The 213,266-nt window shown below is 44.8% G+C and overlaps 7 protein-coding genes and 1 long non-coding RNA gene across 12 annotated transcripts; 4 read left to right on the plus strand and 4 right to left on the minus strand.

Annotated features, from left to right (window-relative positions):
• Positions 1 to 25,684: 25,684 nt before the first annotated feature.
• Positions 25,685 to 41,213, minus strand: MREG (melanoregulin). Its single transcript, XM_086465829.1, has 5 exons — positions 41,122 to 41,213; positions 36,491 to 36,650; positions 28,109 to 28,199; positions 26,202 to 26,365; positions 25,685 to 25,822 (listed from the first exon to the last, which is right to left on the minus strand). Exons 1-5 carry the CDS (start codon positions 41,211 to 41,213, stop codon positions 25,688 to 25,690), a joined length of 642 nt encoding a protein of 213 aa, XP_086321955.1. The 3' UTR covers positions 25,685 to 25,687.
• An 11,130-nt stretch (positions 41,214 to 52,343) lies between these two features.
• On the plus strand, positions 52,344 to 55,473 carry LOC104340026 (putative methyltransferase DDB_G0268948). Its single transcript, XM_009959981.2, has 6 exons — positions 52,344 to 52,466; positions 52,745 to 52,905; positions 53,209 to 53,422; positions 54,063 to 54,163; positions 54,913 to 55,050; positions 55,380 to 55,473. The coding sequence occupies exons 1-6, from the start codon at positions 52,356 to 52,358 to the stop codon at positions 55,465 to 55,467; spliced, it is 813 nt and encodes a 270-aa protein (XP_009958283.2). The 5' UTR covers positions 52,344 to 52,355; the 3' UTR covers positions 55,468 to 55,473.
• A 5,929-nt stretch (positions 55,474 to 61,402) lies between these two features.
• On the plus strand, positions 61,403 to 62,615 carry LOC104353411 (interferon lambda-3-like). Its single transcript, XM_009959982.1, has 5 exons — positions 61,403 to 61,564; positions 61,821 to 61,898; positions 62,073 to 62,216; positions 62,327 to 62,407; positions 62,520 to 62,615. Exons 1-5 carry the CDS (start codon positions 61,403 to 61,405, stop codon positions 62,613 to 62,615), a joined length of 561 nt encoding a protein of 186 aa, XP_009958284.1.
• Positions 62,616 to 73,144: 10,529 nt separating this feature from the next.
• Positions 73,145 to 156,300, plus strand: UBE2F (ubiquitin conjugating enzyme E2 F (putative)). 5 transcript variants are annotated; one of them, XM_086465122.1, is made up of 10 exons: positions 73,145 to 73,201; positions 75,617 to 75,750; positions 83,819 to 83,848; positions 86,428 to 86,493; positions 94,191 to 94,258; positions 104,601 to 104,671; positions 109,425 to 109,482; positions 126,264 to 126,296; positions 128,669 to 128,731; positions 154,940 to 156,300. In XM_086465122.1, the coding sequence occupies exons 2-10, from the start codon at positions 75,633 to 75,635 to the stop codon at positions 154,988 to 154,990; spliced, it is 558 nt and encodes a 185-aa protein (XP_086321248.1). In that variant the 5' UTR covers positions 73,145 to 73,201; positions 75,617 to 75,632; the 3' UTR covers positions 154,991 to 156,300. The 5 variants fall into 5 exon arrangements, with proteins under 5 accessions (XP_086321248.1, XP_086321251.1, XP_086321250.1 ...); XM_086465125.1 differs by lacking the exon at positions 154,940 to 156,300 and adding an exon at positions 146,154 to 146,209; XM_086465124.1 differs by lacking the exon at positions 126,264 to 126,296.
• LOC147415482 (uncharacterized) lies at positions 94,346 to 98,992 on the plus strand. Its single transcript, XR_015183493.1, has 2 exons — positions 94,346 to 94,381; positions 98,682 to 98,992. It is a non-coding gene; the product is annotated as an uncharacterized LOC147415482 (long non-coding RNA).
• A 2,968-nt stretch (positions 156,301 to 159,268) lies between the features above and the next one.
• Positions 159,269 to 171,655, minus strand: RAMP1 (receptor activity modifying protein 1). The gene is made up of 3 exons (XM_086465989.1): positions 171,637 to 171,655; positions 167,930 to 168,068; positions 159,269 to 159,524 (listed from the first exon to the last, which is right to left on the minus strand). The coding sequence occupies exons 1-3, from the start codon at positions 171,653 to 171,655 to the stop codon at positions 159,269 to 159,271; spliced, it is 414 nt and encodes a 137-aa protein (XP_086322115.1).
• An 8,497-nt stretch (positions 171,656 to 180,152) lies between these two features.
• On the minus strand, positions 180,153 to 197,475 carry RBM44 (RNA binding motif protein 44). The gene is made up of 10 exons (XM_086465990.1): positions 195,985 to 197,475; positions 195,801 to 195,859; positions 193,570 to 193,744; positions 192,029 to 192,128; positions 191,559 to 191,690; positions 190,788 to 190,861; positions 190,617 to 190,690; positions 189,852 to 190,037; positions 184,892 to 185,071; positions 180,153 to 180,300 (listed from the first exon to the last, which is right to left on the minus strand). The coding sequence occupies exons 1-10, from the start codon at positions 197,473 to 197,475 to the stop codon at positions 180,153 to 180,155; spliced, it is 2,619 nt and encodes an 872-aa protein (XP_086322116.1).
• Positions 197,476 to 203,606: 6,131 nt separating this feature from the next.
• Positions 203,607 to 208,502, minus strand: LOC147415483 (leucine-rich repeat flightless-interacting protein 2-like). The gene is made up of 5 exons (XM_086465991.1): positions 208,407 to 208,502; positions 207,344 to 207,461; positions 206,828 to 206,907; positions 206,073 to 206,177; positions 203,607 to 203,717 (listed from the first exon to the last, which is right to left on the minus strand). The coding sequence occupies exons 1-5, from the start codon at positions 208,500 to 208,502 to the stop codon at positions 203,607 to 203,609; spliced, it is 510 nt and encodes a 169-aa protein (XP_086322117.1).
• Between the last annotated feature and the right edge of the window lie 4,764 nt (positions 208,503 to 213,266).

Genomic DNA, 213,266 nt, shown 5'->3' on the forward strand with positions numbered 1-213,266 from the left:
ACTTTCTTCTTCCCCATCTTTGAATCTCAGCTCTGATAAGGGAACCATCAAGAACTCTGGTTTGAATAAATAGGCTGTTATTATCCATTTGGTATTGACTTTTCAGGCTTCAATGAGACCAGACATGCAAATAAAAGTGCCATGAGAATCATGAGACCTGAAGCTGAACGTATTGTATCACAGAACACTGTTTCTACTGAGTGTAACAACAAAACAACAAAAAACTCATCTCGTGATTATTATCTGTGTGGGTGTTCTTGTTTTTAAACGCAGATTTCCATATGCAAGAGATGTGGGCAGTTGTCCTAGGTTACACTGCAAGATGTGCCCAAAAAAGTATTCTGTTACCATCTTCATATTCTGTTACCATCTTCAGGAGCTGTCGAGACCAGGTGGGGCGGCGGTCTCCCTGCCTCTCCCCTCTGGACTATCTTCTGTTAATGGGCACAACAATGCCTTATCACATGACCCATAGATAACTCGCTCCTGGACTATCTCCTGTTAATGGCCCATCAAGGAACTGCCTCACGACTCCCCATCCCATTGTGAGATGCTCCGCCCGCGGGGAAGGAGCCAAGCAGTCCATGCTAAATAAAAACTGAGATTTCGAACACCCTAGCAGCCTTCTTCCACTGGATTCCCAGAGGAGTTTTTCCCCCCACTAGAGTTCCAGAGGACAAGAGCTACCTACCTACCACTGGACCTTCGGAGGAAGACCAGACTCTTTTACCTGATTGCTGCTTCCACAGAACTACATCCATCACTTCAGGAGGACTGCAGCCAGCATCTTATCGGACTGCTACTGCCACCCTAACAGGGTGTCAGGTTGTATTTCTGACTCTGTCAGTGTAAACCAGTGGGTTGTTTGCTTTTTTTCCTGCCTTGTGTTTTTATATATATATATATATATTAGTAAAGAACTGTTATTCCTATTCCCCATATCTTTGCCTGAACGCCTGTTAATTTCAAAATTATAATAATTTGAAGGGAAGGGGGTTGCACTTTCCATTTCAAGGGAGGCTCCTGCCTTCCTCCACAGACACCTGTCTTTCAAACCAAGACAGCAGTTCACTTCATTTATCTTTGCTATTGAGCTCATGTACAAACAACCCAAATTCCAGATATGTTGTTTCGTTGTGATAAAGTGAATGGGATTCCATAATACATAGGTCCTTAAAGCTAGGTTAAGTGACCCTAAAACTTTGGGCATGTTCTGAACTGATGTCAATTGAACTGAATGGGATTGCTCCTGAACCTGGCTTTCAGTATGCTGATAAAACAATGGCAATTTCAACAGAGCTGTGCCTGTTTCTAGGGTATCTTGTTGCCCCCTCTTTTTCCTTCAAATTCCTTAAGAAATGTAAATCTCCTGTATATCTAGAGGAGAACAATGAAGAACACTGAAGAACACTTCTGGTTTGAGGAGAGAGAACATGTTATGGTGTTCTTTAACATATCAGGTAGGGGGGTGGATTATACAAAAAAAGGCTGGAGGACAGGCTCTGAATTACATTCTTTGTGCCTAGTGATCTCATTCAATCTTGATGTCCAAGGGCATTCTGGGTGAGGGAAGTTGGAAGAACAGCTATGCTTCTGGAAGAAGGGATATAGCAACTCACGCCTTGCCAGCACACCTAGGTGCCCCTTGGGATAGTAGTGGCTGGTAGTATTTGCTCTGTTTCTGTCTTTTGGAAGACAGAAAACCAAGCTGCAAACAGTAGGCTCACCTATTGAGGATACTGGAGGCTTTCTGCAGGGCCCATCTACCTACAGCCAGGATTCTCAATGCTCTTTGCAAAACTAAGGGTTTTTGTAGGAGGAAAACAATATAAGATCTCCTTTTCTGCCATGCTTTTCAAACAAAGCGGTAAGACATCTGAAGTGAGAAGTCTTGTCATAAATTATTGTTCTTGGCTGATTCTCATGTTCTGTTTCCAGCAAGCTGCTCTTGCTTTGTGTTTTTTCTCCTGTATCTATGCTATGCTGATGACGTTATTTGCGATTAAATGAGAGAATACAAGGAAAAACTTAGTCAGCTGAGTAGGAAACCAGTCTCCCCATCAGTGCCAGGCAGGCCTTAGTGAGCTTTTGGATCAGGTTATTTCATGGTCCTTAAGGCTGGAACTGGCTTCCAACGATACCCACTCTTACCATTATTCCAATGATGACTAATTCTAGGAATGAATGTAGTGGGGAGAATTGGCTGGAGAACTGCTCAAGAACATCTCAGATATTCATGTTGTGGCTATAAGACTTGTCAGCATGGCTCAAAAGCAGAAAGTATCCCCCCAGTTGTATATTCTTTTCCCCAGCAGCTTTCTCTGAAACAAGAGAAACCTGAATTAGACTACTGGCTTAAAGGAGTCTTTTACAAAGCATGATGGAAAGGCAGAGGGGGGGTGCGGGGGAAGAAAGGAATGTCCTGGATATGCTGAACCTGAAGGGGAACCCAAAGCTTCGGGGTGCCAAATTTACTGTCACAAAAGGCTGCTGGCAAGAGGTCTGCTTTCCTCAGAGGAGTTTCCCTGCCTGTCTATGAACATGGAAGGTGCTTCTCTGCCCTCTTTTTTTCCTACCAACTTCTCCAGCCCACCTGATTTCATACATCAGCCCTCTACACGCTCCCTAGCTTGTCCAGCCCTGGCTCTGACCCCTCCTGCTCATGGGACTCCTGGAAAGGATTAATTCTTATTGCCTGCTTTCCATTCACAGTATCAGTGCCCAAGAAAGGACAATTTCAAATAGGTTAGAGGGGAGAAGGTCTTGCCGTTAGGCCTTCTTTGAACTGAATAATTGAGGTGTCCAACTGTCCTGCTAGGTGGCTCAGCTGAAGAGTGAAAGGGCTGTTACAAGGGCAGCAAGGAAACCTGTTGAGTAGTTCTCTGCCACTTTAGAGCCAGACATAATATAGAGTTGAAGGACAGGCTCTCAAGACCTTTGGAGTAATAAGGGAGACCCCCACTAACTGTGGATGCAGCTCTCCATGCCTTCAGGCAAGTCACGGGCAGAACTGGCCTTTCCTCTGTAGCAAGGCCTAAGAAAAACAAAATGCAGAAGTGAGAAACTTAAGGCGTTTCCCCTACTTTCAAAACTAAAACTAAGCCAAGTGATGCATTTTTTCCACTGTATTTTTTTTTTAATGACTCTTTCTCATAGCTCTGTTTCTGAAGCAATTCCATTTCTCAAGTTCATCCTAAGGCTGCAGATCCTCATGGTATCACTCTTCCAGCAGCCTCCGAGACCTGGTGGGCCTGCATCTGAAAACTGTTAGGGAAACTAAGAAGGAGCGATAGCTTGTCCCTGTGCCAAGCTGTGCTTCTGTTATTGCCAGCTATGTCCTTCTGTCCTTTGGGGCTTGCAGGCTAGCGCGTTACTTCTGTTTCTTAACTGAAGATGGAGATTTGACCTAATGATTCAAGGTTCAGAAGTTAATCCTGAGACACCGTAACCATATTTGATATCTCCAGGTCTGTAGAGCATCTGACAGGATGGCATTCACTCCCTGAATGAAGACTACTTTAGCCACGAGAAGCTGGATGTGTAGTTTTTCTAACTTGTTTAGGAGGCTGGAGCTGCCTTTTGCAAGTGCCAGACTCCTCCACTGAGAGTCAGAAATTGGTGTGACTGCCTTAAAGGACTATGGACTAAAGTAGTCCTTCACTATGGGGAGGAGCTGAATGCTTTCATTGTACACAGATGACTGGTTAACTCTATTTTAGGTTCACTTTTTGTCCTTACTGACCCTCTTCTCCCTATTATTCTCCCTTGTTCTCTAAATCAAACGAGTCCAAACCAAAGACTAAAACCAGGAACTGCAGCAGGGGTGAAAGCTGAGAGCCTGTGTCTGGCTGTCATGGAAGAAATCAATTGGCCTTCGTACTCTTGAGATAAATAGCACAGGGGGATAAGGGTTTGTTGCTGAAGTTTGTAAGTTCACAAATGTTATCTGCTTTGAGAAAAGCAAATATTTGATCAATCACACTGGATGGAAACTTTGTGGGGGAAGGAATACGTACACAATCTTGAATTTGTGCTGTCATTGTTCAGATGTGGTCGGGGCTGTCTCTTTGGCCTGAACTGGTGTATGAATGGTCTAGTCAGCAGGATGTGAATTGCCTCTGACAGCGAACAGATAAGTAGTTTAGCATTAAAAAAGAAAACAACCCCCACTTTCCCCAAAGGAGAAGCCTGTAGCTTCTGCTTCCACAGAGATCTTCTGGATGTAGGCAGGCACCAGTGTAGGCGTATTGGGGAGAGGAGGTAGGAAGAAAGGGGAGTTCATAGGGTAAACCTTGCTCACTGCAATGCTTCTGTGGCCTGGGAAGTGCTTGTTGTCAATCTCAAGGACTGCTTGCAGTGGGAGAAGCATTTTGAAAGATACACAGAATTGCAAAGGAAGAGGATTTTGTTGTGCTTTGTTCCATACTTTTGCTGCCAGAAGAAAAGACAAGGCTGCTCCTTGCACCTTATTTCCTAAAATCATTTCTGTAATGGTTACTTTATTAGAAAGGAAACACAGCAATTTACAGGAAGGGAATAAAAGCTCAGCCAAATCATCATTGTTTACCGAATGTGGGGACATCTCCAGTGGCTCAGAGCAAAAGTTCATTTTTTTCCCAGTATCCTTCTTCCACAAGAGACTAGTGTTGGGTGCAGAGGGGAAGAATGCAAGAATAGCACAATACAGAGTGAAGTGGCCGTGGACTTACCCACCCAACGTCTGCCAGTCCAGCCTGGGAACCTGTGAAGCCCAAAGGCTGTGTCTACACCTTCAGTCTGATTTACTGTCTTGTATATTCTGAGATGACTACCAGATACCAAATTTTAGTATGTTCCTTTTCTACTTAACAGTATTTCCAGAAATACCAGAAGTTCTTTTAATAGCCTCCATTTTCGAGGTTAAATATATTTAGACATTAATAACACTGAAATGAGTTAATTGTCAGCTTATTTTCTCCACAACTTACTGTCTTATTTTTATTAACAGTAGATAGGACAAGGACTAATGGTTTTAAACTAAAAGAGGGTAGATTTAGACTAGATCTAAGAAAGAAATTTTTTACAACAAAGTTGATGAAACATTGGCACAGGATGCCCAGCGAGGTGGTAGAAGCTCCATCCCTGGAAACATGTAAGGTCAGGTTGGACGGGGCTCTGAGCAACCTGATCCAGCTAAAGATATCCCTGCTTACTGCAAGCGGGTTGGACTAGACGGGCTTTAAAGGTCCCTTCCTGCCCAAACTATTCTACGATCTTAGAGGCTAGATCACTCACTGTTTTAAATCGGGGTGTTTCCAGTCCACCAAGGGTGTTCAATTCAAAGTACGTTCTGCAGAGGAGTGGAATAAGTGATGGGGAAATGCAGTCATCTATCTTTTGTGTAACTAAAGTGGGAGTCCAGGAAGTCTCTCTGAAGTGCGGAGATAAACCACATCCAGGGAATATTGCAGCAAGTGAATATTGCAAAACATGTCTGGAGAATATGTCTTCAGGGCTTGTGATGGATGAGAGAACCTCAGACCTCTCCACCTGCCTTTAATTCTTGCAATTTAGTGAAAATGGCTCCTGAGCTGATTCCAGCCAGGCAAATAGATGTGCCATGGATCCTGTTGCTACTTCAGGACTTAACTTATGCAGTCCCTGAGACACTTATATGTATTTGAGATTGGTTTCCACCAAGTTTTTTGCTTGACATATTTTCTATGCCAGGCCTTTTCATTGCCAGACTTTCTCCTGCATGTCTCTCCACCAGCTGGGACAGCATCCCTTGCATCTCTCCCATTCCCTGTGCAAAGTTGTGGACTCTCTGATCTCACCCTGGCTAGTTGACCTGGGTTATCCCAAATCCAGTAAGGAGCAGGGCCTTGTGCTGTGGCTGACTTGGCTCCCTGCTGTCACTCCCTGTGGAAACACACCTCTCCTGGGCAGCAGCTAGGCATTTCAGCCACTGCTCCACCAGCATTTCCCAGGTAAGCTTATGGATACAGTTTTTGTTCCCATGAGCTTGATGTACAGTATCTGCTCATGAATAACTGCAGGCAAGGTTCCTTCTCCGACATTTGCAATAAGCCTGCTTTCAAGGGTGTTTTTCTGCTGAACATGAGTTCTCTTCTCCTACTGAAGCAGTGCCAGATCATACTTCTCCCATCTGAGGGCTAAGCAAAAAATTGCTCTTTGTCTTTTAGCTTGCACACCAGACTGATGTGTGATATTTCGTAGCACCTGCTACAGGACACCAAAGAGTTAAGCAGTTGCTTTGGCTAAAACTTATCCAGGAGAAATGCAATAGATTTAGTTCTGCTATATCTGCACTCCATGATGGATCTAATGGCAAGAGGTATTGAGCTGTGCAGCCATTCAGCGTTCATCCAGACTCATATCTGCCTCACATTTTGAATTATTTTCAGTAAGTACAAACATGTGCAGTGCATTTTCTCACATATCATTCTAACATTGGTATGATTTTTTTTTTTTTTTAACACTTACCTCTTTTCCCTCTTCTGCATCCTGGGAATCTGGTGCTCTTCTCTTTCTGTCACAGCTGTGCTTTTTGGGACTGCAAAGCCCCTTCTCTGCTCTATCAAGATGCACTGCAGCCCACCAGGTCCGCCCTTGCAGGGCAGCTTCGTCTCACACCCTGCAGTAGGCAGAGGCAAGAGTTTTCTTCTGAAAGGAGCAGGAATTCAGACTGAGAGATGCTCTGTTTCTTTGAATGCATGTCACTTTACAATTCTAAGAGTGGAGGCCAGCAGGATGCAAAATTTGCTCTCTGGCAGTGTCACCAGTTCTTGCAACTCTTGTGTTATTTTGTGCTTGAGGACTTCGAGATAAACTGAAGAGGTGAAGAAAGTTAATAAAACCCTAGCTATCGTAATTGTAGATTCAAAGCCTGAAAAATATAACCTGACTGTCTGACAAACTGAGATCAAAAGAACCCAAGTATTACTACTTGGTAAAATACTTGCCTCATTTTTCAAGGTTTGCTTCAGGATTACTTGTAGTGCTTTGCAGTTGGCAAAAGGGTGGGTAGTAAAATAGCAAGTCCTGGTGTGTGCTTCAGCCATGTAATCATATCCTGAGACAGGCTGTCACCCTTGGAGCGAGAGTGAGCTGTCCTGAAAATTGAAGGAATTCATATAAGCAACGGAAGTGATTGGGTGGCTGAGGAGATGTCCTCTTTAACTCCTAAATTGTGGATTTATGTGTACTGAACCACTGGGATTGTGTAGTTAAGATACTTGCTCATTTGTTTGTCTGCTCTTTCATATATCCTCCCTCCAAAATCTTATGGTCATGAATATAAGATGAAGGGACCAGTGCTGTGGGGGATGGAGATGCCTGTTCAGAGCATAAAACCCGCTTGAGCAGACCCACTCTGGGACCAAGAGAGGCTTAGAGAAGACCAATCTGGGCAAGCGTGTGTCAGTATCCATGTGTGCCTATGCACATGTGTAGTTTGGGACAGGGGCTGTTGTGGGGCTGTTGCTTGGCTTTGTTTTGTTTTGTTTTATAATTCAAATAAACATTTTGGTCCTATTCTTTGATGGGCTGAAGGACATGGGAGCCTCTTTTTCCCAGATACTTTTTCTGGGAATCTATGCTCTCTCCCCAGAGCACAGAATAAACATACTAGAAATTTTGGGTTTTAAAATCAAAATAAATAACTATTGTTCTGCCTTCCCCCCTGCCTCCTTCCCTTCCCACAATCTCGACCACAGCATCCCTTGGGAGCTCCTCTGTCACAGATGTGCCGGCAGTCCTGAGATAACACATCCCACCATCTCCTCCTGCTGAGACGCAAGAGTAGCACTCGCTATGTCCTTGCCTCCAAGTCCAGGGCTCTAGAAACCAGCCTCAAATCAGCAGCTAATCAGCTTGGTGGTCTGAGATGGGACTGCAGCCTGGGTTAGACCTGATGGCTTTAGGCTCTGTCACAAGTGAGCAACACCAGCCTGGTTGGAAAAGGTGAGACTCTGGTGCAGGTGGATGATTTTCTTCTCAATTCTCAGGAGAGTTTATGGATTTTTTTAAAAACCTAATGTTAGAAAGGTCAAAGTTACCAGTGTTGGTATCTGGGTTGAACCAACTTGCAGAGGTTGCAATGTAACTTGTAGAGCTGATGCTTTGAGCTGGTCCATTTCTGAGGGTTGCCAGTATCTGAGAGAGGGAGAGATGTCACTATTTGGGGATCAGTTGCTGTCGGGATAATGGATTTTAGCTGTTGGTGTGCTGCACAGGGGCAAGCAAGCTCTCTGGGTGTCACGGGGGAAGAATGGACATTGAACTCCTGTTTTACACTTAAATATGATCACACGAGCTCACCCTGTGAAAGTTTTCTCTTGTCAGCATTTTACGTCAGTCGCTATTTTTATACAGTGCCTGGTATAACAGATTTCTTCTCAGGCCTTGCAGACTTGGACAAGATTTGTATCCACCAACTGTTGTGACCAGTTGTTAAAATAGGAGGAGTAGGAAAAGAGGGTGTTTCTGGTGTAGCAGAGAGCGGGGTGGGGGAAATTTATTTGCCAAAAGAAGAAAACATCCCAGACTGCTGAGCCTTGCCTACTAGGAGAGGAAGAAAAGGTAGCAGTGTCTTCTGAGTTCCAGGCAATGCTAGCATAGTATACAGGTGTGTAGATGCAACAATCACAAATTGATATGAAAGCTGGAGACAGCTTTTCACCAAATGTTGCAATTAAGAAAAAAAAAAGTCCAATAGGGCACTTGACTGGCTGTAATCACTTAAGGCAATTTTGGGTGAGAGCAAAGCTTTGCTAATTCACATTAGCTCTAGTGCAGCTTGGATCCTGTTGATTATTGCTGGGTACCAAAGACATCAATCAGACTAGAATAATTTGCTGCAAGCATGTGCCAATGCCAAGTCTAATTACAACTGCTAACAAGCTTTATTCTACAACCTGTGTGATAGGTGGAGATGGGGCATCTTCACTGAGGCCCTTCTGTGAATAAAACAGTCAGCGGAGCATGTCCCAACCTGTGGGCTGTGGCTGCAGAGACTGTGGGAGATTAAGCAGCAGCTAAGGAAGTAGGTGGTTGTCTTTAATTGCCACAGCACCGCAGCTCCCCAAGGCTGCAGGAACAAGTCGTTGTAAGGAACTGTGTGTTTCTCCTACACCTCCTGCCTCTCGGGTGTCTCCAAGCAAGCGAGTGAGTCCAGCAAGTCTGGCTCTGCACCCCTGCAGAGTTTGGGAGATTATAGGGAAGGAGCATTTATTTACAGTGAATAAATCAAATGGTGCTCCCTGCCTCATCCTGGAAAGCCTGAGCTGGTGCCAGGAACAACTGGTAGTTATGCTTCTCTTGAAAGTGTAAATAGCTACAAGAGGCTCTGAGGGCAAGGAGAGGAACTGGACGATGAAGGCAGATGATCCCAAAACAAGGAGAAAGTAGAGAAGTTCTGGGAATACACAGGTACAAGCACTACCCTGACCACTGTTTGGCTCTTTCCTGAAGCTCTGCAGTAGCCCAGGGAGATGCTCATGTTCCTGTAGTGCAAGAAATGGTGCTGGTGCCCTTATCACAGCTGCTACTTTGTGCTGTGTCTTTGGGAGAGTCATCACATCGTGTCCCCTCAAGCGTCTGGCAGTTTGAGGCTTTTTCTTCTCTCATGAAGGACCCTGTTTTGCTCCAAGGTAATAATGGGCTCTGATCCCCAAACTTCTTTCTACACAGGGACTCTTTCCACAACAACCAGGTTGGTAAGTGAGGGTTGCACTGGTTCTATTAACAAAACAAACAAAATCATAAAAAAGGAGAGACTGAGGCCCCCCACCCCTACTAGGTGCAAATCAACACAACAACAACAAAAATTCACCTTGTTCTTAAAAATCCAGTGAAGAAGACTCCGTACACAAGGTTGGACAGCAAACTGAGCAAGCATAGGAAAGTATGAAAGTATTGCCTAATATGTAACCAAAATCATCCTTGATGCAACTTAAGCCCGTTACTACTTCTGCTGTCCAACGCAACTGCTGAGAAAGGATCAATCCATTCCTGTTTGTCCTGCATATATTTGAAGGTCATAATTGTCCATCTTCTAGACTAAATAACCCTCATTCTTTCATTCTTTTCTCATAAATCGCATCTTCTGGCCTTTCTTGCTGTTCCCTTTTGGACTTTCTCCAGTTAATTCACATCTCCAAGAGCTCAGTGCCTGGGACCAGTCGCTGTGTTCCTGGCTTCCTCTTTGATGAGAAATCACAGCCTGCGTTTGTGAATCTGCTGGGTGAAAGCGAAGGTCTGGGGTTACCAGAGGCAAGCATGGGAACAGGGGTATGTAATTTTGCTTCTTGAAAAATGAAAATATCAAGAAAGGGTATGAGAGCAATTGCTCGCATGTTATTCATAATATGTTGACTAGCGCTGGGTCTGGGGATGTTGGTTGCTGATACAGAGAGCAGAAGTCCCAGGAGGGAGGCACTGTCTGAACGCCAGCCCAGAAGCAGCATGTCCCATAGCAATCCAAACTGGCCTCTTGATCAGACTGCATGTATGCTGACGTCCCTGTCTTACTAACACACAATTTCTGTTTCATAACAGCTTGCACCCAATGTGTATTATTTTGAGATCAAATCTGTTTTATTGCTGATCCCAGGGGCATGACTAATAAAATCATAGCACTGTTTTGTCCACCTCCTAGTCTTTAATGGCATTTTCCTTCTCCCCCCCCTCCCCCAAGCTTGTCTGTCCACTATTGATCTGTGAGATAGGTATGCATTGATGAAAGGCTGTTTTGATGTTTCACTGTATGGTTAATGGATCTAAAGTCTGGATCACATAGGCACTTGAACGCGAGCTTAATTGCTGGACTTGCATAGAGTAGACAGACTTGCTTGTGCATGAGAAACAGCATGATACAGGAATATTGTGGGATACCAGGCACCAAGACATTTGCCTGATGCTGACCTGCATTTGTGTTTACTTTGCAAGGAGCTGAGCAGTGGTGGAAAACTCTGCCATGGTGCAGCAAAGACATGGCCAGTTGTCCCACCGGCCTTGCCCTGAGAGTGTGTGTTCTATGTGGCAGCTCTGTGACAGCAACAGCTCTTGCCTCTTGCAGCATAAGGCTGACTTGGCTAAGGTGTGCTTTGAGGAAGAAACAAAAAGATTAAAAAAGTATGCTCTTTTCCCCCTTGCTGGGCTAACAGCTTAGGTTACTCCATAGCTTTACTTCTGAAAATTTGCATTTTTAAATGTTCTCTTATTTCTGTTAGGAGCATCATACTTACTGAAAGATAAGTATGAAAAAGCAAAGGGGGGGGTGTGTCTGGTTTTGGTGTCTTTTTGGTTTTTCCTTTTGTGCATAGCGCTGCTTCAGTGGAGGTAGAAAAGGGACAATTTTATGCCCTTGGCATAGGACACCTCACTGCCTTCAGGAGCTGGGTATAACAGCACTCCTCAGAACTGTCAATCCCGGCTACAGACGAGACAGTGGCCAGGGTTGTGTTACCCGAGCACAGACAGCTATGCTCAAACATGCTCCTTATTCAAGGCCTGGTTCATTTGTCCACCTGGTTCATTTGGCAATGGCCAAGCAGCTGCTCCTAAGGGTACCCCTGCACACTGGGGAGCAGGTGTCATAGTCCTACCCACCACCTCCATCAGCCCCAGATGGCATCTCAGTTTGGCAGAGCACCAGCAAACAGCACCGTCGGCCCATGGGGTATACAGGATTTTGTCCCCGTTTGACCAGTGCTGGGCCTGGAGTGGATAAAGCCCAGCTCTTGAGCCTGGGGTGGGCAGGCCCTGTTTAAAATTTACTCTCATTGTCAATAATCAAGGAGGAGTGCAGATAGGACTTGTTTACTTTATGTGGGTATCCCTACCTGGCTGTTAGATGAAGTCCCCGAAGAGCAATCAGAGGAGAAGAGGAACTGTACTGGGAACCACTGAAATAAAAGCAGGACAGCCACAATGTGTGTTGAGCCAAATGCTTTGCATAGTTGTGCTGTCAGCAAACTCAGTGAGCCAGAGGGCAGGGAACCAGCCACTAGCACGGTTCTTTCTTAGCTCCTATTTGCCTTTGCATTTGTTATCTTGGACATAAAGAGGTCTGTAAGCCAGGGATTTGTGCAGTTAACCTCAAATAAACCCTAAAAGACCTACTTCAGTGAAGTTAACAGTGTCTGCTGAATTTAATGGAGCTGGGCTTGCTCTCACCAAGGGTGATTTGGACTCTGAAAGCTTGCTGTTTCCTGGCAGCTAATAGCATTTTGGGGGCATCTCTTTTGCTTTGTGTACAACTTTGATTACTGCTTTTTTACCTTGGCTTTGTGTCTGGCTCCTCTGCAAAACTGAGTGTGTGTACACATGTGTGAGACAGAAGAGCCAGCAGTGAAAGGATGCACCACTGTAAAGAAAGACATTTGGTTTTGCTGTGAAATATCCTTTATACTCAGACAGACAGCAAATATTTGACACTGAGCAAGAAAATCAGGTATGCTGTTTGACAAAGCGGATTGCTGTGGAAAGTGGTGGTGTGACTCACCAGCAGATCATTTCATAGCTTCACCCAGCCCCGTTACTTAAAAATACCATTTAGGATCAAAGTATTCTGCAAGCAGTCAGTTTTGTTTCTTTAAACAAAACCAAATCATGCTTTATAAGGTCAGCAAGCTCCCAGAGAGCAACTTGGTGGAATACAGCTGCAGATGGATAGCCATGGCATGAAATTAAACTGTTTGGGGAGGCCATCAGCAGCTGATACTGTTCACAGGGAGAGCTGGGTGCAGGAGCTTTCTGTTTTCACTTTTACAAGTTGGTGATTCACTGATGGGTAAAGGAAGCTCATAGCAATTAGTAGCGCTGGTCTCAGCTCTTGGCAGGTGGGGTGGCATGAATCGTTCCCAGCTCTACTTGTTGCTTTCTTGAGGACTTCTGGGTGTTTAGGTGCAGGCTGGAAAATAAGCCCTAACATAGACTGTTGGAAAGGGAGCAAGGAATTGTAGTTAAATATAAGCTTTGACCAAGCAAAATGTTATCCGAATGGGTCTGTTCTCTTGCTCTATGTAATTACTACCAGTTGAGAGATCACTGAAATACAATACAGATTCAGCAATCTGGAGGCCCTGGAAAATAAAAGCCTGACTGCATCTGTTGCATCTCCTAAAAGCACCAAGATGTTTGATACAGCTTCCAGGACTTGGGACTTCTGATGTGACTCAATTGAGAGCAGCAAACCAGAGGAAATAAAGCATCACCTGCTGTGAGTGACTTCCGGACAAAGACCAAAGTGGTCCCATCTCCTGTTGGAAAAGCTTGGCCAAAGGCAGGCAGGAGCAGAAAGAATTGAACTCCAATGGAAACCCTACTTCTGATAGGATTGGATCCAAACCACAGTTTGGGAATTCAGAAGGCCATGCCCCATTCTCTGGTTGTCCCTGATGTCAAGGAGGATTTCTTACTATTTTTTTTATTTATTTATAAAGATGAAGCACTGTGTATTTACAGCTCTCCTGATGACTTCAATAAACCTGGGCTGACATCTCTGTAGGATCATAGTGCAATCTAACATGTCTCAGGTGTAATTCTCCTTTGCACTGACTTAGAACAGTGTAGCACTGTCTCGCTATACCACCCTGCCCCTAAATGTCCTACAGAGATATGCTGGGTCCCAAACCCCAGAAACATCAGCAGTGCCTGAGGATTAGGAGAGTGAAACAGCTGTCCTTCCCCTGGTGTCTCCTTGTAGCCCTTTGCAAATCCAACAAAATCCAACTAGCCCCTTCTAAAAACTTAGACCATCTATTTGTATGGCATTTCTAAAGAAAGGTGCGTAAGATCTCAGGTGTTATTCCTTTTCAAACACAGATTCTGCATGTGGATATGAGCAGATGAGGATGAGGCTTATGCTGTTGCTGAAGAGGATCTGTGCATGCAGGGGCTGATGGAAGGTATGATAAAGCCCTCTTTCAACATATACCATCTATTCTGAGCCTCTGCTAGCTTTCTGCTACCCCTGGTTTGTTATTGCTGGGTGCATAGTGAAGAAAGAGGTGCTGATGGCTGTGCTTATTGGGGAAGTCTGAGAACTCTGATATAATTCAGACTGAGCACACAAGGTAGAGTTTCTCCTTTCCTCCCTGCCAAGGAGGGCAGGATGTTTATGCGCTGCTCAACTAAAGGTATCCACAGCCTGAAAGCCTCTTACTCAATTTTGCCCAATAATTGGGATTTCTTATTAGCATGTCCAGTATCAGTGGATCCAGCTGAAACCTGATGTCCCTAAAGAAACCCTGCCTTCAAAGCCCGGCTTGCAACATTCTCGGAGAGGTTTCTGGCTTGACATCACGCTGCTCAGAGTTTCTTTCAAAGAGTCCCTTGTTACCTCAGGAACAGGGCACATTGCTTGGACACATGTTCACAGCCCCCATTGCTGCTCGGGGGCCAAACAGCAAGGGGATTTATGAGACATGGAGACCAAAGCCCAGAGGAAAATATTGAGTAATTGGAGATCTAGCCTCAAGGAGCCAGCTGAGCTGTTTATCTCATCTTCAGCCTCCCCTGGGGAGGCAGCTGCACCATGTCACCTCCGTCTCACAAATCCCTGCCCAGCCTCATTCATAAAATCCTAGAAAAGCCTTGTATTTGTGAGGGGAGCCCTGCCCAGGCTGGGCTGGGATTCAGCGCAGGCAAGTGCACTTCTCAGTGTGGGGCTGTACCCGGTGTGAAAACACAGAGAGCTCCTTTATCCCTCCTGCTGGGATTCAGGCTGGCTCAGCTGGGGGGTGCCTTCGTCTCCGCTTGCAGTGTGTGTGTGCGCAACGCTTGGCAGCAGCAGGGTCAGGCCTGCCATAAATGCTGTTGCAGGAGGTGAGCACCAACCGCCAGCGGGTAGGACGACAACCCCCTGCTACCAGCACCTCAAGGAAGGAAGGAGAAAGGAAATGGTGTTGGGTAGCTGGGAGGCTGCCTGCTCTGAATCAGCTTGGTGCAAGGTGGAGGAGGGAGGGCTAAGCAGGTTTTTTTTTTTGGTGTGTTGCTTTTTTAATACCATCACACGTGGGCCCGTGGATCATTCCCGCCCTGCAGGGGCAGCACAGCTGTAGGTCAGACCCTCAGGTGGTGTAAATCAGTGTGCCCTGCAGTGTTGGTGCTGGATTCAGGATAGAAAGCATGGTTGCCACCTGCCTGCTTTGTTAACTGGATTAGCCATTTACAGGCAATCGCTCTTTTATGGCTTTGGTGTCTGGTTTTCTAACATAATTCTTCCTTTCCCTGTCTCAGACTCTGTTGAGTCTGGTCCTTCGCTCTCTGTAATGGAAATAGAAGCATTGCTGTGCATCAGACAAACTCAGGCTTTCTTTCTGGGTTTTTTCCTCCTCCCCCTAATTTCTTTCATGGTGACCTATGGAAGTATTGCTGTAACTTTAAATACCTTGCAGCACCACCAGCTGAAATGAGGCTAGGGAACAGGGAGAATTAAAATATGCTTCAAAGGAGTACACATGAGGAATACAAATAGGAACAGATAGCCTGAATTTAATCTTTTATGGGGTCTTTCATAGAGAAAAATATCAGCTCAGGAGGGGCTAGTGCCTGTAAGGGCAGAAGGAAACAGCTGCCTGCCTACTCCTCTTCCCAAAGTCTTTTATGGACAGACTGCTGTGCTCCAGGGTGGGGCAGATGTAGGGTTCTTTTTTTTTCATCTCTTCCATCAAACTATGTTGCCTAAATGCTCACCTCTGCCTGGCCAAGGACACCTTCTTTTCTCCCAGAGCAGGTGTGTAGTCCAAAAGAAGACTAAAACTAAATAAAAACCTCAACCGAGATGGCATAAACTGGTTGTACCCGCTGATGTTCTCCAGCCCCACATGCTCTGGCCGAGCAAGGTGCTGACCTGCACAGTGCAAAGCGAGCAAAAAATACATACAGCCTGTGAAAACACATCTGCCTTTTCCTAGGGTGGAAGATCATTCAAAATAGCTGTAACAAGTGCTGTAATTTCAAACTGAAAAGTTAATAGCTAGGAAAGCATGTTTGCTTCCATCCCCTTATTTACTGAAGACTTACATCTAAGAGTTGGAACAAATGGCCTTCGCTCCTTGCTGTCATATATCACATATCAACCCGGGCAACAGGTCACCAGCTCTCAGAGGGAGCCACTGCCCTGTCTCAGGATGAAATCAGTTCTGCATCTTCAAAAGACACAAATCATTCAAAGGTAGTCAGAGGCGGAAGAAATTGTACAAATACAGTGTTTGGGGCCAGGTCCTGAGACACCTGGAATTGGCAGAGCTGCAGTGATTTATATGAGCGTACTCCATGGTACAGACCCCTCCACTTGTGCATTGGTTGGAGAGTTGAGCGTGCCAAAGCCATTGTGAGAGGGCTGTGTCCTGAGGAACATCCATCTTCACTGCGGGATAGGAAGGAGTCTGATGGGATGGCATCCTGGGAACATGAAGGCTTGGGTATCCTGACGCCCTGTTGCTGCTCACCAACCTTTGAAGCTGCAGAAACATCTTGAGGGTGCTGCCTGCATGACTGATGGTGCTCCATTGGCCTGTGGGATGCAGGCTGACATCCCGCTGAACCGGAGAGGGGTTTGAGAAAGGAATCCAAGTGAAAAATAGCTTTTGGCACACTTAAAGCAAGAAGATAAACTGCTTCAATCAGGTGTGTTTACAACTCAGTCACTGATATCCATGCTGACCTCTTCTTTACCTACAATTTGCTGCTCCCTGCATGTAAAACCTCCTTTCTATCCAAGATAGTAAGATTAAATGCATGCATTGTGTCCTTTTGTGCATTTGGAGGAGATTGCCCTTCAGGGCTAGTTCTCACAGTTTTAGCTTAGCAAGGGAAACCCCAATGTTAAACTGTTCACAACATCAGGATCATTGCCACCCCTCTCCAGTTCGCTCATCTTCACTTTCCCCGTCCTTGAAAGCTACCTTTTTATCCAATGCTAGTTCACCAACTGCAGCTAGTCTTTAATGGAAAAGAAATGGAAAAAATGGAGAATAGCATCTCCAAAAGAAACTGCAAACGCAGGAATGAGAAGGTGGGTGGTGTGGATCACTCTCCTCTTCTGGATGACCCTTCTTCTGTGCTGAGAAATGTGTTTATTTTGACCTAAAAACTCCACGGTGCCTACCAGCCCTCCCAGATTTAACCCTGGAGCTCTCTCTGCTGAAGTCAAGAGCTGTATTTGCATGAATCATTAGAAAGGAAAGTTTTGTTGTCTCTAGCAAGTCTTTCTTCTTAGTGTGGTGGGTGGGAGACTCAGTCCCAGGCTGGCGGTTATGTCTGCACCACATATTTCACAGTATAGCTGTAGGTTTGCTGACTGTCAGTTCACATAGTTTCATGGTTACACCTTGCTCTAAATATAGGAGAAGCCTGGTAATCGCTGATGTCAGGCTGTCCTGTTCCTAGTTAGCCCCCTACCACCTCATTAACTTTTAAATCGTACAGGTTTACGATAATAAAAACTAGGAAATAGGGAGGTGCGAAAGGTAAGGCTCAAAGGTGGAAGACATGTAACAGCGAACCTAACATGAAATAATAAAGTGTAAGGAAAAAATCTGAAAACAGGCAATGGGTTGAAAAATGAGCCTCAGTATTTATAACTAGTAATGTAAATTGTCACTGTTAAGAAAAACAAAGGCTGGGGAGAAACCGCTGCTCTGATCCTGCAGATGCTCTGCAACAGTGTGAAGCATGTGCATTGCTGTTAAACTTTTTGGGACCTTTGCTACTAATTTAAAGATAAATTAACATTAGCAAGTGGTATTTATGAGTATAGGAGCAAAAGTTGCCCTGAGCTTACCTTTAAATATCCTCCTTGTCTGTCGTATGTCTAGCAGGGTTTGTGTTGGCTTGCAACCAGGGGGGCTGGATCCATGCAGCCTGTCCTGTTGCCCATACAGCCTTTTGAAACGGAGTTTTCTGTGTGCCACTGCTCTACAAAGAGCAAGTAATAGCGAGAGGATGCTGTGTTTGTAACATTTGACCTCCGAAGTGTGTCTAGGCTGAATTGAGCTTATGGGAGACATCAGGGCAGCAGGGGAGTTGACTCAGGTCTCGCTTTCTCCTGGTATGCAATGACCCAGGTACGTTGGTGCATTCATTTCATTGGAGCTGCCCTGGCAGAGACCTACTTCACCAGGCATCTGATGTGCTCATCAGCAGGATATCACTAAGCACCTCAGCATGGGAATGGTGGTGTTCAGGTCCAGTGCACCTCCTCAGATATTTAAGCATGAGGCAGATTTAAGTATCTGTTGGGCTTCCCAAATCGTTCACTGTTCCCAGTATGTCTGCATATACTTTGGGGAAGTTCCTTCTCTTCTGCAAAGCAGAACTAAAGCATAAGCCACTTTGATCCTTTTCGCATCCTGCAATTCCCCTCTTTTGTCAGAGACTTTGGAGAAGTGACACAAACTGCAACCTACGTGATTACCCAAACTTCGGTAATTTCTGTGCTACATCTTGTCCAGGGAGGTAGGAAAGAAAATGGAAAAATTTCTTCATGCATTTGGGCAAGTTAAAGCCAAACACCACTGTAGAAGTGTGTGTCTGCTTAGTTCAGGATCAGTTGCTATATGTTAACCGTCTCCCTGTTCAGCAGATCTGCCAGTTCATAATGTTCATGGAAGCGAAAGGCTGCATCTGCCTTTAATTGGAACAGATAAATGGCAGGCAAGCCAAATTCCTAAGCATGCCTGCACAAGTCCTTTGCAGAACTATAGTCTCTCTTGGTGATCTCACTTAAACGTAGTCAAAATGATTAAAAGATGCCCTTCTCGTGTTTTAAGACTTTTCACTTGAAGAATCATCATGGTGCTACTGACTGCCATGCAGCACACTTTGTTAGTAGATCTCTAAAGCAGTTCACCACAAAGAGTTAAGTATTAGGCAGGGCTAGGATTTAAACCAAAACTAAACTAACTGATTTTCTGCCTGGAAATGCTGATATATCAGAATTGAAACTATTTGTGGGAATAGGTATTCCCCTGAATTAAAAAAAAAAAAAAAAAGCGCAACTGTCTTAGCACTGCTTTAAAAGGCACTGCTGTGATCTAAATTTGAAGTTTTATTTTCTGGAAAGAAACAATGCTTTATTTGGCTTATACTAAAAAGCTGGAGAGCATTAAAAAAAAGTTAAAATTGAAGCAAAACATCTTGAAATTATTATAGCAGAGTCTTTTGGATAATAGCCTTATGAACGTTTTAGAGATACAAACTTTTGCTTGAAGACAGATGCAGAAATATCAAGACCTTGACAATACCTCCAGCGCAGGAAGACTATTGTGCCGTCAGCTCGAGTACGTATGACCTCCCCATCCTGCTCTTGGATGACCTGAAGGGCAGACAGAGATGGGGCAGGTCTGGGAATGGAAATTGTGTTTCCAAATCCTAGGCCACATCCATATCACCAAGATAACACCGTTCCCTTCCCTCCCTCCCCCTTCATCCCCAATAGCCTGCTGGGAACTGCTGACTCCGCGGGTGCTGCTGGCTCCTGCTAACCAGATCACCCCACTGGGCATGGCCCAGGTGGGATGAATCACCTCACATGGCTCCGGGCTCTCATCACTCCTCTATCTGGCTCCTTTGCCTAAGGAAGAATGGAAATGCATGTTTAAAGCTAACCCTGGTCACTTGAATTAGAGATATCAAAGGAGTGTTTCATAGAGGGATTAATTAATTCCAAACCTGCCCTGCAGATGAGTTTCACAAATCTTCTATTTCACTTTTTTATTTAAAAAAAAACTGTTTCATATACTTCATTTGTACCAATGACTACTTCTTTGGCTAGGTGAAATATAGCATATACAATAATGTTTTCCATACAAATTGCTTGCACTGTTTTCAGAAGGGGAGAGATTATGTCAAGCAAAAAGGAGGCTGGCTGAGATGACCTCCTGAGGTCTTCTCCAACCTGAATTTTCCCTGTGATCCCTTGGCCATAAGAAATGGTCTGGGCTTTATTTTCTTCCTTCAGGCAAGTACAGGTAGATCCTCTCATCACTTGTGGAAATCTTTTCAGAAACCATACTTGTTATTTATGAGACTTTGATGCAGAAGAGGAATAGATGGACAGCTGGCAGAAGTTTTGTTTTTGACTTCAGCGATGTCTGGACTTGCCCTGGTGTTTGTGTCTCGAACGTCTGACTCAAACCCAGTTCAAGCCAACAGAAAGAATCCCTGCAGTTTAACAGATACAAAGTTGCCACTCTTGAAAGGATGGACTTTTGATGACACATCATTTCACAAATATCTCTTCTTCCTGATCTGCTGGTGAGCTATCATCTAACAGGGGTTTTAATGATGGTTATTCAGGCATACACAAACATGTTTCATCCTGCTGGTGCTACCCAGATGACACACTCTGCCGCACCATCACAACACATTTTGGCACCAACACTGTACCCGTTGCACACAGCATTCTCCACCTGCCAAATACTCTTTCCTTTTCTTGGGCAGTGGCTGGGCTTTACATATTTGCTTCCATTTGCTGCCCTCTTGTCCTTGCTTTGACATAGCTCTACCTCTTTGGCTGTTTGCTAGATTGACTGCCTAAATCTGTTTATTTTAATGCTACTGGGATCCTACCATGTCAACGGTGCCCACAGCCTCCATGGCGTCTTCCTTTCCTAAGCCAAGTAAGACAAAATAGCGACCAGAATTTATTACCACTTTGAAAAATGACTGTTCTCCTTAAAGAGTGAGGATAAGACTTATGGGGAGAGGTAGTATGTTTCATTAGACCAACTGATAGAAAAAGCAGCAAGCTTTCGGCTATGCAAGTCTTTTCTCAGGGCATTTAGGAGCGGCCAGTGAGCAGATTTCTCCATGGCCTCCCTTGTGCAAGGGCATCTCCCCTATGGAAGTGTCTGCAATTTGTAAGCCAAAGAGATGTTCTGATAATCCATAAGTAGCCTAACAAGGACTCCCTGTGCAAAAATGGTTGTTTGTCTTCAAAGAAGTGCTTTTGGAGAGCTATTTTGTGGTAAGTCACTCAACATTACTGATCCTCATTAGATTAGAAAAGTACATGCTTTCCCTCCAGGAAGAGTATGTAAGTGTTGGACTTTCTAATATCAGAAATGATTGAAACTGAGTGGTTTGAAATGGTAATTTTTCCTATAGCTGAAATTTAAAAGATGACAGTTTTCTTTCCCATGCCCATTCTCATTATTTATCAGAACTTATGATGTGATTTAAATCCATACCAAATAAAATGGAAAGCCTGACTCCTTTCAGGCCACTGCCTCCCATCTCCTTTGCCTGCTGCTGCTCCAGCCTTTACCAAACACCTACACTGCCACCTTCCGCTTGTCTTGCAGCTCACAGCTGAATTCGTATTTTGGTACCAAATTCATGTCTGTCCTAGGAAAACTTGGAATACAAAGAAGAAAATGTGTGCATATGCACAGTCAAGATGGTCTGTCAACTGATTTTTGTTTCTAGCTGCTCTCTATCACAGATGGCAATTGCACTATACCTAATTCCTAGCTTTAATTTACAGGAAGGGAACTCTACAGTGTTGCTCTCTATGACCTAGAAAACGAGAATACATTGCTCAGCCACTGTTTACCCAACATATTGGCCCACGATTAGGAATAACTGGTTTTCCAGATTTGCTCAAACAGGCAATGTCTGAAATAACCAAATGGGTGCTGGTGGAAGACAAAGCTTAGACCACCAGTTGGTACGAATCAGGATTTCCACTTTGGAGAAGCTACCCTGATTCATATCCACTGGTTATCTTTTTCAGGTTATCACATGAACTATGCCAGTTGTGTCTGGTTTCACTGGGGCATTGGAAAAGTAAACCCAAGCGGTGCATGTTTATGGCTTATGGATGGAAGAAATAGGTCCCTTTTTCTCTTTCTTTCTCTCCAGTTGAAATACTAGTTAAATACCAAGTCAAGCTGAGGAAAACAAAAAGTATCTGAAAGCCAAGTGAACCCAGATGTACTTTAAACCCTCTCACTTCACTCATTTGAAAGAATTTTCAGTATTTTTCATTTCCTGATGAAGGAAGTGATGCAAAAGTCACCCTCTATTTAGAAAAATAAATGTTCTTAGTGAACATGCTAATTAATGCAGCAGCCAGTCCCATGCCAAGTGGCACTTCAAAGCAGGAGCAGAGGCCTGGCCCCAGCCCTGCTAACCTTTGAAAGAGAGATGGTCTTGCCACCGTCTCTCAGAAAGCGCCAGAGCAATTATTAAATATCTAAATCCCAACCTTTAACAGAAAGCCAGTACTTGCAGGCTTGAGAGACTTGATGCATGCAAGAAAAGGTTAGAAAAATTTCCCCTGCGTTGTAAACATGATTTCCCTCAGCACACTGCAGCATGGCTAAGGGAACAGTGGCATCTGGCGTTCGCTGGGCTGTCTTACAGCCACCGCTTCCTCGGTGGGTGCTGGCAGGCTTTGCTGGGCATGGGCAGGATTTGTCTCTGCACGTGCAGTTATCTAGTGGCACCTGAAGACCTCAAAGGTAGGACATCAAAGACATCTGTACAAGCGCCCAGGTCATACGGGAGACTCGAACCCATCTGACTGGCAGCTAGAGGCTGGTGCATCAAACGAGAGAAACCCAAACTTGCTTCTAGTGAAGAAGGTAATTGCTCTTGTTGGAGAATGAATTCCCCCCACCCAGACTGTGGCAGTGATGCAGCATCACCAGGGAGCCTCTGACTTGGATGCTGTTTGAAAATCATATATTTTATGAAATCTTTATTCCATCTTTCTCAATGGAGAGAAATTTGCTGCCTAATGAGGTGCCCTGGTCTATTTGGTGAGGCAGCCTGTCCACCCAGAGGCCTATGACACTCAGTCTGTGCTGCAACAGCTCCAGGGTGTGACACTCAACTCTGTTTGTCTGACTTGTTTTTACTACCTGAACATCTCCTTGGTTTAATCTCATGTTCTCAATTTGAGACCCAAAATGCAAGTGCTGCCCAGGAGCCTTTCCCTTGCCAGTGCCAGTGATTTTAACTTGCCCAAAATCTGGAATGAGTTTCACTGGGAGATGTTTGTGCCCATTTCTCCATCTTTGTTCTTGCCATTAAACAGCATAGCCCTACCATATCTGCTGTACAGACGTGTAACTTTTCAGCTGTTGGAGCCTAAAGTACATCTTTTAAACACCTCTGGCAGGCCAGTATCAACAGGCAACTGGGCAGTATCTGAACCTTATGTGTGCCGTCTCTGGGTTCCAGGTGGAGGGTCCTCTAGTGCTGGTCCCCAAGACACAGCCAAAGGCTTGCTTGGAGACAAACAAAACTGTGTTTCCTTCTGGCAGGAGAGGAAGCCCAAATCTGAGCAAAACAAAAGTTTAAGCTGTGCATCTCCCTGGTGATTTCTATGCAAAATAGAAAAGACAAATTACTCTCTGCATTTTGCTAACTGAAATACAGTTTATCAGTATTCTACCTCAAGCGCAGGGCATTTCCTGCTGAGATGAACAGAATGACAAACTTGATCTTGGACCTCCACGGAAACAATTTCTGCTACGTTCTGTAATTTTACAAGTTGCAGGTTTTTAGAAATTCTGCATCCTTATACTTAACTAAAGGCTGTTTCGCAATATTTGCAGGTTACCCCATGACCAGTTTTATCCGAGTGCTGGGACTGACAGACCTTTTTTCTGTTCATGTTGTGATCGGTACATAATCTGATGCACAAGTTCCTGAGCCTGGTTACTCCTCCCTGCTGTGCAGAAGTGAGCGGCTCCGCTTTGATCCAATGCTGCTGTTAATTCCTACTCCTCCCTGGCGCTACGCTCAGAAACTCAGGGCTTCCCCTGCACAGGGCCTTACTTCGGTAGCTAAACTCATTCAGAGATCCTAATTATTGTCCCTTTTAGGCAGTTTCTGTTCTATTAAGTTACAACAGAATGCATTTTGTTGACATCAGAACCAGTTTTACAGCTACAAGTGACAGCAAGGGGTGGTTCTGCAAAGGCAACCTCCATTGCCAAAACAAGCAGTACTGCAGTTAACAAGATACCTCCTCTTCTCACCCCTGAGATTTAAGAACTCATCAGGTGGCTTTATGTAACATGTAGTACTATAAAGTGATAACATCCCAAGGGCTGACTTCTGGGTAGGGTCATGTACTTTGGTAGGCTGTTCCTCAGACCACCAGATCTCTGTTCTGCAACACTTTGTTCAAATCAAACCCTGGAGCTGCCATGCACTGAAGTCTATTTTCTATAAAAACATGGGAGGCTTTCCAAAGTACAGCTGAACTTCTGCTAAAAACAATAAATCAATGCGAACCAGGCACCTAACTCCAAATCCCACTGAAATTAAATTCAATCTCCATCATCTCCTATGACGAGTTCAGTCCTCAGCTGGCAAATTACCCTACTCTTGCAAGTCAATGGGCAATTGTAAGTGTGTGGAGAACAGGTCGCAGAGGTGTATGGTCTACAAACACCCCAACTGTTTTGCTATTAGCAGTCAAGATAAATGTTGTTGCCTGAATAGGGTTACAGAGGGAGTAAGAAACATTAATTTTGTAATGTGTTTCGTTTATTAAACTCAGTTGTCACTGATGTCCTGAGCCAACAAAAATGTTCCCCAGGAAGACTGACAAACAGAAACAATTCATAAATATATATACATATATTTCAAACACCATAGGTATAAACAAATAAAAGCTCTGTTTTGCTATTTCAAGAGGTTCTGTGTAACCAGCATTTTCAACTGGCCAATTAGCAGCACGTGTTAATCAGTGAAGAACTTCCACTTGTTTTTAAATGATCAAATCCAGTGTTTTAAAATTATTGCTCATTATCAGACAAAAACCCAAGATATAAAGGATGTTCATTAAAAATCCTCATTAACAGCAGCGACAGTATATATTGACAGTACATGCAGCTTTATAGTGGGCTTTTTAAAAGATCAACACTTTCAGAAATGAGTTAAGAAGCTGGGCAACCAATCTGAGGATATGACAGGAGCCTAATTCTCAGCAGGTCTGACCTCGGCACCTTCCTAAAATCTACCTTAAGATGTCAGGCCAAGCACCCCCCCCAACACAAATGCCTCCAAACCACTAATGGCAGGCGACACAGCACTCAACTGCAGCACTGCTCCAAGACTTCACTGCCTGGCGCTGTTTCCTCTCACGGCTACATGCTGCTCCTGCCTCTTTGCCAAAGTCCCTGGGACCTGCCCGGTGGGGCTGCCATGGGCTGGGGATGAAGACGATGACCCATGCACAGAGAAATGTCACGGAGTTGTAAATGACTGAGGTATTTTTCCTTCCTTGCTGGTTCTCCCGGCTAGCAGGGTCAAGGGAGCGGACAGTGGCAGGTACCAGAGGAAGGTGGAAATGCAGATCTCGCAGCACTTGTAACTAGAGGCATCTCAACTTTGCAGCTACTGGTAGCAACATCTTGCACAGTGGGTTCCCCCCGTGCCTATCACACACACTACTCAGCTAGTGGGCTCCCACCAGGGCTATGCTATGGCAGTTCTTGCTTTCTTCCACTTGGGAGCACCATGCGGCCAGCATCCACTTTCCCATGCCCTCCCGGTGGGGCACGGCTCACTGACCTCCTCGCTCTGCTCCGGGTGGCCCACTTGCTTCTCTGCAGGAAAACAAGGAGCAGCATTACTTGTGCTAACCCCTCTGCAGAGGAGCCTGATCCCGCAGGGAAGGAAACCTGCTGTCCGTGTCATGCCAGCACGTTCCTCAGGGCATCACAACAGAGATACACTGTGAGGCCTTCTGGCTATTGTCCACTCTTTCCCCACTGGGTCTCTTCGGATACACCACGCTGGCCATCTTGAAGAACTCATCTGCAGCATCCAGAGCTATGAGCCGATCCTGCCAAAACAACAGGGTTTTATGGTCACTAGGGGCTGCTTTGGGCAGCTCCCTGGTCAGGGTCCTCCCTCCACAGCTGCTTCCAGGTTAGGCCAGGCATCACATCTAATATTTTTCCACTTCGTCAACAGGCTGCAAGAGCACCCAGTTACCCAGGCTAAAAGGAATCCAGGGGGGGCAAATTTATGATGCTACAGCACTTACATTTCCAAGGAAGCGGAACAGCCAAGCTACAGGTGCAACATCTGATGGGGACGCCCCAGATGCAACCATGTATTTGAGCATCCTCTGGTGCCGTTCACCTATCCGCTCTCCTTTGCCTGAGGTCGCTTGCAGAGATGGGGGCAGTGAGGAGGAAGGCATGCTCAGAGCTACTCACCACCACGAAGAGGTAGCGCTCAGAAAGCTCCCAGCTGGTCGGGAAGATGTTTGTCTCTTCAGACAGCTTTAACAGGATGTCCCGGGCTTTGCCCATGTTCTGGGAGTCGCTAATGATACTGAGTTTGGTCACTGACAAGAGAGAGTCTGCTTCCTTCTGGAAACCTTGGAAAGAGTTGCGTTACAGAAACAAGTCAAACATGCGGGCAGGGTCATCTCTGAGTCCTCCAGGCTCTTGCAAAGTTCCTTATTCCCCCTCCACCTTGGGCTGCTGTGTTCCCTACTTGCTAAAACAAACTAGTGTTTCCATGAGGCATGCCCTGTGTCTACACTTGGGGCAGGCATGAGGTTGCTGGTGGTGAAAAAAATCCATAAATCTATTCAGAGCAAATTTGTTGCTAGTTTTCCAGAGAAGGCATATGAACATCCACACCCAGGGTGTTCACTCAGTTCTTGCACGTTCCTGATGCTGTCAGAGCTTTCAGGGCTGGTGGGACTTCCTGAGCACCCCAGTGACTATGCCTGTATGTTGTTGGGAGGTAACAGTGATAAAAAACCCGTGACAGTAATGAATGCATGGGTAATTGTTCCTGTAGCAGTCAGCATCTCTTATAGGAAGGGTATCCAGGGAAGGAAAGAAGGGGAAGAATGAATGCAGGGATCTTTAAATGTAATGGCTACCATTAACTCTTCATTCAGCTCCAGGGAGCTGGTGGTGATGTGTCTCCCCTGAAAACACTTAGAGAGGAAAGAGTGGTGGTCTTATGATTAAAGCACAGGTCTAGATAAAAAAAGATAGCAGGTTTCACATCTAGCTTCGCTAAGGCCAAATGATCCCTGGCCTTCAGCTTCCCCACCCTTTGCAAAACAGCTCTGGAGCCATTGCGGACGTGAAGGAGATGTGGGAGAGCCTTTGTCAACGTGCAGTAACAGATGTAAGGATGTTAAGTGATCCCTCCCATGTTTGGTCTGTACAGGCTGTGCGAACACCTGGGTGAAGATGAACACTGATAGCTAGTTATGAATGATTAATGTTCCTCCCATCCAGACGCCAGAACAGCAGGTAGGGCAGGAGCAGCAGAGATACCCATCTCTTCTGCTCCCAGTGATAATATCCTTGAACAGCCCAACAAGTGCACTCGACTCGCACATCCTCCTCATTAGCTGCTAACCACCTCCAGAGCATGATGCAAGTCACCAAGCTGATACGCCAGAACAGCACATCTTGGCCCAAGTGTCACATGCTCTGTGCAAGGTAATTGGGAAAACTAGGTCACACCCACCACTGCCTTCTCCAGAGGAGCAGCAGCTGAGCACACGGGACTGGTGGGTGCAGTTTACTGTTTGCAGGCTAGGAAACAGCTGGAGTAGGAGGGCCACTGTTGAGCAATTTCATTTGGTGAAAGAGTATTTCAAATTCCCTTAAGAGCAAACAAAGTGGGTGGTTTAGCTCTGATCAGCTGGCATGGGCTAAGGAAGGAAAACAGACGTATCTGCGTTCAAATCTGAAAGGAATATTCATCTCTCCCTGCTTATATTGTTTGGAAACACCCAGGGTGAACTCCCAGGTATCCCTGCTAAGTTTGCACAAGGAAGTGTGCATGATGAGTGTGCATGCTACTATGGGCTTGAAAGGCTCTCCTGCGGGTCATGGTTCATGGGCTTTTTTGACATGCCTGCAGACACAGTGGCCCTGGATCCTCCTAGCCGTGCCTGAGCTCTGGGGAGCCTCCTGAAGGCTCTCAGCTGCCATGTGGGCTACCTGATGGCATTGCTCAGCAATCTTGTCTTATTTTCTGCCTCCTCTCCTCTACCAGCCTAACTTTGTGGAGCTGTTCCCTCCCTCAGCCATCACGGGACCTCTCATTCAGTACCACACAAATGACATCCTTTTGTCCTCCAGCTTACCTAAATCCTCCAAAATGTGTTTCCACCTGCTTCTCACTTCTTTTCGGGTCTGCCGTAAGGTATAAATATCATAGTTGAGTTTTTGCCATTCCTGCAAAGCAAAGGGATAACAGACAGTCATTTGCATACAAGGTTTCTGCTGCTTTTCTAGGAATTTCAGCTTTTAGAAACAGAGCCAGAGTTGGACTGTTGATGTTGGCACTCAGGGATCGGTACAAAGGTCGATGGCCAGGCTGCTGTTGTCCCTGGGAGAAATTACACTGACTAGCATAGAATATTTTAACTTGGCATTTGATACAGCATCTCTGTATCTTTTGTACATCTGCATGTGCAAAATAGGCTTCCAGTTACCTTGAAAAGGGATTACAGAATTTAGCTTAGATGTTGCTGATGACCAAAGTAGTCTCCTCAGTCAGACCGGTAGAATAAAATTCCAGCTCTGTGCTGGATATTATAACACCGTCCCGGGCTGGAGAACAACATGAACTTCCAAATGTAGCTCATCTGAGAGACTTCAGTCTCTTTGCTCCAAAGCCCTTTACCTCAAACCTTGACACCCGTGCTAGTATCAAATCCTGAGGTTGTGAAAATACCTTACTCGGCCTTCACAGCTTGAGAAACCACAACCACATATTACTAATTACCTTCTATAAACTATTACAACACCTTATTTTCATACCCCTGCAGTTAGACTGGCACGGCACATTTTCTTACAGCTGATGATAGTCCATGGGCAACTAAAAGTTTGAGAAAAAGTTACTGCTCTCAGTACGGCCACACATACAGCAGCTTCTCCAAACTGCTCAGCCCTCTGTTTGGCATTTAACTGGAGGAGGCGGGTTTTCAAAAGTACTGGAAAACAAGAAAAATAGACTTTTTTTAAAGTCTGGAGTACCCTTTTTTAACTACCAGAGAAGCGGGATGCACACGGACGGCTGAGGGCTGAGCTGGAGTCATCTGACATAATAACTTAGTGACTGCCAGTTGCTGCAGTTAATGCCTCACTTGACTATACAGCTTAAATCCTTGCACTTGACCTCAAGCTTTATATCTACATAATGGGACACTGTTTAAAAGGGAAGGTTTTGAGGTGATTTATTAAAGTTATACCAGCACAATTAAACACATCTGTACAAGTATGCATTCCTGTGGAAATGCATGTATTCTGCAAGAAAACCAGGAGTACTTTTCCTAGCTGTTTAATCAATGCACACGCTGCAAAGGATGCATTTACAGAAGCATCCACATAGCGGGTCATAACATCATTCAGATAATTTCCCTGCACTAACAACCTTAATTAATCTCATTTCTTAGCAACAGATTACACAGATGGACTCATGTAGAATAAATGGGTGTTAATCTGTGCCATCTCCCTGGGATTTTCCTAAGTGACACGCTGAGTTCAAACAATACTCATGAAGGTTGTCTGTGTGTTAGAAATCCCACTGTTTTTCTGATACCTGATGCCTTAAAGAGTTGACTTGATTCAATAAGGAATTGGAGATTTCTTAAGTGTTTTTTTTCCTGAACCTGGCTGATGCCACAACTGCAGAGAATTAAATGACAAGCCTGTCTTCTTGTCGTTCAGTAATAGCTGCAGGAAGCCCTTGGAGATTACGCTTTGGAAGAAGTAGCTGGTGGGTTAAGACACTGGTGAATTCAGGTCAGGAGAGCAGGGGAAACACGGCTCTGCCTGCAGCTGCTCGCTCTGCACTGCTCATCCTCCTAGAGAGCAAAATCCCCTTCCTTTTTAGCTTTGTGTTGCTGCTCACAACGAGCTAGCTTTACCCATCAGAGGCACATTTCTCTCTTGATTGCAGCGGTACTTGAAAACAGCTTTACTGTTTGCACAGGAGGGCACCTGGCTGCCAGCGCGAGGCATCAAAACGCCTCTTCAGCCCTTTGAGGGAGGAAGAAGGCAGAGACAAGACTCTCCTCTCTCATGACGCTGGCTCCTAGCTAGGAACTGAGCTCCTCTCAGTGAAAAAGAAAAGAGGGCGTTTATTGTATTAAAGCTTTGTAGGAAGTTTATTGCAAACCTGAAAGTTTTAAAAAAGAGACTAAAAAGGCTGCATGATTACTTGGTCCCTGCTAGCAGGGATCCCCAGAAACATCTCAGCCCTCTCGTGACCCCATGGTATGAGCAGAAAGGAGAGCAAACCAGTCTGGCCATGCTGGTGAGGAAAATAAGCTGTGTGTCTCTGCCATGCCACGGCTTTAACACGGATGATCAATCAACATAGGCACTGTCACTCCAAGTGTGCTCCATGCTGCTGAATTAGCAAGCCAGTGGGGTGGGAAAGATGCTCCTTGCCCTGAAACATGGCTTGCTGGCACCGGGCAGCAGCTTTCAGGGCTGCAGGGATTTACACCCTGTGGTAGCAAGCCAGATTCCTCGCTAAGCTCAACGGTGAGCAGTGCTTAGCAGGCAGGGAAGCTGCTCCTGATTTTCTCTGGATTAACAGCAGTGTGGTTTTCCCTTATCTACTTTTGTTTTAAGAGAATCTAGGTTATGGCTTTCTTGTACATCGTAGTTACTGACTTGCATTATGGAAGCGAATATGGTGCATATTTATAGTCCCAGGGACCTCTGACAGTGTTCTGTTGATGAAGAATTTTGGGAGTATGCAAAGGAGTGGCTTTGGTACAGAAAATGATGCTTAATGGTGGTGCCTGTGAGGAGACCTCTTGTGTTGGTGGGATTTCTTTTGCCTGAGTGTGGAGTTGGATGTATTTCTATTTTTTAGAGAAAGCTGGGAGGAGGATGCTGCACATGGTGCCAGTCATTGAAAAGCAGCTAGAGACAGCAGAAATTATCAGGATAAGGTTGGGCAGCTACAGGTTGAGCTTTTGAAAGGACTCATGCCCTGTTCTCCATCAGCCTCAGAAACCACTGAGTTTTCCCACGCAATTCCTTGTAGCAGAGACATCCTAAATGCTGTGGGCAGGAGCTGTCCTCTGTGTTGCTTTAGCGAGGAAAAGAAGTTAAGAGCATCTTTCTATCCCCAAAATTACTCTAAAAAGCATCTCCCTTTACAAAGCAGAGGAAGAGCAAAACTTGTCCTGCCTGTCTCCACACAGGAATGAGCAACATCTGAGACTTCAGGGAGAGTGTTCCCCGTGCACATCCCACAAGCCACCAAGATGGGACCTGTGGAGGGAGCGTTTGGTCAGGGCCAGGCAGCATCAAGAGGCTGAGGCTGCTCAGCACCCACTGCCAGGCACCTCCAGCGCAGGCAGACGGGGTTCCGCACCAAACCCTGCTCTCCCTCAGCCCTCGCTGAGGCTGGGATGAGGACCGCGAGGGCACTGGCGAGATGCAGGACAGGGCATGGCAGTCTTCGGGCAGCCCTGGGCAAAGCAAGGCCAAAGGAGGCTGCCCTCTGTGCCGCACCCTGGGCAGGCTCCCCAAGGGGCTTCCAGCGAGGTTTCCAAGCCTGTATGCAGGCATGGGACAAGCAGCTCTCTCCCAAAACTCAGCTTTGTTTTGCATTTCTTGTGCACCTCCTGTCCTGCCCCTTGCCTAGTTACATGTAACTGCTGGAGAGGCAAGGAGGCTTCTTGCACACAGTACTGGGAAAGTTCAGCAGGAGACTGGTCTTCATCCAACCCCTTGGTGTTTCTATGGGTCTGGGACATCCCAGAGATGCATTCAAAATCAATCCTTTAAGAAAAATACCCTTTTGCCAAAATCTGAATTAACCACAGGAAACCAAAGCAGGTTGCAGTTCCTGGCCCTGTTTTTTGCTACCAGTTTTGCCCTTTTAAACCTACATAGCAGGGCACAACATATACCACTAGGATCTTGAGAAAACCCTTTGTGCATGAGTGAAGAATACCCCAGAAGGAGCAGGGAAACCCTGTTGCCTCTCTCCTCTGAGTGCTCAGCCCTTCAAATATTTACCTGGAAAACTTCCCCACCTCTGTAGCGTGATATACTAAATCTGAAAATGCCAAATGGAAGCGAGGAAACGCTGGGCATGAAATATAAGCCAGGATGGTACATAACTGAGAACTCTGGGAAAAATGTGCCAAGAGAACAGACAAGCGCTGTCCAAATTCTCATCCCTCGTATGGAAATTTCCTTATTAGTAGGTAGCTTTCTTCATGTTGCCAAAGCAATCCTCCACCAAAGCTGCCTTCTTTATTCCCTTGAAAGCAATTGGTGTCACTGTTCTGTTCAAGAGTGATTTTGAAAATGAGGTCAAAACAGCTATCAGGGAAAGACTGCAAAATACTAGTCCAGGCAGGTACCACACCACATCCAGGGATGCTCCTACTCTGGCTCTGCGACTGTCCCAGCTGGAAGCAGTTGAGCAGATACAGGCTCTAGATCCATGCTCATACATTGTACCATTGACCAACATTTCATCTTAGAATAACCTTAAATGGGATTCAGTTTTAAGAGAGGCATGCAGGCGTTAAGAGGGTCAGTTCTGGGCTCCCGGACTGGCATCCCCAATCCTGGACAAATCCCATCACCTCTCTGTGCCCCAGCAACGGTGTGATGCAACACTGACCTCTCTGTAACCTGTTTAAAAAAGAATAATCCGTAGGAGAGCAGGAGGAAGCAGAAAAATAGGCCTTGTCAGCTCGTTAATGGGCTTGCCAGGAGGATCATGCCAGAGCAGCTCTGCTAGCCAAGACCCTAGCAGAGATGGAGGCTGAGGAACTGTCTTTGCTAGTGGGGTTTATGATCCCACCTTCCCCAAGGGAATAAGCCAAAAGAAGAAAGAAACAGTACATTTACAATAAGCCATAAGAACAGTCATTTTTTCCTCAGTCATAATGCAAAAAACCCATCTTTAGTTTCTGTTTGTGGACCTGTGGCGCAGCTGCCCTAAACCTTGCTCCTTCTCTGAAGCCAGTATTGCTGCAACGGCCTAGGCTGGGTAACTCCATGCACCCCATCAGAGGACACTGAGGTACCAGGGCCATCACATACTGGATGTCGTGGAGGGGACTATCTGCTACGTCACACACATAAGCCCAGCAATGAGCCCAGTGCAGCTCTTGCTGTTAACACTGAAGGCTTGTCAGAGCCACAGCAGTCCCCCTTCCCCATAAAACTTTCTTCTGCACTAGCAGGGTACACTTGGCCTGTATCTATGCAGCATCTTAAATAACATCGTGTTTTCCTACAGGTCCTCATTTTAACTCCAGATTTGGGGTTTTACTTTACACCACAATAGGTTCAACAAAGCTGCAGAGCAGGAAAAAAATTTTTTTCCATAACTGAAGCATCGAACCTAGCCTTCAAAAGCTTTGATGACAGCTTTGATCTCCCAAAGGTGCATCAGCTTTACCAGCCCCCTTAAGCCAGCCGTTCAGCTACGGCATTTCTCGTTCTTTCTGTGCACACCCTCCCGTGCCCACACCTCACTTCTGAAAGCGCGTCCAAGCACATTGTGCTCATCTGCCTCAAGGAGAGAGAAATGCAAAGCTGCAAGCTGCTCAGTCCTTACGATTTTAGGAGGCTCCAGCAAATCTTGCCTCATCTACCTATTGCACGGTGGGTTTGGCAACCACTGGGTGCTCCAGTGGGCTCCCCCACAGCCAACAGCCTCACGAGCTGTCACTCCCAGCACATGGCATCGAGCAGGATGAGCAAGTGGACGTGAAACAGGATGCACCCAGGATATCACAGCGCTTGCTTTGAAGAGCTTGGTGCCCTGGTTCAGTGAGGAGCAGGGTGGAGCAGCCCTGCCATCCTTATGCAAGCTAAGGTCACACCAAGTTTTGGCTGAGGCTGCCAAATTTCCTGGACCAGAGCCATCAGGAGGGGACAGGGAGAAGAAATAACTCTGCATGGATCAGGTGTTGGTCCAGTCCCACAGCTGAGGGCAAGGAACTGACCTGGAGGGAGGACACCAACACTGTGTGTGAGCTGCTGGCAGCCCCACCAAAAATGAGTTAACATGCAAAAAATTGACTGAGCTACAGGGTACGCTTGCTGTTGGAGCACCTGGCCCTTTGCATACACAGTTTGGTTTATTTATTTACAGCGATCCACAACGCAGAGGTGCCCAGGCCAGGACAGAGACATCATGGACCATGCCTGCTGACCCTCAGCACTGCACCGATGTTACCACTGCATCCTGGCCCACCGCTTCTCCTGTCCTAGCTCACAGCACCCTGTCACTATATGAACAACCATTTTAAAAAAAAGAAAACCCCCAGGAAAGCAGAAGAGGGTTAGCCAGATTAAGAAGAAGACAGTACTGGTTTGAGGCTGAGGTGGTACCATACAGATAAAGCACACATGACGTAGAGTGACCTGCTCTTAGGGATCCTTCCAAAGTTCTGTGCTAGGCAATCGCCAATATAAAGGTGGGGGATGGCAAGGCATATAGTAAGTGCACAACATGCTGAAATTTCTTTGTTAAATGAAGGAGCAGAAATACAGGGAGTAGTTCTTTCAGTCCAAGAGAGACAAAAAGGACCAATGGTTTGGTAATGCTCATGCACTGTACGAACAAGAAACCGTTCCTCCATCCCCTGTCTGGCAGCATCCACACACTCTCCCCAGGACTTTGGGAGCAGAGCAGTTCCCAAAGCAGATTATGGCTTTTGCAGCCCAAATGAGACTTTTTTTCTCTCTCTTGGGGCTGAAGTCTCATAAGGAGAAGGGAAATGCAATCTGGCCTACTTTTTAAATGCTCGCTGGAGTAAGGAGAGATTTTGGCATCCAGGACCAAACACAAGAACGTTGGCTTTGCTGGCCAAGTCCCTCCCTATTCTGTCACCCATAAAAAGCTGCAGCTGGAAACTGCAGCAGCTTGCCAGGCTTATATGTTGTGCCTCAGTTTCCCTAGGTGTAAAAGGCAAAAAAATTATGCAACAATTCAAAGCAAACGTATCGTGTGTTGGCTTTATTCAAAGTCGGTCTGACATTATGCTCCTCAGGCTTTTTTATTAATCGCACTGCATAAAAAAACAGTGTATGTCATCTTCCATTTGTTGTGGAGAGGAAGCCTCACACTTTTTGTACTTCCCTTTTTCACTGGCAGGCACGGCAACTGCTCAGAACCACTAAAAACCCTATGGGTACACTGAAGGCAGGGAGAAAGCATTGGATTTAGGACAAGTAGGCACACCAGGTTTAGGACAAGCAGGCGCAGGAGTGCTCTCCTCACCCATAACTCATACTCCTCTGGAACCTGAGCAAGGCTGACACACAACACTTCTTTGCCCAGGGAGACGTCTTTTTAGCAGTCCGTCCACTTACAATACTGCTTTATAAATAATAATAGCTTTTAGAAGGCCTGCCTCAGAATGAGCCCTAAAGGGAAGAGGGTATCTTCAGTTATAGCTGTAAAGGTTAAGTGCAGCCATGAAAACGTTGTTAGAAAAACCATCTATTGTAAACATCACTATTAATTCAATCCCCACCAAGAAAACCCTAAAAAAACATTAAATGGGGGTCCTGGCCAACTGTATACAAGGATTGTCTCATCTCATTTTAAGTTTTAAAAATTGTGATTTTGATCTCAGCTGTAACTCTGGAGTTTAAGGCTTCTTGTGAAAGCTGAGCTAGCTTTTGGTTTAAGGGGACTATCACAGGAGGAAGAGTTACAGTCTTGTAGCCTCTTGGATGAAGTGGGATCATGTTGAAATTAAATATGAAGACTCCAGGCTTTCCTGCAAACATTCTGAAGTCTTAAAAGCAATCAGAGAGAGGAAAAATGTGTCACTATTTGCTACAGCCTGCTCCTAATCAGGCCACTGAAATCTCCTTTGCGCTGAAGTGCTTTAGTGAAGGAAATCAGGGCTGCAAAACAGCCTTTATGTAACAGCGATGATTTCTCCCTTCTGCCCTAAGAGCTGTGCCAGTTCTCTGCTTCCCGATAATTGCTGTATAACCCATTAGAGGAGTATTTAACTTGACACGTCACTGAAGCAGCAGCTCAGCTCCAGGCGCTGCCATTGCCAGGCGAACACCACTGCAGGAAGGGCTAATGCCAGTTCGACCATGGAAAGGCCAAACCAGGGAAATATCGGACAAAAAAAAAAGCAGCCTGTGAAGCTAGGAAATTGAGCTGGGGATCCCAGTGCTACCAGTACATGTTTGTCGGTGGTGGTGGTAGAAATGCTTGCAGGGTATTGTGCAGCCCAGCTCAGGGTGGCTCTCTTGGCTCAGCCACTGGTGACATCCCTGAGCTTCCCAGCGACAAGATGGCTACAGATGCATCCACACCAGATACAGGATAAAATCTGGAGGGTGATGGAGCAGATGTGAGGACCTGATGCCTACATGAGCCACGCTGGGGTCTTTATAGTGGCTTAATGGGTGCTTAAATAAAGGCATTGACAAAACATCCAATGAAGGCACCAAGCCTCGGTCTGCAGTGAAACCGAGTCTGAGAAACAGCATCACCTCACCTCCGAGTCCTTGTCCAGCTGGTTCCTGACCACGATCATGTTGTACAGCACCCGGTCGTCGTCCGCCTCTGTGTGGGTCACGTCATGCGGGGTGCTCCACAGGTTCTGCTCCTCATCCCGCGCCAGCGTGGCTCCAAAGGAGGTGTAGGGGTTGTTGTTACTGCAGAGAAGGGGAGAGGTGAGGCAGCGTTAGCCACCGCAGCGTCACGCTGTCTCCTTTTACCTTCCCAGAGTAGAGTGCCCATTGCTGTGACATCCCCTCCCACAGCCCAGTGTCCTGCCTGGGAGAGGGGAGGAAGCAAAGGAGTAGGAAATGGGAAGACAGACGGAATTTTTACCCTAACCAACATCCTGACCACGCAAGCCACGGTTCAAACCAGGCAGTGCTGCCATGAAAGACATCAGACAGACAAATTTGCTAAAGACATCTGATATTATTTGAGCAGCTAGGATGGAGGAACTGTGAACATCCATCTGTGGGGATAAAAGGCGGCATCTCCCCATTGCTGCTGCAGCCCCCTGCCCTGCTCCGCATCACGCCTTTCCACCCCAAACTCTGCACAAGCCCCTACAACCTCTCCGAGCTTAACGTGGGAACAGTTCTAATTAACTAAGACTCAAAAATCCTGACGGCTCTGGAGGGTATTTTCTCTTTGCCCAGCTAACGCTGCAGCTGTGCCAAGATCCCAGTGGCACAGTCTGTCCCCACAGAACCTTTCTATGCAGAGAGGTACACCTTGAGCAGCAGGCAAGGGGACAGCTGTGTGTGACCTCTCCCATGCCTCTTGGCCAAAGAAGCAGCTTCTACCCATCTTCTCCTCAAAGGCAGTGCCACCGGGCACAGTTGTACTTTGGACAAAATACATGCCACTTCTGCTGAGGGAGCTGGAAGCCCAGGGAAGATAATGGCTCGGGGGGGATCTCATCCATGCGTGTTAAATACCTGATGTGAGGGAGCAAAGGAGACAGAGCCAGACCCTTCTCAGGGTGCTCCATGATAGGACACCCCTTGAGACACAGGAAATTCTGTTTAATCCTAAGAAGGCTGGGTGAACACTGGCACAAGTTGCCCAGAGAGATTGTGGAGTCTCCATCCTTAGAAACATTCAAAACACAGTCCTGGGCAATCTGCTCCAGCTGACCCTGCTTGAGCAGGGGTTGGACTGCATGCTCTCCAGAGGTCCCACATCCACAACCATGTTTCCGTGTGACCCTGCAGCTCTATTTTCTCCCTAGCAGCCCAAATCCTACTGAAACAAGCAGGCAATCCCCATAGGCACCCCCCACCTCAGCAGCTCCTGCCTGGGAGGTACGGAGATGCAGTGAGCTGCACAAGGACCTGTAACAAGGCACAGAAAGGACATTTAGCCCCATCTTTATTTGGGGACGGAAACGTCCTCAGCCTGCTTGTGAACTCTGGGCTTTATTTACTTAGTGGTCAGCAGAGCACCATCTTCTGGGAAGGCTGTCCCCACTGAGGCAAGGAGCTCTTCTCTGCGCTCGTGGCAGTTCTGTACTTTATGCCTTTATGTTGCTACTGGGATGTGCATTTTTTAAATAGGGTTATTGAATTCTGCCAGGAGAACTTTTAGCAGGGATTTCCATAACATTTCTAATCAAGATGTCCAGACACTTGAGCAGAACACTACAAATGGAGAAATATTTTCAGCCTTACCCAATGATCACATCAGCCATCCTGTGGCAATCCCTGCTGACTTCTTGTTAGAACAACACACTGTTTATTCTATTTGCTACCCAAACCCCATTCCTTTCACAAGGAACGCATCCAGCAAAACTTCAGATAACACTGTGGGCGCTTTAGCCATGATGCCGAGCCATAAAAAAGAGGTCAAGAAGAGCTCCAGCACATAGATAAAACAGAAAAAAATCATTCACATCAGCATTCCTGCAGGAAGGTTAATTAGACTTTCAACAAACCAAAAACCTGAGCAACAGGTAATAAGGGAAAAGATAATCTCTTATAATCTCTCATTGAAGACAAGCAAACGAACGTAACTTGGAGGGTGTGGATGGCATAACTCAGCTGTTCCTACACCGGAGCCAACATGGGTTCACTCAAACCGTTTTTCAAAGGTGGAACAGGCAGGATCCCAGCCTGGAAGGGATTGCTCAGGAGCCAGCCGTGCTATCAGCATAAGTTCGATCCCATCCTGCCTTCGACAGGCTTCTTCCCACTCAGTGACCAACCAGTCACCTCAACATCTGACTGACTTACTTTAAAACCAGTATTTGGCAATAAGACTTATCTTTTACAAGCCACTCCCTCACAGCTTGCAAGGCACTTCCCAGCACAACTCTTATTTCCAAACCACTGCATGGAGCATTCAGCAGCCTGTAAGGGATGCGGGCAGTGCCCAGGAGTCAGCAAATCCATACAAGCAGAGAGCTCTGCCAACAGCCAGCAACCCCAGAGCACACTGGACTTCCAAGCAACATTTAAAATGAGGAAGTGGGAGGAAAAAAAAGGAGCACATGAACGGCAGCCTGCTTTGCAGGTTACAGGAGTCTCCGTGGGACCAGAGGGGATTGGACCATTTCACACTCCAGGCTTTATCCAGAAAACGGTAAGCACTACTGCTTCATCAACAAATTTCTGCTCCAGGGGGCTTTCAGTCCAGATTAAACTTGTTTTGGGATTCGGAGTCCAAATTCTTCATTTCTTTGCATCCTGAGGACTCCGTCCAAGCCAGACCCCACCTTTGCGCATTGAGAGAGTTCCAGGCGGCCTGGATGCTTTGCTGCAGCAGCTCGGCTCAGTTTCTTTTCCCAGGCCTGCACTAGGGCTGTGCTGTACCTACATCTGTGCTCCCTCCCCACCTCCACCCACAGCACTGGCTGCTCTCACTGGCCTCGTCACAGGTTACATCCAGCCTTGTATACGCCTGGAAAAATACGTGCACCTAATTAAAAACATATTACCTCCTCCTCACTGCTTTGTTCTTTGACAGGTCGGATTTACAAGGCTGCAACGACTCCACTTGGGGAAAATAAGGTGAAAAGTTGTAAAGTCAACATTGCAGTAGCAACACCAGCTCCCAAAAACTAAAACGCAGCTGAAAGATGTGAAATCTCATGCAAGTAATTAATTTTAAACAATTCTACAATAAAAAAAAAAAAATTACAGCAAGAGTGCTCTTACAAGATCCCCACTTTGAAATAAAACCCCAAAGCCCCCCCCAAGAGGGACAAGCCAGTGACTAGGCTGTTAGCTTAATTATGCTGGCACACTTGTGCAAGAGCCAGGTGCCTTCTGAACGCCCAGCATTTACACAGGCTTTCCTACTCACAGCCCGCATTAATTGGATCGCCGGCGGAAAGCATGTTACTAAAGAAAGGTGCCTGGTGAGGGACAGCCGCTCCGGCCGGCCAGGCAGCAGGAAGGAGAATCTCGGCACGTGTGCTCGCCTCTCATTAGGTTAATACAAATCTCCTGGGCTGGAGGCCCCATGCTCAGGATTATCTGGTTATTATTTAGACAACTGCTTTAACAGCACGAAATCAGGACATTTCAAGCCCTGTTGCCAGCTCTGCTATTACCCTGTACCTGTGTAGGCCACGCAGGGAGCATCCCACCCTCCTTGAAACGCCTCTGTCCCACCGACGGCGCAGGGAGGGCACGGTTCCTGCCCTGTCCCAGGGCTCGGGTGCCCACTGCAGGCTTCGGGGGTGGCCAGGTCCAGCCGGGGAAGGAGGGAGAAGCGCCGCAAACCCCGTGCACGGATGTTTTGCAACACGCAAAACCTCCTTCCATGCTTGCACAGCTCACGGTTCTTCTCCGCAACTCGGAGCTTCATCTTTTTGTACGAAAGTTCCTCCCCCCCACCCCGCGCCGAGCCTTACGGCTGCGTGTGCAAAACGGATGCGGCTGACAGCGGGAGCGAAAAATCCGCTCTCTAGAAAACAGCACGCACAGTGCTTTCACACACAGCCGGCTCCAGCACTGTGCAGCATCTCCTTTCCAGCATCCTCGGCCGGGAGCAGAGCTCTGCGCAGCCCAGAGCCGCCCGACGCTGGGACCTGACCCCCCTAAAGTGATGTGTGGACCCCCTTTTTTGTTCGGCGCCTCGGCCTCCTCTATTGAAATCCCCCTGTGGAAAGACAAAAGCCGAACGGTTCCTGTGGCAAGGGGCCCTCGGGAAGCGCCGAGGAGAGACGGCGGGCGCTCTCGGTTTGGTTGCTAAAACTTGCCCGTAAAAGCCCGCGGCAGCCGGGCGTGCAGCGGCCCCCACGGCAAGGCAACCCAGGCGGAAGGGGAACCGAAAGCAGCTTGTTACCGCCGGGAGAAAACCCCTTTGGAGCCTCGGCCGGCTCTCGCAGGGGATGGCAAACTCTCCACGGAGAGCAGCGGCTGTAAAATCACTGGAAACTGGTTTCGGGGGAAAAAAAGGAGCTCGGCTTGACGCGCCGGGGCGGCCAACCTGCGGGAAAGGGCTCCGGACCCCGGCCGGTGCCGGCGTCGGGGGTGAAGAGAGGCTCACGCGTGGCGGTGGGCCAGGGGACCGACTCACCTCCGGTGGGGAGCATCCCTCCTCCTGCGCAGGGCCGGATCCCTCCAAGGGGCTGGGGTTAGGGAAGGGGCCGGGGGTGGTGGTGGGATGCGGGTGTCTCACCTGAGCAAGGGCTCCTTCTCGGGCGCCGCCGCCTCCCCTCCGCAGCAGCCGCAGCAGCCGCCCAGCGAGCGCAGCCAGGCCCCCAGCCCCATCGGCGCCGCCGGAGAGCCGCGCTGGGCGGGCCGGGCTGAGCCCTCCCCCGGCCCCGCAGCGCCGCCGCCGAAAAAGCGGGGCAGTGCCGGGCTCCGGGCTCCGGGCTCCGGGCTCCGGGCCCCCCCCCCCCCCCGCCGCCGCCCTTCCTCACCACCAGCAGCCGCTCCCACGGCGGCTCTGGGAGGGCTGACTCACAGCCAGACTTCCTGCTCCCTCCTGCATCCTCACGCACTCTCCTGCTACCCCCTGCACTCTCCCACGTCCTGATGCACCCTCCTGTGCCCTCCTGCACCTCTCGCATCTTCCCACACCCCCTGCGTCCTCCTGTGTCCTGCTGCACCGTCTTGCATCCTCACACACCCTCTGGCGTCCTCCTGCACCCTCTTGCATCCTCCTGCGCCCTCCTGCACCCTCTTACATCTGCCCCCACCCTTCTGCATCCCACTGCATCTTCCTGCATCCTGCTGCACCCTCTTAATCTTTCCACACCCTTCTGCACACCCCTGCACCCCCCTGCATCCTCCTGCCCCCTCCTGCATCCTGCTGCACCCTCATGCATCCTCACACACCCTCCCGCATCCTCCTGTGCCTTTCTGCACCCCCTGCATCCTCCTGCGCCCTCCTGCGCCCTTCTGCAACCTACTGCACCCTCTTGCACCCCACTGCTCCCTCCTGCTCTCTGCTGCGTCCTCCTGCAGCCTCTTGCATCCTCACTCACCCTCCTGCAACCCCCTGCACCCCCTTGTGTCCTGCTGCACCCCACTGCACCCTCGCACATCCTGCTGCACCCTCCTGTGCCCTCCTGCTCCCTCCTGCATATTCCCACACCCTCCCACACCCTCCTTGATGACCATTTCAGCCGGGGCATGAGGGCCGGAGGCTGCAAATGCAAGCACACGTTGCGTTTGCAGCCTCCAGCCCTCACGCCCCGGCTGAAACAGGCCACCACTGGCCATCACAGCATGGCCAGAAACCAGAAAACCCCTCTTTCCAATCCTCCGCACCACTACGCTTCCAGGCTTGTTGCTGCTTGGCTTTCGGGATGTGATCCTGGGAATTGCAACAGGAAATTGGCAGAGGGTGATGGACTCAGCTGTCTGACGGCGCAGGTTTTTTTGGAGGAAGGAGAGAAGAGCCTAAAAGATTGCTCCCTCCCCCTTTATTTCTCCCTTTCTTACAATGAATATTCCTATCACGTTTCTAGCTCAGACCCCAAGAAAGAAGAAAAAACTTAAACACTGAATCAAGATGGTTGTGGATGTTGTTTAATTGCCACAGGTTTGGCTGCATTTCTGAACAGACCATCAAGCATCAGCCAGTCCCCAAAGCAGTCACTCTGAGAGTGGTTGGCCACACGCGTCCCAAAGACTAATTTAATTTTAGTACAGCCGCTTCCTGACACCACTGATTTTTTGCTTATCCCAGCAGATACAATAATATAATCTGCTATATCCTCGTGCCCAGCATGCGGCACACAAGGAAAGGTGAAATAAAATCAATTTGCACTCACATTTCTCTCCCTCTTTTTAATTCCAGGTCTTGTTAATTCATCATCAGTGAATTTATGGCCCCTTGGATGCCCAAGAGCCCTGGAAAGTGAAGTTCTATTCTAGACAAGGTGCAGCCATTTTGTAACAGTGCTGCAAAATGCCCTGAAGGGACGTACTTGGCCTGGGGACTTCATAACATCCAAATCCAGCCCCAGTGAGGTTTCCCTGACAGTTATCTAACATGGCGGGATCAAGGTAGAGGCTCACAGACCCCTGCCAGGGTCAGAAGCAGCCACGAGCAGAAGGGGGAATTCAGCTGGAGCACATTTAGGAGTCAGCTAAGGTGGATGGACACCGCAACCATCACACACAAACACAGGCAGCATCAGTAGTGGCTTCCCCTATGGACTCACCTCCCTCTCCAATTCTGTACCCACCAGAAGAGAAGAGGTGGGAAACCTCTGGGCACTTGAAACGCAGGGGCTGAAGCTGGAGGTAGAGGTACCTAATAGCTTCTCAGCTATTGCAGAAGGACTCTCTAAGGTGTCTAACCTTAGTCTTCACATCTGATGCCCTCCAAAAAGCCCAAGAGTCCTCCATGTCTCTCTCAGATCTTGTCTGCTCCTGAGTGTCTGAAGCTTTCTGGTAAGGAGAAGAGGAACTCCACTGCCAAAACATGGGTGGGCTGCTTCTCCCACCCAGGTCCAGCCCTCTTTCCAAGTTGCTGCATTGCAAGTTGCGGACAGTAATGAATTTCAGCAGCAAAACCCGACAGCGCTGCAAATCTGATGGCACTGCCAGGATCCCGTCAGGAACCAGCTCTGCCTGCAGACACCAAAATCACCATCTGGTGCTTTCACATCAGTCACTTTGGGAACCCACTTGGCCAAGAGGGCTGGAGTGCTGAATTGCAGTGCCATCAAGGTGAGTTGGGACATTCGGGTCTGTTTAAGGCCATCGGGTAACGAGAGACCAATGGCTTTATAGTTACAAATGAATTGGAGACAATGATAAGCTGTTGGTGCTGCTTTTGTCAGCAAATAGAGACTTAAGATGAGCCAGGAATCACAGAGGAGACTCCAGTCCCTGCTTGGGGAACGGGAGATCTCGGCGTGCTCTGCCATGGATTCTCAGGTGACGTCTAAATTTCATTTCATTCATTAGCCCCACAGTCTTCCCATCTTCCTTAGTTAAAAGGTGAAATCATAGGAGAAGGACTTGATCCTTATTGTTTCTAGAAGATCCCAATGCTGGGGCTTTGCTTTCAGCCAGGGCTTTCAGCTCCCCCACGTGCTGTGCATCAGTCATTCATAAGGAAGGATTTATGGCAGGATGAGCTAAGGCGGGAGGCGGGATATGAAAGTCAAGGACACTCTTCTCTGCAGACTCCCTCCTCTGCCCTTGAGCTTGCTCCTGCCTGCCTTTATCTCCATTTCTTTTACGTGCTTGAGCATGAGAATAACCAGCTGACGTGCCAGCTGCTATTAAAAGGACCCAGCAATTGGCTGTGACATGTACTTACATGGGTGCAGATGCACATTCCCCAAAATAGTCACTACTGCAGAGATTCTCTTCTCCCTCCCCTCTCTCTCGCTGCCTGATCCACTGGGCCTCTCTTTCATCTGGGCTCTCTTTTCACATGAACGCTGATTTTTTTCTGGGGTGCAGATGCCAGGGAGAGGGCAGGGACAGCCCCAATCCCAGATGAGACCTCGAGGCCCAGCTACAACACACACAGCCATGCAAACAGCTGAGACATCCTTGGTTTGTGGCTAACTCCCCTCCCTACAAGGAGATTTTATCCTGTGACCCGCTGCTTGTAAGCCAAGAGAATTATGCTCTTTATCAATTTAAAATCCGAGCCCTCTAGGTTTAAAAAGAGGCTTGCAAAAATACCAAATATTTTCTGTTCCCTCTATTCCTCGTTGTGATTATAAATCTTGTTCTTTTTCCATCAGAGAAGAAATAAACAGGGTAAAGTCTCCCAAGAGCTGAAGCTTTACTGAGGTCTTAAAAGCAAATAATTTTCTTCACAAGGTAAGAAAAATATCACCAGCTTCTTCACAGTGTAAATAACCCAGGTGACAGAGACAGAGGTGATGCTCAGGGAGCAGCATGCCTTGAGTGTTTCGCCCATTCCCCCTCGGGCGCTGCAATTCCATTACATTTTCATATCACCACTACCTTCTTGGTGGGGAGGGATGCGGGGGTGGAGACATTTGCACCATCTTTATTTGTTCCTAGTGAGCAAGAGCCTGCTGGTTACAGACTTTTCTGACTCCTTGGTGTAGTTATCACCTAAATAAATGTCCCTCAAGCTCCAAGGCTGTCAGGTAGGAAGGAGGACTGGGCCAGCCCCATCCTGGATCATTATCCTGGTGATAAGGAGGTTGGCCACTTCCCTGAGGAGATTGTTCCAATGGCTGACTGTTCTCATTGTGAAAAATTGTCCTCTTGTGTCCAATCAGAATCTCCCTAGGAATAACTTGTACCTATTACCCCTCCATGTGACTCCTTGTAAAAAGGCAGTCTCCATCTTCTTTGTAGCCACTCTTTAAATACTGGAACATGGTGATAAGGTCTCCCTAAGCCTTCTTTCCTCAAGGCGAAACAAACCCAATTCTCTCAGCCTTTCCTCAGAGGCCAGGCTTCCCAGGCCTTTGATCATCTCTGTGGCCCTTCTCTGGACCCCCTCCAGCCTGTCCACAGCTTTTTTGTAGAGCGGGGACTAAGACTGAACACAGTGTCGCGTTAAGAGTAAGGCTGTGACATCTACCTGTCAGAGCCCTCCCAGGGGCTTTCACTGAAACAGTTTTGCAAAGTCGCAGATACAGGTAATTTATTAAGGTGACTGAGATAACAGGTATGGAATTGCCATTGATAAATACCCTTACTGCAATAGTGCTAATATACTATGATAATGCCGGCCAAGATTTCCCAGGTATTCTTCGCCAGGGGCGAAGGCACAATTCTTACCAAGATGGCGTCCCTATCTTGGGTGAGGAAGAGAAGCACAGCCCATTGACTGTCTCTCCTAGCTCTTCAGTCCCTTTCTCCCAATTTTTACCCCTTATTCTCCCCTTTTCATTCTCTAATTCTTTGTTTCCCCTCCCACGGGCTACATATAGCATGATTTAGGCGGAGAGTTGAGTAACGTAGTCGTATATGTATAGCACGATCTCTATAATTCTCATGAACATAAGCAGGGGCGCTAACTGTAATGTTAATTTTCTAGATAATTAAGCAAAGGTTTTACTCCAGGGCATCACAGCCTTCAAAGTTTTGTTCTGAAACTGTTTTTCTGCTTGGTTCCTCACTCCTTAGCCAAAACAGAGCCGTCTTGCCGTCACAAGGCTCCATCTTTCAGCTATTACCTCCCCTCGCAAGGTTTGTAGAAGGGAGAAGCAGATACCAGCATTCTTAACCTTTTGCTGGTTTTTGCCAGATGAGCAAGTTGCTCAGGTCTTGTCCTTGCTCTACCCAGGGCATGATAAACATGCTGCTTTACTTTGCTTAAGTTGAACCTTACAAGCCTAGCATTTCTCCACACATATATCGCCTGAAAAGTGCTGAGCAGAGCGGGATAATGACTACTTTGTCTCTGCTGAAGATGCCCTTGTTGATGAAACCCAGCATCCTGTTGGCTCCTTTTGCTGCTGCAGCACACCGTTCACTCACGTTGAACTGCTTGTCCACCAGGACTCCCGGGTCCCTTTCCACAGAGCTACTCTCCAGCCAGGTAGATCCCAGCCTCTGCTGCACTCCTGGATTATGTTTTCCCAGGTCCAAGACCCTACACTTGTCCTTGGTGAACTTCGTAAGATTCTTGTTAGCCCACTCTTCAGCCTGTCCAGGCCTTTCTGCAGGGTGGCTCTCCCTTCCAAAGTGGCCACTTCCCCACTCAGTTTGGTATCATCAGCAAACTTCATCAGGGTACACTTGATCCCATCGTCCAGATCACTTATGAAGATACTAAACAGCGTTGGGCCCAATAGCGGTCCCTGGGGGACCCCACTTGTGACAGGTTGCCAGTTTAAGAAAGAGTTATTTCTCAGCACCCTCTGGGTGTGACCTGTCAGACAGTTCCCCACCCACCCCATGGACCACTTGCCTAGGCCGTAACGGATCAGTTTCTCTAGGAGGAGGCTGGGGGAAATCATATCAAAAGCCTTGAAGAAATCCAGTAGACAATGCCTACCACTCACTCCACATCAACCGAGCAGGTTACTTTGTCACAGAAGGAGAGCAGGTTTGTCAAGCACGATTTGCCCTTGGTGAATCCGTGCTGTCTTTTCCCAATCACATGCTTCATGTGACTTGTGATAGACCCCAGGAGGATTCGTTCCATAACTTTCTCAGGGATTGAAGTAAGACTGATGGTCCTGTAATTTCCTGGGTCCTCCCTCGAACCCTTCTTGTAGATGGGGGTGACATTAGCCTTCTTCCAGTCTTCTGGGATGTCCCCCAATCTCCACAACTTCTCAAACATTATGGACAGCAGCATTGCAATGACATCAGCCAGCTCTCTTAACACGGTTGGGTGGATACCATCAGGGCCCATCGATGTGTAGGGATCAAGGTTATGTGATAGTTTGCATACCAGCTCTTCACTGACAGTGGGTCTGTGTTTGCCTCGACCAGGATTTTTGTTCCCAAGGCCTGGGGCCCAACAGTGCTGGTACAGACAGAGACGAAGAAAGTGTTGTGTTGAGAACCTCTGCTTTTCCATCACTATGGGTGACTAAATCACCTCTCCTGTTCAACAGCAGGCCAGTATTTTCCTTCTCTTTCTGCTTGTTCTTCATGTACGTGAAGAACCCTTTCTTGTCGTTTTTGAATCTCTGGCCAATTTAATTTTGAGCTGAGCTTTTGCTTTTCTAGCTGCATCTCTGCATGCCCTGGCAATGCCCTCGTAGTTCTCAATGGGTATTCCTCTGCTTTCCCATCTCTGGTACGCTTCTCTCTTGGTTTTGAGCAGACTCAGAAGCTCACAGTTAAGCTAAGGGAGTCTCTTGCTCTACCTGCTTCCCTTAAGTTTAAAGGGGATGAACTGTTTTTCTGCTTCCAGAGAGTGTTCTTGAAAAGCTCCCAGCACTCTCTAGCTCCTTTATCATCCACGGAAGCTTCCCATGGAATCCCTCCCAGCTGAGCTCTGAGCAAGCTGAAGTTTGCTCTTCTAAAATCTAAAAACTTTGCCTTAGTACGAACCTTCTGTGCGCTCACCATGATCCCAAACTCCACAATGTTGCGATCACTGCAGCCAAGGCTGTCACTAACGAAGATATTACAAGTATTACTAATTGTAGTACTCGAAGCCTTTAAAATTGTGACACCCTCTTTCAGAGGCAGCTTGGTATATCTGGCAGCGTTTCAGCTCCGTGGGCAGGATCCTATGGGGACAGGCAGAGGCAGGAGTGGTGTGACCTGGGGGTGACTGAGACACTGACTTCATTCCAGAGAAGCAGCATGGAAGGAGGGTGAAAGACACATCATGGGAGAAAAGAGAAAACTCATTATGATTTTTAAAGCCACCCAGATAGAAAACCAAAGGGCCCAGAGTTGCAGTGGCTGGGCTCAAAATACAGTCATGGAGAAAATAAATAAGAATTCATTTTCCCTTTGAGAAACAGGTATAATTAATTGGAAGGTATTTATGAGTTTTGTAACATGTGTTTTTTAGCTGCAGGAAAAGAAGCCAGTTGAGTTCTCTGAGTGAAATTAGGGATGATTTTTCTGCCAGAAAGTTATTACTGAGGACAGTATGAACACAATTACAGAGCCAGGCTTGCTCTGAGAGTGACATTTGTATTTTGGATAAAATGGAGCAGCTTTTCCCCACCGGCACCAGAACAAGGTAGGAGGGGAAAGGAAACCTTCAGAAATATCAAAGCATCCGGCTAAGGTGATGTCAGAGGTTTTGTTTTCACAAGGCAGCGCTGTTTCCCTTGGATGTCATGTCATTACACTGAGAAAAAAAAATCAGTGTAATATTTACTGATGTGCAAAGAAATTAACCCAAATAATAGTAACAAAATGGCTTTTTCCATATCAAGACGAGACATTTCAGCACTGCTGAAATGACAGTGCTGTTGGTGAAAAATACCAACAAATGACACAGAAAGACTGACAGGAGTCTCATTTGGGCTTTTTTCCCCCAAATCGACTGATTTTTTTTAATAAATTTCAGAGTGAGATACATTCCAAATGGAAAAAAACCCTCAAACATCTCTCTGGAAATGGTCCCGGAGGCTGCCCTAGTGGCCGAGCGGAGAGGATGGCTGCGTGCCCAGGCCGCTGCAGGAAGGTGAGGACACGGCACAGGCTGGGACTGCAGGTGGCAAAGGAGCACAGGGAGGTGTCAGAAGCACTCAAACAAGTACCTCTCTATTTCCCAAGGACAGGAATTGATCTCCTGGATGTAGACGAGGTTAGGGCTTAACTTGCTGATGCTGTTTGGAAAAGCAAAGCTCTGGCAGCCGATTTACTACTGCGCTCTGCAGAGGCACAAAGACGGGGAGGAGGCAGAGCGCAAGACTTCAGGAGAGAAGGTAAGGAAGGATGCTGGTATCTTACATTCTCCTTTTCTGCATTAAGGTTGGGGTTTGGAGGTCTGTTAATTCAGGACCCTGCTATATAATTTAAATCCACAGGGCCTGCAGGTTTGAGGAACAAGTTGGGAAGACCTCAGGGTGCTTTGGTATTCCTTAAAGCTTACAGATTTAATAAGTGGGTTGGTAGGGGTGATGGAGAGTGTCTGATTCTCTGTGCCTGGGATATAACACACATATGGGCTAAGGCTCAGCAATCCAAAGTTGAGGAGACCAAAAGGTCATCTGCAAACTCCACCATCACCTAGAGGGCAAACACACAGGGGTTAGCCTCACCAGCACCTTCCCAAAGGAGTTACACTGACGCACGCTCTTCCTTTCTGCCTTATTTTTCTTTTCTGTTAACCCAGATGCCTTTTCCATCACCTAAGCAAAATCCAGCCATGTAAATGATGATTTGGACTCAACGATCCTTATGGGTCCTTTCCAACTTGAGATATTCTATGATTCTATGATTTTATTGCTGCAGGGTGTAGGGTCATTGGAGATTAGCTTTCACTTGGGTAATATGGGGTAGGGAGTCGAGGGCAGCTGAAACCAGTGTGCCAAAGGCTGGGAGAGCTTAGAAAAGGATTGGTGACATTCGCAGCCCGTGCCTGGCTCATATTTTCTTTTACTGTAGGTGTCTGGTGCAGCAGTAGCCAGAGGATAATCAGTGAAATATCATCTGTACATTGCCCATGAGAGCAGCCCGCGCTATAGGGATCTCAGGCTGAGGAAAAGTGCAGATGACCAGGACATCATCCCTTCCTGTATGCATTCCTGCTCTCACAAAGGTACAGGCAAAATGAGTGTCTCTAAACCCCAAAAAGGCCAGGCTCTTGCCAGATGCTGCAGGACACTGCAGGTTATGAAAACATAGGGGCCTTTGGTGCTTGTGTTGTGTTTTCTCTTGGTGCAGATATGCACCCCTGGTACAATTAAGCAGCAGGTGACCCAAATGAAATACTCAGGACACAAAGCCTGTAACTTTAGCCCATGCTTGCATTCAGCAAACTGCTTCAAGGTGGCCTCTGTCTTCAGCCCCTGAACAAGTTTCACTGATTTCACTTAAAATTAGGAGAGGCTTAAAGGCTATGCTAATGAGTGTAGATTCACAAGCCCTGTGCAAAATACAAACTGAGGTGAACTGTGCTTCAAGGGAGCCATGGCTCTGCTGGCTTCAGCTGTATGTAATCAGCATTACTTTGGTATGCGAAGGGGGAAAATCCTGCCCCAAATCAGGGGAGGGGCTTTGCCTAGCCCTGAAATACAAGCGCTCTGTGCTCTCAAAGTGGGTGCTGAGGTTATACAGGCTCCATTTATACCTTTTCGCTTTCTGCTGGACAACGGGAGGGAGCTTCTAGTACAGCCAGACCTCTGTAAGTATGGCTTTGGTTGTCTGTAGCGTTTGACTCCTCTTTTCCCGCTGCCCTTCACATTGGCTTGCTGAGATGTGCAAGCTGCTGAGCACACACGCGCCCCGCACCCGCCCCGCTTCGCGCGCGTTTGACAGCTGTGCTTGATTAACGACCACAGTAACCGCGTTAAAGACGAAGGCTCGGCCCCCGGGCTCCAGGATCCCGGTGGGATAGAGCCTCTCCGAGCTGCCTTCCCGGTTTGCCTGCCCCGCGCCCCTCCGGGGGAGCAGCCGGGTCCCCGCCGGCCGCGCTGCCCCTGCTGCTGGGCGGGCGGGACCGGGGGCGGCGCCTGCCTTTCCCTTTGTCCCTTCCAGGGCGCCCAGAGCGCCCCGGGCTCCGGACTGGGAGCTGCTGGTGCGGGAGCAGCTTCGAGCGGTGGCAGCTTCGAGCGGTGGCCGCAGGCGGTAAGAGAAGGGGTGAAGCTGCCCCGGGGTGGGCGGGCGGGGGGGCTCGCTGGTGGGAGAAAGCTTTTCTGAGCACATGGAGAGCACCTGGAGAGCTCCCCTCCAAAAAGGGCTTTGGCAGAGCTGCTGTTCCGTGCTGGGAGCGTCCAGTCCCGAGCTGGCCAAGCGCCACCTAGCTTAGCATCTCGTCTTGCATCGCAAGAGACAATAACCCTTTATTGCCTGATGTTGGATATTCGCGTGTTGCTCGAGAAAGTCGCTGTTGTTGCATCCTTCTGCCCACCTCGCTCGCAGTGAGCATGCGAGAGGGTGCAGTTGCCTGTCAGCTGAGGCAGGGAGTCCGTCTGGCAGGCGCTTGGGGTCTGCCGTCCAGACCGTTGCTGGTCTCCGACAGCGCCTGCTCGGGCACCGAGACAAACAGGATATGGCCCAGAGCCTTCCGGTGTGGCGCGATGGGCGACGAGCAACGTGCCAGCAGCTGTTTGGCCTCGGCTGGTGGGACGCTGCCTGGTGGGTGCAGGGACCGTGTGGTTTGTGGCAGCTGGGGGAGGTTAAATTGGTGGGTGAGCAGGGGAGCGCTGGGCGCTGTATCTGTGAAAGCAGCTTTGATGGCTGGGCAGACCGTGCTGCGGACGCGGGGCTGAGCTGGTGGGGGCCCGGGGTCTCGTTGTGCGTGGTTCTGGGTGATGGGCTTAATGGGGCTCTGGATTTAAACAGGCTTTGTGTGTTTCTGGGGCAGGAAGGGACAAAAAAATATCGGATGGTTCAGAAAATGCAGGGGGGAGTTGCGGTGATTGTGTTGCTAATACTAAATCATGGATTTCCTTTAAAAAAACCAACCACCCTGAAAGCCAAACTTTTGTGCTGTTGGTTTTTCTCATGCTTTGCTCAGTTCCCCCAAATTCACAGCTATTCTAGCCATAATGGTGATTTATTTCAGAAGATACCCAGGTGGGTGGGGAAAGCAAAGGAGGAAGGAGGAGAAAGGTTTAAAAACCTAGAAAGCTTTTCCTTGTCAGACACTGCTGGCTTGCTTCTGTGATTAGCTTATGCCTGTGGGAGGGATCTGTGGGGAGCAGGTTCACGCTTCATCATTGGAGCATCATGGGCAAAGTTCTCCCCAGGCGACTGCCAGGAACTGGAGACTTTAGAGCCTGTGGTCACATTCTAAGGAGGAGTTTGATCCTGTGGTGACAAACCTGGCTTGCTGCTTCCTTTCAGGTGCCAGGTCACCCAAGCATGGCCACCCAGATGTTTGAGGGGAGAGGGCATGCGGCTGTCTACCAGAAATACAGGTTTGCACCAGGCAAAGAGCTGCAGCAAACCATCCTTGCCTACCTGCAGGAAAAGGTGAGTGGGGTATGTGCAGGCTGTAGGAAAAAAACAGGGCAGTGGCGTGTACTTGTGGGCAGTAGCATTTGTCCTGCTGGGAGCGTTACCTTGGTTGGTGCCACAGGGAAGAAGAAATCAATAGGGCTCCAGGCAAGTTGTGGGCCCAGAAGAGCCTTTCCACAGGTTATGCCATGATGAGGCTGTTCCTCTGTAGATGCTGGGGAAGGGAATGGGGTAAAAGCACAGAAACTGGGTTTCTACCTGCTGAGACTCATCCCCCCTCCTCTTTCCTGCAGAGAGCAAACCCTGCTGAGCTGGTGGTGGATGTTGGCTGTGGGTCCGGACAAGGTACCCGCTTCCTTGGAGAGCACTTCAAGAAGGTGGTGGGAACAGACATCAGCGAAGCACAGATCCAGGAGGCCAGGGATGCCCCCTCCATGCCCAACGTCTCCTACCTGTGAGTGTCAGGGGAGCAAGCTCAGCCAAAGGCAAAATTCAGGTCCTCACGTGGAGGTGGTGTCTTGTGAGTATTATTGTTGTTAGAGACAGCTGGCACCAAAGAAAATCCCACTTGATGGGATTCCTGGTATGAATGGGCATTATCCTAGACTTCCAGTAGCCATGGTCTTGCATCCCAAATGATCATTATTGATTCCAAAAAACAAACAAAAAAACCACTCAAAAAAACAATACCCACTGATTCATGTCCTACTTCTTAATTTCCATATTACACACTGCCTTTTTTCCTTCCTGCTTCCAGCATGTGCCCTGCAGAGGAGCTGCCGTTCGAGGATGCCTCAGTGGACCTCCTCACTTCATTTACAGCTGCGCACTGGTTTGATATCGAGAAGTTCATGAGAGAAGCAAACCGGGTGGTTAAGCCGGGTGGTTGTGTGGCCATCAGCACCTACACTGTGGACATGAGTCTGCGCTATGGAAACTGCTCTGAAGAGCTGACCAAAGTCTTCAGGGAGGTGAGGTGATGAAACCTAAAGCTCAGGGCTTTCCCCCCTGGTCTGGGCAGGGGGAAATGTGTAGTACTTGGATGCAGAGAGGAAAGCAATGGGCTTGGGAGATATGACCAAGGGAGTCCTACTACAGGATGGGGCAGAGGGATGGTTAAACCCAGAGACAAGGCTGAGATGGGGTGTAGTGGCTCCCATGCAGTGCTAGGGCCAGCTGGATGAGAAGAGGGACATTAGAATTAATAGGGTAGACCCTGGTGTGGGGAGAAGGGCTGCAGAGCACATTTAGAGGGGCTGGTATCATCAAAGAGACTTCTGTTGTCCTGAAAACCCAATGGGAAGTAGAAACTGGAAAGAGGTTTTTTAGTGATGTTTCTTGACAAAGAGTGTCTTAACAACTCCATATAAGAGGGTTTCCACTATGAGTAAGAGCAGTATGAGGAGGAGGACAGAACCCTTATCTCTATAATAAAATAGAATCCTTAAATTCTTGACATTAAGCAAGATTTTGGTATATGTTAATGCAAGGAGTATTTTTTTTAAAAAAAAGTATATGTATGAATACATCCGATCTAGGGCCAAGCGAACCTGAGTTAAGTGGCAACTGAGCTTCATGTGGTTTTGTGTTTTTAATATGCTGTCTTTACAGTCCTGGGACGTGCTTTTGAAATACTCGCATAATAGAGTAAAACTCGTCTTGGAAGACTACAAAGAGATCTTTGAGGCCTTGCCGTTTCCAGACAAGAAGAGGTGAGCAGAAACCCCTTGGTGTAGCACCGGGAGTGGATAGAGGTGGCATCTCTGCTCCTCTGTGGGGCTGCTCTGCCACCAGCCCAGCAAGGACACAAGGGAGCCGGGTTTCAGCAAATGCTTTTGCATCATGGTAGAGCCATGTGGCTGCACTTCCATTCCTGTTGGATTTGATGCAGCTCTATGCTGGCTCAGCAAGCATGGTCTAAGGGCTGCAAGGACTCCTCCTGCTCAAGGAAGAATTGCGTTAGATTTTTTTTTTAGTTGGTAGTTTATGATAATTTGAGAGTTCTGGGCAGATGGGTTAATGAATGAAGGGGGAAAAATGGAGTGAGAGTAAGAACTTGCCCCAAACCTCCAGGGAGCCAGTGCCTGCCTTCTCATCAAAGCACAGGGCAGGGGTTGACACTGCAGGCAAAAAGGATGTGTTGGCCGTGGTGTGGTAGAGGTGTTGGTGTCCTGGCTGCTGGAGGGGAACAGGCTCTGTGGGTAGGCCAGTATCAAAAGGGCTATTCAAGTCACAGACTATGTTAGATGGTCCCTGGGACCATCTGCTTCTCCAGTAGTAGTGCATCAGTTGGAGCTCCTGACCCACCAAATGCCACCATTGTGTTTGGTGCTGCAAAGTCTGCTGGACTCTTTGATGGTGTCAGGTATCTTATTCACCATGGCCTCGATCTGTTGTCCTTGTTCCGCTGCCTTTGAGACTTAACTTGCCAATGCTTCTTTCTTCACCATCTCCCTTCTAGAATCACTGACATCTTTGACAAAATTCCCATGACGGTTGCTGGTGTGGTTGGTTACTTAGAGTCTGTCTCTCCGTATCAAGCCTTTATGAAGAATGACCCTGAAGCTGCAAAATCCCTCCTCCAGGAGACTGAAAAGAGGTGAGAAAACCACTTGGGAAAACAAGCAGGACATGGAGGACCTGTCTTATGCAGTGCAAGTAGGGTAAGGTTTTGGAGACCCCTTCAAAGCTAGAAGTGAGCTGTGCTATGATGTGCTCCCTCCTTCCCCACAGGTGTGACTGGATTCTTGTCAGAGGTTAAACAGCAGATCCTCAGCTGCTCACAGCGTGGTTGACCTCGGATTGAGTCAGTTGACTTTTTAAGTCCATGTAGCTGTATGGTGGTGTTGCACTGATGTATCCAGTTGCCCCATGTCGGGTGGGAGCTGGCTGGGCAAGGTGAGACTCTTCCTCTGCTTCTTGTTTCAGGATACTGGAGATAATGGGAATTTCTTCTCGTGAAACCCCAGTGGAGTTCTGGGTGAGGCATGTCTGTGTGCTGGGGTACAAGGGATGATGAGAGGAAACCCTTCTCCTGATCTGGTCTTCGAAGAGAAGGAAAAAGTGGGTTGTCTCCTAATACCTGACTTGTAACTACTCTTATTCCTTGGGAAGGTTGATGCTTATTTTTGTGATTAAAAAGTTGATCTTATGTGGAAAGCAGATGGGGATGTTCATGCCTGTTCTTGGGTTCCTGTCCACCTTGGTCCTCCAGTCTGCCCAGTGCTGTGCCCTCAGCACTGGAAGGGTCCAATTTCAGACCAGTGGTGGCTGGATTGCACGTGGGGGTGAGAATCACAGTAACAGCTGAGAAACTTGCTACATTTCTTACACAATTAACAATAATAAAATGCTGAGGAAAAAGTTCCTGGTGGTTCCACTTTTTGATAGGCTGGGGTGGGAATAGCTGCACTTCATGGACGTTGCTTACCTAGGCCTTGAGTGGCGTTCAGTTTCACAGGGGAGATGGGTTTTTGGTAGAAAGGGTGCCTAAAATTTCTCTGCCTGGGCTGAACTAGGGGCTACATGCTGTCTTTGAAGGCCGAGCTGGAAAGGTGCTGTTCTTGCCCGCTGTGTGACCCCATCCCTGGTGCTTTGTTGGCTGGGGCAGGTGTATTGGCAGCTTATCTGTCCCAGGATTGCCTAGTGCTGCTGCTTTGGCCCTCACAATGCTTCTCACCCTCAACATGCCTTGGGAGCCTTTCTGGGATCACTGCTGCAGGGGAGCAGGTTTGCCCTCCCCTCAGTCCCAGCCCGCTATCATTTGCCCATGCCACAAAGGGAAGATTAGAGCCTGCATTTGGGCAGGAGCGGATGGAGGTAACAGGGTTCAAAGCTGGGCACAGCCCAGCACAGGTCCTTTCCTGTTTGCTTTCTGGATATTTTAAGTCTGGGCATGGCCTCTCCCTTTCCTGTAATTCCTGCCCTTGGCAAGAAGGTTACCCTGATGCCCTGGGGAGGGCTGTGGCCTTGCTCTGTGGAGGCACTTCAGCTGCGGTCATGGTGCTCTTGGGTACAGTCCTGCCATGGGTGCAGAGACTGAGCCTCCTTAACCCTGGGTATATCTCCACTGGGGTCACTGAGTGCTGGCTCAGGTTGCCCATGGTGGGAAGTAAAGGCTTTGACCCTGTTTGGTGGCAACCAGGAGGACAGCTATGGGGAGGAAAGCCCATTGCTGATGTGAGGCTAGTCTCTGTGTCCATGGCCACATGTTGGAGAAGACCTCATCAAGCAGTGATGCTGGATCAAGCCCTGTTACCAGTCACTGGTGAAGAGGCTGCACCAGCTACAGGTTGTGTTTGGGTGAACGGCAGCCATGAAACCTCCTTTGCCGGGTGAGGATGGGGGTGGTGGCTTGTCATCCTCGGGAGGAGCACTAGAGGGCCCTCCTTGGTGACAGGATGCTGGTGGCCCCAGCTCAGCTGAAGCACTTGTCCTGGTGAGCTGCATCCCTGCAGTTGTGCCTGGGCAGGAAGATGTCCCCTGGGAGGTCACACCACTGGCACAAAGGCTCTGGGGGAAAAAGTGCTTGTTTGGTTCCTTACTTTAAACTTAAATCAATTTGTTTAAATTCTGCTCTCTAATTAACTTTGCAATTAACAGCCCTTCCCTCCCCCACATTGGCAGGACACTTGGCACATCCTCCAGGGTGATGCAGCGAGTGCCTGGCTGTGATGTAACACCAGGGATTGCATCACCAATGTGAGCGAGTATGGTGTTGGCAGCATGAGGCACACAGAGCGGCACAAACCAGCCTAGCCAATGCAGCAGCCGCTGCAGCTTGTGTGTGCCGAGAGGCAGCAAAGGGTTCTGGGGGGCATAGCAGGGCCAGCAGCACTTGGGTAGCACCAACACCATGGGCCAGTGGGGATAGGTCTGATGATGGCTGCTGAGTGGAGGCTGCCTGATGCCCCCTGCAGCACAGGCAGGGCTCCTGAAAGGGTGTTTCCTTTCAAAGCTAGCTTTTTTGGGGCACTTATTTGGTTCTTTCTATCTTCTTTTCCAAGACCAGTGACTTCAGCAGGAGCCAGTTCCTCCCAGACAAGCCCACTGGCTCCAAAAGGGATTGCGAAGGAGTGATCTGGGCTCATGTTTACCCACTCCAGCAGCATGGCTTGCCACCAAGGCTTTTCTGTGCTCATGCCATGTGTGAGTCACAGGGCCATTGCCTCACCCTGCACTCGTGTCAGCCCTGCCTGCAGCCCTGCCTGTTTTCACTTTCCTTATGCCTGGGGCCTCTTCCACACTTGGGATTTCTTACTCTGAGATCAGAGTGGCTCCAACCCCCTGGGCTGCATGAATCCAAGGAGGGGGCTCCACTGTTGCCATCTGCACTGCTCTCCCGGCGTGGCACTGTTTGTAGTTGAGGCTGGAACCCACCAGGGCAGGAGCACTTGCAGAGACTGGTGAGTCCCTAGTACCTTGCAGACCCACTGGGCATGGCGTGGTGCCCCCAGCCTGTGCCAGCTTTGGGGAACCCTGTGCTGCCATGGCAGGAGCTGGCATTAGCGTGGTTTGGAGGAGCTGTGCTGAATGCAGCCAGGCTTTGCTGCCCAGGCTGGGGACGGAGGTACAGTGGAGCATGGCATTGCCCTGCGAGATGCCTGTAGGTGTGCCGATGCCCAGGATGGCAAGACCACATCCCATTAGGGAAAAGGCCTCACTGCTGCTCAGCCAGGCCCCCATGGCTTTGTCTATGGCTGGTGGTGAGTGAGCAGCAAATGTTTGGACAGGAGACCCTTCATCACAGCTGCCCTGAGTGGTGGGGGACTGAGCTCACAGCCCGGCTTGCCCACTCAGCTTTTGCTTTTCCTTTGGTGCCTCTGATTTCCTTTTGCCTGTATGAAGAGATGACGTTTCACTTCTGCAACCAGAAATTACACCCAGGAGACAAAAGCCACAGCAATGGGGAAGAGGAGACAAAGGAGCTGGATCCTGCTGCTCTGCGGACCCGAGAGTGTCCCTAGCACTATGCTTGGTGGGGGCCTGTGGCATAGGCAGTGGTTCGTGGTGGATGTGTGTGTGCCAGGGCCATCTTCCAACCCTGCTCTTGTTCCCCATGGCTGCTGGCAAGACCAGCACAGCAGGTGCTGGACATCATTGTCTGGGTGCTGGGGACCTTGCTCTAGCCCTGACAGTGGCTGCTGGAGGCCTCAAACCAGGCGCCAAGGCACCCTCACCTGGCTTGTACCCCACTCTGGAGGAGGAAACACCCTGTGGTGCTTGTCCTGTGAGCCAGCTGGGTTCCACCACATGGGACCTTGAGCCACTGTCACCTTTCAGTTACTCTGCTGTGACCCAGAGAGTTCCAGGCAGGGCTGGAACCCCTGCTCCCTCCCCTCCCTCACTGGGGGCCATGTTTGTTTTTAACATCCACCAGGCTTTTTTGCTGAGGTGCTGTCTATTTCTGCTGGAATAGACAAGGAAAACCCTGTGCCCACCATGCTGTCAGGCTTTAGCGCCATATTTTTGTGTCCTGGCTCTTCTCCAAGCCCTATCTCCACCTGGTTTGGTCAAAGCTGAGATAGCCACTGCCCAAGCCACACTGCTCCGTGCCTGCCCTCTCTGCTCCTCTTCACTGTGGTTTTCCAGGAAAGACCTGGGCTCTCTGAGATGCTGCTGGAGCAGTGGAAGGGCTCAAGGAGGACTGGATGGTTCCTGTGGGCCAGTAACCAGTCCTGCTTAACCTTAATGATCTGGACAATGAGGCAGAGTATACCAAGTTCACCAATGACACCAAATTGGGAGGACTGGGTGATGCACCAGAGGGTCGTGCTGCCATCCAGAGGGACCTCGACAAGCTTGAGAAATGGGCCGAAAGAAACCTCATGCAGTTCAACAAGGAGAAGTGCAAAGTCCCGCACATGGGGAGGAACAACCCCAGGCACTAGGATGTGAGGGGGCTCATCCAGCTGGAAAGCAGCATGGCAGAAAAGGATGTGGGGGTCACAGTGGGCACCAAGTTGAACATGAGCCAGAAACATGCCCTTACAGCAAAGGTGGTGAATGGTGTCCGGGGCTGTGTTAGGAGAAGCGTTTCCAGCAGGCTGAGGGAGGTGATCCCTCCACTCTACTCAGCACTGGTGAGGCCACCCCTGGAGTGCCATGTCCAGTTCTGGGCTCCCCACACCAGCCACAGTAGAGAATCCAGCAAAGGACCATGAAGATGATGAAGGGATGGGAGCATCTGTCGTATGAGGACAGGCTGAGAGCTGGAGCTGTTCAGCCTGGAGAAGAGAAGGCTCGGAGGCTCTCAGCGGTGCCTACTGATGGGACAGGAGGCAATGGGCATGACCCTAAATACATAAAAGTCCATCTGAACAGGAGAAAACAATTTTCTACTATGAGTGTGGTCAAGTACTGGCACAGATTGTTCAGAGAGACTGTGGAGTCTCCATCCTTGGAGATATTCAAAACTGGACAAGGTCCTGGGCAACCTGCTCCAGCTGACCCTGCTAGAGCAGGGGCTGGGGTGGCCAGCATCTGGAAGTCCCAGCCCATCTCCATGACTCAGCACAGCATGTCCACGCTGGTCTGCCCACCCCATGTTGTATCTTTCCACAACCTTGTGTAAGAATTTTTCTCATTTGGTGGACTCCTGGAATGTTTATTTCCAAACACAAACACTAAAACTTGGGTCCTTCTGGAGCAGCGTTCCTTAATGACCACCACATGAATCACCGCAAAGTGCATTTATGTCTGTTTCTGTGTTATTGTGTGTTTGCTTTTTAGATACAGGCATTTCTCTAATTTTCTATATTTAATGCTTGATGGATGTATAAAACTAAAAGCACAGCGGTGATGGCTTCACACCACAGGGGGTTACCTTGAGGGAAGGATGGATTGTGCTGAATGGGGACACCGTTCTAGCTGTCGGCAGAGAGATGTCAATATGTGATATTTGTGTTTTCAGGCTAAACAGGGAGGAAGCTCCAGCCAGCTCCAGTGGCTGGTGGGGGTGGCAGCCCCGCTCATTTCCGTCAGCCTCCCTTTACAACCCTGTGTCCCACCTCGAAAAGACTGGGTGGAAGTGCTTCTGATTTCACCCTTTCTGCTGCTTCTGGTCCCTCAGGATAATAAGCACATAAAGCTCATGCCCACAGCTGCGTTAAGCAGTGCCCACTCTCAGCTTACTGCTTTCACCCCATCCCTGCCATGGCCCTTGTGCTGCACTTCACACAGGGAAACCGAGACATAAACTCCTGCTGCCACTTGGGAGGCACCGGAACCCTTCTGGCTGCCCTGAGAACACTGACCCCATGGGGCTGCATGCCTGGGGGTCTCCTGCAGCTTTCACAGAATCACAGAGTGGCAGGGGTTGGAAGGGACCTCTGGAGATCATCTCGTCCAACCCCCCTGCTAAAGCAGGTTCACCTACAGCAGGTCACACAGGACCGCATCCAGGCAGGTTTCAGTGTGGTGCCGAGCTGGGTCGTGTCCGGGCTTCCCCGCACTTGCCAGCACTTCTGTGCTGCTTGACGTGGCAGCACCATCCCCCTGCCCAGCTCCCTCGGAGAGGCGCACACTGAAGGCAGCCCGAGCACCCCCTGCATCCCCGGGACGTCGGGTGCGCTCGCTCTGTAAAGGCGTGCGGCAGGGCAGGCAGCTGGAGGCGCCTCCCTCCGCCAACACTTTCGCTTTCCTGTTTCCAGAGCCGCCAGGCCGTGGATTTTCCTGCCAACATGAAAGTGCAATCACGCCGGTCAGGCAGCATAAAAAGCTGGGGAGATGGGGCAGCGAGGCACCCACGACGAGAGAGGCGAAGCAGCTCCCCGGGATTATCCACTAGCCCAGCAGCCCCGCAGCCGAGCGAGCCACCCACGGCAACACCTTCAGGCATCTCTACATCAGGGACTTAGCGGATACAGCTCTGGTTCATCCTGTCCGGCTTCTTGCACCGCAGCCCCCTCGTCCCGTTGTAACCCACTCACCATCAGGCTCTTGTCAACAAAATGCTGTGCCTCGGCTTCACCCCGCTGCTTGCACTGGTGCTGGTGGCCAGCCTTGGAGCCGCCTTCCTCCAGGACACCCTGAAGAAGAGCTGCAGCCTGACCAAGTACCAGTTCCTCGCACCCCACGAGCTGAAGGCTGTGCAGAAGATGAAGGAGCAGTTTGTGAGTACTGCTGGCAACCGAGGGCTGTGGGCTGGTGGGTGGGCAAGGTAGAGGGGATGCCAAATTTGAGACCCTGGGTGACAAGATGGATGTTTTCTGCAGCAGTCTGGGGAGGAGGAGGATGTTTTCCAAGGGAGTTTGGGAACAAGAAGGATGCTGGGCCAAATTTCAAACCCCTCAAGGCTGGCCGCGGTTGCACAACATCGCCAAAAGTCAGGACGACAGTTTTTCAGTCCCTCTTGGTTTCTGCCTGCAGGAGGACATCATGCTGCTGTCGGACCGCAAATGCAACATCATGCTCTTCCGTCGGAAATGGAATACGGCAGAGCTGTCGGTAAGAGTGAGGCGACACTGTTAAAAGGGGGTACCCCCCCCCTCCAGCTGGGACCCCCCGTCAGCCGGTCCCACCTCCATCTGCACCCCCAGGCAGGGCTTTGAGGCCCCCGTCCTCCAGCTTGCGGCCAGCCCTGGCGATGTGGGTCCCTAACTGGCATGCTCCCGCCCGCAGGTGCCCGACCGAGTGATGCTGGTGGAAGCCGAGCTGGACCTCGCCACCACCATGCTGGGGATCCCTGCTGCCCCTAGGTTTGCCAAGACGCGCCAGCGGCCCCTGGCCTTTCTCACCCAAGCCCGGCAGGACCTGCGAGGCTGCGTGAGTGCCCCCTCCCAAAACCCCCCAACCCCATGCCAGCACAGCGGCCCCGGTGCCGGCAGCAGTGCCACAGGGCATCGCCGGTCCTTATGCGGCTGCTTTCCTTGCAGGTGGCCACAGAGTCTCCTTCACATCAGCCCTCCGGGAAGCTGAGGCACTGGCTGCAGAAGCTGCAGACGGCCAAGGAAACAGTAAGTCAGGGCAGCAAGGCCAGGGCTTTTTGGTGTGTTAGCAACCGCATGGCTGCATGGGGCTTGCTGCACCCCGTCTCTGGTACTAACCCACCCCTTCTCCACGCCGCAGGAGACCACCGGCTGCCTGGAGGCCTCCACCATCCTCCACCTCTTCCAAGTACTGAATGACCTGCGGTGCGCGGCCCTCCGGGAGCAGTGCACGTAGCCACGCCGGCAGCACCGCTGGCACAGCATGGTGCTCACCATGCTCATCCCAAAGGATGCCCCGGGGACTCAGAAAAATGATCTTTATTGCATCACTGGACTGTATTTCCTATTCAAGCATTTTTCTTATTTATTTGAGCTCAGGGAGCAGTATTTTTTTCACGGTCTTTTAAATTATTGGGGTTTATTGTGTATTTATAAACAGCTCGGGAGGAGGTAAGGAAATGCCGTTCCTGAAAGATGCTGTTCAATGGGGACAAATGTATTTATTTGATATCTTTTGTTTTGCTGGTTTTTAAAACACTGATTGTTTTTAAGGAAATCTATTTTTGTACTTGATATTTATTACAGAGTATCTTATGTATATTTTCCTGCATAAATTATTTTTATGTGCTATTTAATACGAAAAATAAAATAGATACCATAAACAGACAAGCTGCCATCATATGTTTGTACTACACTTTGCTGTAATATCATCCCTTCGGAAAAGCGAGTTCTGTTAGGGGTGACGGCGGACATTGAGGTGAATTGTGAGCATTTGAAAATTAGCAGAACTTTGGTACTTGTGTTCATCTCCACCTGGCTGGGAGTGCACCCTGACCGCCCCCCTGGGGTTTGCCCTTGGGTATGGATGGATGCTGTTGTGGCCAGGGCTGTCCCTGCCTGCCTGGGGACAGGAGCCTGCTGGCCACCCATTTCCAGGACAGATGCCCAGGAGCTCTCAGAAGATCCCTGAAGGATTTAGGGAGGTCAGGACGAGCAAGGAGTTGGGGAAGTAAGGCACTCACTGGGGAGAGGAGGAAAAGTACCTGTGAGCAGACCCAAACCTCATTCAATCTCTATTTTCTCAGGCTGGGGAGATGATTCTGGTCACCAGGGGAGGGCAGGTAGCCACGGTAGCCAGCTGTACATGTGATGGCCACACCTGGGGTGAGGGATCATCCGAACCTGAGGGCCACCCAAAGGCCTGGGACCCAAAAGGCATAGGTATCGGTGGCAGGGGGAGGAGCGCAGGGCAGCCATCAGGTGCTTGAGGCTGGGGCAATCTTACAGCTGCTGCTTTTAGTGGCAGGGTTTGGGACGCGAGCCATAAACACTTGTCACAAAACATGTCCCAAGTACTGCCCACTCGTCCTGCTCAGGCTTCGCAAGGACACACTCCAAATGAAACGTCATTGCTGATGGAGAGGGAAACCTTCTGTTTTCAAATTATGCTTCATACTAAGGTAGCCTGGCACAAAGGTGGGGAAAGGCTCTTGCTCCTCTGTCTTTTGCAGATGCAACCTGCTTCTGCGGGAGTGACAGGCCTGGGCCGCTTGAGACACCCCCAAGCACATGCCTTCAAGCAGACGCTTGCGCACTTGGGCCACATTGACTTCAAGGGGGAAGGCAAGCACACCCTGAGGGGAGAGGGAAGCCCGTCCTGCTGCAAGCATGTAAACGCACACCACCCCGAAACCAGAAACCCTGGGCAAGAGGCATTTCCATGCTATGTGGAGTGGCTTCACTGGGACAGGGAGAAGGCAGAGGCCAGATGCCAGGCTCTTTAGGGAGCTTTCATAGACTTTACCATCCGGCCATACCCTTGGTACTACCTAACGTCAGGAGGACACCCAAGGCAATGAAAACCCATCAGGAGGGAAATGCCGTAGAGTCGATATGACGGACAGGCAAGCAAAGCCCTGGCGGTGTGTCTGGTGTTGCACGTTGGCACAGCTCATCTCTCCAAAAACAGGCTGCAGCAATGCTTTGCCTGTCTGGCCACACGCTCTCAGGAAAAGGTAGGTGCCATCAGTGCCTGCTTCAGACGGGTCCATCCCAGCATCCCCTCCTTCTGGCCCTGGTTTTGAAGTCTTGCAAGAAATCCCTCTCTACAGGGCCTACGTATAGCCAACATCTACGGGGGGAGGTAGTTTTTAAAACATTTCTGGCCAAAAGTGCTACGCTGCAATATCTAAACAATACATGGATGTGGAGACCATGGATGATGGAGAGCATATCCAAACAATACATGGATGTGCCCTAATAAGGGCAGAAGGTGTTTATTCATCCCCTCAAAACAGGTGTATTTAGATTACCCTGCTCTCATTAAGATATCTACCAAGTCATTGCAAAATGGGGCTGCCACAAAACGGTACGTGATGCTGCTGCAGGTGCCCAGGAGGAAGGCGCAGGGCTGCCCATGCACCTGCCTCTGGAGAAGGAAATTAGCTCTATTCCCTGAGCGGCGGCAGGGTCACAGCACAGCTCTCCTGAGCAGAAGGCGAGGGCAGAAATCACTCCCAGGGAAGAGCAGTCCCTCTTTATCTCTCTGCTGGGTTCACAAGGCATCATTTCCACTGTGGTGCTCCTCGCTTCAGGTGTTCTGCGAGGGCAGGAAGTAAAAGATGTGCCGATACCTTCCCCGCTGCCCCTGCGCAGCTGCCTTTCCCTCTTTATCTCTCTGCTGGGTTCGCAAGGCATCATTTCCACTGCGGTGCTCCTCACTTCAGGTGTTCTGCGAGGGCAGGAAGTAAAAGATGTGCCGATACCTTCCCCGCTGCCCCTGCGCAGCTGCCTTTGGCCGATTAACCTCCCGGTATCTCCCATGCAAAGCAACTTCGCCGCAAATTAAAGCTGGGGCGAATATTTTTGTCCCTTTGCCAGACGGGCCAGGCTCCTTGGGGTGCTAGGAGCAGGGCTGACAGGGATGGGGATGGAGCTGGAAGTGCTGCAGCTGGCCAGCGTTAGCCTAACGGTCCTGCCAACTTTTTGTAGCTCAGAACAAGCCCCTCTGCTTCTCCTGGAGGGTGTTCGCACATGGGCAAGAAGCGATTGTGGCTCCCCTCTGGTGACCGATGGGCAGATGTCAAGGTCTTGTTTGCATTAAATCTCAGCCCTCCTCGCCTGTGCCAGCTTGAGAGACCTCCTAGCCGAACTCCTCCTGGCTGGACAAGGGGAGCTTTGTGCCAGGCAGCAGCAGCACCCCTGCGCTCATTAGGGTATTTGCTTATACATGCAAATTTGTACTAGCCCAACTCGGTTTTGAATAGGAAAGGGTTTCTTTTTTGAAAGGAAAGTCCTGCAGGATTTAAAATCCTGGAATCCCACAGGATGTAAATAAAATAGCATAATGCCCTTTGGGATTTGGCAGATGTCTGGATAAGGTAAGGCAGTAACAAACTACCCAATTGCTGCTCTTTTCTGATGAGGTTTTTGTGCCACTTTCAACACAATCTGAATATCCTTGTCCTCCGATGAGTGACATGGCTAAGACATACTGCTGAGATGTTTTATTTTCTCCCTCCAAGAACTGTTTATGCAATGCAGTTTTATTTTGGTAGGGCTGTTTTTATTTCATGTATATACAGTTTTGTGCTCCTATCGAATAAGCAGGGGAATTGTCTACCAAATTACAGAAAAGGCAGGGGAGTTTGGGAGTTTTTCAGTTCAGCCTTCTTTACATGGGTCCTGAGTGGCAACAACTCTGCAGCTTTGCAGGGAGTGTTGCCTAACACGTTGCAGGTGACATTTCTGGAGGCAAATCAAACAAGCAGACCACCGAGTTTTATTGATGGATCATGTTATACGCTCCTGGGTCATAAACTTCTGCTCCAAACCCGCCGACCAGAACCCAGGTTGATAATACATAAGGAATAAATGTGCTCTCACCTAGCGGGAACATTTTTTGGGGGATGATTTGCATTCTGAGGAATAGGAAATGAGCTGCTGCTGGTGTTACGGGAACGTACTGTTTCCCAATACAGTAGATACTGATGCTCTTGTTGTAATTTCTCCTCCCGTTCTGTGCAGTTTGCAATTGAAAATAATAATTCCTGGTCTACCAGCAATTATACTGGGAATCATTTTGTACATTCCCAAGTTGCCATCTAGGGAGACGGTGTTCTATGAGATCCAACTGCTTTTAATCTGCTTTGACAAAAAAGGTTATTTGAAAAGTAACCTCCACTTTGAACTGCAGATTACTTCAGCTGCACATGTACAAGTGGCTGATGGGTTACTCATTTTCATGCAAAAGCCAGCAATTTAGACTAGAGGAACAGGCCAAAAGATAGCTGCTGAAGGCTCCCGGAACTGCAAACTGCTTCCTGAATTAGTAATGGTGTGCTTCCCCTGCACTCCAGAAGTCTCATTTTGGCTGTCACCTCTGTAACCATGATTGAACCCTTTCCTCTGTCTCTGGAGAACTTCCCCCAGCAACCCACATCCCGCGACTCTCCCCCTGCACTCATGCTCCCATAGAAGTGCTTGCAGATGGGGCCAGGACAGCTTCCTGGCTCCAGGGAAGATGCCCCTGCCCCAGGGTATTTTTCATTTTCTTTTTCATTAAAGAAGTCTGATCACTATGTTCTCCTCAGAAAGGAGGACTTAACTGCCCTGAGACCACGACTCTCTGTGCATGATCACTCCTTCCACTGCGCAAAGCCCTGTCTCCAGTTGCTTCAGATAAAAGCCTGAAATCTTTGGGCCCAGCATTGATAGATTTGACAGATAAATGTAACAGCCTTTGAGAAGGGAAAAAAAAAAAAGTAGATTTACAAAACAGGAAGCTGCGATTTATGCCAAATCTGGCAGAAATGGCAGAAGGTATATTGGGAAGGTGTAGCAATTGAAATAAATTTGGTGCAGGCATTTAAAGGCTCAGGTTTTAAGAAACAGCCTCTTGCCTGCGCTAGAGCATGACTGTGAGTCATCAAAGTAGTAAGGGAATTCCAGCTGGTTGATGGGAAAGCTGTGAAAAAAGGCATTGGCTGTCACAGGCCCAAGGTAATGGTCCCATCCCAAAATTCTGGAATGAAAAGACAAAGGAGAAAAGTTCAGATATGCTTCATAAATATTTCTTCATGTCATTCCTGGTTCCCAGTCTGCCCCGTGATGTCTTCTCTGGGTTGGGGTGGAGGATCATGACTGTGCTTTCTTGATGCTGCTTCAGATGCTATTCTCTCAAGGAATCATCTTATACAGCAGAAGAGAGGTCCACAACGCGTTAGAGCGAAGGAGCTCTCAGTCCCTGTGCTGTCCATTGCTCCTTAAATTTCTCTCCCTAAAAGCTGACGAGCTGTGGGCTTCCCGGATCTCTGTCTGTTGTAGTGCAACTTTTTAGGTGCAAGAAAGAGCCAGGGTTAATCCCAAGCACCCTGTTTGCACACCAGTGCTACTGGGTATGCCTGTAGTCTCAAACTGCTTGGCTTTCCATCCCTGCGAAACACTGCTGAAAACTTGCCTTGGTTACTGCCATCTCAACAGACTGAAGCGTCAGTCACCCGTTTCAACCATCCTGACTGAATCACAGCTGTAGGCAACATGTCGTGCCATGTCGGCACATAGCTGTGGGCTGTTAGGATCTTTACAGGTAATAGATTAGGGGGTGGACTGAAAACCTTAAGGTCTGCCCCAGAGAGGAGCAGGTACTTAGGCTCTGGCAGTGTTAAAGGCAAAAGGGTTCTGGGTTAATCGTCAAGCAAGCCAGAAGCTGGAAACGTAACACCCTCTCATGGTGCTGGGCTGGCTCCTCCATAGTTTCATCCCAGGTCCGAAGTCCAGGTTGTCACTGGGGGCTGTGACCACCGAGGACACGAAGTCCTGCAGGCAGGCCATGCTTCAGGAGATGGAATTAGATTACTTGCTTCAAGGAAAAAAAAAAGCCAAAATTAGGACTGTCTAGGCAAGAAACCCAAACTTTCAAAAAACAAAATAAAGCTTTTGGTTTTCTTTTTTTTTCACTAGACCTGCAGGTGAAATGTGACTTTCTAATCTGATTTGGAACCTTGTTCTGATGTTTTGTTCTCTGGTTTTAGTAGTTTAGTAGGTTTTAGGAAGCAGCAGCTAAATTCCAGGTCAATACTCTGACAGGTATCAGCAATCACACATGTACACTGATTTTAATCAGAGGGTTGCATGATTGTTTGTTGCAATGTATACATCGAAACTCAGCTGCTTGGTAATCATCGTGAAACTCAGCCCATGGGGCTGTTTTGCCCTTTTCTTGACATGTTTCTCTTTCAGTGCTCTGCTGTCCACAGCGATGCACAATTCTATCAACTAACAGGAAGCCAGTTGTTACCGCAGGAACTTTTGAGATCCCCTTTTCATACGACTTTAATAAAGCAGCGTGTGGAAAAGTGCTCTGATATTGCCATCATGACCACAGTGAAATTACAGCGATCTGCTCTTCTTCTAAATGGCTTGCAGCAGCCGTGAGTTGAAGTGTGCAGGAGGCAAAGTGTCACATGTGGCAACAACCTCATGAGCCTCACATCAGTGACATTTACTTTTTCTTGGCTGCATGGATATGAACTAGCAGCTGTAACACTGCAAGCGCCATTGCCATAGTTACTGTCTGTCACACAACATCCTCTTCTGATACTCCAAAGCCAGTTTCAGGCCTGGTGTGATAGGTCGGCCTCTAATGATTTCAGTTTAAAAGCAGAATGCTTTTGTTTAAGAAAGGGAGGGGAGAAACTCAATGCAGGTTAAACCCAAAGAAGCAAACAAGGCGGTGGAAAGCAAAGAGTATTAGTGAGCACATTTTCTGTCACCCCAGAGATTTGTCCTGCTTGCTCATTGGCTTCCTTCACTGTTTAAACACTGCAAATTGTGCAAACCCAAACATGCTGCTTTTATCTTCGTAATTAAAATCAGGTCTCTTATCTGAAGAGTCTTAAACCCAAGATATATCCTTAAACTCTCCCTGTATTAAGGCCTAAAATAATTTGGCTTTCCCCATTAAGGTCTACTCTCCTGCTTTTCTGTAGGCAAAATGTGTGATCTCAGCTGTCCCGGCTTGCTGAGCACAAACACAGAACTAGCATCTCTTCGGAGATTGCAAACTCTGCAACCCAAACATGAGCAGCAGGGATTTCTACCTTATTTTTCAGCAGATGGAATGTGTCTGAGTATAGAGCTAGTTAGTTTTTAAAGTAAGAGCATAGAAAAGCTGTGTTTGGAGAACCCACGAGGGAGTTAGGATAATGGCTGGTTCTCCTTGTTCCCAACAATATGATAACTTCCACGATTGCTCACTAAGGCAGGAGCTGATACTTTAATGAAAAGCAGACTTCCTCTGCTTCATCCTCATCAGAGACGTATGTGACAAATAAAAGCATGAGAAAAGGACCAAAAAGGACACAAGAATGCATAAATAACCTTTAAATAATGGCATAGTTTAAATGCAAGATGCTTGTTTCATCTTCTTTAGCTTTAAAAACAGTCACAGTTGGGTAATGGAAAATGGCTGGGTGATTGCCTGAAATCCAACAGAGAAGAAATCTTGGTTTTGTTTGCCGCACCAGGTGATGCCTGCAACTGCTCAAATTCTTGCTATGCAAAACATGAAATACTTGCCAGGTCACAGACACAGTGATGGGAAAGCAAAATACTCCATCATGTGTGAATCAACTGAAAGTGGGTTTTAGTTATTCACAAATTTCAGCCAGTCATTAGCATTTTTAAGTAGTAACTGGTACAGAGGTATAGATATAATACTATGAAATTATAAACTACTCTCACCTGATCTGGGGTATCCACCAGGAAAGTTTGCACTGGAGCAGTTTGAATTTGCCCCAGACCAGCTTGAATTTGCCTCAGACCAGCTGGTACTTGTGAAAATCAAGGTTGTCTGTAAGCAAACAGATCTTGAGAGATCCTTGTGTCACTCTCGGGTGACTGAGTGATCAGCTTCAAGAGTAGCTGACACTACACTCCTCAAGCCTAAGTGATAAAAGGAGGTGAGAGAATGAGAAAAACATCTTGCCAAACACAAAAGAATGGATAAACATGAGTTGAGAAAACGTGGCAGCGGGAAGTGTGTGCATGCACCATGTATCCCTTACGATACATATTTTGTGTGTATATACCACGTTCATTTATTTTTTCCTGGACTAGATGTTGTGGGGGTAGAGAGGGATCACAGTAAGAATAAGAGACTCTTGCTTCCAGTAAACAGTGCTGCTGTCTCTCAGTCTAGACTCACAACAACACTGTCTGAAGAAAGAGAAAAAATAGGCCATTGATTTAGATTAACCTGATTTTCAAAGACTTTTCTTCACACCGTTGTAAACTGAAATTGTTAAGTAGTTCCAGAAGGTCACCAAACATCGGATGCTGAATTTTGCTCATCACTAAGAGGAACTGACAGAGGGCGCAAGGTGACTTGACACTGTTACAGCCTGCGCTGGACTGGCTTTAATTAGTCTTCAGAGAAGACAGCAGTTTGTTGACAGCACCTTTATGAATGGGCTCATAAAAACATTTTATTAATCCCAGTAAAGGTCACAGTGACCAGATATTAACTGAACTGCTGTACTGCAGAAAAAGTAAGGACACCTGGTGGTACCTGAAGATAAAACAGAAGCAGATTTCTAGACTTTTCTACAGATCAGTTAAGCTGTTGTTAAGGTAGGGCATTTTAAGCCTAACTAATAATAATGCTCTTGTGACTCTGGCCTGCTCATGGAATTTTGGACTTCGGCAGGCAGTGCCTCTCAGGAGAGAAAAAAATATCAGCAAAGCAGAAAATACATCAGTATCTTGAATATTCAAGCTCATATTTCCAAGATGTTGCTATTAAAAGGCAAACAAGCCAGAAAATACCAGTGCTGAAGTTGAGTTTGCGACTTTTTCTTTGCCCCCAACATGCTCCAGCAGGCTTTATGATGAAATTGTGTTGTAGGGTCCATAGTCCACTGCAGAGCGTGAAACGGCTTCAGGTTATTGCTGTTGAAAGTACAGCTATCCTCAGGCCATCTTCAGCATGGGAATCTGGAAGCAGAATCACACAGAAGCTTTTCTAAGACGCTTGGCATCTGAGTCGCTCACAAGCACAGTCCCCATCCGCCTGGTGAAGGAGAAGGGACCTACTGCCCTGGCACAGCCAGGGAGGAGGCACGTGGCAAGGTCTGAACAGACATATCCTCTGGTGTGAGGTGCACTGTCAGGGTCCTGGCTGTCTCCTGCATCTCTACAGCCAGACGATGGGCTCATTTCGAATCAATATGCACTTGGATTAATCTGTAATCAGAAAAAAAAACCTATAACTTAGTGTTTTGGGTATTTTTTAAGGTTATTTTCCTCTTAAAGCTGGCAATCTTTAGCCATCCCAGCTGGTGTGTCCATGTGGCATGGCCACACAGACAGTGCACGAAAAGGAGGACTGCTATGTCCACTGTTCCTAGCCATCAATGGGACATATACACACTTTTTTTTTCCTCTTGCCTTCTACGCTGCTGAAACCAGAGGGCACAGAGCAGTTTTTTCTTAAACACGTATTTTCTTTCTTCACCTTTCAGTCACAGTTTTTCCCAGCTGAAAACCAAAGCATGAGCAATTTGCAGTGGATAGGCTGTTACTGAAAAGAACTGTGGAAAAGCAAATGCTTTTCAGCCAATTCAACTGGGTGCTCATTTTTCGCATTAAGCTTGAGAAAGGGTTAAGTCAATTTAAGGTCTCTGAGTGGCGGCTCTCCACAGGTTTAACCAGATTTGACTAAGCTAAATTCCGATTTTTTTGGTGTGAAGGGGAAGCAGTATCATTCCAGCAAATGTTTAGGATGCAGGGAGTGTTTTGATAGCTGTCTGCCAACTTCCCTTGAATCGTTTCTCTAGCTTTGCTTTATCAAACATTCTAACCAGGATGCTGCTCCAATTGCTTCATTTTGGTTCCCTTATTTATTGGAAGCTAATGAATGGAAGAATTTCCTAAGTTTATGCACATATTTAAGTTTCACAGGTCGAGGGTCTGATCTAACCTAATGGCGGAGGAATTTCTAAAGATTCAACTGGTCATGTTAATCTAATTAAGGTATCCAAGCAATTTACTCGCCATTATTAAACACACTCTTACCATCAGTTTTTTACACTCACCTCATATGATTGACCATTGCTTCCACTAACTGCTGCTGGAACGTACAGGATGAGTGAATGAATTTAAGCAGGCACTAACGCAAAGGCTGCAGCATGCCCAGTGTTTAAGCTCCTCACTGGAAATCACCCTGAGAAATCTTGGTTTTTTCCCTCTTGTGATGTTGCTATTTATCACGCCTCCCTGGTGACTCAGTGTAATTAATATTGCAGTGGAATCAATGGTATGGGTGCCATTGGTGCCAGGGGAAGGCCATGCTCAGGGCCGGGGCTTGGCCCTTCCTGCTGGCGGGGGACTGATTTTCCTCAGGCCCTGAGAGACCCCGCGCCCAGCAGCCAGGGGGCCGGGGTACAGCACACATCCACGCCGGCAGAGCCGCGGCGCCGCTGCCGCGCGAAGTGGCGTCGACCTGCTGGCCGCCAGCGGCCTCCGCGGCCCCCGTCACCTCTCGCGAGAAATCGGCGGGCGCACCCCCCCCCCCCCCCCCCGCGATCCCACCTCAACTCTCGCGAGATCCCTGCGCGCTGCCGCTAAAGCTGTTGTTGGACGGTGGCGCGCCCCGCTGCGGCTTTGGCCCCGCCCCCGGCGCTGCCCACTTCCGGCGCCGCCGCTGAGAGAGGGAGGGGGGAGGGAGGAGGGAGGAGTCGCGCCCCCGCCCCCGCCCCCTGCCCCGGGCCAGCCCTGGGCATGGTGTTGGCCGCGGGAGCTGGGCCCTGACGCCGCGCTCAGGTAGGTGTGGGCCGCCCACCTTCCCCCCGGGCCGGGGTTAGCCCCTTCAGCTCAGGCCTGGCACTTCCCGCCCCGCCTCAGGCTCAGCCCCTTCCCTCACCCGCCCGGTGCCCCCATAGCTCCCGGGGCGTCCCCGGCCTGCCAGGCCTCGGCGACGCAGGTGCAGGTGGGCACCCCGATGGGTCCCTGGGACTACTTCCCCGGCCTAGCGGGGTCGTGCCCCCACCGCAGGGGCCCAGCGATTCCCCCTGCGGAGGGGCTTCCCTGTAGCGATGGCGGCGCAGGGAGCTAGCACTGGCGGTGCGAAGCAGGGCGGCCCCCCGCTGCCTGCGCTCCCGAAGGAGCTGGAGAAATCCCGGGGCTTTCTTGCCCTTCTCTTTAATTACGCACACCACCCCTCCATCCCCTGTCTCCCCGGTGTCGTGCAGCGGTAAAGCCGCACTTCCCCCGTGCAGTTAGGAAGTTTTGGGTGCTTCCCCGCTGTGCTCCATTGATGAAATTTGGGGTATAGCTGGAGCTAATCATCGCTTTTCCACACTGGTCACACTTCTCTTTGGTTTCCTAGTTTTCTTGGACAAACAGTGAGGAAACATCTATAAAGGTATTTAGTTTTTTAATTCCCATTGAAGAAGATTTCATTTGGACTTGGCACCTAAAAGCGGTCTTTTTGGTGGGTGGGGTTGCCTGCAGTTTATAGTTTTTGTTTTCTGGTTTTTTTTTCTTTTTTCTTTTAGGACCCTGTGTCACTGCTTCCCACACTCCCCTACTTCCCTTGCCCCCCTGTCTTTTTAAAGTTTTTTTTTTTTAAACCAGATGTTGTCTTTCTCTTCTGTAAGGAAAAAAGGACTGTTTTGTCTGCTTGTTGTTTCTTTCTCTGGGGTATCAGGAGGGAAAAACCCTACTGTATGTTTCTGTTGAGCACGTGGGATTTACACTTGTCCTGAATTTTACTTTTTTGTTTGTTTTTAAATATGCATCTTGAAGTTAACACACATACTCGTCAACTTCAGAGAGCTTGACCTTCTTGTAGATCTTACCAGAATTTCATACTGTTAGGTACAATTGTGAAATACTGTTTTCCTTTTTCTTTTAGACCTTGTAACTTGCTTACCTGTCACGTGCTTCTCAATGTCAAAGTGTCCTGTCAGTTGTTTCGTGTAATTTCTCCTTCTTGCCCCTTCACTGGTATTGTGGTGCTGGTTTGATGTTTGGTAGAAATCTGTCAGCTGTCTCACAACCTTGGGAAAGCAATAGGGTTGTCTTTTGCAGATGTAGTGAGTAGATTGGCTGGCCAGAGGTGTTCTCCCCTGTTTTCTCTGGGGCAGGAACAAATGAAATGCATGGGCAAAGGAACTGCTGTTGCAACGGACCTGTTAAACTTCACTTCAAGGCTTGCTTACAAGAAGGAAAGAAACATTGAGACACGTAGAGCTGAAGCTGACGAAGACAAATATTGTATTGCATCTTGTCATTTTATAGTGTGATTGTCTTCATCTGAGTGGTTTATTTGACTTTATTATTTGCCTTACGAATATCTCAGCTGATTCTCTATTTTATACTCTAGAGAGCTGATGCTACCTGAGTGTCTGTTTCATGTCTTGGTAACTGCTGCATCATACCTGACTGGTCCTCTATGCAGACTTATTCATGTAAAGACTTTATGCTGAGTTTTTACAAGTTTTTTTCCCTTTATTTTCTTGAATTAACTGATATGACTAAAGGATAAAGATTTCTCCTACCATTTTAGTGGTGGTGGGGCCTAAAGGGTATGGATCTTCTCAGCATTCTGTTGGTTTCGGCCAAACCATTAAGAATGAGTTGTCTTCAACCTGGAGTAGTGTCAAAGTGTATTAAGCTGTGACAGGTTGAGTACTTTGGCTTTATGACTTCAGCATTCTGTCCACCTTTTATTATAATTTACTTATCAGTGCAGTTGTCTTCTATAGTGGAGGACTGACAACAGCAAACACCTCTTCATTTCAGTTAGCAAATCTCTATACGTAACTTCTCCACTATTGCTTTGCACTGTGAAGAGTTACTGTTGTGCAGCTGCACAGCTAATTGCACTATTTGCAGTTTAAAACATCCGTTTCCTTTCCTGTATCCTGGTAGCTGACTCAAAGCTCATTTCCTAGTATTAGAGAATGGTTCCAGTACTGTAACTCCCTCGGTATTCACATCTGAAACAACTGTAATTCTTCAAGTACTCTAGGCCATTCTTGTCTTTAATTGTAGTTGTGTTAACTGCATATACCATAGTCTTTTTGACTGCTAAGAATATGATGATAGTTGTTGAATAAGGAACTGTAACTTGATTTTGTACCCCACTCCCCCCCCACCCCCCCCCGCCCCAGCCCCAGCTCTGCTAGTGCTTTAGTTTTGGTAATTGACTTTGTTCTAATATTTGTGTTATAGATTGAAGACAGCAGTAATGCTAACTCTGGCAAGCAAGCTGAAGCGGGATGATGGTGTCAGAGGACCCCGTGCATCCAATCCAGCTTCTGACTCAACTCGGAGAGTGTCTGTTCGAGATAAATTACTTGTTAAAGGTGAAAGGAACTTATATTTCATTGTTTTGGGATTTACAGTTTGCAGGTGTGTTACCAGTAAACAATACTAAATTGCATATAAAATGATTTCCAAAAAGTATTTTTAAAATTGCTTGTGACTTATCTCAGGATTTATATGGTAAGGTATGTATTGGCATTTCCAACAACTCTTTGCTTGGAGGATGCTTATTTTAATTGAAAGAAGCCTCGTGCTTGCTCTGCTGAAAAATTAATCCATCGTTGGCGCTGTGTCGTCAATTAAAACATTATGGTAAATTGTCACATGAGTATTACTAAATATAATAGGAGGGGAATATCAGACTTGACTTGATAGGAAGGTATTTTTTTGAGCAAAACTGTAACTGCCTATGATGGGGAAAGAAAGTCTTAAAACTAACATTAGTGTTCCAGTGGTCTTTAATGGTATAGGTCACAGGCAATACACTTTAAAAAGCTTAAAGCGAAGCAAAGAGATATTTTTCATAGGCCTGGAGTTACTGGAAGTTGAGTATGAAGTAGTGAATAAAAAAACCAACATGCATTTTTGTAGTACTATATGGTCTGTTCTAGGAAGGCTGCTGTAGGTTGTTACTAGCTGGCTTGCCATTGGTGGGGGAAAAAAAACCCCAAACTTTTACTTTGGGGCAGTTTGGAGTAAATGAGGTAGTTTGTGAGAAAATAATTAAACTATTTTATTGTAAAAACCAGGGACAGCTTGCTCTTGCTCTTCATTTTTAATGTAGCATAGGTAATCTTATATTTAAAAATCCATAGGTGCTGACACTTTGCAGTTACTATGGGCTTAAACTCAGGTTTACTCCCTCTGGTAATAGTTGAGTGTTTTGATGCTCAAGCTGTGCGACTTGACCTGGTGGCAAAGAATATGTTGTCTAAGTTGATGTTTCTGCTAAAAATGATCCATAGTGAATATACTACCGCTGATGTGTAAGCTGTCACTATTAGGATTCATGCTGGTCTAGGATTCACACCAGTCAATGGAAACTCACGTTTCCTGGTCTTATTTCAGAATGACTTGAGACTGACACTGGTACATTTGCCTGAATGCTGTTGCCTAACTCTAGCGTTATATATGGCTTTTTTGAATTAGGGTAGATTCTGCCATATAACTATGCTGTAGCAAGGTTTCACTGCAAATACTGCTGCCTCTGCGTACTAGCAAGTGCCTCAACTAGACTGTAGGAACGTTATAGTCACAATTTTCTGTCTTTGTGATGTTCTAAGGAGAGGGTATTTGGATACACTTTAGACTCTGATGTGATAACTCTGGGAAAGAGCTTGCTTCAGACTTCCAGTTTGGGAATCCCCAGTTAACTCCCATTCTGAGGGGGGAAAGATACCAGGCACAAGGAATAAGCTCTTTAACCAGGCTAAGCTACAAAACCAAATTACTAAATATATATACTCTGAGATTTTCATTGACCTGCAGGTGTAGGCTTGAGGGGAAGATAACAGTATAATATAAATACATTTCACCTACAATGCCTGGTATGGTGTGCAGTGCTGTAAGGAATTTTGCTGTATCCCTAGAGCAATCATGTTTTTCACTTTTGTTACTAAAACCTTAGCTAAGTCTGCAGGGGAAGAAAAGAATGTAAGCTACAGAAAATTAGTATTGACATTGTAATTACTATGGCTACAGTTAGCAAACCAGCACAGGCTTAAGTATTGAACGAGCTGAGTCCCAAACTGACAAATGTTAAAAGCAGGTCACTGCCAGCATCCTTCTGACAAGTGTGAGTGCTAGATCATGATCTGATTGTGTGTGAAAGTTGTGTCATGTGGCTCTCCCAAAAGTGTTGTAGGGGAGCTGTCAGTCTGGTTAAAATGGTTTCTGGACCCAAATGGAAACTGGCAGTATAAGTAGATCAATTCAGTATAACTACACTGAAAGTGAGAGGAAAATCTAGTAGCTAGTGTGAAAAAAAAATTGTTTGGGATAGTCTCTCTTAAGCTAATATGAGATAAATGTAGACCATTCAATTACAGAAGTTCCTAGAACTTGCTCCATCTGTTTAAGGTAGATCAGCTGCAGCAGCATCTACAACGTTGAGAGCCTGAATGAGGATGAAATTCTGATGTTGACACTGTTTTTAGGTTACGTATAGATCTACAAGAATGAATTTGATGGGGAGTGAAAAGCTGCATGCTAAAGGGGCGCATACAGCGAGGGTGCCTTTCACTGCTCGATTGTATGAAACTGTAATAGGCTGTTGTATTAGACTTGAAACAAAGTTGGTGGGAGACTGTGAGTTTTAAGTACTTGTTACTAATGTTTGTTTAGGCTGGAGTTGTCAAACAGGACAGTTGGAGAATGGGTGAAAGGCTCAATCAGGTCAATCTCCAGGCAATTTTGAATTAAAATCATCTGTTCTACAAAATAGAGAAGAAATGCTGTCCACCAGTAAGGGAGGAGAAGGAGATGACGAAAGGCCCAGCATGTTGTGCACTTGTTTGGCCCAGCAGTTGTGCTGAGGTTAGTGCTGGTTTCAGTTGTACCTCTTAACGGTGTTAGTGGTAGCGTTTTTATTGTACTGTATAAAGCCTCTGAGTTGAAAGAGCAAGGGACTGTGACCATGTACGTAAGCTCAGTGATAGCTACGCTCTTTCTATAGCATGTCTGGATCTTTTTTGGCCTCAAGTGAGTCTATAGCTTCTGAGTCAGTAGGAGAACAGCGGGTAACTGGTCTGTGCAGCATACTCCACAGCAGCTTACACATGTGATGGGCTGTCCTGGAAGCTCAGCTGAGGATGAGTTTTAGCACAGTATCCTAAATCCCTCCTGGCCCCTGGGAGCTGGTGATAGTGTATGAGCCAAGCTCAGATAGCTGTTCGCCTGCTGGAGTGATAATGATATGCTGGAGATACACTCTCCTATTCCTGATCCACAGTAAATTGGTGACAGTCTTAATAAATTCTGCAGACAGATGTCTGCCAGTTTCACCAGAGGTATTGCCCAGACATAGACAGTGTCTGGTTTTTATCTGGAGATAAATTAAAGACAGCCTTGTTTGTGTTGATAGAGGCCTGTCCAGGGAGGCATTATAGGATATCTTTGAAGGATATGTTGTCACCCTGATAACCCTGCAGTCCTCAAATGTATTTGTGTACTGACTGGTATATAGATCAATGACACTTTGATTATGGAGTAGATGGCTGTGACCCCAGCCACTGGTAGGTGTAGATGACGTTTACAAACTTTTAAAAGTTTGGTGTAGACCAACTACATACATTTGCTAACTGATACTGCCTTGAAGTAGGAAAAAAAGTCGTAATTTAGGAATGATGTTAGCTTTTTGCACCATATGGTTGAGAAGAAAATTGAAAGTTGGTGTTTGAAATATTTTTACTAAAACTGGAAGTATGGGAGCTGTCAGCTGAGTGTCATCAGGTGCTGTCCTTGGCTTTAGTGATGGCTGCAAGTTAAACAGACATTTGTCCCACTAATATGGAAAGAGTAACTCTTAAAATACTGGTGCCCTATGTTAGTTTTTCTAAGCTGTTACTTTGATTGCTTAGATGTCCAGTATTGTTATATATTCAAATATCAATCATGGCTCAGGACACTGTTTTGCCAAGTTATTTCATGGACTTACGAAAGGAAGAATCTGTGTCTCTAGAGGTTTATTTAGGGAAGTAATTCTGAGACAGCTGGACATTCTCTTCTGGCTGTTTTGCTCTGGAGTGTTAAGAAGTCATGGCTGCTAAACAGGATTTGGTAGCAACGTGTCCGCTGCTGATTATCTGTCTCGGCAACTAGTGGAGCACACTTGGGAAGTTAGCCAGGCACATGTCTGGCGTGAGGAGCACGGTGGTGCTTCTGATCTGAAATCCTGGAAAGTTGCAGGAAAACATCCACCGCTTTGAAATCACTGAGGGCAGAAGTGTCTGAGGGTGTGGGAGGGCAAGGACTAGTAATTCAGGCTGCCAGTTCTTGGAGAAAGGCTTTCTGGCCAAGGAGGGGTGGGCTGGAGAGAGAATGAGCAGTGAGTAACGTTTCAGGACAAATCAAACCCAGGAAATGCAAACTCGAAGGCAGAAATCGAGTACTGATGTGAGGAGGAGGAGCAGACAGAAATGGTGTTTGAAGGGGCTCTGCTGCCTCTCTGGCTAGGAGAGAGGCTCTAATAAAGTTAAGTATTGCTGTGGATGAGACATTCGTTTCAGTTGAGGAAATGATGCTTTCATTTTGTGTACTTACAAACAAACTCCAGTGGGAAGCATATGGCCTGACTCTTCGTGGCAAGGCTAGTAAACAAAGCACTGCTGTGTTCTGGTAGGGGAAGGGGAGGGAGCAGAACAATGTGATTATAGTTTGCATGTTACTGGATATAACATTCACGTGGGTGTCTCATAAACCATATGTCTGTACACACGTCAGGAGTGTGTGTTCCTGTTTCTGTCCTGAGAATTGTCATGGATAGGAAGAGTTATTGTTTGTGAAGTCATTTATAAATAGCTCTGGTTGCTTGTGTTAGGCTTGCTTTCCCCCTTTCTGTAAAGTTCTTAAACGGCTTCTGAGACATAATCAGTTGGTATTCAACTCTTCCAAAGTCTGTGGTAGGTTTAAGTTTAACCCTTGCCTTCTTATTCTTTTACCCTTTTACTTGTTTATGGTTTGAAATGGCATTTGGAACTGTTTAAGCAGGTGCATGCTGGGTCAAGAGTAGGACTCTGCAAATATACCTGCCGCTTGCATGTGCTCCTGCAACAGATCACATCAGGTTTCAGGAACACCAGACTGGCTGGCCAGGAACTAGTCTGGGTCTGGGCTGACAGCACCCGAGTTTTTTTTTCCCTGCGGGAGCTCTGGCATGTGTCTGCACCTATGGCCTTTTGGACCTACCCAGGATGTCTTATCAGAGTGGGTGCAGGGCCTTGCAGTGCTCCCAAGTTTGCTGCTTCTTGGCAGTAAGCCCGCTTGACTGCAAGAGGAATTCAGGTGCTCCGCAGTGTTTCTGCACCTCTGCTAAGCCAGCACTGAATGGGCATTGATGAGGACTGTTTTTCTGTGGAAGTTCTGGAGTGCTTTCACACAGTATTTCCTGAACCATGAGTTATCCAATTGTTTGTCTCCAGCGTCTTAAGAACGGTGGGGTGCCTGGCTGTGAGTTGAGAAACAGATACTGGTTATCCACAAAACATTATGAAAAGCAGTCAAATCACATTTTCTTTACTGGTGCGCTGTAGTTATAGTAATTTTTTGAAAGAGGAGGTCAGAAAGATTGTGAGATTTTTTTTTTTCTTTAATTTACTGAGGCTTTTGGAGCTCTTGGAAGTTCAGTGCATTGGAGCTCTAATTGTTGCTTCTACATTTTGCTTATTTACAAATCTGTTAAAGTATGCCAGTAAGTTGGCAGATTGCACAAGAGGCATTTTCTTATGGAGAACATTCTTGTCAATGGTATTGCTTTATGTAGAAAATAGATAACTTAAAACATCAGAATCTTAATGGAGCTTGAATGATGTCGTCAAAATGTTTGCTTTCTGAGCAGAAAAATACAAAAATTATTTCAATGTCAAGACTGTCACTACCAAAGGGTCATAGAATTTGGAAAACTCACAAACACTGCAGCTTTTGCCCATTGAATGTGTTGGTTATTGTTGATTACCAGTGTTTATATGGCACAGTTAACATCTGTTTCCTTACTTGGTGTTACTTCAAAAGTTTAGGTTATTGAAGCAGGTCTTTACCTGCTTTTTTTTATTCTTAAAAAGTTGTTTCATTCTTAGTTTTAGTGTTTAGTTTTTTACAGAAACCTTAATTTTGGAGAACTTGCCTTTGTTAACAAAGCTTCTGTGGGGATTAGTTATCATAGCTTTCCCTTTGCATACTTTCAAAGAAAGAGCATGGTGTTCCATACTCATGGGTGTGAGCATCTTTATTTTCATGTTTTCACAAGAAAACCTCCTTATTCTTGTGCCAAGACAAAGGGAAACACAGAAATTGTGACTGCATTGCAGGCAGCTTTTCACACTTTGAAGGAAGTACAGTGATCAGTGAAGTCTCTACTGAACCTTGCAGAAGGCAGAAGTGAGGCCTCAGTTCAGCAGAGCTGCTGCAGCCCAGCCTTTGCTGAGTTTGATGGCCCTTTGGTGTCTCCCTTTTCCTTGCTGCCCTTTTCTCAGACTTGAAGCAAAGGTGTGGCAGGATTCATTAAGCTGAACAACACACAAGCAGAGAAAGCAATAAGGAAACCACTCAACACCTTAAAATGGGAGCCAGGTCCTAAACTCTACCCTCTAGTGAATATCACTAGTGCCTCCCACTATGAAAGGCTGGTGACTTGGAAGAGAAAGGGGTGGGGAAATGCTCTTAGGATAGGGTTTGTATAGCTGCAGCCTTCAGTAGTTGGTTATGTCTTGTCTTTTTTTTAATCAGAAAGGGAAAGTAAAAATAAAGTCCTTGATTATAGCTAAAATTACATTTTTGGTATGTTACAAAGACAGAACTCTTTGAAAGCTTTTAGCAAAAGTATGCCCCAGTGTTGTATGTTGTTCAGTTCATGACCGGTCAAAACAACTGTGTCTGCTGGAGTGCTACAGAGTGGGATTTTAAAGGGTGCAACTGGGAACTTTTTAGGTAAGTGAGAATGGTGTGGTGGGATATTCTCTCTTGGTGTATTAGGCTGCAGATGCAGGGATACTGGGGCTGTGCCAAGCAGGTGGCAGGTGGCAGTCAGATAAGCATCATGCTTGCTGCAGAGACCAGCCAGGTTTGGTAAGCATGGATGTAAGAAAAGTTCTGGGGAGTTAGTGAGCTCTTAATTGTGATGAGATCATTTTGGATTCTGTGCCAAGAAATCACTCCCCATATCTTAAACTGAATTAGTTTTCTTTAGATGTATGTTTTTGAGAGTTGGTGTTGAAATTCTTACATGTTGTTAGCTCAAATGGGCTGTGTCTGTGCAGACCAGAAAGTGGAGTTAGAACTCAAGTGGAAAAAAAATGCTACAGGAAATGCAAAGATATTTTTGATTAGGTTTCCTGGAACTGTAGAAGTCAAAGGAGGAGGTATCTTGATGCATCTCATTCATAATTCTGTGAAATACAGGTAGCTGAAAGTAAGACTTCAATAAAATGCACAAAAGATGGAGAAAGTTTTGGAATAAACTTCCCTTCCTGGGAGCTATGTGGCTGAATGGTTACATCCTTTCTTTTATGAATAACTTCTAAGTTTTATACATGGGAAATATAATAAATAAAAAGAAATTTTAATTGAACAGGAGTGCATATCTTTGGCAAACTGTGCTCCCAGGGGAAATACACAACAGACATAAAAGCAAAAAAATCTTAACACCCCTGGTTTGCTCAACAGTGCAGAGGTTTGGGGGAAGTTGTGCAACAGGTGCAGTTTTTGCCGACCAAGCACCTGGCACAGCAACACACACCAGAGTGGAGGTTTGCCTTTCTCTGTTTTTTCGGTGCTCTTAGTGCTGGTTTCTGCAGGCAGGACCACATCTAGCATGCACGTGCCCTTGAATTAGGGTTTCAGTAGGTGGTTTCAAGTGTGCGGTACATGGTATCATGCTTGGAGGCTTCCCTACAAAAGCAGTGCGTAACCTGAGGCAGTCTGTAGCTGATGGTGGAAGAGCATTGACAGTTACATGCTGGAGAGTGGTGGTGCTTATGCAGGCTGTGAACCTCCTGTGCTTGTTTTCATTGTTGGGCTGGCACCTGAATTCTTGAGGCTTTTCTGCTCTTGTGTTTTGCAGGCTGTGGAGTTCTGGCCTTCCATATTTTAGTGCTTTATGTAGACAAGTTTAGTGGTTTGGATAATTCTAGTGCTCTGTGTATTAGAAGCCCTAGCAGAGCTGAACCTCCTAATCACAGTAGGATATGTTTGCATTGTTTGTAGGGCAGGTGAACATTTTTAGTAATGAATTGTGTGGCTTAAAGAGAAATTTCAAGGTAAACCTCCAGTGCAGCTTAATTATATTTTAAAGTAAAATTTGATTTACAGGGTGATTTAAATTAGATCTGCCAATTTGGTCTTCAAGAATAGCTTTATGCTTGCATAAATAACAGTAGTTTTTTTTTCTTTCAACAGAGGTTGCAGAACTCGAAGCTAATTTACCTTGTAAGTATAGCATTTAATGGCATGCATTTTTAAGGGGAAAAGGACCATTGAACTGAATGTTTTGACTGAAGTATGAATGCCAATGATATTTAAGAAAGCTGTGCAAAACTGCCACACAGGCTTGAACAGATTTTCTTTGTTGCTCCCTCTTAAGGGATTGTAAAGAGGTGAACCCTTACTAGTGTCCTTTGGGAGCAGTACTGATCACTTGGCTCCAGAATTTGATTGCTGGTGGAGTGGGCGCTTCCCTCTCATAAAAACACCCAGAAGGTACCTGGAACTAAAGAGTGCATTTATTGTCTCATTCATCTTTCCCCTTCATTCTCTCATTTTCAGAATGGGAGATTCTGATTTAGGGACAGAGCAAATAGCTCAGTTCTCAGGAAACATACTAAGTCAATGTAGTGCTTTTTCACTTCACTTTTTCATGCAAGCTGTAGCCTAATGTGTTTGTTGATAGTAAAAATACTCATGAAAAATAGATTTTAAAAAGTGTTCTGTAGACCTTAAAAAAAAAAAAAAAAAAAGAAAAAGCCAAGATAATGTGGTTTTAGCCCTGGAATCTTACTTGTAATTTGTTATGCTAAAAGCTGAAAATATTAATGGGCACTTTAAAATAGGCTTTTAAAAGCACAGGGTAAATGGCCCATTGCTTCTAAAACTGAGGACAGATAGCTAAAAATTGAATACGTTTTCTGTTCCTTAGCTTTAGAAAGCCTATCTCTGTGATGGACAGCAAAACACAAAGCCCTTTTATAAAGGGGAGTAAAGTTCCTACTGCTCTCTCATTTCTTGCGAAGGGTGGGTGTTGACAGTGCAGCTGAGTTGTTACCGAGCTCTCTTTCCCTTCAAGCATTGACCAGAACAGCATCGTTCTGCCATCAGTTCTTAGAATACAGGCAAGCTCAAGAAGTTACTGCCTAGTGAACTTGGAGGTACATTCAGAGCCCATTGCTCTCTCTGCATAACTTCCTGTGGTGCACGTTCTGTTTCAGAATAATGTAAGATGTTTTCCTTGCAGGGAGAGAGGCACGAGCTGCTTGCAGCAAACTGAGAATGTATGTGCAGGCTATTACCATGCTGTGCGTTCACACTGTCTTGTCCATATGCTTAGCTTGCAAAGAAAAGCAGTGAATATGCTCTCTGATTATGCTGGCAGGTAGCTTGTGATCTTTCTAGGCTTTCCCTGTCTAAGGAAAGCTTTGACCATAGTTTTTTCTCTCCAGGTTAAACTTGTGAGTGCTGCTTCTGATGAGCATTTTCTGTTTGCCAGTGATTCTAAATCCAGATCAATGCTCAGATCTTAAAAATCAGGCTTTTCAATGTACAGGATGCCTGATGGGAGGAATTACAAAGGTTGAAAATACAGAATAGAAGCAGCAAAAAGGGAGGGCAGGAACAAGCGTTATTTAACTCTTCCTTTCTGTGTGCTCTTCTTAAAGGCAATTACAGATATTTAACACAGAATAATTTTAACTGTTGTTAAACTTTTTTGTGTAGACTCTTCTGTAGGATAAACACGTAAGAAACATTTATCAGGGTTTGTAGTTACTACAATGAGAATGCGTTACTAGGGTTTGTGTGCAGTTCTAGTTATTTTTACAGGCAAATAGGGTCTGTATCTCTGTTACCATTTAGCTCCTTGACTACAGAAAAAGAGCAACCAGCTTGATGGGTTAAGAAGCTCAAGGCTGTATAATATGGATAATAATGTATCCATGGATATACGCATCTTCTGGTGCCAGCTTGACAGCTTGTTTCTGCCATAGTCAAGAAAGGTCAGTTTGTGCATGGGAGGGCAACTTGGTTTGTGTCACCAAATGTGAACAAAGGGCTGTTATACTGTGAACTTGCATCTGGGGAGTTGAAACCACTGACTAGTTTAATCAGATTGATATTTTATTTTTTTTTCAACGATTGTTCTTCTTTCTCACTATTCTCCTTAAATTCATCTAGTTTGCAAATAAAAACATAGTGTTTGGTTTGTATTGATGCTTCATAACCTTTGCTGTTAATGTGTGTAATTGGTTACGCAGAAGAAACTTGTTCAGTATGACAGCTGAACAGAGACTTCACTGACCTTTGGATGAGGCTTTCAGTAAAGCCTGTATCTCATTGTACCTTACAGGTAGAACTAATTCTTTGTTAGCATAGAGTTGTGGTGGCATGACTTCTTGCAGACTGTACTGTATGATCAAATGTCAAGATCCACAGGTTACCATTAAAAAACATGCAAGGAAGAGATGCTCGCTCTGTGTGCTGTCATCTTAACATGTAGCTACTACCTGTGCAGAAGACCAAATCCTTTGGCATTTTAAAAAGGTCTTTGAGACAGCATGGTTTACTGAAAGGAAATAAGCTTCTTTCTCACTGCTTGAGGAAGTGAAGTTCTATTACTGCAGGTGATCTGTAACTGTGTAGGGAGGAGGTGCTTAGAGACAAAGTGTAGGAGGAAACCGGTTGACTGCAAGGTAGGGATTAATCAGGGAGTGAATTTGGGAGTATGAAAGATTATATACTTGCTTTCCCAACAGTGGAAAACCAGTTGTCTTGACGTAAATTACTTTTTTGCTTCACAGGTACATGTAAAGTGAATTTTCCTGACCCAAACAAGCTTCATTACTTTCAGCTAACTGTAATCCCAGGTAATTTTTTTAAATGTTACTTGTGTTTCTGTGTGTGGTAGCGTTTGGGAATGTAATTCCAAGAGTTTGCTCAAGAATCCAATAAACTTTCTAGTAATACAGTGATTATTTTATAGAGGCAATGAAGAAACTGGACTGGATTTTGAGAACTAGATTCCAGTAAAAAGGTCATCAAAACTCAGGTTTAGGAAATTCGGGTCTTGTTTGCTCACTTTGATTGAAAACTTTTTTTTCTCTCATCTTATTTTATTTGAGGAGAATCTTGGACTATGTCTAGAGAAATTATTGTATTACAGCTCTGTTATGTTGCAGGTTTATTCTTTCCTACTGATTGCTTGATTCTGTAGAGGTGAAGAGATAGATGATGTATACCACTGCTCGAAAACCTCAAATCTGTGTGTGTGTGTGAAGATGCTTAACAAGTAGGAGTCTTAGTCTTTGAATATTCAAATATATGGAAATTACATCTTTTATTATTAATACAACTTAAGGGTACTGTGAAGCTTCTGCTGGCATGCTGTTCAATAAAAACATTTTCAGAATTTATCCTTTCCATGTAGGTTTCTTGATAGCCATCTGAAATCAGTTTGCTCACGTGGCTGTTGTCCGTTTTAGAGTAGAAGGTTGTGTTTGTTCTTTATGGATAAAATTGCATGGAAGATTGTTTAAATTGTACATACACTTCTTTCTTTTGCTGTGTGTTACCTTTGAGACTGTGCACTACTTAAATGAGAACACTGACATGTGCGGTACACTGGATTGTTAGATGTGCTGGGATTAGTATATCTCCCTGCCAACTAGTTCCTGTGGATGCACGTTTTCTGTAGATGCTTATTGACAACAGAACTCGGGTGCAGTGTGGCAGTCATCCTGACGCTTTGGTTACAGAAATAATGTTTGCATTTAACAGGGTGATAGGAATCTTTCTTGTAATTCAGTCTCTTGAGGTCAAGCGGGCGTTAGATGTCGCTGTTTCTGCTTGTTAGCCAAAATCAACTGGCACTTCCTCGGCCGTGGAAATCTTGGGTGGTCTTTGTTAACGGGTCCATTCATGTGACTCCTTCTCGTGATGGAAAAATGAGTAAGGCTGCCCTAGTCAGTGTAATCAAATAAATGCAAGTGCTATTATAGAACTTTTAACCTCTTGTTCTATGTAGGCGATATCTTCATGTTTGCTTGGTGAGCGTTAGTCTGCTTGCACCAAATGTCCTTCAGTTTATATGATGCTGCTTTATTATAGATTGGAAATGAGTTGACTTCGTGAGATCATCACCATGTGAGTTAAGGATGTCTTGAATGTGAAGCAATGCTAGCATCCTCATACTAATTAAGGTGTTTAAAGACATAGTCATTTTTTTGTCTGCTAACTGCTGTGCAGCAAGATGTTGCAGTCAAGATAGTTGAGTGCAGAGCATGGGTTTTGTGCTAGCATTGATGCTGAAATGATCTTGAATGAGATTATCTTAATTAACATTTTGTTACTCTAAATATAGCTGCACAGCTGAAGTCTGTGCAGTTGCAGTCTGACCAAAGTAAACATCTATTTTCAGCTGTGCATAATTCAGGTACAGTATCTTGTGATCAACTACAGCTTAGCACAGCTTTCTAAAGGCAGAACATAACACATACCAAGAAAATCTATGTAGCTTTTTGATTCCCTTCATTATTGACCTTTTTCTTTAGAGTATGCTAAATCTTAGTTTTCTCTGGGATAGCAGAGAGGCACATAAGTGGTTGTCACAGAATTCTTCTGTCTCAAATGGGCCAAAATCTTTGATTGAGGCAACTATTTTTCGTAGCCTTTAAACAATGTTGAATCTCAATGGTCCGGAGGAAGAGCCGGTTTTCCTTCTCCTGCCTGGAATTGTCTCTTGCACTGAGGAACTGAGTTAGTTCTAGAAATCCTGCTTATACATCTGGCTTAGAAGGGAGTGCTTTACAAATATCTCTGCAGCTTTCCAATTGGGGAAGAAGAGCTGGGCTCAGCACAGCTGTGGGTGCCAGGGAATATCTAATGCTGCCTTGCAGTTCTTAGTGTTAGGGCTTCTGTAGTAAGTGTGTGTAAGCCAGGGTGGTAGTCTGCACAGCAAAGGTTCTTGCTGGCTGATTTCTTAAGGTTGCCAGTTTTCTTGTCTGCAGAGATTGCATCCTTCTATGAGAGATCTGGTAAAGGGGTGCAAATTATTTTATATTCGTATTTTGTGTTGAAGTTCTCTTAAGTTCTGATTAACGTTAGAGCTTGAATTCTGTAACCACACTTTGTAAGGAATCTTGCACCAAGACGGTTTCTGAAAGTAGCCGGCTGTTAGGGTACCGTGAAAGTATTGACTGAATGTGTTTTTTAACACTAGAAATGCCTTTTGTGGTCAGCGTTCTAGCCTTTCGTTGTCAACAAACCCTGGTTTTGGGTGCTTTGTTTTATGCAGTCTTTTCAAGTGTGGCTGTTGTGAAAGAAGCTTCTTTAGGTTCTCACAAAAAGATTAATTTGACTAAGAAAATAAACTTTACCATCAAACAAATACTTTCAGCTCCCTTGCTCTCTGCTTCTCACATTAACCTTTCTTAGTAAGTACTGAATGTCATGAAATTATCCTGGTGACAGTGAGTTTTAAATTAAAATGAATTTGTAGAAAATCTTGGTGAGGGTGACTGCTTATTTCACATAAGTTACTTGTCCTCAAGAAATTCTGAATCTTTTATTTTAAGCTTTCTGCACTGCACCATGGGTGGGTATGTAGTAACACACACTAGAAAATGGATAAGACTTAGATTTTACTGCCACAGTGGACAAGCTCTTGTTCCCAAGGCAGATACCACTGGTTTTCTGTGCTGTCTGAAGCTGCTTCTTCCTTTTGTCATCTGAAACAATCGTTCTGTCATTGGAAAACGCCCTTGTGCCACTGGTTGCCTCTGTTCTTATTTTTGTGCCCAGTACCTTACTGGATCAAAAGCTAGGAAAAATAAGGAGATAGATGCCTCTAACGCGAGCAGAGTCCTGCCTGCTGTACTGACATTTGGAGCACAAAATTGGAAGCTGAAGCTAAAACATAGTAATGACCTGGAAAAAAAAAGAAAGGTGAGTTTAGGTGGCTTGAACATGAGGAAAACTAGAGGGATATGTAGAGTTAATGCAAATTTCCTGCCCTTCCCAGGCAGTTGGGGTAGTTTAGGCTTTGTGTGGTTATTTTAGAGTCCTATTCTTCAGGGAATTAATGAAGAGCCTGTTTTGTGTTTTGCATGCCATAAAATGACAAATGTCGGTGAGCATGGGTGAACATTTCAGCGCTGCTGGTTCGAGGAGCTACTATCAAAAGCACATCCTTTGTGGCCTGTCCTAATTATCTTGCATTTTCTTTTAAAGTGATAATATAATTTAGTATTTTCACAACACTGTTAGACATAAAAACACTGTACGAGTGCAAACTAAGATTAGAGTCAGGTTGTTGATAATGAAACTCAAGACTGAAGTGGGAGGGATGCTTGCTCTGTTAATACAGCTTGAAGATGGAAATTTAAGCAGTAGGAGGAAAACTGGAGCTCAGACATACTCCCTTTTTGCAAAAGTCTTGTCTGTGGCCAACTTGCTAAGTTACGTGCTAAAGCTGTTTTATTTGACTATTTTATTTATAGCACTTTCTCACTATTAACTTTGTTATAACTTCAGTTTTTCCCACCACTGTTACCTGCCTGAAAAATTGAGGGTCTTTGTCCCAGTCTGTATGGGTGTTGTGGGACACAGGGAAGGAAATTACCATGGAGGGAGAATCTGCCTACTTGCTTGAGGTGCTGTAAGATGACTTCATCACGAAGGCTTATCTTGTTAATTCACTGCAGGATTTCTGGCTGGGTACTGAGGCCTTCCAGAGATACGAATTTTTGATATGCATTTGAGTGATTGATAATGAGTAGCATGCTTTATTGTTGTTTAGTGAAAAGATTTTCAAATGTGCAGGGAGAATTGTAAAAAAGTGGGGAGGAGAGATGCTTTACTCTTCTGGTTTGGTAAATATGTCTTTGAGTATTTTATAACAGAACCAGTAGGGTACCCAGTGTGCTTTTTGGTTAGTGCTAGCATGGACTTATGCCAAGGTAAACCCAAAACATAAAATGAGAAGCTGTAATATAAGACAGTGATGAGCATTGATTTGTCTTTGAGGAAGACTCAGTCATGTAAGTATGTGAAAGTGACTTGCAGAGTGAGGTACAATGTCTAAAGTGTGCCAAGTCTTCCAGAGATTTCTCAGCCTTATGTAGAACACAGAAAAACAAATAAAAGAAAATTGAGGTAATACATGAGGAATCTCTTATGGCCTGTGGAGGTGTTAATATGTGGTTAGAAAGCGCTTGAGCTAATATAAAATGCTTTTGCAGAGTAAAAGGGGTGTTCTTTCACCGTCTGCCTCTGCTACTTCTTCTGCTGACACTGGTGATAATTTAACCCCTGTGCACACCAGTTCATCTCAGTAATCCTACTGGAGCTGCACTCTTTTTACCATGATGGTTTTATACAGAGAGAAGGGACTTGCCCCCCTTCAGCTGAGCTCACCTTGTCTAATTTCATCCTGCACGTGGACACTGGGAATTTCTGGTGTGGGTGGGTGGAAGCAGAGCTATCCTGAACTAGGTCTGCATGGCAAGGAAGAGCAGTGAAAGCAAAGAACAACTGTTAGCTCTTTTCCTGCCCTGTACATTTCTTAAGCAATGTCAGAGTGATTTCACTGTCTGTGCTTGGAGTTGAGGGCCTACCTTAATGTTCCTGCATGCTGCAGAGGCTGTCGGTGTTTTCAGTATGCAGAGACATGGAATGTGGTTTTTCCTCTTGCTGCTTGACTAGCAGGAATCTGACAGTCTTTTGGCAAGCTCTCTTGCCTTGGAGCTGTTCTTGAATGTTTCTTTTGGACAATTGTATTACAGTGAGGATTCATTAAATCTGAGGATTTCCTTTGACATAAAGCACATGTAGATGCATCTATTTTACATTAGCGGGGGTGGCATATGGAGAGCTGCTATGCGCTTTGCTCCAAGTCCACGAAATCAAGGTACTGTTGAAATTAAGCCAAGGAAAATAACTTTCTGGTGCTGGACTTCCTGAGTAACCTTAATGGTGTTGGCATTTCTCCTTTACCTTGCTGTACCGGCAGCAGGCTTCTCCCTGCACGAACACACATGGGCGTTTCATGGGACTGCTAATATTGGGAAGTGATAGCTTGATAGGTGCCTGTGAGCAAGAGGGCAGTGGGGAGGCCATGGAAGGCTTTGAGGTACATGCCTTGCCCTGTAACAAACACTGAATTCTTGTATGGTGTTGCTTGCTTGTTTCAGTATGATCACTGAAAGACCAGAGGTGATTTTAACTGTGTTTTTTACAAGGAATGGCATGATACTTGTAGTAGTGAGGATTCTGACACTTGGTTAAAAGATGGTGGATGAAGTGCAGTTAGGGTGCACAGCTGTGTCCTGTAGGGTAACTTGGTGGTGCTTGAGCTATTTGAACTCCTGGGGGATATTGGACCATTTCCCTAGTCATTCCTTCCTGAAACAGTCAGTGTCTTGCTTTAAGTGTTTTGAACATTTTACAGGGAGCAGTTTAATCAAAATTATATTGGTATAACTCATGTTTTACATCTCATTCTTTAGAAATTGCTTGCTTTACTGATTTTTATCTCAGTATATTTGAAAACAAAAGATAAATTCTTTTATCTTGCTTTTTTCCCCATAAAAATCAGTTCATGTGCATGTACTTTCTGATAAAGCATAGCATGCCTGAGAAGACTGCTTAATAAATCAAACACTTCAGCACTGAATTGGAGTGGAAATGGAGAATGTATTTGAAAAGTGTATGTTCTGGACAGGTTACTAAAATGAGATTTGCCATAGCTAAGCCTTGCAGCTTTGCACTGCACAGTTCAGTGTGGAGGCAGTTGTAAACATCTCTGAGGGGTGGGGAAGACCAGCCGTGTTCTATTTTCGTACTCTGTGCCTATGCTGCTGTTGCAGTCCAAAATTTCTTATGCTGTTCGTGTGCTGAACCTGTCAATGGTCTACACACAGGCTCCTGGGAGAAGCTGGACTGTGAGTACTTCCCAGCCACTCTTTCACTGTTCTGCAGGCACAGGTCTTTTGGAGTGGCACACTGGGCATAGTGTGCAATTGAGTCTCATCTTTGGCAGCATCAGCTTTTACTGGCTCGCTTCCCTCTACAACTGAGGGTTTGTGTTATTTAACAGGGTGATGCCCTCTCCTATTCAGTAAGTCAACTGATAAAAGATTGTAAAGAGGAGGAGGGCAGGAGCTGACTGCTCTTTTGTGATTACGGCAGTTAGTGTGGAAGCTACAGGCTTATGCTGACGGTGGTGAGATTGTAGCATGGACTGACACGGTGAGATTGTAGCATGGACTGACACGGTGAGATTGTAGCATGGACTGACACGGTGAGATTGTAGCATGGACTGACACGGTGAGATTGTAGCATGGACTGACACGGTGAGATTGTAGCATGGACTGACACCTAAGCAAGTGGATGTGGTGCATTGGTTAGTAGGAGAAAGTAGAAGGTTGTGCTAGATCTGTGTAGAGCCTGGGAGGGCAGCATGTCCAGAAGACGGTATCCTGAAAGAGAGTTTTGATGACCTATAGTAGAGGAGCTAGTTTTTTTTGTGGTTTGGAACAAGCTAGATAAGAAAACTCTTCTGAATCTTTCTGTAAACTATGAATTGCTTCACAGAACTTCCCTTTGCAATGTTGGTTTAAAAAAAATTAAAAGAATACTGTCATACAATGATAAACAGCCTTCCTGACCATCAAGCCTTCACTGTGGGTGTACCGTGTGACACAGAAAGCTAGATACTCGAGGTAGTTTGAGCCTTAGCACTTGTAAGGTATCCCCCAGAGTGGGCTGGGTACCTGTCTGCTTTCCTTTCTTAATGAAAAAACTCCATAATGGCAATGCCAGACAGACAAATTTCTGATTACTTTTTGGCTTCCAAGCACAGCCATCTCAAGAGTTGCAGGTGGCTAATATCTTATTATCTCTGGTTAAATGCAACTAGATATTTTCAGATTTCATATTTTAAAATTTAGACATTTTAATAATTCATTATTGAGTCTGAGGTTGACAGAGGCAGGCAAATTTTCCTAACTGACATATCCTAGGATAATTACAATAAAAGAGCTAACTTGCTCTTTTATTGTAGTACACTGAGACATGCACTTGCACTCCATTATTCATACTACTCATGGTACCTGATTGCTAGCACAAGTTTGGGAAGATGTGCTAAATCCTGGAGCAGGATTTATCACATGTTAGCAAGTGAACTGTGTATCCAGCTCATTTGAAGGATTGATGTTGTGGTACTGTGTGCCATAGGGCCAATGCGTGGCAGAATTTTGTTCACATAGACGTGAAGTTCAATCAAAGGCTCTTCTAGCTTGGTATTGCCTGGTACTCTGATCAGGAAGGTGGATTTTTCCAGGGTCACTCTGGAACTGTTGACTGTTCTGACTTGAAATTTCTGCTGTAAAGGTTTTTGAAGTGGAGGAAAGCACTGTGTTTATACTCTCTTTGGACTAGCTGGCAGCTAGTGTTATGGTTGAGTATTTGATAAGCCTGTGCTGTTATTTTAATCTTTGTAATGATAGGTATTTTATAACTGTTATTTTATCTTATTTAACTGTTTTTCATGTTTTTACTTTTCTAGATGAGGGCTATTACCAAGGTGGAAAGTTTCAGTTTGAAATTGATGTTCCCGATGCCTACAATATGGTGGTGAGTATTTGTCATTAATCTAATTGTTGTCATTTTAATTTCCTTGCCAGGTAATAAGACTTCAGAGGGAAATTGGCATTGAAACGAAGAAAGGATCTTCTGTCTGTTAGTAAAATATCATAGGTTTGTAGAAAAAACGTGTTTGCCTGGAGCTTTTGGAGGTCATCTGAACTCTTGCTGAAAGTTGGGGTAGGGTTAAAAGTTGAATTTGTTTGCTCAAGGCTGGGACCAGTTGGCATTTCAGAATCTCTTAGGATGGAGATTCCACTGCCTGTCTGACCCTTTGCTCCAATGTTTGATTACCTTTGTTGTGATTTTTTTTTTTCCTATATAGGGTCAGAATTTCCCTTTTTGCAGCTTGTCTGTTGCTTCTCGCTTTATCACTGTGCACCTCAAAGAAGAGCCTGACTCCATCTCCTCTACACTCCCATTAGGTAGTTGTAGACAGCATTGGAGTCTCCACCTTCAGTCTTCTCCAGTCTGAACAAATTCAGGTCCCTCAACTCTCTTTGCACTGCATGTGCTCCGGGCTCATCACCATCTCAGTAGCTGTCTGCTGGGTTCACTCCAGTTTGTCAGTATATCTGGTACTGAGGAGTTCAAAATGGGACACAGTAATTCCAGATGCAGTGTCACGAGTCCCAGGGGGTGGGAATAATAATTTCTCTGGCTATTTTCCAGTCCAGTGTTCGAGACCAAACAGCCTTGAGACTTTTATTGCCTCAGTGATATTATATCTTAAAGAAAAAAATAAGTATTTGCAACTGTCTGGCAGAAGCTGCAGATGAGTTAGACCTGAGAGCCTTCTGAGGTTCCACTGTCATCTGTTCTCTCCTGTTAATTATTCTTGAGACTGCACTTAATGATTATTCTTACAAAAAAAGATATATCTAAGAGAAAGAATGATATAGGTGAACAGAAAGGAAAAATGTTTTTCTTTGAGGCCTTCGAACTGGTGCTTATAGTTCTAATATTGGACTTCGGTGTTTTAATCCCTTTTGAGAGCATGCAGTGGAGGATGTGGAAAGTACAGATATGGTGACAAGTGGCCTCCTTTAGTGCACTCTGCCAGTTCTACTGGTTCTCTCCCAGGCTGTTAAGTATCTTTAAAAATGTACTTATTTCAATGGTTATTAAGCAAACGGCTTTTCAGAGGACCTGCAAATGGTTGGATACTGTATTTAGGTAAATAGAAAGCTCCAGAAAGCTTAGCCTATTCAAGCATGAGAAATGTTGGTATTTCATTATTGTACTCTTCTAAAATTGCAGAACCTTGTAAGGGAGGGGAGGTGCAATTACAGTAAATATAACTTCAGACATTGTTTTCAGAGTTTAGCTGTCAAAAGAACAAGATTGACTCCAAAAGTGGGAAACAACTGGGGCACACATCTGGTTCTCGGCGATTACACCTGCCACTCTGTGTGCTGATAGCTTGATATGTAAGGAAACTAGACTCATTTGAGTTACAATACTTGCATTTAAGTATATGAATTGCAGGAAGAAGGAAGCCTCATTTTCTTTTAGTTTGAATGGTTTTGATAATTTTGCTTGCTTTTGTAACTTTTTTCCAGTGCTTCTGATGTATGTTTTCTTACTTTTGATGTTGATAGTTCAGAGCTATTCTTTCAGAGAGGCTGAAGAATGTACAGGGGAGAATACTAGAGAAAAGTTTCTGGGAAGACCTTTGGCTCGTGTTCAGATGCACCAAGCCTAAACTCAGCATTATATATATGTAGTAGTTTCAGTCACAGCATTGTTTATATACAAATATGAAGGTGGTGTGGTGATCTGGAATGTAATAGCTTGAATTCCCAGACTGAGGTTGGGGAACAGCACATTAACACTTCTAGTAGAGTAGAAAGGTGATATTTCTGAAAGCATAGGAGTTAGGGTTGCATTCCAGATGATGCTTTCACAAGTTTCCTAATATTCCTTTGTTTGTAGTCTGTGAATACATGGGACATGCACTATATCTTACAAAAAGTTTGTGTTTGCCAAGGACTGTAGTATATCTGAACAGCTTTGAATTTGCTTTTTTTGGTAGTTGTCCTTGCCTTTCATAGTAATAGTCAAGGATTATCTGTTCAAGATGGTTTTCTTTGGGGATGGGGGGTGGGGTGGTGTTTAAGTGTTTAGGGTCCTGGCTGTCTTTATTGATACCCTTCTCTTAGTAAGTCTAGGTGCTTTAAATAGTGTTTGCAGCTGTATGGTTTTAGTTGTAGGGGTTTTTTAAAGTTGCCCTTAATCTCATCAAAGCATTTCATACTGTAATACAGGCCACCCTTACTTGCTTGTGTGTGGTTATGCACACACTATAAAAAGGCGGTCATTTAAGGTTGATTGCGTCCTTGTTCTAACTTGAACAAATTGTGCCATCACATCTGTGAAACATGGCCTGGAGTGTAAAGGGAGAACCCTGTCATGTCCTCTGCTGTCTAATTTTTAGTAATCTTCTAATTGCAGTTTAACCACTGTGGCAATGTTTGGCACAGGGGAACATACACAATATATACTCATTTTAATTTCTTACATTTTTGTGTTTAAGGTGTTCACTACACAACACTACTGCAGCAAAGTATTTGCTGTGTGTTAACAGGAGAGCTGACTGTTAATTTTGATCTGAGTTTTTTTTGATTCTCAATTGCTATAATTAAAAAATCTTCTGGTTTGTTATGGTTCCCTGCTCAGCACTAGCAGAAAATCTACAGCAAATATTAATAAGATAATTTTAAATTCTGAGCACTTCTCATTCAATATAAAAGTAAAAAGTTTGCCTTTGTGCAATTTAGAAAAAAATGCAGTAGGTTGAATGTTGGATTATGGTCAGGTTATTCATGAAAATGTGCATGTTCACAAATACTGAGATAATTATGCAGAGGCCACGGTTTGTCTTCTGCCAGGCAGAGTAATACTGAAACGAGTGATGGCAGTGTTTTTAATAGAGCTCTTCAGACCTGCTAGTGCTCTCTTTCAGCCCGTAAGCAAGGTTTGGGTATCGCACATCTGCGTCAAGCTCCTTGCAGCAGTGCTGAACATGTTTGTGTTGGGAGTAGAAACACTGGACAAGACTGGCAAGTCATTATAGCTCTGCTTCAGAGCCTGCATCCATTTTCTAGCTAAACTTTTTAGCCTGCAGAAAAAAGAACATCTGTTTTTAAAGCTACAAAATGTGTAATTTATAGTATAGTTTTTGTAACGGCATCCTTTAGTTTCTGTAGCATGCTGTTGCCAAAATCCTGCGTGTTTACTGCTCCTCTGGGGAATTCTTTTTTTCACTCCTCATATGCAAGCATTCAGCTTCTGCACTGGGAAAAGAAGTGGATGTGTAGAATGGTGGCATAGTGGAAGGGAGTGAGAATATATAATTAAAGAGGAAAAACTTGGAAAGTTTTGTGTTGTGGAGTGCAGCCGTGGCATACTACTCTGCTTAGGCAGTAAAGCGTTGGAGGCTGATTTGGAAAGTGGCATGTCTGAATGAAGAGGAGTAATGTTTCCCTGTGCTTTTGGTGTGACTGACTAGGATGTACACCCACATTTTGTACCTGGGCTGTAAACCTCTGTAGTGCAAAGATTCAAGAGCCTAAAATGAGGGAGGGATGCTGTGCAGCATGGATGCTTTGGAGCAAGCGCTACTGAGAAGTGCTGCCTCTTGCTTGTGAACAGAGCACACAGTTGGTTAGGGCTTGATCAGACTTCTGTACCATTGAGCTGCTGTACTGAGTATTAGAAATGTTTATTATTATTATCATCTGTAAGGCAATAAAATATTGTAAGGGTTCTTCCCCTGTATCTATAATTAACTGAAGCTGTAAGGATAATTTTAAAAGCATCTGAGCTTGAGAACTGGGAAGGGTTCCTATTTTTAATCAGCTATGGGAGGCATGAGGATGGTTCAGATTTGTGCTACAGTGCTAGCAGTAATTTGTGTCACCCCACTCCTGCTGATGGGATGCATTTGACACTCTGTATTTTACAGAAAGGTTGAAGAGAGGTAAGAGCTCACCGTGGGCTTTTCCTAAAGCAATGTATTTCCCAAAGAGGGGAACTCTTCCATGTGCTGCAGTTGTACATTGTCATGTTGGCTAGTCCAATGATTGTTTTCATTGTTGCTGATTTAATACTGTAATTGAGCATGTATTAGTGTTGATTGTTCTGAACCAAGCAATAACTGAATGGAATGGACCTGATGGTACCTATGGTCCATAAGCGATGTTTCTCCTACACTGCTGTACTGCAAAGGCAACACCCAAGACATTGCATGCCCCAGTAGTGTTTTTGTGTTGGTTCGGTTACTACACTAACAAGCATTTGCTGCTGTCAGCTTAGTGTTTTAATATTTACTCTCTCTGATGTTCTCAGTTAAATTTCTTTCTGCCTGATGAAGGCAGATCTGGGTTCTTCATCTTTTTTTTTTCTTTTTCAGTGTTAGTGTGAAACTGCTACAAAGAACTCCTTAACATTAAAAGTTATTGCTCATTCTTCAAACTCCTATATTGGAAATGGGGCTAGAAGGAGGAATTCTCTTCACCCTTTTTCTGTGACGTCTGAGTGAGCAGTCAAGTGATGCTTCCTGCGACCCTGAAGGAAGTAGCTGGTCATGCTCCCAAGGACACAAGCATATAAACATGGTCCTGAATGGAAAGGCCTCTGGTTTCCAGGGTCAGTTGGAGTAAAAGACACCCTGAAAGGATGACTTCATTCCATACATACCCAAAAAAAGTCTTTCAAAAGGAATTTGTGCACCTTGTATCTGTTCATTCTGTAAGGGGCTGGTTCAGGCTGACTGCTTTTTTGAGCCTTGGGAAAACCTGGCATTGTGTCTGCAGAATCCTGTGCTCAGATTCCATCTCTTTCATACCTAAGAATTCCTTGATGACTTTCTTTTTAGCACTGTTTTAGGGGTGTGCCATGGATGGAACCATTAGCTTGAGCTTTTGATGTTTTCTGGACTCAGTGTAGTTCTTCCTATAAGTACTGTCTGTGTTCTGAGTACAAAAAGAAAGAAAAAATCATCCTGAAAGGCTTGTTTTCCTCTAAACTTGGAGCTAATCTGTGTGGAAAGATACTATGGTGAGAAAAGTAAGGGTATTAATATTTAACTGTGAAGTTATTTTAGGACATTAAAAGTCTTTGGAAGATCAACATTTGTGGTGGTTTGGTCCTGGCCAAAATGCCAGGTGCCCACCAAAGCCATTCTGTCACTCACCCTCCTTAACTGGACAGGAGAGAGGAGAGGGGAAAAAAAATAACAGGCTTGTGGGATTGAGATAAGGACAGGGAGATCACTCTGCATTTACTGTCACAGGCAAAACAGACTCCATTAAAGGAAAATGTAACTTATTGCCAGTTAACTCAGAGAGGAGTAATGAGAAATAAAACCAAATCTTGAAACACCTTCCCCCCACCCCTCCCTCCTTTCCCGGGCATAACTTTGATCCTGGTTTTCCTCCCTCCTCCCCCCAGCGGCACAGGGGCAAAACAGGGAATGGGGGTTGGAGTCAGTTCATCACACTGTTTTCTGCTGCTTCTTCCTCCTCAGGGAGGATTCCTCACACATTTCCCCTGCTCCAATGTGGGGTCCCCCTTACGGGAGAAAGTCCTCCATGACTTCTCTAGTGTGAGTCTTCCCATGGGTTCAGTCCTTCATGAACTGCTGCAGCGTGGGTCTCCTTCATGGTGTGCAGTCCTTCAGGAACCGACTGCTCCAGCGTGAGCTCCCCTCACAGGGTCACTAGCAGCAAACCTGCTCCAGTGTGGGCTTCTCTCACTCCACGGGCCACAGGTCCTGCCAGGAGCCTGCTCCGGTGCAGGCTTCCCACGGGGTCACAGCTTCCTTCAGATATCCACCTACTCCGGCGTGGGGGCCCTCCATGGGGTGTAGGCAGTCGTCTGCTCCACTGCCCATGGGCTGCAGGGGGACAGCCTGCCTCACCATGGTCTTCACCACAGGCTGCAGGGGAATCGCTGCTCCGGCGCCTGGAGCATCTCCTCCCTCTCAGTCTTCACTGACCTTGGTGTCTGCAGAATGTTTCTCTCGCATATTCTCACTCCTCTCGCTCACTGCAATTACTGCTGCACAACAACTTGTTCACTCTCTTAAATACGTTATCACAGAGGCGAAAAACGCTGTCGCTGATTGGCTCGGCCTTGGCCAGCAGCGGGTCTGTCTTAAAGCCAGCTGGCATTGGCTATATCTGACATAGGGGAAACTTCTAGCAGCTTCATACAGAAGCCACCCCTGTAACCCCCCTGCTACCAAAACCTTGCCACGCAGACCTGTTGCAACATTTAATTTTATCTGTTCTGAATTGTTTTTAAAAGCTTCACTTTTTTTCCCTCAATTCTTCTGTAAAGGTAACTGCTAAGATACGAAAAGAAATGTCAGTCTCTACTACAGGCTCCCTTCTGTCCCAGGCAGGGAATGGGGGATGTACCTGTTCCACAGTTCAAAACACTTGCTATTTCATGATATTTGGGAAGAAAAATGTCTGATCCTGCTTGCATATCCATTCATGCATGAAACTGCCCTTAATACCTTGCATACTTTCCCAATGTACTGTTCTTTATATCCTTAGCAGGTATACAGAGTGAAGAAAAGATGACTTTAACAATGTGATCTATACCAGATAGCTTGTGGACTGTTTTATTTGGTGATGGGATATTGTCAGAACAGAAAGCAATTAGTGCCAATACAGATATTGCAGAGGGATCATGAGAAGAAAGCTGGAGCAGAATTAGTTAATTCTGTAGTGTCTCCTCAAACTACCATGTCATTAGAGTTATTAAATCTGTTGGTAAACCTGTCATGGGCATTTTAAAGTATTACGCTTGTTAGGAAACAGACTGCATGTTCGTGAGCTTTTGTGTAAAGCAAACGGAAGTTTGTTAGTGTTTGTGCTTACAAAACCTGCTGGGAATGTTGCTGTCTGTACAGACACCAGAGGAAGCTGTGAAACAGCAAGCAAAACATTCAATGGTGTACACAGCAAATGCCTTTAGCACCAAGTGCTGCTGCCTGACCTCTGTGTCTGCAGCATCTGTTTCCAAGCACTGTTTTTTTGGTTGTCCAACTGCCTAGAAATAGAGATCAGTGGGAGATGGGAGCAATTGGGGTTTTTTAAAATAAATTAAGAAAAAATGCAGTGGCCCATGGATTAATTTATTTAAAAAAAAAAACAAATGCCCTTCTGTTCTGCCTTGAGGTGCAGCTGATGAAATAGTGGGTGCTACAAGACTAGGGATCTGGTACTTTAAGGAATAGAGCCTGATTAACAGTACAGATCTGTTTTAACATTCATGTAAACCTGAACTGTCTGTCACCGCAAGCCAGGCCTTGTTTGCAGCTTCTGTGGTTCTGATGTATTGTGTTGTCGGAGCAGGTGTTCTTACGGACTCTCCAGTTTACTGGGGCTTTTATGACATGAGATGTGTTGGGCAGTGGTCAAAAGCTGGAGATTTAACAGCAGAGCTGCTAATCTTGGTGCTCTTTCTGGCCAATATGTTGTTTACAGAAACAGCAAACAATTGAAAGTGACTTGATTTTTGAAGGATCAGATGTCACAATTAAGGGGCTTTCTTCTACCTCTTCAGTGACCCTACTTTATACAGGTCTTGGTTTGGACCAAGTGGAATAGAAATTGGGCTTAAGCTCCACCATGTCTCTGTCTGGAAATTTTGAGGCAGTACAAGGAAGCTCAGGGGCCCGAAGTGACCTGGGCAATTCTTGTGTTGAAACCCACTCCTTCTGTGGCATCTTCTCTTCCACTTGTCGACGTGGGTAATCCAGTCCGTCAAAAGCACAGGGCAGTGTGGCTTCATTTTCGACTCATTTCTCTGTACTGTGTGCTTAGCTGTGTTTGGTGTTCAGTTTCAGCTGATCTCAAGACATACTTCAGGAACTGGTAGGGGAAAGTGGCAAGAAATTGCTTGGGAGTAGCTTGTAGCTCAGTCTCTGGAATCTGTATTCCTGTTAATGCCTCTTTTGAGGAATTATGTTTTGTAGAAACTGTGAAGAAAAAGAACTGGAGTCATAGTTGCAGGGTAGTTTCCAAGAATACTTTGGGACTATCTAGTGTCTAGAGAAAACATTTCAAATAACATTGATTCCAAATTTCTGCTAGGAGCTCCATTCCTTCTCTAGAGAAAAGGTTGTAAAGTGAAGAACTACAGTTACAAGACAGATAAGATACCTATATTAGCACACCTGTCCTTCTAGAGTGCCAAATTTATCAATAACTAAAACTGTTGATTAAGTTCATTTATTGATTAGCACTTTATATTCAGTGGAGGGGAGAGATTATTTATTAGCTGCATTTTTAAAGACTTGAGATGAACTTGATCTGAAGTTTGTTCTGCAAAACTTTCACCAAACCTGAAGTCAGTATATGTGTAGTTCTCAAATGGTTGCAACACTTTCTTGTACCATCTATATGTATTCACTGGTGTGTTGAAGGGGACTGAGAACGGATGTGAAAGTCAGTTTCCATTATCAAAACTAATGAAAGATCCTAAAAGATGGCTGCTTAGAAATGGAGAAGAAAATGAATCCATTCACTGTTGTGACCGTGAGTTGCAGTTGGGTCTACCTGTGCAGCTTTCAGTATCTGAAGTGAAGGAGGAGTCTGAGTGATGAAATAAATGGATTTTGTAAGCTCTAGTGTGCAGAGTGTCACACATATGACCTGGAGATGGTTGGAGGTATTCAAGTGAAACATTGCCTCCAGGAAATCTTGTGTGAATTTGTTGGACTAAGGAGGACTCAAAGATGGCTTGGAACAAGCTTGAAGTTTTGTCTGAAGATAGATTTTTTGATAGTGCTGCAGTTGTCCTGTCTGTCTATCGGAAAAAAAAAAAAAGAAAGAAAGAAAAAACCTTTGTCTTGCTGTCAGGACTGGGTTTTTCTAATTTTTAGCAGAGAAAAACACTGTAATGAAAGGATAAAGGGATTCTTTGTTTCCACAGTGTAAAAAGTGCGACACTAGTTAGTTCACTCTGACTGTGAGGATTTGGGGATTTTTTTTTTTAAGATTTAGTTTGTATAAAGCTTGCTTTTTTTTTTAAACTCATCAATACATTCCCTGTTCGAAGATGCATATGGTAGCAATTTACTCTTTTATCTTGATCTACTGGCAAGGGATAAATACTGCTGCTTTCCCTTTCTGAGAACTAGGCATCATCTTTCAAAACAATGAACAAACATGAAATAAGAGTGGAGAAAAGTCAATGTCTAAATTGTAAATTGCAGATTTGTTGTGGTGATAGGTGTTTCTTCTTTCAGTGCTGGACAGATATGTTATTGTAGCTCAGTACCACATGTATTTTCTTACCTCTTTTCCAAGGAGTCTTAGAGAAAAAATATTTTACTAAAAAGATAATTGGGAAGTTGAGAACAAAGTGATGAGACAAAACACATCATGTCGCTATGCAAATACAGCTATTTGAACTATTTAGTCTCTTGACTAAGGACTTAGTAGGAAGTAGTGGAGGAAAAATACTTCACGTCTATAATATGTATGTGATCTAACTGAAGTTATGAAAAGTACTGGTCTGTGCTCATGTATTCCAGTACACTTACTATAAGAAATAATCTGCTTGAATGAAAGCTTCAAATTGTAATTTAGAAAGCATGGATGGAATAACATGCTGTTGCTAAGCTACCAGAATTTTTATGACCTGTTCTTTATTTACTGCACAAAACTAGAGTAAATGATACTGTGTATTAAGAATCTGTATTTCAAAACCTGCTGTGGAATTCAGAAATCTGGTGATCTTGCCTGATAATAAGTTTGGTGCTTTTTGTGTGAGTGTCTTAAGTTCGGATATGATGTGCTGCCTTGAATCTTCTTGTGATATTTCCTATTCAATTGTGAACAGGAAGGTCTGCTTTAAAAGAAGCTGTTCTACTGACGTAGTTGTTGTTATTGCATCCTCTGCTGGTTTTTAACAAACGCCTGACTTGGATAAGCCTTGGGGGAAAAAAATTAGTTTCCTGGTTTAAATTTTGTCTTACTGGTTAAGTGTTAAGAAAGTGAATGACTTGGAATGGGTTTTTTTTCCCCTGAAGGAGACAAGAGGAGAGAGTAAATTTTCTTGGCTTTCTTTAAAGTTATGTTTTTCTAGGAAAAAGCCTAATACCAGCCCAGCTTTTGCAAAGAGTTTAGAGAAGCTAAAAGGGCAGAGAAAGTTGGTGTAACTCCTGTAGGTTATATTATTGGTGTCTTCAGCATACAAACCTAGACTGTGAGTATCAAATCTATTTGCCTTTTTAGTTCTGTGGCTTGTAACAGTGATACAGTTTTTATCTTCAAGGATAACGTTGTAATTTTTTTTTTTCTCCTGGCAGCCTCCAAAGGTGAAATGCTTGACAAGAATCTGGCATCCGAACATTACAGAGACGGGAGAAATCTGCCTAAGGTAGCAACAGTATTTTGTTTATTTAACCTGGGAGGCTTTTCTGCATGATAAAACATTGTATATGATTTTTGTGCCAGTATTTTTTTCAACAGATTCTACAAATCAGTGGCATATAACCCTTAGGAACTTAAAAATCTACTGGAAGTATTGGTCTTACCACATGTTAGAGACCATGTAGAGCCTGGCTTTTCAGGTTCAGACTTAATATTCTATTTCACTTTGGGTAAAAATGTAAACTCCAACCTAAACTAAACTTACTTAGTTTTTTTTTTCTCCCCTCATAAATGAATAGTCCTCAGGGGGACTGAGAGGACCTAAGCCTTTACTTGCTAAATGTCTAAATGTGTTAAGTGCTTGAAAACCATTTATATTTCAAAAAGGAAGGAAAGAGTGGTGCTTAAACTTTCACAGTAACTATTCCATATTTGCCATTTGTTTGTTTAACATTTAATGTCTGCTCTAAGACACATGTGCCAGTTACAACAAAACAGAGCTGGGGGACTGTAAGTCAAGGTGTGAAGCCCAAAAGCTTTACTTTTCCAAAGTGGTCTTTGCAGAAGCGAGAGGGTTATGTTGCTGGGTGGTTTTGCTTGATAGTAAATGTTTCCTCTTCAAAATCAGGTTTTGGAATTTTGTAATTTCAGTATTTCGTCACGAGTACCTGATGGTGAAATTGGCCAGAAACCAAACATAAACAGAAGTGAGAAGTGTGACTGTCCTTTTTCAAGTTAATGGCACATAAAAGAAAAAGTAGGTGAAGCAGAAGCGATGAATATAAGTGAGATGAAAACTATTTTGAAAATCCAAAACAGTTGCCACTCCATGGTAGCAAATTAGTGCTTAGAAAAAGAACAATTAAATTTTTCATCCAGATTTAAAAATCTCTTTAGTACTGTTTGAGGTCCTGGTGAAAATGACGTTTTCACAGGGCAATGTATCACAGATCATGGACAGGTCAGGCTCATCAGCTGGTAACAGCTAAAGAGCTGATACCAGTGCTTTTAGCCATAGTGGTCTGCTCCATGCTTCTGAGAAGCTCTTAACATCAAAGGGTGATAGAAGCCAGCCTGAGGAGGCTGTAGTATATTCCTGGTGCTCCATAGTGCCAGACTGCAGCAGGATTACAGGCAGAGAGGGCTGGTGTCGATAGACTTTTCCACACTTGGGGATTGGAGGATTTAAAAGCACTGGAAAAAAATACTAAATCCTCTGAGGCTACTTAAAAAATCTAATTGTCCACAGTTACTTGGAGCTGTATGCTGGTGATAGAGGAAGGTTGTTTTGGCAAATACATATTGCTGCTTTTAGAAAATTCACCAGACCTGTAGTGTTTCTCAGTGCCTTCTAGGCCTGTTGCATTTTACACGGCTGAACTTGTCACTTGACAGCAGGGAGGCTGATTTGAGGATCATGTTTTTACAGTTTAAATTCCACTAGAGTCTTTGTGGCTTAGTGAAAAGAGACGTAGACACTTTGAATCAAACAGTGTGAGGTAAAGGAACGAATAAGTGAGCTGTTTGGAACCAGGGAACAAGAAATACTATGCACTAAACAGCTAGAAGTTTAAGCTTTGACTACAGTGCAACATCTTCTGAGGTTAAGTAAAGCCTCAAATTCTTGAGGATATTTCACTGTTTCTTGTCTTAAAATGGTTTTAACTACGAAAGATGAACATGGTGTTGGAACATCATAATTCTAATTTAATAATTTTTTTCAGCATCTGCGCTGAAACGTCAGCTTTATTTGATTGTCAGATACTTTAACATATCAAACCTTTGAAATGTCTTACCCTTTAGATGGAAGAACTAAAATAACTTAGATTGCTTTATGCCTGTTATAATGGAGAATGCGTGCTATATATAGTACCTGCAGTCAACTTATACAAGAGTCTTTACATTAAAATAGCTTCCGTTATTTTTAAAAGCAGAAAAAAATTCCTTATCAGTATTTTTCCCAACTGTCTTGTACTAAACATACCTCATGCTATGGTATGTGTTAGTTTGATTATCATCCCTGAATTAAAACCTACCAAATGTTTGAACTTGTGGTCTGGTGTAATAGTTTTGGACAGGAAAAGCATTGTTTCTCTGTGCTTTATAGATTGCAGTTACTCTGGATCATACTAATTAGGTTTGGAGCATACTTGTGAATATTACCTCCGCTGCACATGTGGGCAGAAAACATCAAGATAAACTCATTACTACATAACACCAGTTGACTACATTTTTGTCAATGTGTAATGCATGTCGCTGACTATTTTTTTTCCTCTCCTGTTGATGTGATCTCTGCCTAAAGTGACGACTTTCTTCTTGACCACATAAGCTTTTAAACAGTTTAATCACTCAGAAATTTCACTGCTTTTCTGCTACGTGGTGAGGTGGTCAGCGTGTTTGCGTGTGTCTTTGTCGGCAGTAGATGTTGTTAGTTAAGGTTTGGTCACTTCATGAGAAAATATTAAAGGCTGCTGCATGGAGAAGTGTTTGAAGACTGATTAATTTTATCATTTGGTAGAGCTCAAGTGTTGCAACTTCTCCAGTTATAAAAGCTGATGAAGTTGATCGCTTGTTTCTGTTCCCCAGTGCTCTTCCCAGTCTCCTCAGCTGTGCCAATGTACTCCAGTTGCTCCACTCATCCGGTCTATAGTGTGATCTCTAGAATGGTTGCACTGGTGGTGCTGGGTTGAGCAGGGAGGTGGGCAGTGGGAGGTAAGCAAGAGAATAACCCCTATAATGTGTCTCTGCCAGTGGAGGGTTTCTGAAGTGGTTTTACAGTTTTTAATTCAAACTTAACTTGAATGATACTTTCTGTTGGCAAAAGGCAGGCAGATTTTTTTTGTTGGAACTGGAATTTTATGTTGAAATGTGTTCATCTGAGATCTTTCTCTCTGGAAATGTGCAGAGAGAGCTCTGAAGCTTTGGGAAGCTGGAAAGGTGTTTGTGAGGCTTAGCTGATACTCTCAGGTGCTTTGAGCTCTATCAGTGAATATTTTTATGCCTCTGTGTGTGTTAACTTATTCCTTGTTCTTAAGTTCACAGTGAGGTATATGAAGAGCTAAAGGGGAGTACTGTAGCAAAATTTTATGAAAAGCAGACAGAAAGCAAGCTAAAAAAGTCTGTTGTTTCCTCAAAACCTAAAAATCCTGGCTCTTGCCTGTTCAGCAGCGTTTTTGCTTTTACTTTTGTAATATGAACAAAAAATTGCAGCCACAAGCTATTCTTTTTAATGTTCTTGAAATTAGTTTTGAGCTGCACTAGTGGTAATCACGTATTTTATCTTTTTAAGGCACAGAAATGAGATTAGCAGCACAGTTAAGATGGTCTTGTCCAGTACAATTGTCCTCTTTACATTGAACAAGGAGTAATGCTAGTCATCGTATATTTCCTTGGATAAAAACTCAGTGCATTCAATAAATATGTGGATAGCCTGTAGGGTCCAGTCATCTACTGTAATTTAAAAATGACTTAATACATGTCATCCTGAAAGTTGGTAAAAGCTAATAGTTTAAGACTATTTCACTTTAATCTTATCATTTCAGTAGTAGAAGCTACTGGTGGTGACAAATTTTTGTGCTTTGCTACTTTTTGTGAGTTTTCAGTTTTAGATTATTTCTTAACAGAGGAAGATGTGATTGTGAAATGATGCTTCAAGGAGTTTTCCAGACTTCTCATTCAGAATATTACTTTTGCTTTCATGAATATGAGCAAGACTTCAGCTCATTTCTCAGTTGTGTTCTGATCTCCAATGTTTTTAGTTCTCTTTAGGACCTGAAAGGTCCAGGAATGCCTAACCAACTGAATGCATCTCTGATTTCAACTTGTAAATAGATCAATAGCTTCACTGGATTTCATATGTAGCATAATATGCAGGTCATATAAAAATTCTGTATGGTATGTGTGTATATAGGAAAGTCTATCTTAATTATTTATATTAATATTCATATGTATTTATATTAAAATCCAAGAGAATCTATTATAGTTTATAAGGATCTTTTTCATCCTGTAAGCAATCTCTTTTGCCCAGAGCAGTCTTCATTATGATTTCTAGTTGAGGCTGTATGGTGTTGAGTTTGTCTATAAAGCCTTAAAATGTTCTGCATGCAATATAGCTCACCTGCTGGAAGACGACTGTGAGACCCTGCCACTAGACTGTCCTGTGCTGTGTCCCCAGAGGCTTGGGATGCATATGTGCATGTTATGGCTGTTGCAGAACCTTCCTGAGCAGACAGGCCAAAACTATTTCACTTTCCTATCCCTGCTTTTAAGAAGCTGAAGTCCTCTCACCAAAGAGAGGATGATAATCCTCTTGCTAATTAGATAACTCACCCAAAATAGACTTTTTTGGATGGAAATGTACACATTTGGTGAGAGGTCATTTGTAAGCCTGTGTCTTCACCAAAGATAAACGTGGTCTAAACTGGAGCACATGTGTCTGTGCGCTCAGGGGAAAATAAAGGTTCAATGCTGAGACTGTGTCAGAAGGATTTCTGTCACAATTATTTAGTTTGATGAAAATAATTCAATCTTTGACAAAGGTTGAGCTCAGATCAGGAGATCTGTAATGACACTGTAGAATATAATTTGAGGAAGGCATACCAATTTTTGTGCTTTAAAATGCCAGTACCAGATATAGTGCAAGAGGTCTGTAATTCTTAAGTTGCAATTAATTCTTAAGTTGTTAAAGTTTTCTGAGAAGATATCTGACAAAGGTTGTTTAAGTAGAGTTGCACTGTGTAATATGTGTGTCTTTTTTCCAGTTTATTGAGAGAACATTCAATTGATGGCACTGGCTGGGCTCCAACTAGAACATTAAAGGTACCATTTCATTTTAGATACATACATCAAACTAGATATATCTTTTAAAATACTTTTATGGTCTCAGAGACAGATAATGCAGTTCTAGAAATAACTGAGTTGTTTTGTCTTTCAACGAGTTTTGGTGGCAATACTGAAACAAGAAATACAGTGCTAACTGGTTATAGAAATGTTTGCTAGTTTTAGCTTAGCTGTACAAATACTGCTTTGACTGATAAAAGATTTTGTAAAATGGTATGACTGCTTGGTAAGGGTGGTCTGCTTTTTTGCCTTTTTTTACCCAGGCAACAAATAGAGCATGATATGAGCAGGACTAATAGTAATCCATAACCCTTGTAATTTTCATTGTATCAATATTCCTGACAAATCTAATCTGTTTTCTTCTGCTCCCCCTGCCCACACCTGCCAAGTTCCTCTGAGTAGAGGATCTTGGAAGAGTGAAAGGCAAGTTGCATTTGGGAGAAATGCCGTGTGGAACAGAATCAGAGTGTAGTTACAGCACTGTCTTGAGTTCTGTTTCATCCCCAGCGTTCAAAGGCGGGGAGCAGCACATCTGCACTTAGGTATTACGTAAAGCAGGGTACTCCTGGCTGTTTTAGTCACTCCAGTAGCTGCCTCTTCCTTGTAACCTTGCCTCAAATGTCACTTTACCCAAGTCGCAAAAATGTAAGTGACATCTGGCCCCTGCAAAATTGCTGGTAGTCATGCTATTGTGATCGCAGAATGACTTCAGAGACTGGTCCCACCACAGCTGAGTAGGGTTAACACATTCAGAGTCATGGTTCTTGTATGAAATACTCTTAGGGAGATTGTCACAAAGGACATGTGCTTCAGTGCAGTGACTGCTCTTGACTTGCTATGGGAAGTGGTCGGTTGTCCATTTACTGTTATGTGACCTTGCTGCCCGAAGAATTGTGCAGAGCACAGAGCACTGAGCAATTATCTACCAGAACTCATTCTTAAAGAATGTTAGCTACATTGGATAGATAAAGGGAACATGTTTGTTTCTTTTCAAAAGGCAAATTGAAAACAAGATTTGTCTAATACTTGATTTCCTTTTTGGCACTCTGAATGAGATCTGTGACTTTATTCATTTGTTAAACCTCTTTGTGAGCGTCTGGCTTTCTGGAAAGTGAAATAGAAACAGTGTATGTGTGTTCTGGATTTTCTTAAACACCCTTTCCCTATTTTTTCATCAGCTAGTATGATTTTGTTTTGCCCCTTGTGTTTCTGTTTTCATATTAGGTTAAATCAAGACACTGACTGGGTAATTAACTGGTTCTGTTCCTGTCCCTGTATTTCATTCCTAGAGAGTTTTTGGCCTACAAGTTTTAAACTTCATCCATTAGAAAATTACTACACCAATACTGCAGCTGAACAGGAATGTACATATATTTTTGTCTGCTCTCCTAGCTTTATTCATGGTATCTTTCTTACAGAGATTAAAATAGTGCTGCATGTTAAGACTATAGATAGGAATAACTGTTGACATTATGTGTTCTTAACTTCCTATCCTCAGTGATGAGGGAAGATGCATATTAATCTTTTCCATTTTATTCTTGCATCAGTTTGCTAATTGTGTGTGATTAATTTCATAGATTAAACATCCTGGAATCTCAACTACCAGGAGGGTGTTTTTACCTTCAATAAGTTAGAGAAAAAAACCTCCACTACCCCCCAGAAAACCAAACCAAACCAAAAGAAAACCCAACAAAAAACCAAAAACCGGGAACTTTGTGGGTGAGAAAATGAAAAGCTCAGCAACAGAAAAGGAGATACTAGTTTAACTTTAAAAAAAAAAAAAAAGTCCAGTGTGCTTCTTGGATTTTGTTTTTTTCCCCATGGGCATTGAAGCACCACAGTCACACATTTTGTAGCTTTAAAAAGAACTCCCCCAAATTGCAAAGTTTTCATTCCTTACTTTTTGTCTTCAGCCTCCATTTTAAGTAAATGTGCAGTTTGAGTAAGTGTTATCTCACTTGTCATGTTATCACTTCATATGATTTGAAATGTCATCACAAAAAACAAGTACCGCATGTTGGTCCTGCCTTCCAAGTTGTGCCTCTGTAGAAACATTGCAGTTACACCGTGCTTTTAGTACAAAAGTAGCTTAAAAAAAAATAGAGCAGAAATAGCCATTGGGGGGATGTCAGGGAAACTACAAGCACTATTCCCCGAACAGTGTTTTTGCTTGGAATACAAATTGTAATTAGATGGTAATCTGGGTGTTTTCCATTGACTGCAAGAGCTCTTCATCCCCAGGTGTAAAAAATCGGGAAAGCAAGGTGAGAGACCAGCATGGCTGAGTCAAGACCTGCTAGGGAAGCTAAAGGGCAAGAAGGAAGTGCACAGGCAACGGAAGTAGGGACAAGTATCCTGGGAAGAGTATAGGGATGCTGCCTGGTTGTGTAGGGATGGGATTAGGAAGGCCAAGGCACAGCTGGCAAGGGATGTGAAAACTAACAAGGGCTTCTACAGGTATGTCAGTCAGAAAGGGAAGTCTAAAGAAAAGTGTACGCCCCTGATGAACAAGACTGGCAAGCTGGTAACAATGGATGAGGAGAAGGCTGAGGTACTCAATAACTTCTTTTGCCTCAGTCCTCACTGACAACCTGTCTTCCCATACTTCTCTTGAGGATGGGCTGCAAGACAGGGACTGAGGGAGCAAAGTCTCTCCCATGGTAAGAGAAGATCAGGTTCATGACTGCCTGAGAAACCTGAACATACATAAGTCTATGGGACCTGATGAGGTGTATCCTGGTGTCCTGAGGGAACTGGCTGATGTAGTTGCCAAGCCACTGTCCATGGTATTTGAAAAGCAATGGCAGTCAGGTGAAGTCCCTGGAGACTGGAAAAAGGGAAACATTGCACCCCTTTTTAAAAAGGGCAGAAGGGAGGACCCTGGGAACCGCCGACCTGTCAGCTTCACCTCTGTGCCTGGGAAGATCGTGGAACAGATCCTCCTAGAAGCCATGCTAAGGCACATGGAGGACAGGGAGGTGAATGGAGGCAGCCAGCACTGCTTCACCAAGGGCAAGTCCTGCCTGGCCAACCTAGTGGCCTTCTGTGGAGGAGTGACTACATCAGTGGACAAGGGAAAAGCTATGGATGTCGTCTATTTAGACTTCCATAAGGCCTTTGACATGGTCCCCCACAAGATGTTGGAGAGATGGATTTGATGGGTGGACTGTTTGGTGGATGAGGAACTGGTTGGATGGTCGCATCCAGAGGGTAGCAGTCAACAGCTCGATCTCCAGGTGGAGATCAGTGACAAGTGGTGTCCCTCAGGGGTCTGTACTGGTGCCTGTGCTGTTTAGTATCTTCATCAATGATTCAGGTGGTGGGATTGAGTGCACCCTCAGCAGGTTTGCAGATGACACCAAGCTGAGTGCTGCAGTTGACATGCCTGAGGGATGGGATGCCATCCAGAGGGACCTGGACAGGCTTGAGAAATGGGCCTGTGAGCCTCATGAGGTTCAACAAGGCTAAGTGCAAGGTCCTGCACCTGGGTTGGGGCAGTCCCCAATATCAGTACAGGCTGGGGCATGAAGGGGTTGAGGGTGGCTCTTCCAAGAAGGACTTGGGGGTGCTGGTGCATGAAAAATTGACCATGAGCCAGCAATGTGCGCTCGCAGCCCAGAAAGCCAATCGCATCCCTGGCTGCATCAAGAGCAGCGTGGCCAGCAGGTCGAGGGAGGGGATTCACTCCCTTTACTCTGCTCTGGTGAGAGCCCACCTGCAGCGCTGCATCCAGCTGTGTGTGGGCCACCAGTGTAAGAAAGACACAGACCTACTTGAGTGGGTCCAAAGGAGGCCATGAAGATGATCGGGGGGCTGGAGCATCTCCCCTGTGGGGACAGGCTGAGATAGTTGGGGTTGTTCAGCCTGGAGAAGAGAAGGCTCTGGGGAGACCTTAGAGTGGCCTTCCAGTACTTGAAGGGGGCCTATAAGAAAGATGGGGGCAATCTTTTTAGCAGGGCCTCTTGTGATAGGACAAGGAGTAATGATTTTAAACTAAAGGAAGGCAGATTTAGACTGCATATAAGGAAGAAATTTTTTACAATGAGGGTGGTGAAACACTGGCACAGGCTGCCCAGAGGTGGTAGAAGCCCCATCCCTGGAAACATTCAAGGTCAGGTTGGACGGGGCTCTGAGCAACCTGATCCAGCTAAAGATGTCCCTGCTCACTGCAGGGGGGTTGGACTAGATGGCCTTTAAATGTCCCCTCCAACCCAAACTATTCTACAGTTCTATGATCTGCAGTGAGTCTTTTCTTTGTTGAAGACATTCTTCGTTCCAAGTGCGCTCTTTGACAGGACTAATAAATATGGGAAAGGTGAGGCTTGGTCACAGCCAGGGTTCCTGAGGCTGCTCTAGCAGGTGCTCTTTCAGATCTTTGGCTGATTGTTAACTGTGAAGCTTCATGCATGCCTTCCCAAGTGTTTTGAAGCTTGATTAGTGTCCAGGTGCTTAGATTTCAGGCTACACATCCTTCTGAAATGGAAAAATACAGAATTGTGCTGCTTATCAACAGTATGGCCACATGGTCAAGTTATTTGTCAGTGTGCATTAATAATTGTGGTAGGTGTGTGTTAACTATAGACCAGAATTACATGAAACAGTGACTGGTGTCAGATGAGAGCCATCAGATGTGACCTAAGTTACTTCTGTAAGTAACTTAACATGCCACCTGCACCCACTAATTCTGCCTTCCTGAATCCTTTGCTTCCAACACTTGGGCACCATGGTTTGGAGAACCCACTCATCTCCGCAAGTGGAATACTGTCTGAATTTGCACAGTAGTGCTATGGAGAGTATCTGGTCTTGGCCAATGATGGACTTGAAAGTCAGTATTTCATATTCCACTCAATGATATGAAGGCAGCCTGATTTTCTTAATGAATAGTACTCAAATTTGTCCAATAAAGCACTCTAAAACTGCTAAAATATTTAATTTGAGTATGGACATGTACTGTATTTCTGTGACAAAAATTGGCAGGCGTTATGAATGCAGCCATTCTGAGTGTGTTAGTAAAGCTATTCAAATAGATTACCCAAAACCTCAAAAGCCACATGCATAAACCAGCTCTGCTGTATGCTGCTGCATGCATTCATATTATGTGCTTAACCTTTTAGAAGGCAGTTCTAGATTGTCTCATCATCTGTATCCTTGTGGTGGCAGCAGAACTCTTACATGAAAAATCCTTCAAAATATCCTTCAAAATAAACTGCTGTGACCTTTTTAACGCTTTCTTTAATAGCAAATGGGTAGAAATTTGAAGAGGCATTTAAATTATTCCTTTTAACTTTCTGAAATAACTTTTACAGAGTATTTAATTTTTATCTGATAAAATGTATTTTAGCAGTGTAGAGAATTCTAAAGCGGGGGGAACACTAACTCAATTTTGTTTTCTAGCATTTTGTTGCACTCGGTGTCATCTCATCCGATATTGAATTCTTTTTAAGTTACAAAGTGTTGAGCATTATCTTTTTTCCACTTTACTTCTTCCTGCTACTGAACACATTTCCATGGACCACTGTGAAAAGCAGCCTGTGTACTAGTGAAGGCACTGAAGAATGTGCTATTTCTGAATTCCTGTATTAGATTCTTTTTTTAATCAGGTTGTGAGGAGTTGGGCTTTAAACTGAAACAGATCATTGGTAGGTTAATGTTTTAAAATAATCTATATGTACTTTTTTAATCACCATTGATGTGATGGTAAATGTTTTCTGTATCCATAGAAACATTCCTGAATCCTAAATCCTTATATAATTTGCGGTAGCAGTTTGGTCCACAGACTATGGATTGTGTAAAAACTGATGCAATGCTTTCTAACTCGTCTCTGTGTCATCTTTTGCTTCTTTATAGCAACAGGAGCTTATTTACCTTTCAGTCGCCATGCTGCTATGTTCTGCATTATTTTATTGCATTATTTTGTTGCATACTACTTTCCTTTCTAAAACAGTGTCTGTAAAGCTGAGGACATGTTATTTTGGGCCTCTGCTCAGACTAACTGAACTTGCTTTTCTCCTGCTTATAGGTTTGATGGCCAAAATTGAAGTTTTCCAGGCAGAAGGGAAATAGGCAGTTCAATTCCATTTTATTCTCAGATTTTTATGTCACTGGAGATACCAGCTTTTAAATACCTGGTATGAAACAACATGTGTTGCTGTTGCTCTGATATCCTGCTTCTTCCCCCTCAATAATTCCAATTCCAAACTCAAAAGTGCTTCAGGACCTGCTGTTAGTCCTCAATATGCACTTTGTTGGACCTTACTTGCCATGAGTATCATCTGTCTGGTTAAGATAGGCCTCCCTAGTATTCATCAGCTTTCTCTCAAGTGCTTGTTTTCACTTGGGTGATTGATTTTAAAAAATAAAGGAAGAAGTGGATCTGTGTATTGTGATTGTCTAATTTGGTTCTAAAAGTCAAGCTGTTCCTTCTGCAATTATCTCTAACAAACTACGACTGGAAATTGGTCAGTGACTGATTTATGAACCATAACAATAATCAAAGCACACTTGTGCAACTCTGACTGACTCTGAAGGGCTGAGCATAGTAACATTAAAACCAGTATTTTAAAATGTTCACAAGGAATATTTGGTCCTTTCTATTTTTTTGTAAGCCTGTTGTGATAGAGCTGCAGTTGGTCTCAGATAACTGGAGAACTATTTTCTGTAAGGTTTTCATATTTACTGGTAATGTGTATATGCATTTCAATTCTTCATTGAGCTATTTTAAAGAGCTGTGTTTTGTCATTTTTGTGTTACTACTGTCAGGAGAGACAGAAGCACAAATGGGAAACGCTGAGGTGGTCTTAAACTATAGATACACAGACAGCTTTTTATAGCCACCTATGGAATTCCTATCCCGTAACTTCAGATACTAGGTTAAGACATATCTGTCTGTGCTATTAGATTATCTAATCTAAAAGGTATTAAGACTTGTTTTCAATAAAATATTGCTATTTTGAGTTTATCCTTAGGAGCCTTACTTATTTAATTAGTGTTTAATACTAAATGGGAAAATATGCCCTATTTGTTGCATTGGTTTTGTGGTTGTCTTCAGGCAGTAAAATTACTTTATTTGAAATCATGCAAATGTCAAACTGTAATCTCTTGAAAAACAAATCAGAGGGTCTTGACTTAATTTTTCCAGTCACCTTTACCTCAATGTTTAAGCATAAACCTGAGTAGTTTTAAAAGCTTCAGTATAAGCATAAAACTTTCACTGATCATCTTAACAAAAATAGGTGGTCTGCTTAATTGTTTAATTAGTGTAGAGGAGTATTTTAAACAGACAATAACTGTCACTGTCTTCAGGATGAAGGGAAAAAAGGAAACCTGTATGTTCTGTGTTGTTCTCATTAATTCTTGCTGCTGATACTATTTTCTCAGCCAGCATGATGGTAACATTGTTCTGCTATTGATTTATTCAAATCCTATTTTGGAATGGGTCATTGTACTGTATGTGAAAATGTCAAAGCATGTGCTTTAAAAGCTGCCTTCCTGAATGGAGTATGTTTGTCCCCCGTACTGGTAAAGTAAGGAGGAGAAAGTCATCAAAAGAAGAAAGCTAAAGGCTTCATGGCAGTGACAAAGAGCACAAATGCCAGCTCTTACAGCACAGGAGGAGAAATTACTGGGAAGCCAAGCATAGCTTAGCAAGACAGTTCTTGATCTTACGTGAATTTTACATCCATCTCCTGGATTCTTTTTGGTCATGAACACCAAGCTTACAAAACTGAGCACTTGAGAAATTGTATGTGAAATCTCCAGGGGGAGATGGGCTCTGTCAAGGTGTCTGCCGCTTCCTAGTGTAGACCAGCATAGAGACTGTGAGCACTGGGGAGAAACAAATTGCCCTGTGTGTGGTTACAATGGTTCACTGCATACACATTTCAAGTACTGCATTAAGCAGAAGAATATCTGTGTTTTCCATTGGTGTGCCTTCACCTGTCTTCTCTGGTATCATGCAGGAATTGAGTCAGGTGGCTTTTGTTTCAGGCAATGTGTCCATGCCTTCTCCACTATTGCCCGCTTAAGACTTTTTACACTACATTCTTCATCCTTGGGCCATTTCCAAGAGGCATATTGGTGCCTGTCACCCAAGCCTGCCCCTTACCCAGAGCACTGTTTGGAACAGCGTGAGGGAAGGACAGGGCTGAACTTCATTCTGTGCCTGCAGCAGCTGTTCTGAAAGGACACCCTGAATGAGCTGACACCCAGGCATGTACATTTTCTTTTGTCTGAGGAGCAAGACATGCAGAGTAACTTTCTGTGAGTCCTCACCGCCTCAGCTGTGCTGTGCTTGTCTGGCTATGGTTTCAGTGGGTGACCTTCTGGCTGAAACACTGTTCAGAGGAGGACTGTGCCTGTGTACTTCTAAGTACTCCCTCTGGGGTCACACCCATCTTGTCCTCTTCATTTGCAGAGCTGCCTTCCTCCCTTGCATGCAGAGAGCACTTGGAGTCCAGCTCTTGTGTTGATCCTAGGACCACATAGCACACTGTCTCCTGCTTGCCACCACCTTTACTTTTTCCTCTACTCAACAAAATGAGTAAGAAAGTAAAACATATGCTTGCAAGTGGATAGCTTTAGGGAAAGGCCACCACAGCAACAGGGAACTGTACCTGTAGCTTAACAGCAACAGGTCTGTGCAAGTGTTTAGTCTTACCCTTTATTCCCTGAAGACATACTCTTTATTTGCTGAAGGGCGGTGAGGTGAGCGCTGTGGGCCTTGATCAGAGGAAGCAGTGAAGGAGAGAAAAGCAAGCCTGTTAGCCATCGCTTGTCCCTGCCTGTATGGGCATTGATCTTGTGCAAAGTGCTTTATGTCGCAGATAAGGTGGACTCCTTCAAAGCTCTATTCTGTTCTTGTTGGCGCAGCAGGAGCAGAACCTGCAGTGCTGCTGCTGGAGAGAGTAAGACCATTCTCTTCTCTCTCTCTTTCTCTCATATCTATACATACACACATATATATGTGTGTGTATATGATCTTTCTGAACTATTTCTACTGAAAGACTTACTCCCCAGCCACCTTAAAGATGCATACAAAAAAGTGATAGGCTTTTCAAGTCAGAAGTGGGAGAAGTCCAGGGGGGTTGCTGATGCTGGCTGGGATGAGGAGCAGGCTGACGAGGTGCCCAAGGATGTGTCCTTGAAAGGATTTTCTGCAGGATAGGAGGAATATGCTTAAGGTATCCTCTTTTCCAAATTCACCTATGTAATGATCGCAGGACATGGATAACTAATGAGCAAGAAGCTTTATCATGTGCTCCCAACTAAAGATCTGTTTCAGATCCTTTGTAATGAGTTGTCAGACCCTCCCCAACCTGCAGTTGTCCTGAGGCTTGAGAGCAGGGACTTCCTCTCATCTGCTGTGATGGTGTCTTCTGGTTCTCCTGATCCTTCTTGGCAGTTACAAGATTAGACACTGACTGATAGTGCCGCTGGGTGCTGGTGCTCGAGAAGCTTTGGACCCTCTTGCAACATGTGTTTACTGTGTTCCTTCCTCAGGGCCTAAGCTGCACACCTTGTATTTTCTGGGATACTGAAGGGGTTATCAGCATTGCAGAAGACAGCTCAAGGGAAGCAGTGAAACACAAGGGAATAAATACAGAAGAAACAGAAATTCAGCAAGAGGGTAGGGAGTGGCAGTAGAAGGTAGAGGCAGGTACAGAAGAGAGATGTTTTGAACCAGTAAATGGGTAATAAGGAAGGGCAAAAGAGTCACAACCATTTTGAGAGCTGTTGGTTGTCAGCAAACATGACAGGACATGCACCATCTGTCTGTTTCCATAATGTGAGAAGTACTTCAGGGTGTATTAGGAATTTCCACTGGTTCAGAGCCTTCTTTTTAGTATGGTTTGGAGGGTGGCGTCCCTCTCTGGTCCTGATCTCTATATCCCTGCCTTGTGCTGGAGCCCATGTGATACACATCTGCAGCAGGACATCTGCACGCCACAACTGCTCTGACCCCACGGATGGTGGAGATCCTGCTTCGAGGTGTCATTGCTGCTCTGAACCAAACATGAACCCTCTCATTGTGCCCTGCTTGCTGTGCAAGCACCTGGCCGGGGCACTTCTCATGAGAGCTGGACTGTCTCTTACAGCTCTGCTGAGCACTGGGGACTGAGGAGAGCCTGTTCAGTGAAAACCAAGCAAGGCAGGTTCAGTTGTTACAATCAAAGGGTTTTCTGATTGCCTTGTTGGTCACAATCTAGATGGATGTTTACAGCTGTTGCAAAAGGCACAGCTTTACCACAAGGTACCTTTCAACGGTTCAAATCTCCCTCTGTAAAGGAAGTCATTTAAAGAAAAGCGTAGTGCAAAAGATTTTTATTTCTTCAATACCTTTGCTCTCTAAAGGGCTTAAAATGTCAGTTGTTACTGCTTTCATTTCTTTGCTTTCTTCTCCACCTCTAAAAATTTAATAAGAAGCAGACAAAAAAACTTCAGACCCAGTATCTGGTAAAGAGAAGTTATAAGCTGCTGAATACAATCTTCTATGTAGATCTGATGTTGTTCTATTTTTCTTAAAATAAGCTTCAGGAAGTTTTCCTGCAGGGGTACATTGTGTTGTATTTTGATTTTATAAATCAGTTTCATCATTTTTGTGAGGAGTGATTTTATTTTATTCTTTCTGTACATGCCCCGACCGGTGAAAATACTTACACAAATCGATGTCTTGTATGAACCTTTGCTTCATGAAAGATTTGCAAAAAAATTTCTTTTTCTCTGTTTGAGGACTTCTGGCAAAACTAAATCTTTGTTTTAAATACAGTAGCTGTTATTACCACTAGTACATTTCTAAAGAGTGATTCAGTAAAACAGTGCAGTGTACATTAGTAAGTCTAATTAAACCATGCTTGTTTTCCCCAAACTGTTGATTTCTGAATATCCAATTTGTGTCAACTTTCATCAGTCGAGTAGACTGGTCTCCAGAGGGCGATAGCTTTAGTGCTCGTAATCACTGTAGTGTAGTTCATTAAGAAGCTATCACAGAATTCCCCAGGGAACAATTTATAGAAGATTATCTGCTTGCTTTGAAGTAACCTTGGGGACAAATGTCAAGGAGTCAGTAACAAACGTAAGGGATTTTAGACAAGTGCTCCTGCATACTTGGCCATTCACAACTGTCTTGGTCTGGGAGAGGAACAAACTGTAATTGTTCCTGTTTTCTTCTCTCTTGTATATTTGAGCACAGAAGAAATCGTTTTCCAGCCTTCCTTCTTTTTTTGTGTTTGCTAACTGGAGCAGTTCATGCCATTTAAATTGCCCAAAGCCCTCTAAGTAAGCTGTTGTTGTTGTGTTTGGGTGGGAAGCATGAGCTGGGTTTGCTGGCACATGAGAATTGAGATGGCCTTTGTGGCTGGTTAAAGAAAGCTGACATTCTCTTCATCGCCTTATTTCAGATGGAAACAGTGTTTTACCTGCTACAGGAATTTTGTAAGATACTGTGGCAGCATTGTATGCAAGATTAGAGAGGAACAGGAGAGGGAGAGGAAATCTAGAAGAGAACATTTTATTTGGGAGAAGATTGTTTAAGAGGGAAGCTAGAATGTGCCTACCATCTCTGGCGTGAGAACATACCATTTTTTAACCCCTTGAACCAATGATAAGTTTTGTGCAGCCAGTTACACTGTTGTTGCAGACAGGAGGTTTGTCTACGGAGGGAGATCAGAGATGTTTGTGGAGGTGTGTTGGGGAGGCAGAAAGGGAAGCCCAACAGAGCCAGGGGAAGGTGGGGCCAGGTGAAGTGTGCTTGGTGTTCTAGGCTGCAATGAAGAGAGAAAGAAGCTGGGCTTGTTTGTAAGAGATGACAGAAGAAGGTGAATGGAAGTGGAAAACAGTATTGAGCTGGTGTGTAGGCAGACAGGACAGCAGAGAGCTGCTGCAGCACACAGCCATGCGGTCGCCTGACTTTAAGCATCCTGAGTTTTCGGGTGTGAATTCAAGCCTATTTCCAAACTGTGATGTACAAAGCTTGGCACTTGTTTTATTGGAGTTGCCGCTTTAATTTGGGGAAAAAAAAAAAAATTGCTTCAGACATCTGCTTGTATAGATGACTGCTGCTCCTTTCATTGATCTGAATGGGTTAAGTTGTTTGTATATAAAAAATGGTTTAGCATCAAGCTTTAATTTAATCAGTCTATTACATCAGAAATGCTCCTTGGATCTCTAAAGAAGTTTCTTTGATTGGAAGTTCATTAGCTGCATTGTCTGTCTTGTTCTCTGCTTAAATTAATGTATTAAATATATTTTTCCTGTTAAAGAAAAAAATGTTAATTTACAATTTGCATGTTTACTCTCTTGAAAAGAAGCGCTCTGTGGTTACATAGGCAAGCATAGCTAAACGCTTGTCTGTGACATGACTTCAATGGCATCACTTTTGTGAAGTGATTGTGAGAACTCCCACTTGGGAGGATTTGGTGACTAACTGCATTAGGACCTCCTACAAATGCAATGCTTTGAGGCTCTCTAGCCTTGGGAGAGGCTATTTTGAAAGCAGTATTTAGGATTTTCATTGGTCTTGAACTTTCAGCATTGCCGTAGTGGCAGACTTTTTTTTCCTTATTTGGCATGCCGTAAATAAATCTGTGAGCAGGGGTTTAATGTAACTTTTCACTCAAATGCAAGACAAAAATACTCAAGAATTAAAAGGGGCAATTATAAAGGGTTATTTATAACAGTCTGTTGATCTTCTGACTTGTTTCTGTGACTTTGCCATGCTTGAGCTCAAAAAGGTGACAGTTCCATGGAGCAGGGTGTGTTTCCTTCATTATACCCTCTTCCACTTAACCCACTGTGAATTTAATGAGGTACTGCTCTGCTTGGGAATCTGGCTCTTTAGTTCAATTACTATACTTGAATCCTCTGAACAAACATAGTAGATGTAAAGTGAAAGGACTTGCATATCTGAGACCTGCCGTTGGCTCGCAAAGGCGTCTAACCTTGTGGGTGGCATCTGTGCTGGTGCAAAGCCTCCTGGAGACCAGGGGGACAGGGTTTGGGGAATTCTGCAGCCTTTTCTGCAGGGTCCATCCTGAGCAAATCATGCCGCTTCGTTGCAAAAAGTGCAAGAGGTCCTTGGTTTTGCTCTGCTGTTACCCCTCAGTAGTGGGTGTACTTGTACTCTGTAACTTTGATGTTAAGCATGTAGAAGAAAGTAGACAAAAAGAAGCATTTTAAAGGAAACAGCCTTGTCAGGTATTCACCATGTGAACAGGCAGATCCCTGTGTCTGATTCTCCTTTGCAAGTAGATTCTCTTACTGAAGTGGAACAGCATAAAGATGTGCGTTGTAACATTTTAAGGTAACATCTGCCCTGCTTCTACATGCAAAGATAACCTTTAAAAGTTCTCGTATATTGGGTTAACTTTCTGTTTTCAGAGTATTTGAGCCAGAAGTTCAGTAAATGTTTGAAGCCAAGGATGATGCTTTATTATATTAAAAGAAAACGGAAGGTTTTGAACTGTTAAACCTGATGGGATCTTTGGTGGCTTGCAGATCCTTTTAGTTAGTCAGGGAAAATGTGAAGCAAGCGTTCAGGCGAGTGCTTATCTGAATGCAGCAAGTAGCTCTCCTGAAGTCAATAACGTAAAGTGATTATTTTCGCAATGCAACGGTGTCAAGTTTTTTAAATATAAAATACTTGCTTCACTCATGCTCATCTGTTCCATCCCACTTCCCTTTCTCAATATCCTAGATTTAAATCCAGGCTAGCCTCAAGCTCATTACAAAAAGTGTTGCCCTCTGGTAGTAGTTTAGAATTATTTTTTATGGAGCTGTGCAAAGGTATAAAATGAATCCAGCAAATCGTAAAACTTGAATATGTGGAAACATCAGAAACAATATTAAGAATTTCACACTTAAGTTATTCAGTAATAATAATAATCCTTTTATGCATTTTGGTGTCTAGAATGGCTGTGAAAATGTACAGCACTGAAAACTCACAGTCTTTCAGGGGTTTTTGCTGGGTTTTTCTTTGGGTTTTGTTTTGTTTTTTTCGTAGAACTCTGTGCAAAGCCAGCCTGAATGAGTCAAATGTCCCAAGTTCTTAAAACCAGGGTTCAGCAAATGAGAATTTGGGAGCAATTTAGGTAAACTTCAAAAGTGTGTGTTTACAGAATGGGAAGATAATTTGATGTAATTTACGTTTCTGTTTTGAGTTGCAATGTTTACTTGCGTAAGTGATGGCATATTGCTGCTTGTATTGGAGCAGAAGCTGTTTATTCTGGAGGGACAATCTGCAAGTTTCCTGGTGGGGAAGCTCTGGGAGACTGGGGGCTTCAGCACTGTTAAATGTAAAGAGAAGGTGAGCTCTTCAGGATTTCAGAATCAGTGTGACTGAGTTGCTCTTTTGTTTGTTTATTTTTAGCCATGCTGGTAAGTGGTTGAACAGTTGTGAACAGTTTGCAACCCTGGGAATGCTGTTTTGCTGTTCAGGCAGAATTTAGAAATGGACAGTGTGCTAGTATGAGCTCCTTATACCCGTTTTTGAACGCTCAATATTGTAATTCTGCATCGCAGTCTCCAACTACAGTCTGCTGTCACATGGTGTAGATGGAAAGACGACCCTTAAAAAGTTAATTTATTCCTGCTTCTTCAAGTGGAAGACAGTAAATTGCTGTGCTTTAGTAAGGTGCCATTATCAAAGGTTGTGGGAAACACACAGCGCGTTAAAATCGGATGCCAGAAATTTTTAACACCCCCAAGATGTTCGCTCTGCCTCCTGAAGGACAATACAGCCTTTAAGAGCAGCAGTGGAAGGGGCACCTGACCTTCAGGGGTCAGAGCATCTGCTGGGGCAGAGTGGCTGGCTGAAGGCCAGTTACACACTCTGCATCAGTCAGTCCTCAGGCTCCGTCCGTGCGCGGGGTGGTGCGTGTAGGGGCGCAGGAGCGGAGCAGACCCCGAGAGCGGTGATGCCATGGCAGCCTGTGCTGTGCTGTGCAGTGCACCCTCTCCGGCCTGAATGCAAGCGAGTGAAGTGGAAGCTGAGGCCTTCATGCCTGTTTCTACTTTTCAGGCTCTCTGCACCACTGAAATCCTCCTTTAATTTGTGACTTTGGCTTATTTTTTGTCTAGCACCACTTCACTGTAGTACAAACAGTTTATCCCCAGGATTGCTTAATACAGATTTCCTTAATCCCATGTTTTCCAAACCTCTGCTATGCCCAGTTTCTGTGACAGTAGTTGTAGTTGAACAAGCACAGAACTTAAATAAGGGGTAAAACGATGACTTTCATCTGTTACTTGAAATAGTCCATTTTTTCATACTGGCCAAGGTCGTTTGGGAGTGGAGATGACTGCTCAGCACAATAGTCTTAAAATGTACAGATAACCGTAATCCTTAGGTGTCTCGGGTATGTCCTTTTTTGCATTTTATGTGTCTGTTCTGCCATTGAAGGTGATGAGTACATTTGAAAGAGTTGCTGTCTTTGCCACACCTGATGATTTCAGAAGCTCCGTTAGGAGGAGATGCTAAAACTGAAAATGCTGCCTGACCATACCAGCTTTGCTAGGCATATTCACGTTATTAGAAGCAGATAAACTGAGTAGGTTGGTTGTGCAAGATCAAAGGAGAATTGGATCGTGAGAGCCGGTTGTCCGGATAATGCTGATGTCATGTCTTTTTCATTAGGGCATAATTGGATAGTATTCTTAAGGGATATGGATTTCTGTGGTCCACCACTCTCAGCAGGAACAGAAAACGAACGGAACTCTTTCCTGTAACAGGAAACGAACTGAAATACAGTCATTTATTGAAGTTCTTCGCCGTGGATAGGAAGTTTTTACTTTGAGGCTTTATCTTTATTGTGAAAGGTGCATTTTAGCCATGGAACAATTAATGTGCAGTGTTTGTCCCGCTACTGGAAATCGGGCAGTGTGATTTTTGTGGGTAGGTAGTCAAGTGCTAGAAGGCTGTAAGGCAGGAGGTGGAATGCTGATCTTAATTGTCTGGTAGGTGTGAGCTCCGATGTTCAGACTTCAGTGGGATTTTGCAGTAGTGTAGCTTAGTTATGCTGCTACTAAAGAAAATAGTCTTTCCTCTAGGTAGAAAAACTTGGCCTTGGAGTTGATGGTAGGTGATTTTTTTCTGTAATAGTCGTATCTTGTGGATTTTCTTATTCTCTGAAGGTTGTAAGTGCTAGTAGAACTCTTTTGGAGATGCCAACCCCAAAATAAGCTGTGTTTGGCACATTCCCTTGAAGCTCCCTGTTTGCAGGAACTGCAAACCCTCTCTATTCAGCTGTGTTTAAGCAGATACTTGAAGGCATTAAAATGATTTGAGGCATATGCTCATATAAGAATGGTATTTCTCCATAGTCCTATTACACCTAAATCTCATTTCTCTGGTATTTTCACACAGCTTCAAATATTTGTCTAACACCATTTTAATTTTTTAATTTTAAGAATGGAGTGCTGAATTAAGTTTTATGCCCACCCTTTGAAATAAGTGCAGTCAGTTGGTGGTATATACTAAGGTATTATTCCTCTCCTTGAGCAGAGAAACAACAGGAATAAGACTCCTATTCCTGAAAGATCTGAACTTGTGTTTGAATATTCAGTATTTGTTTTTTGGTGACTTCTAAATATCGAGCATCCATAAAATGGGAAAGCTTTTCCAGTATTTCAGTTTAAAACAGTAAAACATCACCCTTAATCTAGATTATATTTCCAGTAATTTCATGGATTAATAGGAAAACAAAGTATGTGAATGTGTTCAAAACACGTGAAATGCATGCCTAACTGACTGTGCCTTTCCTTTGCAGGATGTTGTCTGGGGGTTAAACTCTTTATTTACTGTAAGTAAATTAATATTTTGCATATCCACTTTCTGTTTTCCTGCTGATTTGGTTTTAGCATCACCTAATGTGAACCCCATGTTGCCTCTTAAACTTAAGGTCATTATTTCCTTTGACTTCAGTGGGTGTTGTACGAGTAAAATCAGTTTGTGCTTTTGTTTGTGTAACTGTAAGCTTCATACAAATGGTCTGAAATGCCAGCTTTTTTGTACATCTACGTTTGGTTACAAATCTATTATAGGGTATTTTGTTAACAAGTTACTTGGGATCTTCTACACAGTATGAAATTCCTTCTGCTGGTTTGCAGGAAATAGAAATTCATGCTGCTTGGAGAAGTAATTCTGTTGGTGTGGGTTTTTTTTTTTAAATGATGTTTAGGAATTAATGACTGCAGTCTCATTTGTGTTTTGAACACTTATATTCCTGTTCAAGGGCCTCGGTCCCCACCTGCAGATTTTGCATAAACCCTGACTTGTCACAGAAATTATATGATTTTGTTCAGGGATCCCATTTTCCCCCTTTTCCTTAGACTGACAGGAGCAAGAAATCTGTGCCTAGTAATTACAGGAGCAACTTGACAATGTGGGAGAGGACAGGAAGCTGCAAGAGGCAGGCAGGATGCAAGAGCTGCTTTTGCGCTCAAAACAGAGAGAAGTTAAATCTTTACTGTACCAAAGCTGCCATTTCTAGGGAGTCCAGGATTATGGTCCCTTTCCTCAGCTGTTGCTGCTGAACAGGCAGGTCAGGAGCAAGCCAAGAAAGGCACTAACTTGGCCACCACTTTTGTCATCGACTCTGGAGAAAGCTACCCCAGCCACTCCAGGGTGTACAGAGGAGGCTGTGAAAAGTTTTGGATGAGTAGCATTGCTGTGGGCTTCACTAGCCACAGCCCCTCTTTGGAGAGAAAATTAATTCCACCACTGCCTGCAGGAGGAGGGGCAGAGCAGTGACTGCACTCCCAGCAGCATCATTACCAGGATCATGGTGTGTTTCTAAATACTTTAGCACAGACCTAGCCAGTGACTGGTTAAAATCTCCTAAGCTTTCCTGGCATCCAAAGGCTTGATTTGTTTTGGCGACTTCTTTGGTAAATTGATTTAGAAGATTGGAGAGCATTTATCTTTTTAACAAAGAGTAGTTGCATTTCAGTTAGTCTCCCACTGCATGCTAAGTAACTGGAAGAAAGTGAAATCCGCTGGAGGTACAAAGAAGTGCCTTCGGAGATAGAACTGCACATAAAAATAATCTATTGGGCAAAGAGCTGCGAAGAGCGATGGTCAGGCATCCACAGGGATTTGTCATGGACAGTAAGAGCTGTGCTTTCGAGATCGCCTTTTGGATTTCCCTCTCACCCATCTGCTTATAAATAATTAGGCTTTGAAAAGCTGGCATTGGATAGTACTGGTCTTGCAGATTCTTTTGGGGATTCCTTGAAGAAAGTGAGTGAAAATGAGGTGGATTGATGTCCTGGTTTGACTGAAACGGGAGATTTGCTGCTTGAAAGTGAGTTGGAGAGTGGCATGAGCCTTTCACACTTGTGAAACGATGATATTTCACTGCTATCGCAGGCTGACCTTAAACTGGGGAAAGTGATGTGAGCTGCAGGCAAAATAGGGGCTTTTGTGATTCAATGTTAATTTTTTTAATGATAATTCCTCTTTAAGCAGCATCTTGGTTTCCTTTGTTTTTAACTCTAGACCCCTTCTCCTTCCAAAGTTAATATTTACTGAGATTAAACTGACAGACCTGAGGTTTGTTTTGATTATTTCTGCTCTCTGGCCTCACATGCCCTTAGCTCTTGGGGTCTTTGCACTTCCTTTCCTCTGGGCCCTGTTTTTCCTGTAGCACTAAAACTTTCCTGTCTTGTCAGACTCTAGGTTACATAGTTTCTTCAGAGGGAATTAAATTGCTTTGCTATGGAGATGGTATTAAAGCAGCTCTTCCTGCTTTATCACCAGGCTGTTTTCCGTGGGTTTTTTAAGGGTTTACTTTACCCTTGAACAAAAATCAACAGGAATTGTGCCTTCTGAAACTTTGGTTGTTCCTTCAAAATTAGAGTTAAACCGGTTTCGTTTTTCAAATAGAAATGCATCACTGCCAGAGAGAAGTGTGATGGGGCTGTGCGTGGCACGCCACCAGATTAGGGTCAACTGTCTTGCTGCTGTTGTCCTTTTCTTGACTTGTGATTTGGTTTGCAGTCATCAAACTTGTTTGCATGTACCTTTGGCAGGGATACTTACTAAGGTAGCGAGAAAGGGGCGCTACACATGCTGCTCTTGTTTGCTTGGTTTCATTGTCTTGTTCATCAAGGCTTTGGATTCCTTGTGTGATGCAGTGAGTGGGAACCCTATAATGCTCTGTTTCTTTTCCAGGACCTTTTGAATTTTGATGATCCTTTGAATATTGAGGCTGCAGAGCATCATTTGCGTGACAAGGTGAGTCAGCAGTTAATTTAAAGCATGTTGTTCCTAAACAAAAAATACACGTACTGTGCTTGGCGATTCCCAGTCAGTCCTTTTAAAGCATTTGAGCTGGTACTTCAGGCAGTTGAGTGACTCATTGTATCAGCAACCAGTTATTCAAACAAATTGTGCTTTATCTGGGAAAGTAAACTCAACATGGTAGTATTACTCACCATACGCTAGAGTTGTTGACCATAATGTAGTCATATTCCCAAAATAGATGATCTTTTCTGTCTCATTTCTGAGATTTTCACTGAAGCTGTACATGTTCTGCACAGCAAATGATAGCGAATTCGTTTGGCACAGCTATGTGAGTAACCTTCACCCTAAAAGGCCTGTGAAAAGATCCCATCCTTCTCTGTCTCTTTCAAAATGCGGCTTTTTTTCTTCCAACTCTTACATGTCGCATGCTTATATTGAGCCAGGAGAAATCTGTGCATGTTTGAAAGACAGGAGTGGAAACTTTATTTTCTTTTTACTGATCCTGTTTGTTCTGTGTGTATTATGGACTGGGCAAAGCGAAACATGGTATCGATTAGTGGCCTGAAAAACCATCTGTAAGGTCTACCTCTCAACTGAGATTGAGCATGGAGGTAGAGGTGAACACACTAACTTCTCCATTGTATGGATCCGTGAAGTTGTGTCACATTACATTATGTAGATCAGTACCTCAAGCATATGAAAGTTAAACTTGGCATGTTCAAGATCTCTTGTTTTGATTAAACTCTTAAGATATTTTTGTTAAAATTAAGCTTAAAGTTTCCAGGTAAATGTTGATTTGAAGAGTTCATTGAAAACGCAAAGTCAGGCAGTGCACCTATTTTATCTCGTTTTTTTCAAAAGGAAGCATCAGGATTGCAAGGTCATCTTTCTAGCTATTTTCTTGTTCAATGAAATACTGTAGCTGTTCTGGCATATGTCAGCGTTCACAGGGCTGGAATAAGACTGTAAGCCTAAGGTGAGAAAAATTTAGTAGACACCTACTCTAGAAAAGGGGTTTTTTATGGTTTTGTTGTATCATTTTGGAAGAGTGCCAGGAAGCCTTCCAAGCCATAAAACGCTGAAGGCAGTCACAGAGGGCATACAGCCTGAGAAACAAAACCTGCATAGTGAAGGTAGCAGGCTGAATCACTTTCTTTGTTTGTATTGTTAGACTGAATTATTCTCTAATATCTTGCCAGGGAAATTTGTAGCTCTTTGGGAATGGTGAGGCTACACACCAATTGCTGAGTGTCAAATTTGGCACTTGGTTTCTTCTAACTGCCAGAGGGAAAGCGGTTTCTCTGGTGTCTGGGCAGGTTTTTGTAAGGAGAGATGATCCCATAGTACTAGTACGCTCTTGTGTCAGATGTGCTGAGGCTGTGATAGGTCAGCCTTACCAGTGCTTCAAGTAAATTGTTAGACCTCAGACCAGCTAGATAGTAATGTCCTTTTCCCAAAGAGTGGTGAAATGCTAAGAAATTGCTATTCTGCATCTCTCAGCCTCATTCAGAAACTGGAAATCTTGGGAATCTACAGAAAGGAAGAATGTTACCTGCTTTTAAAAACACACCTCCCTTGAAAATGGAGAGGTGAGCAGTCAAAATCATACTGCTACACTAATAGCATGGAAGTGGGGTGGTTTTTTCAGATTACAGCAGCTGTGGAAGAAGAGAAAGGGAAATTGAGTGGGTTTTTTTGACAGTCTTCTGAATTAAAAGTATTTCTGGAACAAATGTTTTTTACTTAGTAAACTCTAAGTAGCCTCCTCACAGGCATCTATAAAATTCCTATTCTGACATGTTAACTTTTTTTTTTTGGACCTTATCTGAATTTAGTTTAGGTATTTAATTGATAGTGGCAGCACCAGGTAGTGCTGGGTTTTCCATAGTGTGTCTTACAGCAATGTCAAGACAAAACCATTGATACCTGCCTGGAGAGAATAAATTATGCAAGGGAGAGGAATGACTGCTTTTACAATTAGTCTCAAAGGATGCAGTTGCAGCACGAGTTAGTTTTTGTCTCTCTCTGGCATAGGTCTCATGTAGCGTGTAAGCACTCTGTGAAGTCAGACTGCTGTGGTCCTCTCTTGGCTTTTAAGAAAATACTTGCAGTGCACAATCTGGTTGATGTGGGAATGCTAATGAATTTTCTTGGAGACATTTTTATGTGTGTAATACAATTATACAAGTAGCGTATATGTAATATATATGCCCACATGCACAATCTCTATACAAACAGAAGTGCGAATATACATACAAATAGTTTTGTACACAAACATCTGTGTCAGATACTGTAAGAGAATGCCTTTGGTCATTTGACAGTATGGGAGTATGTGGCTTGTAACAGCCAAAACAAATGTACCTCGAGCTGTCTGCTGTGGTTCTCATGGAGGAGGTGACTCAGTATTTCAGTGATGTCATTTCAGATTTAAAATCCTGGGATCCCTTTGCTGACATTCCAGGCTAAGTGTGGCTGCCCAGGAGGTTAACAGGTGATCTGAAGCCTGCCTCTCATTATAGAAAATGCAAGACTGGAGTTTGTTCAGTTCTGCCAGTATTAAGTCATCAAAAATGACTGCCACCTTGCAAATGCTGGAATAAGTCACATCATAGATATCAAATCCTTATTACTGCTTCTTGGAAAATAGTTGTGCTGTGAATATTTGTGTTACAGATCAGACTAGAAGGGACAATTATGATTTCTTCCTGAAAAAGGGACCTCTTCATTTTTGCATTAAATTTATGGCTTATACCTGAGCACAGTTGTAGCGTTTGGGACAGCAGTCTTGTTCTGAGGCGGAAAAATTATACAGAATTCAGAACTCAAGTTGCTCAATTAATTGCTTTAAAAAACTGTGTCTTATCTGAGATCTGAGTGCAGCTTCAGCTTCTGGCTCTCAGGTCCTCCTTCAGCTGGAGGAAGGAGCTGTCAGTTGCTGAACTTCTTCCTTTTCAGCTTTCTTCAGCCAGTGATCATCAAATCAGTTTTACATGATTTTTTTTTTAAAGTACATATGGTTGTTTATGCGGCTTTAGTTACTCTACAGTTCTTCTCCATACACTTTGCAAGATGATGGTAACTTTTTGGAATGCTGTACAATAAATTTGGGCAGAGTCGTCAATGTCCATTTTCACAAATGCTAGACAAAGAGATTCTCAATATTCAGACTTGCTAGCCCGCTACTTGTGTGCTCCAAAACTACTGTCTTATCAGCTACAGAAGTGATCTAGAGACTTGTGTTGTAGTTGGTTATTTTCATCAAAAGACCTTTTCAGTGACAGAGGATGCCGTTTGCCACGTTGTGTGACTTTTAGTTAATTTCACAGAGATAGGACCCCTGTATTTGCGTTAAATGGTACTGGTCCAGTGATTTTCTCAACAGTGCAATCAATTTTTGTATGGCTTCAGTTTTGCCAGTTGTGCGGATTGTCATCAAGTGATGTCGGATGCTCCAAAGCTTAGTTATCCATGTGGTCATTTTTTCCATATACACAGTCAGACATTCCCCTCTTTCAGCTCATGAGCTCAATCTCATGTTCTCTTGTCACACGCCTCTGAGGAGTCTCTGTTCTCTTGGTAACCTTGTCTGTAGTGGGGGGCTGCTTTTAGGTCCCCCCAAAGCCTTCTACTCTCCACCAACAAGCCATGTTCCCTCAGCCTCTCCTTGCCCTGAGGCCATTCCAGTGGTGGTGTCCCCAGCCTGGCATCTGGGACTGTGACCATGTAGGGGTTGAGTGTGTCCCAGCGGCAGGGCTCTGCATTTGGCCTTGGAGGTTGCTGTTGGCCTTTCCTCCAGCCTATGGAGGTCCCTCTGGAGGGTGGATTTGCCCTCTGGCATGTTGCATGCATCCTCTTTAGTGACTCTATTTCTGTAGATCTGGTGCCAGATTCCCCACTCAGCCAGTTTTTAAACTGAAACCTTCTTGCAAGCTTGTTGGCTGTGGCTTTCAGTATTTAATAAAGCATTCAAGTAAGCCTGTGGTTTCCCTTAGCTCTTTCTTTTTTTTTTTTTTTTCACACACATCCCATCTGCCTTCATTTAACTCATAATTGTTTCCAGCTTAGGGAAAGTTTGCATTGTTCATTTTTGTAATGTTACTTATTGGAACATTCCTGGTGCCCACATTGCACTGCAGTTAGGTCACAATCACTGGAAGATAAGCAACCATCCTCTCTTGGTTTAGAACTCAATAAATCAGAAGAAAAAAAATGGTTTATGTCTCTAAACTAAACAAGGTGTTTCTCAACACTCAGTCTTCTCGCACTGATAGAATCTCATCAGCTTGGTAGTATGAGTTTTCTTGTTGACTTTGAAGAACTGCTAACTATTTAACCAGCTGGGACTGCTTTGGATTTAGTGGAGAAGTCAGTCTGTCAGTAATTATGTGGATCACCAGAGCCATTGTCAATCAAACTGATTCTACAGATTCCTAAGCAATGAGCAAGGGTTTAATGACTACTCACTTAAAAATGATGTGCTAAAAATTGTAGGATTTGCTGTTTTGTACAGTGAACAAATAGAGCTGTATTGATTTGCTTTCTGTGACAGCCAGGTAGGTGGAATACTGAAAGAATAGGGATATAACTCAGTAATACAAAACTGAATCAGCTTAGTAGTTCAAGACTTGTGTATTCCTTTAGCCAGAGGTGCTATGGGTGCTGTGTCTCATATTTGTTAGCGGCAATCTAGAAAATACTTTCCATATGTACATATGTCATGGTTGTTTTGAGAAACTACCTCAGGCCATTACAATTTGCTGGGTTACTTAAAAGCCCTTATATTTCCTAGTAGTGTTTGCCTTTGCCAAAAAACATTTCAGAGCCATATGTGCAGTACACAAGAGCAAAATTCATTACACTGTTCATGTGGCTTAAAGCAGAAATGTATTTCCAAATATTCCTTGGTTTTCTTCCTCACTTAGGCCTGCTGTATCATGTTAATGCTGTGTCCTATTTTAATTGTAGTCACCTGTTTTTGTTTGGTGCAATTTAAAAGGCTATAGTAATTTTTGTCATCCTGCAGATTAGCAAACACTCATTTACTTGTTCATCCATGTGGTCTTGAGTTGTTTTAATAGGAGAAGCTGAGTAACATCACTCTGTTATTTTCCTGCATGATCTTTCCATCTTCTCAGTGAAACTCATCTATCAGTATTCAGCACGTGGAAACTTCCTGCTGTGTCATTGTGAAAGAGTAAAATAGATAGCACTCTGGGAGGGACTTTTTTTTTTCCCCCTTGTGAAAATTTAGCATGTCTTCTTTCATGAGACTTTTACCAGCAGCTCTGAAATGCCAAAGCTGAGAAATCTTACCAAAATAAGTGTGCATTTGCCAAGGATCCATCTTAAACACAAACTTTTGAGTTTTAAGTGAGCCCTGATTTTATTTGCATCTTCCTTGGAAAGCAGTGACATGTATTTCCAATTATAGAGTGCAGGAATGCACTGAACAGTAGGCGTGTCACCTCTCTTTGCTGCCTCCAGGTAACTGGTGATTGCATCAAAAGATAATCATTAGTACCACACTTTTGTAGCCTGCTCTTTGCATGTCCTCCCCGAGCCAGAGGAATGAGGGCTGTTGTCAAACTCAACGTAATTATTGCTGGAAACACACAGTTGCTCCCAGATGCAGAGGGGTCACCATGCTGCTTCCAACAGGCACTCCACATGCCGGCTGTCCTGATCTGTACCTACGTTGTCATATTTCCCAGTTGTCTGCCTGGTTTTAAAGAACATGCAGCACAACAACCCTATGTAAAAGGTGTCTCGGTTTTGCCTTTTTTCCCCTAGCTGTCTTCTGCTGCTGACAGCAAGGGAGTTTTAGTTGTTTCCCTGCCTTTTCAATGGCTAGATCAGTAGCAAAGTTTGTAGCTGTTGTTTCAGTACTTTCATGATGAATTATTTTGCATAGGTTTGTGTGTGGGAGTTGGTTTTGGCCCTGGTTTTAAAAAGCATGGGTTTTAACTACTGCTGCTGAATTTTAGCAGCTCTGGTTGTCACTTACTATATTTGTAGTCCATCTGTTCAGGTAGCTTTATACGCTGTTATGATGTTGTTTGTAGACATTGTGGTTTTATACTGATGGAGGAGAGTTGTCCATTTGTAAGAATATTAAGGGGAAAATTTAGGAAAGTTAGAATTTTTCTATAATGTACTGCAGTTAAACATGACTCTGGACAATTCATGATGTGCTTATGGCTGTAGTCTTTGTAGATCTTTCGAGGTCCCTTCCAACCCCTAGCATTCTGTGGTTCTGTGTGATTCTTTAGTTTTTAATAGGTCATCCTTACAGTTGCAGTTTCTAGTCCTGCTCAAATCATGTCATTCTGTTTCCTCACTACAGTAATAATAGCACACTATCAATAATCCTCCAGAAGACACCAAGGACAGTATTGCCAGCCTCCTTTCACCAGGGATAATGCTATGTTTTCATGAACTGCACCCTCAGATACATCACTCAGTGCCAGCACCAGTGGTATGGGAGGCCAGAACTATTGGGGTAGAGGGGTGTTGGGGGACACTTTTCCTTGTGTCACTTGCATGCTGCTGGGACAGCTATTGAATCTTCTTTTTCTGTCTCTTCCCCCCCTTCTTTTTCTGTCTCTTCCCCCCCCTTCTTTTTCTGTCTCTTCCCCCCCCTTCTTTTTCTGTCTCTTCCCCCCCCTTCTTTTTCTGTCTCTTCCCCCCCCTTCTTTTTCTGTCTCTTCCCCCCCCTTCTTTTTCTTTTTCCCTTTTACTTCACAAAAAAATACATTACTGCTTGCGTTTTGCCCTTTTTTTTTAATTTTTATTTTTGTTAAAGGCTTCTCTTGGTAATAAAGAAAATAAGGTTTTTATTTCGGGATTGTTTCTGTGGAGATGGATTTATAATGTTCATGGTGTTACGGAGTCTGGAGCTGCCTCTTAAGGTTTCCTCTTAGGATTTTAATTGCCCTACATAGCCTCAGTTCCTTAGGAAACTAGGCTTAAAAAAAATTCTCTTAATTGCTTGCAGTCTTTGGAGGTTGTTCTAATGAGTCTTCTGGGATGAACATTTTCCTTGAATTACTTGAGGACTGTCTTCTTGTCTTTACAAGTGAGAGCACTAATCTAATTCCATTAGAAATTCCATTGATAATTAGGAACAGTTGCTGACTATATTTCACTGAAGGGCTTTTATAACTTTCATAATTGTATGCAGGTCTTTTGAGTCCTTAAGTAGCAAACAGTTTAGGATATTTATAGAATAATCTTAGTTTCTCAAAGCCTTCCTTGGGCAACTAGGCAAGCACCAGCAGCACCTGACAATGCCAGTGCCTGGGACAGATTCTGGAGAGGACATTAATGTATCTTCTGAAAACAGACAAGTCATTGAAAGAGAACTTTGTCAACAAGAGGTCCACGTGTAAGTAATGATCATAAGTAAGAAACAAATACAGATATGTTTGTAGAAGATCTTTAGTCATCCCTTTGGAAATACAGTAAGTTGAATTTCCCGAAAATTGCCCCTCTACATCAAAAACTGTCGTTGCCCAGCATAGCTGCTTCAGTTCTGGAGCTACCAAGAATCAGCAACAACTTGAAACTGTAAAACTTCTTTTTTACCAAGAGTGATTTCATCCTTGTTGGGGTTCTTTTGTTTGCGGGTTTAGGGTTTTTTTTTTCACATCAGAAACTACTAAGTCTGACTTGTGAAGCATGTTTTCAAAGCAGAAAGGGGTTACTGTTCTTGTATCTCACCTCAGGTTTTATCAGACACTATAACCCAATCTGCCACACTGACTATGAGCCCTGTGCTTTCCTTTCCAAGCTACCCTGAGGGATGCTAAATACAGAAGCTGGCAGATTTGGGATCTTTCATCTCTGCTGAAGTTCAGAATAATTTTGTCCTCAGACTGATAATGCCTTCAGACAGTTAAAAAGTCCCAGAGCTCTTTGCCTGTGTATCAGTTCGGATTTGATCCTTCTAAAGACTCTTGTAAAATAATGTCATGGCCAGCTGTACTTTTATCTTCCTGGCTTATTTCTGTGCTTATACATAAAGAAGGGTGTAATTATATTTAGATCTAAGTCTACCTTGAAAATCCATTTTTCTTTGTAGCTGAAGAAATGCATTTGAAACTAAATAGTGTCTTCAAATTTGGATTCTTCTTGATCTCTTGTCGTTGATCAATTTAGGTTAGTTTTATTCTATTAATTAATTTAATATATCAGAAGATTAGTCTGTTTGCAGTGTTATTTTCATGTGAATGAAAAGCATGATATAAATGCTAGTGTGTTGCAGGTGTGTTGGATCCTCTAAGAAGACAAACAGTAACAAAATAAAATTAAAACTTGAAAGTTTGGAAGAAAAATACTCATTATCTATGTTTCTTCCTCAGGTCATCTGGTTTAAAGTAATTCATTTAACTGATCTTCCAGTAACTACTTCTGTTTCTCTGTCATACCTGCTCTTCTTCCTGTTACCATTTTTATATCAAAGGCATTTGAGTATACATTTGACAACTTAGCTTGCTTAGCTCCTGCAGTGATTCTTCCTGTTCAGAACAAATCAGGTCTTTTCCCTTGCCACTTCTCTAGAACCATTCTACACTTCACAGAAACAGAAAGAGCAGCTGGCTATGGCTACCAGCCAGTGCTGGCTTCTTTACAGATTGGCATCTTCAATGCAGATCAACACCTCTGCTTAATGAAACAACCAAGTAATGTGAACTGTTGCCCTTCGCTTGAGACACTAGCTGACACCTGTGTTGGAAATGAATGAATCATCTGCAGGAGGATTCTAATAATATTCTTTCTTGTTTTTCTCCTTACCTGCAAACTGCTTACACTCTGCTTTTTTGGTTTTTATCTTTGGTTTTATGTAAAACTGAAGGATAGAGTGGCTTAGTTCTTCGATACTTAGGCTGCAGAGCCCAAGAGCAGAGGTACTGTGACTGTTGGAGGGAATGCATCATTTAGTGCATTAACTCTTCGTGCTTGAATCATTTGGATTGGTTTACCTCTTTGTAAATGGAGACTGAATGATCTGCAAGAACATTTCTTCCAGCTTTGAGTTAATTGGGTTTGTGTGGCTGGAAGAAAAAGCTTTCCTGTGGATGTTCTTCACTGGATTTTCTGCTTGCTAGATTTAATTGTTGTCAGGGAGTGCAACACAGAATAGTTAGCAGTTAAATATCTTGACGTAAATCTGTCTGAGAATTAGAAATATCCACTGATCCATAGTGACTGTTGGTGAATTTGGGTGCAAAACTGTTTGTTTGGATAGTACTTAGCAAAATTGTCCAAGATTCTGCAAAAGACATTTAAATAAAAACATTTGTACTATATAAAATAGAATAAATAAAATTTCATAATCCACAGATGCAGTCATGTTTCTTGGTAGCTCTTCTATTCTGTGTTGTGCTCCCTGCTTTTTCACTAAGTAGCGTTTCCTGCATACGCTGTCCAAATGAAGCCCACTAGGTGTTGTGGAAAGATCTGGCTAGGTACTCATGTTTAGGAGAAAGCATTTACAGTGACCCTGTGTCCAATCTGGAAATCACTAGTTGTGTTTGCAAGTGGAGGGCTCTGAGTTCAGAGTCCATGACTATTTCCTCTCTTAGTACTGCGCAAGCTTTTTCCTACTTGTGGGACATAAGTGGGGATTTAAAATTTGGGTCAGTAGGGTTTTGTCATTCTCCCTTCCCCCAGCTTTACAAGCTTACCTATGCAGGTCAGAGTAATTAGAGTCCATCTTCCAAGATGTGTCTGTCATGTCTTTTGCTTATTTGAATCCCGGGCTCTGTCCTGTAGTCCCTCACTGAAAACATCCAGCTGTTAGATGCTTTGAAGGTTTATTGAATTATTTTTAAGGGGTTAAAAAAATGGGCACATTCTTGTATCATTTTCAAAGTTTGTTCCCTAAATCCTGGCCGTCAACATAATGGTATAACAAATGGAAAGCTGAAAATGTTTTAATAGTAAACCCTTGCTTTCATCTGTCAAGCCAGCCAAATGGAGAACGTAGACAATCAAAGCATTATTTGACAGCCTCTTCAGAATAGCATCTTTGTCAGTTATTGGCAGGGCAGAAGGATCAAACTGGAGTTTGACACTTAGTGGTAGCTTAGAAAACACGTCAGTCATGCTGTGCATCTAAATGTCCAAAGTGCTGAGTGCCCTCAGTTTCTCCTTCAATTAAAAAAGAATTGAGACTGTTCAGAGTTTTTCAGGATGGGTCTTCAGTTTTGCGTTGGTCTTGTAGCAGCTGTTCCACAAAATAGCATTAGCTAACTGTCCTTCCTCCATTTCAGCGTGGCGCATGAAAATGTATTAACTGTTCCTGCAAGACCCAGGGGTGTAATGAAGTGTGAATACAGATAATCTGATAATCTGCCATTCATTCCTGTCTCCTGTATGCAAGAACAAAGGCTGATCACGGTATGGAGAGGGATTGCAAGCTGTTAGTGAAGTGCTGGGTTAACATACTCTAATGTTATCTTGCATAAATGAATGGAGATAGAAACAAAATGTAACTTTGTTGTTACTGGAAGGATGTAATATAATATCCAGCTCCAACATGATGTAGGTAGCCTGGTATTTTGCTGATTGTGCAGAGTTATGAGGTCTGGCATGTCACATTACCAGCCTGTTTTCTGCTCCATGCTTGTCAGTAACCTCAAATTCATGACTGACAGCTCTGCACTGCTTGCTTGAATTTCTGCCTTAATCCGATTTATTTTGTAATTTATTAAGACAGAGTAGCTTTCTGCTCTAAAATGACTCGAGGAGAGACAGATGCAGGGACACATGTTACACAGAAGGAACGCAGGATAATCTTGGTATGAACATGTCAAAAAATGGAGGCAAGAAACGTCTTCCATCTTGTGTAGAGTACCTAGTAGTGCTGGCTGTTTCTTGATTGAATTCCTTAGTCGCACTCTTCATCCAGAGCATGAGCCTCTGCCAGCGTGTTTGGGTATGGTGGCTGATGGCTGGCTTGTCACAGCGTGAAGGGATAACATCTGACAGCATCTTGCTTGTTTGTGTTCTTAGCTACGAAACCAAGTTTGCATACACGTCAGTCAAGGGAGGATGGCAGACTGAATATTTGTCAAAATAGTCTGAAATTTCATTTGGTGACCTGTTGAACATGGCATAAGAAAGTTTTAGATCAGCAACATTTTTTTCTGGAATCCCTTTCCAGCACCGTGCTGGTGCTGACTTCAGATATTACCTTGTTTAGCCTCACGTTCATTTTGGCAAAGTAAATGGAGAGAAGTGGGTTGGTTACAGCTGCCAAATGAAGTGTTGTCAGGGACTGGGTCTTTTCTATGCATTCCAGCCCTGTGTTGGCAGACTTAAGGGGAAACTATCTGAAAAATTCAGCTTGTCATCATGTACTGTCTACCTTGTCAATAGTGTGAATATTCAGGAATAAAATCTATGAAGCTGGAATACTTTTTTTTCTGGTGTCTTGAAAGAGACAGGCTTTATTTCAATAGTAAAACATTTACCATGTAACCTGCAAATTACTTTCTATGTAGTATATTTTATTACTCAGCAGAAGCTACAAGTAAGTTACTTCTTTTGAGCCCATGGCCTTCTATTCAGTGTATGGATTGACCATAGCCACCATTCTTATACATATGTAGTGGTGTGGCCAACTCTGTCTGTTGGAGTCAGCAGTTGTTAATGTTGACATGAATTTCAGCAGATTTTGTGCTGGGTTTTGGCGCTGGAAAAAAGTCAGGCTTTCTATGAGTTTCATAGCTACAATTTAACAGCCGTGTCTATCCAGAGCCTTTTAATCAAGCATCCCACTGGATTTTCTCATCTGAAGATATCATAAGGATGCTGGTTATTACGTGATGACTTCTCTGATTAGGTAGTACTCTCCACTATTTCAGCTTATGGTCAGGCACACTAATTTTGTGCTTAGATTATATATATTTATCCCAGAGGACTGGGCAGGTGCTTTTACTGTGTTTTATTTGGCTGCAAAAACAGAAGCAACTATTAATGGTACTACTGGCCAAAAGAACCTGATGGGGTGCATACTCACCAGCAGTGAAGTCTACAGGGACAAGACACCTAACAATTGCTACAGCTGTAAGTGGCTGGGTTTCTTGTATTACTGCAGTGAAGCACTGATCTGACACTGCTGCGGTATTAGCTTATCACTCAACGAAAAATAAGTCCTTTACAATTTCCAAAGTACTTACAGTGCTTGTTGTAGAAAACAGCTGCTTTTGATTCTTTAGTATCATCAGTATCATTGAGCATATGAACCCATGAGCTGAAATCCCTCTTGAAAAATAAATAGGAATTACATTTAATAGGAGAAAGAGGCAGTAAACCAAGTTTGGACACATTTTGAATATTTCATACTGTCTGAAAACTCACAGATGTCCATCTGCAAGGCTTAAATAGGTAGATAACCCTGAAAAATTTAACAGGCAATAGCAAAGGTGATCCTTTGCTTTAAGAATCTTATTTGCTTCATCAGGAATAAAAATTAATATTTCACCGCTGTAAACCTTTGTTTTGTTTTTCTCTATTGGCTGCAGCCAAGGCAAGCTTTTCACCTTGTCTTGATTTTTTCTTATGATTAGTAGTAATTGTAAGTGATTGCATTTCAATATCTTTAATAATAAAGTACAGAAACTGATTTAAAGAAAATAGGGATGTTTTTAACTTCTAGTATCATGAAGCTTGTTAATGTTGGTTTACAGGAGAATTTGTTGATATGTTTGACACTTATTTTTGTGTGAATAGAATAGGATCTGATGTCTATGAATTTACTTTGATCATCCAGCATTGCAATTTTGAGCATAGTTTCTTGTAAACAGCACTTACAGTTACACAAATTGCTGGAACTCTGAAGCAGAGGAGGACACGTTATCATGGTAGGAGGACACTGTTACCTCCTCTCACTGACAAGGTAGCAATGGCCATAGATACTCAGGTATTCCTGCTAAAGGTCCCTTCCAACCCAAACTATTTTATGATTCTCAGTTCACTCTAAGTCAATTTGAGTCAATTAATGGTAGGTTAAATTTGAGATCTAATGCCTAGCTCTTATTTAGGGTGTTTCATCAGTGGAAACAAAGTACATTGATGGAGAGCTCATCGTGATTTTTGCTACTTTGCTGGTGGGAATGTAGTGAATTAGAGAGGGAAATAATTCACCCCAGGTAGGACAATGAAGCGGTGAGGGTCTGGGCACTTGTTTGGATCCTCTTAGTCCTGAATTAATACCCTGGCATTTAAGTTGCATTCTGTTTCTTATCCCTTCTTTAATTTTGACTTGAATGTGTCTGTCTTGCTGTAATGTTCCTACACAGACAACATTTCTCACCTATTTTACCTCTGCTCTGAGTTCAGTTTTGAAGGAGTAAAGACAGCTCACTTTTCTCTGCTGTGCTACCTTTCTTACTTGTAGGTGACAAAGGTTCCTGTTCTATTATAGAAAAGCTAAAATGCACAAAGGAAGAAGCAACTGATTTTGTCATCGAAGCTTGACATTCTACTTTTTTTTATCTGCTTGCAAAATAAATTCTTTTTCTTGTTTTCAGAACTGAGATTGGACTGTGGTTTAAATCAGCACTGCACTGCAATGACTTCAGTCACAGCTGAGACTTGTCCTAGGGGGGTTTTCTTTCTTACGTCTTAGAAACTTCAACCCATGTTTGTGATAAACAGAGTAGAGATGTTTGGCAAGGAAATCAGTGCGAATCTTGAGGTTGAGTCCCTAACAGTAAGTAACTCTCATGTCTGAATTGGTTCAGATGGCCATTCTCCCTCGAGGAGCCCTCTTTGGCACTGCATAACACTGACAAAAAGAGGCTTCACCTGGGTTTTTGAAACCATTCTCCTTGTGCTGCTGAGAGGAGAGTTGCTCTTAATGGCTTGGCAGTGGCTCCACACCATTCATTCATCCTTATGATGAGTGGTTGCTCATCCATGATATGATCACTATGTTCTGCAGGCAGTCCCAGCTATAATTCTGTGGCTAAAAGGAAATTCTCTCTCATATGTGATTAAAATCTGTGGCCATCTTTTTAAAAATAAAAATAAAGGCTGCCATGAAGAGAACAATTTCTGGAACAAGGCAGTACAGTACAGCTAGCTACTAAAATAGTTGAAAAGGAAAAGGAAGTTTTTGCTTTGATCATTAGAAGCAATCAATTTAACATAATTACTGTAAATTTTTGTAGGTGGGGAGAGATACAGAACTGCAGGGCACTTTAGGTTTGAAGTAATTTTTTGATTAAAGCCTCCTAGACTGTAAAACTGTAATTGGGTAAGGGAAGACTTAGGGGAATCCATCCATATATTATAAGCTAAACAATCTGATCCTGGAACATAGTGGAATATGAGATAATAGTAATTAGGTGTAGAACAAAAGAGTTTCTGTGCAGCTGAGAGTAAAGGAATTACTGAGTTGACAAGCCCAACACTTTCCTCCTCTGTTCCTCAAGACTAAAAATTGTACTTTTAACAAAATGTTCCTATGTTTGGTGCATCACTGTGGTATGGATTGATGTGTTAACCTCAGTGCCACTATTGCTTTTCAAGGATTTTGGTTTCCTATCCTTTTGCTACTCTGATAAAAGTTGGCTATTTATTTGGAGTCTGTCAGTCTAATACTCTTCTGACAGTAGCAGAGTAATTTAAAGAAATATAAAATGATGGATGATGATGAAATTGAGTAAGGAGACACTGAAAAACTTTGAGCTGGCAGCTAACATGGAAATAAGCTTGTGTTTTTAATGTAACTGCAAGTTTAAGTTCTTGATAAAATATTTATTTGTTCTTTCTTGCTTATGCCCAGTATAACCAAGTAAAGTGACGCTGAATCACATTAGGAAGGCTGTTTGTTCTGTAGGTTTTCCAGCACTTCATCCTTGAGACATTTTCAGGAGGTATTTCATGGAATCACGAAGTTGCTGAGGTTGGCAGGGACATCTGGAGATCGTCTGGTCCAGCCCCTGTGCTTATGGTAGAGTCAGCTGGAGCAGGTTGCCTGGGACTGTGTACAGTCAGATTTTGAGTGTTTCCGAGGACGGAGACTCCACAACCTCTCTGGGCAACCCATTCCTGTGTTCTACCACCCTTACAGTAAAAAAAAACACCCCTCTTTCTAATGTTTAAAAGAAATTGCCTGTATTTCAGTTTGTTCCCACTGCTTCTCACCCTGTCACTGTGTACCACTGAGAAGAGTTTGGTTCTGTCTTTGTAGCCTCCCATCAGGTATTTATACCTGTTATGGTCCCCTCAAACCAAGAGAGTATCAAGACTGTTCCAGACTGAACAGTCCCAGTCAGTCTCTCAGTCTCTTCTCCTGTAACAGCCACTGCAATTCATTGATCATCATGGTGGCCCTTTGCTAGGCTCACTCCAGTATCTCTCTAATCCTGAGGAGCCTGCTGGGCACAGCACTCCAGATGTGTCTCATCAGGCCTGAGTGGAGTGAAAGGATCACCTCTCTTGACCTCCTGCCAGTGCTTTTCATAGTACAGCCCAGATTGCTGGTGGTCGTCTTAGGTGGTTCATGGTCAGCTTGGTGGCCACCAGAACCCCAAGGTCTTTCTCTGCAAGGCTGCTTGCCAGCCCCCAACTTGTACTGGTGAATGGCATTACTCACGGGCAAGTCTGCATTTCCCCTTGCTGAACTTCATAAGGTTCTGCTTCTTCATCTTGCATTATTAATTCTCAAAGTTTACAGAAAGAGTGGCATTGTAAAACCCTTTGTAGAACTGTATAGCGTATCATGCTAGTTGCTCGCTTGCATGCATTCTGCTATCCTTTTCACAATGTGTGAACATCTCGTTGGATTCCCTCGTACCGTTTTTAGTTGTTTTCAATTCTCTGTAAACTGGTTTTCTCCTTCTCTATTTTTACTCTTCCATGTGAACTTGGAATTACTCTGATGTGAAGTTTGTGAGGTCACAGTCTTTCTTGGCAAGAAATTATAATGAAAAAAGAAAGTTCCCAAGAGTTTCCTGTGGGATCCAGGGCTATGGCAGAAAAGAGTTTGAGGTGATACAGCTACTTCTATATGCATAGAAACAGTAAGAAGGTATTTGTTTTAAAACTCCTTAGTGTAAGAAATGTTTTGCCAAATGTGATTGCTACAGTGCTTCAGGAATCCCTTGGTCTTTGCTGGAATTCTTGGTGCTTCATCTCCAGTTGAGGTATGTCAGGAAATTTCAGGACAGTTCCCCAGACAGTTCTTTGTATGGAATGACTCAATCTTTGCAAAAGAAATGCATAAAGACATAGCTAGGCTATAACTTGACCTCTTTACTACCTTTCACTCTTCTTAGCTATTTTGTTTCTTCTTGATGTCTGTTTATTTTACCATGGATCTCAGCTGGTTGTCCCAGAGCTTGTAACACTCATACATCATGCTTAAAAGTATAATTGCTTTGTGGAGTCATCGTTACAAATGGTCTCTAAGACTTGCAGCATTCCAGACAGGAGTGCCAACCTCTCCTTTCTTTTCAGTGCTACCTTTTGTACTGCAAACATGCAGCAGATTTCTCCACCCAGGACAGTCATCTCCATTCCTTTGGCTCATTCTGTGTGCTTTTTCTCACATTACTCTTCCAAAGAGACTCAAAGAGCTACAAGGATAGATCTGGGCCTCAGGCTTTTGATTTGTGATCTGGGTCCAAGAATTTGGGATGCAAATTAATGTTTTTAACTTTGACTTGTTCAGTGCTGCACTTTGTCAGCAACTCGGTTGATGCAATTGGCTCTTAGCTGAACAAAGGGCAGACAACAGAAAGGCCGTTTAGTGCTTGTGAAGACAAGGATATTGTTAGAGCTGACAAGGGGAGGCATGCCCAGATCTTGCTCTCATTATATTTGCTTCAGGCTGGCTTTGTCAGGCCCTCATTTTTTATGTTGCTTGCATTGTAGAATATTTCAATGTGTTGCTTAAATTAGCATGGTCTCATCCTTGTGGGCCCATTTTACTTCCTCATGTTTGAGCTTCTCTTGGACTGGGATCTGCCTTTGTCCGTTGTCTAGTGTGAGGTTTTCCACTTAACCTCATTCCCATGTTTAAATTGATAGCCCTGCACCAGTCCTTGACATCCTGAAATCTGTCTTCCTACTAGGAAGTAACTGGTTCTAAACATTTTCAAGAACACTGCTTTTTATTTCTAACTGTACAAAACTGTGATGTGATTAAAGCATGAGGGTTTTTTAACGTTCTTCAAGTAAAGTAAGAAACTCGCATTTATTCCTAGACATTGAATTGAATATCTATTTCCTGATTTCTTCTAAAAGGGGTTACAAAACATTGAAGAATTGTTCTAATTAGATGCACCCATGAAGTGTATCTGAGGAATTGAAGTATATATTCACCTTTGGCCAGACAAGCCTGTCATCTCCTGTGTAAGCAACCTTTTTTTTCCCCCGTATTTGTAATGAATCCCAGAGCACTCGTAGCTGATCCAGAACTTGCAGCCTCGCTTTCCTGACGTATGCTGCCACCACTCAGACGTCAGCTGCTGCACGCACCAATTCAATTCCGTGCTGATGATGGGGATGTGCGTGTGTCGCTGTGACACCTGAAGACATCAGCAGGGCAATAACAGATGACTGTGTGCATCAAAGCTAGAGCCCCAGCATCTTTATTGTCCTGAAACTCTCTTCAAGCTGTTTCAGACCGTGGTTCTCCAGCCAGTACAAGTGCCTGTGGATGCCACATTTACAGTTTAGGAGTTGGTAAGTGGCCAAAGGAGCTTCTCGAGGGAAGAACTTGATTGCTGCATTAGAGCAACCTTAGCTTTTCAGGCTTTTACCACACTGGAAGAGAATTTAGCCCCAAAAGGCTTTCAAACTTGATGTGGTTTCTTTGGAAGCTGTTTAATTTTTGTTGTGGGGTTTTTATTAGTCTTTGATTACATCTTAACTGCCTTATTAAGAACAAAAGGACCATGCCAGTCCAGAAACATCTTTTCATAAGAATTCTCCCTGTGAGTCATTGTGTTTATTTATCTCCATATTTATTGCAGCAAATCCTTCACTTCCTCTACACACCCAACCACCCTGTTTGGTATTTGTTGTTCTCACTGAAATTGTGGCAGCCACAGTAGAATACATATTTGTTTTTCTGCAATATTCCTGCATTTAGAGGACTGCACTGGGGTTTTTCTTGGATTGCCTCGCCATTTTATGTTCTGTGTCCATACTACAGCTTTTGAAGCCTTTTTCCAGTAAGCATAAAGTACATTAAACAACATGTGCAAATGAGCAACAGCACAGCTGCTAATTGTGCTAACAGATGTAAATAGGAAAAACATTCCTTTTCTAATGCTAAAAGTATTTATAGAAACCATTCTTCATCTTTCATAACAGTGATTATAGATGGAGCCACTTCAAGGTTCAGCAAAATTGATTAAGCTTTTGCAGGTGTTTTGTCTTGCTGAGGTAATGCTAGAAATGTGGAAGAAATGCAGATGTTTTAAAGCTTTAGTTTTACGTGCTTTAGGCAAATAAGTGGCTTAAAAGGAAAGCTTTTGCTTTGCATTCTTTAGAAAAAATGCATGGCTTTAAAATGGAAACATGTAGGAGGGTTGTTGAATCCTGATGTCTTTGAGCTGAATTCCCCATGTGCCTCACCTGTCTGGTTGGGTTTGTTTGACTTGAATATGACTTGCAAAACCCCTCTTGCCAGACCCAGGCAGCTCCCATTTCCTCTGCACTGGTAGTATATCCATTAAGATCTCAGATCCAGAGGACATATCCTCTCTTGGGAATGAAGGGCATCCTCATGGGTGGAAGTGCATTTGCAGCACAGAGGAGATTAACATCAGTGTAATTGGGATGATTCAGGTAATTTTCTTGAAAGGCTTTCTCTATAACGCTTGCCAACATTTGTATCAACATGATGGCCAGTGTGCCGGGTGCCAGCCTTGGGCTGACCCCAGTAGTGTTGGAAGAGCAGGGAGACAAGTGCCTGATGTCAGGTGCTGAGTGCCCGAGCAATCTACATGCTCTCTGGTTTAACTCCCAGGAGGTTTTATTTGTTTTCTGCAACCTAGGCAAAATTATAAGTGATAATAAGCAAATCAGTCACAGTCAGAGCAAATCCTGAGTCATTTGGCACTGCAGCTGTAAGACCAGACAACTCCCAAAAGGCTCCACTATCTGCCTCTAGCCAAGCTGCTCCGTAAGCCAAAGGACAGATTTGGCAAGAGTGTGAAGACCCACATTGCATTTGATACAGGGAATGGTTTTCTTTGGGAAGCTGCTTTGGCTTCTTCAGCTGGCTTGGTTCCCTCTCCTTTGCACAAACAGGATTTAGATGTAGTCATCCCTGGCTGTCCCAGCAGCTTTCACACCCTGCCTCCTAATCCATAGCGTTTTCCTCTTCCAGTGACTTCAGAGAGTACATTTTTCCTTTATCTTTGCTTCACTGGCAAGCTTGCCCAGAGAAGCTGTGGCTGCCCCCTCTCTGGCAGTGTTCAAGGCTAGGTTGGATGGGGCTTTGAGCAACCTGGTCTAGTGGAAGGTGTCCCTGCCCATGGCAGGGGGGTTAGAACTGGATGGTCTTTAAGGTCCCTTCCAACCCAAACCATTCCATGATTCTATGAAACAACAGAAAGTTTGCGGAAGCATGAGGGAAAATGGTTCCTACTTAAGGTCTGAGAATCTTGAACAAATGGATATGCTGCTTCACATTCAGCATGCTGATGCTTCTCTCTATCTTTGCAACACATCTTCGACTTCTCCCCAGAGTGGTGTCCTGGCAGGCAGGTCACTACTTTTCACGCCAGTTCTGTAACCTCTATTTTTCAAAACAAATTCCAAAATTTAGTGTTTCACTTCTTCCCCAGACTGCTAGTTTTTCCAAATAGTTGCAGTAAAACAACAGTGGCATTCTTTGGGTTTGTGTTTGGGTTTTTTCTCCCTGGAGTAAAAATTCCACCATTTTTCCCCCTTAAGACTTATCTACCAAAGAGATCCACTAAAGTGTTTTCTCATCACTTTGCAAAATCAGAATTGCTTGATGTCTAGAATCCACGTTTGAAATCTGAAGTAGAGAACACAGCCCATGAAAATCGATGCAGTTTCAACTGCATCTGCTAGGCATGGGAGATACCTATGTATTGGTTTTTTACCCCCCACTCTTCTCTTTCTTCGTAGAACTAAAATTTAATCACAGAGCTTGGATAATTCTTCACGTGGTGTAGAGGCTGAGCTAAATAGTGACAGGGAAATGATAGCAAGGCAGGAACATGAATTGGAAAAACATCTCATATTTTGAGATTTTTGTATTACTCGAAGGTTTCATTCAGCTCCTTTTTAAATGGGAGTGGGTGTATGGGGCTTGATGGGCATGAATACTCATTATTTCCTGCAAGATGGAAAAGAAAGAAATGGTTGCTTTAAATATAATTTGTAGGGCTAGTGGGTAAATCTGCTGGTGACTGGAGCTAAGTAATGTCATTCTCCTGGTGCTCAGAAGACCACTTTACTAAACTGCACTTTAAGTAAAACTGCAAGTAAGCTCCCAACAGAAATTGTTTGGAATTCAACCTTGGTGATAAACTTTGGATTAAAATAGTGTTCTGTTAAAGTAATGGGGTTTTATTATTATTTCATTGTTTTCTTTAACACAAAGGAGGGAAGGACAGGAGCAATCGAGTATTTTTGTGATTTTTTTTTTTCTCCATTTGAATTTTACAGAATTGTAAATCTAAACGATGTGAAGGTGGATCAGAGTTTGTCAAAGTATCTGAGTGGTTGTAGTTGCAATCAACTGGCAGATGTGATCCAATGCACATTTTCCTGCAGGGACTGGCCAGTGTGGCCTTCAACCTGGTGAACACAGGCCCCAAAAAGGGAGGGTAATAGTCTCTGGCCTCTAACATACTTGAGGGCAGAAACTGAGGTCAATATTGTGAGTAGCAAGAAGAAAAATTTTGCCAGATACTACATTATGGGAAGTGGTACCAGTAGTGGGTATATTAAGGATAACGAGCTAAATGTTTGTTCGGGTTTTTTTTTATTGTATAATTCTTATGTATCCATTTGTTTTAAATGAGAAAGTTTTCAGCTAATGATATTGTGAAATATATTGTGGCTTATATTCCATACTCTTCATCCACTGATGGATTTTGAATTTCTCTTCAATTGATTGTCCTCATATGATTTTCATCAAATGAAGTGATGATTTGGCCAGCATTAATCATGCAGCAAATACTTCCCACGGGGCTGCTTACGTGTCGCTTCTCTCTACCTCTCACCTCCCCACAGCTCAGGGTAAAGCTGCTTTAGGACTGCTCTAAAATTGCGCAAACTCTCCTGTTTTAGATGGTTTCTTCTTATACATGGATTTGAGAACTGAGCACCTTCAGAGCTGGGCTTCCACCAGGGTCTTGCTTATCCAGGGTGAGAGCTGGGATAAGACAGGGACCTGGAGGTGGGGCGGGGGACATACACTGCAGCTCAGTGCCTGGGAGCTATAGGGGTGGCATGTGGGGCAGGGCGGTGAGGCCCTCAGTCCCCCCGGAGCTGCATCTGGGCTCATCTGTGCCTCTTAGCATCCAGCTGGAGCTGGGAGAGGGCCTGCTGTGCTCTTTTGGAGTATGCTTAGAGTTACGGTGTTCTAGTTTCTTTTTTTATTAGTTTCCTATTCCTAGCTGATCATCGTACTTTTTTTTCCTTTAAAAGGTATGGGTAAGGCATTTGTTGAATTGCATAATCTGATACTTGTGCTGTCCATCCCTTTACTGTGCTGTGTTATGGGATGGCCATTGTGCTAAGGGGATGCTGGCATTGTCTGAGCTTCAGTTTCGCATACTGACAGGACAAGAGGTAATGGGCACAAATTTGAGCATAGGAGGTTCCATCTAAACATGAGGAGGAAATTCTTTACTGGAACAGGCTGCCCAGGGAGGTTGTGGAGTCTCCTTCTCTGGAGATATTCAAAACCCACCTGGACATGATCTTGTGCAGCCTGCTGTAGGTGAACCTGCTTTAACAGGGGGATTGGACTCAGTGATCTCTAGAGGTCCCTTCCAACCCCTACCGTTCTGTGATTCTGTGATCAAGACCACGGGGCGTGGTATGCTTTTTCTCATCACTGTCTGTTTTGGTGTCAAAAGGTGGTTGGGGCTCAGGGCACTCATGCAGTCTTGGGGCTGGGTACAATTCCTCAGAGTCACCCATAGAAAGAATCAGAGAAAGAAACTCCATTCAAATGGGTAGGCTTTGGGTTTTTTTTTTAAATGTAGGTGTTTTGCACAACCTGTCTTCTAGGCCATCTTTCTGGTAGTTCTGACAGATACTGTCTGCCCTTGATAGGAAGTTAACAGAGGGTAACATGCATTTTGCATCGCGGAGAGTAGGAGGGCAGGTACGTACTGCACAACAATGGGTGCTTCCACACACAGCATTTGTGTGTCAGGTGCACAACGTGTCTCCAGCTCCACTCCCCGTGAAATGAGTCCCTCTTCTTTCCCTTAGCATTCCTAGCAGGATTTTGTACGTGCCTCTTTATAATGCAGAATATGTGCTGCTCTGATTAATTTTTTTACATTTGATTATTCAGTACTGCACATAAACAGATGTGCACGTAGAAGAGTGCCCCCTGTTAATCAGGAACTATTAAGCCATATGGCATGTGAAGATGGAGTATTACAGCTATGGGATGAGAACCTCCTGTTCAACAACCAGGTTCTCATACAGTGAGTACCGTGTGAAATATATTCTTGCCAACGCTGTCAGTTCCTTCATCTGTCGAGTCAGCCTAAGTGACAGTGTGGATTTGTGGAGCCTTCCTTCTTTGCTGAGGTCCTGCTTCTGTTAAGTCACTGCTGAGAGCCCGTCTTCCCATTTGAAAACCTCATAAAGGTCCAGCTGAAAAAGCAGAGGATGCTCTGAGCTGTCTGTACTGCACTGCTCTTAGATATTGTAGATAACAGCAAATATGCAGTTGGTGCTGTTGCATGTCCAGTGGTATTTCTTAGCCTTGTGCCCAGTTTCTTTTAGCAACCCGTCCCTCTGAGAAATACCAGAGTAGGAAGTAATATACAGTCAAGCCCTCATTTAATTCATTCGGTTTCCACCACATTTGGGCTTGTGACTTAAGAGTGTTAGGGACTCTGGAGAGTTGCAAAACCAGCAAAATACTACTAGGAAGTGTCGCCGTGTTGGTCATTCTACAGTGGTATTGCCAAGGTGAGTATTTTTGCATTTTTGTAGCTCACTGCCTTTTATTTAGCTTTATACCCCAATAACATGATGATCCAGAAGGCTTTATTTATCAGGTACAGTGTTGTGACCAACATGCTCTGATGTTGTGAGTGCCCAAAACCAGGCTGACAGCAAGCGTTACTGCTGCGAGCGATCAGTCCATGATACTGAGAACATCCACCATAACCAGTAAATGAGAGGTTTCCAGCATCGTTTGCCATTATGAGTAATTATTCTAGTTTGTATCAAGGTAGTTCACAACATATCAGAGCTGAAAACAAATTCAGAAGGTCACTTTTCTTTTGCTTGTGTGGTATTTTAACAGACTCAGGATGCCTAGAGGTTGTTCTTGCCTGAGGCAGCATGAAGTCTGGGAGCCACTCTAACAGATGTGGTTCCCAGTAACAGTAACACTTTAACGTGATACCCAGCTATCGTAACTTTCATCTGTGGATTGAAGTTGCCTGGCATCTGAAATCTTATATAAAATTAAGGTAGCATTAGCTCTGTAGCATTAGTTTCTTAGCACACTTAACGTATGGTTGTATGAGCATGGAAATCAGTGTGCTTGCAGCAGAGTTAAAAAGTCACCGTGCAGAATATTGCCTGTAGCAGGTGCCATATTGTACCAAAATAGCTGCTCCTGTCTCCTAAGAAGTGCAGGCAGCCTGTCTCTAAGGAGGAAAGGGATTTCTGCAACCCTAAGGAATTGGTTTCTGTTAGCAGGCAGTCCTTCCATGGCTGCCCTCTCCACCTGCGCTCCTACTGCCCGATGCTGAGGTGTCAAGCATCTTAAGTGGTTTCCTGTAATGGATGCTTGTAATTTATGCTGTCTGCTTTTTTCTTCCAAAACACAGATTTGTACCTCTCTTGAGAAGAGCCTTTAGCAGTGGGTGTTTTTTCCCTAAAGTGCATTTAGATTTTTATTTCCACAGCTGTGATATTTTTGTCCTTAAACTGTGTTTTAAACTTCTTTGATATTCAAAGCACTTCACGTATAGTTCATTGACATGTCTGTGATGCACTTTATCAGCTGGAAAACAATCACAGACAGCGTTTCGGATGGATCATAGTTCTTCGATCCTTTGATTTGGGACTTTGACTGTGAGATAACCTTTATCCTTTTGCTGATAGAAAAACGCACTGGCACAAAAGCAAACCATTGTAAAGGGAGCAGATCAGGAAGTGTTTGAAGCATGGTGTTGGGGCCAAGGAAATATTGATGCCTTTCAAGGCAAGCTATAGCAAAAAGGCTGTGTTACTGCTTTTTTCTGGTGTGGTGTGTTGTCTAGCAAAAGTTTTAGTGGCAGTGTATAGCTAAATGCTGATCAAGACATGGGGGAAATCAACATTTTTTAAAAACGAGGAGCACAGAGCTGATGTAGACAAGGTAGAAACAGGCAAATTTAGCTGGGAGGGTTGGACTTTTTAGCTGTGATGATTTCAGTTTCCATTTTAAGTATTTTACCGTATATTTCAAATTTCAGAATGGGTTACTGCATGCCCCTGCAAGGGAAGACAGCTCTCCCCCCAGTTTTAAAACAAGCTTCACAGTTAAAAGCAACTACTCGCTGCCCTTCAGAACTTCTTAGCAGTATTAGTAGAAAGTCATGGTAAATATCGTGGTGCTCACCTTTTATCTACTGTTAACAACAAAAGTAAAAAAGACCAAATATTAAAGTCCTTGAACAATGAACAATCATTATTTATAGGGGGCAGGAAACTCATGAACTGCTGCTCTGTCTGTAAACTTCAGTATACTTCTTTGCGAAGCGGACTGTACGGGAACACTCCGTGTGCATTCAAAAGGTGGCATTTTATGTGTCGTCAAACCTGGAGCTGATAATTTACGTTGTTTAAAGCAAAACTGTGCCTTGCAGTGATCCCTCCGGTCATGGCAACGAGCCTTTGTGCCCTTCCTTGTAAAAGCAAAGCCTTGGCTTGGTGGGCAGAGCATTTCAGTGCTTCCATGGCCCCTGCTCTCCAGGCAGCTCCACTGCACCAGGACACTGTGTTCAAAACCTCTTCATCTGTCGTGTCTGTTGGTATTTTATATTCTAGCCAGCACGTGAAACGGGGAGCTGGAAATCAAGCAAGAAGCACTTTGCTATGAACCCCCCACTTGAATCTGGAGCACAGGCCACTTGGTGTGTTTGTGTTGAGCATGTTTAATAACAGGCTGTAAGCGCACGAGGCAAGGTTCAGACTCAGAATAACGTTACAGGAATGTAGCATCTGTCTGACACCCTTGCTTGGATAAGGATCAAATGAGGAAAGTATGTCAGAATTTCTCTCGCTCGGCATCTCTGTTTCATAGAGCTAAAGCACCCAGTAGCAACGTGTGCTTTTCCATAGATACAGAGGTTATATAGATTTTCTGTGGAGGGCTACAGGTGTAAGCATGTTCCTTCTGAACCACTTTAACAAACGAGTTTTAAATTCTCTAGGCTATAATAAATTAAAAAAAAAAAAAAGGCAGTGATTAGTTACGTGCTAGCTGCGATACCGTGAAGTTACCAGGGGCAGGCTAGAATGAGTATTTGGGACAGAGTTGCCTTAGGGTGCGCAGCTTTTGTAACAGTTCCTGACGTAGCCTTGCCTCTTTTACCCGTAAGGACAGCTTCGCTTCCTTCTCTAAAACCATGGCCAGATCCTGGCTGTGCTGCTAGCTGGGACCTGGCCTTCCAGCACCGGCAGCCTGTCAGTTGATGTCTGTTTGTACTTGTGGTGATAGCTGGTGATGGCAACTTGCTGTTGATGGCGACTCTTTGTTCAGCTCAGTCCCCAGAGGAGATCCCCAGCGGAGCACAGACATCTGCTTGGAGGGACTCAAGCAGTTGCCTCAGTTCTCATACACCATGTCAGGAACGCGTACTGGGTTTCGGGGAGAGCGTTGGGCCTTTCACTTGATGGAAATGTGCCCCTACCGACTCTAACATGGGAATTCACCACCACCGTAGGCCCATGTGAGTCCCTTTCCGACATGCTTGGGGTAATTCTGACTGTGCTTTCCTCTAGGAGGACTTTCGGAATAAAGTTGAAGATTACATTAAGCGCTATGCGAGATGATGAAGGGAGATGGATGGCAGGACCATGGCTTCCACACTAGCGTTGTCCTTAACTTCAACAACAACAACAACAAAACCAGCCCGGATTGTACTAGTCCTGTGTCCATGTTGTACCGAAGAAGAAAACTAACTTCATAACTTGTCCATGTTAAAAGGAGAGTTCAGCATAAATACAGCAAGAAATTGTGTATGTTGGTTGAAAAAGTTGTTTGCTTACTTTTAAAAATGTTTACTCTTCTGAACTGTACTGTATATCCTGTTGATGAGATATGCTTGAGAAGTTAAAAGAAATCACTATTGAAATTGTAATTACACTTTTTTTTTTTTAACTCTTGCCTGGCTTGGAGGGGTAAGGAAAACCAGAAAAGGTGGTGTGTTTTTGGAACACTAAGTTGGCAATAAAATGGTCTCCTGTGAACCAAATCACAATATTCTTGCCTTTGATAAGCAGAAACAATACGAGCTTTTTCCAAGAGTCATTCAGCTAAGGCTTAGAGCTTGCCAGAATGCAAGTGCTAAATGAAATTCTACTTCTGGTATTGAAATTCGTGATGATATTTAATGTAAGTATGTTTTTGTCACATGTTTGGAATTTTTACATTGCTGTTTTCAGCTCCTGTTTGGGCTACAGTATTACTTTTTTGTTTCTATTCATTGTGTGAAGTAGTTAAATACAGGCTAATCCGTAATTTACGTAAACGTGTAATATTAGTAAAATTATATATATAAAAATATATATTTCTGTAAAAATTTAATGAAAGGGAGATTTTTATTAAGAAATTTGCCTTTGGCTTTCTGATCTGGATGTGGTGAGGGAGCATCAGATGCAGTTTGATCTGCTGAAAGTAAATTCAAGCACCGTTACCTGGAGAACACCTAATTGTATTCTTCAAACTCCTGCACTGAACGAGAACAGTAACGCGCTGCACCCTCTTCTAAATGCTCAGTGCATGCATGGCTTTTTTTGGTAATTTGAAAGGACATGATGCTGTAATTGCCTTTTCTGTAAGCAGCTGTGTATCAAACACATAGTATGTGCAAGCAGAGGTCCTTCAGAGGAGAGTAGCATGTACCTCAGGAATCACTTCGGAGTGAACGCCGTGTTGCTGCCTGTCGTGTGCCAGAGCTCCCCGCTGCTCACCCGCTGACCCGTGCAATGCCTGGGGTGGCTGAGTTGGGGTGTTGGCGTAGCCACAGAGACCAAAACGCGTTTCACTTGTGGGATCATGCAGAGGAGCTGTCATGGAACCGATTCAACCTTTTATAAATAGATAAACCATTGAAATAAATGTTCGTGTGGTTTCATACGGAGCAAGTGTATGTGTAACGCTTGGGCGTTGACTGTTGGGTTTTTATCCCCCCGAATGATAACGTTTTGTTCTTTCCTACTGTTTCTCTGCAGATGCTCAAGGAAATCAAAACTGTCTCCATCATTAGCATGGCAGAGCTGGGTCGCAAATTTTAAGCATGGTGCAGCCTTGCTTGTTAAGTTTTCCCTGTGGCCTTTCCCTTACAGCTTCACAGGGTCCTGTAGACATTACTGGAGGTCTAGGAAAACAGGGAAATGAAATACAGGGATTGGCATGGAGGAGGGGAGCTTTATTGTGAGCTTTGTCTGTGGATAATACTGTCACTGTGTCTAAAGTGAAACATGGATCAGCATATTTTAAGCAGGCAACTGCAGTGAGGGATTTTGGCTGCCAAAACAGTAATGTCAGGGAAGGTAAGGAATAAAACACAACTATAGAAAGGTTGGAAAATACATCTAGTTTTTGTTTACTGAATCAGAAAGATTCTCTTACTTTTGAGCTGAAAACACTGAACCAGTTTGCTGTGATGGAGATGAGTGCCCCTTGCTGCAGTGGCGCCCTGGTGCCATTACCACCTTCCATCCTTCAGCAGAAGGGGTACAAGTCCCTGTTTCTTGGACTGTACCATGCCTGGCTCCACACTCTTGCCTGGAAGCTGCTGCAGATGCACCCAGGGCAGAGCAAAAGCAGGGTGCTGCTACAGGGAGCCCAGTAGAGCTGTGGCAGTGTGTGCAGCAGGTTTGGGTACCAGCAGCCTGGGTGAGCACAGAGCTAGAGACACAGTCATCAAACCAGTCCCTGCTGTATCATCCCTTCACCATGTTTTTGTTCCCTAGAGGACATGAGCAGACTATTAAAGTTAGATACTATTAAATAGCGTACAAGAAGGGCTGAGCATCAGTTTCTTCCCACCCAGAATACACAGGAGAAAAAATGTTATACCTCATCCTAGAAGAGCCCATCAGCTCACAGCCCAGGAAAATAAACTGAATTATTTTTTCCTGAGCACAAGGAGCTGTTTTGGTTTTTTTATATATATATATGTATATTTATTTTAATATGTATTTTATTTATGTGTATATTTGTATAGATGCAACTAACCTATACTCCTTCCAGCCACTCTCGATTTCTACCTGTCATCGAAGCATTAAGCTGGGGGCACAGCTCGCTGCCCATGGCCGCGCTCCTGCAGAAGTCTGACAGGGAGCTCCTCTCCGTCCTGTGCCCCTATGGACCCCCTGCGCTGGCAGAAGGCAAACTATCCTATATGTCCCCAAAGTGTCACCTTCCCTTGGGGCCAGTCAGCGGGTGGAGCCTCGTCAGCAAATAGTGCGTGTGCAGGAATTGGCTTTTGTAGCTTCCGTGCAGCTTTTGCAATAACCTGCTGTTTTTTTCTTGTAGGTTTGGGGTTGGGTTTTTTTGATTTATTTTTATCCTAGGTGGGTACCCATCTTTGAGAAAGCCTCTTCAGCCCCTCCTGTCTTCAGGGACCGTAGTGTCCAGACCTCTGCGTGCTCCCCATCAAATAATGCTGATTTTTCTTTTTTTTTTTTTTTAAAATTAATTCTTCAACCACCCCTGAAAACCCCAAATATCAAATGGCAAAAAAAAGCGCCACGGTGTCCTGGAAGAGGAATAGGAGTCAGGAGCGGGCAGCCTGGGGTGGGCCAGGTGGCCGGCTGAGCGTCCCACTGCCCAGCATGTGCAATTTGGGTTTTTTTGGGGGGAACAGGGACTGGGTCTCCTGAGGGGACCTCTTCCTGAGCCATTAAGGCACTGAAGGGGCTCTGGAGTGATCCAGAGTTGTTGGGGATGACAGAGACTAGTGGCAGGGTTGGGAGTGTCTCCCCCTTGCCCCATCCCAGATGCTGCCCGGTCTCCCACCAAGGGAGCCAACCCCATTCCTGGACCCTGCCGCAGGGGCAGACCCCTGACCTGTCCACCCACACCCAGAGACCCCACTGCCTCGGAGGGGTCAATCAGCCCTCCCACCCCCTCCCAACCCACTGCTGAGACCCCCAGTGCCACCCCAAAGGGTGCCCCTCGGGTGGGGGTCAACCCTATTGGGGGGGGGGGGGGTGTGTCGTGTCTTTGGGATCACAGAGGCTCCTTCAGGGCAGCAAGGGGGGCATCCGGGAAGGATCCTCATTCCACTCATGCCCTACCCTTCTTGGAGGGGGTGAGCACTGAGGATTCACACCAGAGACAGGCACATGGTTGGTTTATATATTTATTTCTTTAGGTAGGAAAAGCACCTTATTCCGGTTGCTCATTAGCCCTGGGGCGCTGCCACCACCAGCTCCCACTGCTAACTTTCACCCATCACTCCCCATCCTAGGCAAAGCCCACCCTGTGAAGGCCTCCTCTTTGTGCTGGGGCATGCAAGAGAAGATGACTTTCCTGTTGGGGAAAAATAAAAAGGACAAAAAGAGGGAGCCGCGGTGGTTTCATTGTCCAGGGTTGCTCCCAGACCTGCTGGCCTTGCAGTTATGGCTGTCGGCACCTTCCAACGCCACACTGGCACCGCAGAGGCAGCAGAATTTCGACCCTCCCATCCACTTTTTTCTTTAAAAATGTTCCTCTTCTGGCACATGATGCTGGGGGGTGCCGGGAGGTAAGCAGCTGGGAATGGCCGAGCGGAGCCGCAGCGGTGCTGATGCTAGGGGTGAGCCGTGCCCTGAGAGGGCTTCCCACCACCGGGGCAGCCCGTGACGGCCTCACAGGCCACTGGCATCCCATATTGCCAAACAACCGTGTCTTAAATGATGTATTTATTTGGAAACCACGGGGTGAGCGGCATGTGCGCGGTGTGCAGGGTACCAGCGAGGGAGGAGCAGTGGCGCTGCTGTCTCTGCCTCCAGGGCTTGGTACCCACCATGATGCTCCTCTGCCAGGGTCTTCCCAAAAACCAAGCATGTTCCAGGGGAGGGTCCCCCCCATCCCTCCCTGATGCCAGCAGCAGGGTGTCCCTACACGATGCCCTCGCTGCGTTTGCTCCTCCACACCACCAGCGCGGTCATCAGGAGGGTGACGAGGACGGGCAGCAGGATGAAGGGGCAGAGGATGCTGTTGGGGGGGTCATGCAGCGCCCGGCCAGAGGGGGAGCAGTTCCTGAAGTACTGCTTGTGGACGGCCACGAAGAACTCGTCCACCAGCTGGTTGGGCCAGTAGCAGTCGAGCCTCTCGGCAATCAGCGCTGTGCAGTTCGTCAGCTCCCCGTAGGTGCTGCAACACAGACAAGGGCAACAGGGTGGCACCAGGGACCGGCACTCAGCCATGAGCGCACCACATCCCCACCCCATGCAATGTATTATGTACTTTCTGTTATAGAAGTGTGTATTTGTGATTTGAGATTGTATTTGAGAGAGTTATTTGAGTTACCTGATTTTTTTTTTAGCATTTTTTTTGAGATTGTAGGTAGAGGGGTATAAAAAGATACGGGTTTTTTTAATTCCCGTCAGGTTTTGCCACTTCGATCACACTTTAAGTGCTCACCCATGACCAGAAGCACAAGGACTTTTCATTTACAGAAGTAAATTTACAGAAGTATTTACAGAAATAACTGGAAGCAAGGGTTTTTTTGTTTTGGTTGGTGGTAATTTTTTTTGCATGATTTCGTGGCCAGACAAGCGCTGTTAGAAATTACCAGTTGGACCCACATAACCCTGTGGCACCTTTAGGCAAAGACCTTCAGGAAGCCTGTCCTGGGCCACAGACGAGCTCGCCTGGCTGCTGGCCTTCAAGACACCATCCTTTTTAGCTGGCACAGGTTCAGCAAAGAGGGGACAGAAATAAGTACATCGAATCTGCTTAAAATTCTCCTTTTAACTGCCTAAAACGGGGGGGGGGGGGGGGGGGGGGGGGGGGGGGGGGGTGGCGGTGTTGCATATGAACCAATAGGTCCACAAGACCACTACCCATCCCACCTCTCAATGGCCAGTGAGTCCCTTTTCTGAGATCTGGGTTTGCTTTTTTTTAAATACATGGAAAACGAGAAGCAGCCCTGAGCAAGAGGCACCGCAGAGAGAGGACAGCCCCTGTGCTAGTCCAACAAGCCATCCTCTGGAAGGACAGGTACTACCATGGGTTTCAAATCGCAGCTGCTTTAAAATTGGCTATGCATAAAAAAACCATGCATATATAATTTTTTTTTCCCCCATCCCAATTATGTCTAATCCTAGAGAAGCAGGGCTACCTAAAGCCTGACTATTCAATTAAAAACCCGCCTGGAGGAAGAAATATTTTATAAGCAGCTTCCCAGCCACTCACTGCAGTCTCTCTGCATCTCATCAGCTGGGTTTTGGGGCAGGCGGCTGTTGCCTTGCCGTGCCCATCGGCACACGGCAGCACTGGAGGGAGCCCCTGTGGAGTCTGGTGATTTAATTAACAGGGCGCCTGGAGCTACTAAAAGCAGCTTCTGCTCAGCATCCTAATGTGCAAAATTACCACTTCCCGTTCATTAGCAGCCTTAGGAGATCTCGGGAGCTGAAGCACCTCCAGGAACCAGAGGGAAAGGGTTAACAGAGTAGTGAATAAAAGCTATTTTTAAAACTGAAGGTTTGTACAGCAGCTGTCTTAGCCCTTCCCTGTCTCAGTCTGTGCTTTTGTGCTGATAAATAGCTACTCCCATCATTACACGTGAAGACGTGCATGTAACCAAAGCAAAATGGTGTCAGTGAATGAAAGGATAAATTGTAATTGCACTTTGCACTTAGGCAGCATCTGTATTTCAGAGCTCAGGCTCCATGCGCACCAGCTGGGGAAAGGATGGACCTGAGGAGAGGAGCTAAAAGTGGCTATAGGCCCGTGAGCAACATAGAGGGGTGAGGAGGTGGCTGTGGGGCTACGACATGGAAGGAGGACCTTCCAGCCTGATAGGGGGTCTGCAGCTGTGGCTTAATACACAAGTCTCTTGTCCCTTTTATTTTGACATCCCCTGTCTTCGTTAAAGCCACCCTGCTCCGAGTGGGACCACATCCTCAGCAGGAGCAAGGTGGCATTGCAGGCACAGCCACCTGCCAGCCCCACGCACGCCCAAAGCCCAACATGGAGGGGGCAGGAGGGGCATGGAGGGAAAGAGGACCCATTTCCAGCAACAGCTAGAAGTGTAGAGGTGACAAGGAGGGCTGCTGAGCTCTTGGCCAAGGGTGCGCCGCTGGCTATCGCAGAGGGATCCATTTGCTGGGATATGGATAAACCAGACAGGTGGGACCCAGACTGCTGCTTGCAGTGCCTTGTCAGAAGGGATCAAGATCTCACCAGAGAGCAGCAGTGTTGATGCCTGGGGCTGATCATGTGCTTCTGTGCCACAGACGTGGTAAGCGCTCACCCTGTTGCATCTCCAAAGCAGCATCTGGTTCCCCCTTTCCTCATGAGCAGAGCGGTGTTATTAGGTTAGCATCATGCTAGCGTGGTCCCATGGGGGGATTCAGCCTGTGCTGATGGTGGAATATCTCAAGGGGTTGTTTTCCCGCCCAGTACGGCTGCTCTGCCTTCCCTTTGCCACCCCGCAGCCCAGCCTGGGAGAGTGAGTCTGCCCTGCCGTGCTCAGCCGTGCAAAGCTGAGCCAAGCTCCAGGAACTGTGTAGATGATCATGCTATTTCTGGTGTCCAGAAACATATGCAGAGTTTTAAAACTCTCTTTGGAGAGAAGGTAGAGTCCAGCTTTTGGCTTTCAGACAACCCTACAGCCTCTTTGCAAGCCTCCCTCTCCCAAAACACTATCTCCTCCAGCTGAGCGAGGGCACAGACCTTCCAAAACAAAGCCTCCAGAGATGGTATCTCTGCAAGCAGGAGAAGGACACTTCCAAATCTCAGGCCCCACCCCACCCCCCCCACCCCCCAATCCTATGCTATGGAGTATTGTGTGCCGTGTCCCTCTGTGCTGAGGACACTGCCAGGGTTGGAGCACTGCTGCGGCTACACCCTGGGGAGGGACCCTGCTGCTGCTGCAGCTAAAGCAAAACATGACACCAGCGACCAACGCAGCTACAGAAGTAGCATGGCACAGCTTGCCACCAGCTCTGCTGCTGCAGCCCTGGATGGGGAGGAGGTTCAGGCTGTGACCCCCTGCCAGGACAGGCAGTAGGGGGAAGAGAGGGGCCAGGTGTTTAGGAAGCCCCCAGGTTGCAGCCGGGACCACCTTGGTCTGATGGTGAGGACAGAAACCCAAGTCAGCGGCATCACGGGGCATCTGGGGGGTTAGCAGTGCCTGGCAAAACACCCAGACGATTTTTTGGGGTGGACTTAAGAGACCTGAATGCCACCAACCCCAAATCAGACCCGAGGTGGAGGTGAGCAGAGAAATACCCATGCTTCCTTTCCTCCACAGACCAGGAGCTGGCTGCCCTCTAAAAACAGCCAAGTGGCCATTACTGAAAGGGCAGGAGGTTAACCACAGGGCTGATCCCTGTCCAGGCTTCCAACAAGCTCCACGATGGCTCAGTTCAGTCAGGGGAAATAAGGAGGCAGAGAAGCCACCAGGCCACAGACCTGCACTATGACATGTCCCTGTGGCTTTGCAGAGCAGCCAGAGGATCTAAGGATGCGACATCTAAGGATGATTGTTCCCGAATTTCCAACCCTCCAGGGAGCAAGAGGTAACCGAAAGAGTGGGTGTCTTAAATGCTGTTTGCCAGGGCTATGAATAGCTGGTGCAGCTCGAAGCTATGTGCTGTGTGCTATTCATAACAACCAAAAGCCGGGCTGCAAAACCTGGCTGGCAACAGAGGAGCTGTTAGTTAAGATGTCATTTGGAATTAGAGGATGCGACAAAAGCCTTCCCATCGGGTGCCTCTGCCCCCGTGGGAAGGTATTTGAAATCGCTCACTGCCTCTCACAAGGGCCATCCAGTTGTATGTGCAGAAAAAATCCTGGTTGGAGCACTCAGGCTGGTCCTGCTTCCCCCAACCTCAAGAAGAGCTCAGCAGCTTCAAGGAGAAGTGGTCCCAAGTCAGACTCCCCTTTTCCCACCTAGGTTTGGGCTTCTCTGTGCTCTTTCTCAGAGCCAAAAAGCACCCAGCAAGGGCTCCCCTGGGAACGGTAGATCTCAGGGTCTCACTTGTACTTAGAGATGGAGGGATGCTCATGACTGGAGGAGCACTGACCGTGAAGGGTGTCCTTAGCTTGCCGTGACAGTCAGCGTGTCCCCAGAGACCACTAGACATGGGGGGAAGAGGGAAAGGAGGAACAGTCTGCATGCACTCCACTTCCCTCTTCTTCCACCCCTCCTCTTCCTTGGGTTTGCCTTAAATACCAGCATCTTAATTTAAAATCCTTTAAAATGCCTTAAAAGACCAGCTTTAACTACTGAAAAAAAAATACTAAAAAATTGTGATTGTTGAGGTGATGTAGGATAGCACCAGGAACACAGCAGGTTTTCCCAAGCCATCCCACCACCGCAGGCTGCGGGCAGGGAGACGGGCAGCCTGCCCTGTAAAGTACAGCTTTGCTTCGTTCTATGTACTTTTTTTCCCTACCCGATGTGAACTGCAATTAAAACTGTTTTCCTCGTCTCTCTGGAAACGGCCTGGGTTTAAAGGATGCTGTGGCAGGAGGAGGCTGAGCAGCGCGGGGACGACGTGGGGACGAACGTCGGTGGGCAGGATGGGGACAGGCCAGTGGTGGGAAGCAATCGAGGGCTGATTTATGGTTTGACGGGATCCGAATGCTTACACTGCTGTAAATCCTAAGCAATTCCTCTGGGTTTTTTATCACTGCAACTGAGACTGGATCTAAATCTGCCATTTAGTCCTCGCCAGCGCCTGGGTGCAGATGGTGTTACATGACGGATACCGGTTGGGGAATATTGGGAATTTTTTCCTGTCCTTCCCAAATCCCTTGCTTCAGAAGGAGAAAAAAAAACCAAACCAATAACCACAAGGCTTTCCTTTTGCTTTATAAATTAAAAGAAAAAATTGATTTCTTCCTCTGCAAGGTTACAGGGCAAGCATGAGATAAAAAGATAATAGATCAATCCGTTTTCTCTAAGATAACGGATAAATAACCTGAAGACGTACTGTGAACGTACTCACAGCTGTGAGAGCAGCCCAGCGTAGGGTAGGAGTGGGGCAGGGTACCAGGGGTGCCAGGAGCTGGCAGCATCAGCCCTCATTTCTGGACCTGGCTGCAGCTGTCAGACCAGCGCGCTCACCCTGGTGAGATCCTTCCCTGCAGGATGCCCACGGCGAGGGGAAACATTTCCCGGAGATTTTTAGCTGTGCCACAGGGTGGATATATTTGGGGTGAAGGCACCTGGCTCAGCTGGAGTGACACCCGCAGCTGCAGCACCGCTCAGCGCAGTGAGCGTCTCCCCATCCCACTCGCTGCAGCCCAGTGCACCAACACCATGCAAAAACCATCGTGCAAAGCTGTGCCCTGGCCATGGCCTGCCAGCCAGCCAAAACTGTGCAGCAAAAATATCTACAAGTCATCATCAGCTCCTGCTGACGCATTCATGAGTGAGCAGTCCCAGGCAGCTGGCCCAGCAGGCACCAGCACCCATAGCTCCAGCAGGAGGCAACACGGGCTGGCTCGTCCTTTGGGGAGGAGGAGAGAGAGGGAAACCAGATGACCTGAAGGGAAAACACCTCTCGGAGCAGTCCTTCTTCCTTCCCAGGAGACAGCATTCACAGCCAACATCTAGTATTAATTATTTTATTAAAAAGCACCTGGCATACCATTCCTGAAGCATGTAACAGCTCATACAAGTTTCCCTGGTACACAATAAAGACTTGCAGATCAAAACCCATCATCAACTTTCCCCAAATAAGCACAGCTAAGAAAGCCAGCAGAGCTCGACAGTGTTGGACAAACCATCTCAGAGAGTTGGTGCTTGTCCACATGGTCCAAGCCCAACCTCAGCAAACACTTCTGGTCCAGAAAGACCCCTCCATTACATCTGAACACAGCGGTACCAGGGATGCAAAAGCTCGGTTGATACCTCTGAGGGCAAGATGGAAGGATAATCTACAGCCTGTAAATAGGACCGAAAAAACACAATTACAAACTCTGCTGAGACAATCCCTTTATCCAGATGTTCCCATCATGTCAATCTCAATTGAGCAGTAAATGATGGGGCTAATGGGCCACTTCCCTGCTAAATGCCGAATAGGAGAAATCACAGCTCCGCACCTGATGCTGCTGCTGATATGGGTCCTGCTGGAGGCAAAAACCTTCACACATTTCTCCTTCGCATTTCAGACAGGCTTCAAGCATTAAAATTCCTTGGTTTGGGGGAAGATATGGAAAGAAAACAGGCTCTAGGCAGGTGTTCGATTTCCATTTCTTCATCTCATGCCTGATGGAAGTCAAGTTCTTCCCCCTAAAGCTGGAGGGGTGAACCTATGCCTCCCTCTGCCCACTCCTGCTGCTGGGACATCTCCTAAGAGTGCTTTTTGTCCTAAAAGGGGATGATGAGTCCCATATACACCCAGGGAGCGGAGGTGCCGAGCGAGGTGGCCATCTGAAACACATATCCTTGCAGAGCAGCTTATTTACAGCAGTAGCTGACCTGCTTCCATCCGATTTTCACAGTGTCCTGAGGGCACAGGAGGATCAGAGGAATGTTATCTCTTAAATAACCCCCAGCCTTGTGTTCGCACAGAGCAAATAGACTCACGCAAGCCAGTTAAACACTGCAAGTTTATCAACTTTTCCTCCAAGTGCCTCAAGGATAACAAGTTTAGTAGAAGCTATTTAGAAGAAAACCAGGATGTTGGCGATAAAGACCAAACTCTTTAATACACCTCTGCTTCCTGTACAATAGCTTCACTGAAGGTCTGGAGGAGGAGGTGTATTGCATCTCATCAAGCTTCCAAACAGCACCAAACCAGGACCAAAAGCAAAGTCCTGCTGCTGGGACAGCCTGGATTGGGGACAGCTCATATGTTCCCCAAAGGTGGGAGCTCACCCCCAGGGCAGCCAGGAGAAACCAGGGAGGTGGTGGTTACCCCCTTCTCCTGCCACTCACCACATCTGGACCACATCTGGATGCTGCCTCCAAAGGTATCAACAGAGGGAGACAGGTCCTGCGGATACCCCCCAAGGTGGCCAGGGGCTGGAGCAAGAGCAGCAGCCCTGGACATTTTCGAGGATCAGATGTTTCCCAGAACCAGAAAACCTCCCACAGTCTTTCCACTCTCTCTTCTTCCCCTCCGTTTTGTCACTGATGAAGAGGAAGGAAAACCCACGCTGTCTTTTTCAAAAGCTATCTACATATATATTTGTGTCTGTTTACATACACACCTATATAGAGATTTTAATTTGGCACAGAATAAAGGGGCATGAAGCAGGAAAGCAACCAAAATCTTACAAAAACTCTAGTTTTTGTGCAAAACACTCATGGCATACAGCAACATCTACTTGCCATTCCCAGCTGACCTCAATCCCTGCCCTTGTGTCACAAGAGCTCAGTTTTGTCCACCACTTCGTCCTTCCAGAGAAAGGCCACGGCACAACAATGCTGTGCGATGTGGAAAGCCAGCTCAGAGTGGAGAACAGGTTTTTATTTTCTCTTTTCAGGCCCTCACGCCAACGCACCGACACCCCTGACTGGTCTTTACAATTTTAATCAAAATCATCTTGCCGGAATGATTTACCCCACGGTGGGACTGAGAAATTCAGCTCTGCTGATTATAAATTGGAAGGAGTTCATCCAAAGAAAGCATCATTCAGGTGGTTTGCAATAAAAGGAACCCAAAAGAAATGCTGAAAAAGCCAAAACCAAACATACAGAGCAGCACGTTCCCCAAATGCAACATCCCCGCTCTCCCTGATCCTGCTGCATTAAGTAGGGTTCGCTCATCACCCTCATCATTCCTTCCAAGGATGCTGCTGAGCACTCCACCAGGAAAGCAGACTGCACTTCCTAAGTCATAGATCACCACTAATTCCCTGACATTGATTACAAACAGGAGGCTTAGCAGAAGTCTTCCATGCCATATTATGCCAGCCTCTCCCTCTAGTTGCTAAGAAAAACACTGGGGAGCCCAGAAGTGGACATGGCACTCCAGGGGTGGCCTCACCAGTACTGAATGGACCTCCCTCAGCCTGCTGGAAACGCTCCTCCTAACACAGCCCCAGACACCATTCACCACCTTTGCTGCAAGGGCACATTTCTGGTTCATGTTCAACTTGGTATCCACTGTGACCCCCACATCCTTCTCTGCCACTCTGCTTTCCAGTTGGAAAAAGCAGGTCCTGGTGCCTGGGGTTGTTCCTCCCCAGGTGTGGGACTTTGCATTTCTCCTTGTTGAATTGCATGATTTTCCCATCAGCCCATTCCTCCAACCTGTCAAGGTCCCTCTGGATGGGAGCACGACTTTCTAGTCTGTCACCCACTCCTCCCAGTCTGGTGTCATCTGCAAACTTGCTGAAGGTACATTCTGCCCAATCACCCAGACCATTAACGAAAGAGCTTAAGCGACCACGATGGAGAAGCCCCTTCAGCTGGACCCAGCAGGGACGGAGCCAGGGCAGCATCAGCAACAAAACAAAGTGAAATTGCACATTTGTTTCCCTCCCCATGAAATAAACCCACCACTGACCTCCTTACACCCCAAAATCAAAGATGGGTGCAAGCGGTCCCAGGACACTGGGAAGGGAGGGACGAGCAGAGGGACCTCACTTACCCCACGGTCTCAGCCCAGTCACACCAGAGCCGCTGCCCGATGCCCTCCATGCTGAGCTGGAACTGTTTCAAGCAGTATTGCCGGATCATCCAGCCATAGTCCGCCTCCTGGCAGGCCGTCGCCACGATGAAGTGATGGGCTGGAAGACAGGTGAGGGGTGAGTGGGGTTAGGCTGTGCCATAGTGGGTCATGACCCAGTGACAGCCCCTTGCCCCTACCTTGCGATTGCCCCCACCTTGCGATTGCCCCCTGCAGCTTGTCACGCAGAGGGCATCTGCCAAGGCAAAGCTGGACAACAAAGCAACACAACTCTCAATCAGCTCCTTCAAAACCTCCTTCTCAGGGTTTTTATTTCTCTCTTCACATCCCTATGACCCTGCAGCAGCATCCTCCTTTACCCTCCCAAGTGCTTGATGCTAGAGAAATAAATTATTCAAAATACTCCAGGTAAGTCATAAATAAGTAAGGACGCAGAATTATTCTCAGCTGAGCACTTTACACATGTCTTTGGACTTTAAATTCCCAGGTTTTTGGTTTACAGGAGTACGGGTGTGGGGGAAGTTGGGGAATAACCCCTCAGCCCACTGCCAGATCCCTGCTGCTGCTATTGAGCAAAAGACCCCTTAAAAGTCATCTGTGCAGTACCACACTTGGAAATAAATATCCATCTCCGATGCAGTGCAGGGACAAGTGTGGTGAAATTAATCTCTGCACGGTGCTGATTTAATTCATCCCTGGGTAGGCACCCCTGCTACATGGTGCCTTCTGGTTTGGGACCAGAGGAGGAAGAGATGCAGCTCACTTCCCTACGAGTTTGTGCACAATGAGTGCAATGTTGCTAGTGAGTGGAAAGTGAAAAGGCCAGTAATGCTACAAAGGGAAGAGGGAACAGGGTCCAAGAGAAAAAAACTTTCAGAGGAATGATTTACTGAGCCTGGCTATAAATAATATCTTGCCCTGGGTCCCAAAGTGCCAGCTAGTGCCTTTGCAGCTCCTGGAGTACATCGCAGGAGGCACCGCATACCAGCTCTATTTTTTGCTAATAACTTGGCACAGAAGAGTAGGGCTTTATTTTTATCCTTTTTTTTTTTTTTTTTTTTTTTTTTTTTTTTAACAAAGCAGAATTTAGCTACTTATTTAGCAGTCTGCATATGAAAGCCATGGGACAACACCAGCAACTCCTGCCCAGGGGATACCCTCCTTGAGTGGTCCCTCTGCAGCCCCCAGCCCCCAAATCCTTGGAGCGCTTAGGTACCAGCATCCTAAGGCAACACATGGGAACTCAGGATCCACTGGGGCGATTTGGGTGGCCAGGGGGCCCCTAGACCCTTGGGTGAGGTTTCTGGATGGCTGCAGGGCTCCCACGCTTTCTCCAAACATGGCAGCCACTTCAGTCCAACTTGAGATAAGACAAATGTGAGTTATCAAGCCAAGGTAGTTAAGGGGTGTTAAACCCTCACCATTGCAGTAATAAAACTGAGTTTATTGTAATTTAAAGCTCTCCCCAGCTGATACCACCCAGGAGCTCACCCTACAGCACCTGCACAACATGACCTCAGCTAGAGACAATCCCTGCTCTCAAATGGGAAGGTATGGGATGCTGAAGCAAAGCCACTGAACAAGGAGGAAGAGAGAAGGTGCAATAATTTTACATGAGAGCTGGACTGAAATCTCAGTTCCAGCAGGCCCAAGGATGATTCATGGCTGGGAAGCTTTCCTCCCCTTCCCATCCCTTCAAAGCTGGATGAATTAAGTGAAGAAGTGACATGGCTGAGCAAGCACCAGCATCCAAGGGAGGTTCAGGTGCCATCCCAAGGGGTCATCCCCTGGTGAAGACTGTGCACTGGACTGTGAAGGACAAGCGCCCTGCAAATATTATGCCCATCACATGGCCAGACAAACAGCTTGCAGAGAAAATACTGCCAGGAAATGTGTTGAGTGAGGAGCAGGAGAGAGCTGCATGAGGGGAGAATGGAGAGCAGGGGAGGTGGACAGATTAAAAAGCAGCTGGACGAGCGGCCAAGGGGATTGAGGAGCAAAGGAGGAAATGGAGCCAGGCAGAAATGAGTGAGACATGCAAAGCACGGAGAAAAATTGAGGAAGACAAAGCTGCTTTAAGAAATTCAACAGCGATACATCAGCAGAAGAAAGAGAAGCAGAAGTTAACTGAGCATGGCCAGGCTGCCCTTTGCCTGGCTTCGCTCCTCCCCACTCCTCCCCGCTCCCAATTAGCATGGATGAGCCTAGAGACAAGTCACCGCTTGTACCACAAAAACAACCATCCTTAGAGATGCCCAAACATTTCTTGATGACCATGCAGAGGCTCCTGCAGAATGGACCTGGAGGAAAACACCTTAACAGGCAGCTCCACCTTGGGTGGAGAGAGGAGAAACACTAAATAAACCATGGGGATGAAGCAACTGAAAACTGCAAACCGGCTGCAACGCCTGCTTGAGCAGCTGCATGCCACGTATATCTGGTAGTCAGCATGAAAATGAGCCCTGCTATTAAAAGAAAAAGAAAAAAACCAACCCAAACCAAGTGAAATAAAAAACCCAGGGAGCTTTAAGCACTTGCCAATCAAAGCAGCTCGAAAGACACTGCTGGGGTGGACGTGACTGTGGGCTGAGTACAGGTGTGGGCAGCCAGGAAAGAGCCAGCGCACAGGCCTCCTCATCCCTCCTCATCTCATGACTCGTACGCTCACACTTCTCCCAGCTCAGAAGGTCCTTCGCAAGCACGTCACCACCTTGCTTCCCCCTCCCCCCTGCTGGCAGCTCTTCAAAACACTCTCCAGGAGCATTGCCTTCCCCACAAGGACTTGCCTTCTGCAGTAGTGAACGTTGCAGACGCCAACAGCCAAGGCTTGGCTTGGTAACCCCGAGGAGCAGTGCAGAGACTGTGCTCCTGGAAGATATCTCTCCCACCTCAACTCCCATACCTACACATGGGGTTTGTCTGATTGTTTGACGTGAGGCACGGAGCAGGAAGTTATCTCCGTCTTCCCATATGTCCCCAGCCTGTGCATCCATATAGGTGATACCACTGCGAGCCGTCCAAAATTCATCCTTGCAGCATGTGTGCACGCTGCCTTCTGTGTGCAAATATGCCTTCTGCTGGAAGAAGGCACCATCCAACGTGGTGTTTAGCTCAGTGCGAGGAGCTGTGTGACTGATGATGAACGCCCTTCCCTGCTAAGAGGAGCACTGATTGCCTGTTAAAACACATAACTTTAAGGATTCTTAATTTGCCTCCTCACAGGGAACATCTGGAGAGTAGCGGTGAGGAAGTGATTGGAGGGAAGGCTTTTTCAGGCATCCCAGATTCTCAGTTGCTCTTGGATTGATGTCCTGGAGAGTCCCAGCAAACACCTACCAGGGTTCAGTTTACCAAGGGTTAGCCATTGGCCACATGGCCCCTGCAAATGAAGGAACCTCACCCAGTGCCTGGATTGTACCTCCCATTTGCAGTCTCATCCAAGAAGGAAGCCTTTGATGGAAGCTCTTATATAGGATGGGAACTGGAGACACCCTAATTTGTGAACGCTTTCAGTGGCACCCACTGAGTGCTGTTGGAGGGGCTTCCAGACCCACCCAGCACAGCTGTAGCTCACTGCTATTCAGCAAATGGGGGAGCTTGACTCCCCCAAGCCCATGATCTCCCTTGATGCTGCTGGATGAATGATGAAACTATTTGGCTATGCATGCAGAGTAGTAGCCAGATCATCCTGGCTATGGCTGGACCGGCAGGGGTTTTTTTGGTGGAAACCATTCAGGGCTTCATAGCAAAGAGCAGAAAATAGCCAGTTATTAATCTAAAAGGTCAGAGGTCTCATTAAACCCCAAAAGATCACAAATAATTGATAAGTGGCACTCACAGCAGGGCTGGCAATGAACAAGCCACATGTAGCTAAACCCAAGCACCAGCAAAGCTCTGGACTCAAAGAACAAACATCCCAATATGTTCTCCTGGGCTCTCCCAAATGCTGTGACCCCCCCACTGGGAAATGATGAGCTCTCTCAACAAGACTGAGATGAAAACAGTTTGTTTTCCCCTCCTTTTCGGTGTGGTGCTTTGCTCTGTTTTATTGAGAACAAGCCTCGTGGTTTGGACCTGGTTGCAAAATAAAACCCAACAAGGGCTGGAAATCTGGAGCTTGTCTGCTGAGCGTGCTTCGAGCCCTGCCTTTGCCACGTCCCCATCCAGTGGGATGAATCCTGCCTCGGCAGGTACGAACCTGTGAGATTACACTAGGGAAAGCCCAGACAGACAGACGTGCTGTCAAAGAGGGTACTCACCAGCTGGGAACAATGCTGGAAAGGAGACTGCCACTTGTGGCTAACCCCAAACCTGATTTTGTCCCACTGTCTTGTGGCCAACATCCCCCGGCCACCTTAGGCCACTTGCCCTGGTTTCAAAAGCCTCCAGTGGGGACCACAGCCCTGTGTCCCCACTGGAGGCACTGCATGGCTCTGGGAGAGCAGCTTTTGAGCGGGGGGGTGGGGGGTATGGATGATTTTGCTGGCACGGCCCTGGATAGCCTTGGAAGCCGCTCTCTGTACACGGTGACCACACGTTCATTAGCCTCAGGCTGCCTCAGTTTGCTTTTCAACCCTTCCCTTCATTTTGGGACCCACATTCACAAACAGACCAGCTGAGCCAGTCGTCACCAAGTGCGTTTCTCAGTGTCTTTGCTTTCACTCAGTAGAGCCATCATGCCCGCTGGTAATTACTAACTCAACACGGTTAAGCTCCAGTTTTCATCTTAAGCCTGGCAAGCATCTGATACCTGCCCCCAAAGGGGCTTGGGCATCCTTGGGATCATCCCCAGGTCGTGTCAGAGCGAGTCCCCTCCTTGCACCCCAGTACTCTGCCTGGATTGAAGCACAAAGCTGATGGAAGGATTAGACCCAGCCCAAAACTTCTCATCCAAAACACTCATGGGAGGGCAGGGAGAGAACACGGGGGCAGGAGATGATGAGCATGAGAAACATCCCGGTTTGCAGCCAGAAAATGGAAAACTTTGCGGGGCGTTTGCTTTGTTGATGCCAAGCCAACAAACCAGCCCTGCTGGAGGCAGCAGATGGTTTCACGAGGGACAGAGCAAGTGCTCGCAGGACTAAAAATAAACCCACCGCTCCCAGCAGTGCTCGCACGTAAAGGGCTGGGCTGGACTCTAGCTGGCGTCTGCAAACTCCCAACACAGGAACTGGTGGCGTCACTGCAAACCTGCCCCGGGGATCTCCCTGACCGCCTGCCTCTACCTATCCATACCTTCTCCTAAGCCTGATTTCGTGCTTCCCCAGGCAGAGCCAGATTTGGCATGGGGGTGTTTCCAGCCGGCAGCTTTGTACATAGCCTCTGGCCCCCATGGTGGTATTAGAAAGTCAGATGTTTTCTCCAAAAAGCAGGCAGAGCCCCGGCAGACGTCCAAGCCTAGCACTGGGGACCAACCTCCTCTGCAGTTTGCCCATCCAAGGAGCACCTTCTGCACCAGGCTCTGAATAGCCTCATGGGGTACAGCTCCAGATAGGGCTTTAAATACCAAACCACTGCGCAACCTAGCAGGTAACTCAGGTCTTGTGCAAGAAACCTCATGCCAAGAAACATGAGAGAGGGGAAGTCATCCATGCCAGTTGGGGAGGAGCAGGAAGAAAGCCCCTTCCAGCATCTGCAGCCTCATAACCCCCAGAATGGGTTTGGCACCCTCTGCTTAAAAATGTACCTCCTGCTGGGGCTGCTTTGGGCAGCTGCCAGCTCAGCAAAGGCCTCAGAGCCTACAAACGCTCCCTTGGTTCACTGGGAAAAATGCAGCTGGCTCTTCGCAAACGTGCAACCCACTTTGGCTGCAGCTGGGGGACAGAAAAATGCAGATGTTGGTGCTGGGGAATGACATGGTTGCTGGCTCAGCACTGTTTATGTCTCTATCAGAATGGAGGGGGCCATCTGCTAACATCTCTCTGCTTGCTGACAGCCTCAGATGTGCCCCCACAGTCAAATGAAACCTCCAAGCTCTGGCAGGGCTATTTCTGTCCTGGTTTTGCATGAGGAATGTATTTTTACAGCCTCTCCTCCCTGCCCATCTGGGTCAGGCTGGGAGCACTCCTACCCACCCCAAGCTGCTAGGATCCAGCAGCTACTGGGGCTGTTGAAGCCATGCAGCGGCTTGGGAACTTTGAGATGTCTGGAGGTGTCCAAACTCCACAGGCAATTGTGGGAGGAGACAGAGACACGTCCACTTCTCAAAGAGCCTGCCTGAGCCCCACCACCAGCACTGGATCATCCCATCCCATCCCAATCAATTCCCAAGAAGGCTGAGCCCAACTTCTCCCCAGAGAGCTCCTCTAGTCCCCTCCTCCCTTCCAAGCTTGGCAATACTTCATCTCAAACACATTTTCCTCTTGCTACCAGCCCCCTGCAGGGGAACGTCTGTGGAGGCTTTGAGCACCTCCTTTGCAGTGATTTCCAAGCCCAGGTTAGAGAAGCATTGCATTACAGCTCAAGACCCCTTTTCCTCCCAAGCCCAGCAGACATGGTTGGAGGAGAGCATGAGGCTCTCCACACTTGTGGTGCTCTCCTGCCCTAAGAAACAGCTTCTAACTCAAGGCACCTGTCTTTCCTCAACTGCAGGTAAGGGCCATCACCTTGGCCGCTTCTGTAAAGCACTTGGAGATGGAAAAAAGCCATAATTATTATTTAACAGGCAGAAAAGGAGCCCACAGCCACCTACCGACCCAGGTCTGCAGGTGCCAGAGCTACCCTGCCACCACCTCCAACCAAATAAATTTGGCTAAGGATGATATATAGCACTTCAAGCATCTCAAAAACTTTATTAACACATGATTGGATATGCTGCTGCTGCTGCTTTCCCAACGGCAAAGCACCAGGCTCCCCCCATCCAGCTTAGAGACCTCAAAATGCGTGGAGTTTAAGTCCTTGCAGAGGCCACCCAGTCACCCACCATCTTATTTAATGTGAGAAGGGGATTTCTCATCCCAGCAGCATTAATTCAGAGAGCTGCTCTGTCCCAAACCTGCTCCCTGATGCTTCTGGAGTATCCTTGGGTCCCAAAACCAGGCAGCCTCTGCCTCCCGTGCCTGCTGTAAGCTTGTTCACTTAGCATGTTGTGACTCTGTCCCTTAACCCACAGGATTTTCCTTCCCAACCTAGCCATTCAGGATGTAAATTAAGAGGGAATTCAGGGGATTCAAAGTTTTTCACGTGCTGAAAAGGAGAAGGGATTCTCCAATACGCCGCTGAGTCACTGTGCAACGAGCATTTTGGAGGTAGAGCAGATGCTGGGAGGCGGGGGGAACATCTGCCCATCTCCCAGCACCCAGGAAGGCTGATCGCAGGATGTCTTGGACATGCTGCTATTGTTTGCTTTGGAGAAAAGAAGGAGCATTCCCCCCTCCCTGCCTCCCCTCCACCCTGGGGGGCTGCAGATGGAGCAGCAGAAGGAAACTACCCAGCTCCTTCTTGAACGGAGAGGTTTGTAAGAACAGCACAGACACGGTTACAAAACACAGCTAGAGCTCCCCAGCAAGGTCTGCAGATGGAGGGCTCACCCCGTATTTTACCTGTGCAACAGCTTCACTGCTGTGAAGCCACAAAAGCTTTCAAAGGACTCTGGAAGCTTGGCTGGGAGAGAAGTCAGGCAGGCAGGGAAAAAAGTGTTAAATGAAAAGAGACAGGGTTAGTAAAGCTCAATTTTAGGAAATCAGATATTCCCCTGAAAAACATGCATGTGGCTGTGGCTTTGCTCGTGCTGCTTTGGGGAGCGAGCTGTAGGCTCTGCCCAGGGCAGAGCGTCGCTGCAGGCCTCCCCCCAGGCTCCCCAGGTACTGTGCACTGCATCTCTCTCCACCCAGGCTTGCTCACAAAACAGCCTCCCCCAAGCCCAAATAAAGACTTGCTGATCAATTCCATTAACTCCCAGCGAAATGAGACCTCTGTGCCAAATACACACCGTGCTGCAAGGTGCCAGGGGCGTAAGCAGCGGCAAGGGTCAGCGTAAAACCTTCCTGGCTTGGGAGACAGCAGATAGCTAAACGCAGAATTGATAGAGAAAGTCAGTATCTGCTCGGCCAGGCTGGGGCTGGTCCCGTTGGGGACTGGGCACATGGAAAGCTCGGGCAGCAGAAGCTCTCCAAAGAGGGGAAAGCCTTCCACATCTTCGGGAACGAAGCGCAACACGTGGTGGGTCTGAAGAGCACGCTATGGTCCTGCCAGTGCCATCCCACTGCTGCTTCCAGAAGGGTGGCCCCCAAAGTCCCACTCCTGGGGGGTTGTGGCCTGGATAAGTGTAGGAGTGAAGCGAGCACGAGGACTGCGGCTTGTAACAGCCAGGCTGGAGGCAGCGTGATGATGCTCCAGAAACACTTTTGGGGATAAACATCAACGGGCATGAAGGTAAAAGGCACTAAGAGGAGAACGTCAAATGGAAACGAGCGGATCACACAGAATCATGAATAAGCACCGGCTCCAGCTCAGCTGCACACCAGCAGCCGGACATGGCTCATGGCACAAACACCAGCCCAGTGACCACAGCAGCTCTGTACTGGTACGCTGCGTCTCCCAGTCCCCTCCTTGTACCTGCAAACAGGGCACACAGCACCACAGCCCTACCTGTTTTTTTGGCAGCCTGATGATTGTTCAATAAACTCACCATCTACGCCTCGCTGTGAAGCAACACCAGGCACCATGTTTTTACCGAAGCACGTTACACCTGAGTGCTGCAATCACCTTCCCCCGACCATGGTGAGAGGCAAGCAGAGCAGCTCTGGTCCCCACGCACTGGAGCCAGTGCCCGGACACTGCCACCCCATCCCAGCTTTGCGGCCGCACAAGGAGCGGGGTTGCAGCATGCTCCGCTGTGCCTGACAATCAGCTCCGTAGCTAGGGTCCTAATTAGGACCGCTCTCTGAGCGGCAGGCTAACGAAGCCAGCCGGTACGTGGGTCAGGAGTCCTTTGGCCTCATCTCTCTTCCCAGTGCGACACCTCCTTGCTGTGTCCTGGCTCTCACTACCTGCCAAAAGGGCACATGATAACGGAGATGGCCCTGCCCGTCCCTCCAGAACCACGCCTGCCCTGCGCACTGTGGCATCTGCTTTCCCACGGGACATGGCCTGAGGCACCTTTTGGAGACACCCACACTTCTCTCTAGGCACTGGGGGATCCTCCTGCCAGAGACAGGGTCCCCCACACGTGGGGTGGGAGCTCTGCAGGGAGGAAAGCAATTTGGGAGACCGAAATGAAAAATGCCACGGCCTTCAGCCTGCCCAGGCAGGACTCCACCAGCCCACCTCTGTCAATGCCACCCACCTCCTGCCCAGCACTGGCCCAGCAGAGCTCCTGCCTTGCTGTGTCCCCCACCCATGGGTGATCCATGACGCCTTGCCCCTGCTCCCCCCTAGCTCACAGCATGGCCTGAGTGGGAACCCTGACCACCAATTAACAAAAATACCATCAAATCCACTGGTTGGAAGTGTCCTGCCTCATCAGCTTAATAAGGTACTCACTTAAAAAAAAAGAAAAAAAAAAGCCCCCAAACAGGCATTGCTTTCAGACAGCTGGCTCCTACCTCAGTGTCAACAAGTAATTCACTGGCAGTTATATTTACATAGTTTATTTTATGCCTTCTTGTAATGCATGGGATAACTACAACATAACAGCAAAAACTCAAACACCCCCATCCCAGCAAAAAAACCTAAGTGACTACAAACGATCAGAGTATCAGCTCGATGGATAAATCACTATGTTCCTTCCCAGGCACGACAGGATGCCAAAATTAAAAACTCATGATATCCTTTTAGGTTTCATGACTATGTTCAGCTGTATGCAAAATATCTTGCTAGTGATGTCTGGAAAAAGCCCACTATTTATTTATTATGCTGTGTGTACTGAAATATAGGGCAATAACCGTTCCAGGAGCAGGGTCCTACTGGATGAAGTCCCAATTCTCTACAGCGAGTTAATAAATCAGATTAAAGGCAGTTAGGTTCTGTGGGGAAAGGACAACTCCAGTTTTAAATACAAAGGTGATCAGTTTTGTGAGGATTTGAGGGATTTAACAAACAGGGAAGTGCTTTGGGATGGTGTAAGCACTACATTACTGCAAGATACAGCAACTTTTGATACACAAAAGTATCAACTGATTGCGTCAACGAGCCCACAGAAAACAGTTTCCCCAGCCCCCCTGGCTGGATCCCTGCCGTGCTCAGGCGATGCCTGAGTAGCAGAGATACCGCTGCACTACGTCATTCCTCTTCCAAGTTCAATATTTAATGAAGCACTGACAATGTAACAGCCAAGCCCTCCCCAAATGAAAGAGAGTTTAACATTATTCTGACACAGGTTTTCACCTAATGGTTCATGTAAGATGCAGAATATTTGATTAAAATCAAAATGCAAAATAAATGCTGGTATTGTGCAACCTGTAGCCCAGTGCAGGTCAGTCATGGTTAGCCAGGTCACAAGGGATTAACTTTTTTCCATATAGTATTGCTGTTAAATAATATTAACTACTAAATACACTGAAATAGGCTGTTCAAAGAGCCGGGACCCTGGTCCAGTTTCTCTCCTCGCCTCAGTTTCCCAGATGTAACAGCACGAGTTATGGCTTGCCTTCGTTATCCATCAGCAGCTGCCAAGCACATCTCCAGGAACAGGACTTACCCTACCTGTCCCTAGCCTTGATTCTGCATAGGGCAGAATGACAAATACTTTTCTTTCCCCAAGAAAATCCATTTAGTAAGTAAAATGAGAATCAAAACCAGCTGAGAAGGGAGGAAGGAGAAAGCAAATCAAAACCCAGGCACGCTGAAACCCAACTGCTGGCTGGCTGCAAATCAGGAGGGAAAAATCTGCCATGAGCAGTTAGTTATAAAGATAATTATATCCTTAACAAATAGCGGGGTCTTTTAAAAAATAATTCGCCTTGATTAAATTAATGGAGGAGAAACACAGGAGACACATGCTGGAGATCAGCGACGGTACAGCCCTGACTTCTCCTGCTTCACCCACTCCTAGTTCAAAAGGGTGACCATTATCAGCATCAAATACCCGCTCGCTGGCATAGGTGAGCTGAACCAGGGATCCCCACTGAATTCTGCACACCCATCTTTTGCAAACAGCCCAGGTGGTTGGCAGCAGCTTCCAGGGGCTGAAGGGATGCCACCCCCAGGAAGCAGCCACATGTCTCCTGCCTACCAGGGGAGGACAGTGGTTTCCAGCACCGTCACCCCAACACCTTAACCTGGCACTAGAGCCATGCTTTAGAGTTGGTTTCAAAACATCAGCAAAGCACAGGATGCTGAAAGAGGCCAGATGGCAGCTGGGCCTCAAAGCCGGGCTGGCTTTGTTGCACAAAGCCATGGAGAGATGAGGGGCCACCAAGCTCAAGATCTCAAGAATGTGGTAAAGGTGAACGTGCTTTTCTCCCCCTGCCCCCCAGACTATTTTTTTCCTTCAGCTATTTCAGTTGATTGAGGCTATAATAAGAACAGGGAAGGTAACACCGAGGTTAAAAGTGCCCGGCATCGGTTTGGAGACAACACACTTCAATCCTTTTGGTTCAGGTTTCAACAGGTTTGTGTGCATTAAACGTGGATTATTCTGGTACGTGGGACTATGAACCATTTTATGGAACTACCTTCGATATAAAGAAGTCAGTTCCCAGGCAAATGTTACTCATTCAAACAGATTGCCTATGAAGAGACACATAAATAAATAAATACTAAAACCCAAAATAAGTAGTTGCGCTGCCTTGGTGCATTCATCACAGGCTGCAAAGAACAGGAGCTTGATGAAATACTTTCAATATACAGTTTCAAGACTGAAGTCTGTTGCTGAGCCACACGAGCAGCCTGGGAATAATTTATTTTCCCTTTTAGCAGAGGTTCCTCAATGCAGTTTTCTTTCCTTCCAGCTGAATAACATGCAGAGATGGCACTTCTACTGCAACTCACCCACACAGAGCTCTGCCATTTTCCCAACAAACGTTACCCAAAGGATATGGGGAAGCCCAAATGGATTGTATCCCGCCCTTGGCTGAAATCCAGCGCTGCTGGAGGTTTTCACCCAGGCTGCTGCCCGTCTCCCAGTGCACGCAGAGCCCCACTGGGATGCTTTCCCCGAGTTGTCAGGCTGTGGTTTTAAATCCTCAAAACCTCAAGTTGTAGAGGTACAGAGACAAGGGACTAAAGCCATTAAGCATGTTCATCACTGGATTTGCTGATTAAAAGCAGCAAGCTCATAGGCAGCATCCGCGGCAGCACAGCGGCCGAGCAACGGCTCCCCAGACTCAGGATTCCCTGGTACACATCTATCCACAGTGGGAATTTGCCCAGCAAACCCTAGCCACGATGATCTTTTAGAAGAGAAAAAGGTACTTAGCTCTTTAACCAAGTTGAAACACGCTGCATATCCCCTACAAGCAGTTTTTCATGCTCCTCTCCCTCAATCCCAGTGCTGCCCCGTGGTGTTTTCAGTCCTCGCTCGGTGTAGGCTCTGTGCCGGCAAGGGCTGCGATCCCAACCATTGCTTTGGGGCCAAAACATCCACCAAACATGCCTGTTTTTACTGATGGTGCCAGACTTTACAGCCGGTTAGGGAGGCAGAAGGAACTTGCTAGCGCAGAGCAGTAACTCCGTATTTCCACCTGCAGGTTTCCGAGACCTCCCTCAACTCTGTAATGACCCAATATTGATTTCCAGCCCTATGAAAATATGAAGGATGCCAACCCTGAGGTCTCTAATTTCATTCCAGGTCACGGCATTTATATTTTCATTACCCACAACCTCCAAGGTCATTACAAATACGTGCCATGCTTAATGGCTGTTTAATTCAACAGCATTTCAGAGTTAATAAATGCAATTCAATTTCTCAAAGCCAAGTGGCTTCCTGACTGGAGAGCACAGCCTGCAGCCAGCCGACCAAACCCATACACGACCCGTTTCTATAGGAATAGAGCTGGTATGCATGGGATCAGTATCTGAAATTACACAGTGGAAGTAATTTATTTTTCACTACTCACATGCTTTTCTTTCATTGCATAGGAAGCCTCGAGTCCTCTCCATCTCAGAGATATTCTGAAAGGGAGGAGGAACGTTTTGCTTTATTGTCAGGGATTTATAACACGATACGCTCTAAGTATTTAGGAGGATTTTCCCAGAGACACGGTAGGCTTCGATTAGTCTTTAAAGCAAGACTAAGTATTTTTCTAGAAGAGGTGCTTGAGCTCAAATCACACACAGGCATTACTTGAGTGTGTTTTGGGGCAAAGGAAGACACAAATAACCCTAACGCACCACAAAATTTTGCTGTAGCAGTGCAGCTGCCTGTCTCGCAAAGCTGCTCCTGCTGACAGGCAGAGGTTTCCCTTTCTTGTTACTTTTAGTGTTTATCTTTTCTTACTGCTATATTTTTGAGTCCAGGAAATTCAAGAGGCAAACCAACTACAGCCTGCAAAGCACCAATTGGTGGTATCAGGGTGTGAGGTATAATGGTTTAAGGATGGTGACAGGGTAAAGTGAATACACAGGCACCCAGGCATATACAGAAAACCCAAAGCATCTCCTCTCACTGCTGCCTCCTTTCCCGGATCTTTTGTTGGACCGAAGTCCAGGGATCAAAGTTGTGATGCTTATATGTGAAGTTAAGACAATTTAAACTACTCCAAAGAACTCCAAAGGTTTTAAGTTTCTACCTTTTCTCCCAACTCCAGGGGTCCCAGGAGCTGAACAGAGGATACGAAAGCACTTATAATTTCCTATTTTCCAGGAAAGATCACAAATAGCATCAATGCTTTGTTTTTTAAGAAAGCAACATCTTCTGTAAAATATGCAAATGCAATGTTGTACAGCACAGACAGAAGATGGAGAGAATCAATACAATATTAATGTTTTACTGGCCTTACCTGCAATTCCCTCTTATCTCTTGCAATAATACAGCCATCTAAATCCAAGAGAAATCAAAGTAGCCTAGCACAGCACTGCGTGCAACCAGAAATAGGCACAGGAAGTGACAGCAAATGCCGGCGTGGGGAACATCCATCCCTGGGGGATCTCCAGCCACCCACTAGCATGATCGTGAGAGGCACTGCAGCTCTGAAAGCCAGCACCCCTGGTACGCCCGCGGGGCACGGGAGGGATGCTGCTGGCACAGCCCTGCACCGCGCTCCAGCAAGCGACACAGCAGACATGTCATCCGTGTGGACCCATCTCTCTGCAAACCTGCCTGGGGCCTAGCAGAAATACCAGGGTTTTCCTGTTAACTCTCAGCTGCACAACGTTGACCTGGCTCCTGCGCCATAATCCCGCTCCAACCATCATCACCAGCAATAACGAGTCTCCTTGTGAAATCCAGCCCTCAGGTAACTCCTTAAATGCCAAAACAAGACTGCAGAGCAGAGTGTGGTGCTGATCATCACCGCTCCTGGTAACAATGAGCAAAAGCATGGCTCATTCCCTCCTCTCTAAGCAGCCTCTGCAGGGAACCGCAGCCAAAAACCAGAAAAAGCCTAATTTTACCTCTGATGGAAGCAGTTACCTTGGGATATAGCTGGATCTCAGGCCTGCTGAATGAGACCAGGGTTAGTTTTAGGCAGTTGATACCCTAACCGTCATTGCTTTTTGAGGACTCCACAGCCAGTTGCAAAGTTACTTAAAACTTGAGCTTTAAGAGAAAGGTTTTTCTTGCATAGCAGGAAAGCTCAGCTGATCCTGCCAGGATCTGAACCCTGACTTTGGTATGGTGGCAGAGAGAGGGTCTGTGTCATCCTCTCGTGGCCCAGGCCACATGCTAATTAATTTAGGAGTCAACAGCTCCGAGCCGCCAGGGAAAGCTCTCCAGTTGGGCAGTACGGCTCACGCAGCTTTAGGCCAGGGGCTCAGTCCCACCATCAAAATGTCCTGCACAGGCTGTGCTCTGACTTGAAGAGGAAATGACCAACTCAAAGGCACAATGAAGCACTATCAGCCTTAATCTTGCTCCCCATTTTATTCTAGACGCCATCTGGACACCTCAGACAGTATCCATTTCTTCTGAAACAGAAAGACGGCCTCCCCAGACCACTTCTGCATCCTGCTGTGGACTGCAGTGGCAGACCGCAGCTAAACGCAGCAAGAAGGAGCTGGGGCAGGACGGGGCTTGGTGGAGGCCCCTGAGCTCAAGTCGAGCTGTCTACAGAGATGGATGCAGCTCCAGAAATACAGCTCGGGGGGGGGGAGGGACACGACGGACACAGCATCATAAGCCACCACCCAACTCTCATTGTTCATAAAGCTCTCAACAATTTGCGAGGGAAAGTGCTTTAGTGACAAAGGAAGCTGTCCACGAGTGCATCCCAAGGCAGCAGCAGGGCTCATGAGCCAGCAGTAAAAACACCACCACACAGCCGTCCTCCCTACCTGCTGCCTTTCCAAAGCCACTCTGCAATGGTGCGTGGCAAGATTTACAGGAACAGACACGATGCTCCCCATGTGAGTGTTAAGGCCTGATGTGAGCAGAGGCACTCTGGGTTTGTGTGTCACCTCAGTGCTCATGTTACCAAGAACCTGGCACATTTATTAGCAGAGGGTTTTTTCCCCCTTTTATCTTTCCCTTTTTTAAAAAATAATTGTTTTCATTTTAAAACACCTGCGTCCTCCAAAGCCACAGCAACCTCAACATTCATGACTCCACCGTGACTTGTGGGGTGTCTCAGTTGTCACCTGCAATTTCAGTGCAGCCCTGGCTGCGCGTGGGGCTGTAAAGCAGAAAGACCCAAATAGTGGGTTTAAATACTGCAGAACATGCTAAAAAAAAAAAAAAATTTAAAAAAAAAAAATCACAGGAGCAGGATGCAGCAAAAGACAAATGCATCCACCACTCAACACCATGATTAGCTGTCATCAGTTAAGTGGCTTGCACAGAGGCAGACGTCCCGCTGTGACCGAGCCTACTGGAGATGGAAAAGAGCAGCTTGGAATATCACCAACTCCTGCTCTCCTCACTTTCAAAAGTTACTGTGCCCAAACTGAGAGAAGAAAGGGGCAGGAAAAAGGACTGGGAAAACACAGCAAAGAGAAATCTTAACTAAGCAGGAATTAGTGCTAACTGGCAGCAAAATCAGCCACAGCTTTCTGCGTGGGACTGCTCCCTCCTCAGCCAGGGACCCAGAGCCTTTCCCTGCAACCAAGCATGGAGAACGTGCTTCATCTAATGGCACAGCTTCTCCTCCCTGTGAATAACTGCCAGCTAAAGAGTAGTAAATAGTTAATTACATGGTACAGAAAAGACCATTACACGCACAACAGCTCAATGCATTATTCACCAGGGTTCAGGGGAGAAAACTGGCACAGGAGAAGGGGAAGAAGGAAAACATCTACATTTCCTCAAAGAGCTTTCATGCAAGATCAGTGTTAGAGCGAGGGTACGTGGTTTCCCTTTTAAATAACCTTAAATGAACACCTATCTCAAGAGAGTACCAATATGTGATCCTTCTGAGCTTTCTGCTGCGGACATTCAGGTTACAAGCACTGCACGTCTCTACCTGTTGCATCCGAAATGCTAGGGACATCAAGGAAACCAGGGCACGCTGCGCTCTGTGAAAATAATCAAGCAAAGCAAGAATTTCCAACCTGATTTTAAGTCGATCATTTGTAAAACCCAGAACGTCCAACCTCAGCTTTGAAACGCTTGAAGGAGCACTTTCACGTCCTCTCCCTCTGGCTCAGAAATGGGAAAATAGAGCAGTCTTTTAGTAATTAATTGCTACTTTTGAAACAACTGCTGCTCCGGGGCTTCCAGAGGAGATTGTCTTGCTGTTATAGCCCTGCATGAATGCTGCAAATGTTAACAACATGCCTGCCCGGCAGCGGCACCCACCCGCTGCAGCAGCAGCTGTCGCTGCAGCGGGTGGGTGCCGGTACCGGGCAGGAAAGTTTGCTGTGGTGGGAGGCCCGGAGACGCCGACTTACCCAGCAGGAAGCAGAGGAACCGCCGAGGGAGCAGAGCCATCGCCGCCACCGCCGCGCAGCCAGCCCGCCTGTGGGGTGCTGCCTCCTCGGGGGCGGTGGGTGCCCACGGGAAGGGATCCTCCTCCGGAGCTCTGCTTCCCGGGATGTGTGTGGGTACGGACGTAGAGGATGAAATGTAATCTTAGGAGGGAAATAAAATAAAGAAAAAAAAAGCCGCAAAACATTTAACTGAGTGGGAAATCGCTACCGAGCTAGCACAGCTCCACCTAGAGCTGGTAGGTGAATTTTTGCCTCAGCTGAACACGGGCTTTTCAGGAGTCTAGGATTAGGATATGCAATTAGGAGCGTATCATGCCAGCGAGCGAGGGAGGTCACTGTCCCACGAATCAGTTCACTCACATTTTAAGAGGGAGGGAGAAAAACAAGAAAAGCAGAATGAAAAAACCCACAGCATGCTAAGTTGAGTGTTTCACATCGCACCCATTTCTACTTTCCTGATGAAACGTGCCAGAAAGCCAGTTCCAAACTATTAAAGAACCCTACCTAATTGCAGAATCACAAAGGGCATCATTTACTATTAATAATAAAGAGCAAAGCCTATGCCTGCTTTCATCTTGGTTTCTTCCCTGTTCGTATCAAAGTTGAGGCCTCACCTGCAGCTTCAGGACCAAGTTTACAACGCTGACAGTCGAAGACAAGGCTGGGGTTCTGAAAGCATTACCTACAGGAGTTCTGCTAAGAGGCGAGGGAACGGATGAGCTCTGAAAACAGCAAAACACCAGCACAACCTTTTGGAGAAGGAATTTGAACTTTTATTCACAGGTAAGAAAAGTTGCAAATACAGCCAGGATCTGGAACGAAGTACAACAAAGAGACAGAGATGGACAACAGCGATGCACTGTCTTGTTGTGCAGTATTGCGGCGTGGGCCTGTCCATGTCAATCAAGGATAATTCTCCTCACCCCCTGACCAGACACGTACACCTAAGCTGCCTTCCCTTCATTTACCAGAAGAGGATTTAAACTCTAGACCTCTTCTGTACTGTAACGACAGCAAACATGAAAGACTGGATACTCCCAGCTTTCCTCCTCCCCCCTGTATCAACCCAAACAAAAAGTCTCAGGGAGGGTGTGCTTCCCACTACAGGAGGCCATGGGACACAAAGACAATTTAGAAGCCCATCCTCTGCTTGCAGCAACAGAAGTGGGATATGAGACAACAAAATGCCATGTTCTGGAAAAAAAAAAATATTAAAATCTAGGCTTCATCCTGAAGGAAATTTTGGCCGTATCAGGGCTCTGCAGGCTGCAACACGCTTCTGAGTCAAAATGGACACGAGATGACTCTGCTGCAGCACAGGATTATATAACCGTGTCCACCAGCGCTGCCAGCTCCGAAGCCTGGTTTTTCTAAAATGAAGCCCTCCCCCGCGCCTCCCTGGTATTCAAAGGATACACAGAATTCCTACGGACTATTCAGAATCAGATTATCTGGAAAGCACAAGCATGTTGGCTATTTATTAACATCTTAGCAGCTACCACTGTGCCTAAAATTAAGTGTCATGCAAGAACTGGGGGTTGTGTACTTCAGCCTAGAAAAGCCCCACTGGAATTAGAGAAGTTTTGCTTCACTGAAGTGGATCTTTCCACCTTAGAGAAGCCTGCCGAAATGCTTGAATTAACTACAGGAACTAGAAAACTGGGAAGAATCATTTAATGTCTGCATAAACAGAAAAACACCTCAAACCGACCTTCAGGTTATACACTCTCAGATAAGACAGCACATCATACAGTGATGCTACATGAGTTTTCATTAACATCTGCTGAAATAAATCAAACAAGAAATACAGAACAACCTCAGAATAAGCTGGAGTACCGAATTTGCAAAAATCTTCCAAAGGGAGATGATCAATTCTTCCTAACTGGAAAGCCATCTACCTAAAAAGAAAAAAACAAAACACACAAAAAACCCAGCAGGTAAATTCTGCATGTACACACTCCCAACTGAAATAAAAGGAACATCAGCAGTTTTATCACCCCAGAAACCCACTAGAAGCTGTACTGATTTTCCTATGTACTGCAGAAGTACACAGAAGAACAAGGTTTCCTTGCTTTGAGAGGCACATCAAAAAAATTACTACAATAAACTAAAATATATCATCTTTGTGCAACAAATTGTATCCGGTGGTCCTTTTTTTAGTAATACAATTAATCCAGAATTAAGTTATCAAATCATGATTTCAGAGTATGTAGACTCTATGCATTTCTTTATGTTTCTCAAAGCACTGTTTTAGTTAGGCTTTTTTTTTTTTGTTACTCCTCTCCATTGGTCTGTTTCAAAATTTTTACTCTGCAGATTATTAAATTCACAGAAAGCTTCCAAGCGTGGACATTTGTTACTGATAAAATTTAACGAAATTGCTGTTTTTAATGCTGCACTGAGTAACTTTTATAGCATCATGATTCCTGTTAACTGCTGCCTACCACTAGGTTTAGAAGACAGAAAAAGGTTAAGCGTGCTGGTTCAGGTAAATATGACAGCCGCTTACTAATGAGAATAAAAGGATTCTCCAGTCCGAAACCTAACTTCTCATTTCTACTGAAGTTACTGCTTCAAAACTAACAAATACACAAGACCTACAAACATTCGAATGCCCAGCTCTGGGCTAAGGCAGCCAAAGAAAAAAGCAAGATTATATCATGCTTTACGTTAGAGCTGAATTCAATTTGTTATACATTAAATTCTGTGTAATACAGCTTGGCATAAAAGTATTATCTGTAAAACTCTGGACGTTTCACCAGCTTGCAAGAACATAAGACTCCCAGGTGGTATTTCTCTGTGGACACTTGGCCTTCAGGGAAGTCTGAAGCCATACACATACCAGAATCAGCATAGATGAGCTTTGAGCAGAGTCATCTTTCCATAAAAGTATTACACACTTGTTTCTTACAATGGGAAGATGAGAATTCTTTTTCCCCATTACTTATTAACGACTCTGCTATTTCACAGCTCCCTCGGATGAAAGTAAAAATTGTTATACGTCATCATCTCTTTAGCAAAGCAGCAGAAAAAAAATACTATAATAGCAATAATTATGACTGTAGAGCTGACACAGCGTTTATTAAAAAGAAAAAAAAAAAAATCACTTGACAAGGAAAGCACAACACCCTGAGGCTGTTGAAACCTTACTGATTGAAAATACTTTCAATGGCAAGATTTTATTTTTTTTTAAATCAGTTTATGTCCTTATCCGTAGTCCTGCAGAAGTCAGTCAGTAGGTGGATATGAAGACTTTTCTAAATTTTATTTTGGTTCATAGAGGCATCTGTAAAAACTCACAGGGGAGTCAAATGCCAAACTAACAAACTTATATTACACTAATCCTTTCAAAAGGAATTTGGCCAAACATGCACGCTGGTTGAGATTCTTTACGCTGTATGTAAAATCCTATCCTATGTCTCTGTGGATTTAACCCAACCTACAGTCAGTCCTTCTGAATGACTTTTCTGGTCACTGGTAATTACCTCGCAGAACAAGGACTGAGACAAATGACCTATAAGCATCTATTTGTATATCTAACACATCTAGGGAGGCTTTTGTAGCCCAGGCTTCTGCTCCATCTTACTGAGCAGAATCACTCTACTACAGTTCTAGTATGTCACACAGAGCAGTGCTCTTCAAGTCAAGGCAGTGTTCTGGTTTACGTGCGTGCTACAGAACATGTCCACAGGCATCTGACCAGGAGATTTTAGTCTGCCAAGCAACATCCAACAGGTGGGAAAGATACCTGGATATGTAAAACTATCAGCATAAATACTTACTCATCTTGGAAGAGGTGGTTATCGATTAAAACCAAACTGACTCCTGGACATGCTTGAAAACAGGAGCTCCGAGACCAAAATCAGAGCATTAAGAATTTGGTGCAGTTTTGGGAAGAAGGACTACAGAAGAATAAGTATCATGCAAAAATTTTGTTTGTGGGCAAATGTGAAGCTGAAGCATTGCAAAGAACATATTGGACAGTGCAGGAATCCTGGTAGTGGCACTGCTAGCAGTCCTAAACAAAGCAGAATACAAAGCTTGGTAGGAGACTGAAACAAGCACCAACTCAAGGATGTCTCCTACTGGAGACTATATCTCCACATCCCTGGAGTTCTGGGCTGTGCTTTTAGCATGTTCAGCTGGCTGCAGCTTCCTGCTGTGTCCAGTGCTGTGTCATCATGCAAGATGTCTTTTAACATGAATAAACGAACAGACATACAATCTTCATCTGTCAGATTTCTAGTCCAGAACTGAAACTCATACATCAGACAGAAAACATCAATTTTTAAACCAAAGTTGACTATGTTGGCATTTCTTTATGAACTGCTACACAAGGACTGGCCATTAGGTGTCACCTTTGTCCAGAATATGTACGATGACGTTCACTTAGTTAATCAACAAAACAGTCTGCACAATAAAAACCCCAGCGTGCCAAGTTTTATAGAGTGCACAAAGCTAGTGAGCCTATCAGTTTACAGATGTTCTGCAAAACAGCTAACAATCCTTAGAAACGATAGTTTCAGTGGATTCATGCAGGTACTTCCTGCAGAGCTTTATATCAAGTTAGTTACTAATCTAGTCAGGCTATACAGCTACATAAATACCAGTGGTTTTATTTCAACGTACTTCCGGACGCTAGAATACTCACTTATTTACATTGCTTCTTCCACCCACAACTGGGGGTCGACTTCCTTAGAATTACCGAGGCCCTTTCCACAATGGAACTGAGGGACAAGCCACTTAGGGTACCTTTGTTGTTCTTCCTCACCTCCAGCAAAGCAGCCACAATTTTGTCTCTATATGAATTTAAAAAAGTAGCTGTTTACACCCCATTTTGTGCAATACATTTAGCACATTGTTACCATGAATACTGGATCCATTACAAATCAGGGCAGAAATGAAATCCAAATACTCTCACCTGCTAGCCCCTGGATGAATTTCTTGAAGTTTCTTCATCACTTTGGTAAAGCTGCTCAAGTTCAACGTATCAGGAGAAATATAGGCATCATATGAATTTGTGGAGAAAGGAGGAGATGTTTTCTGGTTCATTTCCTCTACAGCTAACTTTGCTTTATTAGTGTCTTTAAAGGAAAGAAATGCAGATCTAAGGCGTAAAATTAAAAAAAAAAAGGAAACTAAGTAAAACATATTAAATTACCATCAGTAAGAACACATGATGATTCTAATTTTTTGATTACAAACTGTATCTGCATTAAACTCAGAGAATTTCAAACTCTAACTTCTCGTAAGATGACAAGTTTTTGCCAACCTGTCTGTACCTGCATTAATTACTGAAACAAATTAATGAACAACTCCTCCTCGTGAAGTTCAACAAGGCCAAGTGCAAGGTCCTGCACCTGGGTTGGGGCAATGCCAAGCACAGATACAGGCTGGGGGATGAATGGATTGAGAGCAGCCCTGCAGAGAAGGACCTGGGGGTGCTGGTGGATGAAAAACCAAGCATGACCCAGCAATGTGTGCTCGCAGCCCAGAGGTCAGGTTGGACAGGGCTCTGAGCAACCTGATCCAGCTAAAGATGTCCCTGCTCACTGCAGGGAGGTTGGACTAGATGGCCTTTAAAGGTCCCTTCCTGCCCAAACCATTCTACAATTCTCTCTCCCATGATTCACTTACTTTGACAGAAAAAAAAACCCTGAAACAAGTAAAACTTGTATTAACATACCTGTAGTTACTAGAATCCACAGAGGTAAGAGCATCAGAAATCTGACACTTCTGAAAATGTGATCTTAAATCACCCTACAAAATAGAAGCATGTTTGGTTGCAAATGTATAGTATGAAAGAATTCAGAAAAGAGGCAAGACGTTACTACTATGTAAATAAGATCAGGCATACCTCTGACACTGAGGCACTTGGGCCACCAATACGAACAAAAGAACACTCATTTCCACCCTCCGTTATCTTCATTTCTAATAATAAATGTAAGAAAGCTAAGTGTTACTAACTATTCTTGTTTCAGTTCGAGTGAACATCTCCTCTGTAGATCTGGGAAAGCGTAGATTGAAAAATCTTTAAAAAAACCCAAACAGAATGGACAGCATCTTCTAACAGAAAATGAGCATCCTGAGAAGCAGAACGGTTCAGTTTGTGAAATATCTTTTCCCTGAGTATTTCCTGAGGTTTGAAGAGGCAGAAGAGGTAAAACCTCAGAACACACTGGTCTGAACCAACAGGTACCAACTAGTGCTAAAAGTGCACTGTGAGAACCCACCACAGAGCACACAAGCTCTTTGCTTTCAACACACTGGGACTTCTAACCATACCCCCCACTGGGACCCAAGTCTCCAAACACAGACCACTCCCAGCTAACTCTTAAGGAAGCAGAAAGAAAAGGAAGAGAAAAAGAGAAAGATTTCCAGCTACATGATAGGCTGGACATTTACTAAATTGAGTTTAACCACTGCAGGTAAAGTTTTCAAGGAAAAACATGGATGAAAAGAGCCGAGTAGCTGTGCAAGCATTCACTGTGAGTCAAAGAAAAAATATGTCTGAAAACCCAGCTAGCATTTTTTCCATGTTTACTTATGCTTGTAGAAGGAACAAGAATACTTGAATAATAAACAAACACCATTATTAGGTATGGCAGCATAGAGCACATGATCTCACCTTTCGTATTAACTGTGTCTTGTTTTTCATGTTGCTTTTTTGTTTCTTCAGCTATTACTGAAAAATCTGCTACTGTCATGTCCTCTTTAGCATCAAACCAATATTCATTCCCTTCTTGATTTTCTGCACAGCCTTGACAGTTGAAATAAATTCTAGTGTGTTAAAATTCAGACTGTGGTATGCCATATGAATGAATATAAAATTTCCGTGCTTAAGAGGATTCCAGCTACCTACATGACTTGGTACTATATTACAAAAAGGTGAAACGTACTAGTTTTCACTTCTGATTTAAGTAGCGACATTCTTTTTCAAGAGGTAAAGTGTAATATAGAGCTCATATAAGATTAACCATTCCACCAGAGAAAGGACAGATAGGTATCCATACATATGTTTTACACAGGGCTTGTTTTATTTTCCAACAACTTAACTAAGAAATAATGTAGTATTTGTACTAGAAGCAGATTGCTTACCACATTCCACATCCTTATGTTTATGCTGTTCTTCAAGTGTCGTGGAGGAAGTAGAGTCACTTGGCTGACTGCCAGTTACACATACTGTCTGTGGATTGTCCTACAAACACGTTTCAGTTATGTCATAGCACTTGCACATGATTATACACTATTTTTCTGAGCTTCAGAATATTAAATGATTAAACAGGTAAATTTTAAAAAGTTAACCTACTGATTGTCTTCAAGAACCCCCAACCTATTTTATTTTGAAAGGACGATCAAAATTTTGGTTGCATCAGCTACATTTGCAATTACTGGCAAAGAATCCCGGTCTGAGAACTGAAGACTGTGATTCTATTTGCACATATCTAAAAGAAGACCATACTTCACAACATAATGTCTAGGAAATTCAGTAATGAAGAAGTCCCTACCATGTTGACAGAAGTTTTCCATTCTTGCAGTTTTGGTGCTTCCAAGTCAGCGTTTCTCAGGCCTGAATCAGAACTAAAACAGATCCAAGACTTTCGTACAAAATACGGCACAACAATTTTAAACTCTACAATGATATCGCGTACTGTGAAATATTAATTTAAATATTTCCAAAAGCTCACAGTAAAATAAAGAATGTGCGTTCAGTAAATTTTAGCTTAAAATGAGAACCCAAGGGGTTTTGAGACCTGTATTTTATAAAAGCATTGGTTGCAAACTCAAACCTAAAGTTATGTTCTAGGTTTACAATAGGTTGTTTTTCCTTTCTACCTAGATGACTGTGTGATATTTCAAATCGTAAAGATATCAAAACATCTGTGCAATTTTTGGTTCATTTTACTAATACTTAAAAGAAATTTGAAAAGATCTGTAGCTGTTTACCTGATACAACAAAAACCTATTGCCAAATTTGTTCTAATCTCCACTTACATAAAAGAACTGCACAAGGTTCCTGAACATGCAGTACTATATGTCTGCCTGAAATATGAAGTTATCTTTCTATCATTCTTCATAACTGAATGATAATCTTAGCAGGACACTTGCTTATATGTCTAATATTATCTTTGTCGGCAGCAACATCCTTGTGTTTTGGTGGTTTTTTTGTGGTTTCAGTGTTTTGGTGGTTTTTTTTGTTTTGTTTTTGTTTTTGTTTTTTTTTAAGACAGCACTAATATTAGAAACAAAGCTTTTAGTAGTGAAAGTAGGGAAACAGGAAAACTATCCATAAATTGAAAACTTTGGCTGTAAAGACAGTAAAAATACAACTCCATTGTTTGCATACTAGAACATTACAGAGTAAAAATTTCCTTAAAATAAAATCACTGTACCCAAAGTGCTATGCTAGTCTTGTAACTAAAGAATTCGAAGCAACAAGACACACCCTGAAAGAAATTCTGAGTTTAACATCTTTTAAAGTCACTTCTCATTATTTTGAACTCTAATAAATACTACAAATGAGGACTACTTACTCATAGCAAAGATCCTCTCTGAACAGCTGTCAAAAAAGAAAAGATTCGTCTTTATTTTCTAAAAAAACTATTTATATTAAAAACAAAAAGCAATTAAGAAATTACCTTGCAGGGGACATAAAAAGAAGATATTTCGAACAACTTCATCTCAACTGATAGCGGTGGAAGTGCTTTTAAAGGTACACTCAATTTTATTTTCATTCTCATACTGTTGTAATGCTTCTTTAGCTCTTCCAAAACCAACATGAGAGATGAACCTAATCCATCATTTCCACTACATCTGTTAAAATATGCATCAGAAAATAAGATCAACTTAGACAGACATTTCGTTTATTTTACCACTTCCAGATTTGCCCAAACGTTTACTCCACATCACGCAAGAACACGAGCTCACTCCTAACATGCGCAGCAGCTCTCCAGAGCCATCCTCTGTTTCACAGCATCGCGACCTGCTCTCCCAAACCCTCTCCAAGTGATGACGCAGATACTATAGCAATGAGGTTCAATAGCTAACCATAGCACAGCAAAGCATTCTGAGCCAGCACTTCTTGGTTGAATTCCAGGTTTGTTACAGTGCATATGCTTTATCAGCTAGAGACTCTGCAATTGTTACCCCCTTCCTGCCTCACCTCTTGACAATTCTGCACCTCCTCTTTCTCCTTTACCACCCCCTCCCCAGCTCCCCCACTGTGCATCCTGTCCAATCCTGTACTATTCCTTCTGTACTTTTCCTCCTGCACAGAAAGACATTCCTGGAAACAAACTGTATTTTGCTGGGTTTGTGAATGCTACAGAAAATTTTAGACTGAAAATAAAACTTGGCAGTTATGAGAATGTAAACTCTTTTGGACAACACCATTAACTATAAACACTATTATAAGCTATGGATAGACTACATCAGTAACATTTAGCAATTAATGCCTTTTAACCAAGTTATCCATTTCAAAGGATATTAAAGTACATGCCTGCTAAAGCTTGTGTTTTCCTCCAAAGCCAGTCTGTAAATCTTCAAGCAGTGCTGATAGCACATCTGATAATGAATGTTTAGAATCTGCAATTCTGCTTCAATTGCTCTCTGGAGTATCTTTTGACAGCAGCTTGATGCAGAATTCTTCACAGCTTGTTTGTCAAGGTAGACCGGCCTTTTAAAAAAAAAAACAAAAAACCAAAAAACCTTGAAGCTCTTGAATCAGTATTTTAAGTTCAGTATGTTTTATTTTGAAACAAGCAGCCTTCCAGAAGCTATTTCTGATACAATTTAAGGAAAAAAGGAAAAATTACATCAGTTCCTCCTATTTACTACACAGACAAAATGATGTCTTACAGTAGCTGTTCCCCTATAATCAGCCTGAGAGGTGCGAACTGCAAGAGCACTGTAATAATATCTATCCAAAAAGTGCAGTCGTAAGAACAAAAAGAAACTTAGCAACTCTGTTGTTCTACACACGCACTTACTTTGTTTCCACGTCACAGAATAATTCAGGTTGGAAAGGATCTCTGAAGGTCTGCAGCACAAACCTCTGTTCAAAGCGGGGCTTACTTCAAAACCAACCAGTCCAGATTTTTTGTTGCTTTGTTTGTTTGTTTGAAGTCTCCAAGAAACGAGACAGTACCATCTCTGCAATACTACTCTCACTGTAAGAAACTTTTTCTCACACCCACTTAGAATTCCCCCCACTAACTGCTGGCTCTTGCCCTTTTGAAACACACCTCCGCAAACAATTTGACACAGCCTTCTCTGCAACCAGCAGATTGCCAAGAACTGCAGGGAGGTTCCCCACCTCCCCAGCCTTCCCTTCTCCAGGCTGAACAAACCCAGTTCCCTCAGCTCTCCCCACACATCAGGTGCTCCACCAGCTCCCCTCACCATCTCTGTGGCCCTCTGGCGGGCCTTCCCCAGTCTGCCAATCTCCTTATACTACAAGGCTCACAACTGGAGATACCTTTCCAGATGCAACCTCACAAGCACAAAACTGCAAAGAATCAACACTTCCCTCCATCTGCCAGCTGCACTCTTGCTAATGCAGCCTCAGGATTGGTTTCCCTTCTTTGCCATATGGGAGCACTGCTGACTTGCACTCAACTTGTTCTTGGCCAGTCTGCAGCTGCAGACCAAGTCTGCTGGGGTCTTTGTTCAACTTCAGGAGGTTTTCAGCTCATCCTTCTCACTTATCCAGGTCCCTCTGAAAGGCAGCCCTATCCTCCAGAGCAGGAGCTGCTCCCCAGCAATCTTTTAATACCATTGGTTTTGCTAAGGGACGGACCACCTTTCAATCACAAAAAAATAATCTTATCCAGCACCTAGAATTCCAAACCAAGAACAATTCATGACCCACCTGTCAGTGCTTATCTTCAAATTGCTGCTACAAAGCTCATTTTTTGATTCCTGTTGTTCCTAAACAAAAAAACATTTTAAAAAATTACAGATTAACATTTCTATAGCCATGTTCTGAGCAACTTAAGTTAAAAAAAGTTCTATACATCAAAATTGTTTGGTTGTGGTTTTATTTTTTAAATTACCCGAATTTGTGAACTCCTTTCAGCTGTTGCAGTATGGCCATCTGAGTGTTTTTCCAGCGTGTCAGTAAGCTGCGACCAAATTTCCTCTGTACTACCAGCTGCACATGACCAGTCTGTATTGCAAGCAACATCTGCACGGGTTTCATGGCGCCATCCCATGGGTCGGTATTTGTTCATAGTTAGCTCTGTATTAACAGCCCTGGATGAGAGACAAACCTGAGTGCTGGTACTTCTGCTTGTTGTAAAGCAAGCTCTAAAATCAGAACACGCATCAACAGCCTGGTTAACCTTACTGCTAACGTTTTTTGAGTTTTCACGATGCTCCAAGTTCAGACAGCTAGTATTTCCTGAGGAGGATTCATCTGCAACTTGCACCCCAAAAAAGGGATTCTTGCTAGCGAGAATTTCAGAGACTGGAAATTGGGTTTCAACAGCCTTTGCAGTGCAGCCAATGCAGCTGGAACCACAGGCGCACGGACCAGATTCTTCACAACTGCAGAAAACAGCGTTCCCTGCACATTTGTAAAGTTGCACGGCTTCCACAAGGGCCCTTTGCCTTCTTGACAGTAACGGATTGTCTTGCTTCACTGATTTGCTGTGAATGTGTCTGTCACTCTCTTCAGACAACTCTTCACTTGTAGCAATTTGGGGTGCCAGTGGGCCATCAGTCAGTGGTATGCCTTTCACCTCTCCATTTTCTAAACTGTCACATACAAGCAGACTTAGAAAGACCCTTTCTTTACTTCCCCAAGAATGACTTTCAAGTATACTTCCATAAACAACACTATGGTACTCTGTTTGCTCTTCCTGATGATCACAAGTCATCCTATCACAATATGGCAGAGGCAGTGAGTCCTGAAGCAGGTGGGGAAGATCTGGCACAGCTGCTTCAGGGCAGGTCTGGTCACCTACACCACACTCAGGAGAAGGAGAACAATCTTCTGACAGGTGAATGAGATTTTGTTCCTGTGTGACTCCACCCCCTGGAACTTCATGAACGGGATCTATCACCTTTAAGGTTTCGATTCCTGTGGTTTCCTTTTGCTCAGAAAACTCACTTGAGCTATTCCTATCATCAAAATCTTGCTCGTGAGCACTGAGATACTCCAGCTGTGAATCTTCACCTAAATGGCTTTGTCTGAAATCATCACAAACCCCGCAGTTACAGTGCGTATTGTCACATGTCCTTCCCAACACATCAGCTTCTTTCTTGCTTTCATCTACCCGCGCACAGCCAATTGTCATTCTCTCTTTATTATACATTTCAATATCTGCATCTAAAGATGAACTTAAATAAGGTAAGCTTTCTTCTGACAACTTTAATTCTGAAACACTGGCAGAACGTGCCTGGCCAAAGCCAGAGTGGTTAGCTCCTGCTGCAACATCTCTGACGAGTATGTGCTCAGCTTCATCCAAATAAGAAAAAAGATGGGAGCTCTGATTGAAGCATCTTCTTTTGCTCTTAACATCGCTGTTCTTTTCTAATTCCATGGTAAAAACACTTAAGTCCTCCTCCTCAGGAGTACTCCACACAACTCACTTCTACTGCAACCTCTCAAAGTCACCTCCTTGTCTCTTCCTATCAAGTTTTCCACCTTAATAAAAATTAAGAGAAGTTTGAGATACTCCATGGTATACAAGAGGACATTACTGTTTTAAAAAATAGATGTAATTAATTATTTTTACCTACGGCATGTTAGTATAAAAGCTATGAGTTACACAGTACGTTCTCAAAGAAATCCTAAGAGCTCATGGAAGGCTGTTAGAATTTGCCGTTCTTGCTTGTGTGATTTCAATTGTGTAAAAGCATCCTCAAGAGACCAATCAATCCTATTTTCTTACACTCTTGGGCAAAGTTTCCACCCTGTTACCACTGAAGCAGTTCTTGACTGAATCATGAGAATTCCTGTTGCGACTCAGTGAGCCTATTTACATTGCACACTGACTTCATGACAGCACACAAGGTGTTTAGATGCACATACCGACTTAAAGTCAGGATGCTAATGGTCATGGATTCAGTGACCACAAACTGACCTCACATCATTCCTGATTGTATACTGGCCTGTAAGCACTCCTTGCCACAGAAACTTTACAGCTTCTTCATCCATGACCAATCCAGGTACTGAAGGGAACATTCTTCAGTCCAGGAGCTATAAAAATTTTTAAAACTGCTTAAATGATTGAAGAGGTGAACTTAGAGCCCTGTGCCTCCTAAGAACTAAAAACCCTTCAGGTGCTGGACAAGGGGTAAATGGAAGCATATTCCTTTTAATTCTGGGGAAACAAGAAGAAATCGTTATCTATCACAGAAGTGCAAGAAAACTTGAGAATCTTTAAAACCAGAAAGTGTAAGTCATAAAGGAAAACTGGAAGATGGTTTCTTGGATGGGAACACTTCTTTTAGTGACAGAAGCAAGCTGGACAATCATCAGCCAAAGCAATACACCTGCTCTGCACATACAACAAACCTAGTTCGATAGCAAACGGGAACGAAAAGCAGAGAAAAGGCGTGTAGGGATGGAAGACGCTCTTTGTGAAATTTGTTTCTTACAAGTAGTTGTCAATTCTTCTCTGCCTTCCCTCAGAAGCTTATAAAGAAGCAAGGGATACATACAAACATTAGACATATTTCTCAGTTAAGGACGCTTTCTAAACTACCAAAATGAAACATAACCATTTTATGTTATACTCACAGGTCTCCAACCCGACTATAATCTTACCTAAAGCACAGCAAAATACAGTCCTGTCAGCAGCTGTTCCCCCTGTGAGGCCCTGCAGACCAACCAGCAGGCCCATAAACTGGGTTTCACACGCTTCTAAAGACACTAGTCACTGGTTCGTCATCCTCCAGAGGAGGTTTCCAGCATGGTGAAACACAGTCCATCAGGAACAGAGTGAAGTACTAAAGCGAGACACAGGTGGAACATGAGGGGAGACTGGAAACTCAGGCCTGTTTCTTAGCCACTGCTCTGGGATTAACACACAAGTTATGTGAGCTCTGTCCTCTTCAGACATAAATAGCGTGACCCAGGCACAGGCAGGTTTGCAGAATATAGCCCTAAGAGTTAACTCCATGATAGCCCTTTCTCACAGGGAAAAATGGCTTGTCTCTCAAATCTGCATCTGATTCCTGTCTGCTAAGGATCATCATTAAAATGACATAATTTAAAAATCACTTATTAAAAAGAATTTAAATAATTTAACAGAAGTCATCAATAGAAGTCAGTCACCCTCCAAAAAAACTCCTTACCATGATTTCATTATGCACCTCTAGTTATTTTTGTTTCAAAACCGTTAGCTTTCTTATTACACTAACTTTACCTTCACCTCCTAATTGAAGTTTTGAGCAACGCTATCTGTGAAATTAAAAATCTTGCTGTAACACTACCAAAGCACATCTCAGATGCCTAAACTTAAGTCACAGCATATTATCGCAGAGAAGTGACTTCTCCCCACATGCTTTTCCCTTAAGAACAAGAAACAAGAATCAAAACAGCTCAGGTACCTAAGTCCCAGCTAAACAGCATTAACCTTGTAGCTACTACGACTGACACAGCTGAGCGCCTAATAACGCCACCTCGCCAAGAATCCAACGCTGAAGCACGGCCTCCGCAGCGCAGGGCGGACAGCCACGGCAGAGCCCCGGGGGCAGCCCTCAGAGCAGGCCGCTGTCGCCGCTCGCCCCCGGGGAGCCCCCAGACAGGGAACGGCAGCTCCCAGCACACACTCCTCCCTCAGGAAGGCCAAGCAACCCTCCCGCTGCCCGGACGAAGTCCCCCACCCCTACCCCGTAACACCTCCATACCAAGCCGAGCCCACAGACACTTTCCAACACCTCAGCCCCGCCCGAGCGACAACAGCACCGCGGAGCACGCGCTCAACGGCCACCAGCCGCCGCTCCCCGCCCGCGCCTCCAGCCCATTGGCTGCGACGGAAAGCGCTCCAACGCCTGATTGGACGGCGCGGCGCCTGCGCCAACTGCGTGCTGTCTGTCCGTCCGTCCCCGTCCCCGCCATCTCCGCCACCCGCAGCCATGTTCCTCCAGGGGCGGTCCCGGGCTTAGCCACCTGCTGTTCCCTCAGGGCTTGGCTCAGAACGTCCAAGGCGCAGCCTGCTCCGTGTCTCCTTCTGCAGTTACTAAAACCTACTGGCAGCTAGGAGGCTTTCGGTCTGAAGGAGCAGATTACTGCGAACTGGTGAGCTGGGGAGCAGCACCCAGTAAGCAACCTGCTACACAGGTCACCGATCCTAAATGCACATGTTATTTGTACGAGGGTGGTTCTGGACCCTACTCCTTCCTTTAAAGACATGCATTTAAGTTCTCAAAGGTGCAAAACATCACGTAGCTGCCTAAAACAATCCAACCTCCAAACCAACGTAATCAATTGTTCAGAGCATTAAAGCAGACAAGCACTAAACACCTCCTCAGCATATTTCAGGTAAGTGGTCTGGCTATGGCAACACCTGTGATCAGTGCAAGACAAAATTTAATACTAAAATTCATGCGTTTTTGCTGAACCAAGTTGCTGTAAAGGATTCTTCCAGGGACAGAAACTACTATGCGAGTTACCTATATGTTTGCCATAAATACTCTCAAGTGGAGGATGAATCTGATGAACGATGCCACTTAAATTGCTCCTAATGGGACACTGTCCCTGTCCTCCCCCTCCCCAAGTGCACCCTGCTATTAAAAATGTTAATTGTTGGAGGTATGTCTCATACTAGTGCCCTCAGTCACACAAGTCTTTGTATGCTTTGCAACCAGCATTGTGTGTGTCTACAGCAATACATTAAAAAGGAAAATGAGCTGTTACATCAGTATCATCCAAAAAGCCTGTATTTTCCAAGAGAACTTTTATCAGTAATATCATCATGACAGACCACTCCATAAAAACTACCCAAACAAGTGACATTTTTATTGGCAAGTTCTGCTAATGAACTTCCTTTTTCCACGCTCATATCTCCTAACAGTTTCTCCAAAAACCAAACCAAAAACATTCTGGGTAACATTCCATTTGCAAACAATAAAATTATTTAACATTTAAAAATAAAACAAAGGATAACAATTTTAAACACAAATTCTAGGAAAACCCATCCTGGTTCCCCCAGGAGCCGTTCCTCGCCAGGCTGTAACCACCTCGGCTCTGCTCCGAGTCAGCAGGCTGGGTACCGAGGCTCTCTTGTTTGGAGTTCAATTAAAACGACTGGGGCACGTGCTATTATTACCATTCAAAGCTGTTGTTGTACATTCTTCACAGGAAAACATGAAACAGTTTGCAATAAACCAACCAGTACTTTTTCTTCCCTTATTCTAAAGCTAAGTCATACTGAAAGTTGGGGGGGGGGGGGGGGGGAGGAAATGTGGCTTCAACATTCCGCTACTTTATCACACACAAAGATTTCTACTAAGAGCATATCCAGGCTGAAATACACACCTGATTTCTGTCATGAGTTTAATGCTTATGGGGTGTGAGATGCAATCTACTTTGAAATGATAAACACATCACTCCTTGATGAGCAAAGTATTATTTTTAGCCTTTTGGACCAATGCTTAGTTGCTAGCTTGTTTCTCCTGAATCTTGCCAGGAGAGACACTTTTCACTGCTACAGCGAATAAAAAGATGACTGGTGGCAATCACACACCTTATCATCAATTAGTTTGTTTGCATTCTGAAAAACCCTAAGTTAATTTTTTAGGCCCCAGAGGCTTTGTACACCAGAAATTACACAAGTCAACCACAGAAAATTGTAAATTGATATTCACAGCAATTTTGAGGTATTCTACAAGAAACCTGGCTCTACACCTGAATGTTCCCCTCAAAAACAAACAAAAAAATAAGCCAAAGCCCTAGCTGGAGTGGAAATTTCATTTACAAGATTCCTTTCATCCCCATGTTCCACCACATTTGATCCCACAGGGACACACTTAATTCCCCAGGGGCACAAAAAGCAAGCCTTCTTCATCCTTTTCCTGGAATATTAATTTCAGTACTTCCTTCCTAAATTTCCAGGTACACTCAGAAGAGATGAAGAGAAAGGTGGTATTTTCTAGCCAAACCAGAGAAACACATTCAGACACTGGTTTTGGTTTATTTAATTTGTGAAGGTGCTCTAAGAAGATACCAGCGATCCCCCTGTTGAAAATAGCAGCGCTTTATGCTCTAACCTCCAGTCTGTGAGGAAGAGGCTAGGGAAGGATCTGGACTGGAAAGTCTGAAGACCAAATTCAGAAGAAATGGTCTCCCAGCTCTGGATTTGGCTTGATAGAACTGTATCTGCTGAGGCAGGCAGCAGTGACAGAAGGTTGCTCCTGTCAAACAGGAGATGCTGCTTCATAGTGTGAGCAGGTTCCTAAGGGACTGGGCACCTGCCTTACGAGGTTTTCTGTTAGGGCTGAAGGGGAAAGGACTGCTTTATTCTTCAGGCAACTGCTGTTCTCCTTTGAGTAGTACATTCAGAATAATTTCCAATAAACCAGAGCTGTAGTACTAGTTGTGTATATTAAATTGCCTGTGACACCTTAACTGGTTACATTATTTTTCATGAAAAGTGGAAAACCTTTAAAATGACCTTTGAAGGAAATAATTCACTACTGTATTTGTAGAAAAACCATAGGCAGTAATATTTTCTAAAGTGCTTCTTATCAGTTACTTCTTAAAAAAAATTACACTTGTATTTTGTAGCGGCATAGTTTCCTAGTAGTTCATGGACCAGTAGATAGTTTCTGATGTAAAAAACCCATTACATATTTTGTTTAAGCAAGTGACACTTGCTCTGACAAATGCACCAAAGAGTGATCGAAGTGCAAAACCCATCATTTCTTACAACACGGCCTTATGCTGCTTTATTAATGCAACTTTACATCCTCTAAAAGTAGTTTACTTCAACTCCAAGAGCAGGGATTAAATAATACAAATAAAAGTTGAAAATTCAATGAAACTATTGCCGATTTACCCTGAAGTAAAATAGTCTTATGATTACACTGGTGCAAAAATCCCTCCAACACCTTTGTTTTATTGGCAAAGTCATTTAAGGTCACTTTTGCTTCCAAGACCATCTTCTTCCATGGTTTCCACTGAAGGAGTTCTGCTTTGTAATGGCTTGTGGTTCCACAGTGATTTGTAAATGAAAAACCTACTATGAATAACTCTACTGTAGTCACTAAATTACAGACACTGTCATGAGAAAGTCCAAAACTTACAGTGTTTTTTTTTAAATTTTCAGCAAGACACAAAATTCCAGTCCAGTTAAAGTGTTTTCTTTGAATGCCATTTTAAATGGCAATAAATGGCTGCTGTGCCTTCTGGATGGAGAACTTAACGCGATGCCCGATGTGCTTCTCACATGGTAGATGGATATTGTTCTTCAACTGTACCCAAAGAACGGTGTAGAAGGGCTCCCGCAGGCACAGCTGTTTGGATCAGCTACTCCTATGTCTATAGTGCAGTAGAGGTTTGAATCTGTGTAGAGAGAACCACAGCTAGGTGGCTCGTAGAAAATGTTGAGGTTGTCTGTTCTCAGAAGGCATGACACAAAAGCATCCTGGACAGCAAGAGACAGAAGCATCTGCAACGTTGTTCTGATTCTGTCAAGTAGTAGTAGTTTCCATTGAAAGGTGGTGGTTATTGCTGAGACAGTAAAGCACTCCGGTTGGCTTTCATCTTCTCCAAGCGTTTTAGTAGATGACCATTGCTGACTTCAAGCTCTTCAGTTTTATCCAATGCTGAACGAAGCTGAAGGAAGGAAGCAGAAAAAAACCTCTTAACTTTCACAATGTTTTCCCTTTCCAGAGATAAAGCAAGGTTTGTAGTTACCAACACTACCTGACCATATTGCTGGAGTTTCTTTACAAAATAAAGCAGTTGAAAATTCCTATTAAGAGAGTTAAAAGTAAATGTTGTGTAATTGCTTTCAAGGCCACACACAGAGACATATTCCAAGCACAGTGCCAAGAATCCAAGGTATTTACAGAATGTTGAACAAATGGCTCAGAGTTTGCCTCAACTTCAGAGGCAGGGTGCTCAGACATATCTGCTGGGTGACATATGTTTCTGGTTCCCAGAACTACAGCCCCAGGCGTGACTTTGGTGCCTGAGGTTTTTTTATAAAACCCACCATGGGATGGGAGTAGGGAGAGAAAGAGGTGGGCAGCATAGAGCAATATTTATAGGCAGCAGAGCAAAAGGAGTATTTAGAAAAAGCAAAGAGCCACACTGAAAAAAAAAACCAACCCAAAAACTCAGGAAGCACATGTGAAAGAAGCTGAGAAACTATTTAAGCTGGTTGTAGCAGCTACTTGGAGAGAACATGAAGTCTGGCGAGACAAATAAGTAAAAATTACAGACAGCTTAAAGATGCAGTGTTTTAAGGCAGACACATGGACCGAGCCTGTGGATGGCACACTATAGCAAACAGGCATGAACAGATTGACAGAGCAAGAAAAACAGGCTCAATAAGAACAATTCACATCCATTTATCACTCCAGTTTAGACTGAAGCTTGAAAGTTTAGACTGTCATTCCTGGTAAGGTGTGGCACCTGTGCTTAAATAATGAAGTGCCCAAATTAACTTTACAGCAGGATTTCCAGCTTTCTACTGCTGTAATTTCTGAATCACATGTTCTAAAAAGACCAGTGATTTCTAACACCCAAAGTAATAAGCCTTCAGGTACAACAAAGGACAAGGACAGCAAAGTAGAAATAAAGAGTTCTTCAGCTTCATGAATGTTGAACCACAGGAACATTCACAGTTGCAAAGTAGCATGCAAACCTGAGCATTTGACAGCTGCTTCTAGATTCAAATTGTACAAGCAGAACTTGAGTTTGCTCCAGAGAACCAATTCTGGTAAAAAGCAAGGCGTTGCAAGTCAGTTCAGAAAACAATGGTGAAATGGCAGTGGGAGCTCACAGTTCATAGACTCACAGAATGGTTTGGGTTGGAACAGACCTCAAAGATCACCTAGTTCCAACCTCCCTACCATGGGCAGGGACACCTTCCACCAGACCTGGCCTTGAACACTGCCAGGGAGGGGGCAGCCACAGCTTCTCTGGGCAACCTGTGCCAGTGTCCTACCACCCTCACAGTGAAGAATTTCTTCCCAACATCTAACCTAAATCTCCCCTCTTTCAGTTTTAAACCGTTACCCCTCGTCCTATCGCTACACTCCCTGGTCAAGAGTCCCTCCCCACCTTTCCCTGTAGGCCCCCTTTAAGTACTGGAAGGCCTCTCTAAGGTGTCCCCAGAACCTTCTCTTCTCCAGGCTGAACAACTCTCTCAGCCTGTCCTCACAGGGGAGGTGCTCCAGCCCCCTGATCATCTTTGTGGCCCTCCTCTGGACCTGCTTGAGCAGGTCTGTGTCCTTCTTGTGCTGAGGACCCCAAAGCTAGACCCAGCACTGCAGGTGGGTCTCATGAGAGCAGAGTAAAGGGGGACAATCCCCTCCCTCGACCTGCTGGCCACACTGCTCTTGAAGCGGCCCAGGATGCAATTGGCTTTCCAGGCTGTGAGTGCACATTGCTGGGTCATACTCAGTTTTTCATCCACCAGCACCCCCAAGTCCTTCTCCGCAGGGCTGCTCTCGATCCACTCATCCCCCAGCCTGTATCTGTGCTTGACATTGCCCCAACCCAGGTGCAGGACCTTGCACTTGGCCTTGTTGAACTTCGTGAGGTTTGCACAGGCCCAGCTCTCCAGCCTGTCAGGGTCCCTGTGGATGGCCTCCCTTCCCTCCAGCATGTTGACCACACAGCACAGCTTGGTGTCATTGGCAACCTTGCTGAGGGTGCTCTCGATCCCACTGTCCATGTCACTGACAAAGATGTTAAACAGCACTGGTCCCAATACTGACCCCTGAACGCCACTCCTTACTGGTCTCCACAGTAACAGTTGTGACTGTTACTCCAGTTTGAGTGCTGAAAGTTTGGTTACACATTTAAAACAAATAACTAAAGCAATAAGAAAAAGTATACATTTATTCTTTGCTCTACCAAGAAGAGTAGTTCCTCCTGTAAAATGCACCAGACAGACCCCCCCCCACCAACGCAGTGCAGGCAGACTGCTAGCCCGTGACAGTTTGCTTTTAGAGTTACCTCTCTCTGTAGTTTGCGCTTCTCTGCTTTCAGTTCATCTTCTACTCTTTCAGCATTTTCAGCGGCAGTTTTGTATCGGGCTACCTGGCCTTCCAATCGTATTACCTAAGGTGAAGGCAAGTTTTTTTTAATTAAAAGCTGTACCAAGATGTTACTCTGAGGCTTTACTCTTCCACTAGTAGCTGAGCAATAACCAGAGACACGTCCATTTTTCTTTAAAAAAAAATAAAGGCATATTTGAGGAAAAAAAATATACCAAGGAAGCCTGGCCATGATAACTTACTCCAGACCTTTTATACATACCCATATTTAATGTGGTTCCAGCAACAAAAAATACAGTCCATTGACTACATTTATCTTAGCAAGTATTGCCGACATACTCTGGTCAAGAGCAAAGAGTTAAAATGGAACAGTCTTGTATAAAACCTATATATTCTACATCATATACCAGGAGCCATGTAAAAACTGTCAATAGCCAGGCATAAGAAAGTATTCCAAAGAGTTCAGAAAGTGCTTTCAATATACCTTTCTCTCTGAATGCTTTTCCTTCAGTAAAGATAAACAATATATTCACTTTTCCCCATATGTAAATTAAAGCATGACTTAAGAGAAGTAGCCCTGATGCTCCAACACTCCTGCTTCTTATTTTAAGGGAAAAATCACATTAATCATGATTTCATTTATCATAGAATAAAATACACTTTCTCTTTGCATTCTCACCATGCCTGAACAAACAGAACAAGCCAGAAACTTACATTCTGCTCCAATGCTGTTATCTCTTGCTCAGACTTTGCTAGTTTAAATTTGAGATCACTGATCTGTCTGTTGGCATCTCCTAAAAGAATTGCAGATTTATCAGAGATGTCAGAACAAGTGTTAACAGTGTCTAACAAGTCTGTCAGAAAATTTCCATGCTACACAAATCTACTTGGGGCAGCAGTAGGAGTGGCAAGTGCTCTCTGTCAAAAAAGTGCCCAGCAGATAGGCACTGTTCCCCATCTCACCTGATTCCCTTGTGACCACTCTGAAAGCAGAATTAACCAGGAACTCACTCTCCTGGGTAACAGAAGGAACATTTCCAATGGCAACTTTGTGCAGACAAAGGATAATCACCCTCACCTCTAGCAGAGGTGCATGGCTGGCTCCCAGTTTGAAGCTCCCTCAGAACTGAAGGATCATTTTTACTTAGAGGCACGTGGTTATTGTATAGATAAATTTTCTCGCTTACATGCAGGACACAAAAGTTCTCTTAAAACCAAAATGCAGCTCACTTTGGAGGTCAATCATGTGCATATCTGTCCCATTTTCCAGAACTTCATCTCCTGACTGTCTGTTTTCCATTTTGCCATTCTTTTGCTTTTCTTCCAGTTGTCCCTTTAATTTTTTAACCTGAAGGACACAAAATAACTAGTTATTAAAATCAGTAAAGGAAAATCATGGTTCAGTACTCAAATTCACTGAAGGATTATAAAACAAATTATATATATTTTTTAACCCTACCCCCCCCCCCAATCTTTTGTTACAAAAAAAAAATCCTAGAAATTCTTTTGCCAAATTACTCATCCTACTTTTAAGTATCAGTGTTCATGCACAAATTCAGGACTAAACATAATGAGTGGACAATGCCTGTTTTATTAGAAAAGCCATAAAAGTTCTGTAGGCATATTCACGTAAAACACTCTTAAAACCCAACACTGTGTTTGGTTGTGTGTGAAGTCTCAAGGCCAAGGATACAGTCCATAAATGAAAGCATAGAGCATCCTGCAAAGAAACAGATCAGCTAAAGTTTTTTGAATAAGCTTTATATCCGCTATAGAATATCACAATACCCGCAATAATTATTTTAATTGCTATTTACCCATCTACTGTAATTCCTTCTGCATTTCTTTCTGAATGCCCATCACTCACAGACCCAGCAATCAGGAAGGCTTACTTGTGGAGATAAATTTTGCTTCTATGACTTCCAGACCACATTTGTTTTTCTCTTGGGCCTGGCCAATCTGAAGTACAATTTTTCAGAAATAGTGCTGGAGAGGGAGTTTTAGGTGACTAAGGACACTGGATGCAACTGGTTAGCAACATGGAACAGGTGCACTGGGTCCTATCTTTCTTCCCCTGTATCCCAAGTTAACGGAAGGAGAAATGTTTCAGAGGAAGGATAAAGTGGCAAGCAACGCAGCAAGTCCTCAGCAAAAGCAACCCTGCACACATTTCTGAAAGGCAATGGCACTGCTGTCCTATGCCTTCCGTTAGGGCTATTTTGTTTTTCTTAATCTGTACTATTCTTATTGCAGATTTAGAAAACACACAGCATTTCAGTTTTCCTGTGATTACCTGGTCTAGTAAGGATTCTCGTTCATCAATGAGTTTTTTCAGCCTGTCTGAAAGAGAAAACTGAAAGTTCAGTGCCGATTCGATCGAGCCGCACATTTCAGAGTGCATCTGATATAAGACTGAACTGTTAAGGTTAGTGAAACTAATGATGAAGGTAGTTATGCACGTACCACAGGAAATGAGGCCACAAACAGGGCTGGGAAAGGGCTGCAGCCAAGGGAGCTTATGTCATTCTCACAGAACATGCTTGTCATGGCAGTAGCAGCACCCAGCTGCATGCAAAGAGGCTAATCTTCTATGTTAGGTTAGCATGCAAGAACTCTAGGGTCAAACACAACTGCAACACAAAATCTTACAAATCTTTACAGTTTAACATAATGAAAATACTGTAAACACCTATAACCATAGCTAAGCACATTCTCAGACTTTAAATCTTCACTTGTTTTCCTAAACAGCATGGCAATGACATTTTGCGTTTTCTCCAGTATTATAACCAGAAAAACTTTTGCCCATTAAATTATTTCTGTTTCAGATACAGCAGTCTGGTAAAACATTCTTTAACACTTCATAGTCAGTTCTCCTGGTCAAACATCAAGCAGGCAATGGGCAGTCTGCACCAACTGTTCTGCTACACTTGAACTTGGCAGTGCTATAGAGCAGCACGTGGATGTGTGTGGCATTGGTTAATAAAGTGCACACTACAGAATGAGACAACTGGAAAAAAGAACTAGGAAGTTAAGTAACCACATCACTTGCTTTTTTCTTCCCCATTAAGGGGTGCAAAATGTGAAAGCATTTTAGCAGGTACTCACAAATTTTCTTATCACTAAAATTACTTCACCTCAGTAAGTAACAAGCTTAGTTTGTTCAGGTACACCTCAACAGAAGAACACTGGAACATAGCATTCAAATATACTTATTAGAAGAGGATATATTGACCTCAGACAGGTCTTACTCCACCAGTTTGATCTGTATGTTTATTACAGGTTTATTTAGCTTGCCTCCCTTGCCAGCAAGCAGTTACCAGTGCAGAACTCGGGATGTTCAGGGCTCAACTCCACATCTAAGGTCTGGCCTGTTAATTAAATCATTAAAATCCAAAGGTCACTGAAGAAAAAGGTCTTTTTGTAAACTTAAGGAAAGCAATTGACAAATTACAGGTAAAAGGCTGGTGGGCTTTTATGAGGTAAATTCTGTTAAGTATTTTTGAAAAGCTTTAAAAATATCAGTCTTCATCTGTTGTTAAATCCTGAACATGCCAAAGCCTTGAGGTTGCCCCTTTTTTCTTGTTAACACATGCAGTAAAGGGAATAAAGAGTCTGTATTGAATCCAATTATGGAGAAAACTGAAGTTTTCAAATGCAAGTCCCTCTATATGGCAGGCATGTACAGTCCATTAGTTAGTAATAATGTGGTATGTCATTCCCCTCCTGGGTATACAAGTTCCCACATGGAATAAAACCTTCACCTTGGCTTCTGATGCAATACCAAAATACAGATCTTAAAGTGACATCCCAGTTCAGCAGTTCCATGCATTTGTTTGGAACCTCCTCAAGTCCTATGTTGGTTTTTTTAATTTTTTATTTTAGCCATTTCTAACACACCCAACATTGTTACACCTGAGCATTGATATGGGAAGAACAAAATAAACAAAACCAATAAACAAACCACATTTTTGTAAACTATCTAAAGTAACAAAAATTTACAAGTATAAACCCTTTCAAAATAATAAAACAATTTCACATATCTATATAGGAAGGAAAGGAAGCTTAAGACAGAAATTCCGTAAAGGATGAAAGATAGGGAAGAAAAATAAAAGTCAATGAATAAAGCAAGGACAGCAAACAGTAGAAGAAAGGTCAGAAATATTCAGACTTGGAGATAGGCTTGGGAGTCAGGGGTCAGCAGAGATCAAGAAATGAAGTTCTAAGGATTAGAAAGAGAATGAGGAAGGACGCAGAAAGAAACCTCTAGGCCACTCCAAAATTGGCCTAAACTCATTGACTCCAAAGGGGCCAAATAATCCACCTCAGTCCTGAAAATAACTTAGTCATGCACACAGCTAAGTAATTTTCATTAACACAACCACTGCTGTGGGGTGAAATACGCCCACCTGAAGAAAGGAAAAGGACACCTCCTCCAGTCTCCAGTAAGGAAACACATCAGCTTCCCCCAAGCCCTTTCTCTGCAAAATGGATGTCAGCATTTTGGGATAAATTAAATCTGATCTCACCATCAGGTTCTCTCTTCCCTCATTATTGACATCGGAGCACCTCACTGGGACAGATGACATGCTGACAGCAGGATTTACAAGACGACAGAAAATACAAGTTTGCTAAAATTGCCACTCATGTCAAAAAATTTTCTGCATGTATAGATGAAGGTCCTTTAGGTTTCACGTGTCATAAAACCCCACACTAACACAGAAAACTTACTTTAATAGGTATCTCTGCAGGCACCTTAATTTTGCATTTAGGAGACTTTTTTTTTTTTAACAAATCAAGGTTCTGACGACTTTGAGAACGGGTGAGCAGAAACAAGCAATCTACTGAATTAGGACTTGAAGCAGCTAATTAAAATGCTTGTCTGTAACTGTCATTGTCCTTATTTCACATACACAGATACTACAACGAATAATCAGAGTGTGACATTCATCTCATTTAAATTTAACTTTGTTAAAATGATTCCCAGGCTACTCACTGCACCAATTCATGGCTTTCATACGCAAAGGAGCTTAACAGAGGGCTGATGCGAGCAGCTGGGTCCTGGGAAGGCCTGCGAGAGAGCAGGACACAGAGCAGGGGTGGGTGGTTGTTACCAGCGTCTTCTGCTGTTCTCATTACCTTGGTATTGCAGTCGACCCAAGGTACTGCTAACTAGGGTGTGACTTCAGTGGCACAGTTGACCTAACATCCCCTTCTCAGCCACAGATCCTTGATGTCCCTTCCCACTTGGAGGGAAGCGTGGAGTGGGAAGCAGCTGTTTTTAACCTCAATGATTTGCATGATGTGTGGCCCAGCAAGTAATTAATCCTGACGCAAATGAAAAGGGTAACCTGTCCTTGAAGGGTGGGAAGACGTCCCATGAAATCACACCAACAGCCCCAAGCTGCTATTCAGAGCAGCCTGCAAGAATCCAACTGTCAGATCAACAGCAGGTTGGATAATACTCCTTCTTCAAATCTATCAATTTATTTTGGATCATGAAAAAACAACAACAACAAATACTGAGAAATGCCTTCCTCTCTTTCTCAGAAGAGAGATACTGCTGGGGACAGGCTGGTGGGACAGTGAACAAGCATAGGATTTAGAAGGCACACGCTTCCGATACTGATTTTTAGGGTGACAGGAGGACTGTTCTTTTCCGTAATAAAGGAAGTAATGACCAAGGCCTTTCACTATTACTTGCTGAATAAGGGAAAAAAAAGTTTCTCCAGCTACTGCTTTTGAAAGCATTTCAGGCTTGCTCTGAATTCGCAGTAATGCACAAACCTGGACTACAGGCTACATGTGCCCCTAGGTATTGAACAGAAAACTCAGTGAGCATTTGGAGCTGTGAAGCTATTCTGAAGGACAAAAGCCTTATACACTGAGAGTGGTGCTCACTGCAGCACACATCAGCAGGCTGTCCCTGCTCAAAACAAGATGGGTAATGTAATAGCAGCACATACGAATCTTGATTTTAGTTTCTCTCATGACATTTTGGTTTCATGTTAGACCAGGAAAATGCCGATTTTGATATTTTGCTGTCTTTGAAAGTCAAAACCAACGAAGAAAGAGACAAGCTAAATCTTTTATTTTATCTGTTAGATATTGCAGGGAAAATGCCAAAAACTGTTTTCAATTATGTAACTTTACAAAAGTAATTCCTCCTCAGACACTGTCTCCTCTCCCTCTCTAATGGCACACATTTCACTCAATGTTAGTTGGCAAATAATATTTAAATTATTAAATTTTGAATATAACATCTAGCTGTTCCCTTTAAGATGATTTATCAAGGAGACCTCCCCTTTTCCCTCAATGTGGACATACTCAAGCAAAAGCCAGAGAGGTAAAGAATACCATAACATTTTCCTCCATGGTACTTGCCCAGCTCCAGAAGTCAGGGACCAGCTTCCAACAGATGCACCAAGTAGCTAACATTCAAGGATGGATCTCTAGTACATCAGCTATTCTGCATTGCCTGTCCACGTTCTTGCTCCTACTCTAGTTTCACAGAGAGTCGGCCAGTTACTGTGGGATAAAAGCTGGTATGTGGACAGTTAAGACTAGAGTTGTTTGTCCTTCTGTGACTTGGCTTTAAAAAGAACCTCTCAGAGATTTTTTTTATTTTTCCCTACAGTGGAAAAACTAGTTAAAATCAGCTCACCATTAATTCACTCAACCATCCAGAAGCATTTCTATTAGGAACAATGTAGTATGAAAAATACAGGAAATGCTGGCATGTGCCTAATTTAACTCAGAGTTGCTTACAGATCCATCCAGAAACATAGGTGAAGCCTGGTAAGCACGTTTAATTATATATTTAAGTGTATTTAACATTTAAATATAAATACATTTAAAATACTTTCAACATTAAACCATGTATTACTGTTGTGAGTATAGCAGAGACAGATCTTTTAAATAAACACTGCTACGTAGTAACAAGAGATGCTTTTAAGATCTGTGACTTTTTAGATAAGCATTTAGTCTAAACCCTTAAGAAGAACAACTGCTAATACTTACAGAAACCATACTGGAGCAGTTCTAAGCTGGAGAGAAGCCATATGAAAAGAGTTACAGGTTTACAGTCCTGTTACAGACTTACAGTTAAGGGTGCCATCATATATTAAAGGTCCTCAGACACCAAGGCTGCCCATTC

This window comes from Leptosomus discolor, chromosome 5, assembly GCF_034619465.1.
Source record: "Leptosomus discolor isolate bLepDis1 chromosome 5, bLepDis1.hap2, whole genome shotgun sequence".
Classification (NCBI taxonomy): Eukaryota; Metazoa; Chordata; class Aves; order Leptosomiformes; family Leptosomidae; genus Leptosomus; species Leptosomus discolor.

Excerpts from the sequence above, each read along its gene's own strand:
- LOC104340026 (XM_009959981.2), top strand. The coding sequence starts at position 52,356 with ATGGCCACCCAGATGTTTGAGGGGAGAGGGCATGCGGCTGTCTACCAG. Across the intron at positions 52,467-52,744 it reads TTGCCTACCTGCAGGAAAAG|AGAGCAAACCCTGCTGAGCT; the intron begins GTGAGTGGGGTA and ends TCTTTCCTGCAG. Across the intron at positions 53,423-54,062 it reads TGACCAAAGTCTTCAGGGAG|TCCTGGGACGTGCTTTTGAA; the intron begins GTGAGGTGATGA and ends CTGTCTTTACAG.
- RAMP1 (XM_086465989.1), bottom strand. Across the intron at positions 159,525-167,929 it reads GACTGGGCTGAGACCGTGGG|CACCTACGGGGAGCTGACGA; the intron begins GTAAGTGAGGTC and ends TCTGTGTTGCAG.
- MREG (XM_086465829.1), bottom strand. The coding sequence starts at position 41,213 with ATGGGGCTGGGGGCCTGGCTGCGCTCGCTGGGCGGCTGCTGCGGCTGC. Across the intron at positions 36,651-41,121 it reads GAGAAGGAGCCCTTGCTCAG|TAACAACAACCCCTACACCT; the intron begins GTGAGACACCCG and ends CCTTCTCTGCAG. Across the intron at positions 25,823-26,201 it reads AGCGCTACCTCTTCGTGGTG|GATCGGCTCATAGCTCTGGA; the intron begins GTGAGTAGCTCT and ends TTGTTTTGGCAG.
- LOC104353411 (XM_009959982.1), top strand. The coding sequence starts at position 61,403 with ATGCTGTGCCTCGGCTTCACCCCGCTGCTTGCACTGGTGCTGGTGGCC. Across the intron at positions 61,899-62,072 it reads GGAATACGGCAGAGCTGTCG|GTGCCCGACCGAGTGATGCT; the intron begins GTAAGAGTGAGG and ends TCCCGCCCGCAG. Across the intron at positions 62,217-62,326 it reads GGCAGGACCTGCGAGGCTGC|GTGGCCACAGAGTCTCCTTC; the intron begins GTGAGTGCCCCC and ends CTTTCCTTGCAG.
- RBM44 (XM_086465990.1), bottom strand. The coding sequence starts at position 197,475 with ATGGAATTAGAAAAGAACAGCGATGTTAAGAGCAAAAGAAGATGCTTC. Across the intron at positions 192,129-193,569 it reads CTTTTTATGTCCCCTGCAAG|GACAATCCACAGACAGTATG; the intron begins GTAATTTCTTAA and ends ACGTGTTTGTAG. Across the intron at positions 191,691-192,028 it reads ACATAAGGATGTGGAATGTG|GCTGTGCAGAAAATCAAGAA; the intron begins GTAAGCAATCTG and ends TCAACTGTCAAG.
- LOC147415483 (XM_086465991.1), bottom strand. The coding sequence starts at position 208,502 with ATGTGCGGCTCGATCGAATCGGCACTGAACTTTCAGTTTTCTCTTTCA. Across the intron at positions 206,178-206,827 it reads TAACAGCATTGGAGCAGAAT|GTAATACGATTGGAAGGCCA; the intron begins GTAAGTTTCTGG and ends CCTTCACCTTAG. Across the intron at positions 203,718-206,072 it reads AGCGCAAACTACAGAGAGAG|CTTCGTTCAGCATTGGATAA; the intron begins GTAACTCTAAAA and ends TCCTTCCTTCAG.
- UBE2F (XM_086465122.1), top strand. The coding sequence starts at position 75,633 with ATGCTAACTCTGGCAAGCAAGCTGAAGCGGGATGATGGTGTCAGAGGA. Across the intron at positions 83,849-86,427 it reads ACTCGAAGCTAATTTACCTT|GTACATGTAAAGTGAATTTT; the intron begins GTAAGTATAGCA and ends TTTGCTTCACAG. Across the intron at positions 104,672-109,424 it reads ACGGGAGAAATCTGCCTAAG|TTTATTGAGAGAACATTCAA; the intron begins GTAGCAACAGTA and ends TCTTTTTTCCAG.